The sequence below is a fragment of the Amblyomma maculatum genome, chromosome 5, assembly GCF_055883805.1.
Source record: "Amblyomma maculatum isolate TAMU_Amacu chromosome 5, ASM5588380v1, whole genome shotgun sequence".
NCBI lineage: Eukaryota > Metazoa > Arthropoda > Arachnida > Ixodida > Ixodidae > Amblyomma > Amblyomma maculatum.
In genome coordinates, this window is record NC_139348.1 from 10,703,841 (window position 1) to 10,991,286 (window position 287,446).

Consider the following 287,446-nt stretch of genomic DNA (forward strand, 5'->3'; position numbering starts at 1 on the left):
TCATGCCTAAAAGTGCCTGTAAGGCGTTGTGTGTATTAACTTGTTGCGATTCGTTTGAGCCGCGACGTGCAAACTTGAATCGCATTTCTGAGCCTAACCCGCGCAAGCTGGATGACCGCGTTTTGCACATCATGCCTAAGCACCTGTAAGGCGTTGTGTGTATTAACTTGTTGCGATTCGTTTTAGCCGCTACGTGCAAACTTGAATCGCATTTCTGAGCCTAACCCGCGCAAGCTGGAAGACCCCGTTTTGCACGTCAAGCCTAAAAGTGCCTGTAAGGCGTTGTGTGTATTAACTTGTTGCGATTCATTTTAGCCGCTACGTGCAAACTTGAATCGCATTTCTGAGCCTAACCCGCGCAAACTGGATGACCGCGTTTAGCACAACAAGCCTAGAAGTGCCTGTAAGGCTTTGTGTGTGTTAACTTGTTGCGATTCGTTTTAGCCGCTACGTGCGAACTTGAATCGCAGTTCTGAGCCTAACCCGAGCAAGCTGGATGACCGCGTTTTGCACATCCTGCCTAAAAGTGCCTGTAAGGCGTTGTGTGTATTAACTTGTTGCGATTCGTTCGAGCCGCTAGTGCAAACTTGAGTCGCATTTCCGAGCCTAACCCGCGCAAGCTGGATGACCGCGTTTTGCACATCATGCCTAAAAGTGCCTGTAAGGCGTTGTGTGTATTAACTTGTTGCGATTCGCTTTAGCCGCTATGTGCAAACTTGAATCACAGTTCTGAGCCTAACCAGAACAAGCCTGAGTGACGCCTATTTGCATATCATGCCTAAATGTGCCTGTAAGGCGTTGTTTATTCCGATTCGTTTTAGCAGCTATATGCGAACATGAATCGCAGTTCTGCGCCTAACCCGCGCAAGCTGGAAGACCCCCTTTTGCACATCCTGCCTAAAAGTGCCTCTAAGGCGTTGTGTGTATTAACTTGTTGCGATTCGTTCGAGCCGCTACGTGCAAACTTGAGTCGCATTTCCGAGCCTAACCCGCGCAAGCTGGATGACCGCGTTTTGCACATCATGCCTAAAAGTGCCTGTAAGGCGTTGTGTGTATTAACTTGTTGCGATTCGCTTTAGCCGCTATGTGCAAACTTGAATCGCAGTTCTGAGCCTAACCAGAACAAGCTTGAGCGACGCCTATTTGCATATCATGCCTAAATGTGCCTGTAAGGCGTTGTTTATTCCGATTCGTTTTAGCAGCTATATGCGAACATGAATCGCATTTCTGCGCCTAACCCGCGCAAGCTGGATGACCGCGTTTTGCACATCATGCCAAAAATGCCTGTAAGGCTTTGTATGTATTAACTTGGTGCGATTCGTTTTAGCCGTTATGTGCAAACTTGCATCGCAGTTCTGAGCCTAACCCGCGCAAGCTGGATGACAGCGTTTTGCACATCATGCCTAAAAGTGCCTGTAAGGCGTTGTGTGTATTAACTTGTTGCGATTCGTTTGAGCCGCTACGTGCAAACTTGAATCGCATTTCTGAGCTTAACCCGCGCAAGCTGGATGACCGCGTTTTGCACATCATGCCTAAGCGCCTGTAAGGCGTTGTGTGTATTAACTTGTTGCGATTCGTTTTAGCCGCTACGTGCAAACTTGAATCGCATTTCTGAGCCTAACCGGCACAAGCTGGAAGACCCCGTTTTGCACATCAAGCCTAAAAGTGCCTGTAAGGCGTTGTGTGTATTAACTTGTTGCGATTCATTTTAGCCGCTACGTGCAAACTTGAATCGCATTTCTGAGCCTAACCCGCGCAAGCTGGATGACCGCGTTTTGCACATCATGCCTAAGCGCCTGTAAGGCGTTGTGTGTATTAACTTGTTGCGACTCGTTTTAGCCGCTACGTGCAAACTTGAATCGCAGTTCTGAGCCTAACCCGAGCAAGCTGGATGACTGCGTTTTGCACATCATGCCTAAAAGTGCCTGTAAGGCGTTGTGTGTATTATTTGTTGCGATTCGCTTTAGCCGCTATGTGCAAATTCGAATCGCAGTTCTGAGCCTAATCCGCGCAAGCTGGACGAGCGCGTTTTACACATCATGCCTGAAATGCCTGTAAGGCGTTGTGTGCATTAACTTGTTGCGATTCGTTTGAGCCGCTACGTGCAAACTTGAATCGCATTTCTGAGCCTAACCCGCGCAAGCTTGAAGATCCCATTTTGCACATCATGCCTAAAAGTGCCTGTAAGGCTTTGTGTGTATAAACTTGTTGCGATTCGTTTGAGCCGCTACGTGCAAACTTGAATCGCAGTTCTGAGCCTAACCCGAGCAAGCTGGATGACCGCGTTTTGCACATCATGCCTAAAAGTGCCCGTAAGGCGTTGGGTGTATTAACTTGTTGCGATTCGCTTTAGCCGCTATGTGCAAATTCGAATCGCAGTTCTGAGCCCAAACCGCGCAAGCTGGACGAGCGCGTTTTACACACCATGCCTGAAATGCCTGTAAGGCGTTGTGTGTATTAACTTGTTGCGATTCGTTTGAGCCGCTACATGCAAACTTGAATCGCATTTCTGAGCCTAACCTGCGCAAGCTGAGAGACCCCGTTTTGCACATCATGCCTTAAAGTGCCTGTAAGGCGTTGTGTGTATTGACTTGTTGCGATTCGTTTGAGCCGCTACGTGCAAACGTGAGTCGCATTTCTGAGCCTAACCCGCGCAAGCTGGATGACCGCGTTTTGCACATCATGCCTAAAAGAGCCTGTAAGGCTTTGTGTGTATTAACTTGTTGCGATTCGTTTGAGCCGCTACGTGCAAACTTGAATCGCATTTCTGAGCCTAACCCGCACAAGCTGGAAGACCCCGTTTTGCACATCAAGCCTAAAAGTGCCTGTAAGGCGTTGTGTGTATTAACTTGTTGCGATTCATTTTAGCCGCTACGTGCAAACTTGAATCGCATTTCTGAGCCTAACCCGCGCAAGCTGGATGACCGCGTTTTGCACATCATGCCTAAGCGCCTGTAAGGCGTTGTGTGTATTAACTTGTTGCGATTCGTTTTAGCCGCTACGTGCAAACTTGAATCGCAGTTCTGAGCCTAACCCGAGCAAGCTGGATGACTGCGTTTTGCACATCATGCCTAAAAGTGCCTGTAAGGCGTTGTGTGTATTAACTTGCTGCGATTCGCTTTAGCCGCTATGTGCAAATTCGAATCGCAGTTCTGAGCCTAATCCGCGCAAGCTGGACGAGCGCGTTTTACACATCATGCCTGAAATGCCTGTAAGGCGTTGTGTGCATTAACTTGTTGCGATTCGTTTGAGCCGCTACGTGCAAACTTGAATCGCATTTCTGAGCCTAACCCGCGCAAGCTGGAAGATCCCGTTTTGCACATCATGCCTAAAAGTGAATGTAAGGCTTTGTGTGTATAAACTTGTTGCGATTCGTTTGAGCCGCTACGTGCAAACTTGAATCGCAGTTCTGAGCCTAACCCGAGCAAGCTGGATGACCGCGTTTTGCACATCATGCCTAAAAGTGCCTGTAAGGCGTTGTGTGTATTAACTTGTTGCGATTCGCTTTAGCCGCTATGTGCAAATTCGAATCGCAGTTCTGAGCCCAAACCGCGCAAGCTGGACGAGCGCGTTTTACACACCATGCCTGAAATGCCTGTAAGGCGTTGTGTGTATTAACTTGTTGCGATTCGTTTGAGCCGCTACATGCAAACTTGAATCGCATTTCTGAGCCTAACCTGCGCAAGCTAAGAGACCCCGTTTTGCACATCATGCCTTAAAGTGCCTGTAAGGCGTTGTGTGTATTAACTTGTTGCGATTCGTTTGAGCCGCTACGTGCAAACATGAGTCGCATTTCTGAGCCTAACCCGCGCAAGCTGGATGACCGCGTTTTGCACATCATGCCTAAAAGAGCCTGTAAGGCTTTGTGTGTATTAACTTGTTGCGATTCGTTTGAGCCGCTACGTGCAAACTTGAATCGCAGTTCTGAGCCTAACCCGCGCAAGCTTGAGTGACGCCTATTTGCACATCATGCCTAAAAGTGCCTGTAAGGCCTTGTGTGTATTAACTTGTTCCGATTCGTTTTAGCCGCTACGTGCAAACTTGAATCGCATTTCTGAGCCTAACCCGAGCAAGCTGGATGACCGCGTTTTGCACATCATGCCTAAAAGAGCCTGTAAGGCTTTGTGTGTATTAACTTGTTGCGATTCGTTTGAGCCGCTACGTGCAAACTTGAATCTCTGTTCTGAGCCTAACGCGAGCAAGCTGGATGACCGCGTTTTGCACATCATGCCTAAAAGTGCCTGTAAAGCTGTTTGTGTATTAACTTGTTGCGATTCGTTTTAGCCGCTACATGCAAACTTGAATCGCATTTCTGAGCCTAACCCGCGCAAGCTGGAAGACCCCGTTTTGCACATCATGCCTTTAAGTGCCTGTAAGGCGTTCTGTGTATTAACTTGTTGCGATTCGTTTGAGCCGCTACGTGCAAACATGAGTCGCATTTCTGAGCCTAACCCGCGCAAGCTGGATGACCGCGTTTTGCACATCATGCCTAAAAGAGCCTGTAAGGCTTTGTGTGTATTAACTTGTTGCGATTCGTTTGAGCCGCTACGTGCAAACTTGAATCGCAGTTCTGAGCCTAACCCGCGCAATCTTGAGTGACGCCTATTTGCACATCATGCCTAAAAGTGCCTGTAAGGCCTTGTGTGTATTAACTTGTTCCGATTCGTTTGAGCCGCTACGTGCAAACTTGAATCGCATTTCTGAGCTTAACCCGCGCAAGCTGGAAGACCCCGTTTTGCACATCATGCCTAAAAGTGCCTGTAAGGCGTTGTGTGTATTAACTTGTTGCGATTCGTTTGAGCCGCTATGTGCAAACTTGAATCGCAGTTCTGAGCCTAACCAGAACAAGCTTGAGTGACGCCTATTTGCATATCATGCCTAAATGTGTCTGTAAGGCGTTGTTTATTCCGATTCGTTTTAGCAGCTATATGCGAACATGAATCGCAGTTCTGCGCCTAACCCGCGCAAGCTGGAAGACCCCGTTTTGCACATCATGCCTTAAGGTGCCTGTAAGGCGTTGTGTTTATTAACTTGTTGCGATTCGTTTTAGCCGCTATGTGCAAACTTGAATCGCAGTTCTGAGCCCAACCCGCGCAAGCTTGTGACGCCTATTTGCACATCATGCCTAAAAGTGCCTGTAAGGCTTTGTTTGTATTAGCATGTTGCGATTCGTTTTAGCCGCTATGTGCAAACTTGAATCGCAGTTCTGAGCCTAACCAGAACAAGCTTGAGTGACGCCTATTTGCATATCATGGCTAAATGTGCCTGTAAGGCGTTGTTTATTCCGATTCGTTTTAGCAGCTATATGCGAACATGAATCGCAGTTCTGCGCCTAACCCGCGCAAGCTGGATGACCGCGTTTTGCACATCATGCCAAAAATGCCTGTAAGGCTTTGTATGTATTAACTTGGTGCGATTCGTTTTAGCCGCTATGTGCAAACTTGCATCGCAGTTCTGAGCCTAACCCGCGCAAGCTGGATGACAGCGTTTTGCACATCATGCCTAAAAGTGCCTGTAAGGCGTTGTGTGTATTAACTTGTTGCGATTCGTTTGAGCCGCTACGTGCAAACTTGAGTCGCATTTCTGAGCTTAACCCGCGCAAGCTGGATGACCGCGTTTTGCACATCATGCCTAAGCGCCTGTAAGGCGTTGTGTGTATTAACTTGTTGCGATTCGTTTTAGCCGCTACGTGCAAACTTGAATCGCATTTCTGAGCCTAACCCGCACAAGCTGGAAGACCCCGTTTTGCACATCAAGCCTAAAAGTGCCTGTAAGGCGTTGTGTGTATTAACTTGTTGCGATTCATTTTAGCCGCTACGTGCAAACTTGAATCGCATTTCTGAGCCTAACCCGCGCAAGCTGGATGACCGCGTTTTGCACATCATGCCTAAGCGCCTGTAAGGCGTTGTGTGTATTAACTTGTTGCGATTCGTTTTAGCCGCTACGTGCAAACTTGAATCGCAGTTCTGAGCCTAACCCGAGCAAGCTGGATGACTGCGTTTTGCACATCATGCCTAAAAGTGCCTGTAAGGCGTTGTGTGTATTAACTTGTTGCGATTCGCTTTAGCCGCTATGTGCAAATTCGAATCGCAGTTCTGAGCCTAATCCGCGCAAGCTGGACGAGCGCGTTTTACACATCATGCCTGAAATGCCTGTAAGGCGTTGTGTGCATTAACTTGTTGCGATTCGTTTGAGCCGCTACGTGCAAACTTGAATCGCATTTCTGAGCCTAACCCGCGCAAGCTGGAAGATCCCATTTTGCACATCATGCCTAAAAGTGCCTGTAAGGCTTTGTGTGTATAAACTTGTTGCGATTCGTTTGAGCCGCTACGTGCAAACTTGAATCGCAGTTCTGAGCCTAACCCGAGCAAGCTGGATGACCGCGTTTTGCACATCATGCCTAAAAGTGCCCGTAAGGCGTTGGGTGTATTAACTTGTTGCGATTCGCTTTAGCCGCTATGTGCAAATTCGAATCGCAGTTCTGAGCCCAAACCGCGCAAGCTGGACGAGCGCGTTTTACACACCATGCCTGAAATGCCTGTAAGGCGTTGTGTGTATTAACTTGTTGCGATTCGTTTGAGCCGCTACATGCAAACTTGAATCGCATTTCTGAGCCTAACCTGCGCAAGCTGAGAGACCCCGTTTTGCACATCATGCCTTAAAGTGCCTGTAAGGCGTTGTGTGTATTAACTTGTTGCGATTCGTTTGAGCCGCTACGTGCAAACATGAGTCGCATTTCTGAGCCTAACCCGCGCAAGCTGGATGACCGCGTTTTGCACATCATGCCTAAAAGAGCCTGTAAGGCTTTGTGTGTATTAACTTGTTTCGATTCGTTTGAGCCGCTACGTGCAAACTTGAATCGCATTTCTGAGCCTAACCCGCACAAGCTGGAAGACCCCGTTTTGCACATCAAGCCTAAAAGTGCCTGTAAGGCGTTGTGTGTATTAACTTGTTGCGATTCATTTTAGCCGCTACGTGCAAACTTGAATCGCATTTCTGAGCCTAACCCGCGCAAGCTGGATGACCGCGTTTTGCACATCATGCCTAAGCGCCTGTAAGGCGTTGTGTGTATTAACTTGTTGCGATTCGTTTTAGCCGCTACGTGCAAACTTGAATCGCAGTTCTGAGCCTAACCCGAGCAAGCTGGATGACTGCGTTTTGCACATCATGCCTAAAAGTGCCTGTAAGGCGTTGTGTGTATTAACTTGTTGCGATTCGCTTTAGCCGCTATGTGCAAATTCGAATCGCAGTTCTGAGCCTAATCCGCGCAAGCTGGACGAGCGCGTTTTACACATCATGCCTGAAATGCCTGTAAGCGTTGTGTGCATTAACTTGTTGCGATTCGTTTGAGCCGCTACGTGCAAACTTGAATCGCATTTCTGAGCCTAACCCGCGCAAGCTGGAAGATCCCGTTTTGCACATCATGCCTAAAAGTACCTGTAAGGCTTTGTGTGTATAAACTTGTTGCGATTCGTTTGAGCCGCTACGTGCAAACTTGAATCGCAGTTCTGAGCCTAACCCGAGCAAGCTGGATGACCGCGTTTTGCACATCATGCCTAAAAGTGCCTGTAAGGCGTTGTGTGTATTAACTTGTTGCGATTCGGTTTAGCCGCTATGTGCAAATTCGAATCGCAGTTCTGAGCCCAAACCGCGCAAGCTGGACGAGCGCGTTTTACACACCATGCCTGAAATGCCTGTAAGGCGTTGTGTGTATTAACTTGTTGCGATTCGTTTGAGCCGCTACATGCAAACTTGAATCGCATTTCTGAGCCTAACCTGCGCAAGCTGAGAGACCCCGTTTTGCACATCATGCCTTAAAGTGCCTGTAAGGCGTTGTGTGTATTAACTTGTTGCGATTCGTTTGAGCCGCTACGTGCAAACATGAGTCGCATTTCTGAGCCTAACCCGCGCAAGCTGGATGACCGCGTTTTGCACATCATGCCTAAAAGAGCCTGTAAGGCTTTGTGTGTATTAACTTGTTGCGATTCGTTTGAGCCGCTACGTGCAAACTTGAATCGCAGTTCTGAGCCTAACCCGCGCAAGCTTGAGTGACGCCTATTTGCACATCATGCCTAAAAGTGCCTGTAAGGCCTTGTGTGTATTGTTCCGATTCGTTTTAGCCGCTACGTGCAAACTTGAATCGCATTTCTGAGCCTAACCCGAGCAAGCTGGATGACTGCGTTTTGCACATCATGCCTGAAAGGCTTTGTGTGTATTAACTTGTTGCGATTCGTTTGAGCCGCTACGTGCAAACTTGAATCGCATTTCTGAGCTTAACCCGCGCAAGCTGGAAGACCCCGTTTTGCACATCATGCCTAAAAGTGCCTGTAAGGCGTTGTGTGTATTAACTTGTTGCGATTCGTTTGAGCCGCTACGTGCAAACTTGAATCGCAGTTCTGAGCCTAACCCGAGCAAGCTGGATGACCGCGTTTTGCACATCATGCTTAAAAGTGCCTGTAAAGCTGTGTGTGTATTAACTTGTTGCGATTCGTTTGAGCCACTACGTGCAAACTTGAATCTCTGTTCTGAGCCTAACGCGAGCAAGCTGGATGACCGCGTTTTGCACATCATGCCTAAAAGTGCCTGTAAAGCTGTTTGTGTATTAACTTGTTGCGATTCGTTTTAGCCGCTATGTGCAAAACTTGAATCGCATTTCTGAGCCTAACCCGAGCAAGCTGGATGACCCCGTTTTGCACATCATGCCTTAAAGTGCCTGTAAGGCGTTGTGTGTATTAACTTGTTGCGATTCGTTTTAGCCGCTATGTGCAAACTTGAATCGCAGCTCTGAGCCTAACCCATGAAAGCTTGACTGACGCCTATTTGCACATCATGACTAAAAGTGCCTGTAAGGCCTTCTGTGTATTAACTTGTTCCGATTCGTTTTAGCCGCTACGTGCAAACTTGAATCGCATTTCTGAGCTTAACCCGAGCAAGCTGGATGACCGCGTTTTGCACATCATGCCTAAAAGTGCCTGTAAGGCGTTGTGTGTATTAACTTGTTGCGATTCTCTTTAGCCGCTATGTGCAAATTCGAATCGCAGTTCTGAGCCTAATCCGCGCAAGCTGGACGAGCGCGTTTTACACATCATGCCTGAAATGCCTGCAAGGCGTTGTGTGTATTAACTTATTGCGATTCGTTTGAGCCGCTACATGCAAACTTGAATCGCATTTCTGAGCCTAACCCGCGCAAGCGGGAAGACCCCGTTTTGCACATCATGCCTTATTGTTGCGATTCGTTTGAGCCGCTAAGTGCAAGCATGAGTCGCATTTCTGAGCCTAACCCGCGCAAGCTGGATGACCGCGTTTTGCACATCATGCCTAAAAGAGCCTGTAAGGCTTTGTGTGTATTAACTTGTTGCGATTCGTTTGAGCCGCTACGTGCAAACTTGAATCGCAGTTCTGAGCCTAACCCGCGCAAGCTTGAGTGACGCCTATTTGCACATCATGCCTAAAAGTGCCTGTAAGGCCTTGTGTGTATTAACTTGTTCCGATTCGTTTTAGCCGCTACGTGCAAACTTGAATCGCATTTCTGAGCCTAACCCGAGCAAGCTGGATGACCGCGTTTTGCACATCATGCCTAAAAGAGCCTGTAAGGCTTTGTGTGTATTAACTTGTTGCGATTCGTTTGAGCCGCTACGTGCAAACTTGAATCGCATTTCTGAGCTTAACCCGCGCAAGCTGGAAGACCCCGTTTTGCACATCATGCCTAAAAGTGCCTGTAAGGCGTTGTGTGTATTAACTTGTTGCGATTCGTTTGAGCCGCTACATGCAAACTTGAATCGCATTTCTGAGCCTAACCCGCGCAAGCTGGAAGACCCCGTTTTGCACATCATGCCTTAAAGTGCCTGTAAGGCGTTGTGTGTATTAACTTGTTGCGATTCGTTTGAGCCGCTACGTGCAAACATGAGTCGCATTTCTGAGCCTAACCCGCGCAAGCTGGATGACCGCGTTTTGCACATCATGCCTAAAAGAGCCTGTAAGGCTTTGTGTGTATTAACTTGTTGCGATTCGTTTGAGCCGCTACGTGCAAACTTGAATCGCAGTTCTGAGCCTAACCCGCGCAAGCTTGAGTGACGCCTATTTGCACATCATGCCTAAAAGTGCCTGTAAGGCCTTGTGTGTATTGTTCCGATTCGTTTTAGCCGCTACGTGCAAACTTGAATCGCATTTCTGAGCCTAACCCGAGCAAGCTGGATGACTGCGTTTTGCACATCATGCCTAAAAGAGCCTGTAAGGCTTTGTGTGTATTAACTTGTTGCGATTCGTTTGTGCCGCTACGTGCAAACTTGAATCGCATTTCTGAGCTTAACCCGCGCAAGCTGGAAGACCCCGTTTTGCACATCATGCCTAAAAGTGCCTGTAAGGCGTTGTGTGTATTAACTTGTTGCGATTCGTTTGAGCCGCTACGTGAAAACTTGAATCGCAGTTCTGAGCCTAACCCGAGCAAGCTGGATGACCGCGTTTTGCACATCATGCTTAAAAGTGCCTGCAAAGCTGTGTGTGTATTAACTTGTTGCGATTCGTTTGAGCCACTACGTGCAAGCTTGAATCTCTGTTCTGAGCCTAACGCGAGCAAGCTGGATGACCGCGTTTTGCACATCATGCCTAAAAGTGCCTGTAAAGCTGTTTGTGTATTAACTTGTTGCGATTCGTTTTAGCCGCTATGTGCAAAACTTGAATCGCATTTCTGAGCCTAACCCGAGCAAGCTGGATGACCCCGTTTTGCACATCATGCCTTAAAGTGCCTGTAAGGCGTTGTGTGTATTAACTTGTTGCGATTCGTTTTAGCCGCTATGTGCAAACTTGAATCGCAGCTCTGAGCCTAACTTATGAAAGCTTGACTGACGCCTATTTGCACATCATGACTAAAAGTGCCTGTAAGGCCTTCTGTGTATTAACTTGTTCCGATTCGTTTTAGCCGCTACGTGCAAACTTGAATCGCATTTCTGAGCTTAACCCGAGCAAGCTGGATGACCGCGTTTTGCACATCATGCCTAAAAGTGCCTGTAAGGCGTTGTGTGTATTAACTTGTTGCGATTCTCTTTAGCCGCTATGTGCAAGTTCGAATCGCAGTTCTGAGCCTAATCCGCGCAAGCTGGACGAGCGCGTTTTACACATCATGCCTGAAATGCCTGTAAGGCGTTGTGTGTATTAACTTGTTGCGATTCGTTTGAGCCGCTACATGCAAACTTGAATCGCATTTCTGAGCCTAACCCGCGCAAGCGGGAAGACCCCGTTTTGCACATCATGCCTTATTGTTGCGATTCGTTTGAGCCGCTACGTGCAAACATGAGTCGCATTTCTGAGCCTAACCCGCGCAAGCTGGATGACCGCGTTTTGCACATCATGCCTAAAAGAGCCTGTAAGGCTTTGTGTGTATTAACTTGTTGCGATTCGTTTGAGCCGCTACGTGCAAACTTGAATCGCAGTTCTGAGCCTAACCCGCGCAAGCTTGAGTGACGCCTATTTGCACATCATGCCTAAAAGTGCCTGTAAGGCCTTGTGTGTATTAACTTGTTCCGATTCGTTTTAGCCGCTACGTGCAAACTTGAATCGCATTTCTGAGCCTAACCTGAGCAAGCTGGATGACCGCGTTTTGCACATCATGCCTAAAAGAGCCTGTAAGGCTTTGTGTGTATTAACTTGTTGCGATTCGTTTGAGCCGCTACGTGCAAACTTGAATCGCATTTCTGAGCTTAACCCGCGCAAGCTGGAAGACCCCGTTTTGCACATCATGCCTAAAAGTGCCTGTAAGGCGTTGTGTGTATTAACTTGTTGCGATTCGTTTGAGCCGCTACATGCAAACTTGAATCGCATTTCTGAGCCTAACCCGCGCAAGCTGGAAGACCCCGTTTTGCACATCATGCCTTAAAGTGCCTGTAAGGCGTTGTGTGTATTAACTTGTTGCGATTCGTTTGAGCCGCTACGTGCAAACTTGAATCGCAGTTCTGAGCCTAACCCGAGCAAGCTGGATGACCGCGTTTTGCACATCATGCTTAAAAGTGCCTGCAAAGCTGTGTGTGTATTAACTTGTTGCGATTCGTTTGAGCCACTACGTGCAAGCTTGAATCTCTGTTCTGAGCCTAACGCGAGCAAGCTGGATGACCGCGTTTTGCACATCATGCCTAAAAGTGCCTGTAAAGCTGTTTGTGTATTAACTTGTTGCGATTCGTTTTAGCCGCTATGTGCAAAACTTGAATCGCATTTCTGAGCCTAACCCGAGCAAGCTGGATGACCCCGTTTTGCACATCATGCCTTAAAGTGCCTGTAAGGCGTTGTGTGTATTAACTTGTTGCGATTCGTTTTAGCCGCTATGTGCAAACTTGAATCGCAGCTCTGAGCCTAACCCATGAAAGCTTGACTGACGCCTATTTGCACATCATGACTAAAAGTGCCTGTAAGGCCTTCTGTGTATTAACTTGTTCCGATTCGTTTTAGCCGCTACGTGCAAACTTGAATCGCATTTCTGAGCTTAACCCGAGCAAGCTGGATGACCGCGTTTTGCACATCATGCCTAAAAGTGCCTGTAAGGCGTTGTGTGTATTAACTTGTTGCGATTCTCTTTAGCCGCTATGTGCAAGTTCGAATCGCAGTTCTGAGCCTAATCCGCGCAAGCTGGACGAGCGCGTTTTACACATCATGCCTGAAATGCCTGTAAGGCGTTGTGTGTATTAACTTGTTGCGATTCGTTTGAGCCGCTACATGCAAACTTGAATCGCATTTCTGAGCCTAACCCGCGCAAGCGGGAAGACCCCGTTTTGCACATCATGCCTTATTGTTGCGATTCGTTTGAGCCGCTACGTGCAAACATGAGTCGCATTTCTGAGCCTAACCCGCGCAAGCTGGATGACCGCGTTTTGCACATCATGCCTAAAAGAGCCTGTAAGGCTTTGTGTGTATTAACTTGTTGCGATTCGTTTGAGCCGCTACGTGCAAACTTGAATCGCAGTTCTGAGCCTAACCCGCGCAAGCTTGAGTGACGCCTATTTGCACATCATGCCTAAAAGTGCCTGTAAGGCCTTGTGTGTATTAACTTGTTCCGATTCGTTTTAGCCGCTACGTGCAAACTTGAATCGCATTTCTGAGCTTAACCCGAGCAAGCTGGATGACCGCGTTTTGCACATCATGCCTAAAAGTGCCTGTAAGGCGTTGTGTGTATTAACTTGTTGCGATTCTCTTTAGCCGCTATGTGCAAGTTCGAATCGCAGTTCTGAGCCTAATCCGCGCAAGCTGGACGAGCGCGTTTTACACATCATGCCTGAAATGCCTGTAAGGCGTTGTGTGTATTAACTTGTTGCGATTCGTTTGAGCCGCTACATGCAAACTTGAATCGCATTTCTGAGCCTAACCCGCGCAAGCGGGAAGACCCCGTTTTGCACATCATGCCTTATTGTTGCGATTCGTTTGAGCCGCTACGTGCAAACATGAGTCGCATTTCTGAGCCTAACCCGCGCAAGCTGGATGACCGCGTTTTGCACATCATGCCTAAAAGAGCCTGTAAGGCTTTGTGTGTATTAACTTGTTGCGATTCGTTTGAGCCGCTACGTGCAAACTTGAATCGCAGTTCTGAGCCTAACCCGCGCAAGCTTGAGTGACGCCTATTTGCACATCATGCCTAAAAGTGCCTGTAAGGCCTTGTGTGTATTAACTTGTTCCGATTCGTTTTAGCCGCTACGTGCAAACTTGAATCGCATTTCTGAGCCTAACCTGAGCAAGCTGGATGACCGCGTTTTGCACATCATGCCTAAAAGAGCCTGTAAGGCTTTGTGTGTATTAACTTGTTGCGATTCGTTTGAGCCGCTACGTGCAAACTTGAATCGCATTTCTGAGCTTAACCCGCGCAAGCTGGAAGACCCCGTTTTGCACATCATGCCTAAAAGTGCCTGTAAGGCGTTGTGTGTATTAACTTGTTGCGATTCGTTTGAGCCGCTACATGCAAACTTGAATCGCATTTCTGAGCCTAACCCGCGCAAGCTGGAAGACCCCGTTTTGCACATCATGCCTTAAAGTGCCTGTAAGGCGTTGTGTGTATTAACTTGTTGCGATTCGTTTGAGCCGCTACGTGCAAACTTGAATCGCAGTTCTGAGCCTAACCCGAGCAAGCTGGATGACCGCGTTTTGCACATCATGCTTAAAAGTGCCTGCAAAGCTGTGTGTGTATTAACTTGTTGCGATTCGTTTGAGCCACTACGTGCAAGCTTGAATCTCTGTTCTGAGCCTAACGCGAGCAAGCTGGATGACCGCGTTTTGCACATCATGCCTAAAAGTGCCTGTAAAGCTGTTTGTGTATTAACTTGTTGCGATTCGTTTTAGCCGCTATGTGCAAAACTTGAATCGCATTTCTGAGCCTAACCCGAGCAAGCTGGATGACCCCGTTTTGCACATCATGCCTTAAAGTGCCTGTAAGGCGTTGTGTGTATTAACTTGTTGCGATTCGTTTTAGCCGCTATGTGCAAACTTGAATCGCAGCTCTGAGCCTAACCCATGAAAGCTTGACTGACGCCTATTTGCACATCATGACTAAAAGTGCCTGTAAGGCCTTCTGTGTATTAACTTGTTCCGATTCGTTTTAGCCGCTACGTGCAAACTTGAATCGCATTTCTGAGCTTAACCCGAGCAAGCTGGATGACCGCGTTTTGCACATCATGCCTAAAAGTGCCTGTAAGGCGTTGTGTGTATTAACTTGTTGCGATTCTCTTTAGCCGCTATGTGCAAGTTCGAATCGCAGTTCTGAGCCTAATCCGCGCAAGCTGGACGAGCGCGTTTTACACATCATGCCTGAAATGCCTGTAAGGCGTTGTGTGTATTAACTTGTTGCGATTCGTTTGAGCCGCTACATGCAAACTTGAATCGCATTTCTGAGCCTAACCCGCGCAAGCGGGAAGACCCCGTTTTGCACATCATGCCTTATTGTTGCGATTCGTTTGAGCCGCTACGTGCAAACATGAGTCGCATTTCTGAGCCTAACCCGCGCAAGCTGGATGACCGCGTTTTGCACATCATGCCTAAAAGAGCCTGTAAGGCTTTGTGTGTATTAACTTGTTGCGATTCGTTTGAGCCGCTACGTGCAAACTTGAATCGCAGTTCTGAGCCTAACCCGCGCAAGCTTGAGTGACGCCTATTTGCACATCATGCCTAAAAGTGCCTGTAAGGCCTTGTGTGTATTAACTTGTTCCGATTCGTTTTAGCCGCTACGTGCAAACGAATCGCATTTCTGAGCCTAACCCGAGCAAGCTGGATGACCGCGTTTTGCACATCATGCCTAAAAGAGCCTGTAAGGCTTTGTGTGTATTAACTTGTTGCGATTCGTTTGAGCCGCTACGTGCAAACTTGAATCGCATTTCTGAGCTTAACCCGCGCAAGCTGGAAGACCCCGTTTTGCACATCATGCCTAAAAGTGCCTGTAAGGCGTTGTGTGTATTAACTTGTTGCGATTCGTTTGAGCCGCTACATGCAAACTTGAATCGCATTTCTGAGCCTAACCCGCGCAAGCTGGAAGACCCCGTTTTGCACATCATGCCTTAAAGTGCCTGTAAGGCGTTGTGTGTATTAACTTGTTGCGATTCGTTTGAGCCGCTACGTGCAAACATGAGTCGCATTTCTGAGCCTAACCCGCGCAAGCTGGATGACCGCGTTTTGCACATCATGCCTAAAAGAGCCTGTAAGGCTTTGTGTGTATTAACTTGTTGCGATTCGTTTGAGCCGCTACGTGCAAACTTGAATCGCAGTTCTGAGCCTAACCCGCGCAAGCTTGAGTGACGCCTATTTGCACATCATGCCTAAAAGTGCCTGTAAGGCCTTGTGTGTATTGTTCCGATTCGTTTTAGCCGCTACGTGCAAACTTGAATCGCATTTCTGAGCCTAACCCGAGTAAGCTGGATGACTGCGTTTTGCACATCATGCCTAAAAGAGCCTGTAAGGCTTTGTGTGTATTAACTTGTTGCGATTCGTTTGTGCCGCTACGTGCAAACTTGAATCGCATTTCTGAGCTTAACCCGCGCAAGCTGGAAGACCCCGTTTTGCACATCATGCCTAAAAGTGCCTGTAAGGCGTTGTGTGTATTAACTTGTTGCGATTCGTTTGAGCCGCTACGTGCAAACTTGAATCGCAGTTCTGAGCCTAACCCGAGCAAGCTGGATGACCGCGTTTTGCACATCATGCTTAAAAGTGCCTGTAAAGCTGTGTGTGTATTAACTTGTTGCAATTCGTTTGAGCCACTACGTGCAAGCTTGAATCTCTGTTCTGAGCCTAACGCGAGCAAGCTGGATGACCGCGTTTTGCACATCATGCCTAAAAGTGCCTGTAAAGCTGTTTGTGTATTAACTTGTTGCGATTCGTTTTAGCCGCTATGTGCAAATCTTGAATCGCATTTCTGAGCCTAACCCGAGCAAGCTGGATGACCCCGTTTTGCACATCATGCCTTAAAGTGCCTGTAAGGCGTTGTGTGTATTAACTTGTTGCGATTCGTTTTAGCCGCTATGTGCAAACTTGAATCGCAGCTCTGAGCCTAACCCATGAAAGCTTGACTGACGCCTATTTGCACATCATGACTAAAAGTGCCTGTAAGGCCTTCTGTGTATTAACTTGTTCCGATTCGTTTTAGCCGCTACGTGCAAACTTGAATCGCATTTCTGAGCTTAACCCGAGCAAGCTGGATGACCGCGTTTTGCACATCATGCCTAAAAGTGCCTGTAAGGCGTTGTGTGTATTAACTTGTTGCGATTCTCTTTAGCCGCTATGTGCAAATTCGAATCGCAGTTCTGAGCCTAATCCGCGCAAGCTGGACGAGCCCGTTTTACACGTCATGCCTGAAATGCCTGTAAGGCGTTGTGTGTATTAACTTGTTGCGATTCGTTTGAGCCGCTACATGCAAACTTGAATCGCATTTCTGAGCCTAACCCGCGCAAGCGGGAAGACCCCGTTTTGCACATCATGCCTTATTGTTGCGATTCGTTTGAGCCGCTACGTGCAAACATGAGTCGCATTTCTGAGCCTAACCCGCGCAAGCTGGACGACCGCGTTTTGCACATCATGCCTAAAAGAGCCTGTAAGGCTTTGTGTGTATTAACTTGTTGCGATTCGTTTGAGCCGCTACGTGCAAACTTGAATCGCAGTTCTGAGCCTAACCCGCGCAAGCTTGAGTGACGCCTATTTGCACATCATGCCTAAAAGTGCCTGTAAGGCCTTGTGTGTATTAACTTGTTCCGATTCGTTTTAGCCGCTACGTGCAAACTTGAATCGCATTTCTGAGCCTAACCCGAGCAAGCTGGATGACCGCGTTTTGCACATCATGCCTAAAAGAGCCTGTAAGGCTTTGTGTGTATTAACTTGTTGCGATTCGTTTGAGCCGCTACGTGCAAACTTGAATCGCATTTCTGAGCTTAACCCGCGCAAGCTGGAAGACCCCGTTTTGCACATCATGCCTAAAAGTGCCTGTAAGGCGTTGTGTGTATTAACTTGTTGCGATTCGTTTGAGCCGCTACATGCAAACTTGAATCGCATTTCTGAGCCTAACCCGCGCAAGCTGGAAGACCCCGTTTTGCACATCATGCCTTAAAGTGCCTGTAAGGCGTTGTGTGTATTAACTTGTTGCGATTCGTTTGAGCCGCTACGTGCAAACATGAGTCGCATTTCTGAGCCTAACCCGCGCAAGCTGGATGACCGCGTTTTGCACATCATGCCTAAAAGAGCCTGTAAGGCTTTGTGTGTATTAACTTGTTGCGATTCGTTTGAGCCGCTACGTGCAAACTTGAATCGCAGTTCTGAGCCTAACCCGCGCAAGCTTGAGTGACGCCTATTTGCACATCATGCCTAAAAGTGCCTGTAAGGCCTTGTGTGTATTAACTTGTTCCGATTCGTTTTAGCCGCTACGTGCAAACTTGAATCGCATTTCTGAGCCTAACCCGAGCAAGCTGGATGACCGCGTTTTGCACATCATGCCTAAAAGAGCCTGTAAGGCTTTGTGTGTATTAACTTGTTGCGATTCGTTTGAGCCGCTACGTGCAAACTTGAATCGCATTTCTTAGCTTAACCCGCGCAAGCTGGAAGACCCCGTTTTGCACATCATGCCTCAAAGTGCCTGTAAGGCGTTGTGTGTATTAACTTGTTGCGATTCGTTTGAGCCGCTACATGCAAACTTGAATCGCATTTCTGAGCCTAACCCGCGCAAGCTGGAAGACCCCGTTTTGCACATCATGCCTTAAAGTGCCTGTAAGGCGTTGTGTGTATTAACTTGTTGCGATTCGTTTGAGCCGCTACGTGCAAACATGAGTCGCATTTCTGAGCCTAACCCGCGCAAGCTGGATGACCGCGTTTTGCACATCATGCCTAAAAGAGCCTGTAAGGCTTTGTGTGTATTAACTTGTTGCGATTCGTTTGAGCCGCTACGTGCAAACTTGAATCGCAGTTCTGAGCCTAACCCGCGCAAGCTTGAGTGACGCCTATTTGCACATCATGCCTAAAAGTGCCTGTAAGGCCTTGTGTGTATTGTTCCGATTCGTTTTAGCCGCTACGTGCAAACTTGAATCGCATTTCTGAGCCTAACCCGAGCAAGCTGGATGACTGCGTTTTGCACATCATGCCTAAAAGAGCCTGTAAGGCTTTGTGTGTATTAACTTGTTGCGATTCGTTTGAGCCGCTACGTGCAAACTTGAATCGCATTTCTGAGCTTAACCCGCGCAAGCTGGAAGACCCCGTTTTGCACATCATGCCTAAAAGTGCCTGTAAGGCGTTGTGTGTATTAACTTGTTGCGATTCGTTTGAGCCGCTACGTGCAAACTTGAATCGCAGTTCTGAGCCTAACCCGAGCAAGCTGGATGACCGCGTTTTGCACATCATGCCTAAAAGTGCCTGTAAAGCTGTGTGTGTATTAACTTGTTGCGATTCGTTTGAGCCACTACGTGCAAACTTGAATCTCTGTTCTGAGCCTAACGCGAGCAAGCTGGATGACCGCGTTTTGCACATCATGCCTAAAAGTGCCTGTAAAGCTGTTTGTGTATTACCTTGTTGCGATTTGTTTTAGCCGCTATGTGCAAAACTTGAATCACATTTCTGAGCCTAACCCGAGCAAGCTGGATGACCCCGTTTTGCACATCATGCCTTAAAGTGCCTGTAAGGCGTTGTGTGTATTAACTTGTTGCGATTCGTTTTAGCCGCTATGTGCAAACTTGAATCGCAGCTCTGAGCCTAACCCATGAAAGCTTGACTGACGCCTATTTGCACATCATGACTAAAAGTGCCTGTAAGGCCTTCTGTGTATTAACTTGTTCCGATTCGTTTTAGCCGCTACGTGCAAACTTGAATCGCATTTCTGAGCTTAACCCGAGCAAGCTGGATGACCGCGTTTTGCACATCATGCCTAAAAGTGCCTGTAAGGCGTTGTGTGTATTAACCTGTTGCGATTCTCTTTAGCCGCTATGTGCAAATTCGAATCGCAGTTCTGAGCCTAATCCGCGCAAGCTGGACGAGCGCGTTTTACACATCATGCCTGAAATGCCTGTAAGGCGTTGTGTGTATTAACTTGTTGCGATTCGTTTGAGCCGCTACATGCAAACTTGAATCGCATTTCTGAGCCTAACCCGCGCAAGCGGGAAGACCCCGTTTTGCACATCATGCCTTATTGTTGCGATTCGTTTGAGCCGCTACGTGCAAACATGAGTCGCATTTCTGAGCCTAACCCGCGCAAGCTGGACGACCGCGTTTTGCACATCATGCCTAAAAGAGCCTGTAAGGCTTTGTGTGTATTAACTTGTTGCGATTCGTTTGAGCCGCTACGTGCAAACTTGAATCGCAGTTCTGAGCCTAACCCGCGCAAGCTTGAGTGACGCCTATTTGCACATCATGCCTAAAAGTGCCTGTAAGGCCTTGTGTGTATTAACTTGTTCCGATTCGTTTTAGCCGCTACGTGCAAACTTGAATCGCATTTCTGAGCCTAACCCGAGCAAGCTGGATGACCGCGTTTTGCACATCATGCCTAAAAGAGCCTGTAAGGCTTTGTGTGTATTAACTTGTTGCGATTCGTTTGAGCCGCTACGTGCAAACTTGAATCGCATTTCTGAGCTTAACCCGCGCAAGCTGGAAGACCCCGTTTTGCACATCATGCCTAAAAGTGCCTGTAAGGCGTTGTGTGTATTAACTTGTTGCGATTCGTTTGAGCCGCTACATGCAAACTTGAATCGCATTTCTGAGCCTAACCCGCGCAAGCTGGAAGACCCCGTTTTGCACATCATGCCTTAAAGTGCCTGTAAGGCCTTGTGTGTATTAACTTGTTCCGATTCGTTTTAGCCGCTACGTGCAAACTTGAATCGCATTTCTGAGCCTAACCCGAGCAAGCTGGATGACCGCGTTTTGCACATCATGCCTAAAAGAGCCTGTAAGGCTTTGTGTGTATTAACTTGTTGCGATTCGTTTGAGCCGCTACGTGCAAACTTGAATCGCATTTCTGAGCTTAACCCGCGCAAGCTGGAAGACCCCGTTTTGCACATCATGCCTAAAAGTGCCTGTAAGGCGTTGTGTGTATTAACTTGTTGCGATTCGTTTGAGCCGCTACGTGCAAACTTGAATCGCATTTCTGAGCCTAACCCGTGCAAGCTGGAAGACCCCGTTTTGCACATCATGCCTTAAAGTGCCTGTAAGGCGTTGTGTGTATTAACTTGTTGCGATTCGTTTGAGCCGCTACGTGCAAACATGAGTCGCATTTCTGAGCCTAACCCGCGCAAGCTGGATGACCGCGTTTTGCACATCATGCCTAAAAGAGCCTGTAAGGCTTTGTGTGTATTAACTTGTTGCGATTCGTTTGAGCCGCTACGTGCAAACTTGAATCGCAGTTCTGAGCCTAACCCGCGCAAGCTTGAGTGACGCCTATTTGCACATCATGCCTAAAAGTGCCTGTAAGGCCTTGTGTGTATTAACTTGTTCCGATTCGTTTTAGCCGCTACGTGCAAACTTGAATCGCATTTCTGAGCCTAACCCGAGCAAGCTGGATGACCGCGTTTTGCACATCATGCCTAAAAGAGCCTGTAAGGCTTTGTGTGTATTAACTTGTTGCGATTCGTTTGAGCCGCTACGTGCAAACTTGAATCGCATTTCTGAGCTTAACCCGCGCAAGCTGGAAGACCCCGTTTTGCACATCATGCCTAAAAGTGCCTGTAAGGCGTTGTGTGTATTAACTTGTTGCGATTCGTTTGAGCCGCTACGTGCAAACTTAAATCGCATTTCTGAGCCTAACCCGCGCAAGCTGGAAGACCCCGTTTTGCACATCATGCCTTAAAGTGCCTGTAAGGCGTTGTGTGTATTAACTTGTTGCGATTCGTTTGAGCCGCTACGTGCAAACATGAGTCGCATTTCTGAGCCTAACCCGCGCAAGCTGGATGACCGCGTTTTGCACATCATGCCTAAAAGAGCCTGTAAGGCTTTGTGTGTATTAACTTGTTGCGATTCGTTTGAGCCGCTACGTGCAAACTTGAATCGCAGTTCTGAGCCTAACCCGCGCAAGCTTGAGTGACGCCTATTTGCACATCATGCCTAAAAGTGCCTGTAAGGCCTTGTGTGTATTGTTCCGATTCGTTTTAGCCGCTACGTGCAAACTTGAATCGCATTTCTGAGCCTAACCCGAGCAAGCTGGATGACTGCGTTTTGCACATCATGCCTAAAAGAGCCTGTAAGGCTTTGTGTGTATTAACTTGTTGCGATTCGTTTGAGCCGCTACGTGCAAACTTGAATCGCATTTCTGAGCTTAACCCGCGCAAGCTGGAAGACCCCGTTTTGCACATCATGCCTAAAAGTGCCTGTAAGGCGTTGTGTGTATTAACTTGTTGCGATTCGTTTGAGCCGCTACGTGCAAACTTGAATCGCAGTTCTGAGCCTAACCCGAGCAAGCTGGATGACCGCGTTTTGCACATCATGCTTAAAAGTGCCTGTAAAGCTGTGTGTGTATTAACTTGTTGCGATTCGTTTGAGCCACTACGTGCAAACTTGAATCTCTGTTCTGAGCCTAACGCGAGCAAGCTGGATGACCGCGTTTTGCACATCATGCCTAAAAGTGCCTGTAAAGCTGTTTGTGTATTAACTTGTTGCGATTTGTTTTAGCCGCTATGTGCAAAACTTGAATCGCATTTCTGAGCCTAACCCGAGCAAGCTGGATGACTCCCGTTTTGCACATCATGCCTTAAAGTGCCTGTAAGGCGTTGTGTGTATTAACTTGTTGCGATTCGTTTTAGCCGCTATGTGCAAACTTGAATCGCAGCTCTGAGCCTAACCCATGAAAGCTTGACTGACGCCTATTTGCACATCATGACTAAAAGTGCCTGTAAGGCCTTCTGTGTATTAACTTGTTCCGATTCGTTTTAGCCGCTACGTGCAAACTTGAATCGCATTTCTGAGCTTAACCCGAGCAAGCTGGATGACCGCGTTTTGCACATCATGCCTAAAAGTGCCTGTAAGGCGTTGTGTGTATTAACCTGTTGCGATTCTCTTTAGCCGCTATGTGCAAATTCGAATCGCAGTTCTGAGCCTAATCCGCGCAAGCTGGACGAGCGCGTTTTACACATCATGCCTGAAATGCCTGTAAGGCGTTGTGTGTATTAACTTGTTGCGATTCGTTTGAGCCGCTACATGCAAACTTGAATCGCATTTCTGAGCCTAACCCGCGCAAGCGGGAAGACCCCGTTTTGCACATCATGCCTTATTGTTGCGATTCGTTTGAGCCGCTACGTGCAAACATGAGTCGCATTTCTGAGCCTAACCCGCGCAAGCTGGATGACCGCGTTTTGCACGTCATGCCTAAAAGAGCCTGTAAGGCTTTGTGTGTATTAACTTGTTGCGATTCGTTTGAGCCGCTACGTGCAAACTTGAATCGCAGTTCTGAGCCTAACCCGCGCAAGCTTGAGTGACGCCTATTTGCACATCATGCCTAAAAGTGCCTGTAAGGCCTTGTGTGTATTAACTTGTTCCGATTCGTTTTAGCCGCTACGTGCAAACTTGAATCGCATTTCTGAGCCTAACCCGAGCAAGCTGGATGACCGCGTTTTGCACATCATGCCTAAAAGAGCCTGTAAGGCTTTGTGTGTATTAACTTGTTGCGATTCGTTTGAGCCGCTACGTGCAAACTTGAATCGCATTTCTGAGCTTAACCCGCGCAAGCTGGAAGACCCCGTTTTGCACATCATGCCTAAAAGTGCCTGTAAGGCGTTGTGTGTATTAACTTGTTGCGATTCGTTTGAGCCGCTACATGCAAACTTGCGGTGTCTTTCCAGAACTCAGCTGGGATTTCTCTTGATAATTTTTTAACATTACTAGAACGTTATTTACAGGTTACTTTTATCTCTCATGACAATCAGTTTTTTCTGCAGCGAAAAGGCATTTGTATTGGCTCTTGCGTGGCGCCCATTTTATGTGACATTTTTTTATCTTCAATTGACCGCCTACTTGCACAGTCTGTTCAAGGGGGGCCTGTTTTTAAAGTTTTTAGATATGTCGATGACTTTTTAATTCTTTTAGAAAGGGGGACCTTTACATCCCCCGACCATGTTATTAATCTAGTTTTATCTTATTTTAATCAACTTGGACAAGGGTTAGTGTTCACCTACGAACTTCCCGATAATAATACTTTGCGTTTTTTAGACCTTAAGCTGATGTTCTGCGATGACCACCTTTGCTGGATGTACTCCCCCCGATCCAGGAAAGATTTATTAAGTTATGATTCGGCGCATTCTAAAGTGGTTAAAAGAGCCATAGCCTCACTTTGCCTGGAGTCGGCGCTTCAAAAGTCTTGTCCTCACAAAATGCAAGCTAGCCTTAATGATCAGGTTTTGAGGCTAGTAACAGCAGGTTACCCAAAACCGGTCATATCAGCTGTAGCTGAGGCCATCCTGCAAAAAGAGAAGGGCACCCGAAGAAGAGCTGAACCCCTTCCTTCCAAGCCGGTTGCGGTGCCCTATGTACACCGTTTGTCACACAACCTTAGAAAAGTTGCGGGCAGGCACAACGTGCCCCTGGTGTTTACAGCACCCAACAAGCTTTCTAAGCTTTGCCCACGCATCACTGGGTGTGCCGGCGGGGGTTGCAGCAAAAAACACGTGTCACCCTATGTGAACTGTGCAGTGGGAGTGGTTTACCAATCCCCCTCTCTTGTGGTGCCTCATATGTTGGACAAACTGGCCGCTGTCTCAATGACCGGTTAAGGGAACATGCTCGAAACGTTGAAGTTAAAGATGAAAACGCCAACCTTGTGCGGCACATTGCTTCCTGTAAGTGTAGGGCAGGATTTGGGAAGACGACGATTCTGGGCAGAAGTGGGAATTATAAGGCTAGACTTCTATTAGAGGCATATCATATCGATAAGCTATCCGATCGTTGTGTTAGCGATACGTCTGTACACATGTACTCGGCGGAATGTGCCTTTCTAGACATGTTTTTGTGTTGACTGCTACTGTTTTATCTGCCCCCTTCTGCGCATGCTCGATTTTTTCATATATAAGCTGTGTCTTTGGCTTGAATAAAGAGTTGGTAGTTAGCGCTTGTCAAACGTCTTATGTGTTCTTCTTTGTCCTTTGTGTTTTTTGCGCAAAATTTTTTACCCAATGGATCACCAACTAGCCCGGCAACATGCTCTTCTCAAATGCAAACTTGAATCGCATTTCTGAGCCTAACCCGCGCAAGCTGGAAGACCCCGTTTTGCACATCATGCCTTAAAGTGCCTGTAAGGCGTTGTGTGTATTAACTTGTTGCGATTCGTTTGAGCCGCTACGTGCAAACATGAGTCGCATTTCTGAGCCTAACCCGCGCAAGCTGGATGACCGCGTTTTGCACATCATGCCTAAAAGAGCCTGTAAGGCTTTGTGTGTATTAACTTGTTGCGATTCGTTTGAGCCGCTACGTGCAAACTTGAATCGCAGTTCTGAGCCTAACCCGAGCAAGCTGGATGACTGCGTTTTGCACATCATGCCTAAAAGAGCCTGTAAGGCTTTGTGTGTATTAACTTGTTGCGATTCGTTTGAGCCGCTACGTGCAAACTTGAATCGCATTTCTGAGCTTAACCCGCGCAAGCTGGAAGACCCCGTTTTGCACATCATGCCTAAAAGTGCCTGTAAGGCGTTGTGTGTATTAACTTGTTGCGATTCGTTTGAGCCGCTACGTGCAAACTTGAATCGCAGTTCTGAGCCTAACCCGAGCAAGCTGGATGACCGCGTTTTGCACATCATGCTTAAAAGTGCCTGTAAAGCTGTGTGTGTATTAACTTGTTGCGATTCGTTTGAGCCACTACGTGCAAACTTGAATCTCTGTTCTGAGCCTAACCAGAACAAGCTTGAGTGACGCCTATTTGCATATCATGCCTAAATGTGCCTGTAAGGCGTTGTTTATTCCGATTCGTTTTAGCAGCTATATGAGAACATGAATCGCAGTTCTGCGCCTAACCCGCGCAAGCTGGATGACCGCGTTTTGCACATCATGCCAAAAATGCCTGTAAGGCTTTGTGTGTATTAACTTGGTGCGATTCGTTTTAGCCGCTATGTGGAAACTTGCATCGCAGTTCTGAGCCTAACCCGCGCAAGCTGGATGACAGCGTTTTGCACATCATGCCTAAAAGTGCCTGTAAGGCGTTGTGTGTATTAACTTGTTGCGATTCGTTTGAGCCGCTACGTGCAAACTTGAATCGCATTTCTGAGCTTAACCCGCGCAAGCTGGATGACCGCGTTTTGCACATCATGCCTAAGCGCCTGTAAGGCGTTGTGTGTATTAACTTGTTGCGATTCGTTTTAGCCGCTACGTGCAAACTTGAATCGCATTTCTGAGCCTAACCCGCACAAGCTGGAAGACCCCGTTTTGCACATCAAGCCTAAAAGTGCCTGTAAGGCGTTGTGTGTATTAACTTGTTGCGATTCATTTTAGCCGCTATGTGCAAACTTGAATCGCAGCTCTGAGCCTAACCCATGAAAGCTTGACTGACGCCTATTTGCACATCATGACTAAAAGTGCCTGTAAGGCCTTCTGTGTATTAACTTGTTCCGATTCGTTTTAGCCGCTACGTGCAAACTTGAATCGCATTTCTGAGCTTAACCCGAGCAAGCTGGATGACCGCGTTTTGCACATCATGCCTAAAAGTGCCTGTAAGGCGTTGTGTGTATTAACCTGTTGCGATTCTCTTTAGCCGCTATGTGCAAATTCGAATCGCAGTTCTGAGCCTAATCCGCGCAAGCTGGACGAGCGCGTTTTACACATCATGCCTGAAATGCCTGTAAGGCGTTGTGTGTATTAACTTGTTGCGATTCGTTTGAGCCGCTACATGCAAACTTGAATCGCATTTCTGAGCCTAACCCGCGCAAGCGGGAAGACCCCGTTTTGCACATCATGCCTTATTGTTGCGATTCGTTTGAGCCGCTACGTGCAAACATGAGTCGCATTTCTGAGCCTAACCCGCGCAAGCTGGATGACCGCGTTTTGCACGTCATGCCTAAAAGAGCCTGTAAGGCTTTGTGTGTATTAACTTGTTGCGATTCGTTTGAGCCGCTACGTGCAAACTTGAATCGCAGTTCTGAGCCTAACCCGCGCAAGCTTGAGTGACGCCTATTTGCACATCATGCCTAAAAGTGCCTGTAAGGCCTTGTGTGTATTAACTTGTTCCGATTCGTTTTAGCCGCTACGTGCAAACTTGAATCGCATTTCTGAGCCTAACCCGAGCAAGCTGGATGACCGCGTTTTGCACATCATGCCTAAAAGAGCCTGTAAGGCTTTGTGTGTATTAACTTGTTGCGATTCGTTTGAGCCGCTACGTGCAAACTTGAATCGCATTTCTGAGCTTAACCCGCGCAAGCTGGAAGACCCCGTTTTGCACATCATGCCTAAAAGTGCCTGTAAGGCGTTGTGTGTATTAACTTGTTGCGATTCGTTTGAGCCGCTACATGCAAACTTGCGGTGTCTTTCCAGAACTCAGCTGGGATTTCTCTTGATAATTTTTTAACATTACTAGAACGTTATTTACAGGTTACTTTTATCTCTCATGACAATCAGTTTTTTCTGCAGCGAAAAGGCATTTGTATTGGCTCTTGCGTGGCGCCCATTTTATGTGACATTTTTTTATCTTCAATTGACCGCCTACTTGCACAGTCTGTTCAAGGGGGGCCTGTTTTTAAAGTTTTTAGATATGTCGATGACTTTTTAATTCTTTTAGAAAGGGGGACCTTTACATCCCCCGACCATGTTATTAATCTAGTTTTATCTTATTTTAATCAACTTGGACAAGGGTTAGTGTTCACCTACGAACTTCCCGATAATAATACTTTGCGTTTTTTAGACCTTAAGCTGATGTTCTGCGATGACCACCTTTGCTGGATGTACTCCCCCCGATCCAGGAAAGATTTATTAAGTTATGATTCGGCGCATTCTAAAGTGGTTAAAAGAGCCATAGCCTCACTTTGCCTGGAGTCGGCGCTTCAAAAGTCTTGTCCTCACAAAATGCAAGCTAGCCTTAATGATCAGGTTTTGAGGCTAGTAACAGCAGGTTACCCAAAACCGGTCATATCAGCTGTAGCTGAGGCCATCCTGCAAAAAGAGAAGGGCACCCGAAGAAGAGCTGAACCCCTTCCTTCCAAGCCGGTTGCGGTGCCCTATGTACACCGTTTGTCACACAACCTTAGAAAAGTTGCGGGCAGGCACAACGTGCCCCTGGTGTTTACAGCACCCAACAAGCTTTCTAAGCTTTGCCCACGCATCACTGGGTGTGCCGGCGGGGGTTGCAGCAAAAAACACGTGTCACCCTATGTGAACTGTGCAGTGGGAGTGGTTTACCAATCCCCCTCTCTTGTGGTGCCTCATATGTTGGACAAACTGGCCGCTGTCTCAATGACCGGTTAAGGGAACATGCTCGAAACGTTGAAGTTAAAGATGAAAACGCCAACCTTGTGCGGCACATTGCTTCCTGTAAGTGTAGGGCAGGATTTGGGAAGACGACGATTCTGGGCAGAAGTGGGAATTATAAGGCTAGACTTCTATTAGAGGCATATCATATCGATAAGCTATCCGATCGTTGTGTTAGCGATACGTCTGTACACATGTACTCGGCGGAATGTGCCTTTCTAGACATGTTTTTGTGTTGACTGCTACTGTTTTATCTGCCCCCTTCTGCGCATGCTCGATTTTTTCATATATAAGCTGTGTCTTTGGCTTGAATAAAGAGTTGGTAGTTAGCGCTTGTCAAACGTCTTATGTGTTCTTCTTTGTCCTTTGTGTTTTTTGCGCAAAATTTTTTACCCAATGGATCACCAACTAGCCCGGCAACATGCTCTTCTCAAATGCAAACTTGAATCGCATTTCTGAGCCTAACCCGCGCAAGCTGGAAGACCCCGTTTTGCACATCATGCCTTAAAGTGCCTGTAAGGCGTTGTGTGTATTAACTTGTTGCGATTCGTTTGAGCCGCTACGTGCAAACATGAGTCGCATTTCTGAGCCTAACCCGCGCAAGCTGGATGACCGCGTTTTGCACATCATGCCTAAAAGAGCCTGTAAGGCTTTGTGTGTATTAACTTGTTGCGATTCGTTTGAGCCGCTACGTGCAAACTTGAATCGCAGTTCTGAGCCTAACCCGAGCAAGCTGGATGACTGCGTTTTGCACATCATGCCTAAAAGAGCCTGTAAGGCTTTGTGTGTATTAACTTGTTGCGATTCGTTTGAGCCGCTACGTGCAAACTTGAATCGCATTTCTGAGCTTAACCCGCGCAAGCTGGAAGACCCCGTTTTGCACATCATGCCTAAAAGTGCCTGTAAGGCGTTGTGTGTATTAACTTGTTGCGATTCGTTTGAGCCGCTACGTGCAAACTTGAATCGCAGTTCTGAGCCTAACCCGAGCAAGCTGGATGACCGCGTTTTGCACATCATGCTTAAAAGTGCCTGTAAAGCTGTGTGTGTATTAACTTGTTGCGATTCGTTTGAGCCACTACGTGCAAACTTGAATCTCTGTTCTGAGCCTAACCAGAACAAGCTTGAGTGACGCCTATTTGCATATCATGCCTAAATGTGCCTGTAAGGCGTTGTTTATTCCGATTCGTTTTAGCAGCTATATGAGAACATGAATCGCAGTTCTGCGCCTAACCCGCGCAAGCTGGATGACCGCGTTTTGCACATCATGCCAAAAATGCCTGTAAGGCTTTGTGTGTATTAACTTGGTGCGATTCGTTTTAGCCGCTATGTGGAAACTTGCATCGCAGTTCTGAGCCTAACCCGCGCAAGCTGGATGACAGCGTTTTGCACATCATGCCTAAAAGTGCCTGTAAGGCGTTGTGTGTATTAACTTGTTGCGATTCGTTTGAGCCGCTACGTGCAAACTTGAATCGCATTTCTGAGCTTAACCCGCGCAAGCTGGATGACCGCGTTTTGCACATCATGCCTAAGCGCCTGTAAGGCGTTGTGTGTATTAACTTGTTGCGATTCGTTTTAGCCGCTACGTGCAAACTTGAATCGCATTTCTGAGCCTAACCCGCACAAGCTGGAAGACCCCGTTTTGCACATCAAGCCTAAAAGTGCCTGTAAGGCGTTGTGTGTATTAACTTGTTGCGATTCATTTTAGCCGCTACGTGCAAACTTGAATCGCATTTCTGAGCCTAACCCGCGCAAGCTGGATGACCGCGTTTTGCACATCATGCCTAAAAGTGCCTGTAAGGCGTTGTGTGTATTAACTTGTTGCGATTCGCTTTAGCCGCTATGTGCAAATTCGAATCGCAGTTCTGAGCCCAAACCGCGCAAGCTGGACGAGCGCGTTTTACACATCATGCCTGAAATGCCTGTAAGGCGTTGTGTGTATTAACTTGTTGCGATTCGTTTGAGCCGCTACATGCAAACTTGAATCGCATTTCTGAGCCTAACCTGCGCAAGCTGGAAGACCCCGTTTTGCACATCATGCCTTAAAGTGCCTGTAAGGCGTTGTGTGTATTAACTTGTTGCGATTCGTTTGAGCCGCTACGTGCAAACATGAGTCGCATTTCTGAGCCTAACCCGCGCAAGCTGGATGACCGCGTTTTGCACATCATGCCTAAAAGAGCCTGTAAGGCTTTGTGTGTATTAACTTGTTGCGATTCGTTTGAGCCGCTACGTGAAAACTTGAATCGCAGTTCTGAGCCTAACCCGCGCAAGCTTGAGTGACGCCTATTTGCACATCATGCCTAAAAGTGCCTGTAAGGCCTTGTGTGTATTAACTTGTTCCGATTCGTTTTAGCCGCTACGTGCAAACTTGAATCGCATTTCTGAGCCTAACCCGAGCAAGCTGGATGACCGCGTTTTGCACATCATGCCTAAAAGAGCCTGTAAGACTTTGTGTGTATTAACTTGTTGCGATTCGTTTGAGCCGCTACGTGCAAACTTGAATCGCATTTCTGAGCTTAACCCGCGCAAGCTGGAAGACCCCGTTTTGCACATCATGCCTAAAAGTGCCTGTAAGGCGTTGTGTGTATTAACTTGTTGCGATTCGTTTGAGCCGCTACATGCAAACTTGAATCGCATTTCTGAGCCTAACCCGCGCAAGCTGGAAGACCCCGTTTTGCACATCATGCCTTAAAGTGCCTGTAAGGCGTTGTGTGTATTAACTTGTTGCGATTCGTTTGAGCCGCTACGTGCAAACATGAGTCGCATTTCTGAGCCTAACCCGCGCAAGCTGGATGACCGCGTTTTGCACATCATGCCTAAAAGAGCCTGTAAGGCTTTGTGTGTATTAACTTGTTGCGATTCGTTTGAGCCGCTACGTGCAAACTTGAATCGCATTTCTGAGCTTAACCCGCGCAAGCTGGAAGACCCCGTTTTGCACATCATGCCTAAAAGTGCCTGTAAGGCGTTGTGTGTATTAACTTATTGCGATTCGTTTGAGCCGCTACATGCAAACTTGAATCGCATTTCTGAGCCTAACCCGCGCAAGCTGGAAGACCCCGTTTTGCACTTCATTGCTTAAAGTGCCTGTAAGGCGTTGTGTGTATTAACTTGTTGCGATTCGTTTGAGCCGCTACGTGCAAACATGAGTCGCATTTCTGAGCCTAACCCGCGCAAGCTGGATGACCGCGTTTTGCACATCATGCCTAAAAGAGCCTGTAAGGCTTTGTGTGTATTAACTTGTTGCGATTCGTTTGAGCCGCTACGTGCAAACTTGAATCGCAGTTCTGAGCCTAACCCGCGCAAGCTTGAGTGACGCCTATTTGCACATCATGCCTAAAAGTGCCTGTAAGGCCTTGTGTGTATTGTTCCGATTCGTTTTAGCCGCTACGTGCAAACTTGAATCGCATTTCTGAGCCTAACCCGAGCAAGCTGGATGACTGCGTTTTGCACATCATGCCTAAAAGAGCCTGTAAGGCTTTGTGTGTATTAACTTGTTGCGATTCGTTTGAGCCGCTACGTGCAAACTTGAATCGCATTTCTGAGCTTAACCCGCGCAAGCTGGAAGACCCCGTTTTGCACATCATGCCTAAAAGTGCCTGTAAGGCGTTGTGTGTATTAACTTGTTGCGATTCGTTTGAGCCGCTACGTGCAAACTTGAATCGCAGTTCTGAGCCTAACCCGAGCAAGCTGGATGACCGCGTTTTGCACATCATGCTTAAAAGTGCCTGTAAAGCTGTGTGTGTATTAACTTGTTGCGATTCGTTTGAGCCACTACGTGCAAACTTGAATCTCTGTTCTGAGCCTAACGCGAGCAAGCTGGATGACAGCGTTTTGCACATCATGCCTAAAAGTGCCTGTAAAGCTGTTTGTGTATTAACTTGTTGCGATTTGTTTTAGCCGCTATGTGCAAAACTTGAATCGCATTTCTGAGCCTAACCCGAGCAAGCTGGATGACCCCGTTTTGCACATCATGCCTTAAAGTGCCTGTAAGGCGTTGTGTGTATTAACTTGTTGCGATTCGTTTTAGCCGCTATGTGCAAACTTGAATCGCAGCTCTGAGCCTAACCCATGAAAGCTTGACTGACGCCTATTTGCACATCATGACTAAAAGTGCCTGTAAGGCCTTCTGTGTATTAACTTGTTCCGATTCGTTTTAGCCGCTACGTGCAAACTTGAATCGCATTTCTGAGCTTAACCCGAGCAAGCTGGATGACCGCGTTTTGCACATCATGCCTAAAAGTGCCTGTAAGGCGTTGTGTGTATTAACCTGTTGCGATTCTCTTTAGCCGCTATGTGCAAATTCGAATCGCAGTTCTGAGCCTAATCCGCGCAAGCTGGACAAGCGCGTTTTACACATCATGCCTGAAATGCCTGTAAGGCGTTGTGTGTATTAACTTGTTGCGATTCGTTTGAGCCGCTACATGCAAACTTGAATCGCATTTCTGAGCCTAACCCGCGCAAGCGGGAAGACCCCGTTTTGCACATCATGCCTTATTGTTGCGATTCGTTTGAGCCGCTACGTGCAAACATGAGTCGCATTTCTGAGCCTAACCCGCGCAAGCTTGAGTGACGCCTATTTGCACATCATGCCTAAAAGTGCCTGTAAGGCGTTGTGTGTATTAACTTGTTGCGATTCGTTTGAGCCGCTACATGCAAACTTGAATCGCATTTCTGAGCCTAACCCGCGCAAGCTGGAAGACCCCGTTTTGCACATCATGCCTTAAAGTGCCTGTAAGGCGTTGTGTGTATTAACTTGTTGCGATTCGTTTGAGCCGCTACGTGCAAACATGAGTCGCATTTCTGAGCCTAACCCGCGCAAGCTGGATGACCGCGTTTTGCACATCATGCCTAAAAGAGCCTGTAAGGCTTTGTGTGTATTAACTTGTTGCGATTCGTTTGAGCCGCTACGTGCAAACTTGAATCGCAGTTCTGAGCCTAACCCGCGCAAGCTTGAGTGACGCCTATTTGCACATCATGCCTAAAAGTGCCTGTAAGGCCTTGTGTGTATTGTTCCGATTCCTTTTAGCCGCTACGTGCAAACTTGAATCGCATTTCTGAGCCTAACCCGAGCAAGCTGGATGACTGCGTTTTGCACATCATGCCTAAAAGAGCCTGTAAGGCTTTGTGTGTATTAACTTGTTGCGATTCGTTTGAGCCGCTACGTGCAAACTTGAATCGCATTTCTGAGCTTAACCCGCGCAAGCTGGAAGACCCCGTTTTGCACATCATGCCTAAAAGTGCCTGTAAGGCGTTGTGTGTATTAACTTGTTGCGATTCGTTTGAGCCGCTACGTGCAAACTTGAATCGCAGTTCTGAGCCTAACCCGAGCAAGCTGGATGACCGCGTTTTGCACATCATGCTTAAAAGTGCCTGTAAAGCTGTGTGTGTATTAACTTGTTGCGATTCGTTTGAGCCACTACGTGCAAACTTGAATCTCTGTTCTGAGCCTAACGCGAGCAAGCTGGATGACAGCGTTTTGCACATCATGCCTAAAAGTGCCTGTAAAGCTGTTTGTGTATTAACTTGTTGCGATTTGTTTTAGCCGCTATGTGCAAAACTTGAATCGCATTTCTGAGCCTAACCCGAGCAAGCTGGACGACCCCGTTTTGCACATCATGCCTTAAAGTGCCTGTAAGGCGTTTTGTGTATTAACTTGTTGCGATTCGTTTTAGCCGCTATGTGCAAACTTGAATCGCAGCTCTGAGCCTAACCCATGAAAGCTTGACTGACGCCTATTTGCACATCATGACTAAAAGTGCCTGTAAGGCCTTCTGTGTATTAACTTGTTCCGATTCGTTTTAGCCGCTACGTGCAAACTTGAATCGCATTTCTGAGCTTAACCCGAGCAAGCTGGATGACCGCGTTTTGCACATCATGCCTAAAAGTGCCTGTAAGGCGTTGTGTGTATTAACCTGTTGCGATTCTCTTTAGCCGCTATGTGCAAATTCGAATCGCAGTTCTGAGCCTAATCCGCGCAAGCTGGACGAGCGCGTTTTACACATCATGCCTGAAATGCCTGTAAGGCGTTGTGTGTATTAACTTGTTGCGATTCGTTTGAGCCGCTACATGCAAACTTGAATCGCATTTCTGAGCCTAACCCGCGCAAGCGGGAAGACCCCGTTTTGCACATCATGCCTTATTGTTGCGATTCGTTTGAGCCGCTACGTGCAAACATGAGTCGCATTTCTGAGCCTAACCCGCGCAAGCTTGAGTGACGCCTATTTGCACATCATGCCTAAAAGTGCCTGTAAGGCGTTGTGTGTATTAACTTGTTGCGATTCGTTTGAGCCGCTACATGCAAACTTGAATCGCATTTCTGAGCCTAACCCGCGCAAGCTGGAAGACCCCGTTTTGCACATCATGCCTTAAAGTGCCTGTAAGGCGTTGTGTGTATTAACTTGTTGCGATTCGTTTGAGCCGCTACGTGCAAACATGAGTCGCATTTCTGAGCCTAACCCGCGCAAGCTGGATGACCGCGTTTTGCACATCATGCCTAAAAGAGCCTGTAAGGCTTTGTGTGTATTAACTTGTTGCGATTCGTTTGAGCCGCTACGTGCAAACTTGAATCGCAGTTCTGAGCCTAACCCGCGCAAGCTTGAGTGACGCCTATTTGCACATCATGCCTAAAAGTGCCTGTAAGGCCTTGTGTGTATTGTTCCGATTCCTTTTAGCCGCTACGTGCAAACTTGAATCGCATTTCTGAGCCTAACCCGAGCAAGCTGGATGACTGCGTTTTGCACATCATGCCTAAAAGAGCCTGTAAGGCTTTGTGTGTATTAACTTGTTGCGATTCGTTTGAGCCGCTACGTGCAAACTTGAATCGCATTTCTGAGCTTAACCCGCGCAAGCTGGAAGACCCCGTTTTGCACATCATGCCTAAAAGTGCCTGTAAGGCGTTGTGTGTATTAACTTGTTGCGATTCGTTTGAGCCGCTACGTGCAAACTTGAATCGCAGTTCTGAGCCTAACCCGAGCAAGCTGGATGACCGCGTTTTGCACATCATGCTTAAAAGTGCCTGTAAAGCTGTGTGTGTATTAACTTGTTGCGATTCGTTTGAGCCACTACGTGCAAACTTGAATCTCTGTTCTGAGCCTAACCAGAACAAGCTTGAGTGACGCCTATTTGCATATCATGCCTAAATGTGCCTGTAAGGCGTTGTTTATTCCGATTCGTTTTAGCAGCTATATGAGAACATGAATCGCAGTTCTGCGCCTAACCCGCGCAAGCTGGATGACAGCGTTTTGCACATCATGCCAAAAATGCCTGTAAGGCTTTGTGTGTATTAACTTGGTGCGATTCGTTTTTGCCGCTATGTGAAAACTTGCATCGCAGTTCTGAGCCTAACCCGCGCAAGCTGGATGACAGCGTTTTGCACATCATGCCAAAAGTGCCTGTAAGGCGTTGTGTGTATTAACTTGTTGCGATTCGTTTGAGCCGCTACGTGCAAACTTGAATCGCATTTCTGAGCTTAACCCGCGCAAGCTGGATGACCGCGTTTTGCACATCATGCCTAAGCGCCTGTAAGGCGTTGTGTGTATTAACTTGTTGCGATTCGTTTTAGCCGCTACGTGCAAACTTGAATCGCATTTCTGAGCCTAACCCGCACAAGCTGGAAGACCCCGTTTTGCACATCAAGCCTAAAAGTGCCTGTAAGGCGTTGTGTGTATTAACTTGTTGCGATTCATTTTAGCCGCTACGTGCAAACTTGAATCGCATTTCTGAGCCTAACCCGCGCAAGCTGGATGACCGCGTTTTGCACATCATGCCTAAAAGTGCCTGTAAGGCGTTGTGTGTATTAACTTGTTGCGATTCGCTTTAGCCGCTATGTGCAAATTCGAATCGCAGTTCTGAGCCCAAACCGCGCAAGCTGGACGAGCGCGTTTTACACATCATGCCTGAAATGCCTGTAAGGCGTTGTGTGTATTAACTTGTTGCGATTCGTTTGAGCCGCTACATGAAAACTTGAATCGCATTTCTGAGCCTAACCTGCGCAAGCTGGAAGACCCCGTTTTGCACATCATGCCTTAAAGTGCCTGTAAGGCGTTGTGTGTATTAACTTGTTGCGATTCGTTTGAGCCGCTACGTGCAAACTTGAATCGCATTTCTGAGCTTAACCCGCGCAAGCTGGAAGACCCCGTTTTGCACATCATGCCTAAAAGTGCCTGTAAGGCGTTGTGTGTATTAACTTGTTGCGATTCGTTTGAGCCGCTACATGCAAACTTGAATCGCATTTCTGAGCCTAACCCGCGCAAGCTGGAAGACCCCGTTTTGCACATCATGCCTTAAAGTGCCTGTAAGGCGTTCTGTGTATTAACTTGTTGCGATTCGTTTGAGCCGCTACGTGCAAACATGAGTCGCATTTCTGAGCCTAACCCGCGCAAGCTGGATGACCGCGTTTTGCACATCATGCCTAAAAGAGCCTGTAAGGCTTTGTGTGTATTAACTTGTTGCGATTCGTTTGAGCCGCTACGTGCAAACATGAATCGCAGTTCTGAGCCTAACCCGCGCAAGCTTGAGTGACGCCTATTTGCACATCATGCCTAAAAGTGCCTGTAAGGCCTTGTGTGTATTAACTTGTTCCGATTCGTTTGAGCCGCTACGTGCAAACTTGAATCGCATTTCTGAGCTTAACCCGCGCAAGCTGGAAGACCCCGTTTTGCACATCATGCCTAAAAGTGCCTGTAAGGCGTTGTGTGTATTAACTTGTTGCGATTCGTTTGAGCCGCTATGTGCAAACTTGAATCGCAGTTCTGAGCCTAACAGGAACAAGCTTGAGTGACGCCTATTTGCATATCATGCCTAAATGTGTCTGTAAGGCGTTGTTTATTCCGATTCGTTTTAGCAGCTATATGCGAACATGAATCGCAGTTCTGCGCCTAACCCGCGCAAGCTGGAAGACCCCGTTTTGCACATCATGCCTTAAGGTGCCTGTAAGGCGTTGTGTTTATTAACTTGTTGCGATTCGTTTTAGCCGCTATGTGCAAACTTGAATCGCAGTTCTGAGCCCAACCCGCGCAAGCTTGTGACGCCTATTTGCACATCATGCCTAAAAGTGCCTGTAAGGCTTTGTTTGTATTAGCATGTTGCGATTCGTTTTAGCCGCTATGTGCAAACTTGAATCGCAGTTCTGAGCCTAACCCGCGCAAGCTGGATGACTGCGTTTTGCACATCATGCCTAAAAGTGCCTGTAAGGCTTTGTGTGTATTAACTTGTTGCGATTCGTTTTAGCCGCTACGTGCAAACTTGAATCGCAGTTCTGAGCCTAATCCGAGCAACCTGGATGACAGCGTTTTGCACATCATGCCTAAAAGTGCCTGTAAGGCGTTGTGTGTATTAACTTGTCGCGATTCGTTCCAGCCGCTACGTGCAAACCTGAGTCGCATTTCCGAGCCTAACCCGCGCAAGCTGGATGACCGCGTTTAGCACATCATGCCTAAAAGTGCCTGTAAGGCGTTGTGTGTATTAACTTGTTGCGATTCGCTTTAGCCGCTATGTGCAAACTTGAATCGCAGTTCTGAGCCTAACCAGAACAAGCTTGAGTGACGCCTATTTGCATATCATGGCTATGTGCCTGTAAGGCGTTGTTTATTCCGATTCGTTTAGCAGCTATATGCGAACATGAATCGCAGTTCTGCGCCTAACCCGCGCAAGCTGGAAGACCCCCTTTTGCACATCCTGCCTAAAAGTGCCTGTAAGGCGTTGTGTGTATTAACTTGTTGCGATTCGTTCGAGCCGCTACGTGCAAACTTGAGTCGCATTTCCGAGCCTAACCCGCGCAAGCTGGATGACCGCGTTTTGCACATCATGCCTAAAAGTGCCTGTAAGGCGTTGTGTGTATTAACTTGTTGCGATTCGCTTTAGCCGCTATGTGCAAACTTGAATCGCAGTTCTGAGCCTAACCAGAACAAGCTTGAGCGACGCCTATTTGCATATCATGCCTAAATGTGCCTGTAAGGCGTTGTTTATTCTGATTCGTTTTAGCAGCTATATGCGAACATGAATCGCAGTTCTGCGCCTAACCCGCGCAAGCTGGATGACCGCGTTTTGCACATCATGCCAAAAATGCCTGTAAGGCTTTGTATGTATTAACTTGGTGCGATTCGTTTTAGCCGCTATGTGCAAACTTGCATCGCAGTTCTGAGCCTAACCCGCGCAAGCTGGATGACAGCGTTTTGCACATCATGCCTAAAAGTGCCTGTAAGGCGTTGTGTGTATTAACTTGTTGCGATTCGTTTGAGCCGCTACGTGCAAACTTGAATCGCATTTCTGAGCTTAACCCGCGCAAGCTGGATGACCGCGTTTTGCACATCATGCCTAAGCGCCTGTAAGGCGTTGTGTGTATTAACTTGTTGCGATTCGTTTTAGCCGCTACGTGCAAACTTGAATCGCATTTCTGAGCCTAACCCGCACAAGCTGGAAGACCCCGTTTTGCACATCAAGCCTAAAAGTGCCTGTAAGGCGTTGTGTGTATTAACTTGTTGCGATTCATTTTAGCCGCTACGTGCAAACTTGAATCGCATTTCTGAGCCTAACCCGCGCAAGCTGGATGACCGCGTTTTGCACATCATGCCTAAGCGCCTGTAAGGCGTTGTGTGTATTAACTTGTTGCGATTCGTTTTAGCCGCTACGTGCAAACTTGAATCGCAGTTCTGAGCCTAACCCGAGCAAGCTGGATGACTGCGTTTTGCACATCATGCCTAAAAGTGCCTGTAAGGCGTTGTGTGTATTAACTTGTTGCGATTCGCTTTAGCCGCTATGTGCAAATTCGAATCGCATTTCTGAGCCTAATCCGCGCAAGCTGGACGAGCGCGTTTTACACATCATGCCTGAAATGCCTGTAAGGCGTTGTGTGCATTAACTTGTTGCGATTCGTTTGAGCCGCTACGTGCAAACTTGAATCGCATTTCTGAGCCTAACCCGCGCAAGCTGGAAGATCCCATTTTGCACATCATGCCTAAAAGTGCCTGTAAGGCTTTGTGTGTATAAACTTGTTGCGATTCGTTTGAGCCGCTACGTGCAAACTTGAATCGCAGTTCTGAGCCTAACCCGAGCAAGCTGGATGACCGCGTTTTGCACATCATGCCTAAAAGTGCCCGTAAGGCGTTGGGTGTATTAACTTGTTGCGATTCGCTTTAGCCGCTATGTGCAAATTCGAATCGCAGTTCTGAGCCCAAACCGCGCAAGCTGGACGAGCGCGTTTTACACACCATGCCTGAAATGCCTGTAAGGCGTTGTGTGTATTAACTTGTTGCGATTCGTTTGAGCCGCTACATGCAAACTTGAATCGCATTTCTGAGCCTAACCTGCGCAAGCTGAGAGACACTGTTTTGCACATCATGCCTTAAAGTGCCTGTAAGGCGTTGTGTGTATTAACTTGTTGCGATTCGTTTGAGCCGCTACGTGCAAACATGAGTCGCATTTCTGAGCCTAACCCGCGCAAGCTGGATGACCGCGTTTTGCACATCATGCCTAAAAGAGCCTGTAAGGCTTTGTGTGTATTAACTTGTTGCGATTCGTTTGAGCCGCTACGTGCAAACTTGAATCGCATTTCTGAGCCTAACCCGCACAAGGTGGAAGACCCCGTTTTGCACATCAAGCCTAAAAGTGCCTGTAAGGCGTTGTGTGTATTAACTTGTTGCGATTCATTTTAGCCGCTACGTGCAAACTTGAATCGCATTTCTGAGCCTAACCCGCGCAAGCTGGATGACTGCGTTTTGCACATCATGCCTAAGCGCCTGTAAGGCGTTGTGTGTATTAACTTGTTCCGATTCGTTTGAGCCGCTACATGCAAACTTGAATCGCATTTCTGAGCCTAACCTGCGCAAGCTGAGAGACCCCGTTTTGCACATCATGCCTTAAAGTGCCTGTAAGGCGTTGTGTGTATTAACTTGTTGCGATTCGTTTGAGCCGCTACGTGCAAACATGAGTCGCATTTCTGAGCCTAACCCGCGCAAGCTGGATGACCGCGTTTTGCACATCATGCCTAAAAGAGCCTGTAAGGCTTTGTGTGTATTAACATGTTGCGATTCGTTTGAGCCGCTACGTGCAAACTTGAATCGCAGTTCTGAGCCTAACCCGCGCAAGCTTGAGTGACGCCTATTTGCACATCATGCCTAAAAGTGCCTGTAAGGCCTTGTGTGTATTAACTTGTTCCGATTCGTTTTAGCCGCTACGTGCAAACTTGAATCGCATTTCTGAGCCTAACCCGAGCAAGCTGGATGACCGCGTTTTGCACATCATGCCTAAAAGAGCCTGTAAGGCTTTGTGTGTATTAACTTGTTGCGATTCGTTTGAGCCGCTACGTGCAAACTTGAATCGCATTTCTGAGCTTAACCCGCGCAAGCTGGAAGACCCCGTTTTGCACATCATGCCTAAAAGTGCCTGTAAGGCGTTGTGTGTATTAACTTGTTGCGATTCGTTTGAGCCGCTACGTGCAAACTTGAATCGCATTTCTGAGCCTAACCCGCACAAGCTGGAAGACCCCGTTTTGCACATCAAGCCTAAAAGTGCCTGTAAGGCGTTGTGTGTATTAACTTGTTGCGATTCATTTTAGCCGCTACGTGCAAACTTGAATCGCATTTCTGAGCCTAACCCGCGCAAGCTGGATGACCGCGTTTTGCACATCATGCCTAAGCGCCTGTAAGGCGTTGTGTGTATTAACTTGTTGCGATTCGTTTTAGCCGCTACGTGCAAACTTGAATCGCAGTTCTGAGCCTAACCCGAGCAAGCTGGATGACTGCGTTTTGCACATCATGCCTAAAAGTGCCTGTAAGGCGTTGTGTGTATTAACTTGTTGCGATTCGCTTTAGCCGCTATGTGCAAATTCGAATCGCATTTCTGAGCCTAATCCGCGCAAGCTGGACGAGCGCGTTTTACACATCATGCCTGAAATGCCTGTAAGGCGTTGTGTGCATTAACTTGTTGCGATTCGTTTGAGCCGCTACGTGCAAACTTGAATCGCATTTCTGAGCCTAACCCGCGCAAGCTGGAAGATCCCATTTTGCACATCATGCCTAAAAGTGCCTGTAAGGCTTTGTGTGTATAAACTTGTTGCGATTCGTTTGAGCCGCTACGTGCAAACTTGAATCGCAGTTCTGAGCCTAACCCGAGCAAGCTGGATGACCGCGTTTTGCACATCATGCCTAAAAGTGCCCGTAAGGCGTTGGGTGTATTAACTTGTTGCGATTCGCTTTAGCCGCTATGTGCAAATTCGAATCGCAGTTCTGAGCCCAAACCGCGCAAGCTGGACGAGCGCGTTTTACACACCATGCCTGAAATGCCTGTAAGGCGTTGTGTGTATTAACTTGTTGCGATTCGTTTGAGCCGCTACATGCAAACTTGAATCGCATTTCTGAGCCTAACCTGCGCAAGCTGAGAGACACCGTTTTGCACATCATGCCTTAAAGTGCCTGTAAGGCGTTGTGTGTATTAACTTGTTGCGATTCGTTTGAGCCGCTACGTGCAAACATGAGTCGCATTTCTGAGCCTAACCCGCGCAAGCTGGATGACCGCGTTTTGCACATCATGCCTAAAAGAGCCTGTAAGGCTTTGTGTGTATTAACTTGTTGCGATTCGTTTGAGCCGCTACGTGCAAACTTGAATCGCATTTCTGAGCCTAACCCGCACAAGCTGGAAGACCCCGTTTTGCACATCAAGCCTAAAAGTGCCTGTAAGGCGTTGTGTGTATTAACTTGTTGCGATTCATTTTAGCCGCTACGTGCAAACTTGAATCGCATTTCTGAGCCTAACCCGCGCAAGCTGGATGACCGCGTTTTGCACATCATGCCTAAGCGCCTGTAAGGCGTTGTGTGTATTAACTTGTTCCGATTCGTTTGAGCCGCTACATGCAAACTTGAATCGCATTTCTGAGCCTAACCTGCGCAAGCTGAGAGACCCCGTTTTGCACATCATGCCTTAAAGTGCCTGTAAGGCGTTGTGTGTATTAACTTGTTGCGATTCGTTTGAGCCGCTACGTGCAAACATGAGTCGCATTTCTGAGCCTAACCCGCGCAAGCTGGATGACCGCGTTTTGCACATCATGCCTAAAAGAGCCTGTAAGGCTTTGTGTGTATTAACATGTTGCGATTCGTTTGAGCCGCTACGTGCAAACTTGAATCGCAGTTCTGAGCCTAACCCGCGCAAGCTTGAGTGACGCCTATTTGCACATCATGCCTAAAAGTGCCTGTAAGGCCTTGTGTGTATTAACTTGTTCCGATTCGTTTTAGCCGCTACGTGCAAACTTGAATCGCATTTCTGAGCCTAACCCGAGCAAGCTGGATGACCGCGTTTTGCACATCATGCCTAAAAGAGCCTGTAAGGCTTTGTGTGTATTAACTTGTTGCGATTCGTTTGAGCCGCTACGTGCAAACTTGAATCGCATTTCTGAGCTTAACCCGCGCAAGCTGGAAGACCCCGTTTTGCACATCATGCCTAAAAGTGCCTGTAAGGCGTTGTGTGTATTAACTTGTTGCGATTCGTTTGAGCCGCTACATGCAAACTTGAATCGCATTTCTGAGCCTAACCCGCGCAAGCTGGAAGACCCCGTTTTGCACATCATGCCTTAAAGTGCCTGTAAGGCGTTCTGTGTATTAACTTGTTGCGATTCGTTTGAGCCGCTACGTGCAAACATGAGTCGCATTTCTGAGCCTAACCCGCGCAAGCTGGATGACCGCGTTTTGCACATCATGCCTAAAAGAGCCTGTAAGGCTTTGTGTGTATTAACTTGTTGCGATTCGTTTGAGCCGCTACGTGCAAACTTGAATCGCAGTTCTGAGCCTAACCCGCGCAAGCTTGTGTGACGCCTATTTGCACATCATGCCTAAAAGTGCCTGTAAGGCCTTGTGTGTATTAACTTGTTCCGATTCGTTTGAGCCGCTACGTGCAAACTTGAATCGCATTTCTGAGCTTAACCCGCGCAAGCTGGAAGACCCCGTTTTGCACATCATGCCTAAAAGTGCCTGTAAGGCGTTGTGTGTATTAACTTGTTGCGATTCGTTTGAGCCGCTATGTGCAAACTTGAATCGCAGTTCTGAGCCTAACCAGAACAAGCTTGAGTGACGCCTATTTGCATATCATGAAAAATGTGTCTGTAAGGCGTTGTTTATTCCGATTCGTTTTAGCAGCTATATGCGAACATGAATCGCAGTTCTGCGCCTAACCCGCGCAAGCTGGAAGACCCCGTTTTGCACATCATGCCTTAAGGTGCCTGTAAGGCGTTGTGTTTATTAACTCGTTGCGATTCGTTTTAGCCGCTATGTGCAAACTTGAATCGCTGTTCTGAGCCCAACCCGCGCAAGCTTGTGACGCCTATTTGCACATCAAGCCTAAAAGTGCCTGTAAGGCGTTGTGTGTATTAACTTGTTGCGATTCATTTTAGCCGCTACGTGCAAACTTGAATCGCATTTCTGAGCCTAACCCGCGCAAGCTGGATGACCGCGTTTTGCACATCATGCCTAAGCGCCTGTAAGGCGTTGTGTGTATTAACTTGTTGCGATTCGTTTTAGCCGCTACGTGCAAACTTGAATCGCAGTTCTGAGCCTAACCCAAGCAAGCTGGATGACTGCGTTTTGCACATCATGCCTAAAAGTGCCTGTAAGGCGTTGTGTGTATTAACTTGTTGCGATTCGCTTTAGCCGCTATGTGCAAATTCGAATCGCATTTCTGAGCCTAATCCGCGCAAGCTGGACGAGCGCGTTTTACACATCATGCCTGAAATGCCTGTAAGGCGTTGTGTGCATTAACTTGTTGCGATTCGTTTGAGCCGCTACGTGCAAACTTGAATCGCATTTCTGAGCCTAACCCGCGCAAGCTGGAAGATCCCATTTTGCACATCATGCCTAAAAGTGCCTGTAAGGCTTTGTGTGTATAAACATGTTGCGATTCGTTTGAGCCGCTACGTGCAAACTTGAATCGCAGTTCTGAGCCTAACCCGAGCAAGCTGGATGACCGCGTTTTGCACATCATGCCTAAAAGTGCCCGTAAGGCGTTGGGTGTATTAACTTGTTGCGATTCGCTTTAGCCGCTATGTGCAAATTCGAATCGCAGTTCTGAGCCCAAACCGCGCAAGCTGGACGAGCGCGTTTTACACATCATGCCTGAAATGCCTGTAAGGCGTTGTGTGTATTAACTTGTTGCGATTCGTTTGAGCCGCTACATGCAAACTTGAATCGCATTTCTGAGCCTAACCTGCGCAAGCTGAGAGACACCGTTTTGCACATCATGCCTTAAAGTGCCTGTAAGGCGTTGTGTGTATTAACTTGTTGCGATTCGTTTGAGCCGCTACGTGCAAACATGAGTCGCATTTCTGAGCCTAACCCGCGCAAGCTGGATGACCGCGTTTTGCACATCATGCCTAAAAGAGCCTGTAAGGCTTTGTGTGTATTAACTTGTTGCGATTCGTTTGAGCCGCTACGTGCAAACTTGAATCGCATTTCTGAGCCTAACCCGCACAAGCTGGAAGACCCCGTTTTGCACATCAAGCCTAAAAGTGCCTGTAAGGCGTTGTGTGTATTAACTTGTTGCGATTCATTTTAGCCGCTACGTGCAAACTTGAATCGCATTTCTGAGCCTAACCCGCGCAAGCTGGATGACCGCGTTTTGCACATCATGCCTAAGCGCCTGTAAGGCGTTGTGTGTATTAACTTGTTGCGATTCGTTTGAGCCGCTACATGCAAACTTGAATCGCATTTCTGAGCCTAACCTGCGCAAGCTGAGAGACCCCGTTTTGCACATCATGCCTTAAAGTGCCTGTAAGGCGTTGTGTGTATTAACTTGTTGCGATTCGTTTGAGCCGCTACGTGCAAACATGAGTCGCATTTCTGAGCCTAACCCGCGCAAGCTGGATGACCGCGTTTTGCACATCATGCCTAAAAGAGCCTGTAAGGCTTTGTGTGTATTAACTTGTTGCGATTCGTTTGAGCCGCTACGTGCAAACTTGAATCGCAGTTCTGAGCCTAACCCGCGCAAGCTTGAGTGACGCCTATTTGCACATCATGCCTAAAAGTGCCTGTAAGGCCTTGTGTGTATTAACTTGTTCCGATTCGTTTTAGCCGCTACGTGCAAACTTGAATCGCATTTCTGAGCCTAACCCGAGCAAGCTGGATGACCGCGTTTTGCACATCATGCCTAAAAGAGCCTGTAAGGCTTTGTGTGTATTAACTTGTTGCGATTCGTTTGAGCCGCTACGTGCAAACTTGAATCGCATTTCTGAGCTTAACCCGCGCAAGCTGGAAGACCCCGTTTTGCACATCATGCCTAAAAGTGCCTGTAAGGCGTTGTGTGTATTAACTTGTTGCGATTCGTTTGAGCCGCTACATGCAAACTTGAATCGCATTTCTGAGCCTAACCCGCGCAAGCTGGAAGACCCCGTTTTGCACATCATGCCTTAAAGTGCCTGTAAGGCGTTCTGTGTATTAACTTGTTGCGATTCGTTTGAGCCGCTACGTGCAAACATGAGTCGCATTTCTGAGCCTAACCCGCGCAAGCTGGATGACCGCGTTTTGCACATCATGCCTAAAAGAGCCTGTAAGGCTTTGTGTGTATTAACTTGTTGCGATTCGTTTGAGCCGCTACGTGCAAACTTGAATCGCAGTTCTGAGCCTAACCCGCGCAAGCTTGAGTGACGCCTATTTGCACATCATGCCTAAAAGTGCCTGTAAGGCCTTGTGTGTATTAACTTGTTCCGATTCGTTTGAGCCGCTACGTGCAAACTTGAATCGCATTTCTGAGCTTAACCCGCGCAAGCTGGAAGACCCCGTTTTGCACATCATGCCTAAAAGTGCCTGTAAGGCGTTGTGTGTATTAACTTGTTGCGATTCGTTTGAGCCGCTATGTGCAAACTTGAATCGCAGTTCTGAGCCTAACCAGAACAAGCTTGAGTGACGCCTATTTGCATATCATGAAAAATGTGTCTGTAAGGCGTTGTTTATTCCAATTCGTTTTAGCAGCTATATGCGAACATGAATCGCAGTTCTGCGCCTAACCCGCGCAAGCTGGAAGACCCCGTTTTGCACATCATGCCTTAAGGTGCCTGTAAGGCGTTGTGTTTATTAACTTGTTGCGATTCGTTTTAGCCGCTATGTGCAAACTTGAATCGCAGTTCTGAGCCCAACCCGCGCAAGCTTGTGACGCCTATTTGCACATCATGCCTAAAAGTGCCTGTAAGGCTTTGTTTGTATTAGCATGTTGCGATTCGTTTTAGCCGCTATGTGCAAACTTGAATCGCAGTTCTGAGCCTAACCAGAACAAGCTTGAGTGACGCCTATTTGCATATCATGGCTAAATGTGCCTGTAAGGCGTTGTTTATTCCGATTCGTTTTAGCAGCTTTATGCGAACATGAATCGCAGTTCTGCGCCTAACCCGCGCAAGCTGGAAGACCCCCTTTTGCACATCCTGCCTAAAAGTGCCTGTAAGGCGTTGTGTGTATTAACTTGTTGCGATTCGTTCGAGCCGCTACGTGCAAACTTGAGTCGCATTTCCGAGCCTAACCCGCGCAAGCTGGATGACCGCGTTTTGCACATCATGCCTAAAAGTGCCTGTAAGGCGTTGTGTGTATTAACTTGTTGCGATTCGCTTTAGCCGCTATGTGCAAACTTGAATCGCAGTTCTGAGCCTAACCAGAACAAGCTTGAGCGACGCCTATTTGCATATCATGCCTAAATGTGCCTGTAAGGCGTTGTTTATTCCGATTCGTTTTAGCAGCTATATGCGAACATGAATCGCAGTTCTGCGCCTAACCCGCGCAAGCTGGATGACCGCGTTTTGCACATCATGCCAAAAATGCCTGTAAGGCTTTGTATGTATTAACTTGGTGCGATTCGTTTTAGCCGCTATGTGCAAACTTGCATCGCAGTTCTGAGCCTAACCCGCGCAAGCTGGATGACAGCGTTTTGCACATCATGCCTAAAAGTGCCTGTAAGGCGTTGTGTGTATTAACTTGTTGCGATTCGTTTGAGCCGCTACGTGCAAACTTGAATCGCATTTCTGAGCTTAACCCGCGCAAGCTGGATGACCGCGTTTTGCACATCATGCCTAAGCGCCTGTAAGGCGTTGTGTGTATTAACTTGTTGCGATTCGTTTTAGCCGCTACGTGCAAACTTGAATCGCATTTCTGAGCCTAACCCGCACAAGCTGGAAGACCCCGTTTTGCACATCAAGCCTAAAAGTGCCTGTAAGGCGTTGTGTGTATTAACTTGTTGCGATTCGTTTTAGCCGCTACGTGCAAACTTGAATCGCAGTTCTGAGCCTAACCCGAGCAAGCTGGATGACTGCGTTTTGCACATCATGCCTAAAAGTGCCTGTAAGGCGTTGTGTGTATTAACTTGTTGCGATTCGCTTTAGCCGCTATGTGCAAATCCGAATCGCAGTTCTGAGCCTAATCCGCGCAAGCTGGACGAGCGCGTTTTACACATCATGCCTGAAATGCCTGTAAGGCGTTGTGTGCATTAACTTGTTGCGATTCGTTTGAGCCGCTACGTGCAAACTTGAATCGCATTTCTGAGCCTAACCCGCGCAAGCTGAGAGACCCCGTTTTGCACATCATGCCTTAAAGTGCCTGTAAGGCGTTGTGTGTATTATCTTGTTGCGATTCGTTTGAGCCGCTACGTGCAAACATGAGTCGCATTTCTGAGCCTAACCCGCGCAAGCTGGATGACCGCGTTTTGCACATCATGCCTAAAAGAGCCTGTAAGGCTTTGTGTGTATTAACTTGTTGCGATTCGTTTGAGCCGCTACGTGCAAACTTGAATCGCATTTCTGAGCCTAACCCGCACAAGCTGGAAGACCCCGTTTTGCACATCAAGCCTAAAAGTGCCTGTAAGGCGTTGTGTGTATTAACTTGTTGCGATTCATTTTAGCCGCTACGTGCAAACTTGAATCGCATTTCTGAGCCTAACCCGCGCAAGCTGGATGACCGCGTTTTGCACATCATGCCTAAAAGAGCCTGTAAGGCTTTGTGTGTATTAACTTGTTGCGATTCGTTTTAGCCGCTACGTGCAAACTTGAATCGCAGTTCTGAGCCTAACCCGAGCAAGCTGGATGACTGCGTTTTGCACATCATGCCTAAAAGTGCCTGTAAGGCGTTGTGTGTATTAACTTGTTGCGATTCGCTTTAGCCGCTATGTGCAAATTCGAATCGCAGTTCTGAGCCTAATCCGCGCAAGCTGGACGAGCGCGTTTTACACATCATGCCTGAAATGCCTGTAAGCGTTGTGTGCATTAACTTGTTGCGATTCGTTTGAGCCGCTACGTGCAAACTTGAATCGTATTTCTGAGCCTAACCCGCGCAAGCTGGAAGATCCCGTTTTGCACATCATGCCTAAAAGTGCCTGTAAGGCTTTGTGTGTATAAACTTGTTGCGATTCGTTTGAGCCGCTACGTGCAAACTTGAATCGCAGTTCTGAGCCTAACACGAGCAAGCTGGATGACCGCGTTTTGCACATCATGCCTAAAAGTGCCTGTAAGGCGTTGTGTGTATTAACTTGTTGCGATTCGCTTTAGCCGCTATGTGCAAATTCGAATCGCAGTTCTGAGCCCAAACCGCGCAAGCTGGACGAGCGCGTTTTACACACCATGCCTGAAATGCCTGTAAGGCGTTGTGTGTATTAACTTGTTGCGATTCGTTTGAGCCGCTACATGCAAACTTGAATCGCATTTCTGAGCCTAACCTGCGCAAGCTGTGAGACCCCGTTTTGCACATCATGCCTTAAAGTGCCTGTAAGGCGTTGTGTGTATTAACTTGTTGCGATTCGTTTGAGCCGCTACGTGCAAACATGAGTCGCATTTCTGAGCCTAACCCGCGCAAGCTGGATGACCGCGTTTTGCACATCATGCCTAAAAGAGCCTGTAAGGCTTTGTGTGTATTAACTTGTTGCGATTCGTTTGAGCCGCTACGTGCAAACTTGAATCGCAGTTCTGAGCCTAACCCGCGCAAGCTTGAGTGACGCCTATTTGCACATCATGCCTAAAAGTGCCTGTAAGGCCTTGTGTGTATTAACTTGTTCCGATTCGTTTTAGCCGCTACGTGCAAACTTGAATCGCATTTCTGAGCCTAACCCGAGCAAGCTGGATGACCGCGTTTTGCACATCATGCCTAAAAGAGCCTGTAAGGCTTTGTGTATTAACTTGTTGCGATTCGTTTGAGCCGCTACATGCAAACTTGAATCGCATTTCTGAGCCTAACCTGCGCAAGCTGTGAGACCCCGTTTTGCACATCATGCCTTAAAGTGCCTGTAAGGCGTTGTGTGTATTAACTTGTTGCGATTCGTTTGAGCCGCTACGTGCAAACATGAGTCGCATTTCTGAGCCTAACCCGCGCAAGCTGGATGACCGCGTTTTGCACATCATGCCTAAAAGAGCCTGTAAGGCTTTGTGTGTATTAACTTGTTGCGATTCGTTTGAGCCGCTACGTGCAAACTTGAATCGCAGTTCTGAGCCTAACCCGCGCAAGCTTGAGTGACGCCTATTTGCACATCATGCCTAAAAGTGCCTGTAAGGCCTTGTGTGTATTAACTTGTTCCGATTCGTTTTAGCCGCTACGTGCAAACTTGAATCGCATTTCTGAGCCTAACCCGAGCAAGCTGGATGACCGCGTTTTGCACATCATGCCTAAAAGAGCCTGTAAGGCTTTGTGTATTAACTTGTTGCGATTCGTTTGAGCCGCTACATGCAAACTTGAATCGCATTTCTGAGCCTAACCCGCGCAAGCTGGAAGACCCCGTTTTGCACATCATGCCTTAAAGTGCCTGTAAGGCGTTCTGTGTATTAACTTGTTGCAATTCGTTTGAGCCGCTACGTGCAAACATGAGTCGCATTTCTGAGCCTAACCCGCGCAAGCTGGATGACCGCGTTTTGCAAATCATGCCTAAAAGAGCCTGTAAGGCTTTGTGTGTATTAACTTGTTGCGATTCGTTTGAGCCGCTACGTGCAAACTTGAATCGCAGTTCTGAGCCTAACCCGCGCAAGCTTGAGTGACGCCTATTTGCACATCATGCCTAAAAGTGCCTGTAAGGCCTTGTGTGTATTGTTTCGATTCGTTTTAGCCGCTACGTGCAAACTTGAATCGCATTTCTGAGCCTAACCCGAGCAAGCTGGATGACTGCGTTTTGCACATCATGCCTAAAAGAGCCTGTAAGGCTTTGTGTGTATTAACTTGTTGCGATTCGTTTGAGCCGCTACGTGCAAACTTGAATCGCATTTCTGAGCTTAACCCGCGCAAGCTGGAAGACCCCGTTTTGCACATCATGCCTAAAAGTGCCTGTAAGGCGTTGTGTGTATTAACTTGTTGCGATTCGTTTGAGCCGCTACGTGCAAACTTGAATCGCAGTTCTGAGCCTAACCCGAGCAAGCTGGATGACCGCGTTTTGCACATCATGCTTAAAAGTGCCTGTAAAGCTGTGTGTGTATTAACTTGTTGCGATTCTTTTGAGCCACTACGTGCAAACTTGAATCTCTGTTCTGAGCCTAACGCGAGCAAGCTGGATGACCGCGTTTTGCACATGATGCCTAAAAGTGCCTGTAAAGCTGTTTGTGTATTAACTTGTTGCGATTCGTTTTAGCCGCTATGTGCAAAACTTGAATCGCATTTCTGAGCCTAACCCGAGCAAGCTGGATGACCCCGTTTTGCACATCATGCCTTAAAGTGCCTGTAAGGCGTTGTGTGTATTAACTTGTTGCGATTCGTTTTAGCCGCTATGTGCAAACTTGAATCGCAGCTCTGAGCCTAACCCATGAAAGCTTGACTGACGCCTATTTGCACATCATGACTAAAAGTGCCTGTAAGGCCTTCTGTGTATTAACTTGTTCCGATTCGTTTTAGCCGCTACGTGCAAACTTGAATCGCATTTCTGAGCTTAACCCGAGCAAGCTGGATGACCGCGTTTTGCACATCATGCCTAAAAGTGCCTGTAAGGCGTTGTGTGTATTAACTTGTTGCGATTCTCTTTAGCCGCTATGTGCAAATTCGAATCGCAGTTCTGAGCCTAATCCGCGCAAGCTGGACGAGCGCGTTTTACACATCATGCCTGAAATGCCTGTAAGCGTTGTGTGCATTAACTTGTTGCGATTCGTTTGAGCCGCTACGTGCAAACTTGAATCGTATTTCTGAGCCTAACCCGCGCAAGCTGGAAGATCCCGTTTTGCACATCATGCCTAAAAGTGCCTGTAAGGCTTTGTGTGTATAAACTTGTTGCGATTCGTTTGAGCCGCTACGTGCAAACTTGAATCGCAGTTCTGAGCCTAACACGAGCAAGCTGGATGACCGCGTTTTGCACATCATGCCTAAAAGTGCCTGTAAGGCGTTGTGTGTATTAACTTGTTGCGATTCGCTTTAGCCGCTATGTGCAAATTCGAATCGCAGTTCTGAGCCCAAACCGCGCAAGCTGGACGAGCGCGTTTTACACACCATGCCTGAAATGCCTGTAAGGCGTTGTGTGTATTAACTTGTTGCGATTCGTTTGAGCCGCTACATGCAAACTTGAATCGCATTTCTGAGCCTAACCTGCGCAAGCTGTGAGACCCCGTTTTGCACATCATGCCTTAAAGTGCCTGTAAGGCGTTGTGTGTATTAACTTGTTGCGATTCGTTTGAGCCGCTACGTGCAAACATGAGTCGCATTTCTGAGCCTAACCCGCGCAAGCTGGATGACCGCGTTTTGCACATCATGCCTAAAAGAGCCTGTAAGGCTTTGTGTGTATTAACTTGTTGCGATTCGTTTGAGCCGCTACGTGCAAACTTGAATCGCAGTTCTGAGCCTAACCCGCGCAAGCTTGAGTGACGCCTATTTGCACATCATGCCTAAAAGTGCCTGTAAGGCCTTGTGTGTATTAACTTGTTCCGATTCGTTTTAGCCGCTACGTGCAAACTTGAATCGCATTTCTGAGCCTAACCCGAGCAAGCTGGATGACCGCGTTTTGCACATCATGCCTAAAAGAGCCTGTAAGGCTTTGTGTATTAACTTGTTGCGATTCGTTTGAGCCGCTACATGCAAACTTGAATCGCATTTCTGAGCCTAACCCGCGCAAGCTGGAAGACCCCGTTTTGCACATCATGCCTTAAAGTGCCTGTAAGGCGTTCTGTGTATTAACTTGTTGCAATTCGTTTGAGCCGCTACGTGCAAACATGAGTCGCATTTCTGAGCCTAACCCGCGCAAGCTGGATGACCGCGTTTTGCAAATCATGCCTAAAAGAGCCTGTAAGGCTTTGTGTGTATTAACTTGTTGCGATTCGTTTGAGCCGCTACGTGCAAACTTGAATCGCAGTTCTGAGCCTAACCCGCGCAAGCTTGAGTGACGCCTATTTGCACATCATGCCTAAAAGTGCCTGTAAGGCCTTGTGTGTATTGTTTCGATTCGTTTTAGCCGCTACGTGCAAACTTGAATCGCATTTCTGAGCCTAACCCGAGCAAGCTGGATGACTGCGTTTTGCACATCATGCCTAAAAGAGCCTGTAAGGCTTTGTGTGTATTAACTTGTTGCGATTCGTTTGAGCCGCTACGTGCAAACTTGAATCGCATTTCTGAGCTTAACCCGCGCAAGCTGGAAGACCCCGTTTTGCACATCATGCCTAAAAGTGCCTGTAAGGCGTTGTGTGTATTAACTTGTTGCGATTCGTTTGAGCCGCTACGTGCAAACTTGAATCGCAGTTCTGAGCCTAACCCGAGCAAGCTGGATGACCGCGTTTTGAACATCATGCTTAAAAGTGCCTGTAAAGCTGTGTGTGTATTAACTTGTTGCGATTCTTTTGAGCCACTACGTGCAAACTTGAATCTCTGTTCTGAGCCTAACGCGAGCAAGCTGGATGACCGCGTTTTGCACATGATGCCTAAAAGTGCCTGTAAAGCTGTTTGTGTATTAACTTGTTGCGATTCGTTTTAGCCGCTATGTGCAAAACTTGAATCGCATTTCTGAGCCTAACCCGAGCAAGCTGGATGACCCCGTTTTGCACATCATGCCTTAAAGTGCCTGTAAGGCGTTGTGTGTATTAACTTGTTGCGATTCGTTTTAGCCGCTATGTGCAAACTTGAATCGCAGCTCTGAGCCTAACCCATGAAAGCTTGACTGACGCCTATTTGCACATCATGACTAAAAGTGCCTGTAAGGCCTTCTGTGTATTAACTTGTTCCGATTCGTTTTAGCCGCTACGTGCAAACTTGAATCGCATTTCTGAGCTTAACCCGAGCAAGCTGGATGACCGCGTTTTGCACATCATGCCTAAAAGTGCCTGTAAGGCGTTGTGTGTATTAACTTGTTGCGATTCTCTTTAGCCGCTATGTGCAAATTCGAATCGCAGTTCTGAGCCTAATCCGCGCAAGCTGGACGAGCGCGTTTTACACATCATGCCTGAAATGCCTGTAAGGCGTTGTGTGTATTAACTTGTTGCGATTCGTTTGAGCCGCTACATGCAAACTTGAATCGCATTTCTGAGCCTAACCCGCGCAAGCGGGAAGACCCCGTTTTGCACATCATGCCTTATTGTTGCGATTCGTTTGAGCCGCTACGTGCAAACATGAGTCGCATTTCTGAGCCTAACCCGCGCAAGCTGGATGACCGCGTTTTGCACATCATGCCTAAAAGAGCCTGTAAGGCTTTGTGTGTATTAACTTGTTGCGATTCGTTTGAGCCGCTACGTGCAAACTTGAATCGCATTTCTGAGCCTAACCCGAGCAAGCTGGATGACCCCGTTTTGCACATCATGCCTTAAAGTGCCTGTAAGGCGTTGTGTGTATTAACTTGTTGCGATTCGTTTTAGCCGCTATGTGCAAACTTGAATCGCAGCTCTGAGCCTAACCCATGAAAGCTTGACTGACGCCTATTTGCACATCATGACTAAAAGTGCCTGTAAGGCCTTCTGTGTATTAACTTGTTCCGATTCGTTTTAGCCGCTACGTGCAAACTTGAATCGCATTTCTGAGCTTAACCCGAGCAAGCTGGATGACCGCGTTTTGCACATCATGCCTAAAAGTGCCTGTAAGGCGTTGTGTGTATTAACTTGTTGCGATTCTCTTTAGCCGCTATGTGCAAATTCGAATCGCAGTTCTGAGCCTAATCCGCGCAAGCTGGACGAGCGCGTTTTACACATCATGCCTGAAATGCCTGTAAGGCGTTGTGTGTATTAACTTGTTGCGATTCGTTTGAGCCGCTACATGCAAACTTGAATCGCATTTCTGAGCCTAACCCGCGCAAGCGGGAAGACCCCGTTTTGCACATCATGCCTTATTGTTGCGATTCGTTTGAGCCGCTACGTGCAAACATGAGTCGCATTTCTGAGCCTAACCCGCGCAAGCTGGATGACCGCGTTTTGCACATCATGCCTAAAAGAGCCTGTAAGGCTTTGTGTGTATTAACTTGTTGCGATTCGTTTGAGCCGCTACGTGCAAACTTGAATCGCAGTTCTGAGCCTAACCCGCGCAAGCTTGAGTGACGCCTATTTGCACATCATGCCTAAAAGTGCCTGTAAGGCCTTGTGTGTATTAACTTGTTCCGATTCGTTTTAGCCGCTACGTGCAAACTTGAATCGCATTTCTGAGCCTAACCCGAGCAAGCTGGATGACCGCGTTTTGCACATCATGCCTAAAAGAGCCTGTAAGGCTTTGTGTATTAACTTGTTGCGATTCGTTTGAGCCGCTACGTGCAAACTTGAATCGCATTTCTGAGCTTAACCCGCGCAAGCTGGAAGACCCCGTTTTGCACATCATGCCTAAAAGTGCCTGTAAGGCGTTGTGTGTATTAACTTGTTGCGATTCGTTTGAGCCGCTACATGCAAACTTGAATCGCATTTCTGAGCCTAACCCGCGCAAGCAGGAAGACCCCGTTTTGCACATCATGCCTTAAAGTGCCTGTAAGGCGTTGTGTGTATTAACTTGTTGCGATTCGTTTGAGCCGCTACGTGCAAACATGAGTCGCATTTCTGAGCCTAACCCGCGCAAGCTGGATGACCGCGTTTTGCACATCATGCCTAAAAGAGCCTGTAAGGCTTTGTGTGTATTAACTTGTTGCGATTCGTTTGAGCCGCTACGTGCAAACTTGAATCGCAGTTCTGAGCCTAACCCGCGCAAGCTTGAGTGACCTAAAAGTGCCTGTAAGGCCTTGTGTGTATTAACTTGTTCCGATTCGTTTTAGCCGCTACGTGCAAACTTGAATCGCATTTCTGAGCCTAACCCGAGCAAGCTGGATGACCGCGTTTTGCACATCATGCCTAAAAGAGCCTGTAAGGCTTTGTGTATTAACTTATTGCGATTCGTTTGAGCCGCTACGTGCAAACTTGAATCGCATTTCTGAGCTTAACCCGCGCAAGCTGGAAGACCCCGTTTTGCACATCATGCCTAAAAGTGCCTGTAAGGCGTTGTGTGTATTAACTTGTTGCGATTCGTTTGAGCCGCTACATGCAAACTTGAATCGCATTTCTGAGCCTAACCCGCGCAAGCAGGAAGACCCCGTTTTGCACATCATGCCTTAAAGTGCCTGTAAGGCGTTGTGTGTATTAACTTGTTGCGATTCGTTTGAGCCGCTACGTGCAAACATGAGTCGCATTTCTGAGCCTAACCCGCGCAAGCTGGATGACCGCGTTTTGCACATCATGCCTAAAAGAGCCTTTAAGGCTTTGTGTGTATTAACTTGTTGCGATTCGTTTGAGCCGCTACGTGCAAACTTGAATCGCAGTTCTGAGCCTAACCCGCGCAAGCTTGAGTGACGCCTATTTGCACATCATGCCTAAAAGTGCCTGTAAGGCCTTGTGTGTATTATCTTGTTCCGATTCGTTTTAGCCGCTACGTGCAAACTTGAATCGCATTTCTGAGCCTAACCCGAGCAAGCTGGATGACCGCGTTTTGCACAACATGCCTAAAAGAGCCTGTAAGGCTTTGTGTGTATTAACTTGTTGCGATTCGTTTGAGCCGCTACGTGCAAACTTGAATCGCATTTCTGAGCTTAACCCGCGCAAGCTGGAAGACCCCGTTTTGCACATCATGCCTAAAAGTGCCTGTAAGGCGTTGTGTGTATTAACTTGTTGCGATTCGTTTGAGCCGCTACATGCAAACTTGAATCGCATTTCTGAGCCTAACCCGCGCAAGCTGGAAGACCCCGTTTTGCACATCATGCCTTAAAGTGCCTGTAAGGCGTTGTGTGTATTAACTTGTTGCGATTCGTTTGAGCCGCTACGTGCAAACATGAGTCGCATTTCTGAGCCTAACCCGCGCAGGCTGGATGACCGCGTTTTGCACATCATGCCTAAAAGAGCCTGTAAGGCTTTGTGTGTATTAACTTGTTGCGATTCGTTTGAACCGCTACGTGCAAACTAGAATCGCAGTTCTGAGCCTAACCCGCGCAAGCTTGAGTGACGCCTATTTGCACATCATGCCTAAAAGTGCCTGTAAGGCCTTGTGTGTATTGTTCCGATTCGTTTTAGCCGCTACGTGCAAACTTGAATCGCATTTCTGAGCCTAACCCGAGCAAGCTGGATGACTGCGTTTTGCACATCATGCCTAAAAGAGCCTGTAAGGCTTTGTGTGTATTAACTTGTTGCGATTCGTTTGAGCCGCTACGTGCAAACTTGAATCGCATTTCTGAGCTTAACCCGCGCAAGCTGGAAGACCCCGTTTTGCACATCATGCCTAAAAGTGCCTGTAAGGCGTTGTGTGTATTAACTTGTTGCGATTCGTTTGAGCCGCTACGTGCAAACTTGAATCGCAGTTCTGAGCCTAACCCGAGCAAGCTGGATGACCGCGTTTTGCACATCATGCTTAAAAGTGCCTGTAAAGCTGTGTGTGTATTAACTTGTTGCGATTCGTTTGAGCCACTACGTGCAAACTTGAATCTCTGTTCTGAGCCTAACGCGAGCAAGCTGGATGACCGCGTTTTGCACATCATGCCTAAAAGTGCCTGTAAAGCTGTTTGTGTATTAACTTGTTGCGATTCGTTTTAGCCGCTATGTGCAAACTTGAATCGCATTTCTGACCCTAACCCGAGCAAGCTGGATGACCCCGTTTTGCACATCATGCCTTAAAGTGCCTGTAAGGCGTTGTGTGTATTAACTTGTTGCGATTCGTTTTAGCCGCTATGTGCAAACTTGAATCGCAGCTCTGAGCCTAACCCATGAAAGCTTGACTGACGCCTATTTGCACATCATGACTAAAAGTGCCTGTAAGGCCTTCTGTGTATTAACTTGTTCCGATTCGTTTTAGCCGCTACGTGCAAACTTGAATCGCATTTTTGAGCTTAACCCGAGCAAGCTGGATGACCGCGTTTTGCACATCATGCCTAAAAGTGCCTGTAAGGCGTTGTGTGTATTAACTTTTGCGATTCTCTTTAGCCGCTATGTGCAAATTCGAATCGCAGTTCTGAGCCTAATCCGCGCAAGCTGGATGAGCGCGTTTTACACATCATGCCTGAAATGCCTGTAAGGCGTTGTGTGTATTAACTTGTTGCGATTCGTTTGAGCCGCTACATGCAAACTTGAATCGCATTTCTGAGCCTAACCCGCGCAAGCGGGAAGACCCCGTTTTGCACATCATGCCTTATTGTTGCGATTCGTTTGAGCCGCTACGTGCAAACATGAGTCGCATTTCTGAGCCTAACCCGCGCAAGCTGGATGACCGCGTTTTGCACATCATGCCTAAAAGAGCCTGTAAGGCTTTGTGTGTATTAACTTGTTGCGATTCGTTTGAGCCGCTACGTGCAAACTTGAATCGCAGTTCTGAGCCTAACCCGCGCAAGCTTGAGTGACGCCTATTTGCATATCATGCCTAAATGTGTCTGTAAGGCGTTGTTTATTCCGATTCGTTTTAGCAGCTATATGCGAACATGAATCGCAGTTCTGCGCCTAACCCGCGCAAGCTGGAAGACCCCTTTTTGCTCATCATGCCTTAAGGTGCCTGTAAGGCGTTGTGTGTATTAACTTGTTGCGATTCGTTTTAGCCGCTATGTGCAAACTTGAATCGCAATTCTGAGCCCAACCCGCGCAAGCTTGTGACGCCTATTTGCACATCATGCCTAAAAGTGCCTGTAAGGCTTTGTTTGTATTAGCATGTTGCGATTCGTTTTAGCCGCTATGTGCAAACTTGAATCGCAGTTCTGAGCCTAACCCGCGCAAGCTGGATGACTGCGTTTTGCACATCATGCCTAAAAGTGCCTGTAAGGCTTTGTGTGTATTAACTTGTTGCGATTCGTTTTAGCCGCTACGTGCAAACTTGAATCGCAGTTCTGAGCCTAATCCGAGCAACCTGGATGACCGCGTTTTGCACATCATGCCTAAAAGTGCCTGTAAGGCGTTGTGTGTATTAACTTGTCGCGATTCGTTCCAGCCGCTACGTGCAAACCTGAGTCGCATTTCCGAGCCTAACCCGCGCAAGCTGGATGACCGCGTTTAGCACATCATGCCTAAAAGTGCCTGTAAGGCGTTGTGTGTATTAACTTGTTGCGATTCGCTTTAGCCGCTATGTGCAAACTTGAATCGCAGTTCTGAGCCTAACCAGAACAAGCTTGAGTGACGCCTATTTGCATATCATGGCTAAATGTGCCTGTAAGGCGTTGTTTATTCCGATTCGTTTTAGCAGCTATATGCGAACATGAATCGCAGTTCTGCGCCTAACCCGCGGAAGCTGGAAGACCCCGTTTTGCACATCCTGCCTAAAGTTGCCTGTAGGGCGTTGTGTGTATTAACTTGTTGCGATTCGTTCGAGCCGCTACGTGCAAACTTGAGTCGCATTTCCGAGCCTAACCCGCGCAAGCTGGATGACTGCGTTTTGCACATCATGCCTAAAAGTGCCTGTAAGGCGTTGTGTGTATTAACTTGTTGCGATTCGCTTTAGCCGCTATGTGCAAACTTGAATCGCAGTTCTGAGCCTAACCAGAACAAGCTTGAGTGACGCCTATTTGCATATCATGCCTAAATGTGCCTGTAAGGCGTTTATTCCGATTCGTTTTAGCAGCTATATGCGAACATGAATCGCAGTTCTGCGCCTAACCCGCGCAAGCTGGATGACCGCGTTTTGCACATCATGCCAAAAATGCCTGTAAGGCTTTGTGTGTATTAACTTGGTGCGATTCGTTTTAGCCGCTATGTGCAAACTTGCATCGCAGTTCTGAGCCTAACCCGCGCAAGCTGGATGACAGCGTTTTGCACATCATGCCTAAAATTGCCTGTAAGGCGTTGAGTGTATTAACTTGTTGCGATTCGTTTGAGCCGCTACGTGCAAACTTGAATCGCATTTCTGAGCTTAACCCGCGCAAGCTGGATGACCGCGTTTTGCACATCATGCCTAAGCGCCTGTAAGGCGTTGTGTGTATTAACTTGTTGCGATTCGTTTTAGCCGCTACGTGCAAACTTGAATCGCATTTCTGAGCCTAACCCGCACAAGCTGGAAGACCCCGTTTTGCACATCAAGCCTAAAAGTGCCTGTAAGGCGTTGTGTGTATTAACTTGTTGCGATTCATTTTAGCCGCTACGTGCAAACTTGAATCGCATTTCTGAGCCTAACCCGCGCAAGCTGGATGACCGCGTTTTGCACATCATGCCTAAGCGCCTGTAAGGCGTTGTGTGTATTAACTTGTTGCGATTCGTTTTAGCCACTACGTGCAAACTTGAATCGCAGTTCTGAGCCTAACCCGAGCAAGCTGGATGACTGCGTTTTGCACATCATGCCTAAAAGTGCCTGTAAGGCGTTGTGTGTATTAACTTGTTGCGATTCGCTTTAGCCGCTATGTGCAAACTTGAATCACATTTCTGAGCCTAACCCGCGCAAGCTGGAAGATCCCGTTTTGCACATCATGCCTAAAAGTGCCTGTAAGGCTTTGTGTGTATAAACTTGTTGCGATTCGTTTGAGCCGCTACGTGCAAACTTGAACGCAGTTCTGAGCCTAACCCGAGCAAGCTGGATGACCGCGTTTTGCACATCATGCCTAAAAGTGCCTGTAAGGCGTTGTGTGTATTAACTTGTTGCGATTCGCTTTAGCCGCTATGTGCAAATTCGAATCGCAGTTCTGAGCCCAAACCGCGCAAGCTGGACGAGCGCGTTTTACACATCATGCCTGAAATGCCTGTAAGGCGTTGTGAGTATTAACTTGTTGCGATTCGTTTGAGCCGCTACATGCAAACTTGAATCGCATTTCTGAGCCTAACCTGCGCAAGCTGGAAGACCCCGTTTTGCACATCATGCCTTAAAGTGCCTGTAAGGCGTTGTGTGTATTAACTTGTTGCGATTCGTTTGAGCCGCTACGTGCAAACATGAGTCGCATTTCTGAGCCTAACCCGCGCAAGCTGGATGACCGCGTTTTGCACATCATGCCTAAAAGAGCCTGTAAGGCTTTGTGTGTATTAACTTGTTGCGATTCGTTTGAGCCGCTACGTGAAAACTTGAATCGCAGTTCTGAGCCTAACCCGCGCAAGCTTGAGTGACGCCTATTTGCACATCGTGCCTAAAAGTGCGTGTAAGGCCTTGTGTGTATTAACTTGTTCCGATTCGTTTTAGCCGCTACGTGCAACCTTGAATCGCATTTCTGAGCCTAACCCGAGCAAGCTGGATGACCGCGTTTTGCACATCATGCCTAAAAGAGCCTGTAAGGCTTTGTGTGTATTAACTTGTTGCGATTCGTTTGAGCCGCTACGTGCAAACTTGAATCGCATTTCTGAGCTTAACCCGCGCAAGCTGGAAGACCCCGTTTTGCACATCATGCCTAAAAGTGCCTGTAAGGCGTTGTGTGTATTAACTTGTTGCGATTCGTTTGAGCCGCTACATGCAAACTTGAATCGCATTTCTGAGCCTAACCCGCGCAAGCTGGAAGACCCCGTTTTGCACATCATGCCTTAAAGTGCCTGTAAGGCGTTCTGTGTATTAACTTGTTGCGATTCGTTTGAGCCGCTACGTGCAAACATGAGTCGCATTTCTGAGCCTAACCCGCGCAAGCTGGATGACCGCGTTTTGCACATCATGCCTAAAAGAGCCTGTAAGGCTTTGTGTGTATTAACTTGTTGCGATTCGTTTGAGCCGCTACGTGCAAACTTGAATCGCAGTTCTGAGCCTAACCCGCGCAAGCTTGAGTGACGCCTATTTGCACATCATGCCTAAAAGTGCCTGTAAGGCCTTGTGTGTATTAACTTGTTCCGATTCGTTTGAGCCGCTACGTGCAAACTTGAATCGCATTTCTGAGCTTAACCCGCGCAAGCTGGAAGACCCCGTTTTGCACATCATGCCTAAAAGTGCCTGTAAGGCGTTGTGTGTATTAACTTGTTGCGATTCGTTTGAGCCGCTATGTGCAAACTTGAATCGCAGTTCTGAGCCTAACCAGAACAAGCTTGAGTGACGCCTATTTGCATATCATGCCTAAATGTGTCTGTAAGGCGTTGTTTATTCCGATTCGTTTTAGCAGCTATATGCGAACATGAGTCGCATTTCTGAGCCTAACCCGCGCAGGCTGGATGACCGCGTTTTGCACATCATGCCTAAAAGAGCCTGTAAGGCTTTGTGTGTATTAACTTGTTGCGATTCGTTTGAACCGCTACGTGCAAACTTGAATCGCAGTTCTGAGCCTAACCCGCGCAAGCTTGAGTGACGCCTATTTGCACATCATGCCTAAAAGTGCCTGTAAGGCCTTGTGTGTATTGTTCCGATTCGTTTTAGCCGCTACGTGCAAACTTGAATCGCATTTCTGAGCCTAACCCGAGCAAGCTGGATGACTGCGTTTTGCACATCATGCCTAAAAGAGCCTGTAAGGCTTTGTGTGTATTAACTTGTTGCGATTCGTTTGAGCCGCTACGTGCAAACTTGAATCGCATTTCTGAGCTTAACCCGCGCAAGCTGGAAGACCCCGTTTTGCACATCATGCCTAAAAGTGCCTGTAAGGCGTTGTGTGTATTAACTTGTTGCGATTCGTTTGAGCCGCTACGTGCAAACTTGAATCGCAGTTCTGAGCCTAACCCGAGCAAGCTGGATGACCGCGTTTTGCACATCATGCTTAAAAGTGCCTGTAAAGCTGTGTGTGTATTAACTTGTTGCGATTCGTTTGAGCCACTACGTGCAAACTTGAATCTCTGTTCTGAGCCTAACGCGAGCAAGCTGGATGACCGCGTTTTGCACATCATGCCTAAAAGTGCCTGTAAAGCTGTTTGTGTATTAACTTGTTGCGATTCGTTTTAGCCGCTATGTGCAAACTTGAATCGCATTTCTGAGCCTAACCCGAGCAAGCTGGATGACCCCGTTTTGCACATCATGCCTTAAAGTGCCTGTAAGGCGTTGTGTGTATTAACTTGTTGCGATTCGTTTTAGCCGCTATGTGCAAACTTGAATCGCAGCTCTGAGCCTAACCCATGAAAGCTTGACTGACGCCTATTTGCACATCATGACTAAAAGTGCCTGTAAGGCCTTCTGTGTATTAACTTGTTCCGATTCGTTTTAGCCGCTACGTGCAAACTTGAATCGCATTTTTGAGCTTAACCCGAGCAAGCTGGATGACCGCGTTTTGCACATCATGCCTAAAAGTGCCTGTAAGGCGTTGTGTGTATTAACTTTTGCGATTCTCTTTAGCCGCTATGTGCAAATTCGAATCGCAGTTCTGAGCCTAATCCGCGCAAGCTGGATGAGCGCGTTTTACACATCATGCCTGAAATGCCTGTAAGGCGTTGTGTGTATTAACTTGTTGCGATTCGTTTGAGCCGCTACATGCAAACTTGAATCGCATTTCTGAGCCTAACCCGCGCAAGCGGGAAGACCCCGTTTTGCACATCATGCCTTATTGTTGCGATTCGTTTGAGCCGCTACGTGCAAACATGAGTCGCATTTCTGAGCCTAACCCGCGCAAGCTGGATGACCGCGTTTTGCACATCATGCCTAAAAGAGCCTGTAAGGCTTTGTGTGTATTAACTTGTTGCGATTCGTTTGAGCCGCTACGTGCAAACTTGAATCGCAGTTCTGAGCCTAACCCGCGCAAGCTTGAGTGACGCCTATTTGCATATCATGCCTAAATGTGTCTGTAAGGCGTTGTTTATTCCGATTCGTTTTAGCAGCTATATGCGAACATGAATCGCAGTTCTGCGCCTAACCCGCGCAAGCTGGAAGACCCCTTTTTGCACATCATGCCTTAAGGTGCCTGTAAGGCGTTGTGTGTATTAACTTGTTGCGATTCGTTTTAGCCGCTATGTGCAAACTTGAATCGCAATTCTGAGCCCAACCCGCGCAAGCTTGTGACGCCTATTTGCACATCATGCCTAAAAGTGCCTGTAAGGCTTTGTTTGTATTAGCATGTTGCGATTCGTTTTAGCCGCTATGTGCAAACTTGAATCGCAGTTCTGAGCCTAACCCGCGCAAGCTGGATGACTGCGTTTTGCACATCATGCCTAAAAGTGCCTGTAAGGCTTTGTGTGTATTAACTTGTTGCGATTCGTTTTAGCCGCTACGTGCAAACTTGAATCGCAGTTCTGAGCCTAATCCGAGCAACCTGGATGACCGCGTTTTGCACATCATGCCTAAAAGTGCCTGTAAGGCGTTGTGTGTATTAACTTGTCGCGATTCGTTCCAGCCGCTACGTGCAAACCTGAGTCGCATTTCCGAGCCTAACCCGCGCAAGCTGGATGACCGCGTTTAGCACATCATGCCTAAAAGTGCCTGTAAGGCGTTGTGTGTATTAACTTGTTGCGATTCGCTTTAGCCGCTATGTGCAAACTTGAATCGCAGTTCTGAGCCTAACCAGAACAAGCTTGAGTGACGCCTATTTGCATATCATGGCTAAATGTGCCTGTAAGGCGTTGTTTATTCCGATTCGTTTTAGCAGCTATATGCGAACATGAATCGCAGTTCTGCGCCTAACCCGCGGAAGCTGGAAGACCCCGTTTTGCACATCCTGCCTAAAATTGCCTGTAGGGCGTTGTGTGTATTAACTTGTTGCGATTCGTTCGAGCCGCTACGTGCAAACTTGAGTCGCATTTCCGAGCCTAACCCGCGCAAGCTGGATGACTGCGTTTTGCACATCATGCCTAAAAGTGCCTGTAAGGCGTTGTGTGTATTAACTTGTTGCGATTCGCTTTAGCCGCTATGTGCAAACTTGAATCGCAGTTCTGAGCCTAACCAGAACAAGCTTGAGTGACGCCTATTTGCATATCATGCCTAAATGTGCCTGTAAGGCGTTTATTCCGATTTGTTTTAGCAGCTATATGCGAACATGAATCGCAGTTCTGCGCCTAACCCGCGCAAGCTGGATGACCGCGTTTTGCACATCATGCCAAAAATGCCTGTAAGGCTTTGTGTGTATTAACTTGGTGCGATTCGTTTTAGCCGCTATGTGCAAACTTGCATCGCAGTTCTGAGCCTAACCCGCGCAAGCTGGATGACAGCGTTTTGCACATCATGCCTAAAAGTGCCTGTAAGGCGTTGAGTGTATTAACTTGTTGCGATTCGTTTGAGCCGCTACGTGCAAACTTGAATCGCATTTCTGAGCTTAACCCGCGCAAGCTGGATGACCGCGTTTTGCACATCATGCCTAAGCGCCTGTAAGGCGTTGTGTGTATTAACTTGTTGCGATTCGTTTTAGCCGCTACGTGCAAACTTGAATCGCATTTCTGAGCCTAACCCGCACAAGCTGGAAGACCCCGTTTTGCACATCAAGCCTAAAAGTGCCTGTAAGGCGTTGTGTGTATTAACTTGTTGCGATTCATTTTAGCCGCTACGTGCAAACTTGAATCGCATTTCTGAGCCTAACCCGCGCAAGCTGGATGACCGCGTTTTGCACATCATGCCTAAGCGCCTGTAAGGCGTTGTGTGTATTAACTTGTTGCGATTCGTTTTAGCCACTACGTGCAAACTTGAATCGCAGTTCTGAGCCTAACCCGAGCAAGCTGGATGACTGCGTTTTGCACATCATGCCTAAAAGTGCCTGTAAGGCGTTGTGTGTATTAACTTGTTGCGATTCGCTTTAGCCGCTATGTGCAAACTTGAATCACATTTCTGAGCCTAACCCGCGCAAGCTGGAAGATCCCGTTTTGCACATCATGCCTAAAAGTGCCTGTAAGGCTTTGTGTGTATAAACTTGTTGCGATTCGTTTGAGCCGCTACGTGCAAACTTGAATCGCAGTTCTGAGCCTAACCCGAGCAAGCTGGATGACCGCGTTTTGCACATCATGCCTAAAAGTGCCTGTAAGGCGTTGTGTGTATTAACTTGTTGCGATTCGCTTTAGCCGCTATGTGCAAATTCGAATCGCAGTTCTGAGCCCAAACCGCGCAAGCTGGACGAGCGCGTTTTACACATCATGCCTGAAATGCCTGTAAGGCGTTGTGAGTATTAACTTGTTGCGATTCGTTTGAGCCGCTACATGCAAACTTGAATCGCATTTCTGAGCCTAACCTGCGCAAGCTGGAAGACCCCGTTTTGCACATCATGCCTTAAAGTGCCTGTAAGGCGTTGTGTGTATTAACTTGTTGCGATTCGTTTGAGCCGCTACGTGCAAACATGAGTCGCATTTCTGAGCCTAACCCGCGCAAGCTGGATGACCGCGTTTTGCACATCATGCCTAAAAGAGCCTGTAAGGCTTTGTGTGTATTAACTTGTTGCGATTCGTTTGAGCCGCTACGTGAAAACTTGAATCGCAGTTCTGAGCCTAACCCGCGCAAGCTTGAGTGACGCCTATTTGCACATCGTGCCTAAAAGTGCGTGTAAGGCCTTGTGTGTATTAACTTGTTCCGATTCGTTTTAGCCGCTACGTGCAACCTTGAATCGCATTTCTGAGCCTAACCCGAGCAAGCTGGATGACCGCGTTTTGCACATCATGCCTAAAAGAGCCTGTAAGGCTTTGTGTGTATTAACTTGTTGCGATTCGTTTGAGCCGCAACGTGCAAACTTGAATCGCATTTCTGAGCTTAACCCGCGCAAGCTGGAAGACCCCGTTTTGCACATCATGCCTAAAAGTGCCTGTAAGGCGTTGTGTGTATTAACTTGTTGCGATTCGTTTGAGCCGCTACATGCAAACTTGAATCGCATTTCTGAGCCTAACCCGCGCAAGCTGGAAGACCCCGTTTTGCACATCATGCCTTAAAGTGCCTGTAAGGCGTTCTGTGTATTAACTTGTTGCGATTCGTTTGAGCCGCTACGTGCAAACATGAGTCGCATTTCTGAGCCTAACCCGCGCAAGCTGGATGACCGCGTTTTGCACATCATGCCTAAAAGAGCCTGTAAGGCTTTGTGTGTATTAACTTGTTGCGATTCGTTTGAGCCGCTACGTGCAAACTTGAATCGCAGTTCTGAGCCTAACCCGCGCAAGCTTGAGTGACGCCTATTTGCACATCATGCCTAAAAGTGCCTGTAAGGCCTTGTGTGTATTAACTTGTTCCGATTCGTTTGAGCCGCTACGTGCAAACTTGAATCGCATTTCTGAGCTTAACCCGCGCAAGCTGGAAGACCCCGTTTTGCACATCATGCCTAAAAGTGCCTGTAAGGCGTTGTGTGTATTAACTTGTTGCGATTCGTTTGAGCCGCTATGTGCAAACTTGAATCGCAGTTCTGAGCCTAACCAGAACAAGCTTGAGTGACGCCTATTTGCATATCATGCCTAAATGTGTCTGTAAGGCGTTGTTTATTCCGATTCGTTTTAGCAGCTATATGCGAACATGAGTCGCATTTCTGAGCCTAACCCGCGCAGGCTGGATGACCGCGTTTTGCACATCATGCCTAAAAGAGCCTGTAAGGCTTTGTGTGTATTAACTTGTTGCGATTCGTTTGAACCGCTACGTGCAAACTTGAATCGCAGTTCTGAGCCTAACCCGCGCAAGCTTGAGTGACGCCTATTTGCACATCATGCCTAAAAGTGCCTGTAAGGCCTTGTGTGTATTGTTCCGATTCGTTTTAGCCGCTACGTGCAAACTTGAATCGCATTTCTGAGCCTAACCCGAGCAAGCTGGATGACTGCGTTTTGCACATCATGCCTAAAAGAGCCTGTAAGGCTTTGTGTGTATTAACTTGTTGCGATTCGTTTGAGCCGCTACGTGCAAACTTGAATCGCATTTCTGAGCTTAACCCGCGCAAGCTGGAAGACCCCGTTTTGCACATCATGCCTAAAAGTGCCTGTAAGGCGTTGTGTGTATTAACTTGTTGCGATTCGTTTGAGCCGCTACGTGCAAACTTGAATCGCAGTTCTGAGCCTAACCCGAGCAAGCTGGATGACCGCGTTTTGCACATCATGCTTAAAAGTGCCTGTAAAGCTGTGTGTGTATTAACTTGTTGCGATTCGTTTGAGCCACTACGTGCAAACTTGAATCTCTGTTCTGAGCCTAACGCGAGCAAGCTGGATGACCGCGTTTTGCACATCATGCCTAAAAGTGCCTGTAAAGCTGTTTGTGTATTAACTTGTTGCGATTCGTTTTAGCCGCTATGTGCAAACTTGAATCGCATTTCTGAGCCTAACCCGAGCAAGCTGGATGACCCCGTTTTGCACATCATGCCTTAAAGTGCCTGTAAGGCGTTGTGTGTATTAACTTGTTGCGATTCGTTTTAGCCGCTATGTGCAAACTTGAATCGCAGCTCTGACCCTAACCCATGAAAGCTTGACTGACGCCTATTTGCACATCATGACTAAAAGTGCCTGTAAGGCCTTCTGTGTATTAACTTGTTCCGATTCGTTTTAGCCGCTACGTGCAAACTTGAATCGCATTTTTGAGCTTAACCCGAGCAAGCTGGATGACCGCGTTTTGCACATCATGCCTAAAAGTGCCTGTAAGGCGTTGTGTGTATTAACTTTTGCGATTCTCTTTAGCCGCTATGTGCAAATTCGAATCGCAGTTCTGAGCCTAATCCGCGCAAGCTGGATGAGCGCGTTTTACACATCATGCCTGAAATGCCTGTAAGGCGTTGTGTGTATTAACTTGTTGCGATTCGTTTGAGCCGCTACATGCAAACTTGAATCGCATTTCTGAGCCTAACCCGCGCAAGCGGGAAGACCCCGTTTTGCACATCATGCCTTATTGTTGCGATTCGTTTGAGCCGCTACGTGCAAACATGAGTCGCATTTCTGAGCCTAACCCGCGCAAGCTGAATGACCGCGTTTTGCACATCATGCCTAAAAGAGCCTGTAAGGCTTTGTGTGTATTAACTTGTTGCGATTCGTTTGAGCCGCTACGTGCAAACTTGAATCGCAGTTCTGAGCCTAACCCGCGCAAGCTTGAGTGACGCCTATTTGCATATCATGCCTAAATGTGTCTGTAAGGCGTTGTTTATTCCGATTCGTTTTAGCAGCTATATGCGAACATGAATCGCAGTTCTGCGCCTAACCCGCGCAAGCTGGAAGACCCCTTTTTGCACATCATGCCTTAAGGTGCCTGTAAGGCGTTGTGTGTATTAACTTGTTGCGATTCGTTTTAGCCGCTATGTGCAAACTTGAATCGCAATTCTGAGCCCAACCCGCGCAAGCTTGTGACGCCTATTTGCACATCATGCCTAAAAGTGCCTGTAAGGCTTTGTTTGTATTAGCATGTTGCGATTCGTTTTAGCCGCTATGTGCAAACTTGAATCGCAGTTCTGAGCCTAACCCGCGCAAGCTGGATGACTGCGTTTTGCACATCATGCCTAAAAGTGCCTGTAAGGCTTTGTGTGTATTAACTTGTTGCGATTCGTTTTAGCCGCTACGTGCAAACTTGAATCGCAGTTCTGAGCCTAATCCGAGCAACCTGGATGACCGCGTTTTGCACATCATGCCTAAAAGTGCCTGTAAGGCGTTGTGTGTATTAACTTGTCGCGATTCGTTCCAGCCGCTACGTGCAAACCTGAGTCGCATTTCCGAGCCTAACCCGCGCAAGCTGGATGACCGCGTTTAGCACATCATGCCTAAAAGTGCCTGTAAGGCGTTGTGTGTATTAACTTGTTGCGATTCGCTTTAGCCGCTATGTGCAAACTTGAATCGCAGTTCTGAGCCTAACCAGAACAAGCTTGAGTGACGCCTATTTGCATATCATGGCTAAATGTGCCTGTAAGGCGTTGTTTATTCCGATTCGTTTTAGCAGCTATATGCGAACATGAATCGCAGTTCTGCGCCTAACCCGCGGAAGCTGGAAGACCCCGTTTTGCACATCCTGCCTAAAATTGCCTGTAGGGCGTTGTGTGTATTAACTTGTTGCGATTCGTTCGAGCCGCTACGTGCAAACTTGAGTCGCATTTCCGAGCCTAACCCGCGCAAGCTGGATGACTGCGTTTTGCACATCATGCCTAAAAGTGCCTGTAAGGCGTTGTGTGTATTAACTTGTTGCGATTCGCTTTAGCCGCTATGTGCAAACTTGAATCGCAGTTCTGAGCCTAACCAGAACAAGCTTGAGTGACGCCTATTTGCATATCATGCCTAAATGTGCCTGTAAGGCGTTTATTCCGATTTGTTTTAGCAGCTATATGCGAACATGAATCGCAGTTCTGCGCCTAACCCGCGCAAGCTGGATGACCGCGTTTTGCACATCATGCCAAAAATGCCTGTAAGGCTTTGTGTGTATTAACTTGGTGCGATTCGTTTTAGCCGCTATGTGCAAACTTGCATCGCAGTTCTGAGCCTAACCCGCGCAAGCTGGATGACAGCGTTTTGCACATCATGCCTAAAAGTGCCTGTAAGGCGTTGAGTGTATTAACTTGTTGCGATTCGTTTGAGCCGCTACGTGCAAACTTGAATCGCATTTCTGAGCTTAACCCGCGCAAGCTGGATGACCGCGTTTTGCACATCATGCCTAAGCGCCTGTAAGGCGTTGTGTGTATTAACTTGTTGCGATTCGTTTTAGCCGCTACGTGCAAACTTGAATCGCATTTCTGAGCCTAACCCGCACAAGCTGGAAGACCCCGTTTTGCACATCAAGCCTAAAAGTGCCTGTAAGGCGTTGTGTGTATTAACTTGTTGCGATTCATTTTAGCCGCTACGTGCAAACTTGAATCGCATTTCTGAGCCTAACCCGCGCAAGCTGGATGACCGCGTTTTGCACATCATGCCTAAGCGCCTGTAAGGCGTTGTGTGTATTAACTTGTTGCGATTCGTTTTAGCCACTACGTGCAAACTTGAATCGCAGTTCTGAGCCTAACCCGAGCAAGCTGGATGACTGCGTTTTTCACATCATGCCTAAAAGTGCCTGTAAGGCGTTGTGTGTATTAACTTGTTGCGATTCGCTTTAGCCGCTATGTGCAAACTTGAATCACATTTCTGAGCCTAACCCGCGCAAGCTGGAAGATCCCGTTTTGCACATCATGCCTAAAAGTGCCTGTAAGGCTTTGTGTGTATAAACTTGTTGCGATTCGTTTGAGCCGCTACGTGCAAACTTGAATCGCAGTTCTGAGCCTAACCCGAGCAAGCTGGATGACCGCGTTTTGCACATCATGCCTAAAAGTGCCTGTAAGGCGTTGTGTGTATTAACTTGTTGCGATTCGCTTTAGCCGCTATGTGCAAATTCGAATCGCAGTTCTGAGCCCAAACCGCGCAAGCTGGACGAGCGCGTTTTACACATCATGCCTGAAATGCCTGTAAGGCGTTGTGAGTATTAACTTGTTGCGATTCGTTTGAGCCGCTACATGCAAACTTGAATCGCATTTCTGAGCCTAACCTGCGCAAGCTGGAAGACCCCGTTTTGCACATCATGCCTTAAAGTGCCTGTAAGGCGTTGTGTGTATTAACTTGTTGCGATTCGTTTGAGCCGCTACGTGCAAACATGAGTCGCATTTCTGAGCCTAACCCGCGCAAGCTGGATGACCGCGTTTTGCACATCATGCCTAAAAGAGCCTGTAAGGCTTTGTGTGTATTAACTTGTTGCGATTCGTTTGAGCCGCTACGTGAAAACTTGAATCGCAGTTCTGAGCCTAACCCGCGCAAGCTTGAGTGACGCCTATTTGCACATCGTGCCTAAAAGTGCGTGTAAGGCCTTGTGTGTATTAACTTGTTCCGATTCGTTTTAGCCGCTACGTGCAACCTTGAATCGCATTTCTGAGCCTAACACGAGCAAGCTGGATGACTGCGTTTTGCACATCATGCCTAAAAGAGCCTGTAAGGCTTTGTGTGTATTAACCTGTTGCGATTCGTTTGAGCCGCTACGTGCAAACTTGAATCGCATTTCTGAGCTTAACCCGCGCAAGCTGGAAGACCCCGTTTTGCACATCATGCCTAAAAGTGCCTGTAAGGCGTTGTGTGTATTAACTTGTTGCGATTCGTTTGAGCCGCTACATGCAAACTTGAATCGCATTTCTGAGCCTAACCCGCGCAAGCTGGAAGACCCCGTTTTGCACATCATGCCTTAAAGTGCCTGTAAGGCGTTCTGTGTATTAACTTGTTGCGATTCGTTTGAGCCGCTACGTGCAAACATGAGTCGCATTTCTGAGCCTAACCCGCGCAAGCTGGATGACCGCGTTTTGCACATCATGCCTAAAAGAGCCTGTAAGGCTTTGTGTGTATTAACTTGTTGCGATTCGTTTGAGCCGCTACGTGCAAACTTGAATCGCAGTTCTGAGCCTAACCCGCGCAAGCTTGAGTGACGCCTATTTGCACATCATGCCTAAAAGTGCCTGTAAGGCCTTGTGTGTATTAACTTGTTCCGATTCGTTTGAGCCGCTACGTGCAAACTTGAATCGCATTTCTGAGCTTAACCCGCGCAAGCTGGAAGACCCCGTTTTGCACATCATGCCTAAAAGTGCCTGTAAGGCGTTGTGTGTATTAACTTGTTGCGATTCGTTTGAGCCGCTATGTGCAAACTTGAATCGCAGTTCTGAGCCTAACCAGAACAAGCTTGAGTGACGCCTATTTGCATATCATGCCTAAATGTGTCTGTAAGGCGTTGTTTATTCCGATTCGTTTTAGCAGCTATATGCGAACATGAATCGCAGTTCTGCGCCTAACCCGCGCAAGCTGGAAGACCCCGTTTTGCACATCATGCCTTAAGGTGCCTGTAAGGCGTTGTGTTTATCAACTTGTTGCGATTCGTTTTAGCCGCTATGTGCAAACTTGAATCGCAGTTCTGAGCCCAACGCGCGCAAGCTTGTGACGCCTATTTGCACATCATGCCTAAAAGTGCCTGTAAGGCTTTGTTTGTATTAGCATGTTGCGATTCGTTTTAGCCGCTATGTGCAAACTTGAATCGCAGTTCTGAGCCTAACCCGCGCAAGCTGGATGACTGCGTTTTGCACATCATGCCTAAAAGTGCCTGTAAGGCTTTGTGTGTATTAACTTGTTGCGATTCGTTTTAGCCGCTACGTGCAAACTTGAATGGCAGTTCTGAGCCTAATCCGAGCAACCTGGATGACTGCGTTTTGCACATCATGCCTAAAAGTGCCTGTAAGGCGTTGTGTGTATTAACTTGTCGCGATTCGTTCCAGCCGCTACGTGCAAACCTGAGTCGCATTTCCGAGCCTAACCCGCGCAAGCTGGATGACCGCGTTTAGCACATCATGCCTAAAAGTGCCTGTAAGGCGTTGTGTGTATTTACTTGTTGCGATTCGCTTGAGCCGCTATGTGCAAACTTGAATCGCAGTTCTGAGCCTAACCAGAACAAGCTTGAGTGACGCCTATTTGCATATCATGGCTAAATGTGCCTGTAAGGCGTTGTTTATTCCGATTCGTTTTAGCAGCTATATGCGAACATGAATCGCAGTTCTGCGCCTAACCCGCGCAAGCTGGAAGACCCCCTTTTGCACATCCTGCCTAAAAGTGCCTGTAAGGCGTTGTGTGTATTAACTTGTTGCGATTCGTTCGAGCCGCTACGTGCAAACTTGAGTCGCATTTCCGAGCCTAACCCGCGCAAGCTGGATGACCGCGTTTTGCACATCATGCCTAAAAGTGCCTGTAAGGCGTTGTGTGTATTAACTTGTTGCGATTCGCTTTAGCCGCTATGTGCAAACTTGAATCGCAGTTCTGAGCCTAACCAGAACAAGCTTGAGCGACGCCTATTTGCATATCATGCCTAAATGTGCCTGTAAGGCGTTGTTTATTCCGATTCGTTTTAGCAGCTATATGCGAACATGAATCGCAGTTCTGCGCCTAACCCGCGCAAGCTGGATGACCGCGTTTTGCACATCATGCCAAAAATGCCTGTAAGGCTTTGTATGTATTAACTTGGTGCGATTCGTTTTAGCCGCTGTGTGCAAACTTGCATCGCAGTTCTGAGCCTAACCCGCGCAAGCTGGATGACAGCGTTTTGCACATCATGCCTAAAAGTGCCTGTAAGGCGTTGTGTGTATTAACTTGTTGCGATTTGCTTTAGCCGCTATGTGCAAATTCGAATCGCAGTTCTGAGCCTAATCCGCGCAAGCTGGACGAGCGCGTTTTACACATCATGCCTGAAATGCCTGTAAGGCGTTGTGTGCATTAACTTGTTGCGATTCGTTTGAGCCGCTACGTGCAAACTTGAATCGCATTTCTGAGCCTAACCCGCGCAAGCTGGAAGATCCCATTTTGCACATCATGCCTAAAAGTGCCTGTAAGGCTTTGTGTGTATAAACTTGTTGCGATTCGTTTGAGCCGCTACGTGCAAACTTGAATCGCAGTTCTGAGCCTAACCCGAGCAAGCTGGATGACCGCGTTTTGCACATCATGCCTAAAAGTGCCCGTAAGGCGTTGGGTGTATTAACTTGTTGCGATTCGCTTTAGCCGCTATGTGCAAATTCGAATCGCAGTTCTGAGCCCAAACCGCGCAAGCTGGACGAGCGCGTTTTACACACCATGCCTGAAATGCCTGTAAGGGGTTGTGTGTATTAACTTGTTGCGATTCGTTTGAGCCGCTACATGCAAACTTGAATCGCATTTCTGAGCCTAACCTGCGCAAGCTGAGAGACCCCGTTTTGCACATCATGCCTTAAAGTGCCTGTAAGGCGTTGTGTGTATTAACTTGTTGCGATTCGTTTGAGCCGCTACGTGCAAACATGAGTCGCATTTCTGAGCCTAACCCGCGCAAGCTGGATGACCGCGTTTTGCACATCATGCCTAAAAGAGCCTGTAAGGCTTTGTGTGTATTAACTTGTTGCGATTCGTTTGAGCCGCTACGTGCAAACTTGAATCGCATTTCTGAGCCTAACCCGCACAAGCTGGAAGACCCCGTTTTGCACATCAAGCCTAAAAGTGCCTGTAAGGCGTTGTGTGTATTAACTTGTTGCGATTCATTTTAGCCGCTACGTGCAAACTTGAATCGCATTTCTGAGCCTAACCCGCGCAAGCTGGATGACCGCGTTTTGCACATCATGCCTAAGCGCCTGTAAGGCGTTGTGTGTATTAACTTGTTGCGATTCGTTTTAGCCGCTACGTGCAAACTTGAATCGCAGTTCTGAGCCCAACCCGAGCAAGCTGGATGACTGCGTTTTGCACATCATGCCTAAAAGTGCCTGTAAGGCGTTGTGTGTATTAACTTGTTGCGATTCGCTTTAGCCGCTATGTGCAAATTCGAATCGCAGTTCTGAGCCTAATCCGCGCAAGCTGGACGAGCGCGTTTTACACATCATGCCTGAAATGCCTGTAAGGCGTTGTGTGCATTAACTTGTTGCAATTCGTTTGAGCCGCTACGTGCAAACTTGAATCGCATTTCTGAGCCTAACCCGCGCAAGCTGGAAGATCCCGTTTTGCACATCATGCCTAAAAGTGCCTGTAAGGCTTTGTGTGTATAAACTTGTTGCGATTCGTTTGAGCCGCTACGTGCAAACTTGAATCGCAGTTCTGAGCCTAACCCGAGCAAGCTGGATGACAGCGTTTTGCACATCATGCCTAAAAGTGCCTGTAAGGCGTTGTGTGTATTAACTTGTTGCGATTCGCTTTAGCCGCTATGTGCAAATTCGAATCGCAGTTCTGAGCCCAAACGGCGCAAGCTGGACGAGCGCGTTTTACACACCATGCCTGAAATGCCTGTAAGGCGTTGTGTGTATTAACTTGTTGCGATTCGTTTGAGCCGCTACATGCAAACTTGAATCGCATTTCTGAGCCTGACCTGCGGAAGCTGAGAGACCCCGTTTTGCACATCATGCCTTAAAGTGCCTGTAAGGCGTTGTGTGTATTAACTTGTTGCGATTCGTTTGAGCCGCTACGTGCAAACATGAGTCGCATTTCTGAGCCTAACCCGCGCAAGCTGGATGACCGCGTTTTGCACATCATGCCTAAAAGAGCCTGTAAGGCTTTGTGTGTATTAACTTGTTGCGATTCGTTTGAGCCGCTACGTGCAAACTTGAATCGCAGTTCTGAGCCTAACCCGCGCAAGCTTGAGTGACGCCTATTTGCACATCATGCCTAAAAGTGCCTGTAAGGCCTTGTGTGTATTAACTTGTTCCGATTCGTTTTAGCCGCTACGTGCAAACTTGAATCGCATTTCTGAGCCTAACCCGAGCAAGCTGGATGACCGCGTTTTGCACATCATGCCTAAAAGAGCCTGTAAGGCTTTGTGTGCATTAACTTGTTGCGATTCGTTTGAGCCGCTACGTGCAAACTTGAATCGCATTTCTGAGCTTAACCCGCGCAAGCTGGAAGACCCCGTTTTGCACATCATGCCTAAAAGTGCCTGTAAGGCGTTGTGTGTATTAACTTGTTGCGATTCGTTTGAGTGGCTACATGCAAACTTGAATCGCATTTCTGAGCCTAACCCGCGCAAGCTGGAAGACCCCGTTTTGCACATCATGCCTTAAAGTGCCTGTAAGGCGTTCTGTGTATTAACTTGTTGCGATTCGTTTGAGCCGCTACGTGCAAACATGAGTCGCATTTCTGAGCCTAACCCGCGCAAGCTGGATGACCGCGTTTTGCACATCATGCCTAAAAGAGCCTGTAAGGCTTTGTGTGTATTAACTTGTTGCGATTCGTTTGAGCCGCTACGTGCAAACTTGAATCGCAGTTCTGAGCCTAACCCGCGCAAGCTTGAGTGACGCCTATTTGCACGTCATGCCTAAAAGTGCCTGTAAGGCCTTGTGTGTATTAACTTGTTCCGATTCGTTTGAGCCGCTACGTGCAAACTTGAATCGCATTTCTGAGCTTAACCCGCGCAAGCTGGAAGACCCCGTTTTGCATATCATGCCTAAAAGTGCCTGTAAGGCGTTGTGTGTATTAACTTGTTGCGATTCGTTTGAGCCGCTATGTGCAAACTTGAATCGCAGTTCTGAGCCTAACCAGAACAAGCTTGAGTGACGCCTATTTGCATATCATGCCTAAATGTGTCTGTAAGGCGTTGTTTATTCCGATTCGTTTTAGCAGCTGAATGCGAACATGAATCGCAGTTCTGCGCCTAACCCGCGCAAGATGGAAGACCCCGTTTTGCACATCACGCCTTAAGGTGCCTGTAAGGCGTTGTGTTTATTAACTTGTTGCGATTCGTTCTAGCCACTATGTGCAAACTTGAATCGCAGTTCTGAGCCCAACCCGCGCAAGCTTGTGAGGCCTATTTGCACATCATGCCTAAAAGTGCCTGTAAGGCTTTGTTTGTATTAGCATGTTGCGATTCGTTTTAGCCGCTATGTGCAAACTTGAATCGCAGTTCTGAGCCTAACCAGAACAAGCTTGAGTGACGCCTATTTGCATATCATGGCTAAATGTGCCTGTAAGGCGTTGTTTATTCCGATTCGTTTTAGCAGCTATATGCGAACATGAATCGCAGTTCTGCGCCTAACCCGCGCAAGCTGGATGACCGCGTTTTGCACATCATGCCAAAAATGCCTGTAAGGCTTTGTATGTATTAACTTGGTGCGATTCGTTTTAGCCGCTATGTGCAAACTTGCATCGCAGTTCTGAGCCTAACCCGCGCAAGCTGGATGACAGCGTTTTGCACATCATGCCTAAAAGTGCCTGTAAGGCGTTGTGTGTATTAACTTGTTGCGATTCGTTTGAGCCGCTACGTGCAAACTTCAATCGCATTTCTGAGCTTAACCCGCGCAAGCTGGATGACCGCGTTTTGCACATCATGCCTAAGCGCCTGTAAAGCGTTGTGTGTATTAACTTGTTGCGATTCGTTTTAGCCGCTACGTGCAAACTTGAATCGCATTTCTGAGCCTAACCCGCACAAGCTGGAAGACCCCCTTTTGCACATCCTGCCTAAAAGTGCCAGTAAGGCGTTGTGTGTATTAACTTGTTGCGATTCGTTCGAGCCGCTACGTGCAAACTTGAGTCGCATTTCCGAGCCTAACCCGCGCAAGCTGGATGACCACGTTTTGCACATCATGCCTAAAAGTGCCTGTAAGGCGTTGTGTGTATTAACTTGTTGCGATTCGCTTTAGCCGCTATGTGCAAACTTGAATCGCAGTTCTGAGCCTAACCAGAACAAGCTTGAGCGACGCCTATTCGCATATCATGCCTAAATGTGCCTGTAAGGCGTTGTTTATTCCGATTCGTTTTAGCAGCTATATGCGAACATGAATCGCAGTTCTGCGCCTAACCCGCGCAAGCTGGATGACCGCGTTTTGCACATCATGCCAAAAATGCCTGTAAGGCTTTGTATGTATTAACTTGGTGCGATTCGTTTTAGCCGCTATGTGCAAACTTGCATCGCAGTTCTGAGCCTAACCCGCGCAAGCTGGATGACAGCGTTTTGCACATCATGCCTAAAAGTGCCTGTAAGGCGTTGTGTGTATTAACTTGTTGCGATTCGTTTGAGCCGCTACGTGCAAACTTCAATCGCATTTCTGAGCTTAACCCGCGCAAGCTGGATGACCGCGTTTTGCACATCATGCCTAAGCGCCTGTAAAGCGTTGTGTGTATTAACTTGTTGCGATTCGTTTTAGCCGCTACGTGCAAACTTGAATCGCATTTCTGAGCCTAACCCGCACAAGCTGGAAGACCCCGTTTTGCACATCAAGCCTAAAAGTGCCTGTAAGGCGTTGTGTGTAATAACTTGTTGCGATTCATTTTAGCCGCTACGTGCAAACTTGAATCGCATTTCTGAGCCTAACCCGCGCAAGCTGGATGACCGCGTTTTGCACATCATGCCTAAGCGCCTGTAAGGCGTTGTGTGTATTAACTTGTTGCGATTCGTTTTAGCCGCTACGTGCAAACTTGAATCGCAGTTCTGAGCCTAACCCGAGCAAGCTGGATGACCGCGTTTTGCACATCATGCCTAAAAGTGCCCGTAAGGCGTTGGGTGTATTAACTTGTTGCGATTCGCTTTAGCCGCTATGTGCAAATTCGAATCGCAGTTCTGAGCCCAAACCGCGCAAGCTGGACGAGCGCGTTTTACACACCATGCCTGAAATGCCTGTAAGGCGTTGTGTGTATTAACTTGTTGCGATTCGTTTGAGCCGCTACATGCAAACTTGAATCGCATTTCTGAGCCTAACCTGCGCAAGCTGAGAGACGCCGTTTTGCACATCATGCCTTAAAGTGCCTGTAAGGCGTTGTGTGTATTAACTTGTTGCGATTCGTTTGAGCCGCTACGTGCAAACATGAGTCGCATTTCTGAGCCTAACCCGCGCAAGCTGGATGACCGCGTTTTGCACATCATGCCTAAAAGAGCCTGTAAGGCCTTGTGTGTATTAACTTGTTCCGATTCGTTTGAGCCGCTACGTGCAAACTTGAATCGCATTTCTTAGCTTAACCCGCGCAAGCTGGAAGACCCCGTTTTGCACATCATGCCTAAAAGTGCCTGTAAGGCGTTGTGTGTATTAACTTGTTGCGATTCGTTTGAGCCGCTATGTGCAAACTTGAATCGCAGTTCTGAGCCTAACCAGAACAAGCTTGAGTGACGCCTATTTGCATATCATGCCTGAATGTGTCTGTAAGGCGTTGTTTATTCCGATTCGTTTTAGCAGCTATATGCGAACATGAATCGCAGTTCTGCGCCTAACCCGCGCAAGCTGGAAGACCCCGTTTTGCACATCATGCCTTAAGGTGCCTGTAAGGCGTTGTGTTTATCAACTTGTTGCGATTCGTTTTAGCCGCTATGTGCAAACTTGAATCGCAGTTCTGAGCCCAACCCGCGCAAGCTTGTGACGCCTATTTGCACATCATGCCTAAAAGTGCCTGTAAGGCTTTGTTTGTATTAGCATGTTGCGATTCGTTTTAGCCGCTATGTGCAAACTTGAATCGCAGTTCTGAGCCTAACCCGCGCAAGCTGGATGACTGCGTTTTGCACATCATGCCTAAAAGTGCCTGTAAGGCTTTGTGTGTATTAACTTGTTGCGATTCGTTTTAGCCGCTACGTGCAAACTTGAATGGCAGTTCTGAGCCTAATCCGAGCAACCTGGATGACCGCGTTTTGCACATCATGCCTAAAAGTGCCTGTAAGGCGTTGTGTGTATTAACTTGTCGCGATTCGTTCCAGCCGCTACGTGCAAACCTGAGTCGCATTTCCGAGCCTAACCCGCGCAAGCTGGATGACCGCGTTTAGCACATCATGCCTAAAAGTGCCTGTAAGGCGTTGTGTGTATTAACTTGTTGCGATTCGCTTTAGCCGCTATGTGCAAACTTGAATCGCAGTTCTGAGCCTAACCAGAACAAGCTTGAGTGACGCCTATTTGCATATCATGGCTAAATGTGCCTGTAAGGCGTTGTTTATTCCGATTCGTTTTAGCAGCTATATGCGAACATGAATCGCAGTTCTGCGCCTAACCCGCGCAAGCTGGAAGACCCCCTTTTGCACATCCTGCCTAAAAGTGCCTGTAAGGCGTTGTGTGTATTAACTTGTTGCGATTCGTTCGAGCCGCTACGTGCAAACTTGAGTCGCATTTCCGAGCCTAGCACGCGCAAGCTGGATGACCGCGTTTTGCACATCATGCCTAAAAGTGCCTGTAAGGCGTTGTGTGTATTAACTTGTTGCGATTCGCTTTAGCCGCTATGTGCAAACTTGAATCGCAGTTCTGAGCCTAACCAGAACAAGCTTGAGTGACGCCTATTTGCATATCATGGCTAAATGTGCCTGTAAGGCGTTGTTTATTCCGATTCGTTTTAGCAGCTATATGCGAACATGAATCGCAGTTCTGCGCCTAACCCGCGCAAGCTGGATGACCGCGTTTTGCACATCATGCCAAAAATGCCTGTAAGGCTTTGTATGTATTAACTTGGTGCGATTCGTTTTAGCCGCTATGTGCAAACTTGCATCGCAGTTCTGAGCCTAACCCGCGCAAGCTGGATGACAGCGTTTTGCACATCATGCCTAAAAGTGCCTGTAAGGCGTTGTGTGTATTAACTTGTTGCGATTCGTTTGAGCCGCTACGTGCAAACTTCAATCGCATTTCTGAGCTTAACCCGCGCAAGCTGGATGACCGCGTTTTGCACATCATGCCTAAGCGCCTGTAAAGCGTTGTGTGTATTAACTTGTTGCGATTCGTTTTAGCCGCTACGTGCAAACTTGAATCGCATTTCTGAGCCTAACCCGCACAAGCTGGAAGACCCCCTTTTGCACATCCTGCCTAAAAGTGCCAGTAAGGCGTTGTGTGTATTAACTTGTTGCGATTCGTTCGAGCCGCTACGTGCAAACTTGAGTCGCATTTCCGAGCCTAACCCGCGCAAGCTGGATGACCACGTTTTGCACATCATGCCTAAAAGTGCCTGTAAGGCGTTGTGTGTATTAACTTGTTGCGATTCGCTTTAGCCGCTATGTGCAAACTTGAATCGCAGTTCTGAGCCTAACCAGAACAAGCTTGAGCGACGCCTATTCGCATATCATGCCTAAATGTGCCTGTAAGGCGTTGTTTATTCCGATTCGTTTTAGCAGCTATATGCGAACATGAATCGCAGTTCTGCGCCTAACCCGCGCAAGCTGGATGACCGCGTTTTGCACATCATGCCAAAAATGCCTGTAAGGCTTTGTATGTATTAACTTGGTGCGATTCGTTTTAGCCGCTATGTGCAAACTTGCATCGCAGTTCTGAGCCTAACCCGCGCAAGCTGGATGACAGCGTTTTGCACATCATGCCTAAAAGTGCCTGTAAGGCGTTGTGTGTATTAACTTGTTGCGATTCGTTTGAGCCGCTACGTGCAAACTTCAATCGCATTTCTGAGCTTAACCCGCGCAAGCTGGATGACCGCGTTTTGCACATCATGCCTAAGCGCCTGTAAAGCGTTGTGTGTATTAACTTGTTGCGATTCGTTTTAGCCGCTACGTGCAAACTTGAATCGCATTTCTGAGCCTAACCCGCACAAGCTGGAAGACCCCGTTTTGCACATCAAGCCTAAAAGTGCCTGTAAGGCGTTGTGTGTAATAACTTGTTGCGATTCATTTTAGCCGCTACGTGCAAACTTGAATCGCATTTCTGAGCCTAACCCGCGCAAGCTGGATGACCGCGTTTTGCACATCATGCCTAAGCGCCTGTAAGGCGTTGTGTGTATTAACTTGTTGCGATTCGTTTTAGCCGCTACGTGCAAACTTGAATCGCAGTTCTGAGCCTAACCCGAGCAAGCTGGATGACCGCGTTTTGCACATCATGCCTAAAAGTGCCCGTAAGGCGTTGGGTGTATTAACTTGTTGCGATTCGCTTTAGCCGCTATGTGCAAATTCGAATCGCAGTTCTGAGCCCAAACCGCGCAAGCTGGACGAGCGCGTTTTACACACCATGCCTGAAATGCCTGTAAGGCGTTGTGTGTATTAACTTGTTGCGATTCGTTTGAGCCGCTACATGCAAACTTGAATCGCATTTCTGAGCCTAACCTGCGCAAGCTGAGAGACGCCGTTTTGCACATCATGCCTTAAAGTGCCTGTAAGGCGTTGTGTGTATTAACTTGTTGCGATTCGTTTGAGCCGCTACGTGCAAACATGAGTCGCATTTCTGAGCCTAACCCGCGCAAGCTGGATGACCGCGTTTTGCACATCATGCCTAAAAGAGCCTGTAAGGCCTTGTGTGTATTAACTTGTTCCGATTCGTTTGAGCCGCTACGTGCAAACTTGAATCGCATTTCTTAGCTTAACCCGCGCAAGCTGGAAGACCCCGTTTTGCACATCATGCCTAAAAGTGCCTGTAAGGCGTTGTGTGTATTAACTTGTTGCGATTCGTTTGAGCCGCTATGTGCAAACTTGAATCGCAGTTCTGAGCCTAACCAGAACAAGCTTGAGTGACGCCTATTTGCATATCATGCCTGAATGTGTCTGTAAGGCGTTGTTTATTCCGATTCGTTTTAGCAGCTATATGCGAACATGAATCGCAGTTCTGCGCCTAACCCGCGCAAGCTGGAAGACCCCGTTTTGCACATCATGCCTTAAGGTGCCTGTAAGGCGTTGTGTTTATCAACTTGTTGCGATTCGTTTTAGCCGCTATGTGCAAACTTGAATCGCAGTTCTGAGCCCAACCCGCGCAAGCTTGTGACGCCTATTTGCACATCACGCCTAAAAGTGCCTGTAAGGCTTTGTTTGTATTAGCATGTTGCGATTCGTTTTAGCCGCTATGTGCAAACTTGAATCGCAGTTCTGAGCCTAACCCGCGCAAGCTGGATGACTGCGTTTTGCACATCATGCCTAAAAGTGCCTGTAAGGCTTTGTGTGTATTAACTTGTTGCGATTCGTTTTAGCCGCTACGTGCAAACTTGAATGGCAGTTCTGAGCCTAATCCGAGCAACCTGGATGACCGCGTTTTGCACATCATGCCTAAAAGTGCCTGTAAGGCGTTGTGTGTATTAACTTGTCGCGATTCGTTCCAGCCGCTACGTGCAAACCTGAGTCGCATTTCCGAGCCTAACCCGCGCAAGCTGGATGACCGCGTTTAGCACATCATGCCTAAAAGTGCCTGTAAGGCGTTGTGTGTATTAACTTGTTGCGATTCGCTTTAGCCGCTATGTGCAAACTTGAATCGCAGTTCTGAGCCTAACCAGAACAAGCTTGAGTGACGCCTATTTGCATATCATGGCTAAATGTGCCTGTAAGGCGTTGTTTATTCCGATTCGTTTTAGCAGCTATATGCGAACATGAATCGCAGTTCTGCGCCTAACCCGCGCAAGCTGGAAGACCCCCTTTTGCACATCCTGCCTAAAAGTGCCTGTAAGGCGTTGTGTGTATTAACTTGTTGCGATTCGTTCGAGCCGCTACGTGCAAACTTGAGTCGCATTTCCGAGCCTAGCACGCGCAAGCTGGATGACCGCGTTTTGCACATCATGCCTAAAAGTGCCTGTAAGGCGTTGTGTGTATTAACTTGTTGCGATTCGCTTTAGCCGCTATGTGCAAACTTGAATCGCAGTTCTGAGCCTAACCAGAACAAGCTTGAGCGACGCCTATTTGCATATCATGCCTAAATGTGCCTGTAAGGCGTTGTTTATTCCGATTCGTTTTAGCAGCTATATGCGAACATGAATCGCAGTTCTGCGCCTAACCCGCGCAAGCTGGATGACCGCGTTTTGCACATCATGCCAAAAATGCCTGTAAGGCTTTGTATGTATTAACTTGGTGCGATTCGTTTTAGCCGCTGTGTGCAAACTTGCATCGCAGTTCTGAGCCTAACCCGCGCAAGCTGGATGACAGCGTTTTGCACATCATGCCTAAAAGTGCCTGTAAGGCGTTGTGTGTATTAACTTGTTGCGATTCGCTTTAGCCGCTATGTGCAAATTCGAATCGCAGTTCTGAGCCTAATCCGCGCAAGCTGGACGAGCGCGTTTTACACATCATGCCTGAAATGCCTGTAAGGCGTTGTGTGCATTAACTTGTTGCGATTCGTTTGAGCCGCTACGTGCAAACTTGAATCGCATTTCTGAGCCTAACCCGCGCAAGCTGGAAGATCCCATTTTGCACATCATGCCTAAAAGTGCCTGTAAGGCTTTGTGTGTATAAACTTGTTGCGATTCGTTTGAGCCGCTACGTGCAAACTTGAATCGCAGTTCTGAGCCTAACCCGAGCAAGCTGGATGACCGCGTTTTGCACATCATGCCTAAAAGTGCCCGTAAGGCGTTGGGTGTATTAACTTGTTGCGATTCGCTTTAGCCGCTATGTGCAAATTCGAATCGCAGTTCTGAGCCCAAACCGCGCAAGCTGGACGAGCGCGTTTTACACACCATGCCTGAAATGCCTGTAAGGCGTTGTGTGTATTAACTTGTTGCGATTCGTTTGAGCCGCTACATGCAAACTTGAATCGCATTTCTGAGCCTAACCTGCGCAAGCTGAGAGACCCCGTTTTGCACATCATGCCTTAAAGTGCCTGTAAGGCGTTGTGTGTATTAACTTGTTGCGATTCGTTTGAGCCGCTACGTGCAAACATGAGTCGCATTTCTGAGCCTAACCCGCGCAAGCTGGATGACCGCGTTTTGCACATCATGCCTAAAAGAGCCTGTAAGGCTTTGTGTGTATTAACTTGTTGCGATTCGTTTGAGCCGCTACGTGCAAACTTGAATCGCATTTCTGAGCCTAACCCGCACAAGCTGGAAGACCCCGTTTTGCACATCAAGCCTAAAAGTGCCTGTAAGGCGTTGTGTGTATTAACTTGTTGCGATTCATTTTAGCCGCTACGTGCAAACTTGAATCGCATTTCTGAGCCTAACCCGCGCAAGCTGGATGACCGCGTTTTGCACATCATGCCTAAGCGCCTGTAAGGCGTTGTGTGTATTAACTTGTTGCGATTCGTTTTAGCCGCTACGTGCAAACTTGAATCGCAGTTCTGAGCCTAACCCGAGCAAGCTGGATGACTGCGTTTTGCACATCATGCCTAAAAGTGCCTGTAAGGCGTTGTGTGTATTAACTTGTTGCGATTCGCTTTAGCCGCTATGTGCAAATTCGAATCGCAGTTCTGAGCCTAATCCGCGCAAGCTGGACGAGCGCGTTTTACACATCATGCCTGAAATGCCTGTAAGGCGTTGTGTGCATTAACTTGTTGCAATTCGTTTGAGCCGCTACGTGCAAACTTGAATCGCATTTCTGAGCCTAACCCGCGCAAGCTGGAAGATCCCGTTTTGCACATCATGCCTAAAAGTGCCTGTAAGGCTTTGTGTGTATAAACTTGTTGCGATTCGTTTGAGCCGCTACGTGCAAACTTGAATCGCAGTTCTGAGCCTAACCCGAGCAAGCTGGATGACCGCGTTTTGCACATCATGCCTAAAAGTGCCTGTAAGGCGTTGTGTGTATTAACTTGTTGCGATTCGCTTTAGCCGCTATGTGCAAATTCGAATCGCAGTTCTGAGCCCAAACGGCGCAAGCTGGACGAGCGCGTTTTACACACCATGCCTGAAATGCCTGTAAGGCGTTGTGTGTATTAACTTGTTGCGATTCGTTTGAGCCGCTACATGCAAACTTGAATCGCATTTCTGAGCCTGACCTGCGGAAGCTGAGAGACCCCGTTTTGCACATCATGCCTTAAAGTGCCTGTAAGGCGTTGTGTGTATTAACTTGTTGCGATTCGTTTGAGCCGCTACGTGCAAACATGAGTCGCATTTCTGAGCCTAACCCGCGCAAGCTGGATGACCGCGTTTTGCACATCATGCCTAAAAGAGCCTGTAAGGCTTTGTGTGTATTAACTTGTTGCGATTCGTTTGAGCCGCTGCGTGCAAACTTGAATCGCAGTTCTGAGCCTAACCCGCGCAAGCTTGAGTGACGCCTATTTGCACATCATGCCTAAAAGTGCCTGTAAGGCCTTGTGTGTATTAACTTGTTCCGATTCGTTTTAGCCGCTACGTGCAAACTTGAATCGCATTTCTGAGCCTAACCCGAGCAAGCTGGATGACCGCGTTTTGCACATCATGCCTAAAAGTGCCTGTAAGGCGTTGTGTGTATTAACTTGTTGCGATTCGTTTGAGTGGCTACATGCAAACTTGAATCGCATTTCTGAGCCTAACCCGCGCAAACTGGAAGACCCCGTTTTGCACATCATGCCTTAAAGTGCCTGTAAGGCGTTCTGTGTATTAACTTGTTGCGATTCGTTTGAGCCGCTACGTGCAAACATGAGTCGCATTTCTGAGCCTAACCCGCGCAAGCTGGATGACCGCGTTTTGCACATCATGCCTAAAAGAGCCTGTAAGGCTTTGTGTGTATTAACTTGTTGCGATTCGTTTGAGCCGCTACGTGCAAACTTGAATCGCAGTTCTGAGCCTAACCAGAACAAGCTTGAGTGACGCCTATTTGCATATCATGGCTAAATGTGCCTGTAAGGCGTTGTTTATTCCGATTCGTTTTAGCAGCTATATGCGAACATGAATCGCAGTTCTGCGCCTAACCCGCGCAAGCTGGAAGACCCCCTTTTGCACATCCTGCCTAAAAGTGCCTGTAAGGCGTTGTGTGTATTAACTTGTTGCGATTCGTTCGAGCCGCTACGTGCAAACTTGAGTCGCATTTCCGAGCCTAACCCGCGCAAGCTGGATGACCGCGTTTTGCACATCATGCCTAAAAGTGCCTGTAAGGCGTTGTGTGTATTAACTTGTTGCGATTCGCTTTAGCCGCTATGTGCAAACTTGAATCGCAGTTCTGAGCCTAACCAGAACAAGCTTGAGCGACGCCTATTTGCATATCATGCCTAAATGTGCCTGTAAGGCGTTGTTTATTCCGATTCGTTTTAGCAGCTATATGCGAACATGAATCGCAGTTCTGCGCCTAACCCGCGCAAGCTGGATGACCGCGTTTTGCACATCATGCCAAAAATGCCTGTAAGGCTTTGTATGTATTAACTTGGTGCGATTCGTTTTAGCCGCTGTGTGCAAACTTGCATCGCAGTTCTGAGCCTAACCCGCGCAAGCTGGATGACAGCGTTTTGCACATCATGCCTAAAAGTGCCTGTAAGGCGTTGTGTGTATTAACTTGTTGCGATTCGCTTTAGCCGCTATGTGCAAATTCGAATCGCAGTTCTGAGCCTAATCCGCGCAAGCTGGACGAGCGCGTTTTACACATCATGCCTGAAATGCCTGTAAGGCGTTGTGTGCATTAACTTGTTGCGATTCGTTTGAGCCGCTACGTGCAAACTTGAATCGCATTTCTGAGCCTAACCCGCGCAAGCTGGAAGATCCCATTTTGCACATCATGCCTAAAAGTGCCTGTAAGGCTTTGTGTGTATAAACTTGTTGCGATTCGTTTGAGCCGCTACGTGCAAACTTGAATCGCAGTTCTGAGCCTAACCCGAGCAAGCTGGATGACCGCGTTTTGCACATCATGCCTAAAAGTGCCCGTAAGGCGTTGGGTGTATTAACTTGTTGCGATTCGCTTTAGCCGCTATGTGCAAATTCGAATCGCAGTTCTGAGCCCAAACCGCGCAAGCTGGACGAGCGCGTTTTACACACCATGCCTGAAATGCCTGTAAGGCGTTGTGTGTATTAACTTGTTGCGATTCGTTTGAGCCGCTACATGCAAACTTGAATCGCATTTCTGAGCCTAACCTGCGCAAGCTGAGAGACCCCGTTTTGCACATCATGCCTTAAAGTGCCTGTAAGGCGTTGTGTGTATTAACTTGTTGCGATTCGTTTGAGCCGCTACGTGCAAACATGAGTCGCATTTCTGAGCCTAACCCGCGCAAGCTGGATGACCGCGTTTTGCACATCATGCCTAAAAGAGCCTGTAAGGCTTTGTGTGTATTAACTTGTTGCGATTCGTTTGAGCCGCTACGTGCAAACTTGAATCGCATTTCTGAGCCTAACCCGCACAAGCTGGAAGACCCCGTTTTGCACATCAAGCCTAAAAGTGCCTGTAAGGCGTTGTGTGTATTAACTTGTTGCGATTCATTTTAGCCGCTACGTGCAAACTTGAATCGCATTTCTGAGCCTAACCCGCGCAAGCTGGATGACCGCGTTTTGCACATCATGCCTAAGCGCCTGTAAGGCGTTGTGTGTATTAACTTGTTGCGATTCGTTTTAGCCGCTACGTGCAAACTTGAATCGCAGTTCTGAGCCTAACCCGAGCAAGCTGGATGACTGCGTTTTGCACATCATGCCTAAAAGTGCCTGTAAGGCGTTGTGTGTATTAACTTGTTGCGATTCGCTTTAGCCGCTATGTGCAAATTCGAATCGCAGTTCTGAGCCTAATCCGCGCAAGCTGGACGAGCGCGTTTTACACATCATGCCTGAAATGCCTGTAAGGCGTTGTGTGCATTAACTTGTTGCAATTCGTTTGAGCCGCTACGTGCAAACTTGAATCGCATTTCTGAGCCTAACCCGCGCAAGCTGGAAGATCCCGTTTTGCACATCATGCCTAAAAGTGCCTGTAAGGCTTTGTGTGTATAAACTTGTTGCGATTCGTTTGAGCCGCTACGTGCAAACTTGAATCGCAGTTCTGAGCCTAACCCGAGCAAGCTGGATGACCGCGTTTTGCACATCATGCCTAAAAGTGCCTGTAAGGCGTTGTGTGTATTAACTTGTTGCGATTCGCTTTAGCCGCTATGTGCAAATTCGAATCGCAGTTCTGAGCCCAAACGGCGCAAGCTGGACGAGCGCGTTTTACACACCATGCCTGAAATGCCTGTAAGGCGTTGTGTGTATTAACTTGTTGCGATTCGTTTGAGCCGCTACATGCAAACTTGAATCGCATTTCTGAGCCTGACCTGCGGAAGCTGAGAGACCCCGTTTTGCACATCATGCCTTAAAGTGCCTGTAAGGCGTTGTGTGTATTAACTTGTTGCGATTCGTTTGAGCCGCTACGTGCAAACATGAGTCGCATTTCTGAGCCTAACCCGCGCAAGCTGGATGACCGCGTTTTGCACATCATGCCTAAAAGAGCCTGTAAGGCTTTGTGTGTATTAACTTGTTGCGATTCGTTTGAGCCGCTACGTGCAAACTTGAATCGCAGTTCTGAGCCTAACCCGCGCAAGCTTGAGTGACGCCTATTTGCACATCATGCCTAAAAGTGCCTGTAAGGCCTTGTGTGTATTAACTTGTTCCGATTCGTTTTAGCCGCTACGTGCAAACTTGAATCGCATTTCTGAGCCTAACCCGAGCAAGCTGGATGACCGCGTTTTGCACATCATGCCTAAAAGTGCCTGTAAGGCGTTGTGTGTATTAACTTGTTGCGATTCGTTTGAGTGGCTACATGCACAAACTTGAATCGCATTTCTGAGCCTAACCCGCGCAAACTGGAAGACCCCGTTTTGCACATCATGCCTTAAAGTGCCTGTAAGGCGTTCTGTGTATTAACTTGTTGCGATTCGTTTGAGCCGCTACGTGCAAACATGAGTCGCATTTCTGAGCCTAACCCGCGCAAGCTGGATGACCGCGTTTTGCACATCATGCCTAAAAGAGCCTGTAAGGCTTTGTGTGTATTAACTTGTTGCGATTCGTTTGAGCCGCTACGTGCAAACTTGAATCGCAGTTCTGAGCCTAACCCGCGCAAGCTTGAGTGACGCCTATTTGCACGTCATGCCTAAAAGTGCCTGTAAGGCCTTGTGTGTATTAACTTGTTCCGATTCGTTTGAGCCGCTACGTGCAAACTTGAATCGCATTTCTGAGCTTAACCCGCGCAAGCTGGAAGACCCCGTTTTGCACATCATGCCTAAAAGTGCCTGTAAGGCGTTGTGTGTATTAACTTGTTGCGATTCGTTTGAGCCGCTATGTGCAAACTTGAATCGCAGTTCTGAGCCTAACCAGAACAAGCTTGAGTGACGCCTATTTGCATATCATGCCTAAATGTGTCTGTAAGGCGTTGTTTATTCCGATTCGTTTTAGCAGCTAAATGCGAACATGAATCGCAGTTCTGCGCCTAACCCGCGCAAGATGGAAGACCCCGTTTTGCACATCACGCCTTAAGGTGCCTGTAAGGCGTTGTGTTTATTAACTTGTTGCGATTCGTTCTAGCCACTATGTGCAAACTTGAATCGCAGTTCTGAGCCCAACCCGCGCAAGCTTGTGAGGCCTATTTGCACATCATGCCTAAAAGTGCCTGTAAGGCTTTGTTTGTATTAGCATGTTGCGATTCGTTTTAGCCGCTATGTGCAAACTTGAATCGCAGTTCTGAGCCTAACCAGAACAAGCTTGAGTGACGCCTATTTGCATATCATGGCTAAATGTGCCTGTAAGGCGTTGTTTATTCCGATTCGTTTTAGCAGCTATATGCGAACATGAATCGCAGTTCTGCGCCTAACCCGCGCAAGCTGGAAGACCCCCTTTTGCACATCCTGCCTAAAAGTGCCAGTAAGGCGTTGTGTGTATTAACTTGTTGCGATTCGTTCGAGCCGCTACGTGCAAACTTGAGTCGCATTTCCGAGCCTAACCCGCGCAAGCTGGATGACCACGTTTTGCACATCATGCCTAAAAGTGCCTGTAAGGCGTTGTGTGTATTAACTTGTTGCGATTCGCTTTAGCCGCTATGTGCAAACTTGAATCGCAGTTCTGAGCCTAACCAGAACAAGCTTGAGCGACGCCTATTCGCATATCATGCCTAAATGTGCCTGTAAGGCGTTGTTTATTCCGATTCGTTTTAGCAGCTATATGCGAACATGAATCGCAGTTCTGCGCCTAACCCGCGCAAGCTGGATGACCGCGTTTTGCACATCATGCCAAAAATGCCTGTAAGGCTTTGTATGTATTAACTTGGTGCGATTCGTTTTAGCCGCTATGTGCAAACTTGCATCGCAGTTCTGAGCCTAACCCGCGCAAGCTGGATGACAGCGTTTTGCACATCATGCCTAAAAGTGCCTGTAAGGCGTTGTGTGTATTAACTTGTTGCGATTCGTTTGAGCCGCTACGTGCAAACTTCAATCGCATTTCTGAGCTTAACCCGCGCAAGCTGGATGACCGCGTTTTGCACATCATGCCTAAGCGCCTGTAAAGCGTTGTGTGTATTAACTTGTTGCGATTCGTTTTAGCCGCTACGTGCAAACTTGAATCGCATTTCTGAGCCTAACCCGCACAAGCTGGAAGACCCCGTTTTGCACATCAAGCCTAAAAGTGCCTGTAAGGCGTTGTGTGTAATAACTTGTTGCGATTCATTTTAGCCGCTACGTGCAAACTTGAATCGCATTTCTGAGCCTAACCCGAGCAAGCTGGATGACCGCGTTTTGCACATCATGCCTAAAAGTGCCCGTAAGGCGTTGGGTGTATTAACTTGTTGCGATTCGCTTTAGCCGCTATGTGCAAATTCGAATCGCAGTTCTGAGCCCAAACCGCGCAAGCTGGACGAGCGCGTTTTACACACCATGCCTGAAATGCCTGTAAGGCGTTGTGTGTATTAACTTGTTGCGATTCGTTTGAGCCGCTACATGCAAACTTGAATCGCATTTCTGAGCCTAACCTGCGCAAGCTGAGAGACCCCGTTTTGCACATCATGCCTTAAAGTGCCTGTAAGGCGTTGTGTGTATTAACTTGTTGCGATTCGTTTGAGCCGCTACGTGCAAACATGAGTCGCATTTCTGAGCCTAACCCGCGCAAGCTGGATGACCGCGTTTTGCACATCATGCCTAAAAGAGCCTGTAAGGCTTTGTGTGTATTGTACTGTGATAGTCATCGCCATCGACATGCACCTGTGCGTTGTGCGACGAAGACGAAGTACGCTGGGCTCGCCGTTGCAAGGTCCTGTCCACACAGCTCTCCATCTGAGCTTCAATAAACGCCCTATTACAATTGGCGGAGGTGCCGGAAACGATCCCACCCAAACTGGAACTGCGAAGCCGTACACTACCGTCTACGACCGCCATGCAAGACACTTCGACGCTGCCGGCCGTTCCACCCACGATCATGTGTGCTGGCGTCGTGCGCCAGCGTGACCCTTGCCTGTTCAGCGGCACGGCCGATCAAGATGTCGACGACTGGCTGTCATCCTATGAAAGAGTAAGCACCTACAACAAGTGGGATGACTCATACAAGCTCAGTAACGTCATATTCTATCTGACGGACGTGGCGAACCTCTGGTTTCGCAACCATGAGGCTGACCTGTCATCTTGGTCGACATTTAAAAAGAATTTCGCGGAAGTGTTCGGCCGCCCGGCAGTGCGTAAGCTTCGTGCCGAACAACGTTTACACGATCGTGTTCAGCGCGCTGATGAGACCTTTACCAGCTACATAGAAGACGTCGTTGATCTCTGCAAACGAGTCGACCCGGCCATGCCGGAAGCAAACAAAATCCGCTACATCCTCGAGGGCATTTCTGAGGACGCCTTCCAGATGCTGGTAGCGAAAGATCCCACCAGCGTTAGTGAACTCGTGAAGCTTTGCCAGAGCTACGACGAGCTCCGCAAGCGGCGCGCTTCTAGGCGCCGCTCCAGTGTGTGCGACGAAGGCGTATCCGCATTAGCCCTGGGTGGTTCGCCAACTTCTGAAGGGAGCCCGCTGAATCAAAAGATCAAAGATTTTATTCGTGAAGAGGTCGCACGTCAAATCTCACTCCTTCCCCATTTTCAAGACTCGGGCCGCCTCGTTCCTGAACTGGCTCCATCTTTGGCCCCTGCTATACGCCGTGTCGTGCAAGAACACGTCGCTGATGCCTTGCCGTCCAACCCCGTGGTGCCGCCTGTGACGGCACCTCTCACGTATGCCCAAGTAACGGCTAGGCCACCACCTTCGCCCACGTCTGGCTCCTATGTGCAGGTCCCTGCCTACCGTTCACCGCCGCATGCTGAGCCTTCGTTTCAAGCCCCACCCTCAAGGTTCCGCCCACATCCTATGAAACCTTGGCGTACTACGGACAACCTTCCGATTTGCTATGCCTGCGGTCGGCCGGGCCATGTTGCGCGCCTTTGTCGCCAGCGCCTCCAACCTTCACAGCCTGACATTCGATTTTACCCGTACGATACCGACTCACGCTCGCAAATGATTCCGCCCGGTTCTCAATTTGTCCCACAAGATCGCCAAACCTATACCACTCGTCGATCACATTCTCCTCGGCGCCGATCGCTTTCTCCAATGCTGCGACGTTCTACCAGCACCGTTGAGGGAAACTAACAGTCGCAGTTCCGGGGGCAAGAACTGCGCTTGTTTCGAATTCCTCAAGTCCTCCATGCCGTCCCGCTAATGTTATCAAAGTTTCTGTAGAAGGCGCCACAGTTCTCGCTCTCGTCGATACCGGTGCAGCCGTCTCCGTCATCAGTGAAGCGCTCTGCCGTCGAATTCGCAAAGTGACCACTCCGATTTCCGACTTTTCGCTCCGCACCGCCTCATCACAGCACATTCACCCCTCCGCATCTTGCACAGCCCGTGTGCTCATTCAAGACGTCTTGTACCCCATCGAGTTTATTGTTCTGCCGAACTGCTCGCATGATATCATCCTCGGATACGATTTTCTATCGACTCATCAAGCCGTTATTGACTGTGCTCGTGCACAAATTGCCTTCGCCCCCCTCTGTGATGCCCCCTTCTGTGATACCCCTCCCCGCACTGCAAAACTTCTCGTCGCCCATGACACCGACATTCCTCCGTTCTCTGCTGCCCTCGTACCACTGTCTTGTGAGTGGGTAACTCCTTTGACTGCGATTTTTACACCTTCCGAAGCCACCTCCCGTCATCCCTGCCTCCTTTTTCCGTTCGCTGTTCTCTAAATTCAAGACGGCAAGAGTGCACTTTACGCCTCGAACCCATTTTCTTGCCCAGCAGTCCTGCTCCGTGGCGAATGCATTGGACGTCTTGAAGAGCTTGATCCCAGTCATATCACCACTCTTGCTGACTCAACCCCCTCCTTCGACGTTAGTCTGTGCTCTTGCGATGTTGCGACCGCTTCGACGCCCTCCGACGTTTTCCAACATGCTATTGATGCTGATCTTCCACTTGCGCAACGTGATCAACTTGTCGCCCTCTTGCAGAACTTCGCTTCTTCATTCGACTTTCCCCAAACTGACTTGGGCCGCACGTCTGTCGTAGAGCACACCATCGACACCGGTAAAACTGCACCTTTGCGCCAGCGCCCCTATCGCGTGTCGGCTTCGGAGCGCCAAGTAATTGCTGATCATGTGGACGACATGCTCCGTCGGGGTGTCATTCGGCCATCCCACAGTCCCTGGGCGTCTCCAGTTGTGTTGGTACCTAAGAAAGATGGCTCCTTCCGGTTTTGTGTCGACTACCGCCGGCTCAACAAGATCACGCGCAAGGACGTCTATCCTCTGCCACGCATCGATGACGCACTAGACTGCTTGCAGGGCGCCGAGTTTTTCTCCTCGTTGGATTTACGATCTGGCTACTGGCAGGTGCCAATGGCTGACGCTGACCGCTCTAAAACTGCCTTCATCACACCAGATGGATTATATGAATTCAACGTCATGCCCTTTGGGCTTTGCAACGCCCCGGCCACATTTGAACGCCTCATGGACACTGTGCTTCGTGGATTCAAGTGGCGAACCTGTCTTTGCTATCTCGATGATATCGTAGTCTTTTCTACCGATTTTCAATCCCACCTGCTCCGACTGAAGGACGTTCTCACTTGTCTCGCTACCGCCGGCCTCCAACTGAATCTGAAGAAGTGCCGCTTTGCTGCTCGCCGACTAACAATTCTAGGTCATGTCGTTTCTAAGGATGGCATTCTTCCCGATCCCACCAAACTTCGTGCAGTTGCCGAATTCCCACGCCCAAAATCACTGAAGCAGCTACGAAGTTTCATTGGCCTATGCTCCTACTTTCGCCGCTTCATCCTAAATTTCGCCTCTATTATTGCTCCTCTCATCCAGCTCCTCTCCGGTAGCTCCGACCTCTCCGCATGGACACCTGCTTGTGATGACGCCTTCAACACTTTACGCCGTCTTTTGGTTTCGCCTCCCATCCTCCGCCACTTCGACCCGAATGCGCCAACTGAGATTCACACTGACGCTAGCGGTATTGGGATAGGCGCCGTTCTCACCCAACGCAAACCTGGCATCCGAGACTATGTGGTGGCGTACGCAAGCCGCACCTTGACCAAGGCAGAGTCCAATTATTCTGTTACGGAAAGAGAATGCTTGGCCATTATTTGGGCCATCGGCAAATTCCGTCCGTATGTCTATGGCCGACCATTTTATGTGGTCACTGATCATCACGCTCTGTGCTGGCTGGCGTCCCTCAAGGACCCGTCCGGCCGCCTTGCTCGCTGGGCTCTTCGCCTCCAAGAGTATGACATTCGTGTCATATATCGCTCAGGCCTCAAGCATACTGACGCGGACGCTCTTTCGCGCTCACCGCTGCCTCCCTCTTCGTTGCCTGATGAGATCTGCGCCTACGATTTGTCTTCGCTTGCCACTATTGACATGGCCACGGAACAGCGGCGCGACCCGTGGATATCTACACTTCTGGACTTTCTTTCAAGTCACTCTCCAGGTCGTCTGTCTCGGGCGCTTGCCCGCCAAGCTCACCATTTTTCAATTCGTGACGGGCTGCTCTATCGCCGCAATTATCTTCACGACGGAAGGAAGTGGCTTTTAGTCATCCCCCGTCATCTCCGCGCCGAAATTTGTGCTGCTTTCCATACTGATCCCCAGTGCGCCCACGGCGGAGTGTTGAAAACCTACACGCGCTTGCGTCTACGCTTCTTCTGGCGTGGAATGTACCGCTTTGTCCGCCATTTTGTCCGCTCCTGCCAGTCTTGCCAACGCCGAAAAACTCCTCTCAAGTCCTCTGCTTCGTTGCAGCCGTTGCCCTGTCCTGCCCGTCCGTTTGATCGTGTCGGCATAGATCTATACGGTCCCCTTCCTACAACTTCAGCTGGCAACCGCTGGATTATCGTGGCAGTGGATCATCTAACCCGCTACACTGAGACATCATCATTGCCCTCTGCTTCCGCACGCGACGTGGCTGCCTTTATTCTGAAAAACCTGGTTCTTCGCCATGGTGCCCCTCGCGAACTGCTCAGTGACCGCGGACGCGTTTTCTTATCAGACGCTCTTGAGGCTCTCCTGAAAGAATGCCGCATCATGCACCGCACCGCTACCTCGTACCACCCTCAGACGAATGGACTGACAGAACGTTTTAACCGCACTCTCGGTGACATGCTGGCTATGTACGTGAACACCGACCATTCCAATTGGGACCAAGTTCTACCGTTTGTTACTTACGCATATAACACCGCGACATAGGCCACTACTGGATTCTCTCCATTCTTTCTCCTTTACGGGCGCGAGCCACCCTGTACTATGGACACACTTTTTCCCTACCGCCCTGACGTTTCCGAATCTTCCCCGCTATCCGATGCCGTCACGTACGCAGAAGAATGCCGTCAGCTCGCCCGCTCTCTCACAACAGAAAATCAGTGGCAACAAAAATACCTCCGTGATACCGGCGAATCTTCGCCATATCTCCCGGACACACTGGTGTGGCTCTGGGTGCCCTCCACAACCCCTGGCCTTTCAAAGAAGTTTCTTGCTCGCTACCACGGGCCATATAGGGTCCTCCAGCAAACATCTGCAGTCAACTACGTAGTTGAGCCCGTCACGCCCTCTGCGGACTTGCGTCGCCGTGGTCGTGAAACAGTTCACGTGAACCGATTGAAGCCATTCTATGACCCCGCTGTGCTTTCCGCGCCATAAGTCGCCAGGATGGCTCCTTTTTTTACCCGGGGGGAAAATGTACTGTGATAGTCATCGCCATCGACATGCACCTGTGCGTTGTGCGACGAAGACGAAGTACGCTGGGCTCGCCGTTGCAAGGTCCTGTCCACACAGCTCTCCATCTGAGCTTCAATAAACGCCCTATTACAGTATTAACTTGTTGCGGTTCGTTTGAGCCGCTACGTGCAAACTTGAATCGCATTTCTGAGCCTAACCCGCACAAGCTGGAAGACCCCGTTTTGCACATCAAGCCTAAAAGTGCCTGTAAGGCGTTGTGTGTATTAACTTGTTGCGATTCATTTTAGCCGCTACGTGCAAACTTGAATCGCATTTCTGAGCCTAACCCGCGCAAGCTGGATGACCGCGTTTTGCACATCATGCCTAAGCGCCTGTAAGGCGTTGTGTGTATTAACTTGTTGCGATTCGTTTTAGCCGCTACGTGCAAACTTGAATCGCAGTTCTGAGCCTAACCCGAGCAAGCTGGATGACTGCGTTTTGCACATCATGCCTAAAAGTGCCTGTAAGGCGTTGTGTGTATTAACTTGTTGCGATTCGCTTTAGCCGCTATGTGCAAATTCGAATCGCAGTTCTGAGCCTAATCCGCGCAAGCTGGACGAGCGCGTTTTACACATCATGCCTGAAATGCCTGTAAGGCGTTGTGTGCATTAACTTGTTGCGATTCGTTTGAGCCGCTACGTGCAAACTTGAATCGCATTTCTGAGCCTAACCCGCGCAAGCTGGAAGATCCCGTTTTGCATATCATGCCTAAAAGTGCCTGTAAGGCTTTGTGTGTATAAACTTGTTGCGATTCGTTTGAGCCGCTACGTGCAAACTTGAATCGCAGTTCTGAGCCTAACCCGAGCAAGCTGGATGACCGCGTTTTGCACATCATGCCTAAAAGTGCCTGTAAGGCGTTGTGTGTATTAACTTGTTGCGATTCGCTTTAGCCGCTATGTGCAAATTCGAATCGCAGTTCTGAGCCCAAACCGCGCAAGCTGGACGAGCGCGTTTTACACACCATGCCTGAAATGCCTGTAAGGCGTTGTGTGTATTAACTTGTTGCGATTCGTTTGAGCCGCTACATGCAAACTTGAATCGCATTTCTGAGCCTAACCTGCGCAAGCTGAGAGACCCCGTTTTGCACATCATGCCTTAAAGTGCCTGTAAGGCGTTGTGTGTATTAACTTGTTGCGATTCGTTTGAGCCGCTACGTGCAAACATGAGTCGCATTTCTGAGCCTAACCCGCGCAAGCTGGATGACCGCGTTTTGCACATCATGCCTAAAAGAGCCTGTAAGGCTTTGTGTGTATTAACTTGTTGCGATTCGTTTGAGCCGCTACGTGCAAACTTGAATCGCAGTTCTGAGCCTAACCCGCGCAAGCTTGAGTGACGCCTATTTGCACATCATGCCTAAAAGTGCCTGTAAGGCCTTGTGTGTATTAACTTGTTCCGATTCGTTTTAGCCGCTACGTGCAAACTTGAATCGCATTTCTGAGCCTAACCCGAGCAAGCTGGATGACCGCGTTTTGCACATCATGCCTAAAAGAGCCTGTAAGGCTCTTTGTGTATTAACTTGTTGCGATTCGTTTGAGCCGCTACGTGCAAACTTGAATCGCATTTCTGAGCTTAACCCGCGCAAGCTGGAAGACCCCGTTTTGCACATCAAGCCTAAAAGTGCCTGTAAGGCGTTGTGTGTAATAACTTGTTGCGATTCATTTTAGCCGCTACGTGCAAACTTGAATCGCATTTCTGAGCCTAACCCGCGCAAGCTGGATGACCGCGTTTTGCACATCATGCCTAAGCGCCTGTAAGGCGTTGTGTGTATTAACTTGTTGCGATTCGTTTTAGCCGCTACGTGCAAACTTGAATCGCAGTTCTGAGCCTAACCCGAGCAAGCTGGATGACCGCGTTTTGCACATCATGCCTAAAAGTGCCCGTAAGGCGTTGGGTGTATTAACTTGTTGCGATTCGCTTTAGCCGCTATGTGCAAGTTCGAATCGCAGTTCTGAGCCCAAACCGCGCAAGCTGGACGAGCGCGTTTTACACACCATGCCTGAAATGCCTGTAAGGCGTTGTGTGTATTAACTTGTTGCGATTCGCTTTAGCCGCTATGTGCAAACTTGAATCGCAGTTCTGAGCCTAACCAGAACAAGCTTGAGCGACGCCTATTCGCATATCATGCCTAAATGTGCCTGTAAGGCGTTGTTTATTCCGATTCGTTTTAGCAGCTATATGCGAACATGAATCGCAGTTCTGCGCCTAACCCGCGCAAGCTGGATGACCGCGTTTTGCACATCATGCCAAAAATGCCTGTAAGGCTTTGTATGTATTAACTTGGTGCGATTCGTTTTAGCCGCTATGTGCAAACTTGCATCGCAGTTCTGAGCCTAACCCGCGCAAGCTGGATGACAGCGTTTTGCACATCATGCCTAAAAGTGCCTGTAAGGCGTTGTGTGTATTAACTTGTTGCGATTCGTTTGAGCCGCTACGTGCAAACTTCAATCGCATTTCTGAGCTTAACCCGCGCAAGCTGGATGACCGCGTTTTGCACATCATGCCTAAGCGCCTGTAAAGCGTTGTGTGTATTAACTTGTTGCGATTCGTTTTAGCCGCTACGTGCAAACTTGAATCGCATTTCTGAGCCTAACCCGCACAAGCTGGAAGACCCCGTTTTGCACATCAAGCCTAAAAGTGCCTGTAAGGCGTTGTGTGTAATAACTTGTTGCGATTCATTTTAGCCGCTACGTGCAAACTTGAATCGCATTTCTGAGCCTAACCCGCGCAAGCTGGATGACCGCGTTTTGCACATCATGCCTAAGCGCCTGTAAGGCGTTGTGTGTATTAACTTGTTGCGATTCGTTTTAGCCGCTACGTGCAAACTTGAATCGCAGTTCTGAGCCTAACCCGAGCAAGCTGGATGACCGCGTTTTGCACATCATGCCTAAAAGTGCCCGTAAGGCGTTGGGTGTATTAACTTGTTGCGATTCGCTTTAGCCGCTATGTGCAAATTCGAATCGCAGTTCTGAGCCCAAACCGCGCAAGCTGGACGAGCGCGTTTTACACACCATGCCTGAAATGCCTGTAAGGCGTTGTGTGTATTAACTTGTTGCGATTCGTTTGAGCCGCTACATGCAAACTTGAATCGCATTTCTGAGCCTAACCTGCGCAAGCTGAGAGACCCCGTTTTGCACATCATGCCTTAAAGTGCCTGTAAGGCGTTGTGTGTATTAACTTGTTGCGATTCGTTTGAGCCGCTAAGTGCAAACATGAGTCGCATTTCTGAGCCTAACCCGCGCAAGCTGGATGACCGCGTTTTGCACATCATGCCTAAAAGAGCCTGTAAGGCTTTGTGTGTATTAACTTGTTGCGGTTCGTTTGAGCCGCTACGTGCAAACTTGAATCGCATTTCTGAGCCTAACCCGCACAAGCTGGAAGACCCCGTTTTGCACATTAAGCCTAAAAGTGCCTGTAAGGCGTTGTGTGTATTAACTTGTTGCGATTCATTTTAGCCGCTACGTGCAAACTTGAATCGCATTTCTGAGCCTAACCCGCGCAAGCTGGATGACCGCGTTTTGCACATCATGCCTAAGCGCCTGTAAGGCGTTGTGTGTATTAACTTGTTGCGATTCGTTTTAGCCGCTACGTGCAAACTTGAATCGCAGTTCTGAGCCTAACCCGAGCAAGCTGGATGACTGCGTTTTGCACGTCATGCCTAAAAGTGCCTGTAAGGCGTTGTGTGTATTAACTTGTTGCGATTCGCTTTAGCCGCTATGTGCAAATTCGAATCGCAGTTCTGAGCCTAATCCGCGCAAGCTGGACGAGCGCGTTTTACACATCATGCCTGAAATGCCTGTAAGGCGTTGTGTGCATTAACTTGTTGCGATTCGTTTGAGCCGCTACGTGCAAACTTGAATCGCATTTCTGAGCCTAACCCGCGCAAGCTGGAAGATCCCGTTTTGCACATCATGCCTAAAAGTGCCTGTAAGGCTTTGTGTGTATAAACTTGTTGCGATTCGTTTGAGCCGCTACGTGCAAACTTGAATCGCAGTTCTGAGCCTAACCCGAGCAAGCTGGATGACCGCGTTTTGCACATCATGCCTAAAAGTGCCTGTAAGGCGTTGTGTGTATTAACTTGTTGCGATTCGCTTTAGCCGCTATGTGCAAATTCGAATCGCAGTTCTGAGCCCAAACCGCGCAAGCTGGACGAGCGCGTTTTACACACCATGCCTGAAATGCCTGTAAGGCGTTGTGTGTATTAACTTGTTGCGATTCGTTTGAGCCGCTACATGCAAACTTGAATCGCATTTCTGAGCCTAACCTGCGCAAGCTGAGAGACCCCGTTTTGCACATCATGCCTTAAAGTGCCTGTAAGGCGTTGTGTGTATTAACTTGTTGCGATTCGTTTGAGCCGCTACGTGCAAACATGAGTCGCATTTCTGAGCCTAACCCGCGCAAGCTGGATGACCGCGTTTTGCACATCATGCCTAAAAGAGCCTGTAAGGCTTTGTGTGTATTAACTTGTTGCGATTCGTTTGAGCCGCTACGTGCAAACTTGAATCGCAGTTCTGAGCCTAACCCGCGCAAGCTTGAGTGACGCCTATTTGCACATCATGCCTAAAAGTGCCTGTAAGGCCTTGTGTGTATTAACTTGTTCCGATTCGTTTTAGCCGCTACGTGCAAACTTGAATCGCATTTCTGAGCCTAACCCGAGCAAGCTGGATGACCGCGTTTTGCACATCATGCCTAAAAGAGCCTGTAAGGCTTTTTGTGTATTAACTTGTTGCGATTCGTTTGAGCCGCTACGTGCAAACTTGAATCGCATTTCTGAGCTTAACCCGCGCAAGCTGGAAGACCCCGTTTTGCACATCATGCCTAAAAGTGCCTGTAAGGCGTTGTGTGTATTAACTTGTTGCGATTCGTTTGAGCCGCTACATGCAAACTTGAATCGCATTTCTGAGCCTAACCCGCACAAGCTGGAAGACCCCGTTTTGCACATCAAGCCTAAAAGTGCCTGTAAGGCGTTGTGTGTAATAACTTGTTGCGATTCATTTTAGCCGCTACGTGCAAACATGAATCGCATTTCTGAGCCTAACCCGCGCAAGCTGGATGACAGCGTTTTGCACATCATGCCTAAGCGCCTGTAAGGCTTTGTGTGTATTAACTTGTTGCGATTCGTTTTAGCCGCTACGTGCAAACTTGAATCGCAGTTCTGAGCCTAACCCGAGCAAGCTGGATGACCGCGTTTTGCACATCATGCCTAAAAGTGCCCGTAAGGCGTTGGGTGTATTAACTTGTTGCGATTCGCTTTAGCCGCTATGTGCAAATTCGAATCGCAGTTCTGAGCCCAAACCGCGCAAGCTGGACGAGCGCGTTTTACACACCATGCCTGAAATGCCTGTAAGGCGTTGTGTGTATTAACTTGTTGCGATTCGTTTGAGCCGCTACATGCAAACTTGAATCGCATTTCTGAGCCTAACCTGCGCAAGCTGAGAGACCCCGTTTTGCACATCATGCCTTAAAGTGCCTGTAAGGCGTTGTGTGTATTAACTTGTTGCGATTCGTTTGAGCCGCTACGTGCAAACATGAGTCGCATTTCTGAGCCTAACCCGCGCAAGCTGGATGACCGCGTTTTGCACATCATGCCTAAAAGAGCCTGTAAGGCTTTGTGTGTATTAACTTGTTGCGGTTCGTTTGAGCCGCTACGTGCAAACTTGAATCGCATTTCTGAGCCTAACCCGCACAAGCTGGAAGACCCCGTTTTGCACATCAAGCCTAAAAGTGCCTGTAAGGCGTTGTGTGTATTAACTTGTTGCGATTCATTTTAGCCGCTACGTGCAAACTTGAATCGCATTTCTGAGCCTAACCCGCGCAAGCTGGATGACCGCGTTTTGCACATCATGCCTAAGCGCCTGTAAGGCGTTGTGTGTATTAACTTGTTGCGATTCGTTTTAGCCGCTACGTGCAAACTTGAATCGCAGTTCTGAGCCTAACCCGAGCAAGCTGGATGACTGCGTTTTGCACATCATGCCTAAAAGTGCCTGTAAGGCGTTGTGTGTATTAACTTGTTGCGATTCGCTTTAGCCGCTATGTGCAAATTCGAATCGCAGTTCTGAGCCTAATCCGCGCAAGCTGGACGAGCGCGTTTTACACATCATGCCTGAAATGCCTGTAAGGCGTTGTGTGCATTAACTTGTTGCGATTCGTTTGAGCCGCTACGTGCAAACTTGAATCGCATTTCTGAGCCTAACCCGCGCAAGCTGGAAGATCCCGTTTTGCACATCATGCCTAAAAGTGCCTGTAAGGCTTTGTGTGTATAAACTTGTTGCGATTCGTTTGAGCCGCTACGTGCAAACTTGAATCGCAGTTCTGAGCCTAACCCGAGCAAGCTGGATGACCGCGTTTTGCACATCATGCCTAAAAGTGCCTGTAAGGCGTTGTGTGTATTAACTTGTTGCGATTCGCTTTAGCCGCTATGTGCAAATTCGAATCGCAGTTCTGAGCCCAAACCGCGCAAGCTGGACGAGCGCGTTTTACACACCATGCCTGAAATGCCTGTAAGGCGTTGTGTGTATTAACTTGTTGCGATTCGTTTGAGCCGCTACATGCAAACTTGAATCGCATTTCTGAGCCTAACCTGCGCAAGCTGAGAGACCCCGTTTTGCACATCATGCCTTAAAGTGCCTGTAAGGCGTTGTGTGTATTAACTTGTTGCGATTCGTTTGAGCCGCTACGTGCAAACATGAGTCGCATTTCTGAGCCTAACCCGCGCAAGCTGGATGACCGCGTTTTGCACATCATGCCTAAAAGAGCCTGTAAGGCTTTGTGTGTATTAACTTGTTGCGATTCGTTTGAGCCGCTACGTGCAAACTTGAATCGCAGTTCTGAGCCTAACCCGCGCAAGCTTGAGTGACGCCTATTTGCACATCATGCCTAAAAGTGCCTGTAAGGCCTTGTGTGTATTAACTTGTTCCGATTCGTTTTAGCCGCTACGTGCAAACTTGAATCGCATTTCTGAGCCTAACCCGAGCAAGCTGGATGACCGCGTTTTGCACATCATGCCTAAAAGAGCCTGTAAGGCTTTTTGTGTATTAACTTGTTGCGATTCGTTTGAGCCGCTACGTGCAAACTTGAATCGCATTTCTGAGCTTAACCCGCGCAAGCTGGAAGACCCCGTTTTGCACATCATGCCTAAAAGTGCCTGTAAGGCGTTGTGTGTATTAACTTGTTGCGATTCGTTTGAGCCGCTACATGCAAACTTGAATCGCATTTCTGAGCCTAACCCGCACAAGCTGGAAGACCCCGTTTTGCACATCAAGCCTAAAAGTGCCTGTAAGGCGTTGTGTGTAATAACTTGTTGCGATTCATTTTAGCCGCTACGTGCAAACATGAATCGCATTTCTGAGCCTAACCCGCGCAAGCTGGATGACAGCGTTTTGCACATCATGCCTAAGCGCCTGTAAGGCTTTGTGTGTATTAACTTGTTGCGATTCGTTTTAGCCGCTACGTGCAAACTTGAATCGCAGTTCTGAGCCTAACCCGAGCAAGCTGGATGACCGCGTTTTGCACATCATGCCTAAAAGTGCCCGTAAGGCGTTGGGTGTATTAACTTGTTGCGATTCGCTTTAGCCGCTATGTGCAAATTCGAATCCCAGTTCTGAGCCCAAACCGCGCAAGCTGGACGAGCGCGTTTTACACACCATGCCTGAAATGCCTGTAAGGCGTTGTGTGTATTAACTTGTTGCGATTCGTTTGAGCCGCTACATGCAAACTTGAATCGCATTTCTGAGCCTAACCTGCGCAAGCTGAGAGACCCCGTTTTGCACATCATGCCTTAAAGTGCCTGTAAGGCGTTGTGTGTATTAACTTGTTGCGATTCGTTTGAGCCGCTACGTGCAAACATGAGTCGCATTTCTGAGCCTAACCCGCGCAAGCTGGATGACCGCGTTTTGCACATCATGCCTAAAAGAGCCTGTAAGGCTTTGTGTGTATTAACTTGTTGCGGTTCGTTTGAGCCGCTACGTGCAAACTTGAATCGCATTTCTGAGCCTAACCCGCACAAGCTGGAAGACCCCGTTTTGCACATCAAGCCTAAAAGTGCCTGTAAGGCGTTGTGTGTATTAACTTGTTGCGATTCATTTTAGCCGCTACGTGCAAACTTGAATCGCATTTCTGAGCATAACCCGCGCAAGCTGGATGACCGCGTTTTGCACATCATGCCTAAGCGCCTGTAAGGCGTTGTGTGTATTAACTTGTTGCGATTCGTTTTAGCCGCTACGTGCAAACTTGAATCGCAGTTCTGAGCCTAACCCGAGCAAGCTGGATGACTGCGTTTTGCACATCATGCCTAAAAGTGCCTGTAAGGCGTTGTGTGTATTAACTTGTTGCGATTCGCTTTAGCCGCTATGTGCAAATTCGAATCGCAGTTCTGAGCCTAATCCGCGCAAGCTGGACGAGCGCGTTTTACACATCATGCCTGAAATGCCTGTAAGGCGTTGTGTGCATTAACTTGTTGCGATTCGTTTGAGCCGCTACGTGCAAACTTGAATCGCATTTCTGAGCCTAACCCGCGCAAGCTGGAAGATCCCGTTTTGCACATCATGCCTAAAAGTGCCTGTAAGGCTTTGTGTGTATAAACTTGTTGCGATTCGTTTTAGCCGCTACGTGCAAACTTGAATCGCATTTCTGAGCCTAACCCGCGCAAGCTGGATGACCGCGTTTTGCACATCATGCCTAAGCGCCTGTAAGGCGTTGTGTGTATTAACTTGTTGCGATTCGTTTTAGCCGCTACGTGCAAACTTGAATCGCAGTTCTGAGCCTAACCCGAGCAAGCTGGATGACCGCGTTTTACTCACCATGCCTGAAATGCCTGTAAGGCGTTGTGTGTATTAACTTGTTGCGATTCGTTTGAGCCGCTACATGCAAACTTGAATCGCATTTCTGAGCCTAACCTGCGCAAGCTGAGAGACCCCGTTTTGCACATCATGCCTTAAAGTGCCTGTAAGGCGTTGTGTGTATTAACTTGTTGCGATTCGTTTGAGCCGCTACGTGCAAACATGAGTCGCATTTCTGAGCCTAACCCGCGCAAGCTGGATGACCGCGTTTTGCACATCATGCCTAAAAGAGCCTGTAAGGCTTTGTGTGTATTAACTTGTTGCGGTTCGTTTGAGCCGCTACGTGCAAACTTGAATCGCATTTCTGAGCCTAACCCGCACAAGCTGGAAGACCCCGTTTTGCACATCAAGCCTAAAAGTGCCTGTAAGGCGTTGTGTGTATTAACTTGTTGCGATTCATTTTAGCCGCTACGTGCAAACTTGAATCGCATTTCTGAGCCTAACCCGCGCAAGCTGGATGACCGCGTTTTGCACATCATGCCTAAGCGCCTGTAAGGCGTTGTGTGTATTAACTTGTTGCGATTCGTTTTAGCCGCTACGTGCAAACTTGAATCGCAGTTCTGAGCCTAACCCGAGCAAGCTGGATGACTGCGTTTTGCACATCATGCCTAAAAGTGCCTGTAAGGCGTTGTGTGTATTAACTTGTTGCGATTCGCTTTAGCCGCTATGTGCAAATTCGAATCGCAGTTCTGAGCCTAATCCGCGCAAGCTGGACGAGCGCGTTTTACACATCATGCCTGAAATGCCTGTAAGGCGTTGTGTGCATTAACTTGTTGCGATTCGTTTGAGCCGCTACGTGCAAACTTGAATCGCATTTCTGAGCCTAACCCGCGCAAGCTGGAAGATCCCGTTTTGCACATCATGCCTAAAAGTGCCTGTAAGGCTTTGTGTGTATAAACTTGTTGCGATTCGTTTGAGCCGCTACGTGCAAACTTGAATCGCAGTTCTGAGCCTAACCCGAGCAAGCTGGATGACCGCGTTTTGCACATCATGCCTAAAAGTGCGTGTAAGGCGTTGTGTGTATTAACTTGTTGCGATTCGCTTTAGCCGCTATGTGCAAATTCGAATCGCAGTTCTGAGCCCAAACCGCGCAAGCTGGACGAGCGCGTTTTACACACCATGCCTGAAATGCCTGTAAGGCGTTGTGTGTATTAACTTGTTGCGATTCGTTTGAGCCGCTACATGCAAACTTGAATCGCATTTCTGAGCCTAACCTGCGCAAGCTGAGAGACCCCGTTTTGCACATCATGCCTTAAAGTGCCTGTAAGGCGTTGTGTGTATTAACTTGTTGCGATTCGTTTGAGCCGCTACGTGCAAACATGAGTCGCATTTCTGAGCCTAACCCGCGCAAGCTGGATGACCGCGTTTTGCACATCATGCCTAAAAGAGCCTGTTAGGCTTTGTGTGTATTAACTTGTTGCGATTCGTTTGAGCCGCTACGTGCAAACTTGAATCGCAGTTCTGAGCCTAACCCGCGCAAGCTTGAGTGACGCCTATTTGCACATCATGCCTAAAAGTGCCTGTAAGGCCTTGTGTGTATTAACTTGTTCCGATTCGTTTTAGCCGCTACGTGCAAACTTGAATCGCATTTCTGAGCCTAACCCGAGCAAGCTGGATGACCGCGTTTTGCACATCATGCCTAAAAGAGCCTGTAAGGCTTTGTGTGTATTAACTTGTTGCGATTCGTTTGAGCCGCTACGTGCAAACTTGAATCGCATTTCTGAGCTTAACCCGCGCAAGCTGGAAGACCCCGTTTTGCACATCATGCCTAAAAGTGCCTGTAAGGCGTTGTGTGTATTAACTTGTTGCGATTCGTTTGAGCCGCTACATGCAAACTTGAATCGCATTTCTGAGCCTAACCCGCACAAGCTGGAAGACCCCGTTTTGCACATCAAGCCTAAAAGTGCCTGTAAGGCGTTGTGTGTAATAACTTGTTGCGATTCATTTTAGCCGCTACGTGCAAACATGAATCGCATTTCTGAGCCTAACCCGCGCAAGCTGGATGATCGCGTTTTGCACATCATGCCTAAGCGCCTGTAAGGCGTTGTGTGTATTAACTTGTTGCGATTCGTTTTAGCCGCTACGTGCAAACTTGAATCGCAGTTCTGAGCCTAACCCGAGCAAGCTGGATGACCGCGTTTTGCACATCATGCCTAAAAGTGCCCGTAAGGCGTTGGGTGTATTAACTTGTTGCGATTCGCTTTAGCCGCTATGTGCAAATTCGAATCGCAGTTCTGAGCCCAAACCGCGCAAGCTGGACGAGCGCGTTTTACACACCATGCCTGAAATGCCTGTAAGGCGTTGTGTGTATTAACTTGTTGCGATTCGTTTGAGCCGCTACATGCAAACTTGAATCGCATTTCTGAGCCCAACCTGCGCAAGCTGAGAGACCCCGTTTTGCACATCATGCCTTAAAGTGCCTGTAAGGCGTTGTGTGTATTAACTTGTTGCGATTCGTTTGAGCCGCTACGTGCAAACATGAGTCGCATTTCTGAGCCTAACCCGCGCAAGCTGGATGACCGCGTTTTGCACATCATGCCTAAAAGAGCCTGTAAGGCTTTGTGTGTATTAACTTGTTGCGGTTCGTTTGAGCCGCTACGTGCAAACTTGAATCGCATTTCTGAGCCTAACCCGCACAAGCTGGAAGACCCCGTTTTGCACATCAAGCCTAAAAGTGCCTGTAAGGCGTTGTGTGTATTAACTTGTTGCGATTCATTTTAGCCGCTACGTGCAAACTTGAATCGCATTTCTGAGCATAACCCGCGCAAGCTGGATGACCGCGTTTTGCACATCATGCCTAAGCGCCTGTAAGGCTTTGTGTGTATTAACTTGTTGCGATTCGTTTTAGCCGCTACGTGCAAACTTGAATCGCAGTTCTGAGCCTAACCCGAGCAAGCTGGATGACTGCGTTTTGCACATCATGCCTAAAAGTGCCTGTAAGGCGTTGTGTGTATTAACTTGTTGCGATTCGCTTTAGCCGCTATGTGCAAATTCGAATCGCAGTTCTGAGCCTAATCCGCGCAAGCTGGACGAGCGCGTTTTACACATCATGCCTGAAATGCCTGTAAGGCGTTGTGTGCATTAACTTGTTGCGATTCGTTTGAGCCGCTACGTGCAAACTTGAATCGCATTTCTGAGCCTAACCCGCGCAAGCTGGAAGATCCCGTTTTGCACATCATGCCTAAAAGTGCCTGTAAGGCTTTGTGTGTATAAACTTGTTGCGATTCGTTTGAGCCGCTACGTGCAAACTTGAATCGCAGTTCTGAGCCTAACCCGAGCAAGCTGGATGACCGCGTTTTGCACATCATGCCTAAAAGTGCCTGTAAGGCGTTGTGTGTATTAACTTGTTGCGATTCGCTTTAGCCGCTATGTGCAAATTCGAATCGCAGTTCTGAGCCCAAACCGCGCAAGCTGGACGAGCGCGTTTTACACACCATGCCTGAAATGCCTGTAAGGCGTTGTGTGTATTAACTTGTTGCGATTCGTTTGAGCCGCTACATGCATACTTGAATCGCATTTCTGAGCCTAACCTGCGCAAGCTGAGAGACCCCGTTTTGCACATCATGCCTTAAAGTGCCTGTAAGGCGTTGTGTGTATTAACTTGTTGCGATTCGTTTGAGCCGCTACGTGCAAACATGAGTCGCATTTCTGAGCCTAACCCGCGCAAGCTGGATGACCGCGTTTTGCACATCATGCCTAAAAGAGCCTGTAAGGCTTTGTGTGTATTAACTTGTTGCGATTCGTTTGAGCCGCTACGTGCAAACTTGAATCGCAGTTCTGAGCCTAACCCGCGCAAGCTTGAGTGACGCCTATTTGCACATCATGCCTAAAAGTGCCTGTAAGGCCTTGTGTGTATTAACTTGTTCCGATTCGTTTTAGCCGCTACGTGCAAACTTGAATCGCATTTCTGAGCCTAACCCGAGCAAGCTGGATGACCGCGTTTTGCACATCATGCCTAAAAGTGCCCGTAAGGCGTTGGGTGTATTAACTTGTTGCGATTCGCTTTAGCCGCTATGTGCAAATTCGAATCGCAGTTCTGAGCCCAAACCGCGCAAGCTGGACGAGCGCGTTTTACTCACCATGCCTGAAATGCCTGTAAGGCGTTGTGTGTATTAACTTGTTGCGATTCGTTTGAGCCGCTACATGCAAACTTGAATCGCATTTCTGAGCCTAACCTGCGCAAGCTGAGAGACCCCGTTTTGCACATCATGCCTTAAAGTGCCTGTAAGGCGTTGTGTGTATTAACTTGTTGCGATTCGTTTGAGCCGCTACGTGCAAACATGAGTCGCATTTCTGAGCCTAACCCGCGCAAGCTGGATGACCGCGTTTTGCACATCATGCCTAAAAGAGCCTGTAAGGCTTTGTGTGTATTAACTTGTTGCGGTTCGTTTGAGCCGCTACGTGCAAACTTGAATCGCATTTCTGAGCCTAACCCGCACAAGCTGGAAGACCCCGTTTTGCACATCAAGCCTAAAAGTGCCTGTAAGGCGTTGTGTGTATTAACTTGTTGCGATTCATTTTAGCCGCTACGTGCAAACTTGAATCGCATTTCTGAGCCTAACCCGCGCAAGCTGGATGACCGCGTTTTGCACATCATGCCTAAGCGCCTGTAAGGCGTTGTGTGTATTAACTTGTTGCGATTCGTTTTAGCCGCTACGTGCAAACTTGAATCGCAGTTCTGAGCCTAACCCGAGCAAGCTGGATGACTGCGTTTTGCACATCATGCCTAAAAGTGCCTGTAAGGCGTTGTGTGTATTAACTTGTTGCGATTCGCTTTAGCCGCTATGTGCAAATTCGAATCGCAGTTCTGAGCCTAATCCGCGCAAGCTGGACGAGCGCGTTTTACACATCATGCCTGAAATGCCTGTAAGGCGTTGTGTGCATTAACTTGTTGCGATTCGTTTGAGCCGCTACGTGCAAACTTGAATCGCATTTCTGAGCCTAACCCGCGCAAGCTGGAAGATCCCGTTTTGCACATCATGCCTAAAAGTGCCTGTAAGGCTTTGTGTGTATAAACTTGTTGCGATTCGTTTGAGCCGCTACGTGCAAACTTGAATCGCAGTTCTGAGCCTAACCCGAGCAAGCTGGATGACCGCGTTTTGCACATCATGCCTAAAAGTGCGTGTAAGGCGTTGTGTGTATTAACTTGTTGCGATTCGCTTTAGCCGCTATGTGCAAATTCGAATCGCAGTTCTGAGCCCAAACCGCGCAAGCTGGACGAGCGCGTTTTACACACCATGCCTGAAATGCCTGTAAGGCGTTGTGTGTATTAACTTGTTGCGATTCGTTTGAGCCGCTACATGCAAACTTGAATCGCATTTCTGAGCCTAACCTGCGCAAGCTGAGAGACCCCGTTTTGCACATCATGCCTTAAAGTGCCTGTAAGGCGTTGTGTGTATTAACTTGTTGCGATTCGTTTGAGCCGCTACGTGCAAACATGAGTCGCATTTCTGAGCCTAACCCGCGCAAGCTGGATGACCGCGTTTTGCACATCATGCCTAAAAGTGCCTGTAAGGCCTTGTGTGTATTAACTTGTTCCGATTCGTTTTAGCCGCTACGTGCAAACTTGAATCGCATTTCTGAGCCTAACCCGAGCAAGCTGGATGACCGCGTTTTGCACATCATGCCTAAAAGAGCCTGTAAGGCTTTGTGTGTATTAACTTGTTGCGATTCGTTTGAGCCGCTACGTGCAAACTTGAATCGCATTTCTGAGCTTAACCCGCGCAAGCTGGAAGACCCCGTTTTGCACATCATGCCTACAAGTGCCTGTAAGGCGTTGTGTGTATTAACTTGTTGCGATTCGTTTGAGCCGCTACATGCAAACTTGAATCGCATTTCTGAGCCTAACCCGCACAAGCTGGAAGACCCCGTTTTGCACATCAAGCCTAAAAGTGCCTGTAAGGCGTTGTGTGTAATAACTTGTTGCGATTCATTTTAGCCGCTACGTGCAAACATGAATCGCATTTCTGAGCCTAACCCGCGCAAGCTGGATGACCGCGTTTTGCACATCATGCCTAAGCGCCTGTAAGGCGTTGTGTGTATTAACTTGTTGCGATTCGTTTTAGCCGCTACGTGCAAACTTGAATCGCAGTTCTGAGCCTAACCCGAGCAAGCTGGATGACCGCGTTTTGCACATCATGCCTAAAAGTGCCCGTAAGGCGTTGGGTGTATTAACTTGTTGCGATTCGCTTTAGCCGCTATGTGCAAATTCGAATCGCAGTTCTGAGCCCAAACCGCGCAAGCTGGACGAGCGCGTTTTACACACCATGCCTGAAATGCCTGTAAGGCGTTGTGTGTATTAACTTGTTGCGATTCGTTTGAGCCGCTACATGCAAACTTGAATCGCATTTCTGAGCCCAACCTGCGCAAGCTGAGAGACCCCGTTTTGCACATCATGCCTTAAAGTGCCTGTAAGGCGTTGTGTGTATTAACTTGTTGCGATTCGTTTGAGCCGCTACGTGCAAACATGAGTCGCATTTCTGAGCCTAACCCGCGCAAGCTGGATGACCGCGTTTTGCACATCATGCCTAAAAGAGCCTGTAAGGCTTTGTGTGTATTAACTTGTTGCGGTTCGTTTGAGCCGCTACGTGCAAACTTGAATCGCATTTCTGAGCCTAACCCGCACAAGCTGGAAGACCCCGTTTTGCACATCAAGCCTAAAAGTGCCTGTAAGGCGTTGTGTGTATTAACTTGTTGCGATTCATTTTAGCCGCTACGTGCAAACTTGAATCGCATTTCTGAGCATAACCCGCGCAAGCTGGATGACCGCGTTTTGCACATCATGCCTAAGCGCCTGTAAGGCTTTGTGTGTATTAACTTGTTGCGATTCGTTTTAGCCGCTACGTGCAAACTTGAATCGCAGTTCTGAGCCTAACCCGAGCAAGCTGGATGACTGCGTTTTGCACATCATGCCTAAAAGTGCCTGTAAGGCGTTGTGTGTATTAACTTGTTGCGATTCGCTTTAGCCGCTATGTGCAAATTCGAATCGCAGTTCTGAGCCTAATCCGCGCAAGCTGGACGAGCGCGTTTTACACATCATGCCTGAAATGCCTGTAAGGCGTTGTGTGCATTAACTTGTTGCGATTCGTTTGAGCCGCTACGTGCAAACTTGAATCGCATTTCTGAGCCTAACCCGCGCAAGCTGGAAGATCCCGTTTTGCACATCATGCCTAAAAGTGCCTGTAAGGCTTTGTGTGTATAAACTTGTTGCGATTCGTTTGAGCCGCTACGTGCAAACTTGAATCGCAGTTCTGAGCCTAACCCGAGCAAGCTGGATGACCGCGTTTTGCACATCATGCCTAAAAGTGCCTGTAAGGCGTTGTGTGTATTAACTTGTTGCGATTCGCTTTAGCCGCTATGTGCAAATTCGAATCGCAGTTCTGAGCCCAAACCGCGCAAGCTGGACGAGCGCGTTTTACACACCATGCCTGAAATGCCTGTAAGGCGTTGTGTGTATTAACTTGTTGCGATTCGTTTGAGCCGCTACATGCAAACTTGAATCGCATTTCTGAGCCTAACCTGCGCAAGCTGAGAGACCCCGTTTTGCACATCATGCCTTAAAGTGCCTGTAAGGCGTTGTGTGTATTAACTTGTTGCGATTCGTTTGAGCCGCTACGTGCAAACATGAGTCGCATTTCTGAGCCTAACCCGCGCAAGCTGGATGACCGCGTTTTGCACATCATGCCTAAAAGAGCCTGTAAGGCTTTGTGTGTATTAACTTGTTGCGATTCGTTTGAGCCGCTACGTGCAAACTTGAATCGCAGTTCTGAGCCTAACCCGCGCAAGCTTGAGTGACGCCTATTTGCACATCATGCCTAAAAGTGCCTGTAAGGCCTTGTGTGTATTAACTTGTTCCGATTCGTTTTAGCCGCTACGTGCAAACTTGAATCGCATTTCTGAGCCTAACCCGAGCAAGCTGGATGACCGCGTTTTGCACATCATGCCTAAAAGTGCCCGTAAGGCGTTGGGTGTATTAACTTGTTGCGATTCGCTTTAGCCGCTATGTGCAAATTCGAATCGCAGTTCTGAGCCCAAACCGCGCAAGCTGGACGAGCGCGTTTTACTCACCATGCCTGAAATGCCTGTAAGGCGTTGTGTGTATTAACTTGTTGCGATTCGTTTGAGCCGCTACGTGCAAACATGAGTCGCATTTCTGAGCCTAACCCGCGCAAGCTGGATGACCGCGTTTTGCACATCATGCCTAAAAGAGCCTGTAAGGCTTTGTGTGTATTAACTTGTTGCGATTCGTTTGAGCCGCTACGTGCAAACTTGAATCGCAGTTCTGAGCCTAACCCGCGCAAGCTTGAGTGACGCCTATTTGCACATCATGCCTAAAAGTGCCTGTAAGGCCTTGTGTGTATTAACTTGTTCCGATTCGTTTTAGCCGCTACGTGCAAACTTGAATCGCATTTCTGAGCCTAACCCGAGCAAGCTGGATGACCGCGTTTTGCACATCATGCCTAAAAGAGCCTGTAAGGCTTTTTGTGTATTAACTTGTTGCGATTCGTTTGAGCCGCTACGTGCAAACTTGAATCGCATTTCTGAGCTTAACCCGCGCAAGCTGGAAGACCCCGTTTTGCACATCATGCCTAAAAGTGCCTGTAAGGCGTTGTGTGTATTAACTTGTTGCGATTCGATTGAGCCGCTACATGCAAACTTGAATCGCATTTCTGAGCCTAACCCGCACAAGCTGGAAGACCCCGTTTTGCACATCAAGCCTAAAAGTGCCTGTAAGGCGTTGTGTGTAATAACTTGTTGCGATTCATTTTAGCCGCTACGTGCAAACATGAATCGCATTTCTGAGCCTAACCCGCGCAAGCTGGATGACAGCGTTTTGCACATCATGCCTAAGCGCCTGTAAGGCTTTGTGTGTATTAACTTGTTGCGATTCGTTTTAGCCGCTACGTGCAAACTTGAATCGCAGTTCTGAGCCTAACCCGAGCAAGCTGGATGACCGCGTTTTGCACATCATGCCTAAAAGTGCCCGTAAGGCGTTGGGTGTATTAACTTGTTGCGATTCGCTTTAGCCGCTATGTGCAAATTCGAATCGCAGTTCTGAGCCCAAACCGCGCAAGCTGGACGAGCGCGTTTTACACACCATGCCTGAAATGCCTGTAAGGCGTTGTGTGTATTAACTTGTTGCGATTCGTTTGAGCCGCTACATGCAAACTTGAATCGCATTTCTGAGCCTAACCTGCGCAAGCTGAGAGACCCCGTTTTGCACATCATGCCTTAAAGTGCTTGTAAGGCGTTGTGTGTATTAACTTGTTGCGATTCGTTTGAGCCGCTACGTGCAAACATGAGTCGCATTTCTGAGCCTAACCCGCGCAAGCTGGATGACCGCGTTTTGCACATCATGCCTAAAAGAGCCTGTAAGGCTTTGTGTGTATTAACTTGTTGCGGTTCGTTTGAGCCGCTACGTGCAAACTTGAATCGCATTTCTGAGCCTAACCCGCACAAGCTGGAAGACCCCGTTTTGCACATCAAGCCTAAAAGTGCCTGTAAGGCGTTGTGTGTATTAACTTGTTGCGATTCATTTTAGCCGCTACGTGCAAACTTGAATCGCATTTCTGAGCATAACCCGCGCAAGCTGGATGACCGCGTTTTGCACATCATGCCTAAGCGCCTGTAAGGCGTTGTGTGTATTAACTTGTTGCGATTCGTTTTAGCCGCTACGTGCAAACTTGAATCGCAGTTCTGAGCCTAACCCGAGCAAGCTGGATGACTGCGTTTTGCACATCATGCCTAAAAGTGCCTGTAAGGCGTTGTGTGTATTAACTTGTTGCGATTCGCTTTAGCCGCTATGTGCAAATTCGAATCGCAGTTCTGAGCCTAATCCGCGCAAGCTGGACGAGCGCGTTTTACACATCATGCCTGAAATGCCTGTAAGGCGTTGTGTGCATTAACTTGTTGCGATTCGTTTGAGCCGCTACGTGCAAACTTGAATCGCATTTCTGAGCCTAACCCGCGCAAGCTGGAAGATCCCGTTTTGCACATCATGCCTAAAAGTGCCTGTAAGGCTTTGTGTGTATAAACTTGTTGCGATTCGATTTAGCCGCTACGTGCAAACTTGAATCGCATTTCTGAGCCTAACCCGCGCAAGCTGGATGACCGCGCTTTGCACATCATGCCTAAGCGCCTGTAAGGCGTTGTGTGTATTAACTTGTTGCGATTCGTTTTAGCCGCTACGTGCAAACTTGAATCGCAGTTCTGAGCCTAACCCGAGCAAGCTGGATGACCGCGTTTTACTCACCATGCCTGAAATGCCTGTAAGGCGTTGTGTGTATTAACTTGTTGCGATTCGTTTGAGCCGCTACATGCAAACTTGAATCGCATTTCTGAGCCTAACCTGCGCAAGCTGAGAGACCCCGTTTTGCACATCATGCCTTAAAGTGCCTGTAAGGCGTTGTGTGTATTAACTTGTTGCGATTCGTTTGAGCCGCTACGTGCAAACATGAGTCGCATTTCTGAGCCTAACCCGCGCAAGCTGGATGACCGCGTTTTGCACATCATGCCTAAAAGAGCCTGTAAGGCTTTGTGTGTATTAACTTGTTGCGGTTCGTTTGAGCCGCTACGTGCAAACTTGAATCGCATTTCTGAGCCTAACCCGCACAAGCTGGAAGACCCCGTTTTGCACATCAAGCCTAAAAGTGCCTGTAAGGCGTTGTGTGTATTAACTTGTTGCGATTCATTTTAGCCGCTACGTGCAAACTTGAATCGCATTTCTGAGCCTAACCCGCGCAAGCTGGATGACCGCGTTTTGCACATCATGCCTAAGCGCCTGTAAGGCGTTGTGTGTATTAACTTGTTGCGATTCGTTTTAGCCGCTACGTGCAAACTTGAATCGCAGTTCTGAGCCTAACCCGAGCAAGCTGGATGACTGCGTTTTGCACATCATGCCTAAAAGTGCCTGTAAGGCGTTGTGTGTATTAACTTGTTGCGATTCGCTTTAGCCGCTATGTGCAAATTCGAATCGCAGTTCTGAGCCTAATCCGCGCAAGCTGGACGAGCGCGTTTTACACATCATGCCTGAAATGCCTGTAAGGCGTTGTGTGCATTAACTTGTTGCGATTCGTTTGAGCCGCTACGTGCAAACTTGAATCGCATTTCTGAGCCTAACCCGCGCAAGCTGGAAGATCCCGTTTTGCACATCATGCCTAAAAGTGCCTGTAAGGCTTTGTGTGTATAAACTTGTTGCGATTCGTTTGAGCCGCTACGTGCAAACTTGAATCGCAGTTCTGAGCCTAACCCGAGCAAGCTGGATGACCGCGTTTTGCACATCATGCCTAAAAGTGCGTGTAAGGCGTTGTGTGTATTAACTTGTTGCGATTCGCTTTAGCCGCTATGTGCAAATTCGAATCGCAGTTCTGAGCCCAAACCGCGCAAGCTGGACGAGCGCGTTTTACACACCATGCCTGAAATGCCTGTAAGGCGTTGTGTGTATTAACTTGTTGCGATTCGTTTGAGCCGCTACATGCAAACTTGAATCGCATTTCTGAGCCTAACCTGCGCAAGCTGAGAGACCCCGTTTTGCACATCATGCCTTAAAGTGCCTGTAAGGCGTTGTGTGTATTAACTTGTTGCGATTCGTTTGAGCCGCTACGTGCAAACATGAGTCGCATTTCTGAGCCTAACCCGCGCAAGCTGGATGACCGCGTTTTTCACATCATGCCTAAAAGAGCCTGTTAGGCTTTGTGTGTATTAACTTGTTGCGATTCGTTTGAGCCGCTACGTGCAAACTTGAATCGCAGTTCTGAGCCTAACCCGCGCAAGCTTGAGTGACGCCTATTTGCACATCATGCCTAAGCGCCTGTAAGGCGTTGTGTGTATTAACTTGTTGCGATTCGTTTGAGCCGCTACGTGCAAACATGAGTCGCATTTCTGAGCCTAACCCGCGCAAGCTGGATGACCGCGTTTTGCACATCATGCCTAAAAGAGCCTGTTAGGCTTTGTGTGTATTAACTTGTTGCGATTCGTTTGAGCCGCTACGTGCAAACTTGAATCGCAGTTCTGAGCCTAACCCGCGCAAGCTTGAGTGACGCCTATTTGCACATCATGCCTAAGCGCCTGTAAGGCCTTGTGTGTATTAACTTGTTCCGATTCGTTTTAGCCGCTACGTGCAAACTTGAATCGCATTTCTGAGCCTAACCCGAGCAAGCTGGATGACCGCGTTTTGCACATCATGCCTAAAAGAGCCTGTAAGGCTTTGTGTGTATTAACTTGTTGCGATTCGTTTGAGCCGCTACGTGCAAACTTGAATCGCATTTCTGAGCTTAACCCGCGCAAGCTGGAAGACCCCGTTTTGCACATCATGCCTAAAAGTGCCTGTAAGGCGTTGTGTGTATTAACTTGTTGCGATTCGTTTGAGCCGCTACATGCAAACTTGAATCGCATTTCTGAGCCTAACCCGCACAAGCTGGAAGACCCCGTTTTGCACATTAAGCCTAAAAGTGCCTGTAAGGCGTTGTGTGTAATAACTTGTTGCGATTCATTTTAGCCGCTACGTGCAAACATGAATCGCATTTCTGAGCCTAACCCGCGCAAGCTGGATGATCGCGTTTTGCACATCATGCCTAAGCGCCTGTAAGGCGTTGTGTGTATTAACTTGTTGCGATTCGTTTTAGCCGCTACGTGCAAACTTGAATCGCAGTTCTGAGCCTAACCCGAGCAAGCTGGATGACCGCGTTTTGCACATCATGCCTAAAAGTGCCCGTAAGGCGTTGGGTGTATTAACTTGTTGCGATTCGCTTTAGCCGCTATGTGCAAATTCGAATCGCAGTTCTGAGCCCAAACCGCGCAAGCTGGACGAGCGCGTTTTACAAACCATGCCTGAAATGCCTGTAAGGCGTTGTGTGTATTAACTTGTTGCGATTCGTTTGAGCCGCTACATGCAAACTTGAATCGCATTTCTGAGCCCAACCTGCGCAAGCTGAGAGACCCCGTTTTGCACATCATGCCTTAAAGTGCCTGTAAGGCGTTGTGTGTATTAACTTGTTGCGATTCGTTTGAGCCGCTACGTGCAAACATGAGTCGCATTTCTGAGCCTAACCCGCGCAAGCTGGATGACCGCGTTTTGCACATCATGCCTAAAAGAGCCTGTAAGGCTTTGTGTGTATTAACTTGTTGCGGTTCGTTTGAGCCGCTACGTGCAAACTTGAATCGCATTTCTGAGCCTAACCCGCACAAGCTGGAAGACCCCGTTTTGCACATCAAGCCTAAAAGTGCCTGTAAGGCGTTGTGTGTATTAACTTGTTGCGATTCATTTTAGCCGCTACGTGCAAACTTGAATCGCATTTCTGAGCATAACCCGCGCAAGCTGGATGACCGCGTTTTGCACATCATGCCTAAGCGCCTGTAAGGCTTTGTGTGTATTAACTTGTTGCGATTCGTTTTAGCCGCTACGTGCAAACTTGAATCGCAGTTCTGAGCCTAACCCGAGCAAGCTGGATGACTGCGTTTTGCACATCATGCCTAAAAGTGCCTGTAAGGCGTTGTGTGTATTAACTTGTTGCGATTCGCTTTAGCCGCTATGTGCAAATTCGAATCGCAGTTCTGAGCCTAATCCGCGCAAGCTGGACGAGCGCGTTTTACACATCATGCCTGAAATGCCTGTAAGGCGTTGTGTGCATTAACTTGTTGCGATTCGTTTGAGCCGCTACGTGCAAACTTGAATCGCATTTCTGAGCCTAACCCGCGCAAGCTGGAAGATCCCGTTTTGCACATCATGCCTAAAAGTGCCTGTAAGGCTTTGTGTGTATAAACTTGTTGCGATTCGTTTGAGCCGCTAGGTGCAAACTTGAATCGCAGTTCTGAGCCTAACCCGAGCAAGCTGGATGACCGCGTTTTGCACATCATGCCTAAAAGTGCCTGTAAGGCGTTGTGTGTATTAACTTGTTGCGATTCGCTTTAGCCGCTATGTGCAAATTCGAATCGCAGTTCTGAGCCCAAACCGCGCAAGCTGGACGAGCGCGTTTTACACACCATGCCTGAAATGCCTGTAAGGCGTTGTGTGTATTAACTTGTTGCGATTCGTTTGAGCCGCTACATGCAAACTTGAATCGCATTTCTGAGCCTAACCTGCGCAAGCTGAGAGACCCCGTTTTGCACATCATGCCTTAAAGTGCCTGTAAGGCGTTGTGTGTATTAACTTGTTGCGATTCGTTTGAGCCGCTACGTGCAAACATGAGTCGCATTTCTGAGCCTAACCCGCGCAAGCTGGATGACCGCGTTTTGCACATCATGCCTAAAAGAGCCTGTAAGGCTTTGTGTGTATTAACTTGTTGCGATTCGTTTGAGCCGCTACGTGCAAACTTGAATCGCAGTTCTGAGCCTAACCCGCGCAAGCTTGAGTGACGCCTATTTGCACATCATGCCTAAAAGTGCCTGTAAGGCCTTGTGTGTATTAACTTGTTCCGATTCGTTTTAGCCGCTACGTGCAAACTTGAATCGCATTTCTGAGCCTAACCCGAGCAAGCTGGATGACCGCGTTTTGCACATCATGCCTAAAAGTGCCCGTAAGGCGTTGGGTGTATTAACTTGTTGCGATTCGCTTTAGCCGCTATGTGCAAATTCGAATCGCAGTTCTGAGCCCAAACCGCGCAAGCTGGACGAGCGCGTTTTACTCACCATGCCTGAAATGCCTGTAAGGCGTTGTGTGTATTAACTTGTTGCGATTCGTTTGAGCCGCTACATGCAAACTTGAATCGCATTTCTGAGCCTAACCTGCGCAAGCTGAGAGACCCCGTTTTGCACATCATGCCTTAAAGTGCCTGTAAGGCGTTGTGTGTATTAACTTGTTGCGATTCGTTTGAGCCGCTACGTGCAAACATGAGTCGCATTTCTTAGCCTAACCCGCGCAAGCTGGATGACCGCGTTTTGCACATCATGCCTAAAAGAGCCTGTAAGGCTTTGTGTGTATTAACTTGTTGCGGTTCGTTTGAGCCGCTACGTGCAAACTTGAATCGCATTTCTGAGCCTAACCCGCACAAGCTGGAAGACCCCGTTTTGCACATCAAGCCTAAAAGTGCCTGTAAGGCGTTGTGTGTATTAACTTGTTGCGATTCATTTTAGCCGCTACGTGCAAACTTGAATCGCATTTCTGAGCCTAACCCGCGCAAGCTGGATGACCGCGTTTTGCACATCATGCCTAAGCGCCTGTAAGGCGTTGTGTGTATTAACTTGTTGCGATTCGTTTTAGCCGCTACGTGCAAACTTGAATCGCAGTTCTGAGCCTAACCCGAGCAAGCTGGATGACTGCGTTTTGCACATCATGCCTAAAAGTGCCTGTAAGGCGTTGTGTGTATTAACTTGTTGCGATTCGCTTTAGCCGCTATGTGCAAATTCGAATCGCAGTTCTGAGCCTAATCCGCGCAAGCTGGACGAGCGCGTTTTACACATCATGCCTGAAATGCCTGTAAGGCGTTGTGTGCATTAACTTGTTGCGATTCGTTTGAGCCGCTACGTGCAAACTTGAATCGCATTTCTGAGCCTAACCCGCGCAAGCTGGAAGATCCCGTTTTGCACATCATGCCTAAAAGTGCCTGTAAGGCTTTGTGTGTATAAACTTGTTGCGATTCGTTTGAGCCGCTACGTGCAGACTTGAATCGCAGTTCTGAGCCTAACCCGAGCAAGCTGGATGACCGCGTTTTGCACATCATGCCTAAAAGTGCGTGTAAGGCGTTGTGTGTATTAACTTGTTGCGATTCGCTTTAGCCGCTATGTGCAAATTCGAATCGCAGTTCTGAGCCCAAACCGCGCAAGCTGGACGAGCGCGTTTTACACACCATGCCTGAAATGCCTGTAAGGCGTTGTGTGTATTAACTTGTTGCGATTCGTTTGAGCCGCTACATGCAAACTTGAATCGCATTTCTGAGCCTAACCTGCGCAAGCTGAGAGACCCCGTTTTGCACATCATGCCTTAAAGTGCCTGTAAGGCGTTGTGTGTATTAACTTGTTGCGATTCGTTTGAGCCGCTACGTGCAAACATGAGTCGCATTTCTGAGCCTAACCCGCGCAAGCTGGATGACCGCGTTTTGCACATCATGCCTAAAAGAGCCTGTTAGGCTTTGTGTGTATTAACTTGTTGCGATTCGTTTGAGCCGCTACGTGCAAACTTGAATCGCAGTTCTGAGCCTAACCCGCGCAAGCTTGAGTGACGCCTATTTGCACATCATGCCTAAAAGTGCCTGTAAGGCCTTGTGTGTATTAACTTGTTCCGATTCGTTTTAGCCGCTACGTGCAAACTTGAATCGCATTTCTGAGCCTAACCCGAGCAAGCTGGATGACCGCGTTTTGCACATCATGCCTAAAAGAGCCTGTAAGGCTTTGTGTGTATTAACTTGTTGCGATTCGTTTGAGCCGCTACGTGCAAACTTGAATCGCATTTCTGAGCTTAACCCGCGCAAGCTGGAAGACCCCGTTTTGCACATCATGCCTAAAAGTGCCTGTAAGGCGTTGTGTGTATTAACTTGTTGCGATTCGTTTGAGCCGCTACATGCAAACTTGAATCGCATTTCTGAGCTTAACCCGCGCAAGCTGGAAGACCCCGTTTTGCACATCATGCCTAAAAGTGCCTGTAAGGCGTTGTGTGTATTAACTTGTTGCGATTCGCTTTAGCCGCTATGTGCAAATTCGAATCGCAGTTCTGAGCCTAATCCGCGCAAGCTGGATGACCGCGTTTTGCACATCATGCCTAAAAGAGCCTGTAAGGCTTTGTGTGTATTAACTTGTTGCGATTCGTTTGAGCCGCTACGTGCAAACTTGAATCGCAGTTCTGAGCCTAACCCGCGCAAGCTTGAGTGACGCCTATTTGCACATCATGCCTAAAAGTGCCTGTAAGGCCTTGTGTGTATTAACTTGTTCCGATTCGTTTTAGCCGCTACGTGCAAACTTGAATCGCATTTCTGAGCCTAACCCGAGCAAGCTGGATGACCGCGTTTTGCACATCATGCCTAAAAGTGCCCGTAAGGCGTTGGGTGTATTAACTTGTTGCGATTCGCTTTAGCCGCTATGTGCAAATTCGAATCGCAGTTCTGAGCCCAAACCGCGCAAGCTGGACGAGCGCGTTTTACTCACCATGCCTGAAATGCCTGTAAGGCGTTGTGTGTATTAACTTGTTGCGATTCGTTTGAGCCGCTACATGCAAACTTGAATCGCATTTCTGAGCCTAACCTGCGCAAGCTGAGAGACCCCGTTTTGCACATCATGCCTTAAAGTGCCTGTAAGGCGTTGTGTGTATTAACTTGTTGCGATTCGTTTGAGCCACTACGTGCAAACATGAGTCGCATTTCTGAGCCTAACCCGCGCAAGCTGGATGACCGCGTTTTGCACATCATGCCTAAAAGAGCCTGTAAGGCTTTGTGTGTATTAACTTGTTGCGGTTCGTTTGAGCCGCTACGTGCAAACTTGAATCGCATTTCTGAGCCTAACCCGCACAAGCTGGAAGACCCCGTTTTGCACATCAAGCCTAAAAGTGCCTGTAAGGCGTTGTGTGTATTAACTTGTTGCGATTCATTTTAGCCGCTACGTGCAAACTTGAATCGCATTTCTGAGCCTAACCCGCGCAAGCTGGATGACCGCGTTTTGCACATCATGCCTAAGCGCCTGTAAGGCGTTGTGTGTATTAACTTGTTGCGATTCGTTTTAGCCGCTACGTGCAAACTTGAATCGCAGTTCTGAGCCTAACCCGAGCAAGCTGGATGACTGCGTTTTGCACATCATGCCTAAAAGTGCCTGTAAGGCGTTGTGTGTATTAACTTGTTGCGATTCGCTTTAGCCGCTATGTGCAAATTCGAATCGCAGTTCTGAGCCTAATCCGCGCAAGCTGGACGAGCGCGTTTTACACATCATGCCTGAAATGCCTGTAAGGCGTTGTGTGCATTAACTTGTTGCGATTCGTTTGAGCCGCTACGTGCAAACTTGAATCGCATTTCTGAGCCTAACCCGCGCAAGCTGGAAGATCCCGTTTTGCACATCATGCCTAAAAGTGCCTGTAAGGCTTTGTGTGTATAAACTTGTTGCGATTCGTTTGAGCCGCTACGTGCAAACTTGAATCGCAGTTCTGAGCCTAACCCGAGCAAGCTGGATGACCGCGTTTTGCACATCATGCCTAAAATTGCGTGTAAGGCGTTGTGTGTATTAACTTGTTGCGATTCGCTTTAGCCGCTATGTGCAAATTCGAATCGCAGTTCTGAGCCCAAACCGCGCAAGCTGGACGAGCGCGTTTTACACACCATGCCTGAAATGCCTGTAAGGCGTTGTGTGTATTAACTTGTTGCGATTCGTTTGAGCCGCTACATGCAAACTTGAATCGCATTTCTGAGCCTAACCTGCGCAAGCTGAGAGACCCCGTTTTGCACATCATGCCTTAAAGTGCCTGTAAGGCGTTGTGTGTATTAACTTGTTGCGATTCGTTTGAGCCGCTACGTGCAAACATGAGTCGCATTTCTGAGCCTAACCCGCGCAAGCTGGATGACCGCGTTTTGCACATCATGCCTAAAAGAGCCTGTAAGGCTTTGTGTGTATTAACTTGTTGCGATTCGTTTGAGCTGCTACGTGCAAACTTGAATCGCAGTTCTGAGCCTAACCCGCGCAAGCTTGAGTGACGCCTATTTGCACATCATGCCTAAAAGTGCCTGTAAGGCCTTGTGTGTATTAACTTGTTCCGATTCGTTTTAGCCGCTACGTGCAAACTTGAATCGCATTTCTGAGCCTAACCCGAGCAAGCTGGATGACCGCGTTTTGCACATCATGCCTAAAAGAGCCTGTAAGGCTTTGTGTGTATTAACTTGTTGCGATTCGTTTGAGCCGCTACGTGCAAACTTGAATCGCATTTCTGAGCTTAACCCGCGCAAGCTGGAAGACCCCGTTTTGCACATCATGCCTAAAAGTGCCTGTAAGGCGTTGTGTGTATTAACTTGTTGCGATTCGTTTGAGCCGCTACATGCAAACTTGAATCGCATTTCTGAGCCTAACCCGCACAAGCTGGAAGACCCCGTTTTGCACATCAAGCATAAAAGTGCCTGTAAGGCGTTGTGTGTAATAACTTGTTGCGATTCATTTTAGCCGCTACGTGCAAACATGAATCGCATTTCTGAGCCTAACCCGCGCAAGCTGGATCACCGCGTTTTGCACATCATGCCTAAGCGCCTGTAAGGCGTTGTGTGTATTAACTTGTTGCGATTCGTTTTAGCCGCTACGTGCAAACTTGAATCGCAGTTCTGAGCCTAACCCGAGCAAGCTGGATGACCGCGTTTTGCACATCATGCCTAAAAGTGCCCGTAAGGCGTTGGGTGTATTAACTTGTTGCGATTCGCTTTAGCCGCTATGTGCAAATTCGAATCGCAGTTCTGAGCCCAAACCGCGCAAGCTGGACGAGCGCGTTTTACACACCATGCCTGAAATGCCTGTAAGGCGTTGTGTGTATTAACTTGTTGCGATTCGTTTGAGCCGCTACATGCAAACTTGAATCGCATTTCTGAGCCTAACCTGCGCAAGCTGAGAGACCCCGTTTTGCACATCATGCCTTAAAGTGCCTGTAAGGCGTTGTGTGTATTAACTTGTTGCGATTCGTTTGAGCCGCTACGTGCAAACATGAGTCGCATTTCTGAGCCTAACCCGCGCAAGCTGGATGACCGCGTTTTGCACATCATGCCTAAAAGAGCCTGTAAGGCTTTGTGTGTATTAACTTGTTGCGGTTCGTTTGAGCCGCTACGTGCAAACTTGAATCGCATTTCTGAGCCTAAACCGCACAAGCTGGAAGACCCCGTTTTGCACATCAAGCCTAAAAGTGCCTGTAAGGCGTTGTGTGTATTAACTTGTTGCGATTCATTTTAGCCGCTACGTGCAAACTTGAATCGCATTTCTGAGCATAACCCGCGCAAGCTGGATGACCGCGTTTTGCACATCATGCCTAAGCGCCTGTAAGGCGTTGTGTGTATTAACTTGTTGCGATTCGTTTTAGCCGCTACGTGCAAACTTGAATCGCAGTTCTGAGCCTAACCCGAGCAAGCTGGATGACTGCGTTTTGCACATCATGCCTAAAAGTGCCTGTAAGGCGTTGTGTGTATTAACTTGTTGCGATTCGCTTTAGCCGCTATGTGCAAATTCGAATCGCAGTTCTGAGCCTAATCCGCGCAAGCTGGACGAGCGCGTTTTACACATCATGCCTGAAATGCCTGTAAGGCGTTGTGTGCATTAACTTGTTGCGATTCGTTTGAGCCGCTACGTGCAAACTTGAATCGCATTTCTGAGCCTAACCCGCGCAAGCTGGAAGATCCCGTTTTGCACATCATGCCTAAAAGTGCCTGTAAGGCTTTGTGTGTATAAACTTGTTGCGATTCGTTTGAGCCGCTACGTGCAAACTTGAATCGCAGTTCTGAGCCTAACCCGAGCAAGCTGGATGACCGCGTTTTGCACATCATGCCTAAAAGTGCCTGTAAGGCGTTGTGTGTATTAACTTGTTGCGATTCGCTTTAGCCGCTATGTGCAAATTCGAATCGCAGTTCTGAGCCCAAACCGCGCAAGCTGGACGAGCGCGTTTACACACCATGCCTGAAATGCCTGTAAGGCGTTGTGTGTATTAACTTGTTGCGATTCGTTTGAGCCGCTACATGCAAACTTGAATCGCATTTCTGAGCCTAACCTGCGCAAGCTGAGAGACCCCGTTTTGCACATCATGCCTTAAAGTGCCTGTAAGGCGTTGTGTGTATTAACTTGTTGCGATTCGTTTGAGCCGCTACGTGCAAACATGAGTCGCATTTCTGAGCCTAACCCGCGCAAGCTGGATGACCGCGTTTTGCACATCATGCCTAAAAGAGCCTGTAAGGCTTTGTGTGTATTAACTTGTTGCGATTCGTTTGAGCCGCTACGTGCAAACTTGAATCGCAGTTCTGAGCCTAACCCGCGCAAGCTTGAGTGACGCCTATTTGCACATCATGCCTAAAAGTGCCTGTAAGGCCTTGTGTGTATTAACTTGTTCCGATTCGTTTTAGCCGCTACGTGCAAACTTGAATCGCATTTCTGAGCCTAACCCGAGCAAGCTGGATGACCGCGTTTTGCACATCATGCCTAAAAGAGCCTGTAAGGCTTTGTGTGTATTAACTTGTTGCGATTCGTTTGAGCCGCTACGTGCAAACTTGAATCGCATTTCTGAGCTTAACCCGCGCAAGCTGGAAGACCCCGTTTTGCACATCATGCCTAAAAGTGCCTGTAAGGCGTTGTGTGTATTAACTTGTTGCGATTCGTTTGAGCCGCTACATGCAAACTTGAATCGCATTTCTGAGCCTAACCCGCGCAAGCTGGAAGACCCCGTTTTGCACATCATGCTTTAAAGTGCCTGTAAGGCGTTCTGTGTATTAACTTGTTGCAATTCGTTTGAGCCGCTACGTGCAAACATGAGTCGCATTTCTGAGCCTAACCCGCGCAAGTGGATGACCGCGTTTTGCACATCATGCCTAAAAGAGCCTATAAGGCTTTGTGTGTATTAACTTGTTGCGATTCGTTTGAGCCGCTACTTGCAAACTTGAATCGCAGTTCTGAGCCTAACCCGCGCAAGCTTGAGTGACGCCTATTTGCACATCATGCCTAAAAGTGCCTGTAAGGCCTTGTGTGTATTGTTCCGATTCGTTTTAGCCGCTACGTGCAAACTTGAATCGCATTTCTGAGCTTAACCCGCGCAAGCTGGAAGACCCCGTTTTGCACATCATGCCTAAAAGTGCCTGTAAGGCGTTGTGTGTATTAACTTGTTGCGATTCGTTTGAGCCGCTATGTGCAAACTTGAATCGCAGTTCTGAGCCTAACCAGAACAAGCTTGAGTGACGCCTATTTGCATATCATGCCTAAATGTGTCTGTAAGGCGTTGTTTATTCCGATTCGTTTTAGCAGCTATATGCGAACATGAATCGCAGTTCTGCGCCTAACCCGCGCAAGCTGGAAGACCCCGTTTTGCACATCATGCCTTAAGGTGCCTGTAAGGCGTTGTGTTTATTAACTTGTTGCGATTCGTTCTAGCCACTATGTGCAAACTTGAATCGCAGTTCTGAGCCCAACCCGCGCAAGCTTGTGAGGCCTATTTGCACATCATGCCTAAAAGTGCCTGTAAGGATTTGTTTGTATTAGCATGTTGCGATTCGTTTTAGCCGCTATGTGCAAACTTGAATCGCAGTTCTGAGCCTAACCAGAACAAGCTTGAGTGACGCCTATTTGCATATCATGGCTAAATGTGCCTGTAAGGCGTTGTTTATTCCAATTCGTTTTAGCAGCTATATGCGAACATGAATCGCAGTTCTGCGCCTAACCCGCGCAAGCTGGAAGACCCCCTTTTGCACATCCTGCCTAAAAGTGCCTGTAAGGCGTTGTGTGTATTAACTTGTTGCGATTCGTTCGAGCCGCTACGTGCAAACTTGAGTCGCATTTCCGAGCCTAACCCGCGCAAGCTGGATGACCGCGTTTTGCACATCATGCCTAAAAGTGCCTGTAAGGCGGTGTGTGTATTAACTTGTTGCGATTCGCTTTAGCCGCTATGTGCAAACTTGAATCGCAGTTCTGAGCCTAACCAGAACAAGCTTGAGCGACGCCAATTTGCATATCATGCCTAAATGTGCCTGTAAGGCGTTGTTTATTCCGATTCGTTTTAGCAGCTATATGCGAACATGAATCGCAGTTCTGCGCCTAACCCGCGCAAGCTGGATGACCGCGTTTTGCACATCATGCCAAAAATGCCTGTAAGGCTTTGTATGTATTAACTTGGTGCGATTCGTTTTAGCCGCTATGTGCAAACTTGCATCGCAGTTCTGAGCCTAACCCGCGCAAGCTGGATGACAGCGTTTTGCACATCATGCCTAAAAGTGCCTGTAAGGCGCTGTGTGTATTAACTTCTTGCGATTCGTTTGAGCCGCTACGTGCAAACTTGAATCGCATTTCTGAGCTTAACCCGCGCAAGCTGGATGACCGCGTTTTGCACATCATGCCTAAGCGCCTGTAAGGCGTTGTGTGTATTAACTTGTTGCGATTCGTTTTAGCCGCTACGTGCAAACTTGAATCGCATTTCTGAGCCTAACCCGCACAAGCTGGAAGACCCCGTTTTGCACATCAAGCCTAAAAGTGCCTGTAAGGCGTTGTGTGTAATAACTTGTTGCGATTCATTTTAGCCGCTACGTGCAAACTTGAATCGCATTTCTGAGCCTAACCCGCGCAAGCTGGATGACCGCGTTTTGCACATCATGCCTAAGCGCCTGTAAGGCGTTGTGTGTATTAACTTATTGCGATTCGTTTTAGCCGCTACGTGCAAACTTGAATCGCAGTTCTGAGCCTAACCCGAGCAAGCTGGATGACCGCGTTTTGCACATCATGCCTAAAAGTGCCCGTAAGGCGTTGGGTGTGTTAACTTGTTGCGATTCGCTTTAGCCGCTATGTGCAAATTCGAATCGCAGTTCTGAGCCCAAACAGCGCAAGCTGGACGAGCGCGTTTTACACACCATGCCTGAAATGCCTGTAAGGCGTTGTGTGTATTAACTTGTTGCGATTCGTTTGAGCCGCTACATGCAAACTTGAATCGCATTTCTGAGCCTAACCTGCGCAAGCTGAGAGACCCCGTTTTGCACATCATGCCTTAAGGTGCCTGTAAGGCGTTGTGTGTATTAACTTGTTGCGATTCGTTTGAGCCGCTACGTGCAAACATGAGTCGCATTTCTGAGCCTAACCCGCGCAAGCTGGATGACCGCGTTTTGCACATCATGCCTAAAAGAGCCTGTAAGGCTTTGTGTGTATTAACTTGTTGCGGTTCGTTTGAGCCGCTACGTGCAAACTTGAATCGCATTTCTGAGCCTAACCCGCACAAGCTGGAAGACCCCGTTTTGCACATCAAGCCTAAAAGTGCCTGTAAGGCGTTGTGAGTATTAACTTGTTGCGATTCATTTTAGCCGCTACGTGCAAACTTGAATCGCATTTCTGAGCCTAACCCGCGCAAGCTGGAAGACCGCGTTTTGCACATCATGCCTAAGCGCCTGTAAGGCGTTGTGTGTATTAACTTGTTGCGATTCGTTTTAGCCGCTACGTGCAAACTTGAATCGCAGTTCTGAGCCTAACCCGAGCAAGCTGGATGACTGCGTTTTGCACATCATGCCTAAAAGTGCCTGTAAGGCGTTGTGTGTATTAACTTGTTGCGATTCGCTTTAGCCGCTATGTGCAAATTCGAATCGCAGTTCTGAGCCTAATCCGCGCAAGCTGGACGAGCGCGTTTTACACATCATGCCTGAAATGCCTGTAAGGCGTTGTGTGCATTAACTTGTTGCGATTCGTTTGAGCCGCTACGTGCAAACTTGAATCGCATTTCTGAGCCTAACCCGCGCAAGCTGGAAGATCCCGTTTTGCACATCATGCCTAAAAGTGCCTGTAAGGCTTTGTGTGTATAAACTTGTTGCGATTCGTTTGAGCCGCTACGTGCAAACTTGAATTGCAGTTCTGAGCCTAACCCGAGCAAGCTGGATGACCGCGTTTTGCACATCATGCCTAAAAGTGCCTGTAAGGCGTTGTGTGTATTAACTTGTTGCGATTCGCTTTAGCCGCTATGTGCAAATTCGAATCGCAGTTCTGAGCCCAAACCGCGCAAGCTGGACGAGCGCGTTTTACACACCATGCCTGAAATGCCTGTAAGGCGTTGTGTGTATTAACTTGTTGCGATTCGTTTGAGCCGCTACATGCAAACTTGAATCGCATTTCTGAGCCTAACCTGCGCAAGCTGAGAGACCCCGTTTTGCACATCATGCCTTAAAGTGCCTGTAAGGCGTTGTGTGTATTAACTTGTTGCGATTCGTTTGAGCCGCTACGTGCAAACATGAGTCGCATTTCTGAGCCTAACCCGCGCAAGCTGGATGACCGCGTTTTGCACATCATGCCTAAAAGAGCCTGTAAGGCTTTGTGTGTATTAACTTGTTGCGATTCGTTTGAGCCGCTACGTGCAAACTTGAATCGCAGTTCTGAGCCTAACCCGCGCAAGCTTGAGTGACGCCTATTTGCACATCATGCCTAAAAGTGCCTGTAAGGCCTTGTGTGTATTAACTTGTTCCGATTCGTTTTAGCCGCTACGTGCAAACTTGAATCGCATTTCTGAGCCTAACCCGAGCAAGCTGGATGACCGCGTTTTGCACATCATGCCTAAAAGAGCCTGTAAGGCTTTGTGTGTATTAACTTGTTGCGATTCGTTTGAGCCGCTACGTGCAAACTTGAATCGCATTTCTGAGCTTAACCCGCGCAAGCTGGAAGACCCCGTTTTGCACATCATGCCTAAAAGTGCCTGTAAGGCGTTGTGTGTATTAACTTGTTGCGATTCGTTTGAGCCGCTACATGCAAACTTGAATCGCATTTCTGAGCCTAACCCGCGCAAGCTGGAAGACCCCGTTTTGCACATCATGCTTTAAAGTGCCTGTAAGGCGTTCTGTGTATTAACTTGTTGCAATTCGTTTGAGCCGCTACGTGCAAACATGAGTCGCATTTCTGAGCCTAACCCGCGCAAGCTGGATGACCGCCTTTTGCACATCATGCCTAAAAGAGCCTGTAAGGCTTTGTGTGTATTAACTTGTTGCGATTCGTTTGAGCCGCTACGTGCAAACTTGAATCGCAGTTCTGAGCCTAACCCGCGCAAGCTTGAGTGACGCCTATTTGCACATCATGCCTAAAAGTGCCTGTAAGGCCTTGTGTGTATTGTTCCGATTCGTTTTAGCCGCTACGTGCAAACTTGAATCGCATTTCTGAGCCTAACCCGAGCAAGCTGGATGACTGCGTTTTGCACATCATGCCTAAAAGAGCCTGTAAGGCTTTGTGTGTATTAACTTGTTGCGATTCGTTTGAGCCGCTACGTGCAAACTTGAATCGCATTTCTGAGCTTAACCCGCGCAAGCTGGAAGACCCCGTTTTGCACATCATGCCTAAAAGTGCCTGTAAGGCGTTGTGTGTATTAACTTGTTGCGATTCGTTTGAGCCACTACGTGCAAACTTGAATCTCTGTTCTGAGCCTAACGCGAGCAAGCTGGATGACCGCGTTTTGCACATCATGCCTAAAAGTGCCTGTAAAGCTGTTTGTGTATTAACTTGTTGCGATTCGTTTTAGCCGCTATGTGCAAAACTTGAATCGCATTTCTGAGCCTAACCCGAGCAAGCTGGATGACCCCGTTTTGCACATCATGCCTTAAAGTGCCTGTAAGGCGTTGTGTGTATTAACTTGTTGCGATTCGTTTTAGCCGCTATGTGCAAACTTGAATCGCAGCTCTGAGCCTAACCCATGAAAGCTTGACTGACGCCTATTTGCACATCATGACTAAAAGTGCCTGTAAGGCCTTCTGTGTATTAACTTGTTCCGATTCGTTTTAGCCGCTACGTGCAAACTTGAATCGCATTTCTGAGCTTAACCCGAGCAAGCTGGATGACCGCGTTTTGCACATCATGCCTAAAAGTGCCTGTAAGGCGTTGTGTGTATTAACTTGTTGCGATTCTCTTTAGCCGCTTTGTGCAAATTCGAATCGCAGTTCTGAGCCTAATCCGCGCAAGCTGGACGAGCGCGTTTTACACATCATGCCTGAAATGCCTGTAAGGCGTTGTGTGTATTAACTTGTTGCGATTCGTTTGAGCCGCTACATGCAAACTTGAATCGCATTTCTGAGCCTAACCCGCGCAAGCGGGAAGACCCCGTTTTGCACATCATGCCTTATTGTTGCGATTCGTTTGAGCCGCTACGTGCAAACATGAGTCGCATTTCTGAGCCTAACCCGCGCAAGCTGGATGACCGCGTTTTGCACATCATGCCTAAAAGAGCCTGTAAGGCTTTGTGTGTATTAACTTGTTGCGATTCGTTTGAGCCGCTACGTGCAAACTTGAATCGCAGTTCTGAGCCTAACCCGCGCAAGCTTGAGTGACGCCTATTTGCACATCATGCCTAAAAGAGCCTGTAAAGCTTTGTGTGTATTAACTTGTTGCGATTCGTTTGAGCCGCTACGTGCAAACTTGAATCGCATTTCTGAGCTTCACCCGCGCAAGCTGGAAGACCCCGTTTTGCACATCATGCCTAAAAGTGCCTGTAAGGCGTTGTGTGTATTAACTTGTTGCGATTCGTTTGAGCCGCTACATGCAAACTTGAATCGCATTTCTGAGCCTAACCCGCGCAAGCTGGAAGACCCCGTTGTGCACATCATGCCTTAAAGTGCCTGTAAGGCGTTGTGTGTATTAACTTGTTGCGATTCGTTTGAGCCGCTACGTGCAAACTTGAATCGCAGTTCTGAGCCTAACCTGCGCAAGCTTGAGTGACGCCTATTTGAACATCATGCCTAAAAGTGCCTGTAAGGCCTTGTGTGTATTGTTCCGATTCGTTTTAGCCGCTAGGTGCAAACTTGAATCGCATTTCTGAGCCTAACCCGAGCAAGCTGGATGACTGCGTTTTGCACATCATGCCTAAAAGAGCCTGTAAGGCTTTGTGTGTATTAACTTGTTGCGATTCGTTTGTGCCGCTACGTTCAAACTTGAATCGCATTTCTGAGCTTAACCCGCGCAAGCTGGAAGACCCCGTTTTGCAAACATGCCTAAAAGTGCCTGTAAGGCGTTGTGTGTATTAACTTGTTGCGATTCGTTTGAGCCGCTACGTGCAAACTTGAATCGCAGTTCTGAGCCTAACCCGAGCAAGCTGGATGACCGCGTTTTGCACATCATGCTTAAAAGTGCCTGTAAAGCTGTGTGTGTATTAACTTGTTGCGATTCGTTTGAGCCACTACGTGCAAACTTGAATCTCTGTTCTGAGCCTAACCCGCGCAAGCTGGAAGACCCCGTTTTGCACATCATGCCTTAAAGTGCCTGTAAGGCGTTCTGTGTATTAACTTGTTGCGATTCGTTTGAGCCGCTACGTGCAAACATGAGTCGCATTTCTGAGCCTAACCCGCGCAAGCTGGATGACCGCGTTTTGCACATCATGCCTAAAAGAGCCTGTAAGGCTTTGTGTGTATTAACTTGTTGCGATTCGTTTGAGCCGCTACGTGCAAACTTGAATCGCAGTTCTGAGCCTAACCCGCGCAAGCTTGAGTGACGCCTATTTGCACATCATGCTTAAAAGTGCCTGTAAGGCCTTGTGTGTATTAACTTGTTCCGATTCGTTTGAGCCGCTACGTGCAAACTTGAATCGCATTTCTGAGCTTAACCCGCGCAAGCTGGAAGACCCCGTTTTGCACATCATGCCTAAAAGTGCCTCTAAGGCGTTGTGTGTATTAACTTGTTGCGATTCGTTTGAGCCGCTATGTGCAAACTTGAATCGCAGTTCTGAGCCTAACCAGAACAAGCTTGAGTGACGCCTATTTGCATATCATGCCTAAATGTGTCTGTAAGGCGTTGTTTATTCCGATTCGTTTTAGCAGCTATATGCGAACATGAATCGCAGTTCTGCGCCTAACCCGCGCAAGCTGGAAGACCCCGTTTTGCACATCATGCCTTAAGGTGCCTGTAAGGCGTTGTGTTTATTAACTTGTTGCGATTCGTTCTAGCCGCTATGTGCAAACTTGAATCGCAGTTCTGAGCCCAACCCGCGCAAGCTTGTGACGCCTATTTGCACATCATGCCTAAAAGTGCCTGTAAGGCTTTGTTTGTATTAGCATGTTGCGATTCGTTTTAGCCGCTATGTGCAAACTTGAATCGCAGTTCTGAGCCTAACCAGAACAAGCTTGAGTGACGCCTATTTGCATATCATGGCTAATGTGCCTGTAAGGCGTTGTTTATTCCGATTCGTTTTAGCAGCTATATGCGAACATGAATCGCAGTTCTGCGCCTAACCCGCGCAAGCTGGAAGACCCCCTTTTGCACATCCTGCCTAAAAGTGCCTGTAAGGCGTTGTGTGTATTAACTTGTTGCGATTCGTTTGAGCCGCTACGTGCAAACTTGAATCGCATTTCTGAGCTTAACCCGCGCAAGCTGGAAGACCCCGTTTTGCACATCATGCCTAAAAGTGCCTGTAAGGCGTTGTGTGTATTAACTTGTTGCGATTCGTTTGAGCCGCTACGTGCAAACTTGAATCGCAGTTCTGAGCCTAACCCGAGCAAGCTGGATGACCGCGTTTTGCACATCATGCCTAAAAGTGCCCGTAAGGCGTTGGGTGTATTAACTTGTTGCGATTCGCTTTAGCCGCTATGTGCAAATTCGAATCGCAGTTCTGAGCCCAAACAGCGCAAGCTGGACGAGCGCGTTTTACACACCATGCCTGAAATGCCTGTAAGGCGTTGTGTGTATTAACTTGTTGCGATTCGTTTGAGCCGCTACATGCAAACTTGAATCGCATTTCTGAGCCTAACCTGCGCAAGCTGAGAGACCCCGTTTTGCACATCATGCCTTAAGGTGCCTGTAAGGCGTTGTGTGTATTAACTTGTTGCGATTCGTTTGAGCCGCTACGTGCAAACATGAGTCGCATTTCTGAGCCTAACCCGCGCAAGCTGGATGACCGCGTTTTGCACATCAAGCCTAAAAGTGCCTGTAAGGCGTTGTGAGTATTAACTTGTTGCGATTCATTTTAGCCGCTACGTGCAAACTTGAATCGCATTTCTGAGCCTAACCGCCCAAGCTGGAAGACCGCGTTTTGCACATCATGCCTAAGCGCCTGTAAGGCGTTGTGTGTATTAACTTGTTGCGATTCGCTTTAGCCGCTATGTGCAAATTCGAATCGCAGTTCTGAGCCCAAACAGCGCAAGCTGGACGAGCGCGTTTTACACACCATGCCTGAAATGCCTGTAAGGCGTTGTGTGTATTAACTTGTTGCGATTCGTTTGAGCCGCTACATGCAAACTTGAATCGCATTTCTGAGCCTAACCTGCGCAAGCTGAGAGACCCCGTTTTGCACATCATGCCTTAAGGTGCCTGTAAGGCTTTGTGTGTATTAACTTGTTGCGGTTCGTTTGAGCCGCTACGTGCAAACTTGAATCGCATTTCTGAGCCTAACCCGCACAAGCTGGAAGACCCCGTTTTGCACATCAAGCCTAAAAGTGCCTGTAAGGCGTTGTGAGTATTAACTTGTTGCGATTCATTTTAGCCGCTACGTGCAAACTTGAATCGCATTTCTGAGCCTAACTCGCGCAAGCTGGAAGACCGCGTTTTGCACATCATGCCTAAGCGCCTGTAAGGCGTTGTGTGTATTAACTTGTTGCGATTCGTTTTAGCCGCTACGTGCAAACTTGAATCGCAGTTCTGAGCCTAACCCGAGCAAGCTGGATGACTGCGTTTTGCACATCATGCCTAAAAGTGCCTGTAAGGCGTTGTGTGTATTAACTTGTTGCGATTCACTTTAGCCGCTATGTGCAAATTCGAATCGCAGTTCTGAGCCTAATCCGCGCAAGCTGGACGAGCGCGTTTTACACATCATGCCTGAAATGCCTGTAAGGCGTTGTGTGCATTAACTTGTTGCGATTCGTTTGAGCCGCTACGTGCAAACTTGAATCGCATTTCTGAGCCTAACCCGCGCAAGCTGGAAGATCCCGTTTTGCACATCATGCCTAAAAGTGCCTGTAAGGCTTTGTGTGTATAAACTTGTTGCGATTCGTTTGAGCCGCTACGTGAAAACTTGAATTGCAGTTCTGAGCCTAACCCGAGCAAGCTGGATGACCGCGTTTTGCACATCATGCCTAAAAGTGCCTGTAAGGCGTTGTGTGTATTAACTTGTTGCGATTCGCTTTAGCCGCTATGTGCAAATTCGAATCGCAGTTCTGAGCCCAAACCGCGCAAGCTGGACGAGCGCGTTTTACACACCATGCCTGAAATGCCTGTAAGGCGTTGTGTGTATTAACTTGTTGCGATTCGTTTGAGCCGCTACATGCAAACTTGAATCGCATTTCTGAGCCTAACCTGCGCAAGCTGAGAGACCCCGTTTTGCACATCATGCCTTAAAGTGCCTGTAAGGCGTTGTGTGTATTAACTTGTTGCGATTCGTTTGAGCCGCTACGTGCAAACATGAGTCGCATTTCTGAGCCTAACCCGCGCAAGCTGGATGACCGCGTTTTGCACATCATGCCTAAAAGAGCCTGTAAGGCTTTGTGTGTATTAACTTGTTGCGATTCGTTTGAGCCGCTACGTGCAAACTTGAATCGCAGTTCTGAGCCTAACCCGAGCAAGCTGGATGACCGCGTTTTGCACATCATGCCTAAAAGAGCCTGTAAGGCTTTGTGTGTATTAACTTGTTGCGATTCGTTTGAGCCGCTACGTGCAAACTTGAATCGCATTTCTGAGCTTAACCCGCGCAAGCTGGAAGACCCCGTTTTGCACATCATGCCTAAAAGTGCCTGTAAGGCGTTGTGTGTATTAACTTGTTGCGATTCGTTTGAGCCGCTACATGCAAACTTGAATCGCATTTCTGAGCCTAACCCGCGCAAGCTGGAAGACCCCGTTTTGCACATCATGCTTTAAAGTGCCTGTAAGGCGTTCTGTGTATTAACTTGTTGCAATTCGTTTGAGCCGCTACGTGCAAACATGAGTCGCATTTCTGAGCCTAACCCGCGCAAGCTGGATGACCGCGTTTTGCACATCATGCCTAAAAGAGCCTGTAAGGCTTTGTGTGTATTAACTTGTTGCGATTCGTTTGAGCCGCTACGTGCAAACTTGAATCGCAGTTCTGAGCCTAACCCGCGCAAGCTTGAGTGACGCCTATTTGCACATCATGCCTAAAAGTGCCTGTAAGGCCTTGTGTGTATTGTTCCGATTCGTTTTAGCCGCTACGTGCAAACTTGAATCGCATTTCTGAGCCTAACCCGAGCAAGCTGGATGACTGCGTTTTGCACATCATGCCTAAAAGAGCCTGTAAGGCTTTGTGTGTATTAACTTGTTGCGATTCGTTTGAGCCGCTACGTGCAAACTTGAATCGCATTTCTGAGCTTAACCCGCGCAAGCTGGAAGACCCCGTTTTGCACATCATGCCTAAAAGTGCCTGTAAGGCGTTGTGTGTATTAACTTGTTGCGATTCGTTTGAGCCACTACGTGCAAACTTGAATCTCTGTTCTGAGCCTAACGCGAGCAAGCTGGATGACCGCGTTTTGCACATCATGCCTAAAAGTGCCTGTAAAGCTGTTTGTGTATTAACTTGTTGCGATTCGTTTTAGCCGCTATGTGCAAAACTTGAATCGCATTTCTGAGCCTAACCCGAGCAAGCTGGATGACCCCGTTTTGCACATCATGCCTTAAAGTGCCTGTAAGGCGTTGTGTGTATTAACTTGTTGCGATTCGTTTTAGCCGCTATGTGCAAACTTGAATCGCAGCTCTGAGCCTAACCCATGAAAGCTTGACTGACGCCTATTTGCACATCATGACTAAAAGTGCCTGTAAGGCCTTCTGTGTATTAACTTGTTCCGATTCGTTTTAGCCGCTACGTGCAAACTTGAATCGCATTTCTGAGCTTAACCCGAGCAAGCTGGATGACCGCGTTTTGCACATCATGCCTAAAAGTGCCTGTAAGGCGTTGTGTGTATTAACTTGTTGCGATTCTCTTTAGCCGCTTTGTGCAAATTCGAATCGCAGTTCTGAGCCTAATCCGCGCAAGCTGGACGAGCGCGTTTTACACATCATGCCTGAAATGCCTGTAAGGCGTTGTGTGTATTAACTTGTTGCGATTCGTTTGAGCCGCTACATGCAAACTTGAATCGCATTTCTGAGCCTAACCCGCGCAAGCGGGAAGACCCCGTTTTGCACATCATGCCTTATTGTTGCGATTCGTTTGAGCCGCTACGTGCAAACATGAGTCGCATTTCTGAGCCTAACCCGCGCAAGCTGGATGACCGCGTTTTGCACATCATGCCTAAAAGAGCCTGTAAGGCTTTGTGTGTATTAACTTGTTGCGATTCGTTTGAGCCGCTACGTGCAAACTTGAATCGCAGTTCTGAGCCTAACCCGCGCAAGCTTGAGTGACGCCTATTTGCACATCATGCCTAAAAGAGCCTGTAAGGCTTTGTGTGTATTAACTTGTTGCGATTCGTTTGAGCCGCTACGTGCAAACTTGAATCGCATTTCTGAGCTTCACCCGCGCAAGCTGGAAGACCCCGTTTTGCACATCATGCCTAAAAGTGCCTGTAAGGCGTTGTGTGTATTAACTTGTTGCGATTCGTTTGAGCCGCTACATGCAAACTTGAATCGCATTTCTGAGCCTAACCCGCGCAAGCTGGAAGACCCCGTTGTGCACATCATGCCTTAAAGTGCCTGTAAGGCGTTGTGTGTATTAACTTGTTGCGATTCGTTTGAGCCGCTACGTGCAAACTTGAATCGCAGTTCTGAGCCTAACCTGCGCAAGCTTGAGTGACGCCTATTTGAACATCGTGCCTAAAAGTGCCTGTAAGGCCTTGTGTGTATTGTTCCGATTCGTTTTAGCCGCTAGGTGCAAACTTGAATCGCATTTCTGAGCCTAACCCGAGCAAGCTGGATGACTGCGTTTTGCACATCATGCCTAAAAGAGCCTGTAAGGCTTTGTGTGTATTAACTTGTTGCGATTCGTTTGTGCCGCTACGTGCAAACTTGAATCGCATTTCTGAGCTTAACCCGCGCAAGCTGGAAGACCCCGTTTTGCAAACATGCCTAAAAGTGCCTGTAAGGCGTTGTGTGTATTAACTTGTTGCGATTCGTTTGAGCCGCTACGTGCAAACTTGAATCGCAGTTCTGAGCCTAACCCGAGCAAGCTGGATGACCGCGTTTTGCACATCATGCTTAAAAGTGCCTGTAAAGCTGTGTGTGTATTAACTTGTTGCGATTCGTTTGAGCCACTACGTGCAAACTTGAATCTCTGTTCTGAGCCTAACCCGCGCAAGCTGGAAGACCCCGTTTTGCACATCATGCCTTAAAGTGCCTGTAAGGCGTTCTGTGTATTAACTTGTTGCGATTCGTTGGAGCCGCTACGTGCAAACATGAGTCGCATTTCTGAGCCTAACCCGCGCAAGCTGGATGACCGCGTTTTGCACATCATGCCTAAAAGAGCCTGTAAGGCTTTGTGTGTATTAACCTGTTGCGATTCGTTTGAGCCGCTACGTGCAAACTTGAATCGCAGTTCTGAGCCTAACCCGCGCAAGCTTGAGTGACGCCTATTTGCACATCATGCTTAAAAGTGCCTGTAAGGCCTTGTGTGTATTAACTTGTTCCGATTCGTTTGAGCCGCTACGTGCAAACTTGAATCGCATTTCTGAGCTTAACCCGCGCAAGCTGGAAGACCCCGTTTTGCACATCATGCCTAAAAGTGCCTCTAAGGCGTTGTGTGTATTAACTTGTTGCGATTCGTTTGAGCCGCTATGTGCAAACTTGAATCGCAGTTCTGAGCCTAACCAGAACAAGCTTGAGTGACGCCTATTTGCATATCATGCCTAAATGTGTCTGTAAGGCGTTGTTTATTCCGATTCGTTTTAGCAGCTATATGCGAACATGAATCGCAGTTCTGCGCCTAACCCGCGCAAGCTGGAAGACCCCGTTTTGCACATCATGCCTTAAGGTGCCTGTAAGGCGTTGTGTTTATTAACTTGTTGCGATTCGTTCTAGCCGCTATGTGCAAACTTGAATCGCAGTTCTGAGCCCAACCCGCGCAAGCTTGTGACGCCTATTTGCACATCATGCCTAAAAGTGCCTGTAAGGCTTTGTTTGTATTAGCATGTTGCGATTCGTTTTAGCCGCTATGTGCAAACTTGAATCGCAGTTCTGAGCCTAACCAGAACAAGCTTGAGTGACGCCTATTTGCATATCATGGCTAATGTTGCTGTAAGGCGTTGTTTATTCCGATTCGTTTTAGCAGCTATATGCGAACATGAATCGCAGTTCTGCGCCTAACCCGCGCAAGCTGGAAGACCCCCTTTTGCACATCCTGCCTAAAAGTGCCTGTAAGGCGTTGTGTGTATTAACTTGTTGCGATTCGTTTGAGCCGCTACGTGCAAACTTGAATCGCATTTCTGAGCTTAACCCGCGCAAGCTGGAAGACCCCGTTTTGCACATCATGCCTAAAAGTGCATGTAAGGCGTTGTGTGTATTAACTTGTTGCGATTCGTTTGAGCCGCTACGTGCAAACTTGAATCGCAGTTCTGAGCCTAACCCGAGCAAGCTGGATGACCGCGTTTTGCACATCATGCTTAAAAGTGCCTGTAAAGCTGTGTGTGTATTATCTTGTTGCGATTCGTTTGAGCCACTACGTGCAAACTTGAATCTCTGTTCTGAGCCTAACGCGAGCAAGCTGGATGACCGCGTTTTGCACATCATGCCTAAAAGTGCCTGTAAAGCTGTTTGTGTATTAACTTGTTGCGATTCGTTTTAGCCGCTATGTGCAAAACTTGAATCGCATTTCTGAGCCTAACCCGAGCAAGCTGGGTGACCCCGTTTTGCACATCATGCCTTAAAGTGCCTGTAAGGCGTTGTGTGTATTAACTTGTTGCGATTCGTTTTAGCCGCTATGTGCAAACTTGAATCGCAGCTCTGAGCCTAACCCATGAAAGCTTGACTGACGCCTATTTGCACATCATGACTAAAAGTGCCTGTAAGGCCTTCTGTGTATTAACTTGTTCCGATTCGTTTTAGCCGCTACGTGCAAACTTGAATCGCATTTCTGAGCTTAACCCGAGCAAGCTGGATGACCGCGTTTTGCACATCATGCCTAAAAGTGCCTGTAAGGCGTTGTGTGTATTAACTTGTTGCGATTCTCTTTAGCCGCTTTGTGCAAATTCGAATCGCAGTTCTGAGCCTAATCCGCGCAAGCTGGACGAGCGCGTTTTACACATCATGCCTGAAATGCCTGTAAGGCGTTGTGTGTATTAAGCCGCTACGTGCAAACATGAGTCGCATTTCTGAGCCTAACCCGCGCAAGCTGGATGACCGCGTTTTGCACATCATGCCTAAAAGAGCCTGTAAGGCTTTGTGTGTATTAACTTGTTGCGATTCGTTTGAGCCGCTACGTGCAAACTTGAATCGCAGTTCTGAGCCTAACCCGCGCAAGCTTGAGTGACGCCTATTTGCACATCATGCCTAAAAGAGCCTGTAAGGCTTTGTGTGTATTAACTTGTTGCGATTCGTTTGAGCCGCTACGTGCAAACTTGAATCGCATTTCTGAGCTTCACCCGCGCAAGCTGGAAGACCCCGTTTTGCACATCATGCCTAAAAGTGCCTGTAAGGCGTTGTGTGTATTAACTTGTTGCGATTCGTTTGAGCCGCTACATGCAAACTTGAATCGCATTTCTGAGCCTAACCCGCGCAAGCTGGAAGACCCCGTTGTGCACATCATGCCTTAAAGTGCCTGTAAGGCGTTGTGTGTATTAACTTGTTGCGATTCGTTTGAGCCGCTACGTGCAAACTTGAATCGCAGTTCTGAGCCTAACCTGCGCAAGCTTGAGTGACGCCTATTTGAACATCATGCCTAAAAGTGCCTGTAAGGCCTTGTGTGTATTGTTCCGATTCGTTTTAGCCGCTAGGTGCAAACTTGAATCGCATTTCTGAGCCTAACCCGAGCAAGCTGGATGACTGCGTTTTGCACATCATGCCTAAAAGAGCCTGTAAGGCTTTGTGTGTATTAACTTGTTGCGATTCGTTTGTGCCGCTACGTGCAAACTTGAATCGCATTTCTGAGCTTAACCCGCGCAAGCTGGAAGACCCCGTTTTGCAAACATGCCTAAAAGTGCCTGTAAGGCGTTGTGTGTATTAACTTGTTGCGATTCGTATGAGCCGCTACGTGCAAACTTGAATCGCAGTTCTGAGCCTAACCCGAGCAAGCTGGATGACCGCGTTTTGCACATCATGCTTAAAAGTGCCTGTAAAGCTGTGTGTGTATTAACTTGTTGCGATTCGTTTGAGCCACTACGTGCAAACTTGAATCTCTGTTCTGAGCCTAACCCGCGCAAGCTGGAAGACCCCGTTTTGCACATCATGCCTTAAAGTGCCTGTAAGGCGTTCTGTGTATTAACTTGTTGCGATTCGTTTGAGCCGCTACGTGCAAACGTGAGTCGCATTTCTGAGCCTAACCCGCGCAAGCTGGATGACCGCGTTTTGCACATCATGCCTAAAAGAGCCTGTAAGGCTTTGTGTGTATTAACTTGTTGCGATTCGTTTGAGCCGCTACGTGCAAACTTGAATCGCAGTTCTGAGCCTAACCCGCGCAAGCTTGAGTGACGCCTATTTGCATATCATGCTTAAATGTGTCTGTAAGGCGTTGTTTATTCCGATTCGTTTTAGCAGCTATATGCGAACATGAATCGCAGTTCTGCGCCTAACCCGCGCAAGCTGGAAGACCCCGTTTTGCACATCATGCCTTAAGGTGCCTGTAAGGCGTTGTGTTTATTAACTTGTTGCGATTCGTTCTAGCCGCTATGTGCAAACTTGAATCGCAGTTCTGAGCCCAACCCGCGCAAGCTTGTGACGCCTATTTGCACATCATGCCTAAAAGTGCCTGTAAGGCTTTGTTTGTATTAGCATGTTGCGATTCGTTTTAGCCGCTATGTGCAAACTTGAATCGCAGTTCTGAGCCTAACCAGAACAAGCTTGAGTGACGCCTATTTGCATATCATGGCTAAATGTGCCTGTAAGGCGTTGTTTATTCCGATTCGTTTTAGCAGCTATATGCGAACATGAATCGCAGTTCTGCGCCTAACCCGCGCAAGCTGGAAGACCCCCTTTTGCACATCCTGCCTAAAAGTGCCTGTAAGGCGTTGTGTGTATTAACTTGTTGCGATTCGTTCGAGCCGCTACGTGCAAACTTGAGTCGCATTTCCGAGCCTAACCCGCGCAAGCTGGATGACCGCGTTTTGCACATCATGCCTAAAAGTGCCTGCAAGGCGTTGTGTGTATTAACTTGTTGCGATTCGCTTTAGCCGCTATGTGCAAACTTGAATCGCAGTTCTGAGCCTAACCAGAACAAGCTTGAGCGACGCCTATTTGCATATCATGCCTAAATGTGCCTGTAAGGCGTTGTTTATTCCGATTCGTTTTAGCAGCTATATGCGAACATGAATCGCAGTTCTGCGCCTAACCCGCGCAAGCTGGATGACCGCGTTTTGCACATCATGCCAAAAATGCCTGTAAGGCTTTGTATGTAATAACTTGGTGCGATTCGTTTTAGCCGCTATGTGCAAACTTGCATCGCAGTTCTGAGCCTAACCCGCGCAAGCTGGATGACAGCGTTTTGCACATCATGCCTAAAAGTGCCTGTAAGGCGTTGTGTGTATTAACTTGTTGCGATTCGTTTGAGCCGCTACGTGCAAACTTGAATCGCATTTCTGAGCTTAACCCGCGCAAGCTGGATGACCGCGTTTTGCACATCATGCCTAAGCGCCTGTAAGGCGTTGTGTGTATTAACTTGTTGCAATTCGTTTTAGCCGCTACGTGCAAACTTGAATCGCATTTCTGAGCCTAACCCGCACAAGCTGGAAGACCCCGTTTTGCACATCAAGCCTAAAAGTGCCTGTAAGGCGTTGTGTGTATTAACTTGTTGCGATTCATTTTAGCCGCTACGTGCAAACTTGAATCGCATTTCTGAGCCTAACCCGCGCAAGCTGGATGACCGCGTTTTGCACATCATGCCTAAGCGCCTGTAAGGCGTTGTGTGTATTAACTTGTTGCGATTCGTTTTAGCCGCTACGTGCAAACTTGAATCGCAGTTCTGAGCCTAACCCGAGCAAGCTGGATGACCGCGTTTTGCACATCATGCCTAAAAGTGCCCGTAAGGCGTTGGGTGTATTAACTTGTTGCGATTCGCTTTAGCCGCTATGTGCAAATTCGAATCGCAGTTCTGAGCCCAAACCGCGCAAGCTGGACGAGCGCGTTTTACACACCATGCCTGAAATGCCTGTAAGGCGTTGTGTGTATTAACTTGTTGCGATTCGTTTGAGCCGCTACATGCAAACTTGAATCGCATTTCTGAGCCTAACCCGCGCAAGCTGGAAGACCCCGTTGTGCACATCATGCCTTAAAGTGCCTGTAAGGCGTTGTGTGTATTAACTTGTTGCGATTCGTTTGAGCCGCTACGTGCAAACTTGAATCGCAGTTCTGAGCCTAACCTGCGCAAGCTTGAGTGACGCCTATTTGAACATCATGCCTAAAAGTGCCTGTAAGGCCTTGTGTGTATTGTTCCGATTCGTTTTAGCCGCTAGGTGCAAACTTGAATCGCATTTCTGAGCCTAACCCGAGCAAGCTGGATGACTGCGTTTTGCACATCATGCCTAAAAGAGCCTGTAAGGCTTTGTGTGTATTAACTTGTTGCGATTCGTTTGTGCCGCTACGTGCAAACTTGAATCGCATTTCTGAGCTTAACCCGCGCAAGCTGGAAGACCCCGTTTTGCAAACATGCCTAAAAGTGCCTGTAAGGCGTTGTGTGTTTTAACTTGTTGCGATTCGTATGAGCCGCTACGTGCAAACTTGAATCGCAGTTCTGAGCCTAACCCGAGCAAGCTGGATGACCGCGTTTTGCACATCATGCTTAAAAGTGCCTGTAAAGCTGTGTGTGTATTAACTTGTTGCGATTCGTTTGAGCCACTACGTGCAAACTTGAATCTCTGTTCTGAGCCTAACCCGCGCAAGCTGGAAGACCCCGTTTTGCACATCATGCCTTAAAGTGCCTGTAAGGCGTTCTGTGTATTAACTTGTTGCGATTCGTTTGAGCCGCTACGTGCAAACGTGAGTCGCATTTCTGAGCCTAACCCGCGCAAGCTGGATGACCGCGTTTTGCACATCATGCCTAAAAGAGCCTGTAAGGCTTTGTGTGTATTAACTTGTTGCGATTCGTTTGAGCCGCTACGTGCAAACTTGAATCGCAGTTCTGAGCCTAACCCGCGCAAGCTTGAGTGACGCCTATTTGCACATCATGCTTAAAAGTGCCTGTAAGGCCTTGTGTGTATTAACTTGTTCCGATTCGTTTGAGCCGCTACGTGCAAAACTTGAATCGCATTTCTGAGCTTAACCCGCGCAAGCTGGAAGACCCCGTTTTGCACATCATGCCTAAAAGTGCCTGTAAGGCGTTGTGTGTATTAACTTGTTGCGATTCGTTTGAGCCGCTATGTGCAAACTTGAATCGCAGTTCTGAGCCTAACCAGAACAAGCTTGAGTGACGCCTATTTGCATATCATGCCTAAATGTGTCTGTAAGGCGTTGTTTATTCCGATTCGTTTTAGCAGCTATATGCGAACATGAATCGCAGTTCTGCGCCTAACCCGCGCAAGCTGGAAGACCCCGTTTTGCACATCATGCCTTAAGGTGCCTGTAAGGCGTTGTGTTTATTAACTTGTTGCGATTCGTTCTAGCCGCTATGTGCAAACTTGAATCGCAGTTCTGAGCCCAACCCGCGCAAGCTTGTGACGCCTATTTGCACATCATGCCTAAAAGTGCCTGTAAGGCTTTGTTTGTATTAGCATGTTGCGATTCGTTTTAGCCGCTATGTGCAAACTTGAATCGCAGTTCTGAGCCTAACCAGAACAAGCTTGAGTGACGCCTATTTGCATATCATGGCTAAATGTGCCTGTAAGGCGTTGTTTATTCCGATTCGTTTTAGCAGCTATATGCGAACATGAATCGCAGTTCTGCGCCTAACCCGCGCAAGCTGGAAGACCCCCTTTTGCACATCCTGCCTAAAAGTGCCTGTAAGGCGTTGTGTGTATTAACTTGTTGCGATTCGTTCGAGCCGCTACGTGCAAACTTGAGTCGCATTTCCGAGCCTAACCCGCGCAAGCTGGATGACCGCGTTTTGCACATCATGCCTAAAAGTGCCTGCAAGGCGTTGTGTGTATTAACTTGTTGCGATTCGCTTTAGCCGCTATGTGCAAACTTGAATCGCAGTTCTGAGCCTAACCAGAACAAGCTTGAGCGACGCCTATTTGCATATCATGCCTAAATGTGCCTGTAAGGCGTTGTTTATTCCGATTCGTTTTAGCAGCTATATGCGAACATGAATCGCAGTTCTGCGCCTAACCCGCGCAAGCTGGATGACCGCGTTTTGCACATCATGCCAAAAATGCCTGTAAGGCTTTGTATGTATTAACTTGGTGCGATTCGTTTTAGCCGCTATGTGCAAACTTGCATCGCAGTTCTGAGCCTAACCCGCGCAAGCTGGATGACAGCGTTTTGCACATCATGCCTAAAAGTGCCTGTAAGGCGTTGTGTGTATTAACTTGTTGCGATTCGTTTGAGCCGCTACGTGCAAACTTGAATCGCATTTCTGAGCTTAACCCGCGCAAGCTGGATGACCGCGTTTTGCACATCATGCCTAAGCGCCTGTAAGGCGTTGTGTGTATTAACTTGTTGCGATTCGTTTTAGCCGCTACGTGCAAACTTGAATCGCATTTCTGAGCCTAACCCGCACAAGCTGGAAGACCCCGTTTTGCACATCAAGCCTAAAAGTGCCTGTAAGGCGTTGTGTGTATTAACTTGTTGCGATTCATTTTAGCCGCTACGTGCAAACTTGAATCGCATTTCTGAGCCTAACCCGCGCAAGCTGGATGACCGCGTTTTGCACATCATGCCTAAGCGCCTGTAAGGCGTTGTGTGTATTAACTTGTTGCGATTCGTTTTAGCCGCTACGTGCAAACTTGAATCGCAGTTCTGAGCCTAACCCGAGCAAGCTGGATGACTGCGTTTTGCACATCATGCCTAAAAGTGCCTGTAAGGCGTTGTGTGTATTAACTTGTTGCGATTCGCTTTAGCCGCTATGTGCAAATTCGAATCGCAGTTCTGAGCCTAATCCGCGCAAGCTGGACGAGCGCGTTTTACACATCATGCCTGAAATGCCTGTAAGGCGTTGTGTGCATTAACTTGTTGCGATTCGTTTGAGCCGCTACGTGCAAACTTGAATCGCATTTCTGAGCCTAACCCGCGCAAGCTGGAAGATCCCGTTTTGCACATCATGCCTAAAAGTGCCTGTAAGGCTTTGTGTGTATAAACTTGTTGCGATTCGTTTGAGCCGCTACGTGCAAACTTGAATCGCAGTTCTGAGCTTAACCCGAGCAAGCTGGATGACCGCGTTTTGCACATCATGCCTAAAAGTGCCTGTAAGGCGTTGTGTGTATTAACTTGTTGCGATTCGCTTTAGCCGCTATGTGCAAATTCGAATCGCAGTTCTGAGCCCAAACCGCGCAAGCTGGACGAGCGCGTTTTACACACCATGCCTGAAATGCCTGTAAGGCGTTGTGTGTATTAACTTGTTGCGATTCGTTTGAGCCGCTACATGCAAACTTGAATCGCATTTCTGAGCCTAACCTGCGCAAGCTGAGAGACCCCGTTTTGCACATCATGCCTTAAAGTGCCTGTAAGGCGTTGTGTGTATTAACTTGTTGCGATTCGTTTGAGCCGCTACGTGCAAACATGAGTCGCATTTCTGAGCCTAACCCGCGCAAGCTGGATGACCGCGTTTTGCACATCATGCCTAAAAGAGCCTGTAAGGCTTTGTGTGTATTAACTTGTTGCGATTCGTTTGAGCCGCTACGTGCAAACTTGAATCGCAGTTCTGAGCCTAACCCGCGCAAGCTTGAGTGACGCCTATTTGCACATCATGCCTAAAAGTGCCTGTAAGGCCTTGTGTGTATTAACTTGTTCCGATTCGTTTTAGCCGCTACGTGCAAACTCTAATCGCATTTCTGAGCCTAACCCGAGCAAGCTGGATGACCGCGTTTTGCACATCATGCCTAAAAGAGCCTGTAAGGCTTTGTGTGTATTAACTTGTTGCGATTCGTTTGAGCCGCTACGTGCAAACTTGAATCGCATTTCTGAGCTTAACCCGCGCAAGCTGGAAGACCCCGTTTTGCACATCATGCCTAAAAGTGCCTGTAAGGCGTTGTGTGTATTAACTTGTTGCGATTCGTTTGAGCCGCTACATGCAAACTTGAATCGCATTTCTGAGCCTAACCCGCGCAAGCTGGAAGACCCCGTTTTGCACATCATGCCTTAAAGTGCCTGTAAGGCGTTCTGTGTATTAACTTGTTGCAATTCGTTTGAGCCGCTACGTGCAAACATGAGTCGCATTTCTGAGCCTAACCCGCGCAAGCTGGATGACCGCGTTTTGCACATCATGCCTAAAAGAGCCTGTAAGGCTTTGTGTGTATTAACTTGTTGCGATTCGTTTGAGCCGCTACGTGCAAACTTGAATCGCAGTTCTGAGCCTAACCCGCGCAAGCTTGAGTGACGCCTATTTGCACATCATGCCTAAAAGTGCCTGTAAGGCCTTGTGTGTATTGTTCCGATTCGTTTTAGCCGCTACGTGCAAACTTGAATCGCATTTCTGAGCCTAACCCGAGCAAGCTGGATGACTGCGTTTTGCACATCATGCCTAAAAGAGCCTGTAAGGCATTGTGTGTATTAACTTGTTGCGATTCGTTTGAGCCGCTACGTTCAAACTTGAATCGCATTTCTGAGCTTAACCGGCGCAAGCTGGAAGACCCCGTCTTGCACATCATGCCTAAAAGTGCCTGTAAGGCGTTGTGTGTATTAACTTGTGGCGATTAGTTTGAGCCGCTACGTGCAAACTTGAATCGCAGTTCTGAGCCTAACCCGAGCAAGCTGGATGACCGCGTTTTGCACATCATGCTTAAAAGTGCCTGTAAAGCTGTGTGTGTATTAACTTGTTGCGATTCGTTTGAGCCACTACGTGCAAACTTGAATCTCTGTTCTGAGCCTAACGCGAGCAAGCTGGATGACCGCGTTTTGCACATCATGCCTAAACGTGCCTGTAAAGCTGTTTGTGTAATTACTTGTTGCGATTCGTTTTAGCCGCTATGTGCAAAACTTGAATCGCATTTCTGAGCCTAACCCGAGCAAGCTGGATGACCCCGTTTTGCACATCATGCCTTAAAGTGCCTGTAAGGCGTTGTGTGTATTAACTTGTTGCGATTCGTTTTAGCCGCTATGTGCAAACTTGAATCGCAGCTCTGAGCCTAACCCATGAAAGCTTGACTGACGCCTATTTGCACATCACGACTAAAAGTGCCTGTAAGGCCTTCTGTGTATTAACTTGTTCCGATTCGTTTTAGCCGCTACGTGCAAACTTGAATCGCATTTCTGAGCTTAACCCGAGCAAGCTGGATGACCGCGTTTTGCACATCATGCCTAAAAGTGCCTGTAAGGCGTTGTGTGTATTAACTTGTTGCGATTCTCTTTAGCCGCTATGTGCAAATTCGAATCGCAGTTCTGAGCCTAATCCGCGCAAGCTGGACGAGCGCGTTTTACACATCATGCCTGAAATGCCTGTAAGGCGTTGTGTGTATTAACTTGTTGCGATTCGTTTGAGCCGCTACATGCAAACTTGAATCGCATTTCTGAGCCTAACCCGCGCAAGCGGGAAGACCCCGTTTTGCACATCATGCCTTATTGTTGCGATTCGTTTGAGCCGCTACGTGCAAACATGAGTCGCATTTCTGAGCCTAACCCGCGCAAGCTGGATGACCGCGTTTTGCACATCATGCCTAAAAGAGCCTGTAAGGCTTTGTGTGTATTAACTTGTTGCGATTCGTTTGAGCCGCTACGTGCAAACTTGAATCGCAGTTCTGAGCCTAACCCGCGCAAGCTTGAGTGACGCCTATTTGCACATCATGCCTAAAAGTGCCTATAAGGCCTTGTGTGTATTAACTTGTTCCGATTCGTTTTAGCCGCTACGTGCAAACTTGAATCGCATTTCTGAGCCTAACCCGAGCAAGCTGGATGACCGCGTTTTGCACATCATGCCTAAAAGAGCCTGTAAGGCTTTGTGTGTATTAACTTGTTGCGATTCGTTTGAGCCGCTACGTGCAAACTTGAATCGCATTTCTGAGCTTAACCCGCGCAAGCTGGAAGACCCCGTTTTGCACATCATGCCTAAAAGTGCCTGTAAGGCGTTGTGTGTATTAACTTGTTGCGATTCGTTTGAGCCGCTACATGCAAACTTGAATCGCATTTCTGAGCCTAACCCGCGCAAGCTGGAAGACCCCGTTTTGCACATCATGCCTTAAAGTGCCTGTAAGGCTTTGTGTGTATTAACTTGTTGCGATTCGTTTGAGCCGCTACGTGCAAACTTGAATCGCAGTTCTGAGCCTAACCCGCGCAAGCTTGAGTGACGCCTATTTGCACATCATGCCTAAAAGTGCCTGTAAGGCCTTGTGTGTATTGTTCCGATTCGTTTTAGCCGCTAGGTGCAAACTTGAATCGCATTTCTGAGCCTAACCCGAGCAAGCTGGATGACCGCGTTTTGCACATCATGCCTAAAAGAGCCTGTAAGGCTCTGTGTGTATTAACTTGTTGCGATTCGTTTGAGCCGCTACGTGCAAACTTGAATCGCAGTTCTGAGCCTAACCCGCGCAAGCTTGAGTGACGCCTATTTGCACATCATGCCTAAAAGTGCCTGTAAGGCCTTGTGTGTATTGTTCCGATTCGTTTTAGCCGCTAGGTGCAAACTTGAATCGCATTTCTGAGCCTAACCCGAGCAAGCTGGATGACTGCGTTTTGCTCATCATGCCTAAAAGAGCCTGTAAGGCTTTGTGTGTATTAACTTGTTGCGATTCGTTTGTGCCGCTACATGCAAACTTGAATCGCATTTCTGAGCTTAACCCGCGCAAGCTGGAAGACCCCGTTTTGCAAACATGCCTAAAAGTGCCTGTAAGGCGTTGTGTTTATTAACTTGTTGCGATTCGTTTGAGCCGCTACGTGCAAACTTGAATCGCAGTTCAGAGCCTAACCCGAGCAAGCTGGATGACCGCGTTTTGCACATCATGCTTAAAAGTGCCTGTAAAGCTGTGTGTGTATTAACTTGTTGCGATTCGTTTGAGCCACTACGTGCAAACTTGAATCTCTGTTCTGAGCCTAACGCGAGCAAGCTGGATGACCGCGTTTTGCACATCATGCCTAAAAGTGCCTGTAAAGCTGTTTGTGTATTAACTTGTTGCGATTCGTTTTAGCCGCTATGTGCAAAACTTGAATCGCATTTCTGAGCCTAACCCGAGCAAGCTGGATGACCCCGTTTTGCACATCATGCCTTAAAGTGCCTGTAAGGCGTTGTGTGTATTAACTTGTTGCGATTCGTTTTAGCCGCTATGTGCAAACTTGAATCGCAGCTCTGAGCCTAACCCATGAAAGCTTGACTGACGCCTATTTGCACATCATGACTAAAAGTGCCTGTAAGGCCTTCTGTGTATTAACTTGTTCCGATTCGTTTTAGCCGCTACGTGCAAACTTGAATCGCATTTCTGAGCTTAACCCGAGCAAGCTGGATGACCGCGTTTTGCACATCATGCCTAAAAGTGTCTGTAAGGCGTTGTGTGTATTAACTTGTTGCGATTCTCTTTAGCCGCTATGTGCAAATTCGAATCGCAGTTCTGAGCCTAATCCGCGCAAGCTGGACGAGCGCGTTTTACACATCATGCCTGAAATGCCTGTAAGGCGTTGTGTGTATTAACTTGTTGCGATTCGTTTGAGCCGCTACATGCAAACTTGAATCGCATTTCTGAGTCTAACCCGCGCAAGCGGGAAGACCCCGTTTTGCACATCATGCCTTATTGTTGCGATTCGTTTGAGCCGCTACGTGCAAACTTGAATCGCTGTTCTGAGCCTAACCCGCGCAAGCTTGAGTGACGCCTATTTGCACATCATGCCTAAAAGTGCCTGTAAGGCCTTGTGTGTATTGACTTGTTCCGATTCGTTTTAGCCGCTACGTGCAAACTTGAATCGCATTTCTGAGCCTAACCCGAGCAAGCTGGATGACCGCGTTTTGCACATCATGCCTAAAAGAGCCTGTAAGGCTTTGTGTGTATTAACTTGTTGCGATTCGTTTGAGCCGCTACGTGCAAACTTGAATCGCATTTCTGAGCTTAACCCGCGCAAGCTGGAAGACCCCGTTTTGCACATCATGCCTAAAAGTGCCTGTAAGGCGTTGTGTGTATTAACTTGTTGCGATTCGTTTGAGCCGCTACATGCAAACTTGAATCGCATTTCTGAGCCTAACCCGCGCAAGCTGGAAGACCCCGTTTTGCACATCATGCCTTAAAGTGCCTGTAAGGCGTTGTGTGTATTAACTTGTTGCGATTCGTTTGAGCCGCTACGTGCAAACATGAGTCGCATTTCTGAGCCTAACCCGCGCAAGCTGGATGACCGCGTTTTGCACATCATGCCTAAAAGAGCCTGTAAGGCTTTGTGTGTATTAACTTGTTGCGATTCGTTTGAGCCGCTACGTGCAAACTTGAATCGCAGTTCTGAGCCTAACCCGCGCAAGCTTGAGTGACGCACATCATGACTTTTAGGCACATCATGCCTAAAAGTGCCTGTAAGGCCTTGTGTGTATTGTTCCGATTCGTTTTAGCCGCTACGTGCAAACTTGAATCGCATTTCTGAGCCTAACCCGAGCAAGCTGGATGACTGCGTTTTGCACATCATGCCTAAAAGAGCCTGTAAGGCTTTGTGTGTATTAACTTGTTGCGATTCGTTTGAGCCGCTACGTGCAAACTTGAATCGCATTTCTGAGCTTAACCCGCGCAAGCTGGAAGACCCCGTTTTGCACATCATGCCTAAAAGTGCCTGTAAGGCGTTGTGTGTATTAACTTGTTGCGATTCGTTTGAGCAGCTACGTGCAAACTTGAATCGCAGTTCTGAGCCTAACCCGAGCAAGCTGGATGACCGCGTTTTGCACATCATGCTTAAAAGTGCCTGTAAAGCTGTGTGTGTATTAACTTGTTGCGATTCGTTTGAGCCACTACGTGCAAACTTGAATCTCTGTTCTGAGCCTAACGCGAGCAAGCTGGATGACCGCGTTTTGCACATCATGCCTAAAAGTGTCTGTAAAGCTGTTTGTGTATTAACTTGTTGCGATTCGTTTTAGCCGCAATGTGCAAACTTGAATCGCATTTCTGAGCCTAACCCGAGCAAGCTGGATGACCCCGTTTTGCACATCATGCCTTAAAGTGCCTGTAAGGCGTTGTGTGTATTAACTTGTTGCGATTCGTTTTAGCCGCTATGTGCAAACTTGAATCGCAGCTCTGAGCCTAACCCATGAAAGCTTGACTGACGCCTATTTGCACATCATGACTAAAAGTGCCTGTAAGGCCTTCTGTGTATTAACTTGTTCCGATTCGTTTTAGCCGCTACGTGCAAACTTGAATCGCATTTCTGAGCTTAACCCGAGCAAGCTGGATGACCGCGTTTTGCACATCATGCCTAAAAGTGTCTGTAAGGCGTTGTGTGTATTAACTTGTTGCGATTCTCTTTAGCCGCTATGTGCAAATTCGAATCGCAGTTCTGAGCCTAATCCGCGCAAGCTGGACGAGCGCGTTTTACACATCATGCCTGAAATGCCTGTAAGGCGTTGTGTGTATTAACTTGTTGCGATTCGTTTGAGCCGCTACATGCAAACTTGAATCGCATTTCTGAGTCTAACCCGCGCAAGCGGGAAGACCCCGTTTTGCACATCATGCCTTATTGTTGCGATTCGTTTGAGCCGCTACGTGCAAACTTGAATCGCTGTTCTGAGCCTAACCCGCGCAAGCTTGAGTGACGCCTATTTGCACATCATGCCTAAAAGTGCCTGTAAGGCCTTGTGTGTATTGACTTGTTCCGATTCGTTTTAGCCGCTACGTGCAAACTTGAATCGCATTTCTGAGCCTAACCCGAGCAAGCTGGATGACCGCGTTTTGCACATCATGCCTAAAAGAGCCTGTAAGGCTTTGTGTGTATTAACTTGTTGCGATTCGTTTGAGCCGCTACGTGCAAACTTGAATCGCATTTCTGAGCTTAACCCGCGCAAGCTGGAAGACCCCGTTTTGCACATCATGCCTAAAAGTGCCTGTAAGGCGTTGTGTGTATTAACTTGTTGCGATTCGTTTGAGCCGCTACATGCAAACTTGAATCGCATTTCTGAGCCTAACCCGCGCAAGCTGGAAGACCCCGTTTTGCACATCATGCCTTAAAGTGCCTGTAAGGCGTTGTGTGTATTAACTTGTTGCGATTCGTTTGAGCCGCTACGTGCAAACATGAGTCGCATTTCTGAGCCTAACCCGCGCAAGCTGGATGACCGCGTTTTGCACATCATGCCTAAAAGAGCCTGTAAGGCTTTGTGTGTATTAACTTGTTGCGATTCGTTTGAGCCGCTACGTGCAAACTTGAATCGCAGTTCTGAGCCTAACCCGCGCAAGCTTGAGTGACGCACATCATGACTTTTAGGCACATCATGCCTAAAAGTGCCTGTAAGGCCTTGTGTGTATTGTTCCGATTCGTTTTAGCCGCTACGTGCAAACTTGAATCGCATTTCTGAGCCTAACCCGAGCAAGCTGGATGACCGCGTTTTGCACATCATGCCTAAAAGAGCCTGTAAGGCTTTGTGTGTATTAACTTGTTGCGATTCGTTTGAGCCGCTACGTGCAAACTTGAATCGCATTTCTGAGCTTAACCCGCGCAAGCTGGAAGACCCCGTTTTGCACATCATGCCTAAAAGTGCCTGTAAGGCGTTGTGTGTATTAACTTGTTGCGATTCGTTTGAGCCGCTACATGCAAACTTGAATCGCATTTCTGAGCCTAACCCGCGCAAGCTGGAAGACCCCGTTTTGCACATCATGCCTTAAAGTGCCTGTAAGGCTTTGTGTGTATTAACTTGTTGCGATTCGTTTGAGCCGCTACGTGCAAACTTGAATCGCAGTTCTGAGCCTAACCCGCGCAAGCTTGAGTGACGCCTATTTGCACATCATGCCTAAAAGTGCCTGTAAGGCCTTGTGTGTATTGTTCCGATTCGTTTTAGCCGCTAGGTGCAAACTTGAATCGCATTTCTGAGCCTAACCCGAGCAAGCTGGATGACCGCGTTTTGCACATCATGCCTAAAAGAGCCTGTAAGGCTCTGTGTGTATTAACTTGTTGCGATTCGTTTGAGCCGCTACGTGCAAACTTGAATCGCAGTTCTGAGCCTAACCCGCGCAAGCTTGAGTGACGCCTATTTGCACATCATGCCTAAAAGTGCCTGTAAGGCCTTGTGTGTATTGTTCCGATTCGTTTTAGCCGCTAGGTGCAAACTTGAATCGCATTTCTGAGCCTAACCCGAGCAAGCTGGATGACTGCGTTTTGCTCATCATGCCTAAAAGAGCCTGTAAGGCTTTGTGTGTATTAACTTGTTGCGATTCGTTTGTGCCGCTACATGCAAACTTGAATCGCATTTCTGAGCTTAACCCGCGCAAGCTGGAAGACCCCGTTTTGCAAACATGCCTAAAAGTGCCTGTAAGGCGTTGTGTTTATTAACTTGTTGCGATTCGTTTGAGCCGCTACGTGCAAACTTGAATCGCAGTTCAGAGCCTAACCCGAGCAAGCTGGATGACCGCGTTTTGCACATCATGCTTAAAAGTGCCTGTAAAGCTGTGTGTGTATTAACTTGTTGCGATTCGTTTGAGCCACTACGTGCAAACTTGAATCTCTGTTCTGAGCCTAACGCGAGCAAGCTGGATGACCGCGTTTTGCACATCATGCCTAAAAGTGCCTGTAAAGCTGTTTGTGTATTAACTTGTTGCGATTCGTTTTAGCCGCTATGTGCAAAACTTGAATCGCATTTCTGAGCCTAACCCGAGCAAGCTGGATGACCCCGTTTTGCACATCATGCCTTAAAGTGCCTGTAAGGCGTTGTGTGTATTAACTTGTTGCGATTCGTTTTAGCCGCTATGTGCAAACTTGAATCGCAGCTCTGAGCCTAACCCATGAAAGCTTGACTGACGCCTATTTGCACATCATGACTAAAAGTGCCTGTAAGGCCTTCTGTGTATTAACTTGTTCCGATTCGTTTTAGCCGCTACGTGCAAACTTGAATCGCATTTCTGAGCTTAACCCGAGCAAGCTGGATGACCGCGTTTTGCACATCATGCCTAAAAGTGTCTGTAAGGCGTTGTGTGTATTAACTTGTTGCGATTCTCTTTAGCCGCTATGTGCAAATTCGAATCGCAGTTCTGAGCCTAATCCGCGCAAGCTGGACGAGCGCGTTTTACACATCATGCCTGAAATGCCTGTAAGGCGTTGTGTGTATTAACTTGTTGCGATTCGTTTGAGCCGCTACATGCAAACTTGAATCGCATTTCTGAGTCTAACCCGCGCAAGCGGGAAGACCCCGTTTTGCACATCATGCCTTATTGTTGCGATTCGTTTGAGCCGCTACGTGCAAACTTGAATCGCTGTTCTGAGCCTAACCCGCGCAAGCTTGAGTGACGCCTATTTGCACATCATGCCTAAAAGTGCCTGTAAGGCCTTGTGTGTATTGACTTGTTCCGATTCGTTTTAGCCGCTACGTGCAAACTTGAATCGCATTTCTGAGCCTAACCCGAGCAAGCTGGATGACCGCGTTTTGCACATCATGCCTAAAAGAGCCTGTAAGGCTTTGTGTGTATTAACTTGTTGCGATTCGTTTGAGCCGCTACGTGCAAACTTGAATCGCATTTCTGAGCTTAACCCGCGCAAGCTGGAAGACCCCGTTTTGCACATCATGCCTAAAAGTGCCTGTAAGGCGTTGTGTGTATTAACTTGTTGCGATTCGTTTGAGCCGCTACATGCAAACTTGAATCGCATTTCTGAGCCTAACCCGCGCAAGCTGGAAGACCCCGTTTTGCACATCATGCCTTAAAGTGCCTGTAAGGCGTTGTGTGTATTAACTTGTTGCGATTCGTTTGAGCCGCTACGTGCAAACATGAGTCGCATTTCTGAGCCTAACCCGCGCAAGCTGGATGACCGCGTTTTGCACATCATGCCTAAAAGAGCCTGTAAGGCTTTGTGTGTATTAACTTGTTGCGATTCGTTTGAGCCGCTACGTGCAAACTTGAATCGCAGTTCTGAGCCTAACCCGCGCAAGCTTGAGTGACGCACATCATGACTTTTAGGCACATCATGCCTAAAAGTGCCTGTAAGGCCTTGTGTGTATTGTTCCGATTCGTTTTAGCCGCTACGTGCAAACTTGAATCGCATTTCTGAGCCTAACCCGAGCAAGCTGGATGACTGCGTTTTGCACATCATGCCTAAAAGAGCCTGTAAGGCTTTGTGTGTATTAACTTGTTGCGATTCGTTTGAGCCGCTACGTGCAAACTTGAATCGCATTTCTGAGCTTAACCCGCGCAAGCTGGAAGACCCCGTTTTGCACATCATGCCTAAAAGTGCCTGTAAGGCGTTGTGTGTATTAACTTGTTGCGATTCGTTTGAGCAGCTACGTGCAAACTTGAATCGCAGTTCTGAGCCTAACCCGAGCAAGCTGGATGACCGCGTTTTGCACATCATGCTTAAAAGTGCCTGTAAAGCTGTGTGTGTATTAACTTGTTGCGATTCGTTTGAGCCACTACGTGCAAACTTGAATCTCTGTTCAGAGCCTAACGCGAGCAAGCTGGATGACCGCGTTTTGCACATCATGCCTAAAAGTGTCTGTAAAGCTGTTTGTGTATTAACTTGTTGCGATTCGTTTTAGCCGCAATGTGCAAACTTGAATCGCATTTCTGAGCCTAACCCGAGCAAGCTGGATGACCCCGTTTTGCACATCATGCCTTAAAGTGCCTGTAAGGCGTTGTGTGTATTAACTTGTTGCGATTCGTTTTAGCCGCTATGTGCAAACTTGAATCGCAGCTCTGAGCCTAACCCATGAAAGCTTGACTGACGCCTATTTGCACATCATGACTAAAAGTGCCTGTAAGGCCTTCTGTGTATTAACTTGTTCCGATTCGTTTTAGCCGCTACGTGCAAACTTGAATCGCATTTCTGAGCTTAACCCGAGCAAGCTGGATGACCGCGTTTTGCACATCATGCCTAAAAGTGCCTGTAAGGCGTTGTGTGTATTAACTTGTTGCGATTCTCTTTAGCCGCTATGTGCAAATTCGAATCGCAGTTCTGAGCCTAATCCGCTCAAGCTGGACGAGCGCGTTTTACACATCATGCCTTATTGTTGCGATTCGTTTGAGCCGCTACGTGCAAACATGAGTCGCATTTCTGAGCCTAACCCGCGCAAGCTGGATGACCGCGTTTTGCACATCATGCCTAAAAGAGCCTGTAAGGCTTTGTGTGTATTAACTTGTTGCGATTCGTTTGAGCCGCTACGTGCAAACTTGAATCGCAGTTCTGAGCCTAACCCGCGCAAGCTTGAGTGACGCCTATTTGCACATCATGCCTAAAAGTGCCTGTAAGGCCTTGTGTGTATTAACTTGTTCCGATTCGTTTTAGCCGCTACGTGCAAACTTGAATCGCATTTCTGAGCCTAACCCGAGCAAGCTGGATGACCGCGTTTTGCACATCATGCCTAAAAGAGCCTGTAAGGCTTTGTGTGTATTAACTTGTTGCGATTCGTTTGAGCCGCTACGTGCAAACTTGAATCGCATTTCTGAGCTTAACCCGCGCAAGCTGGAAGACCCCGTTTTGCACATCATGCCTAAAAGTGCCTGTAAGGCGTTGTGTGTATTAACTTGTTGCGATTCGTTTGAGCCGCTACATGCAAACTTGAATCGCATTTCTGAGCCTAACCCGCGCAAGCTGGAAGACCCCGTTTTGCACATCATGCCTTAAAGTGCCTGTAAGGCGTTGTGTGTATTAACTTATTGCGATTCGTTTGAGCCGCTACGTGCAAACATGAGTCGCATTTCTGAGCCTAACCCGCGCAAGCTGGATGACCGCGTTTTGCACATCATGCCTAAAAGAGCCTGTAAGGCTTTGTGTGTATTAACTTGTTGCGATTCGTTTGAGCCGCTACGTGCAAACTTGAATCGCAGTTCTGAGCCTAACCCGAGCAAGCTGGATGACCCCGTTTTGCACATCATGCCTTAAAGTGCCTGTAAGGCGTTGTGTGTATTAACTTGTTGCGATTCGTTTTAGCCGCTATGTGCAAACTTGAATCGCAGCTCTGAGCCTAACCCATGAAAGCTTGACTGACGCCTATTTGCACATCATGACTAAAAGTGCCTGTAAGGCCTTCTGTGTATTAACTTGTTCCGATTCGTTTTAGCCGCTACGTGCAAACTTGAATCGCATTTCTGAGCTTAACCCGAGCAAGCTGGATGACCGCGTTTTGCACATCATGCCTAAAAGTGCCTGTAAGGCGTTGTGTGTATTAACTTGTTGCGATTCTCTTTAGCCGCTTTGTGCAAATTCGAATCGCAGTTCTGAGCCTAATCCGCGCAAGCTGGACGAGCGCGTTTTACACATCATGCCTGAAATGCCTGTAAGGCGTTGTGTGTATTAACTTGTTGCGATTCGTTTGAGCCGCTACATGCAAACTTGAATCGCATTTCTGAGCCTAACCCGCGCAAGCGGGAAGACCCCGTTTTGCACATCATGCCTTATTGTTGCGATTCGTTTGAGCCGCTACGTGCAAACATGAGTCGCATTTCTGAGCCTAACCCGCGCAAGCTGGATGACCGCGTTTTGCACATCATGCCTAAAAGAGCCTGTAAGGCTTTGTGTGTATTAACTTGTTGCGATTCGTTTGAGCCGCTACGTGCAAACTTGAATCGCAGTTCTGAGCCTAACCCGCGCAAGCTTGAGTGACGCCTATTTGCACATCATGCCTAAAAGAGCCTGTAAGGCTTTGTGTGTATTAACTTGTTGCGATTCGTTTGAGCCGCTACGTGCAAACTTGAATCGCATTTCTGAGCTTCACCCGCGCAAGCTGGAAGACCCCGTTTTGCACATCATGCCTAAAAGTGCCTGTAAGGCGTTGTGTGTATTAACTTGTTGCGATTCGTTTGAGCCGCTACATGCAAACTTGAATCGCATTTCTGAGCCTAACCCGCGCAAGCTGGAAGACCCCGTTGTGCACATCATGCCTTAAAGTGCCTGTAAGGCGTTGTGTGTATTAACTTGTTGCGATTCGTTTGAGCCGCTACGTGCAAACTTGAATCGCAGTTCTGAGCCTAACCTGCGCAAGCTTGAGTGACGCCTATTTGAACATCATGCCTAAAAGTGCCTGTAAGGCCTTGTGTGTATTGTTCCGATTCGTTTTAGCCGCTAGGTGCAAACTTGAATCGCATTTCTGAGCCTAACCCGAGCAAGCTGGATGACTGCGTTTTGCACATCATGCCTAAAAGAGCCTGTAAGGCTTTGTGTGTATTAACTTGTTGCGATTCGTTTGTGCCGCTACGTGCAAACTTGAATCGCATTTCTGAGCTTAACCCGCGCAAGCTGGAAGACCCCGTTTTGCAAACATGCCTAAAAGTGCCTGTAAGGCGTTGTGTGTATTAACTTGTTGCGATTCGTTTGAGCCGCTACGTGCAAACTTGAATCGCAGTTCTGAGCCTAACCCGAGCAAGCTGGATGACCCCGTTTTGCACATCATGCCTTAAAGTGCCTGTAAGGCGTTGTGTGTATTAACTTGTTGCGATTCGTTTTAGCCGCTATGTGCAAACTTGAATCGCAGCTCTGAGCCTAACCCATGAAAGCTTGACTGACGCCTATTTGCACATCATGACTAAAAGTGCCTGTAAGGCCTTCTGTGTATTAACTTGTTCCGATTCGTTTTAGCCGCTACGTGCAAACTTGAATCGCATTTCTGAGCTTAACCCGAGCAAGCTGGATGACCGCGTTTTGCACATCATGCCTAAAAGTGCCTGTAAGGCGTTGTGTGTATTAACTTGTTGCGATTCTCTTTAGCCGCTTTGTGCAAATTCGAATCGCAGTTCTGAGCCTAATCCGCGCAAGCTGGACGAGCGCGTTTTACACATCATGCCTGAAATGCCTGTAAGGCGTTGTGTGTATTAACTTGTTGCGATTCGTTTGAGCCGCTACATGCAAACTTGAATCGCATTTCTGAGCCTAACCCGCGCAAGCGGGAAGACCCCGTTTTGCACATCATGCCTTATTGTTGCGATTCGTTTGAGCCGCTACGTGCAAACATGAGTCGCATTTCTGAGCCTAACCCGCGCAAGCTGGATGACCGCGTTTTGCACATCATGCCTAAAAGAGCCTGTAAGGCTTTGTGTGTATTAACTTGTTGCGATTCGTTTGAGCCGCTACGTGCAAACTTGAATCGCAGTTCTGAGCCTAACCCGCGCAAGCTTGAGTGACGCCTATTTGCACATCATGCCTAAAAGAGCCTGTAAGGCTTTGTGTGTATTAACTTGTTGCGATTCGTTTGAGCCGCTACGTGCAAACTTGAATCGCATTTCTGAGCTTCACCCGCGCAAGCTGGAAGACCCCGTTTTGCACATCATGCCTAAAAGTGCCTGTAAGGCGTTGTGTGTATTAACTTGTTGCGATTCGTTTGAGCCGCTACATGCAAACTTGAATCGCATTTCTGAGCCTAACCTGCGCAAGCTGGAAGACCCCGTTGTGCACATCATGCCTTAAAGTGCCTGTAAGGCGTTGTGTGTATTAACTTGTTGCGATTCGTTTGAGCCGCTACGTGCAAACTTGAATCGCAGTTCTGAGCCTAACCTGCGCAAGCTTGAGTGACGCCTATTTGAACATCATGCCTAAAAGTGCCTGTAAGGCCTTGTGTGTATTGTTCCGATTCGTTTTAGCCGCTAGGTGCAAACTTGAATCGCATTTCTGAGCCTAACCCGAGCAAGCTGGATGACTGCGTTTTGCACATCATGCCTAAAAGAGCCTGTAAGGCTTTGTGTGTATTAACTTGTTGCGATTCGTTTGTGCCGCTACGTGCAAACTTGAATCGCATTTCTGAGCTTAACCCGCGCAAGCTGGAAGACCCCGTTTTGCAAACATGCCTAAAAGTGCCTGTAAGGCGTTGTGTGTATTAACTTGTTGCGATTCGTATGAGCCGCTACGTGCAAACTTGAATCGCAGTTCTGAGCCTAACCCGAGCAAGCTGGATGACCGCGTTTTGCACATCATGCTTAAAAGTGCCTGTAAAGCTGTGTGTGTATTAACTTGTTGCGATTCGTTTGAGCCACTACGTGCAAACTTGAATCTCTGTTCTGAGCCTAACCCGCGCAAGCTGGAAGACCCCGTTTTGCACATCATGCCTTAAAGTGCCTGTAAGGCGTTCTGTGTATTAACTTGTTGCGATTCGTTTGAGCCGCTACGTGCAAACGTGAGTCGCATTTCTGAGCCTAACCCGCGCAAGCTGGATGACCGCGTTTTGCACATCATGCCTAAAAGAGCCTGTAAGGCTTTGTGTGTATTAACTTGTTGCGATTCGTTTGTGCCGCTACGTGCAAACTTGAATCGCAGTTCTGAGCCTAACCCGCGCAAGCTTGAGTGACGCCTATTTGCACATCATGCTTAAAAGTGCCTGTAAGGCCTTGTGTGTATTAACTTGTTCCGATTCGTTTGAGCCGCTACGTGCAAACTTGAATCGCATTTCTGAGCTTAACCCGCGCAAGCTGGAAGACCCCGTTTTGCACATCATGCCTAAAAGTGCCTGTAAGGCGTTGTGTGTATTAACTTGTTGCGATTCGTTTGAGCCGCTATGTGCAAACTTGAATCGCAGTTCTGAGCCTAACCAGAACAAGCTTGAGTGACGCCTATTTGCATATCATGCCTAAATGTGTCTGTAAGGCGTTGTTTATTCCGATTCGTTTTAGCAGCTATATGCGAACATGAATCGCAGTTCTGCGCCTAACCCGCGCAAGCTGGAAGACCCCGTTTTGCACATCATGCCTTAAGGTGCCTGTAAGGCGTTGTGTTTATTAACTTGTTGCGATTCGTTCTAGCCGCTATGTGCAAACTTGAATCGCAGTTCTGAGCCCAACCCGCGCAAGCTTGTGACGCCTATTTGCACATCATGCCTAAAAGTGCCTGTAAGGCTTTGTTTGTATTAGCATGTTGCGTTTCGTTTTAGCCGCTATGTGCAAACTTGAATCGCAGTTCTGAGCCTAACCAGAACAAGCTTGAGTGACGCCTATTTGCATATCATGGCTAAATGTGCCTGTAAGGCGTTGTTTATTCCGATTCGTTTTAGCAGCTATATGCGAACATGAATCGCAGTTCTGCGCCTAACCCGCGCAAGCTGGAAGACCCCCTTTTGCACATCCTGCCTAAAAGTGCCTGTAAGGCGTTGTGTGTATTAACTTGTTGCGATTCGTTCGAGCCGCTACGTGCAAACTTGAGTCGCATTTCCGAGCCTAACCCGCGCAAGGTGGATGACCGCGTTTTGCACATCATGCCTAAAAGTGCCTGCAAGGCGATGTGTGTATTAACTTGTTGCGATTCGCTTTAGCCGCTATGTGCAAACTTGAATCGCAGTTCTGAGCCTAACCAGAACAAGCTTGAGCGACGCCTATTTGCATATCATGCCTAAATGTGCCTGTAAGGCGTTGTTTATTCCGATTCGTTTTAGCAGCTATATGCGAACATGAATCGCAGTTCTGCGCCTAACCCGCGCAAGCTGGATGACCGCGTTTTGCACATCATGCCAAAAATGCCTGTAAGGCTTTGTATGTATTAACTTGGTGCGATTCGTTTTAGCCGCTATGTGCAAACTTGCATCGCAGTTCTGAGCCTAACCCGCGCAAGCTGGATGACAGCGTTTTGCACATCATGCCTAAAAGTGCCTGTAAGGCGTTGTGTGTATTAACTTGTTGCGATTCGTTTGAGCCGCTACGTGCAAACTTGAATCGCATTTCTGAGCCTAACCCGCGCAAGCTGGATGACCGCGTTTTGCACATCATGCCTAAGCGCCTGTAAGGCGTTGTGTGTATTAACTTGTTGCGATTCGTTTTAGCCGCTACGTGCAAACTTGAATCGCAGTTCTGAGCCTAACCCGAGCAAGCTGGATGACCGCGTTTTGCACATCATGCCTAAAAGTGCCCGTAAGGCGTTGGGTGTATTAACTTGTTGCGATTCGCTTTAGCCGCTATGTGCAAATTCGAATCGCAGTTCTGAGCCCAAACCGCGCAAGCTGGACGAGCGCGTTTTACACACCATGCCTGAAATGCCTGTAAGGCGTTGTGTGTATTAACTTGTTGCGATTCGTTTGAGCCGCTACATGCAAACTTGAATCGCATTTCTGAGCCTAACCTGCGCAAGCTGAGAGACCCCGTTTTGCACATCATGCCTTAAAGTGCCTGTAAGGCGTTGTGTGTATTAACTTGTTGCGATTCGTTTGAGCCGCTACGTGCAAACATGAGTCGCATTTCTGAGCCTAACCCGCGCAAGCTGGATGACCGCGTTTTGCCCATCATGCCTAAAAGAGCCTGTAAGGCTTTGTGTGTATTAACTTGTTGCGATTCGTTTGAGCCGCTACGTGCAAACTTGAATCGCATTTCTGAGCCTAACCCGCACAAGCTGGAAGACCCCGTTTTGCACATCAAGCCTAAAAGTGCCTGTAAGGCGTTGTGTGTATTAACTTGTTGCGATTCATTTTAGCCGCTACGTGCAAACTTGAATCGCATTTCTGAGCCTAACCCGCGCAAGCTGGATGACCGCGTTTTGCACATCATGCCTAAGCGCCTGTAAGGCGTTGTGTGTATTAACTTGTTGCGATTCGTTTTAGCCGCTACGTGCAAACTTGAATCGCAGTTCTGAGCCTAACCCGAGCAAGCTGGATGACTGCGTTTTGCACATCATGCCTAAAAGTGCCTGTAAGGCGTTGTGTGTATTAACTTGTTGCGATTCGCTTTAGCCGCTATGTGCAAATTCGAATCGCAGTTCTGAGCCTAATCCGCGCAAGCTGGACGAGCGCGTTTTACACATCATGCCTGAAATGCCTGTAAGGCGTTGTGTGCATTAACTTGTTGCGATTCGTTTGAGCCGCTACGTGCAAACTTGAATCGCATTTCTGAGCCTAACCCGCGCAAGCTGGAAGATCCCGTTTTGCACATCATGCCTAAAAGTGCCTGTAAGGCTTTGTGTGTATAAACTTGTTGCGATTCGTTTGAGCCGCTACGTGCAAACTTGAATCGCAGTTCTGAGCCTAACCCGAGCAAGCTGGATGACCGCGTTTTGCACATCATGCCTAAAAGTGCCTGTAAGGCGTTGTGTGTATTAACTTGTTGCGATTCGCTTTAGCCGCTATGTGCAAATTCGAATCGCAGTTCTGAGCCCAAACCGCGCAAGCTGGACGAGCGCGTTTTACACACCATGCCTGAAATGCCTGTAAGGCGTTGTGTGTATTAACTTGTTGCGATTCGTTTGAGCCGCTACATGCAAACTTGAATCGCATTTCTGAGCCTAACCTGCGCAAGCTGAGAGACCCCGTTTTGCACATCATGCCTTAAAGTGCCTGTAAGGCGTTGTGTGTATTAACTTGTTGCGATTCGTTTGAGCCGCTACGTGCAAACATGAGTCGCATTTCTGAGCCTAACCCGCGCAAGCTGGATGACCGCGTTTTGCACATCATGCCTAAAAGAGCCTGTAAGGCTTTGTGTGTATTAACTTGTTGCGATTCGTTTGAGCCGCTACGTGCAAACTTGAATCGCAGTTCTGAGCCTAACCCGCGCAAGCTTGAGTGACGCCTATTTGCACATCATGCCTAAAAGTGCCTGTAAGGCCTTGTGTGTATTAACTTGTTCCGATTCGTTTTAGCCGCTACGTGCAAACTCTAATCGCATTTCTGAGCCTAACCCGAGCAAGCTGGATGACCGCGTTTTGCACATCATGCCTAAAAGAGCCTGTAAGGCTTTGTGTGTATTAACTTGTTGCGATTCGTTTGAGCCGCTACGTGCAAACTTGAATCGCATTTCTGAGCTTAACCCGCGCAAGCTGGAAGACCCCGTTTTGCACATCATGCCTAAAAGTGCCTGTAAGGCGTTGTGTGTATTAACTTGTTGCGATTCGTTTGAGCCGCTACATGCAAACTTGAATCGCATTTCTGAGCCTAACCCGCGCAAGCTGGAAGACCCCGTTTTGCACATCATGCCTTAAAGTGCCTGTAAGGCGTTCTGTGTATTAACTTGTTGCAATTCGTTTGAGCCGCTACGTGCAAACATGAGTCGCATTTCTGAGCCTAACCCGCGCAAGCTGGATGACCGCGTTTTGCACATCATGCCTAAAAGAGCCTGTAAGGCTTTGTGTGTATTAACTTGTTGCGATTCGTTTGAGCCGCTACGTGCAAACTTGAATCGCAGTTCTGAGCTTAACCGGCGCAAGCTGGAAGACTCCGTCTTGCACATCATGCCTAAAAGAGCCTGTAAGGCATTGTGTGTATTAACTTGTTGCGATTCGTTTGAGCCGCTACTTGAATCGCATTTCTGAGCTTAACCGGCGCAAGCTGGAAGACTCCGTCTTGCACATCATGCCTAAAAGTGCCTGTAAGGCGTTGTGTGTATTAACTTGTTGCGATTAGTTTGAGCCGCTACGTGCAAACTTGAATCGCAGTTCTGAGCCTAACCCGAGCAAGCTGGATGACCGCGTTTTGCACATCATGCTTAAAAGTGCCTGTAAAGCTGTGTGTGTATTAACTTGTTGCGATTCGTTTGAGCCACTACGTGCAAACTTGAATCTCTGTTCTGAGCCTAACGCGAGCAAGCTGGATGACCGCGTTTTGCACATCATGCCTAAAAGTGCCTGTAAAGCTGTTTGTGTATTAACTTGTTGCGATTCGTTTTAGCCGCTATGTGCAAAACTTGAATCGCATTTCTGAGCCTAACCCGAGCAAGCTGGATGACCCCGTTTTGCACATCATGCCTTAAAGTGCCTGTAAGGCGTTGTGTGTATTAACTTGTTGCGATTCGTTTTAGCCGCTATGTGCAAACTTGAATCGCAGCTCTGAGCCTAACCCATGAAAGCTTGACTGACGCCTATTTGCACATCACGACTAAAAGTGCCTGTAAGGCCTTCTGTGTATTAACTTGTTCCGATTCGTTTTAGCCGCTACGTGCAAACTTGAATCGCATTTCTGAGCTTAACCCGAGCAAGCTGGATGACCGCGTTTTGCACATCATGCCTAAAAGTGCCTGTAAGGCGTTGTGTGTATTAACTTGTTGCGATTCTCTTTAGCCGCTATGTGCAAATTCGAATCGCAGTTCTGAGCCTAATCCGCGCAAGCTGGACGAGCGCGTTTTACACATCATGCCTGAAATGCCTGTAAGGCGTTGTGTGTATTAACTTGTTGCGATTCGTTTGAGCCGCTACATGCAAACTTGAATCGCATTTCTGAGCCTAACCCGCGCAAGCGGGAAGACCCCGTTTTGCACATCATGCCTTATTGTTGCGATTCGTTTGAGCCGCTACGTGCAAACATGAGTCGCATTTCTGAGCCTAACCCGCGCAAGCTGGATGACCGCGTTTTGCACATCATGCCTAAAAGAGCCTGTAAGGCTTTGTGTGTATTAACTTGTTGCGATTCGTTTGAGCCGCTACGTGCAAACTTGAATCGCAGTTCTGAGCCTAACCCGCGCAAGCTTGAGTGACGCCTATTTGCACATCATGCCTAAAAGTGCCTGTAAGGCCTTGTGTGTATTAACTTGTTCCGATTCGTTTTAGCCGCTACGTGCAAACTTGAATCGCATTTCTGAGCCTAACCCGAGCAAGCTGGATGACCGCGTTTTGCACATCATGCCTAAAAGAGCCTGTAAGGCTTTGTGTGTATTAACTTGTTGCGATTCGTTTGAGCCGCTACGTGCAAACTTGAATCGCATTTCTGAGCTTAACCCGCGCAAGCTGGAAGACCCCGTTTTGCACATCATGCCTAAAAGTGCCTGTAAGGCGTTGTGTGTATTAACTTGTTGCGATTCGTTTGAGCCGCTACATGCAAACTTGAATCGCATTTCTGAGCCTAACCCGCGCAAGCTGGAAGACCCCGTTTTGCACATCATGCCTTAAAGTGCCTGTAAGGCTTTGTGTGTATTAACTTGTTGCGATTCGTTTGAGCCGCTACGTGCAAACTTGAATCGCAGTTCTGAGCCTAACCCGCGCAAGCTTGAGTGACGCCTATTTGCACATCATGCCTAAAAGTGCCTGTAAGGCCTTGTGTGTATTGTTCCGATTCGTTTTAGCCGCTAGGTGCAAACTTGAATCGCATTTCTGAGCCTAACCCGAGCAAGCTGGATGACCGCGTTTTGCACATCATGCCTAAAAGAGCCTGTAAGGCTCTGTGTGTATTAACTTGTTGCGATTCGTTTGAGCCGCTACGTGCAAACTTGAATCGCAGTTCTGAGCCTAACCCGCGCAAGCTTGAGTGACGCCTATTTGCACATCATGCCTAAAAGTGCCTGTAAGGCCTTGTGTGTATTGTTCCGATTCGTTTTAGCCGCTAGGTGCAAACTTGAATCGCATTTCTGAGCCTAACCCGAGCAAGCTGGATGACTGCGTTTTGCTCATCATGCCTAAAAGAGCCTGTAAGGCTTTGTGTGTATTAACTTGTTGCGATTCGTTTGTGCCGCTACATGCAAACTTGAATCGCATTTCTGAGCTTAACCCGCGCAAGCTGGAAGACCCCGTTTTGCAAACATGCCTAAAAGTGCCTGTAAGGCGTTGTGTTTATTAACTTGTTGCGATTCGTTTGAGCCGCTACGTGCAAACTTGAATCGCAGTTCAGAGCCTAACCCGAGCAAGCTGGATGACCGCGTTTTGCACATCATGCCTAAAAGTGTCTGTAAGGCGTTGTGTGTATTAACTTGTTGCGATTCTCTTTAGCCGCTATGTGCAAATTCGAATCGCAGTTCTGAGCCTAATCCGCGCAAGCTGGACGAGCGCGTTTTACACATCATGCCTGAAATGCCTGTAAGGCGTTGTGTGTATTAACTTGTTGCGATTCGTTTGAGCCGCTACATGCAAACTTGAATCACATTTCTGAGTCTAACCCGCGCAAGCGGGAAGACCCCGTTTTGCACATCATGCCTTATTGTTGCGATTCGTTTGAGCCGCTACGTGCAAACTTGAATCGCTGTTCTGAGCCTAACCCGCGCAAGCTTGAGTGACGCCTATTTGCACATCATGCCTAAAAGTGCCTGTAAGGCCTTGTGTGTATTAACTTGTTCCGATTCGTTTTAGCCGCTACGTGCAAACTTGAATCGCATTTCTGAGCCTAACCCGAGCAAGCTGGATGACAGCGTTTTGCACATCATGCCTAAAAGAGCCTGTAAGGCTTTGTGTGTATTAACTTGTTGCGATTCGTTTGAGCCGCTACGTGCAAACTTGAATCGCATTTCTGAGCTTAACCCGCGCAAGCTGGAAGACCCCGTTTTGCACATCATGCCTAAAAGTGCCTGTAAGGCGTTGTGTGTATTAACTTGTTGCGATTCATTTTAGCCGCTACGTGCAAACTTGAATCGCATTTCTGAGCCTAACCCGCGCAAGCTGGATGACCGCGTTTTGCACATCATGCCTAAGCGCCTGTAAGGCGTTGTGTGTATTAACTTGTTGCGATTCGTTTTAGCCGCTACGTGCAAACTTGAATCGCAGTTCTGAGCCTAACCCGAGCAAGCTGGATGACTGCGTTTTGCACATCATGCCTAAAAGTGCCTGTAAGGCGTTGTGTGTATTAACTTGTTGCGATTCGCTTTAGCCGCTATGTGCAAATTCGAATCGCAGTTCTGAGCCTAATCCGCGCAAGCTGGACGAGCGCGTTTTACACATCATGCCTGAAATGCCTGTAAGGCGTTGTGTGCATTAACTTGTTGCGATTCGTTTGAGCCGCTACGTGCAAACTTGAATCGCATTTCTGAGCCTAACCCGCGCAAGCTGGAAGATCCCGTTTTGCACATCATGCCTAAAAGTGCCTGTAAGGCTTTGTGTGTATAAACTTGTTGCGATTCGTTTGAGCCGCTACGTGCAAACTTGAATCGCAGTTCTGAGCCTAACCCGAGCAAGCTGGATGACCGCGTTTTGCACATCATGCCTAAAAGTGCCTGTAAGGCGTTGTGTGTATTAACTTGTTGCGATTCGCTTTAGCCGCTATGTGCAAATTCGAATCGCAGTTCTGAGCCCAAACCGCGCAAGCTGGACGAGCGCGTTTTACACACCATGCCTGAAATGCCTGTAAGGCGTTGTGTGTATTAACTTGTTGCGATTCGTTTGAGCCGCTACATGCAAACTTGAATCGCATTTCTGAGCCTAACCTGCGCAAGCTGAGAGACCCCGTTTTGCACATCATGCCTTAAAGTGCCTGTAAGGCGTTGTGTGTATTAACTTGTTGCGATTCGTTTGAGCCGCTACGTGCAAACATGAGTCGCATTTCTGAGCCTAACCCGCGCAAGCTGGATGACCGCGTTTTGCACATCATGCCTAAAAGAGCCTGTAAGGCTTTGTGTGTATTAACTTGTTGCGATTCGTTTGAGCCGCTACGTGCAAACTTGAATCGCAGTTCTGAGCCTAACCCGCGCAAGCTTGAGTGACGCCTATTTGCACATCATGCCTAAAAGTGCCTGTAAGGCCTTGTGTGTATTAACTTGTTCCGATTCGTTTTAGCCGCTACGTGCAAACTCTAATCGCATTTCTGAGCCTAACCCGAGCAAGCTGGATGACCGCGTTTTGCACATCATGCCTAAAAGAGCCTGTAAGGCTTTGTGTGTATTAACTTGTTGCGATTCGTTTGAGCCGCTACGTGCAAACTTGAATCGCATTTCTGAGCTTAACCCGCGCAAGCTGGAAGACCCCGTTTTGCACATCATGCCTAAAAGTGCCTGTAAGGCGTTGTGTGTATTAACTTGTTGCGATTCGTTTGAGCCGCTACATGCAAACTTGAATCGCATTTCTGAGCCTAACCCGCGCAAGCTGGAAGACCCCGTTTTGCACATCATGCCTTAAAGTGCCTGTAAGGCGTTCTGTGTATTAACTTGTTGCAATTCGTTTGAGCCGCTACGTGCAAACATGAGTCGCATTTCTGAGCCTAACCCGCGCAAGCTGGATGACCGCGTTTTGCACATCATGCCTAAAAGAGCCTGTAAGGCTTTGTGTGTATTAACTTGTTGCGATTCGTTTGAGCCGCTACGTGCAAACTTGAATCGCAGTTCTGAGCTTAACCGGCGCAAGCTGGAAGACTCCGTCTTGCACATCATGCCTAAAAGAGCCTGTAAGGCATTGTGTGTATTAACTTGTTGCGATTCGTTTGAGCCGCTACTTGAATCGCATTTCTGAGCTTAACCGGCGCAAGCTGGAAGACTCCGTCTTGCACATCATGCCTAAAAGTGCCTGTAAGGCGTTGTGTGTATTAACTTGTTGCGATTAGTTTGAGCCGCTACGTGCAAACTTGAATCGCAGTTCTGAGCCTAACCCGAGCAAGCTGGATGACCGCGTTTTGCACATCATGCTTAAAAGTGCCTGTAAAGCTGTGTGTGTATTAACTTGTTGCGATTCGTTTGAGCCACTACGTGCAAACTTGAATCTCTGTTCTGAGCCTAACGCGAGCAAGCTGGATGACCGCGTTTTGCACATCATGCCTAAAAGTGCCTGTAAAGCTGTTTGTGTATTAACTTGTTGCGATTCGTTTTAGCCGCTATGTGCAAAACTTGAATCGCATTTCTGAGCCTAACCCGAGCAAGCTGGATGACCCCGTTTTGCACATCATGCCTTAAAGTGCCTGTAAGGCGTTGTGTGTATTAACTTGTTGCGATTCGTTTTAGCCGCTATGTGCAAACTTGAATCGCAGCTCTGAGCCTAACCCATGAAAGCTTGACTGACGCCTATTTGCACATCACGACTAAAAGTGCCTGTAAGGCCTTCTGTGTATTAACTTGTTCCGATTCGTTTTAGCCGCTACGTGCAAACTTGAATCGCATTTCTGAGCTTAACCCGAGCAAGCTGGATGACCGCGTTTTGCACATCATGCCTAAAAGTGCCTGTAAGGCGTTGTGTGTATTAACTTGTTGCGATTCTCTTTAGCCGCTATGTGCAAATTCGAATCGCAGTTCTGAGCCTAATCCGCGCAAGCTGGACGAGCGCGTTTTACACATCATGCCTGAAATGCCTGTAAGGCGTTGTGTGTATTAACTTGTTGCGATTCGTTTGAGCCGCTACATGCAAACTTGAATCGCATTTCTGAGCCTAACCCGCGCAAGCGGGAAGACCCCGTTTTGCACATCATGCCTTATTGTTGCGATTCGTTTGAGCCGCTACGTGCAAACATGAGTCGCATTTCTGAGCCTAACCCGCGCAAGCTGGATGACCGCGTTTTGCACATCATGCCTAAAAGAGCCTGTAAGGCTTTGTGTGTATTAACTTGTTGCGATTCGTTTGAGCCGCTACGTGCAAACTTGAATCGCAGTTCTGAGCCTAACCCGCGCAAGCTTGAGTGACGCCTATTTGCACATCATGCCTAAAAGTGCCTGTAAGGCCTTGTGTGTATTAACTTGTTCCGATTCGTTTTAGCCGCTACGTGCAAACTTGAATCGCATTTCTGAGCCTAACCCGAGCAAGCTGGATGACCGCGTTTTGCACATCATGCCTAAAAGAGCCTGTAAGGCTTTGTGTGTATTAACTTGTTGCGATTCGTTTGAGCCGCTACGTGCAAACTTGAATCGCATTTCTGAGCTTAACCCGCGCAAGCTGGAAGACCCCGTTTTGCACATCATGCCTAAAAGTGCCTGTAAGGCGTTGTGTGTATTAACTTGTTGCGATTCGTTTGAGCCGCTACATGCAAACTTGAATCGCATTTCTGAGCCTAACCCGCGCAAGCTGGAAGACCCCGTTTTGCACATCATGCCTTAAAGTGCCTGTAAGGCTTTGTGTGTATTAACTTGTTGCGATTCGTTTGAGCCGCTACGTGCAAACTTGAATCGCAGTTCTGAGCCTAACCCGCGCAAGCTTGAGTGACGCCTATTTGCACATCATGCCTAAAAGTGCCTGTAAGGCCTTGTGTGTATTGTTCCGATTCGTTTTAGCCGCTAGGTGCAAACTTGAATCGCATTTCTGAGCCTAACCCGAGCAAGCTGGATGACCGCGTTTTGCACATCATGCCTAAAAGAGCCTGTAAGGCTCTGTGTGTATTAACTTGTTGCGATTCGTTTGAGCCGCTACGTGCAAACTTGAATCGCAGTTCTGAGCCTAACCCGCGCAAGCTTGAGTGACGCCTATTTGCACATCATGCCTAAAAGTGCCTGTAAGGCCTTGTGTGTATTGTTCCGATTCGTTTTAGCCGCTAGGTGCAAACTTGAATCGCATTTCTGAGCCTAACCCGAGCAAGCTGGATGACTGCGTTTTGCTCATCATGCCTAAAAGAGCCTGTAAGGCTTTGTGTGTATTAACTTGTTGCGATTCGTTTGTGCCGCTACATGCAAACTTGAATCGCATTTCTGAGCTTAACCCGCGCAAGCTGGAAGACCCCGTTTTGCAAACATGCCTAAAAGTGCCTGTAAGGCGTTGTGTTTATTAACTTGTTGCGATTCGTTTGAGCCGCTACGTGCAAACTTGAATCGCAGTTCAGAGCCTAACCCGAGCAAGCTGGATGACCGCGTTTTGCACATCATGCCTAAAAGTGTCTGTAAGGCGTTGTGTGTATTAACTTGTTGCGATTCTCTTTAGCCGCTATGTGCAAATTCGAATCGCAGTTCTGAGCCTAATCCGCGCAAGCTGGACGAGCGCGTTTTACACATCATGCCTGAAATGCCTGTAAGGCGTTGTGTGTATTAACTTGTTGCGATTCGTTTGAGCCGCTACATGCAAACTTGAATCACATTTCTGAGTCTAACCCGCGCAAGCGGGAAGACCCCGTTTTGCACATCATGCCTTATTGTTGCGATTCGTTTGAGCCGCTACGTGCAAACTTGAATCGCTGTTCTGAGCCTAACCCGCGCAAGCTTGAGTGACGCCTATTTGCACATCATGCCTAAAAGTGCCTGTAAGGCCTTGTGTGTATTAACTTGTTCCGATTCGTTTTAGCCGCTACGTGCAAACTTGAATCGCATTTCTGAGCCTAACCCGAGCAAGCTGGATGACAGCGTTTTGCACATCATGCCTAAAAGAGCCTGTAAGGCTTTGTGTGTATTAACTTGTTGCGATTCGTTTGAGCCGCTACGTGCAAACTTGAATCGCATTTCTGAGCTTAACCCGCGCAAGCTGGAAGACCCCGTTTTGCACATCATGCCTAAAAGTGCCTGTAAGGCGTTGTGTGTATTAACTTGTTGCGATTCATTTTAGCCGCTACGTGCAAACTTGAATCGCATTTCTGAGCCTAACCCGCGCAAGCTGGATGACCGCGTTTTGCACATCATGCCTAAGCGCCTGTAAGGCGTTGTGTGTATTAACTTGTTGCGATTCGTTTTAGCCGCTACGTGCAAACTTGAATCGCAGTTCTGAGCCTAACCCGAGCAAGCTGGATGACTGCGTTTTGCACATCATGCCTAAAAGTGCCTGTAAGGCGTTGTGTGTATTAACTTGTTGCGATTCGCTTTAGCCGCTATGTGCAAATTCGAATCGCAGTTCTGAGCCTAATCCGCGCAAGCTGGACGAGCGCGTTTTACACATCATGCCTGAAATGCCTGTAAGGCGTTGTGTGCATTAACTTGTTGCGATTCGTTTGAGCCGCTACGTGCAAACTTGAATCGCATTTCTGAGCCTAACCCGCGCAAGCTGGAAGATCCCGTTTTGCACATCATGCCTAAAAGTGCCTGTAAGGCTTTGTGTGTATAAACTTGTTGCGATTCGTTTGAGCCGCTACGTGCAAACTTGAATCGCAGTTCTGAGCCTAACCCGAGCAAGCTGGATGACCGCGTTTTGCACATCATGCCTAAAAGTGCCTGTAAGGCGTTGTGTGTATTAACTTGTTGCGATTCGCTTTAGCCGCTATGTGCAAATTCGAATCGCAGTTCTGAGCCCAAACCGCGCAAGCTGGACGAGCGCGTTTTACACACCATGCCTGAAATGCCTGTAAGGCGTTGTGTGTATTAACTTGTTGCGATTCGTTTGAGCCGCTACATGCAAACTTGAATCGCATTTCTGAGCCTAACCTGCGCAAGCTGAGAGACCCCGTTTTGCACATCATGCCTTAAAGTGCCTGTAAGGCGTTGTGTGTATTAACTTGTTGCGATTCGTTTGAGCCGCTACGTGCAAACATGAGTCGCATTTCTGAGCCTAACCCGCGCAAGCTGGATGACCGCGTTTTGCACATCATGCCTAAAAGAGCCTGTAAGGCTTTGTGTGTATTAACTTGTTGCGATTCGTTTGAGCCGCTACGTGCAAACTTGAATCGCAGTTCTGAGCCTAACCCGCGCAAGCTTGAGTGACGCCTATTTGCACATCATGCCTAAAAGTGCCTGTAAGGCCTTGTGTGTATTAACTTGTTCCGATTCGTTTTAGCCGCTACGTGCAAACTCTAATCGCATTTCTGAGCCTAACCCGAGCAAGCTGGATGACCGCGTTTTGCACATCATGCCTAAAAGAGCCTGTAAGGCTTTGTGTGTATTAACTTGTTGCGATTCGTTTGAGCCGCTACGTGCAAACTTGAATCGCATTTCTGAGCTTAACCCGCGCAAGCTGGAAGACCCCGTTTTGCACATCATGCCTAAAAGTGCCTGTAAGGCGTTGTGTGTATTAACTTGTTGCGATTCGTTTGAGCCGCTACATGCAAACTTGAATCGCATTTCTGAGCCTAACCCGCGCAAGCTGGAAGACCCCGTTTTGCACATCATGCCTTAAAGTGCCTGTAAGGCGTTCTGTGTATTAACTTGTTGCAATTCGTTTGAGCCGCTACGTGCAAACATGAGTCGCATTTCTGAGCCTAACCCGCGCAAGCTGGATGACCGCGTTTTGCACATCATGCCTAAAAGAGCCTGTAAGGCTTTGTGTGTATTAACTTGTTGCGATTCGTTTGAGCCGCTACGTGCAAACTTGAATCGCAGTTCTGAGCCTAACCCGCGCAAGCTTGAGTGACGCCTATTTGCACATCATGCCTAAAAGTGCCTGTAAGGCCTTGTGTGTATTGTTCCGATTCGTTTTAGCCGCTACGTGCAAACTTGAATCGCATTTCTGAGCCTAACCCGAGCAAGCTGGATGACTGCGTTTTGCACATCATGCCTAAAAGAGCCTGTAAGGCATTGTGTGTATTAACTTGTTGCGATTCGTTTGAGCCGCTACGTTCAAACTTGAATCGCATTTCTGAGCTTAACCGGCGCAAGCTGGAAGACTCCGTCTTGCACATCATGCCTAAAAGTGCCTGTAAGGCGTTGTGTGTATTAACTTGTTGCGATTAGTTTGAGCCGCTACGTGCAAACTTGAATCGCAGTTCTGAGCCTAACCCGAGCAAGCTGGATGACCGCGTTTTGCACATCATGCTTAAAAGTGCCTGTAAAGCTGTGTGTGTATTAACTTGTTGCGATTCGTTTGAGCCACTACGTGCAAACTTGAATCTCTGTTCTGAGCCTAACGCGAGCAAGCTGGATGACCGCGTTTTGCACATCATGCCTAAAAGTGCCTGTAAAGCTGTTTGTGTATTAACTTGTTGCGATTCGTTTTAGCCGCTATGTGCAAAACTTGAATCGCATTTCTGAGCCTAACCCGAGCAAGCTGGATGACCCCGTTTTGCACATCATGCCTTAAAGTGCCTGTAAGGCGTTGTGTGTATTAACTTGTTGCGATTCGTTTTAGCCGCTATGTGCAAACTTGAATCGCAGCTCTGAGCCTAACCCATGAAAGCTTGACTGACGCCTATTTGCACATCACGACTAAAAGTGCCTGTAAGGCCTTCTGTGTATCAACTTGTTCCGATTCGTTTTAGCCGCTACGTGCAAACTTGAATCGCATTTCTGAGCTTAACCCGAGCAAGCTGGATGACCGCGTTTTGCACATCATGCCTAAAAGTGCCTGTAAGGCGTTGTGTGTATTAACTTGTTGCGATTCTCTTTAGCCGCTATGTGCAAATTCGAATCGCAGTTCTGAGCCTAATCCGCGCAAGCTGGACGAGCGCGTTTTACACATCATGCCTGAAATGCCTGTAAGGCGTTGTGTGTATTAACTTGTTGCGATTCGTTTGAGCCGCTACATGCAAACTTGAATCGCATTTCTGAGCCTAACCCGCGCAAGCGGGAAGACCCCGTTTTGCACATCATGCCTTATTGTTGCGATTCGTTTGAGCCGCTACGTGCAAACATGAGTCGCATTTCTGAGCCTAACCCGCGCAAGCTGGATGACCGCGTTTTGCACATCATGCCTAAAAGAGCCTGTAAGGCTTTGTGTGTATTAACTTGTTGCGATTCGTTTGAGCCGCTACGTGCAAACTTGAATCGCAGTTCTGAGCCTAACCCGCGCAAGCTTGAGTGACGCCTATTTGCACATCATGCCTAAAAGTGCCTGTAAGGCCTTGTGTGTATTAACTTGTTCCGATTCGTTTTAGCCGCTACGTGCAAACTTGAATCGCATTTCTGAGCCTAACCCGAGCAAGCTGGATGACCGCGTTTTGCACATCATGCCTAAAAGAGCCTGTAAGGCTTTGTGTGTATTAACTTGTTGCGATTCGTTTGAGCCGCTACGTGCAAACTTGAATCGCATTTCTGAGCTTAACCCGCGCAAGCTGGAAGACCCCGTTTTGCACATCATGCCTAAAAGTGCCTGTAAGGCGTTGTGTGTATTAACTTGTTGCGATTCGTTTGAGCCGCTACATGCAAACTTGAATCGCATTTCTGAGCCTAACCCGCGCAAGCTGGAAGACCCCGTTTTGCACATCATGCCTTAAAGTGCCTGTAAGGCTTTGTGTGTATTAACTTGTTGCGATTCGTTTGAGCCGCTACGTGCAAACTTGAATCGCAGTTCTGAGCCTAACCCGCGCAAGCTTGAGTGACGCCTATTTGCACATCATGCCTAAAAGTGCCTGTAAGGCCTTGTGTGTATTGTTCCGATTCGTTTTAGCCGCTAGGTGCAAACTTGAATCGCATTTCTGAGCCTAACCCGAGCAAGCTGGATGACCGCGTTTTGCACATCATGCCTAAAAGAGCCTGTAAGGCTCTGTGTGTATTAACTTGTTGCGATTCGTTTGAGCCGCTACGTGCAAACTTGAATCGCAGTTCTGAGCCTAACCCGCGCAAGCTTGAGTGACGCCTATTTGCACATCATGCCTAAAAGTGCCTGTAAGGCCTTGTGTGTATTGTTCCGATTCGTTTTAGCCGCTAGGTGCAAACTTGAATCGCATTTCTGAGCCTAACCCGAGCAAGCTGGATGACTGCGTTTTGCTCATCATGCCTAAAAGAGCCTGTAAGGCTTTGTGTGTATTAACTTGTTGCGATTCGTTTGTGCCGCTACATGCAAACTTGAATCGCATTTCTGAGCTTAACCCGCGCAAGCTGGAAGACCCCGTTTTGCAAACATGCCTAAAAGTGCCTGTAAGGCGTTGTGTTTATTAACTTGTTGCGATTCGTTTGAGCCGCTACGTGCAAACTTGAATCGCAGTTCAGAGCCTAACCCGAGCAAGCTGGATGACCGCGTTTTGCACATCATGCTTAAAAGTGCCTGTAAAGCTGTGTGTGTATTAACTTGTTGCGATTCGTTTGAGCCACTACGTGCAAACTTGAATCTCTGTTCTGAGCCTAACGCGAGCAAGCTGGATGACCGCGTTTTGCACATCATGCCTAAAAGTGCCTGTAAAGCTGTTTGTGTATTAACTTGTTGCGATTCGTTTTAGCCGCTATGTGCAAAACTTGAATCGCATTTCTGAGCCTAACCCGAGCAAGCTGGATGACCCCGTTTTGCACATCATGCCTTAAAGTGCCTGTAAGGCGTTGTGTGTATTAACTTGTTGCGATTCGTTTTAGCCGCTATGTGCAAACTTGAATCGCAGCTCTGAGCCTAACCCATGAAAGCTTGACTGACGCCTATTTGCACATCATGACTAAAAGTGCCTGTAAGGCCTTCTGTGTATTAACTTGTTCCGATTCGTTTTAGCCGCTACGTGCAAACTTGAATCGCATTTCTGAGCTTAACCCGAGCAAGCTGGATGACCGCGTTTTGCACATCATGCCTAAAAGTGTCTGTAAGGCGTTGTGTGTATTAACTTGTTGCGATTCTCTTTAGCCGCTATGTGCAAATTCGAATCGCAGTTCTGAGCCTAATCCGCGCAAGCTGGACGAGCGCGTTTTACACATCATGCCTGAAATGCCTGTAAGGCGTTGTGTGTATTAACTTGTTGCGATTCGTTTGAGCCGCTACATGCAAACTTGAATCACATTTCTGAGTCTAACCCGCGCAAGCGGGAAGACCCCGTTTTGCACATCATGCCTTATTGTTGCGATTCGTTTGAGCCGCTACGTGCAAACTTGAATCGCTGTTCTGAGCCTAACCCGCGCAAGCTTGAGTGACGCCTATTTGCACATCATGCCTAAAAGTGCCTGTAAGGCCTTGTGTGTATTAACTTGTTCCGATTCGTTTTAGCCGCTACGTGCAAACTTGAATCGCATTTCTGAGCCTAACCCGAGCAAGCTGGATGACAGCGTTTTGCACATCATGCCTAAAAGAGCCTGTAAGGCTTTGTGTGTATTAACTTGTTGCGATTCGTTTGAGCCGCTACGTGCAAACTTGAATCGCATTTCTGAGCTTAACCCGCGCAAGCTGGAAGACCCCGTTTTGCACATCATGCCTAAAAGTGCCTGTAAGGCGTTGTGTGTATTAACTTGTTGCGATTCGTTTGAGCCGCTACATGCAAACTTGAATCGCATTTCTGAGCCTAACCCGCGCAAGCTGGAAGACCCCGTTTTGCACATCATGCCTAAAAGAGCCTGTAAGGCTTTGTGTGTATTAACTTGTTGCGATTCGTTTGAGCCGCTACGTGCAAACTTGAATCGCATTTCTGAGCTTAACCCGCGCAAGCTGGAAGACCCCGTTTTGCACATCATGCCTAAAAGTGCCTGTAAGGCGTTGTGTGTATTAACTTGTTGCGATTCGTTTTAGCCGCAATGTGCAAACTTGAATCGCATTTCTGAGCCTAACCCGAGCAAGCTGGATGACCCCGTTTTGCACATCATGCCTTAAAGTGCCTGTAAGGCGTTGTGTGTATTAACTTGTTGCGATTCGTTTTAGCCGCTATGTGCAAACTTGAATCGCAGCTCTGAGCCTAACCCATGAAAGCTTGACTGACGCCTATTTGCACATCATGACTAAAAGTGCCTGTAAGGCCTTCTGTGTATTAACTTGTTCCGATTCGTTTTAGCCGCTACGTGCAAACTTGAATCGCATTTCTGAGCTTAACCCGAGCAAGCTGGATGACCGCGTTTTGCACATCATGCCTAAAAGTGCCTGTAAGGCGTTGTGTGTATTAACTTGTTGCGATTCTCTTTAGCCGCTATGTGCAAATTCGAATCGCAGTTCTGAGCCTAATCCGCTCAAGCTGGACGAGCGCGTTTTACACATCATGCCTTATTGTTGCGATTCGTTTGAGCCGCTACGTGCAAACATGAGTCGCATTTCTGAGCCTAACCCGCGCAAGCTGGATGACCGCGTTTTGCACATCATGCCTAAAAGAGCCTGTAAGGCTTTGTGTGTATTAACTTGTTGCGATTCGTTTGAGCCGCTACGTGCAAACTTGAATCGCAGTTCTGAGCCTAACCCGCGCAAGCTTGAGTGACGCCTATTTGCACATCATGCCTAAAAGTGCCTGTAAGGCCTTGTGTGTATTAACTTGTTCCGATTCGTTTTAGCCGCTACGTGCAAACTTGAATCGCATTTCTGAGCCTAACCCGAGCAAGCTGGATGACCGCGTTTTGCACATCATGCCTAAAAGAGCCTGTAAGGCTTTGTGTGTATTAACTTGTTGCGATTCGTTTGAGCCGCTACGTGCAAACTTGAATCGCATTTCTGAGCTTAACCCGCGCAAGCTGGAAGACCCCGTTTTGCACATCATGCCTAAAAGTGCCTGTAAGGCGTTGTGTGTATTAACTTGTTGCGATTCGTTTGAGCCGCTACATGCAAACTTGAATCGCATTTCTGAGCCTAACCCGCGCAAGCTGGAAGACCCCGTTTTGCACATCATGCCTTAAAGTGCCTGTAAGGCGTTGTGTGTATTAACTTATTGCGATTCGTTTGAGCCGCTACGTGCAAACATGAGTCGCATTTCTGAGCCTAACCCGCGCAAGCTGGATGACCGCGTTTTGCACATCATGCCTAAAAGAGCCTGTAAGGCTTTGTGTGTATTAACTTGTTGCGATTCGTTTGAGCCGCTACGTGCAAACTTGAATCGCATTTCTGAGCTTAACCCGCGCAAGCTGGAAGACCCCGTTTTGCACATCATGCCTAAAAGTGCCTGTAAGGCGTTGTGTGTATTAACTTGTTGCGATTCGTTTGAGCCGCTACATGCAAACTTGAATCGCATTTCTGAGCCTAACCCGCGCAAGCGGGAAGACCCCGTTTTGCACATCATGCCTTATTGTTGCGATTCGTTTGAGCCGCTACGTGCAAACATGAGTCGCATTTCTGAGCCTAACCCGCGCAAGCTGGATGACCGCGTTTTGCACATCATGCCTAAAAGAGCCTGTAAGGCTTTGTGTGTATTAACTTGTTGCGATTCGTTTGAGCCGCTACGTGCAAACTTGAATCGCAGTTCTGAGCCTAACCCGCGCAAGCTTGAGTGACGCCTATTTGCACATCATGCCTAAAAGAGCCTGTAAGGCTTTGTGTGTATTAACTTGTTGCGATTCGTTTGAGCCGCTACGTGCAAACTTGAATCGCATTTCTGAGCTTCACCCGCGCAAGCTGGAAGACCCCGTTTTGCACATCATGCCTAAAAGTGCCTGTAAGGCGTTGTGTGTATTAACTTGTTGCGATTCGTTTGAGCCGCTACATGCAAACTTGAATCGCATTTCTGAGCCTAACCCGCGCAAGCTGGAAGACCCCGTTGTGCACATCATGCCTTAAAGTGCCTGTAAGGCGTTGTGTGTATTAACTTGTTGCGATTCGTTTGAGCCGCTACGTGCAAACTTGAATCGCAGTTCTGAGCCTAACCTGCGCAAGCTGGAAGACCCCGTTTTGCACATCATGCCTTAAAGTGCCTGTAAGGCTTTGTGTGTATTAACTTGTTGCGATTCGTTTGAGCCGCTACGTGCAAACTTGAATCGCAGTTCTGAGCCTAACCCGCGCAAGCTTGAGTGACGCCTATTTGCACATCATGCCTAAAAGTGCCAGTAAGGCCTTGTGTGTATTGTTCCGATTCGTTTTAGCCGCTAGGTGCAAACTTGAATCGCATTTCTGAGCCTAACCCGAGCAAGCTGGATGACCGCGTTTTGCACATCATGCCTAAAAGAGCCTGTAAGGCTCTGTGTGTATTAACTTGTTGCGATTCGTTTGAGCCGCTACGTGCAAACTTGAATCGCAGTTCTGAGCCTAACCCGCGCAAGCTTGAGTGACGCCTATTTGCACATCATGCCTAAAAGTGCCTGTAAGGCCTTGTGTGTATTGTTCCGATTCGTTTTAGCCGCTAGGTGCAAACTTGAATCGCATTTCTGAGCCTAACCCGAGCAAGCTGGATGACTGCGTTTTGCTCATCATGCCTAAAAGAGCCTGTAAGGCTTTGTGTGTATTAACTTGTTGCGATTCGTTTGTGCCGCTACATGCAAACTTGAATCGCATTTCTGAGCTTAACCCGCGCAAGCTGGAAGACCCCGTTTTGCAAACATGCCTAAAAGTGCCTGTAAGGCGTTGTGTTTATTAACTTGTTGCGATTCGTTTGAGCCGCTACGTGCAAACTTGAATCGCAGTTCAGAGCCTAACCCGAGCAAGATGGATGACCGCGTTTTGCACATCATGCTTAAAAGTGCCTGTAAAGCTGTGTGTGTATTAACTTGTTGCGATTCGTTTGAGCCACTACGTGCAAACTTGAATCTCTGTTCTGAGCCTAACGCGAGCAAGCTGGATGACCGCGTTTTGCACATCATGCCTAAAAGTGCCTGTAAAGCTGTTTGTGTATTAACTTGTTGCGATTCGTTTTAGCCGCTATGTGCAAAACTTGAATCGCATTTCTGAGCCTAACCCGAGCAAGCTGGATGACCCCGTTTTGCACATCATGCCTTAAAGTGCCTGTAAGGCGTTGTGTGTATTAACTTGTTGCGATTCTCTTTAGCCGCTATGTGCAAATTCGAATCGCAGTTCTGAGCCTAATCCGCGCAAGCTGGACGAGCGCGTTTTACACATCATGCCTGAAATGCCTGTAAGGCGTTGTGTGTATTAACTTGTTGCGATTCGTTTGAGCCGCTACATGCAAACTTGAATCGCATTTCTGAGTCTAACCCGCGCAAGCGGGAAGACCCCGTTTTGCACATCATGCCTTATTGTTGCGATTCGTTTGAGCCGCTACGTGCAAACTTGAATCGCTGTTCTGAGCCTAACCCGCGCAAGCTTGAGTGACGCCTATTTGCACATCATGCCTAAAAGTGCCTGTAAGGCCTTGTGTGTATTAACTTGTTCCGATTCGTTTTAGCCGCTACGTGCAAACTTGAATCGCATTTCTGAGCCTAACCCGAGCAAGCTGGATGACCGCGTTTTGCACATCATGCGTAAAAGAGCCTGTAAGGCTTTGTGTGTATTGTTGCGATTCGTTTGAGCCGCTACGTGCAAACTTGAATCGCATTTCTGAGCTTAACCCGCGCAAGCTGGAAGACCCCGTTTTGCACATCATGCCTAAAAGTGCCTGTAAGGCGTTGTGTGTATTAACTTGTTGCGATTCGTTTGAGCCGCTACATGCAAACTTGAATCGCATTTCTGAGCCTAACCCGCGCAAGCTGGAAGACCCCGTTTTGCACATCATGCCTTAAAGTGCCTGTAAGGCGTTGTGTGTATTAACTTGTTGCGATTCGTTTGAGCCGCTACGTGCAAACATGAGTCGCATTTCTGAGCCTAACCCACGCAAGCTGGATGACCGCGTTTTGCACATCATGCCTAAAAGAGCCTGTAAGGCTTTGTGTGTATTAACTTGTTGCGATTCGTTTGAGCCGCTACGTGCAAACTTGAATCGCAGTTCTGAGCCTAACCCGCGCAAGCTTGAGTGACGCACATCATGACTTTTAGGCACATCATGCCTAAAAGTGCCTGTAAGGCATTGTGTGTATTGTTCCGATTCGTTTTAGCCGCTACGTGCAAACTTGAATCGCATTTCTGAGCTTAACCCGAGCAAGCTGGATGACCGCGTTTTGCACATCATGCCTAAAAGTGCCTGTAAGGCGTTGTGTGTATTAACTTGTTGCGATTCTCTTTAGCCGCTATGTGCAAATTCGAATCGCAGTTCTGAGCCTAATCCGCTCAAGCTGGACGAGCGCGTTTTACACGTCATGCCTTATTGTTGCGATTCGTTTGAGCCGCTACGTGCAAACATGAGTCGCATTTCTGAGCCTAACCCGCGCAAGCTGGATGACCGCGTTTTGCACATCATGCCTAAAAGAGCCTGTAAGGCTTTGTGTGTATTAACTTGTTGCGATTCGTTTGAGCCGCTACGTGCAAACTTGAATCGCAGTTCTGAGCCTAACCCGCGCAAGCTTGAGTGACGCCTATTTGCACATCATGCCTAAAAGTGCCTGTAAGGCCTTGTGTGTATTAACTTGTTCCGATTCGTTTTAGCCGCTACGTGCAAACTTGAATCGCATTTCTGAGCCTAACCCGAGCAAGCTGGATGACCGCGTTTTGCACATCATGCCTAAAAGAGCCTGTAAGGCTTTGTGTGTATTAACTTGTTGCGATTCGTTTGAGCCGCTACGTGCAAACTTGAATCGCATTTCTGAGCTTAACCCGCGCAAGCTGGAAGACCCCGTTTTGCACATCATGCCTAAAAGTGCCTGTAAGGCGTTGTGTGTATTAACTTGTTGCGATTCGTTTGAGCCGCTACATGCAAACTTGAATCGCATTTCTGAGCCTAACCCGCGCAAGCTGGAAGACCCCGTTTTGCACATCATGCCTTAAAGTGCCTGTAAGGCGTTGTGTGTATTAACTTATTGCGATTCGTTTGAGCCGCTACGTGCAAACATGAGTCGCATTTCTGAGCCTAACCCGCGCAAGCTGGATGACCGCGTTTTGCACATCATGCCTAAAAGAGCCTGTAAGGCTTTGTGTGTATTAACTTGTTGCGATTCGTTTGAGCCGCTACGTGCAAACTTGAATCGCAGTTCTGAGCCTAACCCGAGCAAGCTGGATGACCCCGTTTTGCACATCATGCCTTAAAGTGCCTGTAAGGCGTTGTGTGTATTAACTTGTTGCGATTCGTTTTAGCCGCTATGTGCAAACTTGAATCGCAGCTCTGAGCCTAACCCATGAAAGCTTGACTGACGCCTATTTGCACATCATGACTAAAAGTGCCTGTAAGGCCTTCTGTGTATTAACTTGTTCCGATTCGTTTTAGCCGCTACGTGCAAACTTGAATCGCATTTCTGAGCTTAACCCGAGCAAGCTGGATGACCGCGTTTTGCACATCATGCCTAAAAGTGCCTGTAAGGCGTTGTGTGTATTAACTTGTTGCGATTCTCTTTAGCCGCTTTGTGCAAATTCGAATCGCAGTTCTGAGCCTAATCCGCGCAAGCTGGACGAGCGCGTTTTACACATCATGCCTGAAATGCCTGTAAGGCGTTGTGTGTATTAACTTGTTGCGATTCGTTTGAGCCGCTACATGCAAACTTGAATCGCATTTCTGAGCCTAACCCGCGCAAGCGGGAAGACCCCGTTTTGCACATCATGCCTTATTGTTGCGATTCGTTTGAGCCGCTACGTGCAAACATGAGTCGCATTTCTGAGCCTAACCCGCGCAAGCTGGATGACCGCGTTGTGCACATCATGCCTAAAAGAGCCTGTAAGGCTTTGTGTGTATTAACTTGTTGCGATTCGTTTGAGCCGCTACGTGCAAACTTGAATCGCAGTTCTGAGCCTAACCCGCGCAAGCTTGAGTGACGCCTATTTGCACATCATGCCTAAAAGAGCCTGTAAGGCTTTGTGTGTATTAACTTGTTGCGATTCGTTTGAGCCGCTACATGCAAACTTGAATCGCATTTCTGAGCCTAACCCGCGCAAGCTGGAAGACCCCGTTGTGCACATCATGCCTTAAAGTGCCTGTAAGGCGTTGTGTGTATTAACTTGTTGCGATTCGTTTGAGCCGCTACGTGCAAACTTGAATCGCAGTTCTGAGCCTAACCTGCGCAAGCTTGAGTGACGCCTATTTGAACATCATGCCTAAAAGTGCCTGTAAGGCCTTGTGTGTATTGTTCCGATTCGTTTTAGCCGCTAGGTGCAAACTTGAATCGCATTTCTGAGCCTAACCCGAGCAAGCTGGATGACTGCGTTTTGCACATCATGCCTAAAAGAGCCTGTAAGGCTTTGTGTGTATTAACTTCTTGCGATTCGTTTGTGCCGCTACGTGCAAACTTGAATCGCATTTCTGAGCTTAACCCGCGCAAGCTGGAAGACCCCGTTTTGCAAACATGCCTAAAAGTGCCTGTAAGGCGTTGTGTGTATTAACTTGTTGCGATTCGTATGAGCCGCTACGTGCAAACTTGAATCGCAGTTCTGAGCCTAACCCGAGCAAGCTGGATGACCGCGTTTTGCACATCATGCTTAAAAGTGCCTGTAAAGCTGTGTGTGTATTAACTTGTTGCGATTCGTTTGAGCCACTACGTGCAAACTTGAATCTCTGTTCTGAGCCTAACCCGCGCAAGCTGGAAGACCCCGTTTTGCACATCATGCCTTAAAGTGCCTGTAAGGCGTTCTGTGTATTAACTTGTTGCGATTCGTTTGAGCCGCTACGTGCAAACATGAGTCGCATTTCTGAGCCTAACCCGCGCAAGCTGGATGACCGCGTTTTGCACATCATGCCTAAAAGAGCCTGTAAGGCTTTGTGTGTATTAACTTGTTGCGATTCCTTTGAGCCGCTACGTGCAAACTTGAATCGCAGTTCTGAGCCTAACCCGCGCAAGCTTGAGTGACGCCTATTTGCACATCATGCTTAAAAGTGCCTGTAAGGCCTTGTGTGTATTAACTTGTTCCGATTCGTTTGAGCCGCTACGTGCAAACTTGAATCGCATTTCTGAGCTTAACCCGCGCAAGCTGGAAGACCCCGTTTTGCACATCATGCCTAAAAGTGCCTGTAAGGCGTTGTGTGTATTAACTTGTTGCGATTCGTTTGAGCCGCTATGTGCAAACTTGAATCGCAGTTCTGAGCCTAACCAGAACAAGCTTGAGTGACGCCTATTTGCATATCATGCCTAAATGTGTCTGTAAGGCGTTGTTTATTCCGATTCGTTTTAGCAGCTATATGCGAACATGAATCGCAGTTCTGCGCCTAACCCGCGCAAGCTGGAAGACCCCGTTTTGCACATCATGCCTTAAGGTGCCTGTAAGGCGTTGTGTTTATTAACTTGTTGCGATTCGTTCTAGCCGCTATGTGCAAACTTGAATCGCAGTTCTGAGCCCAACCCGCGCAAGCTTGTGACGCCTATTTGCACATCATGCCTAAAAGTGCCTGTAAGGCTTTGTTTGTATTAGCATGTTGCGATTCGTTTTAGCCGCTATGTGCAAACTTGAATCGCAGTTCTGAGCCTAACCAGAACAAGCTTGAGTGACGCCTATTTGCATATCATGGCTAAATGTGCCTGTAAGGCGTTGTTTATTCCGATTCGTTTTAGCAGCTATATGCGAACATGAATCGCAGTTCTGCGCCTAACCCGCGCAAGCTGGAAGACCCCCTTTTGCACATCCTGCCTAAAAGTGCCTGTAAGGCGTTGTGTGTATTAACTTGTTGCGATTCGTTCGAGCCGCTACGTGCAAACTTGAGTCGCATTTCCGAGCCTAACCCGCGCAAGCTGGATGACCGCGTTTTGCACATCATGCCTAAAAGTGCCTGCAAGGCGTTGTGTGTATTAACTTGTTGCGATTCGCTTTAGCCGCTATGTGCAAACTTGAATCGCAGTTCTGAGCCTAACCAGAACAAGCTTGAGCGACGCCTATTTGCATATCATGCCTAAATGTGCCTGTAAGGCGTTGTTTATTCCGATTCGTTTTAGCAGCTATATGCGAACATGAATCGCAGTTCTGCGCCTAACCCGAGCAAGCTGGATGACCGCGTTTTGCACATCATGCCTAAAAGTGCCCGTAAGGCGTTGGGTGTATTAACTTGTTGCGATTCGCTTTAGCCGCTATGTGCAAATTCGAATCGCAGTTCTGAGCCCAAACCGCGCAAGCTGGACGAGCGCGTTTTACACACCATGCCTGAAATGCCTGTAAGGCGTTGTGTGTATTAACTTGTTGCGATTCGTTTGAGCCGCTACATGCAAACTTGAATCGCATTTCTGAGCCTAACCTGCGCAAGCTGAGAGACCCCGTTTTGCACATCATGCCTTAAAGTGCCTGTAAGGCGTTGTGTGTATTAACTTGTTGCGATTCGTTTGAGCCGCTACGTGCAAACATGAGTCGCATTTCTGAGCCTAACCCGCGCAAGCTGGATGACCGCGTTTTGCACATCATGCCTAAAAGAGCCTGTAAGGCTTTGTGTGTATTAACTTGTTGCGATTCGTTTGAGCCGCTACGTGCAAACTTGAATCGCATTTCTGAGCCTAACCCGCACAAGCTGGAAGACCCCGTTTTGCACATCAAGCCTAAAAGTGCCTGTAAGGCGTTGTGTGTATTAACTTGTTGCGATTCATTTTAGCCGCTACGTGCAAACTTGAATCGCATTTCTGAGCCTAACCCGCGCAAGCTGGATGACCGCGTTTTGCACATCATGCCTAAGCGCCTGTAAGGCGTTGTGTGTATTAACTTGTTGCGATTCGTTTTAGCCGCTACGTGCAAACTTGAATCGCAGTTCTGAGCCTAACCCGAGCAAGCTGGATGACTGCGTTTTGCACATCATGCCTAAAAGTGCCTGTAAGGCGTTGTGTGTATTAACTTGTTGCGATTCGCTTTAGCCGCTATGTGCAAATTCGAATCGCAGTTCTGAGCCTAATCCGCGCAAGCTGGACGAGCGCGTTTTACACATCATGCCTGAAATGCCTGTAAGGCGTTGTGTGCATTAACTTGTTGCGATTCGTTTGAGCCGCTACGTGCAAGCTTGAATCGCATTTCTGAGCCTAACCCGAGCAAGCTGGATGACCGCGTTTTGCACATCATGCCTAAAAGTGCCTGTAAGGCGTTGTGTGTATTAACTTGTTGCGATTCGCTTTAGCAGCTATGTGCAAATTCGAATCGCAGTTCTGAGCCCAAACCGCGCAAGCTGGACGAGCGCGTTTTACACACCATGCCTGAAATGCCTGTAAGGCGTTGTGTGTATTAACTTGTTGCGATTCGTTTGAGCCGCTACATGCAAACTTGAATCGCATTTCTGAGCCTAACCTGTGCAAGCTGAGAGACCCCGTTTTGCACATCATGCCTTAAAGTGCCTGTAAGGCGTTGTGTGTATTAACTTGTTGCGATTCGTTTGAGCCGCTACGTGCAAACATGAGTCGCATTTCTGAGCCTAACCCGCGCAAGCTGGATGACCGCGTTTTGCACATCATGCCTAAAAGAGCCTGTAAGGCTTTGTGTGTATTAACTTGTTGCGATTCGTTTGAGCCGCTACGTGCAAACTTGAATCGCAGTTCTGAGCCTAACCCGCGCAAGCTTGAGTGACGCCTATTTGCACATCATGCCTAAAAGTGCCTGTAAGGCCTTGTGTGTATTAACTTGTTCCGATTCGTTTTAGCCGCTACGTGCAAACTCTAATCGCATTTCTGAGCCTAACCCGAGCAAGCTGGATGACCGCGTTTTGCACATCATGCCTAAAAGAGCCTGTAAGGCTTTGTGTGTATTAACTTGTTGCGATTCGTTTGAGCCGCTACGTGCAAACTTGAATCGCATTTCTGAGCTTAACCCGCGCAAGCTGGAAGACCCCGTTTTGCACATCATGCCTAAAAGTGCCTGTAAGGCGTTGTGTGTATTAACTTGTTGCGATTCGTTTGAGCCGCTACATGCAAACTTGAATCGCATTTCTGAGCCTAACCCGCGCAAGCTGGAAGACCCCGTTTTGCACATCATGCCTTAAAGTGCCTGTAAGACGTTCTGTGTATTAACTTGTTGCAATTCGTTTGAGCCGCTACGTGCAAACATGAGTCGCATTTCTGAGCCTAACCCGCGCAAGCTGGATGACCGCGTTTTGCACATCATGCCTAAAAGAGCCTGTAAGGCTTTGTGTGTATTAACTTGTTGCGATTCGTTTGAGCCGCTACGTGCAAATTCGAATCGCAGTTCTGAGCCTAATCCGCGCAAGCTGGACGAGCGCGTTTTACACATCATGCCTGAAATGCCTGTAAGGCGTTGTGTGCATTAACTTGTTGCGATTCGTTTGAGCCGCTACGTGCAAACTTGAATCGCATTTCTGAGCCTAACCCGCGCAAGCTGGAAGATCCCGTTTTGCACATCATGCCTAAAAGTGCCTGTAAGGCTTTGTGTGTATAAACTTGTTGCGATTCGTTTGAGCCGCTACGTGCAAACTTGAATCGCAGTTCTGAGCCTAACCCGAGCAAGCTGGATGACCGCGTTTTGCACATCATGCCTAAAAGTGCCTGTAAGGCGTTGTGTGTATTAACTTGTTGCGATTCGCTTTAGCCGCTATGTGCAAATTCGAATCGCAGTTCTGAGCCCAAACCGCGCAAGCTGGACGAGCGCGTTTTACACACCATATCTGAAATGCCTGTAAGGCGTTGTGTGTATTAACTTGTTGCGATTCGTTTGAGCCGCTACATGCAAACTTGAATCGCATTTCTGAGCCTAACCTGCGCAAGCTGAGAGACCCCGTTTTGCACATCATGCCTTAAAGTGCCTGTAAGGCGTTGTGTGTATTAACTTGTTGCGATTCGTTTGAGCCGCTACGTGCAAACATGAGTCGCATTTCTGAGCCTAACCAGCGCAAGCTGGATGACCGCGTTTTGCACATCATGCCTAAAAGAGCCTGTAAGGCTTTGTGTGTATTAACTTGTTGCGATTCGTTTGAGCCGCTACGTGCAAACTTGAATCGCAGTTCTGAGCCTAACCCGCGCAAGCTTGAGTGACGCCTATTTGCACATCATGCCTAAAAGTGCCTGTAAGGCCTTGTGTGTATTAACTTGTTCCGATTCGTTTTAGCCGCTACGTGCAAACTCTAATCGCATTTCTGAGCCTAACCCGAGCAAGCTGGATGACCGCTTTTTGCACATCATGCCTAAAAGAGCCTGTAAGGCTTTGTGTGTATTAACTTGTTGCGATTCGTTTGAGCCGCTACGTGCAAACTTGAATCGCATTTCTGAGCTTAACCCGCGCAAGCTGGAAGACCCCGTTTTGCACATCATGCCTAAAAGTGCCTGTAAGGCGTTGTGTGTATTAACTTGTTGCGATTCGTTTGAGCCGCTACATGCAAACTTGAATCGCATTTCTGAGCCTAACCCGCGCAAGCTGGAAGACCCCGTTTTGCACATCATGCCTTAAAGTGCCTGTAAGGCGTTCTGTGTATTAACTTGTTCAATTCGTTTGAGCCGCTACGTGCAAACATGAGTCGCATTTCTGAGCCTAACCCGCGCAAGCTGGATGACGGCGTTTTGCACATCATGCCTAAAAGAGCCTGTAAGGCTTTGTGTGTATTAACTTGTTGCGATTCGTTTGAGCCGCTACGTGCAAACTTGAATCGCAGTTCTGAGCCTAACCCGCGCAAGCTTGAGTGACGCCTATTTGCACATCATGCCTAAAAGTGCCTGTAAGGCCTTGTGTGTATTGTTCCGATTCGTTTTAGCCGCTACGTGCAAACTTGAATCGCATTTCTGAGCCTAACCCGAGCAAGCTGGATGACTGCGTTTTGCACATCATGCCTAAAAGAGCCTGTAAGGCATTGTGTGTATTAACTTGTTGCGATTCGTTTGAGCCGCTACGTTCAAACTTGAATCGCATTTCTGAGCTTAACCGGCGCAAGCTGGAAGACCCCGTCTTGCACATCATGCCTAAAAGTGCCTGTAAGGCGTTGTGTGTATTAACTTGTTGCGATTAGTTTGAGCCGCTACGTGCAAACTTGAATCGCAGTTCTGAGCCTAACCCGAGCAAGCTGGATGACCGCGTTTTGCACATCATGCTTAAAAGTGCCTGTAAAGCTGTGTGTGTATTAACTTGTTGCGATTCGTTTGAGCCAACACGTGCAAACTTGAATCTCTGTTCTGAGCCTAACGCGAGCAAGCTGGATGACCGCGTTTTGCACATCATGCCTAAAAGTGCCTGTAAAGCTGTTTGTGTATTAACTTGTTGCGATTCGTTTTAGCCGCTATGTGCAAAACTTGAATCGCATTTCTGAGCCTAACCCGAGCAAGCTGGATGACCCCGTTTTGCACATCATGCCTTAAAGTGCCTGTAAGGCGTTGTGTGTATTAACTTGTTGCGATTCGTTTTAGCCGCTATGTGCAAACTTGAATCGCAGCTCTGAGCCTAACCCATGAAAGCTTGACTGACGCCTATTTGCACATCACGACTAAAAGTGCCTGTAAGGCCTTCTGTGTATTAACTTGTTCCGATTCGTTTTAGCCGCTACGTGCAAACTTGAATCGCATTTCTGAGCTTAACCCGAGCAAGCTGGATGACCGCGTTTAGCACATCATGCCTAAAAGTGCCTGTAAGGCGTTGTGTGTATTAACTTGTTGCGATTCTCTTTAGCCGCTATGTGCAAATTCGAATCGCAGTTCTGAGCCTAATCCGCGCAAGCTGGACGAGCGCGTTTTACACATCATGCCTGAAATGCCTGTAAGGCGTTGTGTGTATTAACTTGTTGCGATTCGTTTGAGCCGCTACATGCAAACTTGAATCGCATTTCTGAGCCTAACCCGCGCAAGCGGGAAGACCCCGTTTTGCACATCATGCCTTATTGTTGCGATTCGTTTGAGCCGCTACGTGCAAACATGAGTCGCATTTCTGAGCCTAACCCGCGCAAGCTGGATGACCGCGTTTTGCACATCATGCCTAAAAGAGCCTGTAAGGCTTTGTGTGTATTAACTTGTTGCGATTCGTTTGAGCCGCTACGTGCAAACTTGAATCGCAGTTCTGAGCCTAACCCGCGCAAGCTTGAGTGACGCCTATTTGCACATCATGCCTAAAAGTGCCTGTAAGGCCTTGTGTGTATTAACTTGTTCCGATTCGTTTTAGCCGCTACGTGCAAACTTGAATCGCATTTCTGAGCCTAACCCGAGCAAGCTGGATGACCGCGTTTTGCACATCATGCCTAAAAGAGCCTGTAAGGCTTTGTGTGTATTAACTTGTTGCGATTCGTTTGAGCCGCTACGTGCAAACTTGAATCGCATTTCTGAGCTTAACCAGCGCAAGCTGGAAGACCCCGTTTTGCACATCATGCCTAAAAGTGCCTGTAAGGCGTTGTGTGTATTAACTTGTTGCGATTCGTTTGAGCCGCTACATGCAAACTTGAATCGCATTTCTGAGCCTAACCCGCGCAAGCTGGAAGACCCCGTTTTGCACATCATGCCTTAAAGTGCCTGTAAGGCTTTGTGTGTATTAACTTGTTGCGATTCGTTTGAGCCGCTACGTGCAAACTTGAATCGCAGTTCTGAGCCTAACCCGCGCAAGCTTGAGTGACGCCTATTTGCACATCATGCCTAAAAGTGCCTGTAAGGCCTTGTGTGTATTGTTCCGATTCGTTTTAGCCGCTAGGTGCAAACTTGAATCGCATTTCTGAGCCTAACCCGAGCAAGCTGGATGACCGCGTTTTGCACATCATGCCTAAAAGAGCCTGTAAGGCTCTGTGTGTATTAACTTGTTGCGATTCGTTTGAGCCGCTACGTGCAAACTTGAATCGCAGTTCTGAGCCTAACCCGGGCAAGCTTGAGTGACGCCTATTTGCACATCATGCCTAAAAGTGCCTGTAAGGCCTTGTGTGTATTGTTCCGATTCGTTTTAGCCGCTAGGTGCAAACTTGAATCGCATTTCTGAGCCTAACCCGAGCAAGCTGGATGACTGCGTTTTGCTCATCATGCCTAAAAGAGCCTGTAAGGCTTTGTGTGTATTAACTTGTTGCGATTCGTTTGTGCCGCTACATGCAAACTTGAATCGCATTTCTGAGCTTAACCCGCGCAAGCTGGAAGACCCCGTTTTGCAAACATGCCTAAAAGTGCCTGTAAGGCGTTGTGTTTATTAACTTGTTGCGATTCGTTTGAGCCGCTACGTGCAAACTTGAATCGCAGTTCAGAGCCTAACCCGAGCAAGCTGGATGACCGCGTTTTGCACATCATGCTTAAAAGTGCCTGTAAAGCTGTGTGTGTATTAACTTGTTGCGATTCGTTTGAGCCACTACGTGCAAACTTGAATCTCTGTTCTGAGCCTAACGCGAGCAAGCTGGATGACCGCGTTTTGCACATCATGCCTAAAAGTGCCTGTAAAGCTGTTTGTGTATTAACTTGTTGCGATTCGTTTTAGCCGCTATGTGCAAAACTTGAATCGCATTTCTGAGCCTAACCCGAGCAAGCTGGATGACCCCGTTTTGCACATCATGCCTTAAAGTGCCTGTAAGGCGTTGTGTGTATTAACTTGTTGCGATTCGTTTTAGCCGCTATGTGCAAACTTGAATCGCAGCTCTGAGCCTAACCCATGAAAGCTTGACTGACGCCTATTTGCACATCATGACTAAAAGTGCCTGTAAGGCCTTCTGTGTATTAACTTGTTCCGATTCGTTTTAGCCGCTACGTGCAAACTTGAATCGCATTTCTGAGCTTAACCCGAGCAAGCTGGATGACCGCGTTTTGCACATCATGCCTAAAAGTGTCTGTAAGGCGTTGTGTGTATTAACTTGTTGCGGTTCTCTTTAGCCGCTATGTGCAAATTCGAATCGCAGTTCTGAGCCTAATCCGCGCAAGCTGGACGAGCGCGTTTTACACATCATGCCTGAAATGCCTGTAAGGCGTTGTGTGTATTAACTTGTTGCGATTCGTTTGAGCCGCTACATGCAAACTTGAATCGCATTTCTGAGTCTAACCCGCGCAAGCGGGAAGACCCCGTTTTGCACATCATGCCTTATTGTTGCGATTCGTTTGAGCCGCTACGTGCAAACTTGAATCGCTGTTCTGAGCCTAACCCGCGCAAGCTTGAGTGACGCCTATTTGCACATCATGCCTAAAAGTGCCTGTAAGGCCTTGTGTGTATTAACTTGTTCCGATTCGTTTTAGCCGCTACGTGCAAACTTGAATCGCATTTCTGAGCCTAACCCGAGCAAGCTGGATGACCGCGTTTTGCACATCATGCCTAAAAGAGCCTGTAAGGCTTTGTGTGTATTAACTTGTTGCGATTCGTTTGAGCCGCTACGTGCAAACTTGAATCGCATTTCTGAGCTTAACCCGCGCAAGCTGGAAGACCCCGTTTTGCACATCATGCCTAAAAGTGCCTGTAAGGCGTTGTGTGTATTAACTTGTTGCGATTCGTTTGAGCCGCTACATGCAAACTTGAATCGCATTTCTGAGCCTAACCCGCGCAAGCTGGAAGACCCCGTTTTGCACATCATGCCTTAAAGTGCCTGTAAGGCGTTGTGTGTATTAACTTGTTGCGATTCGTTTGAGCCGCTACGTGCAAACATGAGTCGCATTTCTGAGCCTAACCCGCGCAAGCTGGATGACCGCGTTTTGCACATCATGCCTAAAAGAGCCTGTAAGGCTTTGTGTGTATTAACTTGTTGCGATTCGTTTGAGCCGCTACGTGCAAACTTGAATCGCAGTTCTGAGCCTAACCCGCGCAAGCTTGAGTGACGCACATCATGACTTTTAGGCACATCATGCCTAAAAGTGCCTGTAAGGCCTTGTGTGTATTGTTCCGATTCGTTTGACCCGCTACGTGCAAACTTGAATCGCATTTCTGAGCCTAACCCGAGCAAGCTGGATGACTGCGTTTTGCACATCATGCCTAAAAGAGCCTGTAAGGCTTTGTGTGTATTAACTTGTTGCGATTCGTTTGAGCCGCTACGTGCAAACTTGAATTGCATTTCTGAGCTTAACCCGCGCAAGCTGGAAGACCCTGTTTTGCACATCATGCCTAAAAGTGCCTGTAAGGCGTTGTGTGTATTAACTTGTTGCGATTCGTTTGAGCAGCTACGTGCAAACTTGAATCGCAGTTCTGAGCCTAACCCGAGCAAGCTGGATGACCGCGTTTTGCACATCATGCTTAAAAGTGCCTGTAAAGCTGTGTGTGTATTATCTTGTTGCGATTCGTTTGAGCCACTACGTGCAAACTTGAATCTCTGTTCTGAGCCTAACGCGAGCAAGCTGGATGACCGCGTTTTGCACATCATGCCTAAAAGTGTCTGTAAAGCTGTTTGTGTATTAACTTGTTGCGATTCGTTTTAGCCGCAATGTGCAAACTTGAATCGCATTTCTGAGCCTAACCCGAGCAAGCTGGATGACCCCGTTTTGCACATCATGCCTTAAAGTGCCTGTAAGGCGTTGTGTGTATTAACTTGTTGCGATTCGTTTTAGCCGCTATGTGCAAACTTGAATCGCAGCTCTGAGCCTAACCCATGAAAGCTTGACTGACGCCTATTTGCACATCATGACTAAAAGTGCCTGTAAGGCCTTCTGTGTATTAACTTGTTCCGATTCGTTTTAGCCGCTACGTGCAAACTTGAATCGCATTTCTGAGCTTAACCCGAGCAAGCTGGATGACCGCGTTTTGCACATCATGCCTAAAAGTGCCTGTAAGGCGTTGTGTGTATTAACTTGTTGCGATTCTCTTTAGCCGCTATGTGCAAATTCGAATCGCAGTTCTGAGCCTAATCCGCTCAAGCTGGATGACCGCGTTTTGCACATCATGCCTAAAAGAGCCTGTAAGGCTTTGTGTGTATTAACTTGTTGCGATTCGTTTGAGCCGCTACGTGCAAACTTGAATCGCAGTTCTGAGCCTAACCCGCGCAAGCTTGAGTGACGCCTATTTGCACATCATGCCTAAAAGTGCCTGTAAGGCCTTGTGTGTATTAACTTGTTCCGATTCGTTTTAGCCGCTACGTGCAAACTTGAATCGCATTTCTGAGCCTAACCCGAGCAAGCTGGATGACCGCGTTTTGCACATCATGCCTAAAAGAGCCTGTAAGGCTTTGTGTGTATTAACTCGTTGCGATTCGTTTGAGCCGCTACGTGCAAACTTGAATCGCATTTCTGAGCTTAACCCGCGCAAGCTGGAAGACCCCGTTTTGCACATCATGCCTAAAAGTGCCTGTAAGGCGTTGTGTGTATTAACTTGTTGCGATTCGTTTGAGCCGCTACATGCAAACTTGAATCGCATTTCTGAGCCTAACCCGCGCAAGCTGGAAGACCCCGTTTTGCACATCATGCCTTAAAGTGCCTGTAAGGCGTTGTGTGTATTAACTTATTGCGATTCGTTTGAGCCGCTACGTGCAAACATGAGTCGCATTTCTGAGCCTAACCCGCGCAAGCTGGATGACCGCGTTTTGCACATCATGCCTAAAAGAGCCTGTAAGGCTTTGTGTGTATTAACTTGTTGCGATTCGTTTGAGCCGCTACGTGCAAACTTGAATCGCAGTTCTGAGCCTAACCCGCGCAAGCTTGAGTGACGCCTATTTGCACATCATGCCTAAAAGTGCCTGTAAGGTCTTGTGTGTATTAACTTGTTCCGATTCGTTTTAGCCGCTACGTGCAAACTTGAATCGCATTTCTGAGCCTAACCCGAGCAAGCTGGATGACCGCGTTTTGCACATCATGCCTAAAAGAGCCTGTAAGGCTTTGTGTGTATTAACTTGTTGCGATTCGTTTGAGCCGCTACGTGCAAACTTGAATCGCATTTCTGAGCTTAACCCGCGCAAGCTGGAAGACCCCGTTTTGCACATCATGCCTAAAAGTGCCTGTAAGGCGTTGTGTGTATTAACTTGTTGCGATTCGTTTGAGCCGCTACGTGCAAACTTGAATCGCAGTTCTGAGCCTAACCCGAGCAAGCTGGATGACCGCGTTTTGCACATCATGCTTAAAAGTGCCTGTAAAGCTGTGTGTGTATTAACTTGTTGCGATTCGTTTGAGCCACTACGTGCAAACTTGAATCGCTGTTCTGAGCCTAACGCGAGCAAGCTGGATGACCGCGTTTTGCACATCATGCCTAAAAGTGCCTGTAAAGCTGTTTGTGTATTAACTTGTTGCGATTCGTTTGAGCCGCTACATGCAAACTTGAATCGCATTTCTGAGCCTAACCCGCGCAAGCTGGATGACCCCGTTTTGCACATCATGCCTTAAAGTGCCTGTAAGGCGTTGTGTGTATTAACTTGTTGCGATTCGTTTGAGCCGCTACGTGCAAACATGAGTCGCATTTCTGAGCCTAACCCGCGCAAGCTGGATGACCGCGTTTTGCACATCATGCCTAAAAGAGCCTGTAAGGCTTTGTGTGTATAACTTGTTGCGATTCGTTTGAGCCGCTACGTGCAAACTTGAATCGCAGTTCTGAGCCTAACCCGCGCAAGCTTGAGTGACGCCTATTTGCACATCATGCCTAAAAGTGCCTGTAAGGCCTTGTGTGTATTGTTCCGATTCGTTTTAGCCGCTACGTGCAAACTTGAATCGCATTTCTGAGCCTAACCCGAGCAAGCTGGATGACTGCGTTTTGCACATCATGCCTAAAAGAGCCTGTAAGGCTTTGTGTGTATTAACTTGTTGCGATTCGTTTGAGCCGCTACGTGCAAACTTGAATCGCATTTCTGAGCTTAACCCGCGCAAGCTGGAAGACCCCGTTTTGCACATCATGCCTAAAAGTGCCTGTAAGGCGTTGTGTGTATTAACTTGTTGCGATTCGTTTGAGCCGCTACGTGCAAACTTGAATCGCAGTTCTGAGCCTAACCCGAGCAACCTGGATGACCGCGTTTTGCACATCATGCTTAAAAGTGCCTGTAAAGCTGTGTGTGTATTAACTTGTTGCGATTCGTTTGAGCCACTACGTGCAAACTTGAATCTCTGTTCTGAGCCTAACGCGAGCAAGCTGGATGACCGCGTTTTGCACATCATGCCTAAAAGTGTCTGTAAAGCTGTTTGTGTATTAACTTGTTGCGATTCGTTTTAGCCGCAATGTGCAAACTTGAATCGCATTTCTGAGCCTAACCCGAGCAAGCTGGATGACCCCGTTTTGCACATCATGCCTTAAAGTGCCTGTAAGGCGTTGTGTGTATTAACTTGTTGCGATTCGTTTTAGCCGCTATGTGCAAACTTGAATCGCAGCTCTGAGCCTAACCCATGAAAGCTTGACTGACGCCTATTTGCACATCATGACTAAAAGTGCCTGTAAGGCCTTCTGTGTATTAACTTGTTCCGATTCGTTTTAGCCGCTACGTGCAAACTTGAATCGCATTTCTGAGCTTAACCCGAGCAAGCTGGATGACCGCGTTTTGCACATCATGCCTAAAAGTGCCTGTAAGGCGTTGTGTGTATTAACTTGTTGCGATTCTCTTTAGCCGCTATGTGCAAATTCGAATCGCAGTTCTGAGCCTAATCCGCGCAAGCTGGACGAGCGCGTTTTACACATCATGCCTGAAATGCCTGTAAGGCGTTGTGTGTATTAACTTGTTGCGATTCGTTTGAGCCGCTACATGCAAACTTGAATCGCATTTCTGAGCCTAACCCGCGCAAGCGGGAAGACCCCGTTTTGCACATCATGCCTTATTGTTGCGATTCGTTTGAGCCGCTACGTGCAAACATGAGTCGCATTTCTGAGCCTAACCCGCGCAAGCTGGATGACCGCGTTTTGCACATCATGCCTAAAAGAGCCTGTAAGGCTCTGTGTGTATTAACTTGTTGCGATTCGTTTGAGCCGCTACGTGCAAACTTGAATCGCAGTTCTGAGCCTAACCCGCGCAAGCTTGAGTGACGCCTATTTGCACATCATGCCTAAAAGTGCCTGTAAGGCCTTGTGTGTATTAACTTGTTCCGATTCGTTTTAGCCGCTACGTGCAAACTTGAATCGCATTTCTGAGCCTAACCCGAGCAAGCTGGATGACCGCGTTTTGCACATCATGCCTAAAAGAGCCTGTAAGGCTTTGTGTGTATTAACTTGTTGCGATTCGTTTGAGCCGCTACGTGCAAACTTGAATCGCATTTCTGAGCTTAACACGCGCAAGCTGGAAGACCCCGTTTTGCACATCATGCTTAAAAGTGCCTGTAAAGCTGTGTGTGTATTAACTTGTTGCGATTCGTTTGAGCCACTACGTGCAAACTTGAATCGCTGTTCTGAGCCTAACGCGAGCAAGCTGGATGACCGCGTTTTGCACATCATGCCTAAAAGTGCCTGTAAAGCTGTTTGTGTATTAACTTGTTGCGATTCGTTTTAGCCGCTATGTGCAAACTTGAATCGCATTTCTGAGCTTAACCCGAGCAAGCTGGATGACCCCGTTTTGCACATCATGCCTTAAAGTGCCTGTAAGGCGTTGCGTGTATTAACTTGTTGCGATTCGTTTTAGCCGCTATGTGCAAACTTGAATCGCAGCTCTGAGCCTAACCCACGAAAGCTTGACTGACGCCTATTTGCACATCATGCCTAAAAGTGCCTGTAAGGCCTTCTGTGTATTAACGTGTTGCGATTCGTTTTAGCCACTACGTGCAAACTTGAATCGCATTTCTGAGCCTAACCCGCGCAAGCTGGAAGACCGCGTTTTGCACATCATGCCTTAAAGTGCCTTTAAGGCGTTGTGTGTAATAACTTGTTGCGATTCTCTTTAGCCGCTATGTGCAAATTCGAATCGCAGTTCTGAGCCTAACCCGCGCAAGCTTGAGTGACGCCTATTTGCACATGATGCCTAAAAGTGCCTGTAAGGCCTTGTGTGTATTGTTCCGATTCGTTTTAGCCGCTACGTGCAAACTTGAATCGCATTTCTGAGCCTAACCCGAGCAAGCTGGATGACTGCGTTTTGCACATCATGCCTAAAAGAGCCTGTAAGGCTTTGTGTGTATTAACTTGTTGCGATTCGTTTGAGCCGCTACGTGCAAACTTGAATCGCATTTCTGAGCTTAACCCGCGCAAGCTGGAAGACCCCGTTTTGCACATCATGCCTAAAAGTGCCTGTAAGGCGTTGTGTGTATTAACTTGTTGCGATTCGTTTGAGCCGCTACGTGCAAACTTGAATCGCAGTTCTGAGCCTAACCCGAGCAAGCTGGATGACCGCGTTTTGCACATCATGCTTAAAAGTGCCTGTAAAGCTGTGTGTGTATTAACTTGTTGCGATTCGTTTGAGCCACTACGTGCAAACTTGAATCTCTGTTCTGAGCCTAACGCGAGCAAGCTGGATGACCGCGTTTTGCACATCATGCCTAAAAGTGCCTGTAAAATCTGTTTGTGTATTAACTTGTTCCGATTCGTTTTAGCCGCTATGTGCAAACTTGAATCGCATTTCTGAGCCTAACCCGAGCAAGCTGGATGACCCCGTTTTGCACATCATGCCTTAAAGTGCCTGTAAGGCGTTGTGTGTATTAACTTGTTGCGATTCGTTTTAGCCGCTATGTGCAAACTTGAATCGCAGCTCTGAGCCTAACCCATGAAAGCTTGACTGACGCCTATTTGCACATCATGACTAAAAGTGCCTGTAAGGCCTTCTGTGTATTAACTTGTTCCGATTCGTTTTAGCCGCTACGTGCAAACTTGAATCGCATTTCTGAGCTTAACCCGAGCAAGCTGGATGACCGCGTTTTGCACATCATGCCTAAAAGTGCCTGTAAGGCGTTGTGTGTATTAACTTGTTGCGATTCTCTTTAGCCGCTATGTGCAAATTCGAATCGCAGTTCTGAGCCTAATCCGCGCAAGCTGGACGAGCGCGTTTTACACATCATGCCTGAAATGCCTGTAAGGCGTTGTGTGTATTAACTTGTTGCGATTCGTTTGAGCCGCTACATGCAAACTTGAATCGCATTTCTGAGCCTAACCCGCGCAAGCGGGAAGACCCCGTTTTGCACATCATGCCTTATTGTTGCGATTCGTTTGAGCCGCTACGTGCAAACATGAGTCGCATTTCTGAGCCTAACCCGCGCAAGCTGGATGACCGCGTTTTGCACATCATGCCTAAAAGAGCCTGTAAGGCTTTGTGTGTATTAACTTGTTGCGATTCGTTTGAGCCGCTACGTGCAAACTTGAATCGCAGTTCTGAGCCTAACCCGCGCAAGCTTGAGTGACGCCTATTTGCACATCATGCCTAAAAGTGCCTGTAAGGCCTTGTGTGTATTAACTTGTTCCGATTCGTTTTAGCCGCTACGTGCAAACTTGAATCGCATTTCTGAGCCTAACCCGAGAAAGCTGGATGACCGCGTTTTGCACATCATGCCTAAAAGAGCCTGTAAGGCTTTGTGTGTATTAACTTGTTGCGATTCGTTTGAGCCGCTACGTGCAAACTTGAATCGCATTTCTGAGCTTAACCCGCGCAAGCTGGAAGACCCCGTTTTGCACATCATGCCTAAAAGTGCCTGTAAGGCGTTGTGTGTATTAGCTTGTTGCGATTCGTTTGAGCCGCTACATGCAAACTTGAATCGCATTTCTGAGCCTAACCCGCGCAAGCTGGAAGACCCCGTTTTGCACATCATGCCTTAAAGTGCCTGTAAGGCGTTGTGTGTATTAACTTATTGCGATTCGTTTGAGCCGCTACGTGCAAACATGAGTCGCATTTCTGAGCCTAACCCGCGCAAGCTGGATGACCGCGTTTTGCACATCATGCCTAAAAGAGCCTGTAAGGCTTTGTGTGTATTAACTTGTTGCGATTCGTTTGAGCCGCTACGTGCAAACTTGAATCGCAGTTCTGAGCCTAACCCGCGCAAGCTTGAGTGACGCCTATTTGCACATCATGCCTAAAAGTGCCTGTAAGGTCTTGTGTGTATTAACTTGTTCCGATTCGTTTTAGCCGCTACGTGCAAACTTGAATCGCATTTCTGAGCCTAACCCGAGCAAGCTGGATGACCGCGTTTTGCACATCATGCCTAAAAGAGCCTGTAAGGCTTTGTGTGTATTAACTTGCTGCGATTCGTTTGAGCCGCTACGTGCAAACTTGAATCGCATTTCTGAGCTTAACCCGCGCAAGCTGGAAGACCCCGTTTTGCACATCATGCCTAAAAGTGCCTGTAAGGCGTTGTGTGTATTAACTTGTTGCGATTCGTTTGAGCCGCTACGTGCAAACTTGAATCGCAGTTCTGAGCCTAACCCGAGCAAGCTGGATGACCGCGTTTTGCACATCATGCTTAAAAGTGCCTGTAAAGCTGTGTGTGTATTAACTTGTTGCGATTCGTTTGAGCCACTACGTGCAAACTTGAATCGCTGTTCTGAGCCTAACGCGAGCAAGCTGGATGACCGCGTTTTGCACATCATGCCTAAAAGTGCCTGTAAAGCTGTTTGTGTATTAACTTGTTGCGATTCGTTTTAGCCGCTATGTGCAAACTTGAATCGCATTTCTGAGCCTAACCCGAGCAAGCTGGATGACCCCGTTTTGCACATCATGCCTTAAAGTGCCTGTAAGGCGTTGCGTGTATTAACTTGTTGCGATTCGTTTTAGCAGCTATGTGCAAACTTCAATCGCAGCTCTGAGCCTAACCCACGAAAGCTTGACTGACGCCTATTTTGCACATCATGCCTAAAAGTGCCTGTAAGGCCTTCTGTGTATTAACGTGTTGCGATTCGTTTTAGCCACTACGTGCAAACTTGAATCGCATTTCTGAGCCTAACCCGCGCAAGCTGGAAGACCGCGTTTTGCACATCATGCCTTAAAGTGCCTTTAAGGCGTTGTGTGTATTAACTTGTTGCAATTAGTTTTAGCCGCTATGTGCAAACTTGAATCGCAGTTCTGAGCCTAACCCGCGCAAGCTGGATGGCCGCGTTTTGCTAATCATGCCTAAAAGAGCCTGTAAGGCTTTGTGTTTATTAACGTGTTGCGATTCGTTTTAGCCGCTATGTGCGAATTTGAATCCCAGTTCTGAGCCTCACTCGCGCAAGCTGGATGACCGCGTTTTGCACATAAAGCCTAGAAGTGCCTGTAAGGCTTTGTGTGTATTAACTTGTTGCGATTCGTTTGAGCCGCTACGTGCAAACTTGAATCGCAGTTCTGAGCCTAACCCGCGCAAGCTTGAGTGACGCCTATTTGCACATCATGCCTAAAAGTGCCTGTAAGGTCTTGTGTGTATTAACTTGTTCCGATTCGTTTTAGCCGCTACGTGCAAACTTGAATCGCATTTCTGAGCCTAACCCGAGCAAGCTGGATGACCGCGTTTTGCACATCATGCCTAAAAGAGCCTGTAAGGCGTTGTGTGTATTAACTTGTTGCGATTCGTTTGAGCCGCTACGTGCAAACATGAGTCGCATTTCTGAGCCTAACCCGCGCAAGCTGGATGACCGCGTTTTGCACATCATGCCTAAAAGAGCCTGTAAGGCTTTGTGTGTATTAACTTGTTGCGATTCGTTTGAGCCGCTACGTGCAAACTTGAATCGCAGTTCTGAGCCTAACCCGCGCAAGCTTGAGTGACGCCTATTTGCACATCATGCCTAAAAGTGCCTGTAAGGCCTTGTGTGTATTGTTCCGATTCGTTTTAGCCGCTACGTGCAAACTTGAATCGCATTTCTGAGCCTAACCCGAGCAAGCTGGATGACTGCGTTTTGCACATCATGCCTAAAAGAGCCTGTAAGGCTTTGTGTGTATTAACTTGTTGCGATTCGTTTGAGCCGCTACGTGCAAACTTGAATCGCATTTCTGAGCTTAACCCGCGCAAGCTGGAAGACCCCGTTTTGCACATCATGCCTAAAAGTGCCTGTAAGGCGTTGTGTGTATTAACTTGTTGCGATTCGTTTGAGCCGCTACGTGCAAACTTGAATCGCAGTTCTGAGCCTAACCCGAGCAAGCTGGATGACCGCGTTTTGCACATCATGCTTAAAAGGTCCTGTAAAGCTGTGTGTGTATTAACTTGTTGCGATTCGTTTGAGCCACTACGTGCAAACTTGAATCTCTGTTCTGAGCCTAACGCGAGCAAGCTGGATGACCGCGTTTTGCACATCATGCCTAAAAGTGTCTGTAAAGCTGTTTGTGTATTAACTTGTTGCGATTCGTTTTAGCCGCAATGTGCAAACTTTAATCGCATTTCTGAGCCTAACCCGAGCAAGCTGGATGACCCCGTTTTGCACATCATGCCTTAAAGTGCCTGTAAGGCGTTGTGTGTATTAACTTGTTGCGATTCGTTTTAGCCGCTATGTGCAAACTTGAATCGCAGCTCTGAGCCTAACCCATGAAAGCTTGACTGACGCCTATTTGCACATCATGACTAAAAGTGCCTGTAAGGCCTTCTGTGTATTAACTTGTTCCGATTCGTTTTAGCCGCTACGTGCAAACTTGAATCGCATTTCTGAGCTTAACCCGAGCAAGCTGGATGACCGCGTTTTGCACATCATGCCTAAAAGTGCCTGTAAGGCGTTGTGTGTATTAACTTGTTGCGATTCTCTTTAGCCGCTATGTGCAAATTCGAATCGCAGTTCTGAGCCTAATCCGCGCAAGCTGGACGAGCGCGTTTTACACATCATGCCTGAAATGCCTGTAAGGCGTTGTGTGCATTAACTTGTTGCGATTCGTTTGAGCCGCTACATGCAAACTTGAATCGCATTTCTGAGCCTAACCCGCGCAAGCGGGAAGACCCCGTTTTGCACATCATGCCTTATTGTTGCGATTCGTTTGAGCCGCTACGTGCAAACATGAGTCGCATTTCTGAGCCTAACCCGCGCAAGCTGGATGACCGCGTTTTGCACATCATGCCTAAAAGAGCCTGTAAGGCTCTGTGTGTATTAACTTGTTGCGATTCGTTTGAGCCGCTACGTGCAAACTTGAATCGCAGTTCTGAGCCTAACCCGCGCAAGCTTGAGTGACGCCTATTTGCACATCATACCTAAAAGTGCCTGTAAGGCCTTGTGTGTATTAACTTGTTCCGATTCGTTTTAGCCGCTACGTGCAAACTTGAATCGCATTTCTGAGCCTAACCCGAGCAAGCTGGATGACCGCGTTTTGCACATCATGCCTAAAAGAGCCTGTAAGGCTTTGTGTGTATTAACTTGTTGCGATTCGTTTGAGCCGCTACGTGCAAACTTGAATCGCATTTCTGAGCTTAACACGCGCAAGCTGGAAGACCCCGTTTTGCACATCATGCCTAAAAGTGCCTGTAAGGCGTTGTGTGTATTAACTTGTTGCGATTCGTTTGAGCCGCTACATGCAAATTTGAATCACATTTCTGAGCCTAACATGCGCAAGCTGGAAGACCCCGTTTTGCACATCATGCCTTAAAGTGCCTGTAAGGCGTTGTGTGTATTAACTTATTGCGATTCGTTTGAGCCGCTACGTGCAAACATGAGTCGCATTTCTGAGCCTAACCCGCGCAAGCTGGATGACCGCGTTTTGCACATCATGCCTAAAAGAGCCTGTAAGGCTTTGTGTGTATTAACTTGTTGCGATTCGTTTGAGCCGCTACGTGCAAACTTGAATCGCAGTTCTGAGCCTAACCCGCGCAAGCTTGAGTGACGCCTATTTGCACATCATGCCTAAAAGTGCCTGTAAGGTCTTGTGTGTATTAACTTGTTCCGATTCGTTTTAGCCGCTACGTGCAAACTTGAATCGCATTTCTGAGCCTAACCCGAGCAAGCTGGATGACCGCGTTTTGCACATCATGCCTAAAAGAGCCTGTAAGGCTTTGTGTGTATTAACTTGTTGCGATTCGTTTGAGCCGCTACGTGCAAACTTGAATCGCATTTCTGAGCTTAACCCGCGCAAGCTGGAAGACCCCGTTTTGCACATCATGCCTAAAAGTGCCTGTAAGGCGTTGTGTGTATTAACTTGTTGCGATTCGTTTGAGCCGCTACGTGCAAACTTGAATCGCAGTTCTGAGCCTAACCCGAGCAAGCTGGATGACCGCGTTTTGCACATCATGCTTAAAAGTGCCTGTAAAGCTGTGTGTGTATTAACTTGTTGCGATTCGTTTGAGCCACTACGTGCAAACTTGAATCGCTGTTCTGAGCCTAACGCGAGCAAGCTGGATGACCGCGTTTTGCACATCATGCCTAAAAGTGCCTGTAAAGCTGTTTGTGTATTAACTTGTTGCGATTCGTTTTAGCCGCTATGTGCAAACTTGAATCGCATTTCTGAGCTTAACCCGAGCAAGCTGGATGACCCCGTTTTGCACATCATGCCTTAAAGTGCCTGTAAGGCGTTGCGTGTATTAACTTGTTGCGATTCGTTTTAGCCGCTATGTGCAAACTTGAATCGCAGCTCTGAGCCTAACCCACGAAAGCTTGACTGACGCCTATTTGCACATCATGCCTAAAAGTGCCTGTAAGGCCTTCTGTGTATTAACGTGTTGCGATTCGTTTTAGCCACTACGTGCAAACTTGAATCGCATTTCTGAGCCTAACCCGCGCAAGCTGGAAGACCGCGTTTTGCACATCATGCCTTAAAGTGCCTTTAAGGCGTTGTGTGTAATAACTTGTTGCGATTCTCTTTAGCCGCTATGTGCAAATTCGAATCGCAGTTCTGAGCCTAACCCGCGCAAGCTTGAGTGACGCCTATTTGCACATGATGCCTAAAAGTGCCTGTAAGGCCTTGTGTGTATTGTTCCGATTCGTTTTAGCCGCTACGTGCAAACTTGAATCGCATTTCTGAGCCTAACCCGAGCAAGCTGGATGACTGCGTTTTGCACATCATGCCTAAAAGAGCCTGTAAGGCTTTGTGTGTATTAACTTGTTGCGATTCGTTTGAGCCGCTACGTGCAAACTTGAATCGCATTTCTGAGCTTAACCCGCGCAAGCTGGAAGACCCCGTTTTGCACATCATGCCTAAAAGTGCCTGTAAGGCGTTGTGTGTATTAACTTGTTGCGATTCGTTTGAGCCGCTACGTGCAAACTTGAATCGCAGTTCTGAGCCTAACCCGAGCAAGCTGGATGACCGCGTTTTGCACATCATGCTTAAAAGTGCCTGTAAAGCTGTGTGTGTATTAACTTGTTGCGATTCGTTTGAGCCACTACGTGCAAACTTGAATCTCTGTTCTGAGCCTAACGCGAGCAAGCTGGATGACCGCGTTTTGCACATCATGCCTAAAAGTGCCTGTAAAATCTGTTTGTGTATTAACTTGTTCCGATTCGTTTTAGCCGCTATGTGCAAACTTGAATCGCATTTCTGAGCCTAACCCGAGCAAGCTGGATGACCCCGTTTTGCACATCATGCCTTAAAGTGCCTGTAAGGCGTTGTGTGTATTAACTTGTTGCGATTCGTTTTAGCCGCTATGTGCAAACTTGAATCGCAGCTCTGAGCCTAACCCATGAAAGCTTGACTGACGCCTATTTGCACATCATGACTAAAAGTGCCTGTAAGGCCTTCTGTGTATTAACTTGTTCCGATTCGTTTTAGCCGCTACGTGCAAACTTGAATCGCATTTCTGAGCTTAACCCGAGCAAGCTGGATGACCGCGTTTTGCACATCGTGCCTAAAAGTGCCTGTAAGGCGTTGTGTGTATTAACTTGTTGCGATTCTCTTTAGCCGCTATGTGCAAATTCGAATCGCAGTTCTGAGCCTAATCCGCGCAAGCTGGACGAGCGCGTTTTACACATCATGCCTGAAATGCCTGTAAGACGTTGTGTGTATTAACTTGTTGCGATTCGTTTGAGCCGCTACATGCAAACTTGAATCGCATTTCTGAGCCTAACCCGCGCAAGCGGGAAGACCCCGTTTTGCACATCATGCCTTATTGTTGCGATTCGTTTGACCCGCTACGTGCAAACATGAGTCGCATTTCTGAGCCTATCCCGCGCAAGCTGGATGACCGCGTTTTGCACATCATGCCTAAAAGAGCCTGTAAGGCTTTGTGTGTATTAACTTGTTGCGATTCGTTTGAGCCGCTACGTGCAAACTTGAATCGCAGTTCTGAGCCTAACCCGCGCAAGCTTGAGTGACGCCTATTTGCACATCATGCCTAAAAGTGCCTGTAAGGCCTTGTGTGTATTAACTTGTTCCGATTCGTTTTAGCCGCTACGTGCAAACTTGAATCGCATTTCTGAGCCTAACCCGAGCAAGCTGGATGACCGCGTTTTGCACATCATGCCTAAAAGAGCCTGTAAGGCTTTGTGTGTATTAACTTGTTGCGATTCGTTTGAGCCGCTACGTGCAAACTTGAATCGCATTTCTGAGCTTAACCCGCGCAAGCTGGAAGACCCCGTTTTGCACATCATGCCTAAAAGTGCCTGTAAGGCGTTGTGTGTATTAACTTGTTGCGATTCGTTTGAGCCGCTACATGCAAACTTGAATCGCATTTCTGAGCCTAACCCGCGCAAGCTGGAAGACCCCGTTTTGCACATCATGCCTTAAAGTGCCTGTAAGGCGTTGTGTGTATTAACTTATTGCGATTCGTTTGAGCCGCTACGTGCAAACATGAGTCGCATTTCTGAGCCTAACCCGCGCAAGCTGGATGACCGCGTTTTGCACATCATGCCTAAAAGAGCCTGTAAGGCTTTGTGTGTATTAACTTGTTGCGATTCGTTTGAGCCGCTACGTGCAAACTTGAATCGCAGTTCTGAGCCTAACCCGCGCAAGCTTGAGTGACGCCTATTTGCACATCATGCCTAAAAGTGCCTGTAAGGTCTTGTGTGTATTAACTTGTTCCGATTCGTTTTAGCCGCTACGTGCAAACTTGAATCGCATTTCTGAGCCTAACCCGAGCAAGCTGGATGACCGCGTTTTGCACATCATGCCTAAAAGAGCCTGTAAGGCTTTGTGTGTATTAACTTGTTGCGATTCGTTTGAGCCGCTACGTGCAAACTTGAATCGCATTTCTGAGCTTAACCCGCGCAAGCTGGAAGACCCCGTTTTGCACATCATGCCTAAAAGTGCCTGTAAGGCGTTGTGTGTATTAACTTGTTGCGATTCGTTTGAGCCGCTACGTGCAAACTTGAATCGCAGTTCTGAGCCTAACCCGAGCAAGCTGGATGACCGCGTTTTGCACATCATGCTTAAAAGTGCCTGTAAAGCTGTGTGTGTATTAACTTGTTGCGATTCGTTTGAGCCACTACGTGCAAACTTGAATCGCTGTTCTGAGCCTAACGCGAGCAAGCTGGATGACCGCGTTTTGCACATCATGCCTAAAAGTGCCTGTAAAGCTGTTTGTGTATTAACTTGTTGCGATTCGTTTTAGCCGCTATGTGCAAACTTGAATCGCATTTCTGAGCTTAACCCGAGCAAGCTGGATGACCCCGTTTTGCACATCATGCCTTAAAGTGCCTGTAAGGCGTTGCGTGTATTAACTTGTTGCGATTCGTTTTAGCCGCTATGTGCAAACTTGAATCGCAGCTCTGAGCCTAACCCACGAAAGCTTGACTGACGCCTATTTGCACATCATGCCTAAAAGTGCCTGTAAGGCCTTCTGTGTATTAACGTGTTGCGATTCGTTTTAGCCACTACGTGCAAACTTGAATCGCATTTCTGAGCCTAACCCGCGCAAGCTGGAAGACCGCGTTTTGCACATCATGCCTTAAAGTGCCTTTAAGGCGTTGTGTGTAATAACTTGTTGCGATTCTCTTTAGCCGCTATGTGCAAATTCGAATCGCAGTTCTGAGCCTAACCCGCGCAAGCTTGAGTGACGCCTATTTGCACATGATGCCTAAAAGTGCCTGTAAGGCCTTGTGTGTATTGTTCCGATTCGTTTTAGCCGCTACGTGCAAACTTGAATCGCATTTCTGAGCCTAACCCGAGCAAGCTGGATGACTGCGTTTTGCACATCATGCCTAAAAGAGCCTGTAAGGCTTTGTGTGTATTAACTTGTTGCGATTCGTTTGAGCCGCTACGTGCAAACTTGAATCGCATTTCTGAGCTTAACCCGCGCAAGCTGGAAGACCCCGTTTTGCACATCATGCCTAAAAGTGCCTGTAAGGCGTTGTGTGTATTAACTTGTTGCGATTCGTTTGAGCCGCTACGTGCAAACTTGAATCGCAGTTCTGAGCCTAACCCGAGCAAGCTGGATGACCGCGTTTTGCACATCATGCTTAAAAGTGCCTGTAAAGCTGTGTGTGTATTAACTTGTTGCGATTCGTTTGAGCCACTACGTGCAAACTTGAATCTCTGTTCTGAGCCTAACGCGAGCAAGCTGGATGACCGCGTTTTGCACATCATGCCTAAAAGTGCCTGTAAAATCTGTTTGTGTATTAACTTGTTCCGATTCGTTTTAGCCGCTATGTGCAAACTTGAATCGCATTTCTGAGCCTAACCCGAGCAAGCTGGATGACCCCGTTTTGCACATCATGCCTTAAAGTGCCTGTAAGGCGTTGTGTGTATTAACTTGTTGCGATTCGTTTTAGCCGCTATGTGCAAACTTGAATCGCAGCTCTGAGCCTAACCCATGAAAGCTTGACTGACGCCTATTTGCACATCATGACTAAAAGTGCCTGTAAGGCCTTCTGTGTATTAACTTGTTCCGATTCGTTTTAGCCGCTACGTGCAAACTTGAATCGCATTTCTGAGCTTAACCCGAGCAAGCTGGATGACCGCGTTTTGCACATCGTGCCTAAAAGTGCCTGTAAGGCGTTGTGTGTATTAACTTGTTGCGATTCTCTTTAGCCGCTATGTGCAAATTCGAATCGCAGTTCTGAGCCTAATCCGCGCAAGCTGGACGAGCGCGTTTTACACATCATGCCTGAAATGCCTGTAAGACGTTGTGTGTATTAACTTGTTGCGATTCGTTTGAGCCGCTACATGCAAACTTGAATCGCATTTCTGAGCCTAACCCGCGCAAGCGGGAAGACCCCGTTTTGCACATCATGCCTTATTGTTGCGATTCGTTTGACCCGCTACGTGCAAACATGAGTCGCATTTCTGAGCCTATCCCGCGCAAGCTGGATGACCGCGTTTTGCACATCATGCCTAAAAGAGCCTGTAAGGCTTTGTGTGTATTAACTTGTTGCGATTCGTTTGAGCCGCTACGTGCAAACTTGAATCGCAGTTCTGAGCCTAACCCGCGCAAGCTTGAGTGACGCCTATTTGCACATCATGCCTAAAAGTGCCTGTAAGGCCTTGTGTGTATTAACTTGTTCCGATTCGTTTTAGCCGCTACGTGCAAACTTGAATCGCATTTCTGAGCCTAACCCGAGCAAGCTGGATGACCGCGTTTTGCACATCATGCCTAAAAGAGCCTGTAAGGCTTTGTGTGTATTAACTTGTTGCGATTCGTTTGAGCCGCTACGTGCAAACTTGAATCGCATTTCTGAGCTTAACCCGCGCAAGCTGGAAGACCCCGTTTTGCACATCATGCCTAAAAGTGCCTGTAAGGCGTTGTGTGTATTAACTTGTTGCGATTCGTTTGAGCCGCTACATGCAAACTTGAATCGCATTTCTGAGCCTAACCCGCGCAAGCTGGAAGACCCCGTTTTGCACATCATGCCTTAAAGTGCCTGTAAGGCGTTGTGTGTATTAACTTATTGCGATTCGTTTGAGCCGCTACGTGCAAACATGAGTCGCATTTCTGAGCCTAACCCGCGCAAGCTGGATGACCGCGTTTTGCACATCATGCCTAAAAGAGCCTGTAAGGCTTTGTGTGTATTAACTTGTTGCGATTCGTTTGAGCCGCTACGTGCAAACTTGAATCGCAGTTCTGAGCCTAACCCGCGCAAGCTTGAGTGACGCCTATTTGCACATCATGCCTAAAAGTGCCTGTAAGGTCTTGTGTGTATTAACTTGTTCCGATTCGTTTTAGCCGCTACGTGCAAACTTGAATCGCATTTCTGAGTCTAACCCGAGCAAGCTGGATGACCGCGTTTTGCACATCATGCCTAAAAGAGCCTGTAAGGCTTTGTGTGTATTAACTTGTTGCGATTCGTTTGAGCCGCTACGTGCAAACTTGAATCGCATTTCTGAGCTTAACCCGCGCAAGCTGGAAGACCCCGTTTTGCACATCATGCCTAAAAGTGCCTGTAAGGCGTTGTGTGTATTAACTTGTTGCGATTCGTTTGAGCCGCTACGTGCAAACTTGAATCGCAGTTCTGAGCCTAACCCGAGCAAGCTGGATGACCGCGTTTTGCACATCATGCTTAAAAGTGCCTGTAAAGCTGTGTGTGTATTAACTTGTTGCGATTCGTTTGAGCCACTACGTGCAAACTTGAATCGCTGTTCTGAGCCTAACGCGAGCAAGCTGGATGACCGCGTTTTGCACATCATGCCTAAAAGTGCCTGTAAAGCTGTTTGTGTATTAACTTGTTGCGATTCGTTTTAGCCGCTATGTGCAAACTTGAATCGCATTTCTGAGCTTAACCCGAGCAAGCTGGATGACCCCGTTTTGCACATCATGCCTTAAAGTGCCTGTAAGGCGTTGCGTGTATTAACTTGTTGCGATTCGTTTTAGCCGCTATGTGCAAACTTGAATCGCAGCTCTGAGCCTAACCCACGAAAGCTTGACTGACGCCTATTTGCACATCATGCCTAAAAGTGCCTGTAAGGCCTTCTGTGTATTAACGTGTTGCGATTCGTTTTAGCCACTACGTGCAAACTTGAATCGCATTTCTGAGCCTAACCCGCGCAAGCTGGAAGACCGCGTTTTGCACATCATGCCTTAAAGTGCCTTTAAGGCGTTGTGTGTAATAACTTGTTGCGATTCTCTTTAGCCGCTATGTGCAAATTCGAATCGCAGTTCTGAGCCTAACCCGCGCAAGCTTGAGTGACGCCTATTTGCACATGATGCCTAAAAGTGCCTGTAAGGCCTTGTGTGTATTGTTCCGATTCGTTTTAGCCGCTACGTGCAAACTTGAATCGCATTTCTGAGCCTAACCCGAGCAAGCTGGATGACTGCGTTTTGCACATCATGCCTAAAAGAGCCTGTAAGGCTTTGTGTGTATTAACTTGTTGCGATTCGTTTGAGCCGCTACGTGCAAACTTGAATCGCATTTCTGAGCTTAACCCGCGCAAGCTGGAAGACCCCGTTTTGCACATCATGCCTAAAAGTGCCTGTAAGGCGTTGTGTGTATTAACTTGTTGCGATTCGTTTGAGCCGCTACGTGCAAACTTGAATCGCAGTTCTGAGCCTAACCCGAGCAAGCTGGATGACCGCGTTTTGCACATCATGCTTAAAAGGTCCTGTAAAGCTGTGTGTGTATTAACTTGTTGCGATTCGTTTGAGCCACTACGTGCAAACTTGAATCTCTGTTCTGAGCCTAACGCGAGCAAGCTGGATGACCGCGTTTTGCACATCATGCCTAAAAGTGTCTGTAAAGCTGTTTGTGTATTAACTTGTTGCGATTCGTTTTAGCCGCAATGTGCAAACTTTAATCGCATTTCTGAGCCTAACCCGAGCAAGCTGGATGACCCCGTTTTGCACATCATGCCTTAAAGTGCCTGTAAGGCGTTGTGTGTATTAACTTGTTGCGATTCGTTTTAGCCGCTATGTGCAAACTTGAATCGCAGCTCTGAGCCTAACCCATGAAAGCTTGACTGACGCCTATTTGCACATCATGACTAAAAGTGCCTGTAAGGCCTTCTGTGTATTAACTTGTTCCGATTCGTTTTAGCCGCTACGTGCAAACTTGAATCGCATTTCTGAGCTTAACCCGAGCAAGCTGGATGACCGCGTTTTGCACATCATGCCTAAAAGTGCCTGTAAGGCGTTGTGTGTATTAACTTGTTGCGATTCTCTTTAGCCGCTATGTGCAAATTCGAATCGCAGTTCTGAGCCTAATCCGCGCAAGCTGGACGAGCGCGTTTTACACATCATGCCTGAAATGCCTGTAAGGCGTTGTGTGCATTAACTTGTTGCGATTCGTTTGAGCCGCTACATGCAAACTTGAATCGCATTTCTGAGCCTAACCCGCGCAAGCGGGAAGACCCCGTTTTGCACATCATGCCTTATTGTTGCGATTCGTTTGAGCCGCTACGTGCAAACATGAGTCGCATTTCTGAGCCTAACCCGCGCAAGCTGGATGACCGCGTTTTGCACATCATGCCTAAAAGAGCCTGTAAGGCTCTGTGTGTATTAACTTGTTGCGATTCGTTTGAGCCGCTACGTGCAAACTTGAATCGCAGTTCTGAGCCTAACCCGCGCAAGCTTGAGTGACGCCTATTTGCACATCATACCTAAAAGTGCCTGTAAGGCCTTGTGTGTATTAACTTGTTCCGATTCGTTTTAGCCGCTACGTGCAAACTTGAATCGCATTTCTGAGCCTAACCCGAGCAAGCTGGATGACCGCGTTTTGCACATCATGCCTAAAAGAGCCTGTAAGGCTTTGTGTGTATTAACTTGTTGCGATTCGTTTGAGCCGCTACGTGCAAACTTGAATCGCATTTCTGAGCTTAACACGCGCAAGCTGGAAGACCCCGTTTTGCACATCATGCCTAAAAGTGCCTGTAAGGCGTTGTGTGTATTAACTTGTTGCGATTCGTTTGAGCCGCTACATGCAAATTTGAATCACATTTCTGAGCCTAACATGCGCAAGCTGGAAGACCCCGTTTTGCACATCATGCCTTAAAGTGCCTGTAAGGCGTTGTGTGTATTAACTTATTGCGATTCGTTTGAGCCGCTACGTGCAAACATGAGTCGCATTTCTGAGCCTAACCCGCGCAAGCTGGATGACCGCGTTTTGCACATCATGCCTAAAAGAGCCTGTAAGGCTTTGTGTGTATTAACTTGTTGCGATTCGTTTGAGCCGCTACGTGCAAACTTGAATCGCAGTTCTGAGCCTAACCCGCGCAAGCTTGAGTGACGCCTATTTGCACATCATGCCTAAAAGTGCCTGTAAGGTCTTGTGTGTATTAACTTGTTCCGATTCGTTTTAGCCGCTACGTGCAAACTTGAATCGCATTTCTGAGCCTAACCCGAGCAAGCTGGATGACCGCGTTTTGCACATCATGCCTAAAAGAGCCTGTAAGGCTTTGTGTGTATTAACTTGTTGCGATTCGTTTGAGCCGCTACGTGCAAACTTGAATCGCATTTCTGAGCTTAACCCGCGCAAGCTGGAAGACCCCGTTTTGCACATCATGCCTAAAAGTGCCTGTAAGGCGTTGTGTGTATTAACTTGTTGCGATTCGTTTGAGCCGCTACGTGCAAACTTGAATCGCAGTTCTGAGCCTAACCCGAGCAAGCTGGATGACCGCGTTTTGCACATCATGCTTAAAAGTGCCTGTAAAGCTGTGTGTGTATTAACTTGTTGCGATTCGTTTGAGCCACTACGTGCAAACTTGAATCGCTGTTCTGAGCCTAACGCGAGCAAGCTGGATGACCGCGTTTTGCACATCATGCCTAAAAGTGCCTGTAAAGCTGTTTGTGTATTAACTTGTTGCGATTCGTTTTAGCCGCTATGTGCAAACTTGAATCGCATTTCTGAGCTTAACCCGAGCAAGCTGGATGACCCCGTTTTGCACATCATGCCTTAAAGTGCCTGTAAGGCGTTGCGTGTATTAACTTGTTGCGATTCGTTTTAGCCGCTATGTGCAAACTTGAATCGCAGCTCTGAGCCTAACCCACGAAAGCTTGACTGACGCCTATTTGCACATCATGCCTAAAAGTGCCTGTAAGGCCTTCTGTGTATTAACGTGTTGCGATTCGTTTTAGCCACTACGTGCAAACTTGAATCGCATTTCTGAGCCTAACCCGCGCAAGCTGGAAGACCGCGTTTTGCACATCATGCCTTAAAGTGCCTTTAAGGCGTTGTGTGTAATAACTTGTTGCGATTCTCTTTAGCCGCTATGTGCAAATTCGAATCGCAGTTCTGAGCCTAACCCGCGCAAGCTTGAGTGACGCCTATTTGCACATGATGCCTAAAAGTGCCTGTAAGGCCTTGTGTGTATTGTTCCGATTCGTTTTAGCCGCTACGTGCAAACTTGAATCGCATTTCTGAGCCTAACCCGAGCAAGCTGGATGACTGCGTTTTGCACATCATGCATAAAAAGAGCCTGTAAGGCTTTGTGTGTATTAACTTGTTGCGATTCGTTTGAGCCGCTACGTGCAAACTTGAATCGCATTTCTGAGCTTAACCCGCGCAAGCTGGAAGACCCCGTTTTGCACATCATGCCTAAAAGTGCCTGTAAGGCGTTGTGTGTATTAACTTGTTGCGATTCGTTTGAGCCGCTACGTGCAAACTTGAATCGCAGTTCTGAGCCTAACCCGAGCAAGCTGGATGACCGCGTTTTGCACATCATGCTTAAAAGTGCCTGTAAAGCTGTGTGTGTATTAACTTGTTGCGATTCGTTTGAGCCACTACGTGCAAACTTGAATCTCTGTTCTGAGCCTAACGCGAGCAAGCTGGATGACCGCGTTTTGCACATCATGCCTAAAAGTGCCTGTAAAATCTGTTTGTGTATTAACTTGTTCCGATTCGTTTTAGCCGCTATGTGCAAACTTGAATCGCATTTCTGAGCCTAACCCGAGCAAGCTGGATGACCCCGTTTTGCACATCATGCCTTAAAGTGCCTGTAAGGCGTTGTGTGTATTAACTTGTTGCGATTCGTTTTAGCCGCTATGTGCAAACTTGAATCGCAGCTCTGAGCCTAACCCATGAAAGCTTGACTGACGCCTATTTGCACATCATGACTAAAAGTGCCTGTAAGGCCTTCTGTGTATTAACTTGTTCCGATTCGTTTTAGCCGCTACGTGCAAACTTGAATCGCATTTCTGAGCTTAACCCGAGCAAGCTGGATGACCGCGTTTTGCACATCGTGCCTAAAAGTGCCTGTAAGGCGTTGTGTGTATTAACTTGTTGCGATTCTCTTTAGCCGCTATGTGCAAATTCGAATCGCAGTTCTGAGCCTAATCCGCGCAAGCTGGACGAGCGCGTTTTACACATCATGCCTGAAATGCCTGTAAGGCGTTGTGTGTATTAACTTGTTGCGATTCGTTTGAGCCGCTACATGCAAACTTGAATCGCATTTCTGAGCCTAACCCGCGCAAGCGGGAAGACCCCGTTTTGCACATCATGCCTTATTGTTGCGATTCGTTTGAGCCGCTACGTGCAAACATGAGTCGCATTTCTGAGCCTAACCCGCGCAAGCTGGATGACCGCGTTTTGCACATCATGCCTAAAAGAGCCTGTAAGGCTTTGTGTGTATTAACTTGTTGCGATTCGTTTGAGCCGCTACGTGCAAACTTGAATCGCAGTTCTGAGCCTAACCCGCGCAAGCTTGAGTGACGCCTATTTGCACATCATGCCTAAAAGTGCCTGTAAGGCCTTGTGTGTATTAACTTGTTCCGATTCGTTTTAGCCGCTACGTGCAAACTTGAATCGCATTTCTGAGCCTAACCCGAGCAAGCTGGATGACCGCGTTTTGCACATCATGCCTAAAAGAGCCTGTAAGGCTTTGTGTGTATTAACTTGTTGCGATTCGTTTGAGCCGCTACGTGCAAACTTGAATCGCATTTCTGAGCTTAACCCGCGCAAGCTGGAAGACCCCGTTTTGCACATCATGCCTAAAAGTGCCTGTAAGGCGTTGTGTGTATTAGCTTGTTGCGATTCGTTTGAGCCGCTACATGCAAACTTGAATCGCATTTCTGAGCCTAACCCGCGCAAGCTGGAAGACCCCGTTTTGCACATCATGCCTTAAAGTGCCTGTAAGGCGTTGTGTGTATTAACTTATTGCGATTCGTTTGAGCCGCTACGTGCAAACATGAGTCGCATTTCTGAGCCTAACCCGCGCAAGCTGGATGACCGCGTTTTGCACATCATGCCTAAAAGAGCCTGTAAGGCTTTGTGTGTATTAACTTGTTGCGATTCGTTTGAGCCGCTACGTGCAAACTTGAATCGCAGTTCTGAGCCTAACCCGCGCAAGCTTGAGTGACGCCTATTTGCACATCATGCCTAAAAGTGCCTGTAAGGTCTTGTGTGTATTAACTTGTTCCGATTCGTTTTAGCCGCTACGTGCAAACTTGAATCGCATTTCTGAGCCTAACCCGAGCAAGCTGGATGACCGCGTTTTGCACATCATGCCTAAAAGAGCCTGTAAGGCTTTGTGTGTATTAACTTGCTGCGATTCGTTTGAGCCGCTACGTGCAAACTTGAATCGCATTTCTGAGCTTAACCCGCGCAAGCTGGAAGACCCCGTTTTGCACATCATGCCTAAAAGTGCCTGTAAGGCGTTGTGTGTATTAACTTGTTGCGATTCGTTTGAGCCGCTACGTGCAAACTTGAATCGCAGTTCTGAGCCTAACCCGAGCAAGCTGGATGACCGCGTTTTGCACATCATGCTTAAAAGTGCCTGTAAAGCTGTGTGTGTATTAACTTGTTGCGATTCGTTTGAGCCACTACGTGCAAACTTGAATCGCTGTTCTGAGCCTAACGCGAGCAAGCTGGATGACCGCGTTTTGCACATCATGCCTAAAAGTGCCTGTAAAGCTGTTTGTGTATTAACTTGTTGCGATTTGTTTTAGCCGCTATGTGCAAACTTGAATCGCATTTCTGAGCCTAACCCGAGCAAGCTGGATGACCCCGTTTTGCACATCATGCCTTAAAGTGCCTGTAAGGCGTTGCGTGTATTAACTTGTTGCGATTCGTTTTAGCAGCTATGTGCAAACTTGAATCGCAGCTCTGAGCCTAACCCACGAAAGCTTGACTGACGCCTATTTTGCACATCATGCCTAAAAGTGCCTGTAAGGCCTTCTGTGTATTAACGTGTTGCGATTCGTTTTAGCCACTACGTGCAAACTTGAATCGCATTTCTGAGCCTAACCCGCGCAAGCTGGAAGACCGCGTTTTGCACATCATGCCTTAAAGTGCCTTTAAGGCGTTGTGTGTATTAACTTGTTGCAATTAGTTTTAGCCGCTATGTGCAAACTTGAATCGCAGTTCTGAGCCTAACCCGCGCAAGCTGGATGGCCGCGTTTTGCTAATCATGCCTAAAAGAGCCTGTAAGGCTTTGTGTTTATTAACGTGTTGCGATTCGTTTTAGCCGCTATGTGCGAATTTGAATCCCAGTTCTGAGCCTCACTCGCGCAAGCTGGATGACCGCGTTTTGCACATAAAGCCTAGAAGTGCCTGTAAGGCTTTGTGTGTATTAACTTGTTGCGATTCGTTTTAGCCGCTACGTGCAAACTTGAATCGCAGTTCTGAGCCTAACCCGAGCAAGCTGGATGACCCCGTTTTGCACATCATGCCTTAAAGTGCCTGTAAGGCGTTGTGTGTATTAACTTGTTGCGATTCGTTTTAGCCGCTATGTGCAAACTTGAATCGCAGTTCTGAGCCTAACCCGCGCAAGCTTGAGTGACGCCTGTTTGCACATCATGCCTAAAAGTGCCTGTAAGGCCTTGTGTGTATTAACTTGTTCCGATTCGTTTTGAGCCGCTACGTGCAAACTTGAATCGCATTTCTGAGCCTAACCCGAGCAAGCTGGATGACCGCGTTTTGCACATCATGCCTAAAAGAGCCTGTAAGGCTTTGTGTATATTAACTTGTTGCGATTCGTTTGAGCCGCTACGTGCAAACTTGAATCGCATTTCTGAGCTTAACCCGCGCAAGCTGGAAGACCCCGTTTTGCACATCATGCCTAAAAGTGCCTATAAGGCGTTGTGTGTATTAACTTGTTGCGATTCGTTTGAGCCGCTACATGCAAACTTGAATCGCATTTCTGAGCCTAACCCGCGCAAGCTGGAAGACCCCGTTTTGCACATCATGCCTTAAAGTGCCTGTAAGGCGTTGTGTGTATTAACTTGTTGCGATTCGTTTGAGCCGCTACGTGCAAACATGAGTCGCATTTCTGAGCCTAACCCGCGCAAGCTGGATGACCGCGTTTTGCACATCATGCCTAAAAGAGCCTGTAAGGCTTTGTGTGTATTAACTTGTGGCGATTCGTTTGAGCCGCTACGTGCAAACTTGAATCGCAGTTCTGAGCCTAACCCGCGCAAGCTTGAGCGACGCCTATTTGCACATCATGCATAAAAGTGCCTGTAAGGTCTTGTGTGTATTAACTTGTTCCGATTAGTTTTAGCCGCTACGTGCAAACTTGAATCGCATTTCTGAGCCTAACCCGAGCAAGCTGGATGACCGCGTTTTGCACATCATGCCTAAAAGAGCCTATAAGGCTTTGTGTGTATTAACTTGTTGCGATTCGTTTGAGCCGCTACGTGCAAACTTGAATCGCATTTCAGAGCTTAACCCGCGCAAGCTGGAAGACCCCTTTTTGCACATCATGCCTAAAAGTGCCTGTAAGGCGTTGTGTGTATTAACTTGTTGCGATTCGTTTGAGCCGCTACGTGCAAACTTGAATCGCAGTTCTGAGCCTAACCCGAGCAAGCTGGATGACCGCGTTTTGCACATCATGCTTAAAAGTGCCTGTAAAGCTGTGTGTGTATTAACTTGTTGCGATTCGTTTTAGCCGCTATGTGCAAACTTGAATCGCATTTCTGAGCTTAACCCGAGCAAGCTGGATGACCCCGTTTTGCACATCATGCCTTAAAGTGCCTGTAAGGCGTTGCGTGTATTAACTTGTTGCGATTCGTTTTAGCCGCTATGTGCAAACTTGAATCGCAGCTCTGAGCCTAACCCACGAAAGCTTGACTGACGCCTATTTGCACATCATGCCTAAAAGTGCCTGTAAGGCCTTCTGTGTATTAACGTGTTGCGATTCGTTTTAGCCACTACGTGCAAACTTGAATCGCATTTCTGAGCCTAACCCGCGCAAGCTGGAAGACCGCGTTTTGCACATCATGCCTTAAAGTGCCTTTAAGGCGTTGTGTGTAATAACTTGTTGCGATTCTCTTTAGCCGCTATGTGCAAATTCGAATCGCAGTTCTGAGCCTAATCCGCGCAAGCTGGACGAGCGCGTTTTACACATCATGCCTGAAATGCCTGTAAGGCGTTGTGTGTATTAACTTGTTGCGATTCGTTTGAGCCGCTACGTGCAAACATGAGTCGCATTTCTGAGCCTAACCCGCGCAAGCTGGATGACCGCGTTTTGCACATCATGCCTAAAAGAGCCTGTAAGGCTTTGTGTGTATTAACTTGTTGCGATTAGTTTGAGCCGCTACGTGCAAACTTGAATCGCAGTTCTGAGCCTAACCCGCGCAAGCTTGAGTGACGCCTATTTGCACATCATGCCTAAAAGTGCCTGTAAGGCCTTGTGTGTATTGTTCCGATTCGTTTTAGCCGCTACGTGCAAACTTGAATCGCATTTCTGAGCCTAACCCGAGCAAGCTGGAAGACCCCGTTTTGCACATCATGCCTAAAAGTGCCTGTAAGGCGTTGTGTGTATTAACTTGTTGCGATTCGTTTGAGCCGCTACGTGCAAACTTGAATCGCAGTTCTGAGCCTAACCCGAGCAAGCTGGATGACCGCGTTTTGCACATCATGCTTAAAAGTGCCTGTAAAGCTGTGTGTGTATTAACTTGTTGCGATTCGTTTGAGCCACTACGTGCAAACTTGAATCTCTGTTTTGAGCCTAACGCGAGCAAGCTGGATGACCGCGTTTTGCACATCATGCCTAAAAGTGCCTGTAAAATCTGTTTGTGTATTAACTTGTTGAGATTCGTTTTAGCCGCTATGTGCAAACTTGAATCGCATTTCTGAGCCTAACCCGAGCAAGCTGGATGACCCCGTTTTAAAGTGCCTGTAAGGTGTTGTGTGTATTAACTTGTTGCGATTCGTTTTAGCCGCTATGTGCAAACTTGAATCGCAGCTCTGAGCCTAACCCATGAAAGCTTGACTGACGCCTATTTGCACATCATGACTAAAAGTGCCTGTAAGGCCTTCTGTGTATTAACTTGTTCCGATTCGTTTTAGCCGCTACGTGCAAACTTGAATCGCATTTCTGAGCTTAACCCGAGCAAGCTGGATGACCGCGTTTTGCACATCATGCCTAAAAGTGCCTGTAAGGCGTTGTGTGTATTAACTTGTTGCGATTCTCTTTAGCCGCTATGTGCAAATTCGAATCGCAGTTCTGAGCCTAATCCGCGCAAGCTGGACGAGCGCGTTTTACACATCATGCCTGAAATGCCTGTAAGGCGTTGTGTGTATTAACTTGTTGCGATTCGTTTGAGCCGCTACATGCAAACTTGAATCGCATTTCTGAGCCTAACCCGCGCAAGCGTGAAGACCCCGTTTTGCACATCATGCCTTATTGTTGCGATTCGTTTGAGCCGCTACGTGCAAACATGAGTCGCATTTCTGAGCCTAACCCGCGCAAGCTGGATGACTGCGTTTTGCACATCATGCCTAAAAGAGCCTGTAAGGCTTTGTGTGTATTAACTTGTTGCGATTCGTTTGAGCCGCTACGTGCAAACTTGAATCGCAGTTTTGAGCCTAACCCGCGCAAGCTTGAGTGACGCCTATTTGCACATCATGCCTAAAAGTGCCTGTAAGGCCTTGTGTGTATTAACTTGTTCCGATTCGTTTTAGCCGCTACGTGCAAACTTGAATCGCATTTCTGAGCCTAACCCGAGCAAGCTGGTGACCGCGTTTTGCACATCATGCCTAAAAGTGCCTGTAAGGCGTTGTGTGTATTAGCTTGTTGCGATTCGTTTGAGCCGCTACATGCAAACTTGAATCGCATTTCTGAGCCTAACCCGCGCAAGCTGGAAGACCCCGTTTTGCACATCATGCCTTAAAGTGCCTGTAAGGCGTTGTGTGTATTAACTTATTGCGATTCGTTTGAGCCGCTACGTGCAAACATGAGTCGCATTTCTGAGCCTAACCCGCGCAAGCTGGATGACCGCGTTTTGCACATCATGCCTAAAAGAGCCTGTAAGGCTTTGTGTGTATTAACTTGTTGCGATTCGTTTGAGCCGCTACGTGCAAACTTGAATCGCAGTTCTGAGCCTAACCCGCGCAAGCTTGACTGACGCCTATTTGCACATCATGCCTAAAAGTGCCTGTAAGGTCTTGTGTGTATTAACTTGTTCCGATTCGTTTTAGCCGCTACGTGCAAACTTGAATCGCATTTCTGAGCCTAACCCGAGCAAGCTGGATGACCGCGTTTTGCACATCATGCCTAAAAGAGCCTGTAAGGCTTTGTGTGTATTAACTTGCTGCGATTCGTTTGAGCCGCTACGTGCAAACTTGAATCGCATTTCTGAGCTTAACCCGCGCAAGCTGGAAGACCCCGTTTTGCACATCATGCCTAAAAGTGCCTGTAAGGCGTTGTGTGTATTAACTTGTTGCGATTCGTTTGAGCCGCTACGTGCAAACTTGAATCGCAGTTCTGAGCCTAACCCGAGCAAGCTGGACGACCGCGTTTTGCACATCATGCTTAAAAGTGCCTGTAAAGCTGTGTGTGTATTAACTTGTTGCGATTCGTTTGAGCCACTACGTGCAAACTTGAATCGCTGTTCTGAGCCTAACGCGAGAGAGCTGGATGACCGCGTTTTGCACATCATGCCTAAAAGTGCCTGTAAAGCTGTTTGTGTATTAACTTGTTGCGATTCGTTTTAGCCGCTATGTGCAAACTTGAATCGCATTTCTGATCCTAACCCGAGCAAGCTGGATGACCCCGTTTTGCACATCATGCCTTAAAGTGCCTGTAAGGCGTTGCGTGTATTAACTTGTTGCGATTCGTTTTAGCCGCTATGTGCAAACTTGAATCGCAGCTCTGAGCCTAACCCACGAAAGCTTGACTGACGTCTATTTGCACATCATGCCTAAAAGTGCCTGTAAGGCCTTCTGTGTATTAACGTGTTGCGATTCGTTTTAGCCACTACGTGCAAACTTGAATCGCATTTCTGAGCCTAACCCGCGCAAGCTGGAAGACCGCGTTTTGCACATCATGCCTTAAAGTGCCTTTAAGGCGTTGTGTGTATTAACTTGTTGCAATTAGTTTTAGCCGCTATGTGCAAACTTGAATCGCAGTTCTGAGCCTAACCCGCGCAAGCTGGATGGCCGCGTTTTGCAAATCATGCCTAAAAGAGCCTGTAAGGCTTTGTGTTTATTAACGTGTTGCGATTCGTTTTAGCCGCTATGTGCGAATTTGAATCCCAGTTCTGAGCCTCACTCGCGCAAGCTGGATGACCGCGTTTTGCACATAAAGCCTAGAAGTGCCTGTAAGGCTTTGTGTGTATTAACTTGTTGCGATTCGTTTTAGCCGCTACGTGCAAACTTGAATCGCAGTTCTGAGCCTAACCCGAGCAAGCTGGATGACCCCGTTTTGCACATCATGCCTTAAAGTGCCTGTAAGGCGTTGTGTGTATTAACTTGTTGCGATTCGTTTTAGCCGCTATTTGCAAACTTGAATCGCAGCTCTGAGCCTAACCCACGAAAGCTTGACTAACGCCTATTTGCACATCATGCCTAAAAGTGCCTGTAAGGCCTTCTGTGTATTAACTTGTTGCGATTCGTTTGAGCCGCTACATGCAAACTTGAATCGCATTTCTGAGCCTAACCCGCGCAAGCGGGAAGACCCCGTTTTGCACATCATGCCTTAAAGTGCCTGTAAGGCGTTGTGTGTATTAACTTGTTGCTATTCGTTGAGCCGCTACGTGCAAACAAGAGTCGCATTTCTGAGCCTAACCCGCGCAAGCTGGATGACCGCGTTTTGCACATCATGCCTAAAAGAGCCTGTAAGGCTTTGTGTGTATTAACTTCTTGCGATTCGTTTGAGCCGCTACGTGCAAACTTGAATCGCAGTTCTGAGCCTAACCCGCGCAAGCTTGAGTGACGCCTATTTGCACATCATGCCTAAAAGTGCCTTTAAGGCCTTGTGTGTATTAACTTGTTCCGATTCGTTTTGAGCCGCTACGTGCAAACTTGAATCGCATTTCTGAGCCTAACCCGAGCAAGCTGGATGACCGCGTTTTGCACATCATGCCTAAAAGAGCCTGTAAGGCTTTGTGTATATTAACTTGTTGCGATTCGTTTGAGCCGCTACGTGCAAACTTGAATCGCATTTCTGAGCTTAACCCGCGCAAGCTGGAAGACCCCGTTTTGCACATCATGCCTAAAAGTGCCTATAAGGCGTTGTGTGTATTAACTTGTTGCGATTCGTTTGAGCCGCTACATGCAAACTTGAATCGCATTTCTGAGCCTAACCCGCGCAAGCTGGAAGACCCCGTTTTGCACATCATGCCTTAAAGTGCCTGTAAGGCGTTGTGTGTATTAACTTGTTGCGATTCGTTTGAGCCGCTACGTGCAAACATGAGTCGCATTTCTGAGCCTAACCCGCGCAAGCTGGATGACCGCGTTTTGCACATCATGCCTAAAAGAGCCTGTAAGGCTTTGTGTGTATTAACTTGTGGCGATTCGTTTGAGCCGCTACGTGCGAACTTGAATCGCAGTTCTGAGCCTAACCCGCGCAAGCTTGAGCGACGCCTATTTGCACATCATGCATAAAAGTGCCTGTAAGGTCTTGTGTGTATTAACTTGTTCCGATTAGTTTTAGCCGCTACGTGCAAACTTGAATCGCATTTCTGAGCCTAACCCGAGCAAGCTGGATGACCGCGTTTTGCACATCATGCCTAAAAGAGCCTATAAGGCTTTGTGTGTATTAACTTGTTGCGATTCGTTTGAGCCGCTACGTGCAAACTTGAATCGCATTTCAGAGCTTAACCCGCGCAAGCTGGAAGACCCCGTTTTGCACATCATGCCTAAAAGTGCCTGTAAGGCGTTGTGTGTATTAACTTGTTGCGATTCGTTTGAGCCGCTACGTGCAAACTTGAATCGCAGTTCTGAGCCTAACCCGAGCAAGCTGGATGACCGCGTTTTGCACATCATGCTTAAAAGTGCCTGTAAAGCTGTGTGTGTATTAACTTGTTGCGATTCGTTTGAGCCACTACGTGCAAACTTGAATCGCTGTTCTGAGCCTAACGCGAGCAAGCTGGATGACCTCGTTTTGCACATCATGCCTAAAAGTGCCTGTAAAGCTGTTTGTGTATTAACTTGTTGCGATTCGTTTTAGCCGCTATGTGCAAACTTGAATCGCATTTCTGAGCCTAACCCGAGCAAGCTGGATGACCCCGTTTTGCACATCATGCCTTAAAGTGCCTGTAAGGCATTGTGTGTATTAACTTGTTGCGATTCGTTTTAGCCGCTATGTGCAAACTTGAATCGCAGCTCTGAGCCTAACCCACGAAAGCTTGACTGACGCCTATTTGCACATCATGCCTAAAAGTGCCTGTAAGGCCTTCTGTGTATTAACGTGTTGCGATTCGTTTTAGCCACTACGTGCAAACTTGAATCGCATTTCTGAGCCTAACCCGCGCAAGCTGGAAGACCGCGTTTTGCACATCATGCCTTAAAGTGCCTTTAAGGCGTTGTGTGTATTAACTTGTTGCAATTAGTTTTAGCCGCTATGTGCAAACTTGAATCGCAGTTCTGAGCCTAACCCGCGCAAGCTGGATGGCCGCGTTTTGCAAATCATGCCTAAAAGAGCCTGTAAGGCTTTGTGTTTATTAACGTGTTGCGATTCGTTTTAGCCGCTATGTGCGAATTTGAATCCCAGTTCTGAGCCTCACTCGCGCAAGCTGGATGACCGCGTTTTGCACATAAAGCCTAGAAGTGCCTGTAAGGCTTTGTGTGTATTAACTTGTTGCGATTCGTTTTAGCCGCTACGTGCAAACTTGAATCGCAGTTCTGAGCCTAACCCGAGCAAGCTGGATGACCGTGTATTGCACATCATGCCTAAAAGTGCTTGTAAGGCGTTGTGTGTATTAACTTGTTGCGATTCGTTCGAGCCGCTACGTGCAAACTTGAGTCGCATTTCCGAGCCTAACCCGCGCAAGCTGGATGACCGCGTTTTGCACATCAAGCCTAGAAGTGCCTGTAAGGCTTTGTGTGTATTAACTTGTTGCGATTCGTTTGAGCCGCTACGTGCAAACATGAGTCGCATTTCTGAGCCTAACCCGAGCAAGCTGGATGACCGCGTTTTGCACATCATGCCTAAAAGAGCCTGTAAGGCTTTGTGTGTATTAACTTGTTGCGATTCGTTTGAGCCGCTACGTGCAAACTTGAATCGCAGTTCTGAGCCTAACCCGCGCAAGCTTGAGTGACGCCTATTTGCACATCATGCCTAAAAGTGCCTGTAAGGCCTTGTGTGTATTAACTTGTTCCGATTCGTTTTAGCCGCTACGTGCAAACTTGAATCGCATTTCTGAGCCTAACCCGAGCAAGCTGGATGACCGCGTTTTGCACATCATGCCTAAAAGAGCCTGTAAAGCTTTGTGTGAATTAACTTGTTGCGATTCGTTTGAGCCGCTACGTGCAAACTTGAATCGCATTTCTGAGCTTAACCCGCGCAAGCTGGAAGACCCCGTTTTGCACATCATGCCTAAAAGTGCCTGTAAGGCGTTGTGTGTATTAACTTGCTGCGATTCGTTTGAGCCGCTACGTGCAAACTTGAATCGCAGTTCTGAGCCTAACCCGAGCAAGCTGGATGACCGCGTTTTGCACATCATCCTTAATAGTGCCTGTAAAGCTGTGTGTGTATTAACTTGTTGCGATTCGTTTGAGCCACTACGTGCAAACTTGAATCGCTGTTATGAGCCTAACGCGAGCAAGCTGGATGACCGCGTTTCGCACACCATGCCTAAAAGTGCCTGTAAAGCTGTTTGTGTATTAACTTCTTGCGATTCGTTTTAGCCGCTATGTGCAAACTTGAATCGCATTTCTGAGCCTAACCCGAGCAAGCTGGATGACCCCGTTTTGCACATCATGCCTTAAAGTGCCTGTAAGGCGTTGTGTGTATTAACTTGTTGCGATTCGTTTTAGCCGCTATGTGCAAACTTGAATCGCAGCTCTGAGCCTAACCCACGAAAGCTTGACTGACGCCTATTTGCACATCATGCCTAAAAGTGCCTGTAAGGCCTTCTGTGTATTAACTTGTTCCGATTCGTTTTAGCCGCTACGTGCAAACTTGAATCGCATTTCTGAGCTTAACCCGAGCAAGCTGGATGACCGCGTTTTGCACATCATGCCTAAAAGTGCCTGTAAGGCGTTGTGTGTATTAACTTGTTGCGATTCTCTTTAGCCGCTATGTGCAAATTCGAATCGCAGTTCTGAGCCTAATCCGCGCAAGCTGGACGAGCGCGTTTTACACATCATGCCTGAAATGTCTGTAAGGCGTTGTGTGTATTAACTTGTTGCGATTCGTTTGAGCCGCTACATGCAAACTTGAATCGCATTTCTGAGCCTAACCCGCGCAAGCGGGAAGCCCCCGTTTTGCACATCATGCCTTAAAGTGCCTGTAAGGCGTTGTGTGTATTAACTTGTTGCGATTCGTTTGAGCCGCTACGTGCAAACTTGAATCGCAGTTCTGAGCCTAACCCGCGCAAGCTTGAGTGACGCCTATTTGCACATCATGCCTAAAAGTGCCTGTAAGGCCTTGTGTGTATTAACTTGTTCCGATTCGTTTTGAGCCGCTACGTGCAAACTTGAATCGCATTTCTGAGCCTAACCCGAGCAAGCTGGATGACCCCGTTTTGCACATCATGCCTTAAAGTGCCTGTAAGGCGTTGTGTGTATTAACTTGTTGCGATTCGTTTTAGCCGCTACGTGCAAACTTGTATCGCATTTCTGAGCTTAACCCGAGCAAGCTGGATGACCGCGTTTTGCACATCATGCCTAAAAGTGCCTGTAAGGCGTTGTGTGTATTAACTTGTTGCGATTCTCTTTAGCCGCTATGTGCAAATTCGAATCGCAGTTCTGAGCCTAATCCGAGCAAGCTGGATGACCGCGTTTTGCACATCATGCCTAAAAGTGCCTGTAAGGCGTTGTGTGTATTAACTTGTTGCGATTCTCTTTAGCCGCTATGTGCAAATTCGAATCGCAGTTCTGAGCCTAATCCGCGCAGGCTGGACGAGCGCGTTTTACACATCATGCCTGAAATGCCTGTAAGGCGTTGTGTGTATTAACTTGTTGCGATTCGTTTGAGCCGCTACATGCAAACTTGAATCGCATTTCTGAGCCTAACCCGCGCAAGCGGGAAGACCCCGTTTTGCACATCATGCCTTATTGTTGCGATTCGTTTGAGCCGCTACGTGCAAACATGAGTCGCATTTCTGAGCCTAACCCGCGCAAGCTGGATGACCGCGTTTTGCACATCATGCCTAAAAGAGCCTGTAAGGCTTTGTGTGTATTAACTTGTTGCGATTCGTTTGAGCCGCTACGTGCAAACTTGAATCGCAGTTCTGAGCCTAATCCGCGCAAGCTTGAGTGACGCCTATTTGCACATCATGCCTAAAAGTGCCTGTAAGGCGTTGTGTGTATTAACTTGTTGCGATTCGTTTGAGCCGCTACGTGCAAACTTGAATCGCAGTTCTGAGCCTAACCCGAGCAAGCTGGATGACCGCGTTTTGCACATCATGCTTAAAAGTGCCTGTAAAGCTGTGTGTGTATTAACTTGTTGCGATTCGTTTGAGCCACTACGTGCAAACTTGAATCGCTGTTCTGAGCCTAACGCGAGCAAGCTGGATGACCTCGTTTTGCACATCATGCCTAAAAGTGCCTGTAAAGCTGTTTGTGTATTAACTTGTTGCGATTCGTTTTAGCCGCTATGTGCAAACTGGAATCGCATTTCTGAGCCTAACCCGAGCAAGCTGGATGACCCCGTTTTGCACATCATGCCTTAAAGTGCCTGTAAGGCATTGTGTGTATTAACTTGTTGCGATTCGTTTTAGCCGCTATGTGCAAACTTGAATCGCAGCTCTGAGCCTAACCCACGAAAGCTTGACTGACGCCTATTTGCACATCATGCCTAAAAGTGCCTGTAAGGCCTTCTGTGTATTAACGTGTTGCGATTCGTTTTAGCCACTACGTGCAAACTTGAATCGCATTTCTGAGCCTAACCCGCGCAAGCTGGAAGACCGCGTTTTGCACATCATGCCTTAAAGTGCCTTTAAGGCGTTGTGTGTATTAACTTGTTGCAATTAGTTTTAGCCGCTATGTGCAAACTTGAATCGCAGTTCTGAGCCTAACCCGCGCAAGCTGGATGGCCGCGTTTTGCAAATCATGCCTAAAAGAGCCTGTAAGGCTTTGTGTTTATTAACGTGTTGCGATTCGTTTTAGCCGCTATGTGCGAATTTGAATCCCAGTTCCGAGCCTCACTCGCGCAAGCTGGATGACCGCGTTTTGCACATAAAGCCTAGAAGTGCCTGTAAGGCTTTGTGTGTATTAACTTGTTGCGATTCGTTTTAGCCGCTACGTGCAAACTTGAATCGCAGTTCTGAGCCTAACCCGAGCAAGCTGGATGACCGTGTATTGCACATCATGCCTAAAAGTGCTTGTAAGGCGTTGTGTGTATTAACTTGTTGCGATTCGTTCGAGCCGCTACGTGCAAACTTGAGTCGCATTTCCGAGCCTAACCCGCGCAAGCTGGATGACCGCGTTTTGCACATCAAGCCTAGAAGTGCCTGTAAGGCTTTGTGTGTATTAACTTGTTGCGATTCGTTTGAGCCGCTACGTGCAAACATGAGTCGCATTTCTGAGCCTAACCCGAGCAAGCTGGATGACCGCGTTTTGCACATCATGCCTAAAAGAGCCTGTAAGGCTTTGTGTGTATTAACTTGTTGCGATTCGTTTGAGCCGCTACGTGCAAACTTGAATCGCAGTTCTGAGCCTAACCCGCGCAAGCTTGAGTGACGCCTATTTGCACATCATGCCTAAAAGTGCCTGTAAGGCCTTGTGTGTATTAACTTGTTCCGATTCGTTTTAGCCGCTACGTGCAAACTTGAATCGCATTTCTGAGCCTAACCCGAGCAAGCTGGATGACCGCGTTTTGCACATCATGCCTAAAAGAGCCTGTAAAGCTTTGTGTGAATTAACTTGTTGCGATTCGTTTGAGCCGCTACGTGCAAACTTGAATCGCATTTCTGAGCTTAACCCGCGCAAGCTGGAAGACCCCGTTTTGCACATCATGCCTAAAAGTGCCTGTAAGGCGTTGTGTGTATTAACTTGCTGCGATTCGTTTGAGCCGCTACGTGCAAACTTGAATCGCAGTTCTGAGCCTAACCCGAGCAAGCTGGATGACCGCGTTTTGCACATCATCCTTAATAGTGCCTGTAAAGCTGTGTGTGTATTAACTTGTTGCGATTCGTTTGAGCCACTACGTGCAAACTTGAATCGCTGTTCTGAGCCTAACGCGAGCAAGCTGGATGACCGCGTTTTGCACATCATGCCTAAAAGTGCCTGTAAAGCTGTTTGTGTATTAACTTCTTGCGATTCGTTTTAGCCGCTATGTGCAAACTTGAATCGCATTTCTGAGCCTAACCCGAGCAAGCTGGATGACCCCGTTTTGCACATCATGCCTTAAAGTGCCTGTAAGGCGTTGTGTGTATTAACTTGTTGCGATTCGTTTTAGCCGCTATGTGCAAACTTGAATCGCAGCTCTGAGCCTAACCCACGAAAGCTTGACTGACGCCTATTTGCACATCATGCCTAAAAGTGCCTGTAAGGCCTTCTGTGTATTAACTTGTTCCGATTCGTTTTAGCCGCTACGTGCAAACTTGAATCGCATTTCTGAGCTTAACCCGAGCAAGCTGGATGACCGCGTTTTGCACATCATGCCTAAAAGTGCCTGTAAGGCGTTGTGTGTATTAACTTGTTGCGATTCTCTTTAGCCGCTATGTGCAAATTCGAATCGCAGTTCTGAGCCTAATCCGCGCAAGCTGGACGAGCGCGTTTTACACATCATGCCTGAAATGTCTGTAAGGCGTTGTGTGTATTAACTTGTTGCGATTCGTTTGAGCCGCTACATGCAAACTTGAATCGCATTTCTGAGCCTAACCCGCGCAAGCGGGAAGCCCCCGTTTTGCACATCATGCCTTAAAGTGCCTGTAAGGCGTTGTGTGTATTAACTTGTTGCGATTCGTTTGAGCCGCTACGTGCAAACTTGAATCGCAGTTCTGAGCCTAACCCGCGCAAGCTTGAGTGACGCCTATTTGCACATCATGCCTAAAAGTGCCTGTAAGGCCTTGTGTGTATTAACTTGTTCCGATTCGTTTTGAGCCGCTACGTGCAAACTTGAATCGCATTTCTGAGCCTAACCCGAGCAAGCTGGATGACCCCGTTTTGCACATCATGCCTTAAAGTGCCTGTAAGGCGTTGTGTGTATTAACTTGTTGCGATTCGTTTTAGCCGCTATGTGCAAACTTGTATCGCAGCTCTGAGCCTAACCCATGAAAGCTTGACTGAGGCCTATTTGCACATCATGACTAAAAGTGCCTGTAAGGCCTTCTGTGTATTAACTTGTTCCGATTCGTTTTGAGCCGCTACGTGCAAACTTGAATCGCATTTCTGAGCCTAACCCGAGCAAGCTGGATGACCGCGTTTTGCACATCATGCCTAAAAGAGCCTGTAAAGCTTTGTGTGAATTAACTTGTTGCGATTCGTTTGAGCCGCTACGTGCAAACTTGAATCGCATTTCTGAGCTTAACCCGCGCAAGCTGGAAGACCCCGTTTTGCACATCATGCCTAAAAGTGCCTGTAAGGCGTTGTGTGTATTAACTTGCTGCGATTCGTTTGAGCCGCTACGTGCAAACTTGAATCGCAGTTCTGAGCCTAACCCGAGCAAGCTGGATGACCGCGTTTTGCACATCATCCTTAATAGTGCCTGTAAAGCTGTGTGTGTATTAACTTGTTGCGATTCGTTTGAGCCACTACGTGCAAACTTGAATCGCTGTTATGAGCCTAACGCGAGCAAGCTGGATGACCGCGTTTCGCACACCATGCCTAAAAGTGCCTGTAAAGCTGTTTGTGTATTAACTTCTTGCGATTCGTTTTAGCCGCTATGTGCAAACTTGAATCGCATTTCTGAGCCTAACCCGAGCAAGCTGGATGACCCCGTTTTGCACATCATGCCTTAAAGTGCCTGTAAGGCGTTGTGTGTATTAACTTGTTGCGATTCGTTTTAGCCGCTATGTGCAAACTTGAATCGCAGCTCTGAGCCTAACCCACGAAAGCTTGACTGACGCCTATTTGCACATCATGCCTAAAAGTGCCTGTAAGGCCTTCTGTGTATTAACTTGTTCCGATTCGTTTTAGCCGCTACGTGCAAACTTGAATCGCATTTCTGAGCTTAACCCGAGCAAGCTGGATGACCGCGTTTTGCACATCATGCCTAAAAGTGCCTGTAAGGCGTTGTGTGTATTAACTTGTTGCGATTCTCTTTAGCCGCTATGTGCAAATTCGAATCGCAGTTCTGAGCCTAATCCGCGCAAGCTGGACGAGCGCGTTTTACACATCATGCCTGAAATGTCTGTAAGGCGTTGTGTGTATTAACTTGTTGCGATTCGTTTGAGCCGCTACATGCAAACTTGAATCGCATTTCTGAGCCTAACCCGCGCAAGCGGGAAGCCCCCGTTTTGCACATCATGCCTTAAAGTGCCTGTAAGGCGTTGTGTGTATTAACTTGTTGCGATTCGTTTGAGCCGCTACGTGCAAACTTGAATCGCAGTTCTGAGCCTAACCCGCGCAAGCTTGAGTGACGCCTATTTGCACATCATGCCTAAAAGTGCCTGTAAGGCCTTGTGTGTATTAACTTGTTCCGATTCGTTTTGAGCCGCTACGTGCAAACTTGAATCGCATTTCTGAGCCTAACCCGAGCAAGCTGGATGACCCCGTTTTGCACATCATGCCTTAAAGTGCCTGTAAGGCGTTGTGTGTATTAACTTGTTGCGATTCGTTTTAGCCGCTATGTGCAAACTTGTATCGCAGCTCTGAGCCTAACCCATGAAAGCTTGACTGAGGCCTATTTGCACATCATGACTAAAAGTGCCTGTAAGGCCTTCTGTGTATTAACTTGTTCCGATTCGTTTTAGCCGCTACGTGCAAACTTGAATCGCATTTCTGAGCTTAACCCGAGCAAGCTGGATGACCGCGTTTTGCACATCATGCCTAAAAGTGCCTGTAAGGCGTTGTGTGTATTAACTTGTTGCGATTCTCTTTAGCCGCTATGTGCAAATTCGAATCGCAGTTCTGAGCCTAATCCGCGCAGGCTGGACGAGCGCGTTTTACACATCATGCCTGAAATGCCTGTAAGGCGTTGTGTGTATTAACTTGTTGCGATTCGTTTGAGCCGCTACATGCAAACTTGAATCGCATTTCTGAGCCTAACCCGCGCAAGCGGGAAGACCCCGTTTTGCACATCATGCCTTATTGTTGCGATTCGTTTGAGCCGCTACGTGCAAACATGAGTCGCATTTCTGAGCCTAACCCGCGCAAGCTGGATGACCGCGTTTTGCACATCATGCCTAAAAGAGCCTGTAAGGCTTTGTGTGTATTAACTTGTTGCGATTCGTTTGAGCCGCTACGTGCAAACTTGAATCGCAGTTCTGAGCCTAATCCGCGCAAGCTTGAGTGACGCCTATTTGCACATCATGCCTAAAAGTGCCTGTAAGGCGTTGTGTGTATTAACTTGTTGCGATTCGTTTGAGCCGCTACGTGCAAACTTGAATCGCAGTTCTGAGCCTAACCCGAGCAAGCTGGATGACCGCGTTTTGCACATCATGCTTAAAAGTGCCTGTAAAGCTGTGTGTGTATTAACTTGTTGCGATTCGTTTGAGCCACTACGTGCAAACTTGAATCGCTGTTCTGAGCCTAACGCGAGCAAGCTGGATGACCTCGTTTTGCACATCATGCCTAAAAGTGCCTGTAAAGCTGTTTGTGTATTAACTTGTTGCGATTCGTTTTAGCCGCTATGTGCAAACTTGAATCGCATTTCTGAGCCTAACCCGAGCAAGCTGGATGACCCCGTTTTGCACATCATGCCTTAAAGTGCCTGTAAGGCATTGTGTGTATTAACTTGTTGCGATTCGTTTTAGCCGCTATGTGCAAACTTGAATCGCAGCTCTGAGCCTAACCCACGAAAGCTTGACTGACGCCTATTTGCACATCATGCCTAAAAGTGCCTGTAAGGCCTTCTGTGTATTAACGTGTTGCGATTCGTTTTAGCCACTACGTGCAAACTTGAATCGCATTTCTGAGCCTAACCCGCGCAAGCTGGAAGACCGCGTTTTGCACATCATGCCTTAAAGTGCCTTTAAGGCGTTGTGTGTATTAACTTGTTGCAATTAGTTTTAGCCGCTATGTGCAAACTTGAATCGCAGTTCTGAGCCTAACCCGCGCAAGCTGGATGGCCGCGTTTTGCAAATCATGCCTAAAAGAGCCTGTAAGGCTTTGTGTTTATTAACGTGTTGCGATTCGTTTTAGCCGCTATGTGCGAATTTGAATCCCAGTTCTGAGCCTCACTCGCGCAAGCTGGATGACCGCGTTTTGCACATAAAGCCTAGAAGTGCCTGTAAGGCTTTGTGTGTATTAACTTGTTGCGATTCGTTTTAGCCGCTACGTGCAAACTTGAATCGCAGTTCTGAGCCTAACCCGAGCAAGCTGGATGACCGTGTATTGCACATCATGCCTAAAAGTGCTTGTAAGGCGTTGTGTGTATTAACTTGTTGCGATTCGTTCGAGCCGCTACGTGCAAACTTGAGTCGCATTTCCGAGCCTAACCCGCGCAAGCTGGATGACCGCGTTTTGCACATCAAGCCTAGAAGTGCCTGTAAGGCTTTGTGTGTATTAACTTGTTGCGATTCGTTTGAGCCGCTACGTGCAAACATGAGTCGCATTTCTGAGCCTAACCCGAGCAAGCTGGATGACCGCGTTTTGCACATCATGCCTAAAAGAGCCTGTAAGGCTTTGTGTGTATTAACTTGTTGCGATTCGTTTGAGCCGCTACGTGCAAACTTGAATCGCAGTTCTGAGCCTAACCCGCGCAAGCTTGAGTGACGACTATTTGCACATCATGCCTAAAAGTGCCTGTAAGGCCTTGTGTGTATTAACTTGTTCCGATTCGTTTTAGCCGCTACGTGCAAACTTGAATCGCATTTCTGAGCCTAACCCGAGCAAGCTGGATGACCGCGTTTTGCACATCATGCCTAAAAGAGCCTGTAAAGCTTTGTGTGAATTAACTTGTTGCGATTCGTTTGAGCCGCTACGTGCAAACTTGAATCGCATTTCTGAGCTTAACCCGCGCAAGCTGGAAGACCCCGTTTTGCACATCATGCCTAAAAGTGCCTGTAAGGCGTTGTGTGTATTAACTTGCTGCGATTCGTTTGAGCCGCTACGTGCAAACTTGAATCGCAGTTCTGAGCCTAACCCGAGCAAGCTGGATGACCGCGTTTTGCACATCATCCTTAATAGTGCCTGTAAAGCTGTGTGTGTATTAACTTGTTGCGATTCGTTTGAGCCACTACGTGCAAACTTGAATCGCTGTTCTGAGCCTAACGCGAGCAAGCTGGATGACCGCGTTTTGCACATCATGCCTAAAAGTGCCTGTAAAGCTGTTTGTGTATTAACTTCTTGCGATTCGTTTTAGCCGCTATGTGCAAACTTGAATCGCATTTTTGAGCCTAACCCGAGCAAGCTGGATGACCCCGTTTTGCACATCATGCCTTAAAGTGCCTGTAAGGCGTTGTGTGTATTAACTTGTTGCGATTCGTTTTAGCCGCTATGTGCAAACTTGAATCGCAGCTCTGAGCCTAACCCACGAAAGCTTGACTGACGCCTATTTGCACATCATGCCTAAAAGTGCCTGTAAGGCCTTCTGTGTATTAACTTGTTCCGATTCGTTTTAGCCGCTACGTGCAAACTTGAATCGCATTTCTGAGCTTAACCCGAGCAAGCTGGATGACCGCGTTTTGCACATCATGCCTAAAAGTGCCTGTAAGGCGTTGTGTGTATTAACTTGTTGCGATTCTCTTTAGCCGCTATGTGCAAATTCGAATCGCAGTTCTGAGCCTAATCCGCGCAAGCTGGACGAGCGCGTTTTACACATCATGCCTGAAATGTCTGTAAGGCGTTGTGTGTATTAACTTGTTGCGATTCGTTTGAGCCGCTACATGCAAACTTGAATCGCATTTCTGAGCCTAACCCGCGCAAGCGGGAAGCCCCCGTTTTGCACATCATGCCTTAAAGTGCCTGTAAGGCGTTGTGTGTATTAACTTGTTGCGATTCGTTTGAGCCGCTACGTGCAAACTTGAATCGCAGTTCTGAGCCTAACCCGCGCAAGCTTGAGTGACGCCTATTTGCACATCATGCCTAAAAGTGCCTGTAAGGCCTTGTGTGTATTAACTTGTTCCGATTCGTTTTGAGCCGCTACGTGCAAACTTGAATCGCATTTCTGAGCCTAACCCGAGCAAGCTGGATGACCCCGTTTTGCACATCATGCCTTAAAGTGCCTGTAAGGCGTTGTGTGTATTAACTTGTTGCGATTCGTTTTAGCCGCTATGTGCAAACTTGTATCGCAGCTCTGAGCCTAACCCATGAAAGCTTGACTGAGGCCTATTTGCACATCATGACTAAAAGTGCCTGTAAGGCCTTCTGTGTATTAACTTGTTCCGATTCGTTTTAGCCGCTACGTGCAAACTTGAATCGCATTTCTGAGCTTAACCCCAGCAAGCTGGATGACCGCGTTTTGCACATCATGCCTAAAAGTGCCTGTAAGGCGTTGTGTGTATTAACTTGTTGCGATTCTCTTTAGCCGCTATGTGCAAATTCGAATCGCAGTTCTGAGCCTAATCCGCGCAAGCTGGACGAGCGCGTTTTACACATCATGCCTGAAATGCCTGTAAGGCGTTGTGTGTATTAACTTGTTGCGATTCGTTTGAGCCGCTACATGCAAACTTGAATCGCATTTCTGAGCCTAACCCGCGCAAGCGGGAAGACCCCGTTTTGCACATCATGCCTTATTGTTGCGATTCGTTTGAGCCGCTACGTGCAAACATGAGTCGCATTTCTGAGCCTAACCCGCGCAAGCTGGATGACCGCGTTTTGCACATCATGCCTAAAAGAGCCTGTAAGGCTTTGTGTGTATTAACTTGTTGCGATTCGTTTGAGCCGCTACGTGCAAACTTGAATCGCAGTTCTGAGCCTAATCCGCGCAAGCTTGAGTGACGCCTATTTGCACATCATGCCTAAAAGTGCCTGTAAGGCGTTGTGTGTATTAACTTGTTGCGATTCGTTTGAGCCGCTACGTGCAAACTTGAATCGCAGTTCTGAGCCTAACCCGAGCAAGCTGGATGACCGCGTTTTGCACATCATGCTTAAAAGTGCCTGTAAAGCTGTGTGTGTATTAACTTGTTGCGATTCGTTTGAGCCACTACGTGCAAACTTGAATCGCTGTTCTGAGCCTAACGCGAGCAAGCTGGATGACCTCGTTTTGCACATCATGCCTAAAAGTGCCTGTAAAGCTGTTTGTGTATTAACTTGTTGCGATTCGTTTTAGCCGCTATGTGCAAACTTGAATCGCATTTCTGAGCCTAACCCGAGCAAGCTGGATGACCCCGTTTTGCACATCATGCCTTAAAGTGCCTGTAAGGCATTGTGTGTATTAACTTGTTGCGATTCGTTTTAGCCGCTATGTGCAAACTTGAATCGCAGCTCTGAGCCTAACCCACGAAAGCTTGACTGACGCCTATTTGCACATCATGCCTAAAAGTGCCTGTAAGGCCTTCTGTGTATTAACGTGTTGCGATTCGTTTTAGCCACTACGTGCAAACTTGAATCGCATTTCTGAGCCTAACCCGCGCAAGCTGGAAGACCGCGTTTTGCACATCATGCCTTAAAGTGCCTTTAAGGCGTTGTGTGTATTAACTTGTTGCAATTAGTTTTAGCCGCTATGTGCAAACTTGAATCGCAGTTCTGAGCCTAACCCGCGCAAGCTGGATGGCCGCGTTTTGCAAATCATGCCTAAAAGAGCCTGTAAGGCTTTGTGTTTATTAACGTGTTGCGATTCGTTTTAGCCGCTATGTGCGAATTTGAATCCCAGTTCTGAGCCTCACTCGCGCAAGCTGGATGACCGCGTTTTGCACATAAAGCCTAGAAGTGCCTGTAAGGCTTTGTGTGTATTAACTTGTTGCGATTCGTTTTAGCCGCTACGTGCAAACTTGAATCGCAGTTCTGAGCCTAACCCGAGCAAGCTGGATGACCGTGTATTGCACATCATGCCTAAAAGTGCTTGTAAGGCGTTGTGTGTATTAACTTGTTGCGATTCGTTCGAGCCGCTACGTGCAAACTTGAGTCGCATTTCCGAGCCTAACCCGCGCAAGCTGGATGACCGCGTTTTGCACATCAAGCCTAGAAGTGCCTGTAAGGCTTTGTGTGTATTAACTTGTTGCGATTCGTTTGAGCCGCTACGTGCAAACATGAGTCGCATTTCTGAGCCTAACCCGAGCAAGCTGGATGACCGCGTTTTGCACATCATGCCTAAAAGAGCCTGTAAGGCTTTGTGTGTATTAACTTGTTGCGATTCGTTTGAGCCGCTACGTGCAAACTTGAATCGCAGTTCTGAGCCTAACCCGCGCAAGCTTGAGTGACGCCTATTTGCACATCATGCCTAAAAGTGCCTGTAAGGCCTTGTGTGTATTAACTTGTTCCGATTCGTTTTAGCCGCTACGTGCAAACTTGAGTCGCATTTCTGAGCCTAACCCGAGCAAGCTGGATGACCGCGTTTTGCACATCATGCCTAAAAGAGCCTGTAAAGCTTTGTGTGAATTAACTTGTTGCGATTCGTTTGAGCCGCTACGTGCAAACTTGAATCGCATTTCTGAGCTTAACCCGCGCAAGCTGGAAGACCCCGTTTTGCACATCATGCCTAAAAGTGCCTGTAAGGCGTTGTGTGTATTAACTTGCTGCGATTCGTTTGAGCCGCTACGTGCAAACTTGAATCGCAGTTCTGAGCCTAACCCGAGCAAGCTGGATGACCGCGTTTTGCACATCATGCTTAATAGTGCCTGTAAAGCTGTGTGTGTATTAACTTGTTGCGATTCGTTTGAGCCACTACGTGCAAACTTGAATCGCTGTTCTGAGCCTAACGCGAGCAAGCTGGATGACCGCCTTTTGCACATCATGCCTAAAAGTGCCTGTAAAGCTGTTTGTGTATTAACTTGTTGCGATTCGTTTTAGCCGCTATGTGCAAACTTGAATCGCATTTCTGAGCCTAACCCGAGCAAGCTGGATGACCCCGTTTTGCAGATCATGCCTTAAAGTGCCTGTAAGGCGTTGTGTGTATTAACGTGTTGCGATTCGTTTTAGCCGCTATGTGCAAACTTGAATCGCAGCTCTGAGCCTAACCCACGAAAGCTTGACTGACGCCTATTTGCACATCATGCCTAAAAGTGCCTGTAAGGCCTTCTGTGTATTAACTTGTTCCGATTCGTTTTAGCCGCTACGTGCAAACTTGAATCGCATTTCTGAGCTTAACCCGAGCAAGCTGGATGACCGCGTTTTGCACATCATGCCTAAAAGTGCCTGTAAGGCGTTGTGTGTATTAACTTGTTGCGATTCTCTTTAGCCGCTATGTGCAAATTCGAATCGCAGTTCTGAGCCTAATCCGCGCAAGCTGGACGAGCGCATTTTACACATCATGCCTGAAATGTCTGTAAGGCGTTGTGTGTATTAACTTGTTGCGATTCGTTTGAGCCGCTACATGCAAACTTGAATCGCATTTCTGAGCCTAACCCGCGCAAGCGGGAAGCCCCCGTTTTGCACATCATGCCTTAAAGTGCCTGTAAGGCGTTGTGTGTATTAACTTGTTGCGATTCGTTTGAGCCGCTACGTGCAAACTTGAATCGCATTTCTGAGCCTAACCCGAGCAAGCTGGATGACCCCGTTTTGCACATCATGCCTTAAAGTGCCTGTAAGGCGTTGTGTGTATTAACTTGTTGCGATTCGTTTTAGCCGCTATGTGCAAACTTGTATCGCAGCTCTGAGCCTAACCCATGAAAGCTTGACTGACGCCTATTTGCACATCATGACTAAAAGTGCCTGTAAGGCCTTCTGTGTATTAACTTGTTCCGATTCGTTTTAGCCGCTACGTGCAAACTTGAATCGCATTTCTGACCTTAACCCGAGCAAGCTGGATGACCGCGTTTTGCACATCATGCCTAAAAGTGCCTATAAGGTGTTGTGTGTATTAACTTGTTGCGATTCTCTTTAGCCGCTATGTGCAAATTCGAATCGCAGTTCTGAGCCTAATCCGCGCAAGCTGGACGAGCGCGTTTTACACATCATGCCTGAAATGCCTGTAAGGCGTTGTGTGTATTAACTTGTTGCGATTCGTTTGAGCCGCTACATGCAAACTTGAATCGCATTTCTGAGCCTAACCCGCGCAAGCGGGAAGACCCCGTTTTGCACATCATGCCTTATTGTTGCGATTCGTTTGAGCCGCTACGTGCAAACATGAGTCGCATTTCTGAGCCTAACCCGCGCAAGCTGGATGACCGCGTTTTGCACATCATGCCTAAAAGAGCCTGTAAGGCTTTGTGTGTATTAACTTGTTGCGATTCGTTTGAGCCGCTACGTGCAAACTTGAATCGCAGTTCTGAGCCTAATCCGCGCAAGCTTGAGTGACGCCTATTTGCACATCATGCCTAAAAGTGCCTGTAAGGCCTTGTGTGTATTAACTTGTTCCGATTCGTTTTAGCCGCTACGTGCAAACTTGAATCGCATTTCTGAGCCTAACCCGAGCAAGCTGGATGACCGCGTTTTGCACATCATGCCTAAAAGAGCCTGTAAGGCTTTGTGTGTATTAACTTGTTGCGATTCGTTTGAGCCGCTACGTGCAAACTTGAATCGCATTTCTGAGCTTAACCCGCGCAAGCTGGAAGACCCCGTTTTGCACATCATGCCTAAAAGTGCCTGTAAGGCGTTGTGTGTATTAACTTGTTGCGATTCGTTTGAGCCGCTACATGCAAACTTGAATCGCATTTCTGAGCCTAACCCGCGCAAGCTGGAAGACCCCGTTTTGCACATCATGCCTTAAAGTGCCTGTAAGGCGTTGTGTGTATTAACTTATTGCGATTCGTTTGAGCCGCTACGTGCAAACATGAGTCGCATTTCTGAGCCTAACCCGCGCAAGCTGGATGACCGCGTTTTGCACATCATGCCTAAAAGAGCCTGTAAGGCTTTGTGTGTATTAACTTGTTGCGATTCGTTTGAGCCGCTACGTGCAAACTTGAATCGCAGTTCTGAGCCTAACCCGCGCAAGCTTGAGTGACGCCTATTTGCACATCATGCCTAAAAGTGCCTGTAAGGTCTTGTGTGTATTAACTTGTTCCGATTCGTTTTAGCCGCTACGTGCAAACTTGAATCGCATTTCTGAGCCTAACCCGAGCAAGCTGGATGACCGCGTTTTGCACATCATGCCTTAAAGTGCCTGTAAGGCGTTGTGTGTATTAACTTGTTGCGATTCGTTTGAGCCGCTACGTGCAAACATGAGTCGCATTTCTGAGCCTAACCCGCGCAAGCTGGATGACCGCGTTTTGCACATCATGCCTAAAAGAGCCTGTAAGGCTTTGTGTGTATTAACTTGTGGCGATTCGTTTGAGCCGCTACGTGCAAACTTGAATCGCAGTTCTGAGCCTAACCCGCGCAAGCTTGAGCGACGCCTATTTGCACATCATGCATAAAAGTGCCTGTAAGGTCTTGTGTGTATTAACTTGTTCCGATTAGTTTTAGCCGCTACGTGCAAACTTGAATCGCATTTCTGAGCCTAACCCGCGCAAGCTGGAAGACCCCGTTTTGCACATCATGCCTTAAAGTGCCTGTAAGGCGTTGTGTGTATTAACTTGTTGCGATTCGTTTGAGCCGCTACGTGCAAACATGAGTCGCATTTCTGAGCCTAACCCGCGCAAGCTGGATGACCGCGTTTTGCACATCATGCCTAAAAGAGCCTGTAAGGCTTTGTGTGTATTAACTTGTTGCGATTCGTTTGAGCCGCTACGTGCAAACTTGAATCGCAGTTCTGAGCCTAACCCGCGCAAGCTTGAGCGACGCCTATTTGCACATCATGCATAAAAGTGCCTGTAAGGTCTTGTGTGTATTAACTTGTTCCGATTAGTTTTAGCCGCTACGTGCAAACTTGAATCGCATTTCTGAGCCTAACCCGAGCAAGCTGGATGACCGCGTTTTGCACATCATGCCTAAAAGAGCCTATAAGGCTTTGTGTGTATTAACTTGTTGCGATTCGTTTGAGCCGCTACGTGCAAACTTGAATCGCATTTCAGAGCTTAACCCGCGCAAGCTGGAAGACCCCGTTTTGCACATCATGCCTAAAAGTGCCTGTAAGGCGTTGTGTGTATTAACTTGTTGCGATTCGTTTGAGCCGCTACGTGCAAACTTGAATCGCAGTTCTGAGCCTAACCCGAGCAAGCTGGATGACCGCGTTTTGCACATCATGCTTAAAAGTGCCTGTAAAGCTGTGTGTGTATTAACTTGTTGCGATTCGTTTGAGCCACTACGTGCAAACTTGAATCGCTGTTCTGAGCCTAACGCGAGCAAGCTGGATGACCTCGTTTTGCACATCATGCCTAAAAGTGCCTGTAAAGCTGTTTGTGTATTAACTTGTTGCGATTCGTTTTAGCCGCTATGTGCAAACTTGAATCGCATTTCTGAGCCTAACCCGAGCAAGCTGGATGACCCCGTTTTGCACATCATGCCTTAAAGTGCCTGTAAGGCATTGTGTGTATTAACTTGTTGCGATTCGTTTTAGCCGCTATGTGCAAACTTGAATCGCAGCTCTGAGCCTAACCCACGAAAGCTTGACTGACGCCTATTTGCACATCATGCCTAAAAGTGCCTGTAAGGCCTTCTGTGTATTAACGTGTTGCGATTCGTTTTAGCCACTACGTGCAAACTTGAATCGCATTTCTGAGCCTAACCCGCGCAAGCTGGAAGACCGCGTTTTGCACATCATGCCTTAAAGTGCCTTTAAGGCGTTGTGTGTATTAACTTGTTGCAATTAGTTTTAGCCGCTATGTGCAAACTTGAATCGCAGTTCTGAGCCTAACCCGCGCAAGCTGGATGGCCGCGTTTTGCAAATCATGCCTAAAAGAGCCTGTAAGGCTTTGTGTTTATTAACGTGTTGCGATTCGTTTTAGCCGCTATGTGCGAATTTGAATCCCAGTTCTGAGCCTCACTCGCGCAAGCTGGATGACCGCGTTTTGCACATAAAGCCTAGAAGTGCCTGTAAGGCTTTGTGTGTATTAACTTGTTGCGATTCGTTTTAGCCGCTACGTGCAAACTTGAATCGCAGTTCTGAGCCTAACCCGAGCAAGCTGGATGACCGTGTATTGCACATCATGCCTAAAGGTGCTTGTAAGGCGTTGTGTGTATTAACTTGTTGCGATTCGTTCGAGCCGCTACGTGCAAACTTGAGTCGCATTTCCGAGCCTAACCCGCGCAAGCTGGATGACCGCGTTTTGCACATCAAGCCTAGAAGTGCCTGTAAGGCTTTGTGTGTATTAACTTGTTGCGATTCGTTTGAGCCGCTACGTGCAAACATGAGTCGCATTTCTGAGCCTAACCCGAGCAAGCTGGATGACCGCGTTTTGCACATCATGCCTAAAAGAGCCTGTAAGGCTTTGTGTGTATTAACTTGTTGCGATTCGTTTGAGCCGCTACGTGCAAACTTGAATCGCAGTTCTGAGCCTAACCCGCGCAAGCTTGAGTGACGCCTATTTGCACATCATGCCTAAAAGTGCCTGTAAGGCCTTGTGTGTATTAACTTGTTCCGATTCGTTTTAGCCGCTACGTGCAAACTTGAATCGCATTTCTGAGCCTAACCCGAGCAAGCTGGATGACCGCGTTTTGCACATCATGCCTAAAAGAGCCTGTAAAGCTTTGTGTGAATTAACTTGTTGCGATTCGTTTGAGCCGCTACGTGCAAACTTGAATCGCATTTCTGAGCTTAACCCGCGCAAGCTGGAAGACCCCGTTTTGCACATCATGCCTAAAAGTGCCTGTAAGGCGTTGTGTGTATTAACTTGCTGCGATTCGTTTGAGCCGCTACGTGCAAACTTGAATCGCAGTTCTGAGCCTAACCCGAGCAAGCTGGATGACCGCGTTTTGCACATCATGCTTAATAGTGCCTGTAAAGCTGTGTGTGTATTAACTTGTTGCGATTCGTTTGAGCCACTACGTGCAAACTTGAATCGCTGTTCTGAGCCTAACGCGAGCAAGCTGGATGACCGCGTTTTGCACATCATGCCTAAAAGTGCCTGTAAAGCTGTTTGTGTATTAACTTGTTGCGATTCGTTTTAGCCGCTATGTGCAAACTTGAATCGCATTTCTGAGCCTAACCCGAGCAAGCTGGATGACCCCGTTTTGCACATCATGCCTTAAAGTGCCTGTAAGGCGTTGTGTGTATTAACTTGTTGCGATTCGTTTTAGCCGCTATGTGCAAACTTGAATCGCAGCTCTGAGCCTAACTTACGAAAGCTTGACTGACGCCTATTTGCACATCATGCCTAAAAGTGCCTTTAAGGCCTTCTGTGTATTAACTTGTTCCGATTCGTTTTAGCCGCTACGTGCAAACTTGAATCGCATTTCTGAGCTTAACCCGAGCAAGCTGGATGACCGCGTTTTGCACATCATGCCTAAAAGTGCCTGTAAGGCGTTGTGTGTATTAACTTGTTGCGATTCTCTTTAGCCGCTATGTGCAAATTCGAATCGCAGTTCTGAGCCTAATCCGCGCAAGCTGGACGAGCGCGTTTTACACATCATGCCTGAAATGTCTGTAAGGCGTTGTGTGTATTAACTTGTTGCGATTCGTTTGAGCCGCTACATGCAAACTTGAATCGCATTTCTGAGCCTAACCCGCGCAAGCGGGAAGCCCCCGTTTTGCACATCATGCCTTAAAGTGCCTGTAAGGCGTTGTGTGTATTAACTTGTTGCGATTCGTTTGAGCCGCTACGTGCAAACTTGAATCGCAGTTCTGAGCCTAACCCGCGCAAGCTTGAGTGACGCCTATTTGCACATCATGCCTAAAAGTGCCTGTAAGGCCTTGTGTGTATTAACTTGTTCCGATTCGTTTTGAGCCGGTACGTGCAAACTTGAATCGCATTTCTGAGCCTAACCCGAGCAAGCTGGATGACCCCGTTTTGCACATCATGCCTTAAAGTGCCTGTAAGGCGTTGTGTGTATTAACTTGTTGCGATTCGTTTTAGCCGCTATGTGCAAACTTGTATCGCAGCTCTGAGCCTAACCCATGAAAGCTTGACTGACGCCTATTTGCACATCATGACTAAAAGTGCCTGTAAGGCCTTCTGTGTATTAACTTGTTCCGATTCGTTTTAGCCGCTACGTGCAAACTTGAATCGCATTTCTGAGCTTAACCCGAGCAAGCTGGATGACCGCGTTTTGCACATCATGCCTAAAAGTGCCTGTAAGGCGTTGTATGTATTAACTTGTTGCGATTCTCTTTAGCCGCTATGTGCAAATTCGAATCGCAGTTCTGAGCCTAATCCGCGCAAGCTGGACGAGCGCGTTTTACACATCATGCCTGAAATGCCTGTAAGGCGTTGTGTGTATTAACTTGTTGCGATTCGTTTGAGCCGCTACGTGCAAACTTGAATCGCAGTTCTGAGCCTAATCCGCGCAAGCTTGAGTGACGCCTATTTGCACATCATGCCTAAAAGTGCCTGTAAGGCGTTGTGTGTATTAACTTGTTGCGATTCGTTTGAGCCGCTACGTGCAAACTTGAATCGCAGTTCTGAGCCTAACCCGAGCAAGCTGGATGACCGCGTTTTGCACATCATGCTTAAAAGTGCCTGTAAAGCTGTGTGTGTATTAACTTGTTGCGATTCGTTTGAGCCACTACGTGCAAACTTGAATCGCTGTTCTGAGCCTAACGCGAGCAAGCTGGATGACCTCGTTTTGCACATCATGCCTAAAAGTGCCTGTAAAGCTGTTTGTGTATTAACTTGTTGCGATTCGTTTTAGCCGCTATGTGCAAACTTGAATCGCATTTCTGAGCCTAACCCGAGCAAGCTGGATGACCCCGTTTTGCACATCATGCCTTAAAGTGCCTGTAAGGCATTGTGTGTATTAACTTGTTGCGATTCGTTTTAGCCGCTATGTGCAAACTTGAATCGCAGCTCTGAGCCTAACCCACGAAAGCTTGACTGACGCCTATTTGCACATCATGCCTAAAAGTGCCTGTAAGGCCTTCTGTGTATTAACGTGTTGCGATTCGTTTTAGCCACTACGTGCAAACTTGAATCGCATTTCTGAGCCTAACCCGCGCAAGCTGGAAGACCGCGTTTTGCACATCATGCCTTAAAGTGCCTTTAAGGCGTTGTGTGTATTAACTTGTTGCAATTAGTTTTAGCCGCTATGTGCAAACTTGAATCGCAGTTCTGAGCCTAACCCGCGCAAGCTGGATGGCCGCGTTTTGCAAATCATGCCTAAAAGAGCCTGTAAGGCTTTGTGTTTATTAACGTGTTGCGATTCGTTTTAGCCGCTATGTGCGAATTTGAATCCCAGTTCTGAGCCTCACTCGCGCAAGCTGGATGACCGCGTTTTGCACATAAAGCCTAGAAGTGCCTGTAAGGCTTTGTGTGTATTAACTTGTTGCGATTCGTTTTAGCCGCTACGTGCAAACTTGAATCGCAGTTCTGAGCCTAACCCGAGCAAGCTGGATGACCGTGTATTGCACATCATGCCTAAAAGTGCTTGTAAGGCGTTGTGTGTATTAACTTGTTGCGATTCGTTCGAGCCGCTACGTGCAAACTTGAGTCGCATTTCCGAGCCTAACCCGCGCAAGCTGGATGACCGCGTTTTGCACATCAAGCCTAGAAGTGCCTGTAAGGCTTTGTGTGTATTAACTTGTTGCGATTCGTTTGAGCCGCTACGTGCAAACATGAGTCGCATTTCTGAGCCTAACCCGAGCAAGCTGGATGACCGCGTTTTGCACATCATGCCTAAAAGAGCCTGTAAGGCTTTGTGTGTATTAACTTGTTGCGATTCGTTTGAGCCGCTACGTGCAAACTTGAATCGCAGTTCTGAGCCTAACCCGCGCAAGCTTGAGTGACGCCTATTTGCACATCATGCCTAAAAGTGCCTGTAAGGCCTTGTGTGTATTAACTTGTTCCGATTCGTTTTAGCCGCTACGTGCAAACTTGAATCGCATTTCTGAGCCTAACCCGAGCAAGCTGGATGACCGCGTTTTGCACATCATGCCTAAAAGAGCCTGTAAAGCTTTGTGTGAATTAACTTGTTGCGATTCGTTTGAGCCGCTACGTGCAAACTTGAATCGCATTTCTGAGCTTAACCCGCGCAAGCTGGAAGACCCCGTTTTGCACATCATGCCTAAAAGTGCCTGTAAGGCGTTGTGTGTATTAACTTGCTGCGATTCGTTTGAGCCGCTACGTGCAAACTTGAATCGCAGTTCTGAGCCTAACCCGAGCAAGCTGGATGACCGCGTTTTGCACATCATGCTTAATAGTGCCTGTAAAGCTGTGTGTGTATTAACTTGTTGCGATTCGTTTGAGCCACTACGTGCAAACTTGAATCGCTGTTCTGAGCCTAACGCGAGCAAGCTGGATGACCGCGTTTTGCACATCATGCCTAAAAGTGCCTGTAAAGCTGTTTGTGTATTAACTTGTTGCGATTCGTTTTAGCCGCTATGTGCAAACTTGAATCGCATTTCTGAGCCTAACCCGAGCAAGCTGGATGACCCCGTTTTGCACATCATGCCTTAAAGTGCCTGTAAGGCGTTGTGTGTATTAACTTGTTGCGATTCGTTTTAGCCGCTATGTGCAAACTTGAATCGCAGCTCTGAGCCTAACTTACGAAAGCTTGACTGACGCCTATTTGCACATCATGCCTAAAAGTGCCTGTAAGGCCTTCTGTGTATTAACTTGTTCCGATTCGTTTTAGCCGCTACGTGCAAACTTGAATCGCATTTCTGAGCTTAACCCGAGCAAGCTGGATGACCGCGTTTTGCACATCATGCCTAAAAGTGCCTGTAAGGCGTTGTGTGTATTAACTTGTTGCGATTCTCTTTAGCCGCTATGTGCAAATTCGAATCGCAGTTCTGAGCCTAATCCGCGCAAGCTGGACGAGCGCGTTTTACACATCATGCCTGAAATGTCTGTAAGGCGTTGTGTGTATTAACTTGTTGCGATTCGTTTGAGCCGCTACATGCAAACTTGAATCGCATTTCTGAGCCTAACCCGCGCAAGCGGGAAGCCCCCGTTTTGCACATCATGCCTTAAAGTGCCTGTAAGGCGTTGTGTGTATTAACTTGTTGCGATTCGTTTGAGCCGCTACGTGCAAACTTGAATCGCAGTTCTGAGCCTAACCCGCGCAAGCTTGAGTGACGCCTATTTGCACATCATGCCTAAAAGTGCCTGTAAGGCCTTGTGTGTATTAACTTGTTCCGATTCGTTTTGAGCCGGTACGTGCAAACTTGAATCGCATTTCTGAGCCTAACCCGAGCAAGCTGGATGACCCCGTTTTGCACATCATGCCTTAAAGTGCCTGTAAGGCGTTGTGTGTATTAACTTGTTGCGATTCGTTTTAGCCGCTATGTGCAAACTTGTATCGCAGCTCTGAGCCTAACCCATGAAAGCTTGACTGACGCCTATTTGCACATCATGACTAAAAGTGCCTGTAAGGCCTTCTGTGTATTAACTTGTTCCGATTCGTTTTAGCCGCTACGTGCAAACTTGAATCGCATTTCTGAGCTTAACCCGAGCAAGCTGGATGACCGCGTTTTGCACATCATGCCTAAAAGTGCCTGTAAGGCGTTGTGTGTATTAACTTGTTGCGATTCTCTTTAGCCGCTATGTGCAAATTCGAATCGCAGTTCTGAGCCTAATCCGCGCAAGCTGGACGAGCGCGTTTTACACATCATGCCTGAAATGCCTGTAAGGCGTTGTGTGTATTAACTTGTTGCGATTCGTTTGAGCCGCTACGTGCAAACTTGAATCGCAGTTCTGAGCCTAATCCGCGCAAGCTTGAGTGACGCCTATTTGCACATCATGCCTAAAAGTGCCTGTAAGGCGTTGTGTGTATTAACTTGTTGCGATTCGTTTGAGCCGCTACGTGCAAACTTGAATCGCAGTTCTGAGCCTAACCCGAGCAAGCTGGATGACCGCGTTTTGCACATCATGCTTAAAAGTGCCTGTAAAGCTGTGTGTGTATTAACTTGTTGCGATTCGTTTGAGCCACTACGTGCAAACTTGAATCGCTGTTCTGAGCCTAACGCGAGCAAGCTGGATGACCTCGTTTTGCACATCATGCCTAAAAGTGCCTGTAAAGCTGTTTGTGTATTAACTTGTTGCGATTCGTTTTAGCCGCTATGTGCAAACTTGAATCGCATTTCTGAGCCTAACCCGAGCAAGCTGGATGACCCCGTTTTGCACACCATGCCTTAAAGTGCCTGTAAGGCATTGTGTGTATTAACTTGTTGCGATTCGTTTTAGCCGCTATGTGCAAACTTGAATCGCAGCTCTGAGCCTAACCCACGAAAGCTTGACTGACGCCTATTTGCACATCATGCCTAAAAGTGCCTGTAAGGCCTTCTGTGTATTAACGTGTTGCGATTCGTTTTAGCCACTACGTGCAAACTTGAATCGCATTTCTGAGCCTAACCCGCGCAAGCTGGAAGACCGCGTTTTGCACATCATGCCTTAAAGTGCCTTTAAGGCGTTGTGTGTATTAACTTGTTGCAATTAGTTTTAGCCGCTATGTGCAAACTTGAATCGCAGTTCTGAGCCTAACCCGCGCAAGCTGGATGGCCGCGTTTTGCAAATCATGCCTAAAAGAGCCTGTAAGGCTTTGTGTTTATTAACGTGTTGCGATTCGTTTTAGCCGCTATGTGCGAATTTGAATCCCAGTTCTGAGCCTCACTCGCGCAAGCTGGATGACCGCGTTTTGCACATCATGCCTAAAAGTGCCTGTAAGGCGTTGTGTGTATTAACTTGTTGCGATTCTCTTTAGCCGCTATGTGCAAATTCGAATCGCAGTTCTGAGCCTAATCCGCGCAAGCTGGACGAGCGCGTTTTACACATCATGCCTGAAATGCCTGTAAGGCGTTGTGTGTATTAACTTGTTGCGATTCGTTTGAGCCGCTACATGCAAACTTGAATCGCATTTCTGAGCCTAACCCGCGCAAGCGGGAAGACCCCGTTTTGCACATCATGCCTTATTGTTGCGATTCGTTTGAGCCGCTACGTGCAAACATGAGTCGCATTTCTGAGCCTAACCCGCGCAAGCTGGATGACCGCGTTTTGCACATCATGCCTAAAAAAGCCTGTAAGGCTTTGTGTGTATTAACTTGTTGCGATTCGTTTGAGCCGCTACGTGCAAACTTGAATCGCAGTTCTGAGCCTAATCCGCGCAAGCTTGAGTGACGCCTATTTGCACATCATGCCTAAAAGTGCCTGTAAGGCCTTGTGTGTATTAACTTGTTGCGATTCGTTTGAGCCGCTACATGCAAACTTGAATCGCATTTCTGAGCCTAACCCGCGCAAGCTGGAAGACCCCGTTTTGCACATCATGCCTTAAAGTGCCTGTAAGGCGTTGTGTGTATTAACTTATTGCGATTCGTTTGAGCCGCTACGTGCAAACATGAGTCGCATTTCTGAGCCTAACCCGCGCAAGCTGGATGACCGCGTTTTGCACATCATGCCTAAAAGAGCCTGTAAGGCTTTGTGTGTATTAACTTGTTGCGATTCGTTTGAGCCGCTACGTGCAAACTTGAATCGCAGTTCTGAGCCTAACCCGCGCAAGCTTGAGTGACGCCTATTTGCACATCATGCCTAAAAGTGCCTGTAAGGTCTTGTGTGTATTAACTTGTTCCGATTCGTTTTAGCCGCTACGTGCAAACTTGAATCGCATTTCTGAGCCTAACCCGAGCAAGCTGGATGACCGCGTTTTGCACATCATGCCTTAAAGTGCCTGTAAGGCGTTGTGTGTATTAACTTGTTGCGATTCGTTTGAGCCGCTACGTGCAAACATGAGTCGCATTTCTGAGCCTAACCCGCGCAAGCTGGATGACCGCGTTTTGCACATCATGCCTAAAAGAGCCTGTAAGGCTTTGTGTGTATTAACTTGTGGCGATTCGTTTGAGCCGCTACGTGCAAACTTGAATCGCAGTTCTGAGCCTAACCCGCGCAAGCTTGAGCGACGCCTATTTGCACATCATGCATAAAAGTGCCTGTAAGGTCTTGTGTGTATTAACTTGTTCCGATTAGTTTTAGCCGCTACGTGCAAACTTGAATCGCATTTCTGAGCCTAACCCGAGCAAGCTGGATGACCGCGTTTTGCACATCATGCCTAAAAGAGCCTATAAGGCTTTGTGTGTATTAACTTGTTGCGATTCGTTTGAGCCGCTACGTGCAAACTTGAATCGCATTTCAGAGCTTAACCCGCGCAAGCTGGAAGACCCCGTTTTGCACATCATGCCTAAAAGTGCCTGTAAGGCGTTGTGTGTATTAACTTGTTGCGATTCGTTTTAGCCGCTATGTGCAAACTTGAATCGCAGCAATGAGCCTAACCCACGAAAGCTTGACTGACGTCTATTTGCACATCATGCCTAAAAGTGCCTGTAAGGCCTTCTGTGTATTAACGTGTTGCGATTCGTTTTAGCCACTACGTGCAAACTTGAATCGCATTTCTGAGCCTAACCCGCGCAAGCTGGAAGACCGCGTTTTGCACATCATGCCTTAAAGTGCCTTTAAGGCGTTGTGTGTATTAACTTGTTGCAATTAGTTTTAGCCGCTATGTGCAAACTTGAATCGCAGTTCTGAGCCTAACCCGCGCAAGCTGGATGGCCGCGTTTTGCGAATCATGCCTAAAAGAGCCTGTAAGGCTTTGTGTTTATTAACGTGTTGCGATTCGTTTTAGCCGCTATGTGCGAATTTGAATCCCAGTTCTGAGCCTCACTCGCGCAAGCTGGATGACCGCGTTTTGCACATAAAGCCTAGAAGTGCCTGTAAGGCTTTGTGTGCATTAACTTGTTGCGATTCGTTTTAGCCGCTACGTGCAAACTTGAATCGCAGTTCTGAGCCTAACCCGAGCAAGCTGGATGACCGTGTACTGCACATCATGCCTAAAAGTGCCTGTAAGGCGTTGTGTGTATTAACTTGTTGCGATTCGTTTGAGCCGCTACGTGCAAACATGAGTCGCATTTCTGAGCCTAACCCGAGCAAGCTGGATGACCGCGTTTTGCACATCATGCCTAAAAGAGCCTGTAAGGCTTTGTGTGTATTAACTTGTTGTGATTCGTTTGAGCCGCTACGTGCAAACTTGAATCGCAGTTCTGAGCCTAACCCGCGCAAGCTTGAGTGACGCCTATTTGCACATCATGCCTAAAAGTGCCTGTAAGGCCTTGTGTGTATTAACTTGTTCCGATTCGTTTGAGCCGCTACGTGCAAACTTGAATCGCATTTCTGAGCTTAACCCGCGCAAGCTGGAAGACCCCGTTTTGCACATCATGCCTAAAAGTGCCTGTAAAGCTGTTTGTGTATTAACTTGTTGCGGTTCGTTTTAGCCGCTATGTGCAAACTTGAATCGCATTTCTGAGCCTAACCCGAGCAAGCTGGATGACCCCGTTTTGCACATCATGCCTTAAAGTGCCTGTAAGGCGTTGTGTGTATTAACTTGTTGCGATTCGTTTTAGCCGCTATGTGCAAACTTGAATCGCAGCTCTGAGCCTAACCCACGAAAGCTTGACTGACGCCTATTTGCACATCATGCCTAAAAGTGCCTGTAAGGCCTTCTGTGTATTAACTTGTTCCGATTCGTTTTAGCCGCTACGTGCAAACTTGAATCGCATTTCTGAGCTTAACCCGAGCAAGCTGGATGACCGCGTTTTGCACATCATGCCTAAAAGTGCCTGTAAGGCGTTGTGTGTATTAACTTGTTGCGATTCTCTTTAGCCGCTATGTGCAAATTCGAATCGCAGTTCTGAGCCTAATCCGCGCAAGCTGGACGAGCGCGTTTTACACATCATGCCTGAAATGTCTGTAAGGCGTTGTGTGTATTAACTTGTTGCGATTCGTTTGAGCCGCTACATGCAAACTTGAATCGCATTTCTGAGCCTAACCCGCGCAAGCGGGAAGCCCCCGTTTTGCACATCATGCCTTAAAGTGCCTGTAAGGCGTTGTGTGTATTAACTTGTTGCGATTCGTTTGAGCCGCTACGTGCAAACTTGAATCGCAGTTCTGAGCCTAACCCGCGCAAGCTTGAGTGACGCCTATTTGCACATCATGCCTAAAAGTGCCTGTAAGGCCTTGTGTGTATTAACTTGTTCCGATTCCTTTTGAGCCGCTACGTGCAAACTTGAATCGCATTTCTGAGCCTAACCCGAGCAAGCTGGATGACCCCGTTTTGCACATCATGCCTTAAAGTGCCTGTAAGGCGTTGTGTGTATTAACTTGTTGCGATTCGTTTTAGCCGCTATGTGCAAACTTGTATCGCAGCTCTGAGCCTAACCCATGAAAGCTTGACTGACGCCTATTTGCACATCATGACTAAAAGTGCCTGTAAGGCCTTCTGTGTATTAACTTGTTCCGATTCGTTTTAGCCGCTACGTGCAAACTTGAATCGCATTTCTGAGCTTAACCCGAGCAAGCTGGATGACCGCGTTTTGCACATCATGCCTAAAAGTTCCTGTAAGGCGTTGTGTGTATTAACTTGTTGCGATTCTCTTTAGCCGCTATGTGCAAATTCGAATCGCAGTTCTGAGCCTAATCCGCGCAAGCTGGACGAGCGCGTTTTACACATCATGCCTGAAATGCCTGTAAGGCGTTGTGTGTATTAACTTGTTGCGATTCGTTTTAGCCGCTATGTGCAAACTTGAATCGCAGCAATGAGCCTAACCCACGAAAGCTTGACTGACGCCTATTTGCACATCATGCCTAAAAGTGCCTGTAAGGCCTTCTGTGTATTAACGTGTTGCGATTCGTTTTAGCCACCACGTGCAAACTTGAATCGCATTTCTGAGCCTAACCCGCGCAAGCTGGAAGACCGCGTTTTGCACATCATGCCTTAAAGTGCCTTTAAGGCGTTGTGTGTATTAACTTGTTGCGATTCGTTTGAGCCGCTACGTGCAAACTTGAATCGCAGTTCTGAGCCTAATCCGCGCAAGCTTGAGTGACGCCTATTTGCACATCATGCCTAAAAGTGCCTGTAAGGCCTTGTGTGTATTAACTTGTTCCGATTCGTTTTAGCCGCTACGTGCAAACTTGAATCGCATTTCTGAGCCTAACCCGAGCAAGCTGGATGACCGCGTTTTGCACATCATGCCTAAAAGAGCCTGTAAGGCTTTGTGTGTATTAACTTGTTGCGATTCGTTTGAGCCGCTACGTGCAAACTTGAATCGCATTTCTGAGCTTAACCCGCGCAAGCTGGAAGACCCCGTTTTGCACATCATGCCTAAAAGTGCCTGTAAGGCGTTGTGTGTATTAACTTGTTGCGATTCGTTTGAGCCGCTACATGCAAATTTGAATCGCATTTCTGAGCCTAACCCGCGCAAGCTGGAAGACCCCGTTTTGCACATCATGCCTTAAAGTGCCTGTAAGGCGTTGTGTGTATTAACTTATTGCGATTCGTTTGAGCCGCTACGTGCAAACTTGAATCGCAGTTCTGAGCCTAACCCGCGCAAGCTTGAGTGACGCCTATTTGCACATCATGCCTAAAAGTGCCTGTAAGGTCTTGTGTGTATTAACTTGTTCCGATTCGTTTTAGCCGCTACGTGCAAACTTGAATCGCATTTCTGAGCCTAACCCGAGCAAGCTGGATGACCGCGTTTTGCACATCATGCCTTAAAGTGCCTGTAAGGCGTTGTGTGTATTAACTTGTTGCGATTCGTTTGAGCCGCTACGTGCAAACATGAGTCGCATTTCTGAGCCTAACCCGCGCAAGCTGGATGACCGCGTTTTGCACATCATGCCTAAAAGAGCCTGTAAGGCTTTGTGTGTATTAACTTGTGGCGATTCGTTTGAGCCGCTACGTGCAAACTTGAATCGCAGTTCTGAGCCTAACCCGCGCAAGCTTGAGCGACGCCTATTTGCACATCATGCATAAAAGTGCCTGTAAGGTCTTGTGTGTATTAACTTGTTCCGATTAGTTTTAGCCGCTACGTGCAAACTTGAATCGCATTTCTGAGCCTAACCCGAGCAAGCTGGATGACCGCGTTTTGCACATCATGCCTAAAAGAGCCTATAAGGCTTTGTGTGTATTAACTTGTTGCGATTCGTTTGAGCCGCTACGTGCAAACTTGAATCGCATTTCAGAGCTTAACCCGCGCAAGCTGGAAGACCCCGTTTTGCACATCATGCCTAAAAGTGCCTGTAAGGCGTTGTGTGTATTAACTTGTTGCGATTCGTTTTAGCCGCTATGTGCAAACTTGAATCGCAGCAATGAGCCTAACCCACGAAAGCTTGACTGACGCCTATTTGCACATCATGCCTAAAAGTGCCTGTAAGGCCTTCTGTGTATTACCGTGTTGCGATTCGTTTTAGCCACTACGTGCAAACTTGAATCGCATTTCTGAGCCTAACCCGCGCAAGCTGGAAGACCGCGTTTTGCACATCATGCCTTAAAGTGCCTTTAAGGCGTTGTGTGTATTAACTTGTTGCAATTAGTTTTAGCCGCTATGTGCAAACTTGAATCGCAGTTCTGAGCCTAACCCGCGCAAGCTGGATGGCCGCGTTTTGCGAATCATGCCTAAAAGAGCCTGTAAGGCTTTGTGTTTATTAACGTGTTGCGATTCGTTTTAGCCGCTATGTGCGAATTTGAATCCCAGTTCTGAGCCTCACTCGCGCAAGCTGGATGACCGCGTTTTGCACATAAAGCCTAGAAGTGCCTGTAAGGCTTTGTGTGCATTAACTTGTTGCGATTCGTTTTAGCCGCTACGTGCAAACTTGAATCGCAGTTCTGAGCCTAACCCGAGCAAGCTGGATGACCGTGTACTGCACATCATGCCTAAAAGTGCCTGTAAGGCGTTGTGTGTATTAACTTGTTGCGGTTCGTTCGAGCCGCTACGTGCAAACTTGAGTCGCATTTCCGAGCCTAACCCGCGCAAGCTGGATGACCGCGTTTTGCACATCAAGCCTAGAAGTGCCTGTAAGGCTTTGTGTGTATTAACTTGTTGCGATTCGTTTGAGCCGCTACGTGCAAACATGAGTCGCATTTCTGAGCCTAACCCGAGCAAGCTGGATGACCGCGTTTTGCACATCATGCCTAAAAGAGCCTGTAAGGCTTTGTGTGTATTAACTTGTTGCGATTCGTTTGAGCCGCTACGTGCAAACTTGAATCGCAGTTCTGAGCCTAACCCGCGCAAGCTTGAGTGACGCCTATTTGCACATCATGCCTAAAAGTGCCTGTAAGGCCTTGTGTGTATTAACTTGTTCCGATTCGTTTGAGCCGCTACGTGCAAACTTGAATCGCATTTCTGAGCTTAACCCGCGCAAGCTGGAAGACCCCGTTTTGCACATCATGCCTAAAAGTGCCTGTAAAGCTGTTTGTGTATTAACTTGTTGCGGTTCGTTTTAGCCGCTATGTGCAAACTTGAATCGCATTTCTGAGCCTAACCCGAGCAAGCTGGATGACCCCGTTTTGCACATCATGCCTTAAAGTGCCTGTAAGGCGTTGTGTGTATTAACTTGTTGCGATTCGTTTTAGCCGCTATGTGCAAACTTGAATCGCAGCTCTGAGCCTAACCCACGAAAGCTTGACTGACGCCTATTTGCACATCATGCCTAAAAGTGCCTGTAAGGCCTTCTGTGTATTAACTTGTTCCGATTCGTTTTAGCCGCTACGTGCAAACTTGAATCGCATTTCTGAGCTTAACCCGAGCAAGCTGGATGACCGCGTTTTGCACATCATGCCTAAAAGTGCCTGTAAGGCGTTGTGTGTATTAACTTGTTGCGATTCTCTTTAGCCGCTATGTGCAAATTCGAATCGCAGTTCTGAGCCTAATCCGCGCAAGCTGGACGAGCGCGTTTTACACATCATGCCTGAAATGTCTGTAAGGCGTTGTGTGTATTAACTTGTTGCGATTCGTTTGAGCCGCTACATGCAAACTTGAATCGCATTTCTGAGCCTAACCCGCGCAAGCGGGAAGCCCCCGTTTTGCACATCATGCCTTAAAGTGCCTGTAAGGCGTTGTGTGTATTAACTTGTTGCGATTCGTTTGAGCCGCTACGTGCAAACTTGAATCGCAGTTCTGAGCCTAACCCGCGCAAGCTTGAGTGACGCCTATTTGCACATCATGCCTAAAAGTGCCTGTAAGGCCTTGTGTGTATTAACTTGTTCCGATTCGTTTTGAGCCGCTACGTGCAAACTTGAATCGCATTTCTGAGCCTAACCCGAGCAAGCTGGATGACCCCGTTTTGCACATCATGCCTTAAAGTGCCTGTAAGGCGTTGTGTGTATTAACTTGTTGCGATTCGTTTTAGCCGCTATGTGCAAACTTGTATCGCAGCTCTGAGCCTAACCCATGAAAGCTTGACTGACGCCTATTTGCACATCATGACTAAAAGTGCCTGTAAGGCCTTCTGTGTATTAACTTGTTCCGATTCGTTTTAGCCGCTACGTGCAAACTTGAATCGCATTTCTGAGCTTAACCCGAGCAAGCTGGATGACCGCGTTTTGAACATCATGCCTAAAAGTTCCTGTAAGGCGTTGTGTGTATTAACTTGTTGCGATTCTCTTTAGCCGCTATGTGCAAATTCGAATCGCAGTTCTGAGCCTAATCCGCGCAAGCTGGACGAGCGCGTTTTACACATCATGCCTGAAATGCCTGTAAGGCGTTGTGTGTATTAACTTGTTGCGATTCGTTTTAGCCGCTATGTGCAAACTTGAATCGCAGCAATGAGCCTAACCCACGAAAGCTTGACTGACGCCTATTTGCACATCATGCCTAAAAGTGCCTGTAAGGCCTTCTGTGTATTAACGTGTTGCGATTCGTTTTAGCCACCACGTGCAAACTTGAATCGCATTTCTGAGCCTAACCCGCGCAAGCTGGAAGACCGCGTTTTGCACATCATGCCTTAAAGTGCCTTTAAGGCGTTGTGTGTATTAACTTGTTGCGATTCGTTTGAGCCGCTACGTGCAAACTTGAATCGCAGTTCTGAGCCTAATCCGCGCAAGCTTGAGTGACGCCTATTTGCACATCATGCCTAAAAGTGCCTGTAAGGCCTTGTGTGTATTAACTTGTTCCGATTCGTTTTAGCCGCTACGTGCAAACTTGAATCGCATTTCTGAGCCTAACCCGAGCAAGCTGGATGACCGCGTTTTGCACATCATGCCTAAAAGAGCCTGTAAGGCTTTGTGTGTATTAACTTGTTGCGATTCGTTTGAGCCGCTACGTGCAAACTTGAATCGCATTTCTGAGCTTAACCCGCGCAAGCTGGAAGACCCCGTTTTGCACATCATGCCTAAAAGTGCCTGTAAGGCGTTGTGTGTATTAACTTGTTGCGATTCGTTTGAGCCGCTACATGCAAACTTGAATCGCATTTCTGAGCCTAACCCGCGCAAGCTGGAAGACCCCGTTTTGCACATCATGCCTTAAAGTGCCTGTAAGGCGTTGTGTGTATTAACTTATTGCGATTCGTTTGAGCCGCTACGTGCAAACTTGAATCGCAGTTCTGAGCCTAACCCGCGCAAGCTTGAGTGACGCCTATTTGCACATCATGCCTAAAAGTGCCTGTAAGGTCTTGTGTGTATTAACTTGTTCCGATTCGTTTTAGCCGCTACGTGCAAACTTGAATCGCATTTCTGAGCCTAACCCGAGCAAGCTGGATGACCGCGTTTTGCACATCATGCCTTAAAGTGCCTGTAAGGCGTTGTGTGTATTAACTTGTTGCGATTCGTTTGAGCCGCTACGTGCAAACATGAGTCGCATTTCTGAGCCTAACCCGCGCAAGCTGGATGACCGCGTTTTGCACATCATGCCTAAAAGAGCCTGTAAGGCTTTGTGTGTATTAACTTGTGGCGATTCGTTTGAGCCGCTACGTGCAAACTTGAATCGCAGTTCTGAGCCTAACCCGCGCAAGCTTGAGCGACGCCTATTTGCACATCATGCATAAAAGTGCCTGTAAGGTCTTGTGTGTATTAACTTGTTCCGATTAGTTTTAGCCGCTACGTGCAAACTTGAATCGCATTTCTGAGCCTAACCCGAGCAAGCTGGATGACCGCGTTTTGCACATCATGCCTAAAAGAGCCTATAAGGCTTTGTGTGTATTAACTTGTTGCGATTCGTTTGAGCCGCTACGTGCAAACTTGAATCGCATTTCAGAGCTTAACCCGCGCAAGCTGGAAGACCCCGTTTTGCACATCATGCCTAAAAGTGCCTGTAAGGCGTTGTGTGTATTAACTTGTTGCGATTCGTTTTAGCCGCTATGTGCAAACTTGAATCGCAGCAATGAGCCTAACCCACGAAAGCTTGACTGACGCCTATTTGCACATCATGCCTAAAAGTGCCTGTAAGGCCTTCTGTGTATTACCGTGTTGCGATTCGTTTTAGCCACTACGTGCAAACTTGAATCGCATTTCTGAGCCTAACCCGCGCAAGCTGGAAGACCGCGTTTTGCACATCATGCCTTAAAGTGCCTTTAAGGCGTTGTGTGTATTAACTTGTTGCAATTAGTTTTAGCCGCTATGTGCAAACTTGAATCGCAGTTCTGAGCCTAACCCGCGCAAGCTGGATGGCCGCGTTTTGCGAATCATGCCTAAAAGAGCCTGTAAGGCTTTGTGTTTATTAACGTGTTGCGATTCGTTTTAGCCGCTATGTGCGAATTTGAATCCCAGTTCTGAGCCTCACTCGCGCAAGCTGGATGACCGCGTTTTGCACATAAAGCCTAGAAGTGCCTGTAAGGCTTTGTGTGCATTAACTTGTTGCGATTCGTTTTAGCCGCTACGTGCAAACTTGAATCGCAGTTCTGAGCCTAACCCGAGCAAGCTGGATGACCGTGTACTGCACATCATGCCTAAAAGTGCCTGTAAGGCGTTGTGTGTATTAACTTGTTGCGGTTCGTTCGAGCCGCTACGTGCAAACTTGAGTCGCATTTCTGAGCCTAACCCGCGCAAGCTGGATGACCGCGTTTTGCACATCAAGCCTAGAAGTGCCTGTAAGGCTTTGTGTGTATTAACTTGTTGCGATTCGTTTGAGCCGCTACGTGCAAACATGAGTCGCATTTCTGAGCCTAACCCGAGCAAGCTGGATGACCGCGTTTTGCACATCATGCCTAAAAGAGCCTGTAAGGCTTTGTGTGTATTAACTTGTTGCGATTCGTTTGAGCCGCTACGTGCAAACTTGAATCGCAGTTCTGAGCCTAACCCGCGCAAGCTTGAGTGACGCCTATTTGCACATCATGCCTAAAAGTGCCTGTAAGGCCTTGTGTGTATTAACTTGTTCCGATTCGTTTGAGCCGCTACGTGCAAACTTGAATCGCATTTCTGAGCTTAACCCGCGCAAGCTGGAAGACCCCGTTTTGCACATCATGCCTAAAAGTGCCTGTAAGGCGTTGTGTGTATTAACTTGCTGCGATTCGTTTGAGCCGCTACGTGCAAATTTGAATCGCAGTTCTGAGCCTAACCCGAGCAAGCTGGATGACCGCGTTTTGCACATCATGCCTAAAAGTGCCTGTAAAGCTGTTTGTGTATTAACTTGTTGCGGTTCGTTTTAGCCGCTATGTGCAAACTTGAATCGCATTTCTGAGCCTAACCCGAGCAAGCTGGATGACCCCGTTTTGCACATCATGCCTTAAAGTGCCTGTAAGGCGCTGTGTGTATTAACTTGTTGCGATTCGTTTTAGCCGCTATGTGCAAACTTGAATCGCAGCTCTGAGCCTAACCCACGAAAGCTTGACTGACGCCTATTTGCACATCATGCCTAAAAGTGCCTGTAAGGCCTTCTGTGTATTAACTTGTTCCGATTCGTTTTAGCCGCTACGTGCAAACTTGAATCGCATTTCTGAGCTTAACCCGAGCAAGCTGGATGACCGCGTTTTGCACATCATGCCTAAAAGTGCCTGTAAAGCGTTGTGTGTATTAACTTGTTGCGATTCTCTTTAGCCGCTATGTGCAAATTCGAATCGCAGTTCTGAGCCTAATCCGCGCAAGCAGGACGAGCGCGTTTTACACATCATGCCTGAAATGTCTGTAAGGCGTTGTGTGTATTAACTTGTAGCGATTCGTTTGAGCCGCTACATGCAAACTTGAATCGCATTTCTGAGCCTAACCCGCGCAAGCGGGAAGCCCCCGTTTTGCACATCATGCCTTAAAGTGCCTGTAAGGCGTTGTGTGTATTAACTTGTTGCGATTCGTTTGAGCCGCTACGTGCAAACTTGAATCGCAGTTCTGAGCCTAACCCGCGCAAGCTTGAGTGACGCCTATTTGCACATCATGCCTAAAAGTGCCTGTAAGGCCTTGTGTGTATTAACTTGTTCCGATTCGTTTTGAGCCGCTACGTGCAAACTTGAATCGCATTTCTGAGCCTAACCCGAGCAAGCTGGATGACCCCGTTTTGCACATCATGCCTTAAAGTGCCTGTAAGGCGTTGTGTGTATTAACTTGTTGCGATTCGTTTTAGCCGCTATGTGCAAACTTGTATCGCAGCTCTGAGCCTAACCCATGAAAGCTTGACTGACGCCTATTTGCACATCATGACTAAAAGTGCCTGTAAGGCCTTCTGTGTATTAACTTGTTCCGATTCGTTTTAGCCGCTACGTGCAAACTTGAATCGCATTTCTGAGCTTAACCCGAGCAAGCTGGATGACCGCGTTTTGCACATCATGCCTAAAAGTTCCTGTAAGGCGTTGTGTGTATTAACTTGTTGCGATTCTCTTTAGCCGCTATGTGCAAATTCGAATCGCAGTTCTGAGCCTAATCCGCGCAAGCTGGACGAGCGCGTTTTACACATCATGCCTGAAATGCCTGTAAGGCGTTGTGTGTATTAACTTGTTGCGATTCGTTTTAGCCGCTATGTGCAAACTTGAATCGCAGCAATGAGCCTAACCCACGAAAGCTTGACTGACGCCTATTTGCACATCATGCCTAAAAGTGCCTGTAAGGCCTTCTGTGTATTAACGTGTTGCGATTCGTTTTAGCCACCACGTGCAAACTTGAATCGCATTTCTGAGCCTAACCCGCGCAAGCTGGAAGACCGCGTTTTGCACATCATGCCTTAAAGTGCCTTTAAGGCGTTGTGTGTATTAACTTGTTGCAATTAGTTTTAGCCGCTATGTGCAAACTTGAATCGCAGTTCTGAGCCTAACCCGCGCAAGCTGGATGGCCGCGTTTTGCGAATCATGCCTAAAAGAGCCTGTAAGGCTTTGTGTTTATTAACGTGTTGCGATTCGTTTTAGCCGCTATGTGCGAATTTGAATCCCAGTTCTGAGCCTCACTCGCGCAAGCTGGATGACCGCGTTTTGCACATAAAGCCTAGAAGTGCCTGTAAGGCTTTGTGTGTATTAACTTGTTGCGATTCGTTTTAGCCGCTACGTGCAAACTTGAATCGCAGTTCTGAGCCTAACCCGAGCAAGCTGGATGACCGTGTACTGCACATCATGCCTAAAAGTGCCTGTAAGGCGTTGTGTGTATTAACTTGTTGCGGTTCGTTCGAGCCGCTACGTGCAAACTTGAGTCGCATTTCCGAGCCTAACCCGCGCAAGCTGGATGACCGCGTTTTGCACATCAAGCCTAGAAGTGCCTGTAAGGCTTTGTGTGTATTAACTTGTTGCGATTCGTTTGAGCCGCTACGTGCAAACATGAGTCGCATTTCTGAGCCTAACCCGAGCAAGCTGGATGACCGCGTTTTGCACATCATGCCTAAAAGAGCCTGTAAGGCTTTGTGTGTATTAACTTGTTGCGATTCGTTTGAGCCGCTACGTGCAAACTTGAATCGCAGTTCTGAGCCTAACCCGCGCAAGCTTGAGTGACGCCTATTTGCACATCATGCCTAAAAGTGCCTGTAAGGCCTTGTGTGTATTAACTTGTTCCGATTCGTTTGAGCCGCTACGTGCAAACTTGAATCGCATTTCTGAGCTTAACCCGCGCAAGCTGGAAGACCCCGTTTTGCACATCATGCCTAAAAGTGCCTGTAAGGCGTTGTGTGTATTAACTTGCTGCGATTCGTTTGAGCCGCTACGTGCAAACTTGAATCGCAGTTCTGAGCCTAACCCGAGCAAGCTGGATGACCGCGTTTTGCACATCATGCCTAAAAGTGCCTGTAAAGCTGTTTGTGTATTAACTTGTTGCGGTTCGTTTTAGCCGCTATGTGCAAACTTGAATCGCATTTCTGAGCCTAACCCGAGCAAGCTGGATGACCCCGTTTTGCACATCATGCCTTAAAGTGCCTGTAAGGCGTTGTGTGTATTAACTTGTTGCGATTCGTTTTAGCCGCTATGTGCAAACTTGAATCGCAGCTCTGAGCCTAACCCACGAAAGCTTGACTGACGCCTATTTGCACATCATGCCTAAAAGTGCGTGTAAGGCCTTCTGTGTATTAACTTGTTCCGATTCGTTTTAGCCGCTACGTGCAAACTTGAATCGCATTTCTGAGCTTAACCCGAGCAAGCTGGATGACCGCGTTTTGCACATCATGCCTAAAAGTGCCTGTAAGGCGTTGTGTGTATTAACTTGTTGCGATTCTCTTTAGCCGCTATGTGCAAATTCGAATCGCAGTTCTGAGCCTAATCCGCGCAAGCTGGACGAGCGCGTTTTACACATCATGCCTGAAATGTCTGTAAGGCGTTGTGTGTATTAACTTGTTGCGATTCGTTTGAGCCGCTACATGCAAACTTGAATCGCATTTCTGAGCCTAACCCGCGCAAGCGGGAAGCCCCCGTTTTGCACATCATGCCTTAAAGTGCCTGTAAGGCGTTGTGTGTATTAACTTGTTGCGATTCGTTTGAGCCGCTACGTGCAAACTTGAATCGCAGTTCTGAGCCTAACCCGCGCAAGCTTGAGTGACGCCTATTTGCACATCATGCCTAAAAGTGCCTGTAAGGCCTTGTGTGTATTAACTTGTTCCGATTCGTTTTGAGCCGCTACGTGCAAACTTGAATCGCATTTCTGAGCCTAACCCGAGCAAGCTGGATGACCCCGTTTTGCACATCATGCCTTAAAGTGCCTGTAAGGCGTTGTGTGTATTAACTTGTTGCGATTCGTTTTAGCCACTATGTGCAAACTTGTATCGCAGCTCTGAGCCTAACCCATGAAAGCTTGACTGACGCCTATTTGCACATCATGACTAAAAGTGCCTGTAAGGCCTTCTGTGTATTAACTTGTTCCGATTCGTTTTAGCCGCTACGTGCAAACTTGAATCGCATTTCTGAGCTTAACCCGAGCAAGCTGGATGACCGCGTTTTGCACATCATGCCTAAAAGTTCCTGTAAGGCGTTGTGTGTATTAACTTGTTGCGATTCTCTTTAGCCGCTATGTGCAAATTCGAATCGCAGTTCTGAGCCTAATCCGCGCAAGCTGGACGAGCGCGTTTTACACATCATGCCTGAAATGCCTGTAAGGCGTTGTGTGTATTAACTTGTAGCGATTCGTTTTAGCCGCTATGTGCAAACTTGAATCGCATTTCTGAGCCTAACCCGCGCAAGCTGGAAGACCGCGTTTTGCACATCATGCCTTAAAGTGCCTTTAAGGCGTTGTGTGTATTAACTTGTTGCAATTAGTTTTAGCCGCTATGTGCAAACTTGAATCGCAGTTCTGAGCCTAACCCGCGCAAGCTGGATGGCCGCGTTTTGCGAATCATGCCTAAAAGAGCCTGTAAGGCTTTGTGTTTATTAACGTGTTGCGATTCGTTTTAGCCGCTATGTGCGAATTTGAATCCCAGTTCTGAGCCTCACTCGCGCAAGCTGGATGACCGCGTTTTGCACATAAAGCCTAGAAGTGCCTGTAAGGTTTTGTGTGTATTAACTTGTTGCGATTCGTTTTAGCCGCTACGTGCAAACTTGAATCGCAGTTCTGAGCCTAACCCGAGCAAGCTGGATGACCGTGTACTGCACATCATGCCTAAAAGTGCCTGTAAGGCGTTGTGTGTATTAACTTGTTGCGGTTCGTTCGAGCCGCTACGTGCAAACTTGAGTCGCATTTCCGAGCCTAACCCGCGCAAGCTGGATGACCGCGTTTTGCACATCAAGCCTAGAAGTGCCTGTAAGGCTTTGTGTGTATTAACTTGTTGCGATTCGTTTGAGCCGCTACGTGCAAACATGAGTCGCATTTCTGAGCCTAACCCGAGCAAGCTGGATGACCGCGTTTTGCACATCATGCCTAAAAGAGCCTGTAAGGCTTTGTGTGTATTAACTTGTTGCGATTCTTTTGAGCCGCTACGTGCAAACTTGAATCGCAGTTCTGAGCCTAACCCGCGCAAGCTTGAGTGACGCCTATTTGCACATCATGCCTAAAAGTGCCTGTAAGGCCTTGTGTGTATTAACTTGTTCCGATTCGTTTGAGCCGCTACGTGCAAACTTGAATCGCATTTCTGAGCTTAACCCGCGCAAGCTGGAAGACCCCGTTTTGCACATCATGCCTAAAAGTGCCTGTAAGGCGTTGTGTGTATTAACTTGCTGCGATTCGTTTGAGCCGCTACGTGCAAACTTGAATCGCAGTTCTGAGCCTAACCCGAGCAAGCTGGATGACCGCGTTTTGCACATCATGCCTAAAAGTGCCTGTAAAGCTGTTTGTGTATTAACTTGTTGCGGTTCGTTTTAGCCGCTATGTGCAAACTTGAATCGCATTTCTGAGCCTAACCCGAGCAAGCTGGATGACCCCGTTTTGCACATCATGCCTTAAAGTGCCTGTAAGGCGTTGTGTGTATTAACTTGTTGCGATTCGTTTTAGCCGCTATGTGCAAACTTGAATCGCAGCTCTGAGCCTAACCCACGAAAGCTTGACTGACGCCTATTTGCACATCATGCCTAAAAGTGCGTGTAAGGCCTTCTGTGTATTAACTTGTTCCGATTCGTTTTAGCCGCTACGTGCAAACTTGAATCGCATTTCTGAGCTTAACCCGAGCAAGCTGGATGACCGCGTTTTGCACATCATGCCTAAAAGTGCCTGTAAGGCGTTGTGTGTATTAACTTGTTGCGATTCTCTTTAGCCGCTATGTGCAAATTCGAATCGCAGTTCTGAGCCTAATCCGCGCAAGCTGGACGAGCGCGTTTTACACATCATGCCTGAAATGTCTGTAAGGCGTTGTGTGTATTAACTTGTTGCGATTCGTTTGAGCCGCTACATGCAAACTTGAATCGCATTTCTGAGCCTAACCCGCGCAAGCGGGAAGCCCCCGTTTTGCACATCATGCCTTAAAGTGCCTGTAAGGCGTTGTGTGTATTAACTTGTTGCGATTCGTTTGAGCCGCTACGTGCAAACTTGAATCGCAGTTCTGAGCCTAACCCGCGCAAGCTTGAGTGACGCCTATTTGCACATCATGCCTAAAAGTGCCTGTAAGGCCTTGTGTGTATTAACTTGTTCCGATTCGTTTTGAGCCGCTACGTGCAAACTTGAATCGCATTTCTGAGCCTAACCCGAGCAAGCTGGATGACCCCGTTTTGCACATCATGCCTTAAAGTGCCTGTAAGGCGTTGTGTGTATTAACTTGTTGCGATTCGTTTTAGCCACTATGTGCAAACTTGTATCGCAGCTCTGAGCCTAACCCATGAAAGCTTGACTGACGCCTATTTGCACATCATGACTAAAAGTGCCTGTAAGGCCTTCTGTGTATTAACTTGTTCCGATTCGTTTTAGCCGCTACGTGCAAACTTGAATCGCATTTCTGAGCTTAACCCGAGCAAGCTGGATGACCGCGTTTTGCACATCATGCCTAAAAGTTCCTGTAAGGCGTTGTGTGTATTAACTTGTTGCGATTCTCTTTAGCCGCTATGTGCAAATTCGAATCGCAGTTCTGAGCCTAATCCGCGCAAGCTGGACGAGCGCGTTTTACACATCATGCCTGAAATGCCTGTAAGGCGTTGTGTGTATTAACTTGTTGCGATTCGTTTTAGCCGCTATGTGCAAACTTGAATCGCATTTCTGAGCCTAACCCGCGCAAGCTGGAAGACCGCGTTTTGCACATCATGCCTTAAAGTGCCTTTAAGGCGTTGTGTGTATTAACTTGTTGCAATTAGTTTTAGCCGCTATGTGCAAACTTGAATCGCAGTTCTGAGCCTAACCCGCGCAAGCTGGATGGCCGCGTTTTGCGAATCATGCCTAAAAGAGCCTGTAAGGCTTTGTGTTTATTAACGTGTTGCGATTCGTTTTAGCCGCTATGTGCGAATTTGAATCCCAGTTCTGAGCCTCACTCGCGCAAGCTGGATGACCGCGTTTTGCACATAAAGCCTAGAAGTGCCTGTAAGGCTTTGTGTGTATTAACTTGTTGCGATTCGTTTTAGCCGCTACGTGCAAACTTGAATCGCAGTTCTGAGCCTAATCCGAGCAAGCTGGATGACCGTGTATTGCACATCATGCCTAAAAGTGCCTGTAAGGCGTTGTGTGTATTAACTTGTTGCGATTCGTTCGAGCCGCTACGTGCAAACTTGAGTCGCATTTCCGAGCCTAACCCGCGCAAGCTGGATGACCGCGTTTTGCACATCAAGCCTAGAAGTGCCTGTAAGGCTTTGTGTGTATTGTTGCGATTCGTTTGAGCCGCTACGTGCAAACATGAGTCGCATTTCTGAGCCTAACCCGAGCAAGCTGGATGACCGCGTTTTGCACATCATGCCTAAAAGAGCCTGTAAGGCTTTGTGTGTATTAACTTGTTGCGATTCGTTTGAGCCGCTACGTGCAAACTTGAATCGCAGTTCTGAGCCTAACCCGCGCAAGCTTGAGTGACGCCTATTTGCACATCATGCCTAAAAGTGCCTGTAAGGCCTTGTGTGTATTAACTTGTTCCGATTCGTTTGAGCCGCTACGTGCAAACTTGAATCGCATTTCTGAGCTTAACCCGCGCAAGCTGGAAGACCCCGTTTTGCACATCATGCCTAAAAGTGCCTGTAAGGCGTTGTGTGTATTAACTTGCTGCGATTCGTTTGAGCCGCTACGTGCAAACTTGAATCGCAGTTCTGAGCCTAACCCGAGCAAGCTGGATGACCGCGTTTTGCACATCATGCCTAAAAGTGCCTGTAAAGCTGTTTGTGTATTAACTTGTTGCGGTTCGTTTTAGCCGCTATGTGCAAACTTGAATCGCATTTCTGAGCCTAACCCGAGCAAGCTGGATGACCCCGTTTTGCACATCATGCCTTAAAGTGCCTGTAAGGCGTTGTGTGTATTAACTTGTTGCGATTCGTTTTAGCCGCTATGTGCAAACTTGAATCGCAGCTCTGAGCCTAACCCACGAAAGCTTGACTGACGCCTATTTGCACATCATGCCTAAAAGTGCCTGTAAGGCCTTCTGTGTATTAACTTGTTCCGATTCGTTTTAGCCGCTACGTGCAAACTTGAATCGCATTTCTGAGCTTAACCCGAGCAAGCTGGATGACCGCGTTTTGCACATCATGCCTAAAAGTGCCTGTAAGGCGTTGTGTGTATTAACTTGTTGCGATTCTCTTTAGCCGCTATGTGCAAATTCGAATCGCAGTTCTGAGCCTAATCCGCGCAAGCTGGACGAGCGCGTTTTACACATCATGCCTGAAATGTCTGTAAGGCGTTGTGTGTATTAACTTGTTGCGATTCGTTTGAGCCGCTACATGCAAACTTGAATCGCATTTCTGAGCCTAACCCGCGCAAGCGGGAAGCCCCCGTTTTGCACATCATGCCTTAAAGTGCCTGTAAGGCGTTGTGTGTATTAACTTGTTGCGATTCGTTTGAGCCGCTACGTGCAAACTTGAATCGCAGTTCTGAGCCTAACCCGCGCAAGCTTGAGTGACGCCTATTTGCACATCATGCCTAAAAGTGCCTGTAAGGCCTTGTGTGTATTAACTTGTTCCGATTCGTTTTGAGCCGCTACGTGCAAACTTGAATCGCATTTCTGAGCCTAACCCGAGCAAGCTGGATGACCCCGTTTTGCACATCATGCCTTGAAGTGCCTGTAAGGCGTTGTGTGTATTAACTTGTTGCGATTCGTTTTAGCCGCTATGTACAAACTTGTATCGCAGCTCTGAGCCTAACCCATGAAAGCTTGACTGACGCCTATTTGCACATCATGACTAAAAGTGCCTGTAAGGCCTTCTGTGTATTAACTTGTTCCGATTCGTTTTAGCCGCTACGTGCAAACTTGAATCGCATTTCTGAGCTTAACCCGAGCAAGCTGGATGACCGCGTTTTGCACATCATGCCTAAAAGTGCCTGTAAGGCGTTGTGTGTATTAACTTGTTGCGATTCTCTTTAGCCGCTATGTGCAAATTCGAATCGCAGTTCTGAGCCTAATCCGCGCAAGCTGGACGAGCGCGTTTTACACATCATGCCTGAAATGCCTGTAAGGCGTTGTGTGTATTAACTTGTTGCGATTCGTTTGAGCCGCTACATGCAAACTTGAATCGCATTTCTGAGCCTAACCCGCGCAAGCGGGAAGACCCCGTTTTGCACATCATGCCTTATTGTTGCGATTCGTTTGAGCCGCTACGTGCAAACATGAGTCGCATTTCTGAGCCTAACCCGCGCAAGCTGGATGACCGCGTTTTGCACATCATGCCTAAAAGAGACTGTAAGGCTTTGTGTGTATTAACTTGTTGCGATTCGTTTGAGCCTCTACGTGCAAACTTGAATCGCAGTTCTGAGCCTAACCCGCGCAAGCTTGAGTGACGCCTATTTGCACATCATGCCTAAAAGTGCCTGTAAGGCCTTGTGTGTATTAACTTGTTCCGATTCGTTTGAGCCGCTACATGCAAACTTGAATCGCATTTCTGAGCCTAACCCGCGCAAGCTGGAAGACCCCGTTTTGCACATCATGCCTTAAAGTGCCTGTAAGGCGTTGTGTGTATTAACTTATTGCGATTCGTTTGAGCCGCTACGTGCAAACATGAGTCGCATTTCTGAGCCTAACCCGCGCAAGCTGGATGACCGCGTTTTGCACATCATGCCTAAAAGAGCCTGTAAGGCTTTGTGTGTATTAACTTGTTGCGATTCGTTTGAGCCGCTACGTGCAAACTTGAATCGCAGTTCTGAGCCTAACCCGCGCAAGCTTGAGTGACGCCTATTTGCACATCATGCCTAAAAGTGCCTGTAAGGTTTTGTGTGTATTAACTTGTTCCGATTCGTTTTAGCCGCTACGTGCAAACTTGAATTGCATTTCTGAGCCTAACCCGAGCAAGCTGGATGACCGCGTTTTGCACATCATGCCTAAAAGAGCCTGTAAGGCTTTGTGTGTATTAACTTGTTGCGATTCGTTTGAGCCGCTACGTGCAAACTTGAATCGCATTTCTGAGCTTAACCCGCGCAAGCTGGAAGACCCCGTTTTGCACATCATGCCTAAAAGTGCCTGTAAGGCGTTGTGTGTATTAACTTGTTGCGATTCGTTTGAGCCGCGACGTGCAAACTTGAACCGCAGTTCTGAGCCTAACCCGAGCAAGCTGGATGACCGCGTTTTGCACATCATGCCTAAAAGAGCCTGTAAAGCTTTGTGTGAATTAACTTGCTGCGATTCGTTTGAGCCGCTACGTGCAAACTTGAATCGCAGTTCTGAGCCTAACCCGAGCAAGCTGGATGACCGCGTTTTGCACATCATGCTTAATAGTGCCTGTAAAGCTGTGTGTGTATTAACTTGTTGCGATTCTTTTGAGCCACTACGTGCAAACTTGAAGCGCTGTTCTGAGCCTAACGCGAGCAAGCTGGATGACCGCGTTTTGCACATCATGCCTAAAAGTGCCTGTAAAGCTGTTTGTGTATTAACTTGTTGCGATTCGTTTTAGCCGCTATGTGCAAACTTGAATCGCATTTCTGAGCCTAACCCGAGCAAGCTGGATGACCCCGTTTTGCACATCATGCCTTAAAGTGCCTGTAAGGCGTTGTGTGTATTAACTTGTTGCGATTCGTTTTAGCCGCTATGTGCAAACTTGAATCGCAGCTCTGAGCCTAACCCACGAAAGCTTGACTGACGCCTATTTGCACATCATGCCTAAAAGTGCCTGTAAGGCCTTCTGTGTATTAACTTGTTCCGATTCGTTTTAGCCGCTACGTGCAAACTTGAATCGCATTTCTGAGCTTAACCCGAGCAAGCTGGATGACCGCGTTTTGCACATCATGCCTAAAAGTGCCTGTAAGGCGTTGTGTGTATTAACTTGTTGCGATTCTCTTTAGCCGCTATGTGCAAATTCGAATCGCAGTTCTGAGCCTAATCCGCGCAAGCTGGACGAGCGCGTTTTACACATCATGCCTGAAATGTCTGTAAGGCGTTGTGTGTATTAACTTGTTGCGATTCGTTTGAGCCGCTACATGCAAACTTGAATCGCATTTCTGAGCCTAACCCGCGCAAGCGGGAAGCCCCCGTTTTGCACATCATGCCTTAAAGTGCCTGTAAGGCGTTGTGTGTATTAACTTGTTGCGATTCGTTTGAGCCGCTACGTGCAAACATGAGTCGCATTTCTGAGCCTAACCCGCGCAAGCTGGATGACCGCGTTTTGCACATCATGCCTAAAAGAGCCTGTAAGGCTTTGTGTGTATTAACTTGTTGCGATTCGTTTGAGCCGCTACGTGCAAACTTGAATCGCAGTTCTGAGCCTAACCCGCGCAAGCTTGAGTGACGCCTATTTGCACATCATGCCTAAAAGTGCCTGTAAGGCCTTGTGTGTATTAACTTGTTCCGATTCGTTTTGAGCCGCTACGTGCAAACTTGAATCGCATTTCTGAGCTTAACCCGAGCAAGCTGGATGACCGCGTTTTGCACATCATGCCTAAAAGTGCCTGTAAGGCGTTGTGTGTATTAACTTGTTGCGATTCTCTTTAGCCGCTATGTGCAAATTCGAATCGCAGTTCTGAGCCTAATCCGCGCAAGCTGGACGAGCGCGTTTTACACATCATGCCTGAAATGCCTGTAAGGCGTTGTGTGTATTAACTTGTTGCGATTCGTTTGAGCCGCTGCATCCAAACTTGAATCGCATTTCTGAGCCTAACCCGCGCAAGCGGGAAGACCCCGTGTTGCACATCATGCCTTATTGTTGCGATTCGTTTGAGCCGCTACGTGCAAACATGAGTCGCATTTCTGAGCCTAACCCGCGCAAGCTGGATGACCGCGTTTTGCACATCATGCCTAAAAGAGCCTGTAAGGCTTTGTGTGTATTAACTTGTTGCGATTCGTTTGAGCCGCTACGTGCAAACTTGAATCGCAGTTCTGAGCCTAACCCGCGCAAGCTTGAGTGACGCCTATTTGCACATCATGCCTAAAAGTGCCTGTAAGGCCTTGTGTGTATTAACTTGTTCCGATTCGTTTTAGCCGCTACGTGCAAACTTGAATCGCATTTCTGAGCCTAACCCGAGCAAGCTGGATGACCGCGTTTTGCACATCATGCCTAAAAGAGCCTGTAAGGCTTTGTGTGTATTAACTTGTTGCGATTCGTTTGAGCCGCTACGTGCAAACTTGAATCGCATTTCTGAGCTTAACCCGCGCAAGCTGGAAGACCCCGTTTTGCACATCATGCTTAAAAGTGCCTGTAAGGCGTTGTGTGTATTAACTTGTTGCGATTCGTTTGAGCCGCTACATGCAAACTTGAATCGCATTTCTGAGCCTAACCCGCGCAAGCTGGAAGACCCGTTTTGCACATCATGCCTTAAAGTGCCTGTAAGGCGTTGTGTGTATTAACTTATTGCGATTCGTTTGAGCCGCTACGTGCAAACATGAGTCGCATTTCTGAGCCTAACCCGCGCAAGCTGGATGACCGCGTTTTGCACATCATGCCTAAAAGAGCCTGTAAGGCTTTGTGTGTATTAACTTGTTGCGATTCGTTTGAGCCGCTACGTGCAAACTTGAATCGCCGTTCTGAGCCTAACCCGCGCAAGCTTGAGTGACGCCTATTTGCACATCATGCCTAAAAGTGCCTGTAAAGCTGTTTGTGTATTAACTTGTTGCGATTCGTTTTAGCCGCTATGTGCAAACTTGAATCGCATTTCTGAGCCTAACCCGAGCAAGCTGGATGACCCCGTTTTGCACATCATGCCTTAAAGTGCCTGTAAGGCGTTGCGTGTATTAACTTGTTGCGATTCGTTTTAGCCGCTATGTGCAAACTTGAATCGCAGCTCTGAGCCTAACCCACGAAAGCTTGACTGACGCCTATTTGCACATCATGCCTAAAAGTGCCTGTAAGGCCTTCTGTGCATTAACTTGTTGCGATTCGTTTGAGCCGCTACATGCAAACTTGAATCGCATTTCTGAGCCTAACCCGCGCAAGCGGGAAGACCCCGTTTTGCACATCATGCCTTAAAGTGCCTGTAAGGCGTTGTGCGTATTAACTTGTTGCGATTCGTTGAGCCGCTACGTGCAAACATGAGTCGCATTTCTGAGCCTAACCCGCGCAAGCTGGATGACCGCGTTTTGCACATCATGCCTAAAAGAGCCTGTAAGGCTTTGTGCGTATTAACTTGTTGCGATTCGTTTGAGCCGCTACGTGCAAACTTGAATCGCAGTTCTGAGCCTAACCCGCGCAAGCTTGTGTGACGCCTATTTGCACATCATGCCTAAAAGTGCCTGTAAGGTCTTGTGTGTATTAACTTGTTCCGATTCGTTTTAGCCGCTACGTGCAAACTTGAATCGCATTTCTGAGCCTAACCCGAGCAAGCTGGATGACCGCGTTTTGCACATCATGCCTAAAAGAGCCTGTAAGGCTTTGTGTGTATTAACTTGTTGCGATTCGTTTGAGCCGCTACGTGCAAACTTGAATCGCATTTCTGAGCTTAACCCGCGCAAGCTGGAAGACCCCGTTTTGCACATCATGCCTAAAAGTGCCTGTAAGGCGTTGTGTGTATTAACTTGTTGCGATTCGTTTGAGCCGCTACGTGCAAACTTGAATCGCAGTTCTGAGCCTAACCCGAGCAAGCTGGATGACCGCGTTTTGCACATCATGCTTAAAAGTGCCTGTAAAGCTGTGTGTGTATTAACTTGTTGCGATTCGTTTGAGCCACTACGTGCAAACTTGAATCGCTGTTCTGAGCCTAACGCGAGGAAGCTGGATGACCGCGTTTTGCACATCATGCCTAAAAGTGCCTGTAAAGCTGTTTGTGTATTAACTTGTTGCGATTCGTTTTAGCCGCTATGTGCAAACTTGAATCGCATTTCTGAGCCTAACCCGAGCAAGCTGGATGACCCCGTTTTGCACATCATGCCTTAAAGTGCCTGTAAGGCGTTGCGTGTATTAACTTGTTGCGATTCGTTTTAGCCGCTATGTGCAAACTTGAATCGCAGCTCTGAGCCTAACCCACGAAAGCTTGACTGACGCCTATTTGCACATCATGCCTAAAAGTGCCTGTAAGGCCTTCTGTGTATTAACGTGTTGCGATTCGTTTTAGCCACTACGTGCAAACTTGAATCGCATTTCTGAGCCTAACCCGCGCAAGCTGGAAGACCGCGTTTTGCACATCATGCCTTAAAGTGCCTTTAAGGCGTTGTGTGTATTAACTTGTTGCAATTAGTTTTAGCCGCTATATGCAAACTTGAATCGCAGTTCTGAGCCTAACCCGCGCAAGCTGGATGGCCGCGTTTTGCAAATCATGCCTAAAAGAGCCTGTAAGGCTTTGTGTTTATTAACGTGTTGCGATTCGTTTTAGCCGCTATGTGCGAATTTGAATCCCAGTTCAGAGCCTCACTCGCGCAAGCTGGATGACAGCGTTTTGCACATAAAGCCTAGAAGTGCCTGTAAGGCTTTGTGTGTATTAACTTGTTGCGATCGTTTGAGCCGCTACATGCAAACTTGAATCGCATTTCTGAGCCTAACCCGCGCAAGCTGGAAGACCCCGTTTTGCACATCATGCCTTAAAGTGCCTGTAAGGCGTTCTGTGTATTAACTTGTTGCGATTCGTTTGAGCCGCTACGTGCAAACATGAGTCGCATTTCTGAGCCTAACCCGCGCAAGCTGGATGACCGCGTTTTGCACATCATGCCTAAAAGAGCCTGTAAGGCTTTGTGTGTATTGTTGCGATTCGTTTGAGCCGCTACGTGCAAACTTGAATCGCAGTTCTGAGCCTAACCCGCGCAAGCTTGAGTGACGCCTATTTGCACATCATGCCTAAAAGTGCCTGTAAGGCCTTGTGTGTATTAACTTGTTCCGATTCGTTTTAGCCGCTACGTGCAAACTTGAATCGCATTTCTGAGCTTAACCCGAGCAAGCTGGATGACCGCGTTTTGCACATCATGCCTAAAAGAGCCTGTAAGGCTTTGTGTATTAACTTGTTGCGATTCGTTTGAGCCGCTACGTGCAAACTTGAATCGCATTTCTGAGCTTAACCCGCGCAAGCTGGAAGACCCCGTTTTGCACATCATGCCTAAAAGTGCCTGTAAGGCGTTGTGTGTATTAACTTGTTGCGATTCGTTTGAGCCGCTACGTGCAAACTTGAATCGCAGTTCTGAGCCTAACCCGAGCAAGCTGGATGACCGCGTTTTGCACATCATGCTTAAAAGTGCCTGTAAAGCTGTGTGTGTATTAACTTGTTGCGATTCGTTTGAGCCACTACGTGCAAACTTGAATCGCTGTTCTGAGCCTAACGCGAGGAAGCTGGATGACCGCGTTTTGCACATCATGCCTAAAAGTGCCTGTAAAGCTGTTTGTGTATTAACTTGTTGCGATTCGTTTTAGCCGCTATGTGCAAACTTGAATCGCATTTCTGAGCCTAACCCGAGCAAGCTGGATGACCCCGTTTTGCACATCATGCCTTAAAGTGCCTGTAAGGCGTTGCGTGTATTAACTTGTTGCGATTCGTTTTAGCCGCTATGTGCAAACTTGAATCGCAGCTCTGAGCCTAACCCACGAAAGCTTGACTGACGCCTATTTGCACATCATGCCTAAAAGTGCCTGTAAGGCCTTCTGTGTATTAACGTGTTGCGATTCGTTTTAGCCACTACGTGCAAACTTGAATCGCATTTCTGAGCCTAACCCGCGCAAGCTGGAAGACCGCGTTTTGCACATCATGCCTTAAAGTGCCTTTAAGGCGTTGTGTGTATTAACTTGTTGCAATTAGTTTTAGCCGCTATATGCAAACTTGAATCGCAGTTCTGAGCCTAACCCGCGCAAGCTGGATGGCCGCGTTTTGCAAATCATGCCCAAAAGAGCCTGTAAGGCTTTGTGTTTATTAACGTGTTGCGATTCGTTTTAGCCGCTATGTGCGAATTTGAATCCCAGTTCTGAGCCTCACTCGCGCAAGCTGGATGACCGCGTTTTGCACATAAAGCCTAGATGTGCCTGTAAGGCTTTGTGTGTATTAACTTGTTGCGATCGTTTGAGCCGCTACATGCAAACTTGAATCGCATTTCTGAGCCTAACCCGCGCAAGCTGGAAGACCCCGTTTTGCACATCATGCCTTAAAGTGCCTGTAAGGCGTTCTGTGTATTAACTTGTTGCGATTCGTTTGAGCCGCTACATGCAAACTTGAATCGCATTTCTGAGCCTAACCCGCGCAAGCGGGAAGCCCCCGTTTTGCACATCATGCCTTAAAGTGCCTGTAAGGCGTTGTGTGTATTAACTTGTTGCGATTCGTTTGAGCCGCTACGTGCAAACTTGAATCGCAGTTCTGAGCCTAACCCGCGCAAGCTTGAGTGACGCCTATTTGCACATCATGCCTAAAAGTGCCTGTAAGGCCTTGTGTGTATTAACTTGTTCCGATTCGTTTTGAGCCGCTACGTGCAAACTTGAATCGCATTTCTGAGCCTAACCCGAGCAAGCTGGATGACCCCGTTTTGCACATCATGCCTTAAAGTGCCTGTAAGGGGTTGTGTGTATTAACTTGTTGCGATTCGTTTTAGCCGCTATGTGCAAACTTGTATCGCAGCTCTGAGCCTAACCCATGAAAGCTTGACTGACGCCTATTTGCACATCATGACTAAAAGTGCCTGTAAGGCCTTCTGTGTATTAACTTGTTCCGATTCGTTTTAGCCGCTACGTGCAAACTTGAATCGCATTTCTGAGCTTAACCCGAGCAAGCTGGATGACCGCGTTTTGCACATCATGCCTAAAAGTGCCTGTAAGGCGTTGTGTGTATTAACTTGTTGCGATTCTCTTTAGCCGCTATGTGCAAATTCGAATCGCAGTTCTGAGCCTAATCCGCGCAAGCTGGACGAGCGCGTTTTACACATCATGCCTGAAATGCCTGTAAGGCGTTGTGTGTATTAATTTGTTGCGATTCGTTTGAGCCGCTACATGCAAACTTGAATCGCATTTCTGAGCCTAACCCGCGCAAGCGGGAAGGCCCCGTTTTGCACATCATGCCTTATTGTTGCGATTCGTTTGAGCCGCTACGTGCAATTATGAGTCGCATTTCTGAGCCTAACCCGCGCAAGCTGGATGACCGCGTTTTGCACATCATGCCTAAAAGAGCCTGTAAGGCTTTGTGTGTATTAACTTGTTGCGATTCGTTTGAGCCGCTACGTGCAAACTTGAATCGCATTTCTGAGCCTAACCCGAGCAAGCTGGATGACCGCGTTTTGCACATCATGCCTAAAGGAGCCTGTAAGGCTTTGTGTGTATTAACTTGTTGCGATTCGTTTGAGCCGCTACGTGCAAACTTGAATCGCATTTCTGAGCTTAACCCGCGCAAGCTGGAAGACCCCGTTTTGCACATCATGCCTAAAAGTGCCTGTAAGGCGTTGTGTGTATTAACTTGTTGCGATTCGTTTGAGCCGCTACATGCAAACTTGAATCGCATTTCTGAGCCTAACCCGCGCAAGCTGGAAGACCCCGTTTTGCACATCATGCCTTAAAGTGCCTGTAAGGCGTTGTGTTATTTACTACGTATAAGTTATTTACTAAGGTAATCGCTAATAGAATCAGGACAACCTTAGACTGCAATCAAGCAAAGGATCAAGCAGGGTTTCGGAAACGGTACTCTACTATCGATCATATCCATACCATCAATCAGGTGATAGAAAAATGCTCGGAATATAACCAGCCCTTATACATAGCATTCATTGATTACGAAAAAGCATTTGACTCAGTTGAAACCTCGGCGGTGATGCAGGCATTGCGAAATCAGGGGGTAGACGAGCCGTACGTGAAAGGGCTGGAAGATATATATAGTGGCTGCACAGCAACCATAGTTCTACATAAAGAAAGCAACAAAATTCCCATAAAGAAAGGTGTTAGGCAAGGAGACACAATCTCCCCAGTACTATTCACAGCTTGTTTAGAGGAAGTATTCAGAGACTTGGAATGGGAGCAGTTAGGGATAAAGGTAGATGGAGAATACCTCAGTAATCTGCGATTTGCTGATGACATTGCCTTGCTAAGCAACTCGGGGGATGAACTGCAAATAATGATTGATGACCTAGACAGAAAAGTAGAAAGGTAGGCTTGAAAATCAATATGCAGAAGACTAAGGTAATGTTCAACAGCCTCGGGAAGGAACAGCAGTTTACATTAGGTAGCGAAATACTGGAAGTAGTTGGCGAATATGTCTACTTAGGACAGGTAGTAACCGCAGATCCGGACCATGAAAAGGAAATAACAAGAAGAATAAAATTGGGATGGAGCGCATTTGGCAAGCACTCGCAGATTATGACTAGCAGCTTACCGGTATCGCTCAAGAGGAAAGTATACAACAGTTGCATCTTGCCTGTACTCACCTATGGGGCTGAAACGTGGAGGCTAACCAAGAGAGTTCTACTTAAGTTGAGGACAACCCAGAGGGCTATGGAACGAAAAATGGTAGGGGTAACATTAAGAGATAGAAAGCGTGCAGAGTGGGTCAGAGAAATAACTCAAGTTAACGACATTCTAGTGGAAATTAAGAAGAAGAAATGGACATGGGCAGGACATGTAGTGCGAAGAGAGGATAACCGATGGTCGCTGAGGGTAACAAACTGGATTCCAAGGGAAGGAAAGCGTAGCAGGGGGCGGCAGAAAGTTAGGTGGGCTGATGAGATTAAGAAGTTCGCAGGGGTCAAGTGGATGCAGCTAGCACAGAACCGGGTTAAGTGGAGAAATATGGGAGAGGCCTTCGCCCTGCAGTGGGTATAATCAGGCTGATGATGATGAAGGCGTTGTGTGTATTAACTTATTGCGATTCGTTTGAGCCGCTACGTGCAAACATGAGTCGCATTTCTGAGCCTAACCCGCGCAAGCTGGATGACCGCGTTTTGCACATCATGCCTAAAAGAGCCTGTAAGGCTTTGTGTGTATTAACTTGTTGCGATTCGTTTGAGCCGCTACGTGCAAACTTGAATCGCAGTTCTGAGCCTAACCCGCGCAAGCTTGAGTGACGCCTATTTGCACATCATGCCTAAAAGTGCCTGTAAGGTTTTGTGTGTATTAACTTGTTCCGATTCGTTTTAGCCGCTACGTGCAAACTTGAATCGCATTTCTGAGCCTAACCCGAGCAAGCTGGATGACCGCGTTTTGCACATCATGCCTAAAAGAGCCTGTAAGGCTTTGTGTGTATTAACTTGTTGCGATTCGTTTGAGCCGCTACGTGCAAACTTGAATCGCATTTCTGAGCCTAACCCGAGCAAGCTGGATGACCGCGTTTTGCACATCATGCCTAAAAGAGCCTGTAAGGCTTTGTGTGTATTAACTTGTTGCGATTCGTTTGAGCCGCTACGTGCAAACTTGAATCGCATTTCTGAGCTTAACCCGCGCAAGCTGGAAGACCCCGTTTTGCACATCATGCTTAAAAGTGCCTGTAAGGCGTTGTGTGTATTAACTTGTTGCGATTCGTTTGAGCCGCTACATGCAAACTTGAATCGCATTTCTGAGCCTAACCCGCGCAAGCTGGAAGACCCGTTTTGCACATCATGCCTTAAAGTGCCTGTAAGGCGTTGTGTGTATTAACTTATTGCGATTCGTTTGAGCCGCTACGTGCAAACATGAGTCGCATTTCTGAGCCTAACCCGCGCAAGCTGGATGACCGCGTTTTGCACATCATGCCTAAAAGAGCCTGTAAGGCTTTGTGTGTATTAACTTGTTGCGATTCGTTTGAGCCGCTACGTGCAAACTTGAATCGCCGTTCTGAGCCTAACCCGCGCAAGCTTGAGTGACGCCTATTTGCACATCATGCCTAAAAGTGCCTGTAAAGCTGTTTGTGTATTAACTTGTTGCGATTCGTTTTAGCCGCTATTTGCAAACTTGAATCGCATTTCTGAGCCTAACCCGAGCAAGCTGGATGACCCCGTTTTGCACATCATGCCTTAAAGTGCCTGTAAGGCGTTGCGTGTATTAACTTGTTGCGATTCGTTTTAGCCGCTATGTGCAAACTTGAATCGCAGCTCTGAGCCTAACCCACGAAAGCTTGACTGACGCCTATTTGCACATCATGCCTAAAAGTGCCTGTAAGGCCTTCTGTGCATTAACTTGTTGCGATTCGTTTGAGCCGCTACATGCAAACTTGAATCGCATTTCTGAGCCTAACCCGCGCAAGCGGGAAGACCCCGTTTTGCACATCATGCCTTAAAGTGCCTGTAAGGCGTTGTGCGTATTAACTTGTTGCGATTCGTTGAGCCGCTACGTGCAAACATGAGTCGCATTTCTGAGCCTAACCCGCGCAAGCTGGATGACCGCGTTTTGCACATCATGCCTAAAAGAGCCTGTAAGGCTTTGTGCGTATTAACTTGTTGCGATTCGTTTGAGCCGCTACGTGCAAACTTGAATCGCAGTTCTGAGCCTAACCCGCGCAAGCTTGTGTGACGCCTATTTGCACATCATGCCTAAAAGTGCCTGTAAGGTCTTGTGTGTATTAACTTGTTCCGATTCGTTTTAGCCGCTACGTGCAAACTTGAATCGCATTTCTGAGCCTAACCCGAGCAAGCTGGATGACCGCGTTTTGCACATCATGCCTAAAAGAGCCTGTAAGGCTTTGTGTGTATTAACTTGTTGCGATTCGTTTGAGCCGCTACGTGCAAACTTGAATCGCATTTCTGAGCTTAACCCGCGCAAGCTGGAAGACCCCGTTTTGCACATCATGCCTAAAAGTGCCTGTAAGGCGTTGTGTGTATTAACTTGTTGCGATTCGTTTGAGCCGCTACGTGCAAACTTGAATCGCAGTTCTGAGCCTAACCCGAGCAAGCTGGATGACCGCGTTTTGCACATCATGCTTAAAAGTGCCTGTAAAGCTGTGTGTGTATTAACTTGTTGCGATTCGTTTGAGCCACTACGTGCAAACTTGAATCGCTGTTCTGAGCCTAACGCGAGGAAGCTGGATGACCGCGTTTTGCACATCATGCCTAAAAGTGCCTGTAAAGCTGTTTGTGTATTAACTTGTTGCGATTCGTTTTAGCCGCTATGTGCAAACTTGAATCGCATTTCTGAGCCTAACCCGAGCAAGCTGGATGACCCCGTTTTGCACATCATGCCTTAAAGTGCCTGTAAGGCGTTGCGTGTATTAACTTGTTGCGATTCGTTTTAGCCGCTATGTGCAAACTTGAATCGCAGCTCTGAGCCTAACCCACGAAAGCTTGACTGACGCCTATTTGCACATCATGCCTAAAAGTGCCTGTAAGGCCTTCTGTGTATTAACGTGTTGCGATTCGTTTTAGCCACTACGTGCAAACTTGAATCGCATTTCTGAGCCTAACCCGCGCAAGCTGGAAGACCGCGTTTTGCACATCATGCCTTAAAGTGCCTTTAAGGCGTTGTGTGTATTAACTTGTTGCAATTAGTTTTAGCCGCTATATGCAAACTTGAATCGCAGTTCTGAGCCTAACCCGCGCAAGCTGGATGGCCGCGTTTTGCAAATCATGCCTAAAAGAGCCTGTAAGGCTTTGTGTTTATTAACGTGTTGCGATTCGTTTTAGCCGCTATGTGCGAATTTGAATCCCAGTTCAGAGCCTCACTCGCGCAAGCTGGATGACCGCGTTTTGCACATAAAGCCTAGAAGTGCCTGTAAGGCTTTGTGTGTATTAACTTGTTGCGATCGTTTGAGCCGCTACATGCAAACTTGAATCGCATTTCTGAGCCTAACCCGCGCAAGCTGGAAGACCCCGTTTTGCACATCATGCCTTAAAGTGCCTGTAAGGCGTTCTGTGTATTAACTTGTTGCGATTCGTTTGAGCCGCTACGTGCAAACATGAGTCGCATTTCTGAGCCTAACCCGCGCAAGCTGGATGACCGCGTTTTGCACATCATGCCTAAAAGAGCCTGTAAGGCTTTGTGTGTATTGTTGCGATTCGTTTGAGCCGCTACGTGCAAACTTGAATCGCAGTTCTGAGCCTAACCCGCGCAAGCTTGAGTGACGCCTATTTGCACATCATGCCTAAAAGTGCCTGTAAGGCCTTGTGTGTATTAACTTGTTCCGATTCGTTTTAGCCGCTACGTGCAAACTTGAATCGCATTTCTGAGCTTAACCCGAGCAAGCTGGATGACCGCGTTTTGCACATCATGCCTAAAAGAGCCTGTAAGGCTTTGTGTGTATTAACTTGTTGCGATTCGTTTGAGCCGCTACGTGCAAACTTGAATCGCATTTCTGAGCTTAACCCGCGCAAGCTGGAAGACCCCGTTTTGCACATCATGCCTAAAAGTGCCTGTAAGGCGTTGTGTGTATTAACTTGTTGCGATTCGTTTGAGCCGCTACGTGCAAACTTGAATCGCAGTTCTGAGCCTAACCCGAGCAAGCTGGATGACCGCGTTTTGCACATCATGCTTAAAAGTGCCTGTAAAGCTGTGTGTGTATTAACTTGTTGCGATTCGTTTGAGCCACTACGTGCAAACTTGAATCGCTGTTCTGAGCCTAACGCGAGGAAGCTGGATGACCGCGTTTTGCACATCATGCCTAAAAGTGCCTGTAAAGCTGTTTGTGTATTAACTTGTTGCGATTCGTTTTAGCCGCTATGTGCAAACTTGAATCGCATTTCTGAGCCTAACCCGAGCAAGCTGGATGACCCCGTTTTGCACATCATGCCTTAAAGTGCCTGTAAGGCGTTGCGTGTATTAACTTGTTGCGATTCGTTTTAGCCGCTATGTGCAAACTTGAATCGCAGCTCTGAGCCTAACCCACGAAAGCTTGACTGACGCCTATTTGCACATCATGCCTAAAAGTGCCTGTAAGGCCTTCTGTGTATTAACGTGTTGCGATTCGTTTTAGCCACTACGTGCAAACTTGAATCGCATTTCTGAGCCTAACCCGCGCAAGCTGGAAGACCGCGTTTTGCACATCATGCCTTAAAGTGCCTTTAAGGCGTTGTGTGTATTAACTTGTTGCAATTAGTTTTAGCCGCTATATGCAAACTTGAATCGCAGTTCTGAGCCTAACCCGCGCAAGCTGGATGGCCGCGTTTTGCAAATCATGCCTAAAAGAGCCTGTAAGGCTTTGTGTTTATTAACGTGTTGCGATTCGTTTTAGCCGCTATGTGCGAATTTGAATCCCAGTTCAGAGCCTCACTCGCGCAAGCTGGATGACCGCGTTTTGCACATAAAGCCTAGAAGTGCCTGTAAGGCTTTGTGTGTATTAACTTGTTGCGATCGTTTGAGCCGCTACATGCAAACTTGAATCGCATTTCTGAGCCTAACCCGCGCAAGCTGGAAGACCCCGTTTTGCACATCATGCCTTAAAGTGCCTGTAAGGCGTTCTGTGTATTAACTTGTTGCGATTCGTTTGAGCCGCTACGTGCAAACATGAGTCGCATTTCTGAGCCTAACCCGCGCAAGCTGGATGACCGCGTTTTGCACATCATGCCTAAAAGAGCCTGTAAGGCTTTGTGTGTATTGTTGCGATTCGTTTGAGCCGCTACGTGCAAACTTGAATCGCAGTTCTGAGCCTAACCCGCGCAAGCTTGAGTGACGCCTATTTGCACATCATGCCTAAAAGTGCCTGTAAGGCCTTGTGTGTATTAACTTGTTCCGATTCGTTTTAGCCGCTACGTGCAAACTTGAATCGCATTTCTGAGCTTAACCCGAGCAAGCTGGATGACCGCGTTTTGCACATCATGCCTAAAAGAGCCTGTAAGGCTTTGTGTGTATTAACTTGTTGCGATTCGTTTGAGCCGCTACGTGCAAACTTGAATCGCATTTCTGAGCTTAACCCGCGCAAGCTGGAAGACCCCGTTTTGCACATCATGCCTAAAAGTGCCTGTAAGGCGTTGTGTGTATTAACTTGTTGCGATTCGTTTGAGCCGCTACGTGCAAACTTGAATCGCAGTTCTGAGCCTAACCCGAGCAAGCTGGATGACCGCGTTTTGCACATCATGCTTAAAAGTGCCTGTAAAGCTGTGTGTGTATTAACTTGTTGCGATTCGTTTGAGCCACTACGTGCAAACTTGAATCGCTGTTCTGAGCCTAACGCGAGGAAGCTGGATGACCGCGTTTTGCACATCATGCCTAAAAGTGCCTGTAAAGCTGTTTGTGTATTAACTTGTTGCGATTCGTTTTAGCCGCTATGTGCAAACTTGAATCGCATTTCTGAGCCTAACCCGAGCAAGCTGGATGACCCCGTTTTGCACATCATGCCTTAAAGTGCCTGTAAGGCGTTGCGTGTATTAACTTGTTGCGATTCGTTTTAGCCGCTATGTGCAAACTTGAATCGCAGCTCTGAGCCTAACCCACGAAAGCTTGACTGACGCCTATTTGCACATCATGCCTAAAAGTGCCTGTAAGGCCTTCTGTGTATTAACGTGTTGCGATTCGTTTTAGCCACTACGTGCAAACTTGAATCGCATTTCTGAGCCTAACCCGCGCAAGCTGGAAGACCGCGTTTTGCACATCATGCCTTAAAGTGCCTTTAAGGCGTTGTGTGTATTAACTTGTTGCAATTAGTTTTAGCCGCTATATGCAAACTTGAATCGCAGTTCTGAGCCTAACCCGCGCAAGCTGGATGGCCGCGTTTTGCAAATCATGCCCAAAAGAGCCTGTAAGGCTTTGTGTTTATTAACGTGTTGCGATTCGTTTTAGCCGCTATGTGCGAATTTGAATCCCAGTTCTGAGCCTCACTCGCGCAAGCTGGATGACCGCGTTTTGCACATAAAGCCTAGAAGTGCCTGTAAGGCTTTGTGTGTATTAACTTGTTGCGATCGTTTGAGCCGCTACATGCAAACTTGAATCGCATTTCTGAGCCTAACCCGCGCAAGCTGGAAGACCCCGTTTTGCACATCATGCCTTAAAGTGCCTGTAAGGCGTTGTGTGTATTAACTTATTGCGATTCGTTTGAGCCGCTACGTGCAAACATGAGTCGCATTTCTGAGCCTAACCCGCGCAAGCTGGATGACCGCGTTTTGCACATCATGCCTAAAAGAGCCTGTAAGGCTTTGTGTGTATTAACTTGTTGCGATTCGTTTGAGCCGCTACGTGCAAACTTGAATCGCCGTTCTGAGCCTAACCTGCGCAAGCTTGAGTGACGCCTATTTGCACATCATGCCTAAAAGTGCCTGTAAAGCTGTTTGTGTATTAACTTGTTGCGATTCGTTTTAGCCGCTATTTGCAAACTTGAATCGCATTTCTGAGCCTAACCCGAGCAAGCTGGATGACCCCGTTTTGCACATCATGCCTTAAAGTGCCTGTAAGGCGTTGCGTGTATTAACTTGTTGCGATTCGTTTTAGCCGCTATGTGCAAACTTGAATCGCAGCTCTGAGCCTAACCCACGAAAGCTTGACTGACGCCTATTTGCACATCATGCCTAAAAGTGCCTGTAAGGCCTTCTGTGCATTAACTTGTTGCGATTCGTTTGAGCCGCTACATGCAAACTTGAATCGCATTTCTGAGCCTAACCCGCGCAAGCGGGAAGACCCCGTTTTGCACATCATGCCTTAAAGTGCCTGTAAGGCGTTGTGCGTATTAACTTGTTGCGATTCGTTGAGCCGCTACGTGCAAACATGAGTCGCATTTCTGAGCCTAACCCGCGCAAGCTGGATGACCGCGTTTTGCACATCATGCCTAAAAGAGCCTGTAAGGCTTTGTGCGTATTAACTTGTTGCGATTCGTTTGAGCCGCTACGTGCAAACTTGAATCGCAGTTCTGAGCCTAACCCGCGCAAGCTTGTGTGACGCCTATTTGCACATCATGCCTAAAAGTGCCTGTAAGGTCTTGTGTGTATTAACTTGTTCCGATTCGTTTTAGCCGCTACGTGCAAACTTGAATCGCATTTCTGAGCCTAACCCGAGCAAGCTGGATGACCGCGTTTTGCACATCATGCCTAAAAGAGCCTGTAAGGCTTTGTGTGTATTAACTTGTTGCGATTCGTTTGAGCCGCTACGTGCAAACTTGAATCGCATTTCTGAGCTTAACCCGCGCAAGCT